Here is a 288,358-nt window from a genome sequence, read left to right as displayed (position 1 = left end):
CTGTTTTTTGAAAAATAGATTCAGAACCTAGACATAACATTTTTGTTTATAAGTTCATAGCAATGTATACACCGATCAGCCATAAGATTACAACAAATGAAGCCAATAACACTGATCATCTTGAGACAATGGCAACCTGTCAAGGAGGAGATTTTCAAGCTAGCAAGTGAACAGTCAACTGTGGAGGTTAACGTGATCAAACCAAATAAAATAAGCAATTATATGTATCAGGGCGTCTTCAGCAAAGCTTAAAATGTGATGGATAAAAGGCTGGGTCACAGCATCTCCAAAATGGAAGGTATTATAGGGTGATCTTGCTATATAGTGGTTAGTAAAGTGGTAAACAGAAAGGCAAACAAACTGGCAACAAGGTCCTGCCCTTTACTTGGCACTATCATTGAACTGGGAGGTATTTTGGCCCTCACAGACAATCTTCAAAAGCTATGGCTAATGTCTATTGTCAGGGTCTGGGGTTGCTAGGTGGGGTGGCATAGACACAAAAGTCCAGATTTTTTAGTCCAAAACAAAGGTAGAGTTTATTTTCACTCACAAAAGGTAGTGCAGCAACAAAAGGAAACAATACAAAAATAAATCCCTGCCCGGCTAGGCTCTAATTAAAATTGAATAGGTTACCTCACCTAGAATAACAGAAATCCAAAAAGCCAGTAGAATCACTCAGGACACAGCTCCAAAAATATGATCTCTCTGTTGGCTCTCCGGCCAAACTCTGCCACAGTCTGCTGCTGGAGCTGGCTTCTTAAGCCTCCTTGACGAGGAGACTCTCTACAGCTGAGTCGCTGCAGGAACATCCCCAAAGTGTGGACTGGAGAGGGGTGGAATGACAGGTCCCATTACCAACCTACCTGTCATTCCTAAAAATCCAGCCCAATAAACAGAACTTTGAAATAACCCTCAGCAGACTAAAGTATCTGCTGAGAACCATTCTTTCTGGAGTTTTCTCATCTCACCCACCTGAGTAGTCTGGGTAAGATGTACACCCCCTCCATGATCTGACCAGCCATCGGCTTACACTATTTTAAAGGAGTTGTCTGGACTTCCTCAGGATAGGCCTGAAGGGCCAACAGCTGGATCTCTACTTCCGGTCCTGTATTGTGTATAGGATAGGCACCAGAGGCAGCTCCGTACAGCTCATTGGTCCAGGGGCCCCATCTAACTTGAGGAAGATTATAAAAATCTTAACCCGGACAACGTCTTTAATTTGATGGCAGGTGTAAAAAAAAATAATGGCAACTTTGCAGAAGTGATTAAAAAGGATGACAGCTGTATACTACAGCATATATGCAGCCCAATGTGCCTCCATGGTTACAGACTACATACAAACCTTGTGTGTCTGCTGGTGCGGTACTACAAATCGTTAATAGAGACATTTAAGTAATTCCGTCATACTTTCTTTTTGTCAAATAACAATGAGAGAAATTTACAGGCTGAACATTAGAAGGCCGAGTAACAAAAGCTATTCCAATGTGAAAATACAAAATACTGATATCTTAGGGCATACTCTAACAAATATACTATACAATATAATATATAATTAAGCCATACAGCTAAGCCCTTGCATTGACCTCTTCTGACATATTAAAGTGTCTCCGCAGCTTTTTTCTCGGAAATCAGTTTGACAACCAATACAGTCAGTATTACAGGTCCACCGGGCTGTCACAGCATGAGAATTAGCAGTGCATTGGCCTTGTAATGCAGCAATATGGGGCTGGTGAGGTCCAGTATTCCTACACGACCAGTCAGGATTACTGTTTACACCTCAAAGCTGTACTAGAGGCCACTTGTGGACACTTGGCTTTTATAGAAACATCTGATATTTACTGGTGAACTCTTTATAGAGGACATTTTACCACCATCACCAACTGCAGTTCTTTGCACACTTCAATAGATGCTGCCCCACCTATTCTGGCAAAATTGGAATTTTTTCTCTAGCCTGCACTGATCCTGAGAAATCAGTGCAGTGAGTTTCAGTACCTAATATGCCAATTATGCTCAATTCTGTAAAGTGGGTTGCTCGAGATCACCCATCTGACAGTAAAGGGACTAAGCATACTGGATGCTGAAACAAACAGCACTAATTACTCAGGAATGGTGGGGGCTAGAGAAACAAATTCCAATTTTGCCAGAATCAGTGGAGCGGCATCTATTGAAAGATGTAAATAACTGGAGTTTGTGTAGGGTCCTCCACTAGCGCTAACGTTTCCTACGAAGACTCCAACGCAGATGTGAATCCAGCCTTAATTTGTTCACTGCTGGTGAGAAGAAACCACTTGTAGGGCTCCAATTCTTACTGCTGGCCTGTACAATAGCAGGAATCATTCCCAAACCCATGTTTATATATGTGATTTAGGCGAATTTAGTGTAATATTCTGAAAGGGAAGAAAAAAAACACCAAAGGTGCCATAATGAGTGGGGGATACAGATCTCTAGGCATAAGAACTATTTTTTAATAAATCCTAGTGATAAATTACCATATATACTCGAGTATAAGCCAAATTTTTCAGCCCAGTTTTTGTGCTGAAAAAGCCCCTCTCGGCTTATACTCGAGTCAGCAAAAAAAAAAAAATTATTATAATTTTTTTTTTTTTAGGAGGGGGGGGTCTATGACCAGCCACAATATTAATGTATAGAATCTCCCATAAAATAGTGCAAAAGAAAAAAAAGAAGATTAAAATAAATAAATAAATAAAAGTTCTAAATCATTTCTTTCCCTACAATACATACAAAAGTAGAAAATGACTGTGAAACACAAACACATTAGGTATCCCTGTGTCTGAATGTGCCCGGTCTACTGAATATAGGGGATCTGCAGTGCTCCTGTTCTGTCGGGAAGGGGTTAATAGGAGCACTGCAGTTTCCCTATATTCAGCCAGACTGAATTCCAAGTGGGGGGAAGAAAAAACCCCAGTTCTCAAGCTCAGGGAAGGGGCAGACAGACAACCAAAACACCCCCTCCCCTTTCCCAGTAGCCAGTAACTACTGCACCCAAAAACTCCGACCATTTTAATTTTTAAAATTTTCCAGTAGCTGCTGCATTTCTCCCCTAGGCTTATACTCGAGTCAATAAGTTTTCTCAGTTTTTTTGTGGTAAAATTAGGGGGTGTCGGCTTATATTTGGGTCGGCTTATACTCGAGTATATACGGTAGGTTTTTTCTGATATAACAAAGCAAATGAATATTTATGTCAGTGATCTAAATATCTTTATTAGTCAAGGCTGAGATGGGAATTATTTTTATAAAACAGATTAGGTAAAATGCTCACCCAAGTAGATGTTCATCAGAAACTGAAATGAGAAAAAGATATATATATATGAAAAAATGAAGACAACACCATACATACACACATATTTACATACATCTTTATGGCTTATACATTTTCAGTCAACTTCTGATTTTCCGACAGCATTTGTCATTATTAAAACTTGTAACAAACTTTATTAACACATTTTGGCTCCTTTATGTGAAATCCTGCATACCTTTATTCTTTCCCTTGCTTCTTTATTGAGAGCTGTCCCCTGTTTCTCACTGTGTACAGGGTAGGGACTTCAGACATTATAAAACATAGAAACATGCACTCTAGTGCCATATTTAAGAGAAGATTCTCATCTTTCACATGACACAAGGTTGCAAAAAAATAATAATGATAATAATAATAATAATAATAATGACAACTTTGTAGAAGTACTTCAACCTGTATTATTTCCAAAGATATCAACAGTTGAAAATATAGTCAGGATTGGGCTATTTATCTGTATCTGTAGCTGCTCCCAGTCCCAGCTGTGTGTCTAACCAGTGATATCTCTGGAAACAATGCAGGTAGAACTGCAAACTGCTACCTTATTTTCCCACATTACACACAGAGTAAAGACTCCATAGAATAATAAGCGGAGGCCCAGGGAATGTGCGCAATGATAAGAAACACTTATGGTGCTACCAAATTTATATAGTTTTTCTTATATTCTCTACTACTTTTAAAAAAAATTAAAATAAAATAAATTTGCTTTTCTTCACCAAACTGTCACATGCACTTTAAAAAAATAAAAAATAAAAAATATTTCTATAGTTGTGTAGGGGTGACCTGTAGTTTTTATTGACACCATTTTAGGGTACATATGAGTTTTGATAATTTTTTATTCCATTGCTTTGAGAGATGAGGTGACTAAAAAGGACCACGGAGATTATTTTTCACATTACAGCATATAAAGTGCGGGATATTAAACGTCGTTTAATATTTAGGATTCTAAAAGTTTTAACTTACTTTTTAGTCATCATTGATGACCTATTCTTAGGATTCTGTCTGTACCCGACAGATTCAAGTTAATAGTGCGAGGCACAGTCACACACCTATGGACATATTTTTTCATAATTGCCATCTTCTCCATCATTGCCCACCTGAGAGTACAGAGCTTAGATCGCATATCAGATACCAAAATTTACAGCATTGATTGCTCAGGAACGGTGGGGGCTTGAGAAAAAAATTCTAACTGTGCCAGAATCGGTGGAGCAGCATATAATAACTTATTGCAAAGAGCTGGACTTGTTGGAGTTGGTGAAAGGTCCTCTTTAACTATACGCTCTGCACTATATAATAATATGGCTCAGAGCAGCAAAGGGCTAAAAAAAAAAGTCACATAAATTGTTACAATCTCGCTCCAGTAGAATGTAAAATAACATCTCAGGTTTATAGGTATTTATAAGATATGTCAAGTTTATTAGCCATTGTGCAAGATTTGATAAATTTGGCCCAAATTATGGCAACACAGAGTTCAGCTAATCCGACTTTAAAAATTTCCTTCATGATATATTCTCCCATTGTGTTCTGTTCTGCCAGCAGTGGATGGATTTCAGTTTTGTCCTTCTACATAGTGTAACGTTTCTCATCAGAAACGTACATTTTCCAAGCTGTAATACATTTAGCATTAAGCAGAAGGGGGATACAGAGCCTAAGAAATCTCTCTTTTTACCATTAGGCTGTTTTCACAGCACAGTTTTTGTTTCATACAAGGAATCAATTTGCCGGAATCAACAAAAAAACCTGATCTGTTTGCATTCGTTTTTTGCTGCATCCAGCAAATAAACAGATCTGTTGATCTCTCTGAGGGCGGGTTCACACCTGTGCCCGGTCTCCGCTTTCAGGTTTCCGTCTTATGCCGAGAGAAACTGAACAGGAGATGGAAACTCAGCGGTCAGTTTTCAAACCCATTCACTTAAATGGGTTTGCAAAGTGACTGCCCGTGGGCGTCTTCTGCCTCTTCGAAACCGTTTTTTTTTAACTGGACACAAAGTCGGACATGCAGGACTTTGTGTCCGGTTAAAAAAAAATGATTTTGCCGCGGAGACCAGAAGACGCTCACGAGCAGCAGTATCAATCAGTGTCATTACTGTACTAATCTTTAAAGAGGACCTTTCATCAAATCGGGCCCATGCAGTTTTATATACTGCTGGAAAGCTGACAGTGCGCTGAATTCAGCGCACTGTCGGCTTTCCCAATCTGTGCCCGGTGTAAAGCGCTATCGGTCCCGGGACCGTAGCGCTTTAGTGTCAGAAGGCCGTTTCTGACTGTTAGCCAGGAACGTCCTTCTGCCTCGCGGCGCCTATCGCGCTGTACAGTGTGAGCGGGGAGGAACGCCCCCTCCCTCTGCTCACACAGCTCGTCCATAGACGAGTATTATCAGGAGGGGGGGGGGGGGAGTTCCTCCCCGCTCCACAGTACTGCGCGATAGGCGCCGCGAGGCAGAAGGACGTTCCTGGCTAACAGTCAGAAACGCCCTTCTGACACTAAAGCGCTACGGTCCCGGGACCGATAGCGCTTTACACCGGGCACGGATCGGGAAAACCGACAGTGTGCTGAATTCAGTGCACTGTCAGCTTTCCAGCAGTATATAGAACTGCATGTGTCCGATTTGATGAAAGGTCCTCTTTAAGTTAGGGAATTGCTACATATGTAACCTCCTCATATACACTTGAATATATCCAAAATTAAAGGGGTTTTCTGGGCAATAAATTCTGATTTTAAGGATAGGTCATAGCTCTCAGATACCAATCTAATAGTTATGAACTATCCTCAGAATCAAAATCCAACACCCCCACGAATCTGCTGTTCGCGGAAGGTGATACACAGAGAATACAGCGGGAAGCAGACAACTCCATTCTCTGTGTAGTGGCCAGACCAGGGTATAGCACTCCCATTTACTTAAATGGGAGCTAAGCTGCAATTACACAGTTCAGCCACTACACAGAGAACGGAGCTGTCAGCTTCCTGCTCCATTTTATGTGCTTCATCTGCTGAGAACAGGTAATCCATAGGAGTGTTAGGTGTTGGATACTCATTCATCTGGTTATTCATCAGTTATTTTAGCCTAGAAAACCCCTTTAAAGCAGAATTAAAAATGGAACTTGTGCAGATCTTAAAGTACACAACTTGGATCATTCATTGTATTAAGTCCCAGGGGTTTTCTTGCTACAAGTACGTGAATTCCTGAAACAGAGGAGAATACTGAGAATAGTCATGTATGGATGGGATTTCCCTTCTAACTCCAGGGATGTTCTACAGTACAATGATAGTCACAGGTAACTTTCCTGCCATTGTCCCACCATGCTGTGCTACACTCCCCTGCAGACATAACAATCTATTGAACACGAACAGAGAAAGCCGGTCTTAAGATATCACTATGTTTGTGTAAGGAAATAAATCTATCGTCTTGAAAAATGAAACTAAGGCAATGGAATATAGTGCGGACCTGTAGAGCCAAAGTGATTTCCATAGGGGAAGAACAAAGCGTACATTGACTTAGATGGAAAGCAAATAACTACGACATAAACCATCAGCTATGGAATAGATACACAAAAATCATATCTGTGCTAATGTTCCTGAAATGCCCTGGCGCAGCGCCAAGCCGAGAGATGATGAGATACTCGAAGCTGAACGGGATACGTGAGTGGGTAAATATATGCTTTGGTAAGCGGAAACATAATTTTTCCATTACGAATTTGGGAATGAAGTGGATGACACTTGTAACAGAATGAGAATAATCACGAAGGGGAAGGATTCTCTAATATTACAATATTTTACACCGAATATCCACTAAAGAGTCATCCAAGGCCCTCCAGGCTTTACTTTTTGTATGATAACTTATTATTATTATTGGTATTACACTGTTCTTGCAATATTACTTGAAAGCCCTACAGGTATTTTCGGGACACCTGCTGCTCCCATGCTATACATTACAGCAACAACTTATGATTTTCTGATAGCATTTACAACATTGATATACTGCATATTGTAATATACTTTTTTTAAACACGTTTAGGCTCCTTTTTGTGAAATCCTTTGGACACCACATGAAGTTACAGAGCAGGGGTCATCCAACGCTCTACTGACTCAGTAACTGCAGATTGCTAACCCGCCTCCGGTATTAGCATCAGCACAAAAACTGCCCCAGAGCAACATGGCATGTCCGAGAAGCTGCATACAAGCAGAGGTGGGGTATGCTATAACACAGCCAAGGGACCCCAGAGAAAGACGCGTTATGTGGTAATCCCAATGACAAAATACTTGCTTTTCTTTATATTGATTGTTCCCTTTTGAATTATTCCGATACTATATTCGTCTTCCTTCATCTTGCTCAGACCTGCCACCCATTTGACTCCATTCAACACAGCACATTACAACCACATGCTGAAACAATGGAATTATACTGTGTGGGGCCACAATCTACTAAGGGAAGCATTATTCTGTATGGGGCTAGTAAAGTACTATATTATGTGAGGTCAATGAGCGGGCATTATACTGTGTGGTGGCCAATAAAGTGTAATCATGCTGTGTGCATTATACTCTGGGAGAAGTGAAAAGAGCATTATACTCTTTAGGATACCTAAGGAAGCATTATTCTGTATGGGGCTAGTAAAGGGTACTGTGAGGTCAATAAGCGGGCATTATACTGTGTGGTGGCCAATAAAGTATAATCATGCTGTGTGTATTATACTCTGGGGTTAGTGAAAAGAGCATTATACTCTTTAGGATACCTAAGGGAGCATTATATCTTTTGGGGACCACTAAGGGGGCATTATACTGTGAACAACATAAATACGACGGGATGCAGCTTAGCAGGCCTGGTATTTTATTGAGCTGTTTTTGGGGGGGGGATTGACCAGTGAGGAAAAATGTTAATGTTTAGCATAACAAGGCATTTTAGACCTTTGTATGCCTTTAGCTTTGTGGGAGCAGTTTGGGGAAGGCCCCTTTCTCTTCCAACGTGACTGTGTCCAAATGCACAAAGCCAGGTGAACACAGGCATGGTTGGGGGTGTTTGGTGTGGAAAAAGTTGACTGGCCCCCACAGATCCCTGACCTCAACCCCTTCCAACACTATTGGGATAAATCAGAGTTGATATTGTGAGCAAGTCCCACTTGTCAATATCTGACACCTTACAAATACTCTTATGAATGAATGGGGAAAAATTCCCCTACACACATCCAACATCCTATACAAAGCCTTCCCATATGAGTGGAAACTTTTAGCTACAAGTAGGGGGGCTCCATATTAATTCCTAAGAGTATAGAAAAGCTCCTGTAGGTGTAATGTGTAGGTGTCCCTATACTTGTCCATATAAGTGAGAACAGGGTTAAACAGAACTTCATTATCTGGACAAATCATGGTGAAAACTTTTGCTTTGGAGGAAATCCTCTCGCACGCTTACTAAATGTGTGTTCCTCTTTGTGGTTTGTAGCACTGATATGACAGCGTGACTACAAAACCCGCAGACACAGTCACAGTATATCTCCATTATCGTTATTACGTGGCAACATACAGTAAAGTATTATAGCCAGATATCATATAGTCTATGGTTACAGGACAGAAGAAATGTGTGAGACTAAAGATGGACTAGAGAGTTAAAGGGAGACTGTCACCAGAACCCAGAATATCCAGTGACCCCGCAGATAGATGCATTAGGGTCACCTGATCAAACAAGGTTTCCCCTTGTGAATTGCTGCCTCCATTGCCTCCTCCATTTTTTTCAATATGCAAATTAGCTCTTAGGAGCAATGACAATGTTGCTGCTCACCTCTTTAGAGCAACAGGCTATCTTGGATTTAAAGGTAGTTTTGATGTAACACTATTACACATAAATGTATATTTTGTCAAGTTTGACCATGGCTAGGTCATGACAGTTACTGTTTACATGTATGTGTCACACAGTTAACGGTCATGTGCCCTATTACTGGCATTATGAACACGTGAGGGGGCCATGGCAGTAATATGGCATCCGACCACTATGGCCACCCAGCATTTGACCACAGTGGTTATGTGGTAACTTCTAGGCCTCAGGCCTTGTGCAGAGCAGACTGCGCATGCCCTCAGGCCACGAGAAAAGGGCCGCTTGCACAGTATTGGAAGCGGCCATTTTCTTGTGGCCTGTGGGCATGCGCAGTCTACTCTGCCCAAGTCATGAGGCCTAGAAGTTACAAGCCACCACCGGAAGAAGAGGATGAAGAGGACGCTGCTGACGAAGACGAAAAAATATAGAATGTTTTTTGTGTCTGAACACAAAGATTTTCATGTTGACATGTTATATATGGATCTTACTTGATGGACCTATACTTTAACAGATTATTAATAAAGTGATAACAAAGCGCTGGATATACACATTTACCTGGGATTCCCCTCATGCAGTGAGCCGACAACTATATATATATATATATATATATATATATATATATATATATATATATATATATATATATTTTATTTACTTTCCATATGTTTAACCCATTTTTAAAGGGGTTGTCCATGCCTAAGGGTGCATGCACACTACGTAACGCCGGGCGTGTATGAGAGCCGTACACGCCGGCGTTACAGCAGGGCTGCCGAACACTTCCCATTCACTTCAATGGGAGCGCTCGTAAACGCCGCTGTTACGAGCGCTCCCATTGAAGTGAATGGGAAGTGCTCGGCAGCCCTGCTGTAACGCCGGCGTGTACGGCTCTCATACACGCCCGGCGTTACGTAGTGTGCATGCACCCTAAGGGTTCAAAGTTGATTCTAATCCCATGTTGCTGGCTTGAATCATATGATCCAGGGTAAAAACCTTCCCGAAACCCCTAGATGCATAAAAACTCCAAAGGAAGCAAATGTACAGAGACTCCCGTCCTTCAAGAAAGACCCAGTATTAAAGGGGCTCTATCATTGGAAAACATCATTTTTAGCTAAGCACATCCTTGCATAGACTTTAGAAAGGTTACTTCACACCTATCTTTTGTATGTAAATTGCCTCAGTAGATTTTGAATAAGCCCATTGTTATTCACATGCTAATTATCCTCCAGCGTGCACTGGAGGTCTCACCGTTTACTCCTCTCTGCTATTCTCTGTGTATGTATAGCAGAGGCTGCTGTGCTGATGACTCATCTCTGCTATACATACACATAGAGCAGACTGTGCACAGAGACAATTTCCGGAGTGCACAGAGAAACCTAATTAGCATAGGAATAAAAACTGACTTATTCAAAATCTACTGAGGCAATTTACATACAAAAGGTAGGGGTGGAATAGCATTTCTAAAGGCTATGCAAGGATGTGATTATCTATAAATGACTTTTCCCAATGATAGAGCCCCTTTAAAAATTATGTTTTCATACATCTTAGGCTCATTTCATAGAGAATGTTATTCCAGACCAAACTTTACTGTACTTTTATTAAATTGTGGATGCTTTCTACCTGAAAAAGTTTGTGCTATTAGGGGTCTCCCTTCTAATTTTATGTTCACTCTTTTGTTACTAAGCAAGTCCGTCCCTAAAAACATTCCATTACCTTCTTGCTTATCTCACTGAGTGCAGAGGATGGTTCCTTTCTCTCTTCACACAGTGAATGGAGAGGGGAGGGGTTGATTCTCTTCACAGCCTGCACAGACATGTCTGCAAATGGTTGCCGTGTGCAAAAGACTGAGGATTCTGCAAATCTCACAATTTAGGAAAATTCTTGCATTTACTTGTTTATACTTCTGGCTTCTTGTGTAATTACAGCTAGGATTTTATTCACAGACAGAAGGCAGCTTTCCTAACCATGCTCATAGATTGTTTTGTGTTTTTTTTTTTTTTTGCTTGTGTTTTATCTGCTCAGTTGCATGTATTTGCCCTGTATTTGCAGTACAGTGTTCCCTAATGATCCTTGGACTTTTCTCCGGTATTTGTTTGAAATTCTATAGTTATCACAATGGATGGGGAAGAGGGCAGCCTGCTCCTTATTGTACATGCCTACAAACTCAGATAGACCCTGCACATACTTGAACTTTTCATGAAAACTCAGGTACTATTAAGACTTTGCAGACCTCACAGATGGTTGGAATAATATATAAATCTTCATGTGAGCGCATGATGTGTTCTCATAAAATAATGTGTGTCATACAGAATTACATTGGACACAATATCAGCCAACGCCAAGATATTTTCAAATAGAAACGAAAAGAGATAATAAAAAAATTGCAACTATAACTTTCTTTATTAAACCTTGGCTGAATCATTTAACCAGTAAACAGGAAATACTGAAACTCATCTTGGGAAAAGCAATTCCAGAAATTCTGCAAAGGAAAGGAATGTCATGTTAACATTCAGTCTATGCGCAGCAGAACTTTTTAGCTTGTTTGCTATTGGGGTCTATAAAAAACTTTCAGAAATATTCACATCCACGGCTTCTGTTTCATTTCAGCAGTACTAGTGACATTTTGGCAGATGTTTCTCTACATTGGTGGATGAGATGTTTAGAAGTTCCATTCACACTATGGGTCACAGTTATGATGCGCGCTCTATTTATTAAAAACATTAAAGGGTTACTCCCATTTTAGCACACGCACGATGGGAATAACTTTTCATTCCAGATTTCTTGGGTGTGACTTACTGGAACAAGCAGCAGCGAAGCTCTCTACCATTTCTAGACCTACCATAGAGGTAAATGTGCTGCGCTGTTCTTGTAGTTCCCATTCACCTCTATGGGAGTTATGGAAACAATGCTAAGCAGCTGCTTACAGGGCTGTGGAGCCTGTAGCCCAAACCATCCACTCAGACTCCTCTATTTATTATATATAGTGGCCCCTGCACACAGTATTATACCCCATAGTGGCCCCTGCACACATTATTATACCCCATAGTGGCCCCTGCACACATTATTATACCCCATAGTGACCCCTGCACACATTATTATACCCCATAGTGGCCCCTGCACACATTATTATACCCCATAGTGGCCCCTGCACACATTATTATACCCCATAGTGGCCCCTGCACACATTATTATATCCCATAGTGGCCCCTGCACACATTATTATACCCCATAGTGGCCCCTGCACACAGTATTATACCCCATAGTGGCCCCTGCACACACTATTATGCACCATAGTGGCCCCTGCACAGTGGCGTAACTACCGTGGTTTTTTTTTATGTTGTTCTTCCCCCGGGTCGCCGATTATTATACTCTGGGGTCTGAAAAGTTACGCCACTGCCCCTGCACACAGTATTATCCCCCATAGTGGCCCCTACACACAGTATTATCCCCCATTGTGGCCCCTTCACCCACTATTATGCCCCGTTGTGGACACCCATTAACAATTATTATACTCTGGGGTCTTTTCAGGGGAAGAACAACATAAAAAAAAACAAAAAACACTGTAACTTACCTGTCTCCCGACTCCCCGCTGGCGGCCATCTTCAATGACGTCAGGGACGTCATGTGACCGGGAGCCTGCGTCGCGACGCATAAGGACGCAGGCCCCGATCATGTGACGTCTGAGACGTCACACAAGTAGGCCGAAGCCTGCGTGGAGCTGGAGTAACTCCAGCCGGTAACGGCCTATTAAAAAAAACCCCAAAAAACGCAGCGGTAGCGGCTGCCACCGGGCCCCTAATGTCCCGGGCCCTGTGGCAGCTGCTACTGCTGCTACCACGGTAGTTACGCCACTGCTCCAAAACATAAATGGCCATCAGATCCTCTAATTTATTAAAAAGCCAGGAGTTGATTCCTATGAGAAGTAAATATGTATCAAAGTATACATCCAATTAATTATACAGTATTAAAAATTGCATAATATATTTAAAAATAATTAATCATTTTATTTTGATGCCGGACACCCCCAAAAAATAGTCCCAACTTGACAGACATGACTGCTCGGCTGTTCCCAGAAGTCCCATCTCAAGAGTTAAGACCTGGGAACAGTTATTCCTATCTCGGCAAGGAGATCTGTTTCCTTCAGTGCTTATATGTTCTCCTGATTCTTATCTTCAGTCTCACTCCTTGTTCATATTATATCATTCTCTGTATTCACACATACAACTCTATGGAGCAGGGAAGGGCTCAGCTGAATTCTCCTACTGGCTGGTTAATTGATTTATTGTCTCATTCTGTGTATTAATAGCTTCCTATTTACAAGCTAGCAGTGTTATTATAAAAAAAAAAAAAAAAAAGGCAAGGAGCACAGAGTATCAGAGCAGCAATTATTTGAGTGTCTTTTCTAATCCCCCTCCTATTTTCATGGACAAATATGGTTGGTTTAAGTTTTTTATTTTAGGAATTTCAAAGCTGCACTTTGCAAACTAAAAGGCAGGTTTCACTGTGCCCCCTCCCCCTCCAATTCTTTATTAAAAAAACAATATATTTCCTTAGCATCTCAGTCACTAGGGCAGTTCTGCTATCCTCAAAAACAAGAATTCTTTTTGGCAGAAGGGATCTATAACATTTAATATCATCCCATAAGTGCATTGAGGGCTAGTGGTACAGTGGCCCTGTCTAAGACTCTGTGTCCGGCATTGAATCAGTGTGGCTAGCACTATAGGTGGCACTGCTATGGGTGCACGGTGACCATTCACATTGGATGAAACCAGCCAAACCCACCAGTTTTGTAGGAGCAGAGAGAACTATTCAGAACTCATGTACCCTACACTCATGTATTGAAGTTCTCCAGTATAGTACAGGCACAATCCCTAGATGACTACATTAAAGGAGTTCTCCACCTTTTAAGATTGCTAGGGGTGTGCCTGTCAGGACCCCGCAGATCAGCCATTTTCCCAGGCCATGCAGCACCTGGCATTGTTCACATTTTACTTTTAGTAGTAGTGTCCTATTTAAGCGTATGGGACACCCCTGAAGCACCGAGGCTGTCGATACTAAACCTACGGCAAGAGAGCGGTGCAACGCACTGAACATAAATAATACTAGGTGCTGGGCTCTCTGGGAAACCGCTGATCTGCCAATCTAGAATTGATGGTCTATCTTAAAGCAAACCTGTTGTTTCACTTGATTTTTCAGGATAAGCTGATATTTGTACATGAGAAGCAACATTACCAGGAACTATATTCGTATCACAGGCCTGGTAACCTTCATTAGGTTCCCAGCTGTCATAGGAACAGGACAGGCTCACGATATCGCAGCGTGGGAACTGTCCTGCAATGGAAAAGGTACAAGGATGGTGGGAACTGGGTACCTGACACTTACAGAAAGCAACGCCTGTGGTCAGAGACTTGGTGGCACAACTATGGTAGAAGATATTCAACATTTATTTTAAGTTTCTATAAAAAAAAAAAAATTTGGATTAAAAAACACAGCTAGGTCAGTCTGTATGGGTGTATAAAAAAGGAAGGAACTAACTGGTTATGGGAAACGCTCTAAATGTTTTCTTACAGTGGTTTTTAATGCCGTCTGCTTGACTGTATATTGCTTTTCTACACCAAGTGGTAACTGTGACACTTATATAAATTTCTATAAAGCAGCGACATTTTATTACATTCTATAAATAAGTGAACATCTGTTGGCCGTAGCGTCCTATCCACATGTACCCAGATCAAAACACGTCACATCACAGCAACAACTATTTCACACACGAGAAAACAGACACGATCCACCACTCAAAATAAGGAGGAAAACAGAAATACTTCAGTTTCCATTAAACATTACAACAAACTGACGTCAATGAATAGGACAGAACTTGTAACGTTTGTGTCATGTACAGTCAAAAAAAAAACTAAAACAAACAACAACAACAAAAAACTTAGAGACTCGAGATGAAGGTTTGGCAACTTCTCACATCCAAATCTTGATTTTGGCAGGAAACAGAAATGCTGCCGGCCATCCAAGATTGAGTGAAGCAATGATAGGAATGAAAACACCACAATCCTGGAAGAGCCATCGGGGAAATAAGAACGATGGAGACTTGAAATATCTATAAAAATGCTAAATATTTCCTCTTAAATCTTTCGCACCTCCAGTCCTTTGCACCCCTCAATAGTTGCCTCTCTACAGATTCTGGAACACTTGGAATTTTTTCTCTAGCCCCATCTATTACTAAGCAATGTTTTCTGGTAGTTTTGCCACAATTATGCGCTCCACTGTCAGGTGGGCGGTCTCAGACCAAGACCACCCACTAGATGTTAATTAGCATATTGGGTGCTGAAACTAACAGAACTGATGGCTCAGGAACAGTGAGGGCTACAGAAAAAATTTCAACTATGCCATAATCAATGGAGCAGCATCTACTGAAGAAGGCAAAAAGCTGGAGTTGGTGGAGGGGGTGAAAGGTCCTCTTTAAATTTTACCAGCAATAAAGAGGAATGGACCAAAGTCAAGCCCCATACACTTAAGAAAGAGTTTGGCTGAACCCGCCATTATTCGTGTGACTGATCACCTATCTTATTTGTATAGGGTCTCCTAACTTGTCCCTGATCGATGATGTAAGGTAAAGTAGGATCGGGTTATTATCTTTAACCATAGCCAATCCTACACTCCACCAGAGAGGGACGCTCTTACAGTCTTCTCCCCCAAAGAAAGAATATAGCCGAGTTCAGCTCACAGGTATTGAAGATGTATGGGCACCTTTAAAAAATACTATAAAATGGTTTACTCACTAAGACAAGCCTTTCTCATAAAGGCTTCTCCACTCCGAATATTAGTCAAAGTGGAGATAAGCTTACAAGAAGTAGTCATCATTGTGACACACTCTATTAGCCACCTATTGGTCACTCATTATATAGTCAGTGTGTGTTGAAGAGAAGAGTAATGTGAACGATTACAGTTAGAGACGTCACCTGTAAGTCACAACATCAAATCAAATCAAATCAAAAAAGCTTTATTGGCACGTCCGAATAGGTATTTGGCATTGCCAAAGCTAGTAAATTGGGCAGTGGGGGGGGGGGGGGAGTTGGATTCGGGTGGGTGAGTGGTGGGTATGGGGGGGGGTGTTCATTGTTCATTGTTTGTATACTATAGTTACTTATATGGTGTTCAGAGACCTGTGTAGAGCCGCTATCTGCCACTACTATACGGTCACCTTATAGTGATATTGGTATTCCTGAGCTGGGACTTGGACGTGTTTGCCCCCACGCTGAACCCCTAGCTACGCCTTTGCTTGGCACCTCTGCAGATCACGAGTTGCCGCTGTGTTTGTAGGGACCACAGTGCTCATGCGCATGCTGTCTCAAGTTCACTGTTTACTAGACACAGCTCCATACTTTTAATAGTGGCTCTGCCTGGTATTACAATTTAAAGTAAATGGGGCTGAGCTGTAATACAATGAGAGGAAGAGGTGAGCACCATAGCCCCTTCAAACAGCATACTGGCGGAGGGACCAAGAGTCGGACTCCAACAATCTATTATTATCCATGGCCTATCCTAAGTACAAGCCATCAATTTTCACAATCCTATAACTTGATAAGTCCGCCCTCCTCAGCATTTACTTGATATAATAAAGATGACTTCTGTTTTTCAAGAACGCAGTTGCATATTGAGAGCCCTTTACCAATGTTGAGCTCATGACCGATGAGATTTTGTTCATTCCGGTTATTTCATGAGATTCCCCCTGAACACGTCCAAACCAAAACTGCTATTTTTATACTCTGGGGTGTCTTCAGTAGTGCAGCCCCAAATTGAAGAAGACAATCTGTGACCTCCCACCTGACAGTAGGGAAAATGATTGCTCGGAGATGGTGTAGGCTAGAGGAATACCCACTACTGCACCAGAATCAGTGGCGTGGCATCTATCAAACAGATCTACCCACGTCCTTCATCCTAAAGTTATGGAGCTGAACATGTGTGATGCCTTCAGTAGGGTAGTTGTCAATCAAAGCCCTAATGGTTGGGATGTGAGAAAAGTCTGATCCTGGTCATTCAACCCCGTAGATGGAGCAAGCAATAATAACCGGGGAACTTATTAGATATAAACAAAGGGACAGGGCATTATTTGGTTGTGCTCTGTGAGTTCTTGCATTGATAAGTCATGATAATGAGAAAATAATTTATTTGCCTGTGTTCTCGAGGGGTTAATGAGGACTATTTTTGGTTTATGATTTCTATTATACATGAGAAGTGACATTTCTAAGAGTCGTATTTACAGGATACAGCAGTGTATAGACATTATATTGTCTTCTTAGTATACAGTCACGTGTTCACTTACTTTGTGAGGTCTCTTGGTAGTTGCGTTTTATTTCTCGGAGAAGCTCTTCTGCTACTGATGGCAATGTCAGTTCCATGTTTTAGGAACATGAGTCCCCAGGACCATCACAACTCACAGTGCAGGGAAGCAGGCAGCAGTCCTAGACACAGCAGACAAAATGACTACAATAAAAATACATTTCAGAGACTATGAGGAAAAGACAAGCCATCTTCCAAATATATTAAACCACCCCAGAAGATTCCTGTGCCGGCAAAATAAATGATAGCTTTTGTTGGCTGTCTGCGTTAGTCCATAGATTGTGGATGGGCGTCAGCACCCAGTAAAACCAGACAGATGCTGGGGCCCATCGAGCTCAAGGGGGCTACTGCTCATCTGAGAACTGGACACATCATTTATTAACAAACCCCTGACTAAACTTACTGTTGTCTTTACAACCCCCTGGGTCCTACAGTTTCCCCTCTCTGACCCCTCTGTAGCTCCTGTCTTCTCCAAGTGATGTATAGTGCTTCTGTAACCCAGGTACTGACCACAGATAAGTGATAGATAAGCAGTGAAAGATTGAATCCTGTTAATCTGCTAATGTCACTGTACATTAGTTCTGCCCTGGGACTTGTAACACCTCACCCTTGTTACACAGCTGTCAGGGATTGTGTAGATCTGAAGGTGTAATGAGGAATCATTCCAACCAATGCCCAGTGTAAAAGCATGAAATGAAAAAACTCAACAGATAAATTCACTATCTACTCTGGTTCACACATTGATTGGTCCAAGTCATCCTTCATGTCCATTTCTAAACACCTACCGGTCGTCTTAAGATCACGGACACCTGTAAATACTTGCAAATCCATATTTCCAATGATCAAAGACACTTCTTGAGTTTAAATGTATACCCACTCCTCCGTCACTTTAGAGTTAGGTTTAAGGTATGGGGAGCCTTACTATTATCAGTCGCGGGGCCAGGGGCGTAACTACCGCAGAGGCAGCTGCCACAGGGCCCAGGCCATTAGGGGGCCCGGTGACAGCCGCTACCGCTGCGTTTTTTTTTTAAACAAGCCGTCACGGGCCCTATTTACTTGCCGATCCTAGAGTATAATAATTGTTTATGGGTGTCCACTATGGGATATAATACTGTGTGCAGGGGCCACTATGGGGCATAATAGTGAGTGCAGGGGTACTATGGGGCATAATAGAGTGCGGAGGAGGGGGTCGGTCGAGGTCTTCGGGGTCAGTGTTGGTTGGGGGGGGGGGGGCATGTCAAAAGTTCGCCACGGGGCCCTGCCATTCCTAGTTACGCCACTGAGCGGGGCCGATTAATTTAGTCAAAATGGTGGTTTTTCCCAAATGTCTATTAATTTTAGAACATGCAGGCGTGAAAGTACCGCATAAGTTTTTCAAACTGGTGGACTCCTTACCTAGTCTCTTTATCTGGGGGAGCTCGAGGCTAAAATTGAACCTTACACCTCACAGCGGCCAAAAGATATGGATGGAACAGCTCTTCCTGACCTCTTTCTGTACTATTTACAAGGCGACATGGTCTTCTCTCGGGTTTATATGCTCATCTCATACAAGTCAAGATGTCTCATTTCGATGCATCTGCTTTAGTGAAATGGCGCATTCTTAGTCCTTCTCTCACTGATGAAACATTTTCAGAACAGCAGGAATATGTATCCTCAGCTGCTAACAATACGTTGATCCAAGTTATTTGACCCCTGCCTGTCTGCATAAAATAGGACACCTGTGACATCCCGAGTGTCTGCGTTGTTCTCTCATGTTCTCTGATTTTTGGCATATGATCTAGGAATGCCCTATAGTTATAAGGTTTTTGGACTGGGGTTGTAGACCCCCTATCAGACATATTAGGCACCCCTATAATATGTTTATTTGGCTATTGCCTTATGTTGGATGGCTTCCCACTCAACTTGCCTATCTATGCTCCAAAGAGCTCATCTGTATACAGTGGGGCAAAAAAGTATTTAGTCAGTCACCAATAGTGCAAGTTCCACCACTTAAAAAGATGAGAGGCGTCTGTAATTTACATCATAGGTAGACCTCAACTATGAGAGACAAAATGAGAAAACAAATCCAGAAAATCACATTGTCTGATTTTGTAAGAATTTATTTGCAAATTATGGTGGAAAATAAGTATTTGGTCAGTAACAAAATTTCATCTCAATACTTTGTTCTCTCTCCTTTGTTGGCAATGACAGAGGTCAAACGTTTTCTGTAAGTCTTCACAAGGTTGGCACACACTGTTGTTGGTATGTTGGCCCATTCCTCCATGCAGATCTCCTCTAGAGCAGTGATGTTTTGGGGCTGTCGCTTGGCAACACGGACTTTCAACTCCCTCCAAAGGTTTTCTATAGGGTTGAGATCTGGAGACTGGCTAGGCCACTCCAGGACCTTGAAATGCTTCTTACAAAGCCACTCCTTCGTTGCCCTGGCGGTGTGCTTTGGATCATTGTCATGTTGAAAGACCCAGCCACGTTTCATCTTCAATGCCCTTGCTGATGGAAGGAGGTTTGCACTCAAAATCTCACGATACATGGCCCCATTCATTCTTTCATGTACCCGGATCAGTCGTCCTGGCCCCTTTGCAGAGAAACAGCCCCAAAGCATGATGTTTCCACCCCCATGCTTTACAGTAGGTATGGTGTTTGATGGATGCAACTCAGTATTCTTTTTCCTCCAAACACGAAAAGTTGTGTTTCTACCAAACAGTTCCAGTTTGGTTTCATCAGACCATAGGACATTCTCCCAATACTCTTCTGGATCATCCAAATGCTCTCTAGCAAACTTCAGACGGGTCCGGACATGTACTGGCTTAAGCAGTGGGACACGTCTGGCACTGCAGGATCTGAGTCCCTGGTGGCGTAGTGTGTTACTGATGGTAGGCTTTGTTACATTGGTCCCAGCTCTCTGCAGTCCATTCACTAGGTCCCCCCGCGTGGTTCTGGGATTTTTGCTCACCATTCTTGTGATCATTTTGACCTCACGGGGTGAGATTTTGCGTGGAGCCCCAGAGCGAGGGAGATTATCAGTGGTCTTGTATGTCTTCCATTTTCTAATCATTGCTCCCACAGTTGATTTCTTCAATCCAAGCTGGTTGCCTATTGCAGATTCAGTCTTCCCAGCCTGGTGCAGGGCTACAATTTTGTTTCTGGTGTCCTTTGACAGCTCTTTGGTCTTCACCATACTGGAGTTTGGAGTCTGACTGTTTGAGGGTGTGCACAGGTGTCTTTTTATACTCATAACAAGTTTAAACAGGTGCCATTACTACAGGTAATGAGTGGAGGAAAGAGGAGACTCTTAAAGAAGAAGTTACAGGTCTGTGAGAGCCAGAAATCTTGACTGTTTGTAGGTGACCAAATACTTATTTTCCACCATAATTTGCAAATAAATTCTTACAAAATCAGACAATGTGATTTTCTGGATTTGTTTTCTCATTTTGTCTCTCATAGTTGAGGTCTACCTATGATGTAAATTACAGACGCCTCATCTTTTTTAAGTGGTGGAACTTGCACTATTGGTGACTGACTAAATACTTTTTTGCCCCACTGTATTGTCAAAAATGGCAATATCTCAGGAACAAAGGCAGCGATTCACAAGGGGAAACCACCATTTGAGTCAGATCACCCTAACCCAGTGATGGCGAAACTGTTAGAGACTGAGTGCCCAAACGTCAACCCAAAAGCCACTAATTTATCACAAAGTGCCAACACAGCAATTTAACCTTAATAATGTGCGGATCCACGATTGCACACAATTACAGTCCTGCAAAATGTGGTCATACGAATGGGGCTTTATAGAGCTTTCTGCTCCACTGTTACCCCCACACAGTACAATCTGCTTCACAGTGACCCCACATAGTACAATCAGCTCCACAGTGACCCTCACACAGTACAATCTGCTCCACAGTAACCCCCACACAGTACAATCAGCTCCACAGTGGTCCCGACACAGTACAATGAGCTGCAAAGTGGTCCCCACACAGTACAATCAGCTGCACAGTGGTCCCCACACAGTACAATCTTCTCTACAGTGGTCCCCACACAGTACAATCTTCTCTACAGTGGTCCCCACACAGTACAATCTTCTCTACAGTGGTCCCCACACAGTACAATCTGCTCCACAGTGACCCCCACACAGTACAATCAGCTCCACAGTGACCCCCACACAGTACAATCAGCTCCACAGTGACCCCCACACAGTACAATCAGCTCCACAGTGACCCCCACACAGTACAATCTGCTCCACAGTAACCCCCACACAGTACAATCTGCTCCACAGTGACCCCCACACAGTACAATCAGCTCCACAGTGACCCCCACACAGTACAATCAGCTCCACAGTGACCCCCACACAGTACAATCTGCTCCACAGTAACCCCCACACAGTACAATCAGCTCCACAGTGGTCCCCACACAGTACAATTTGCTCCACAGTGGCCCCCACACAATATAATCTGTTCCATGGATGGGTGCCCAAAGAGAGGGCTCTGAGTGCCATCTCTGGCACCCGTACCATAGGTTCACCATCACGGCCCTAACCCATCTAACTGCGGGGCTGGGTTAATATGCCTAGCTATAGTGACAGATTCTATTAGATTGTCAAGAATCTAACACCCAGAACCCAAAAGATCAGATGATCGAAGCCACTGCTTCTTCTTTACAGGCCATTTGATGTCACTATCATGAATCACATGACTTGTTTACGGGTCAGTCCCATTCAAGTGAATAGGCTGAGCTGTGATATCAAATAATATCCCTATACAATGTGTGTATGGTGTTGTGTTTAGGTGCTTAGTAACAAGGCTGTCGAGTCGGTAGGCCATACCACCAACTACTCCATTTTTCTATAGACCAAGGCTCTATATAGACTCCAAGGCTGTAGTGCTCATTCTAGTGCTGAGGTCTCTTCAAACAGTGAAAATGTGCGGGTGTCCTGGATTGCCCCACCAAGCTATCCTAATGGATCATCCATATTCTAGTCTCTAAAAACCCTTTAAAGTAGCAGATCCATAATCTCTTGGAAGAACCAGGGTCTAGTGAATGCCATGAAACCTTGTCAAAGTCTCCATCAGAATCAATGTGCTACTATTTCCGCCGTTCTCCAGAGATCTGCCAGCTGTGTCCTGAACTAGCAAGACCATTACAGATGTCTCCATCTATAGGAAGACATTGTCCTATGTAGACTGGCGCAGAAGCTGGAAGGCAGGAGTGTGTAGGACATTGTGCAGACACTGGCACACTATAGGACTCTACATGATTGATGTATGGTTATGTACTGTGTGTATATATATATATATATATATATCTCCATCCTTTTTTGCTTGTCCTCCTGCCTCCCTCCCTCTCTCTGGCTCTCACCCTCCATTACACCACAGACACTTACTTACGTCCTCTGTCCATAGTCTGTGGTGGCCACTGGGACTTGTAAATCACTTACTAGCTCGGGACGGCTCACATGGACACTTCAGTGTAGTCACAGCTATGTCATGTGACCTGCTCCGCCGCAAGGCATCTTGGGATTTGTAGTTTCTTAGTCTATACCATACCTATACAGGCTGAAAGACCAGATCAGTATAGTGATGAGTAACTACAAATCCCAGCAGGCTGACGGAAGGACATGCGAGGTAGCGGCAGAACTACAGTATCCACGGGATTTCTATCTACATCCCATGTAACGATATAAATAGACTATTATATACTATTATATCGTTACTAAATAATTTTCTTCCTATACAATGGAATAAATACGTCACGAATAAATACGTTGATACCATTAATAAATAAATACGTTCCTATAGTGAAATGCACGTAGAGAAAGCTGTGACGTCAGTTAGCACATTTCACCACTAGGTGGCAGCAGATGACAGGAGATAACATATAGCAGGTTGTATTGCAGATCACCGCGTCACTTCAGGATCTTACCGGCAGAGGGCATTATAGAGTCCACTGAAGAGAAGAGAGGTCCATCGGCTCTTCACACTTCCCAGCTTGTGCACGGTCGCACCTTAATGTCGTCATGAACCGGCTATTGGCTGTGTGGTGCACGTGACTGGTAGCGGCGGTCACATGACACACAGGATGATGTTGCTGAGGCTTGTGCAGAGAGTCTGTGGTGTGTACAGGCTGGGTCCTCGGGGGGCAGCATGTCAGGCTGCCAACAGGAGCTGCAGGAGGTTTCCTGCCTGTGCCAGGCTGTGGCCCTCCAGCACGTCACATGTATGTGTGCGGAGCTCAGGGCAGGGGTCATACAAGGGCAGCTCACGTCCTGCCATCACCCTACTGAGCGCTGCAGGTGAGTACAGGATGTATAGGAAGCATGGGAATGTCACCACACCCTTAAAGGGGTTAGTAATCATTAAAGGGGATGTCCCATAAGTCAATATTAAAGGCAAAATGTACCTTACTGATTGAAACCAGTGTCAAATACTTCTCTGTCTAGATATTGCTGTTACACACTTGTGACAGCGCCCCCTGCTGTTACACACTTGTGACAGCGCCCCCTGCTGTTACACACTTGTGACAGCGCCCCCTGCTGTTACACACGTGATTTGGCAGAAAGCAGCTAAAATATCTATTTGCGCCATGTGCAAAGAAAACCAGTACAAAATTCCTATGTTCTGGTGTCTCACCCCTGTCCTTTACAGTTCTGGATGTGTTGACAGGACATCTTTTGGACCTGCCTGGTACTGCCACTGTTTGGGAGCCGGGTGACAGGATAGATATGTGATCTTCTGTCCCATTAGACCCTCTCCTGTATATGCTGAATGTGACCCCCTAGAATTATGGGAAACAGACGGCCAGGTTGTTCCAACGTATTATCACTTCCACCAAAAGCTGGATTGCCAGCCACTGTAACAAACTCCCTCTCGTCCTAAATGATATTTAGATTTAGAGGTGTACGCCCCTGGTATACATATTGGCAATCTCGAACATCCTGCCCTACCTACGAGTTCTCCCCATGCTCATACTTCCCCCATCTTTTCTCCTGTGTCTTGTTCTGATTATTTGCTTAGTGTTTTATATGCATAGTCTTTCTACCCTTCTAGTATATTTTGGTGGTCTGTCCGCTTTGACTCTTCATTGCAGGACCTCCCCTGACAGTACTCAATTGCTGTTGTATTGGTCTAGTTCTCTTTTTGCTCAGATGTTTTCTGTATGTCTATGTTGTTTTGTTTATTGTTATAAAGATTTGATTAAGAAGGCCAGACAAGGTGTAAAAACAACCCCATACCCACCTGTGCCCGGTGCTCCGGTGTCTCCCATCGTGTTCCAGTCCTGCTGCTTCGGGGTTTTGTTACAGTGAAACTCCTCCCCTCCAATGACCACTAAGTCCAATCAGCGGCCTACAAAAAGGACACGGGACATAAGAGATGATGTATGTGAGTGACGTCCTGGTTCCTTTCTTGAGACGAGGACTTTTACTGTAACAAGACCTCAGAGCAGCAGGACCGGAATATGGTGGATGACACTGGAGCACTATGGACAGGTTATATTTTGTTTTTTTACACTGTCCCTGGCCTCCTTGATCAAATCTATATCTACTGAACACCCATTTAATTCTCTGATAAACATACAGTTAAAACAAAAAGGTTGTGTGAGCTGGCATAGGCAGAGGATTCAGTTATATTTGATTCTTCCTTGCCCAACCACTGACTACATTGAAGAAATTGTCCGTCGTAGCTTGTGCCAGGAGGAGAAAGCTGGATGGAACTGATCAGACTCCAGGCGGGGCATTATTGCAATTTATTACAAAGGCAAATTAATCAAATTAATTCAGTTAATTACATAGTCCTAGGTCAGGGGTCAGCAACCTTCAGTACTACAGCTGCTGAAAAGGTGAGACTATAACCCTCAGCATGTTCCAAGAACAGTAGCGCAAGTATGCATGCTGGGATTTGTAGTTTCACAACAGCTGGAGTGTCGAAGGATACAGATATAAATTGTCAGCAGCCTTCCCAGACACTGGTTAACCTTGTTTGTAATGTGGATGAATAGATGACCAATATGGGCCTTCCAGTAGCTCTCTAGAGGGGGGTCCTGAGTGGCAGTGCCGCGTATTCAGTGGTTTCTACTGGTCTTTCACCCATTCTGCATTGATGATATGCCGTATGTGAACACATGAGCACTACAGTGAATTACTGGCCTCATCCAGGTTGTGCTGTCCTTGCAGGTATTATCCCCGAGGACAGTAGTTGCAGTCATGTCCAATGTACGGCACATCATCACTGCAGGACAAATGAGATGCCATTATGTAACACTGAAGTGGAGAATTAACAGGTGAGGTTTATTATTCTATTGTTAGTCTATGCATAGTTTTAGCACTGCATTAGCTTTACCATGTGCATTGATTTTCAGCATTTTCTCTCTTCTCTAAACTTGTGGAGGACAAGGATGAAGGACTTACACCAGCGGAGGAAAATATCATTTATCATTTGAAGAAAGCCAAGGTGAGACAAAACCTAAATATAATATAATAATTTATATCTCTGATATAGGCTACTCTCACATGTCTGAGTTTTCGCTGTGATACTCTATGTGTGAGCTGTATTAACCATCCTGAACACTGTGTGAGGAGACAGGCTACTAGTATTATAGTTATCTATGATGTTGGAGTTCCCGTATAAATCTCTCCAATCCCGTAATTATTCCTTGGGGAGGCAGAAAGTACAGTGCTGGTAAATCTGGCACACACGGGCCGAGTTTCAAGACTTAGTATTGATATAAGTTCATCAGGAGTCACAATGGTCAAAATAAGAGGGAGAACAATGCTCTAATGTCTGGATGTATGCAATAAGCGGAGTACTTGATAGCAGACACCAGACTCTGGCACGGCTCAGCCTTATATAGGCCAGATCCACTCAAAGGCCCTCCTCCCTTTGGATCGCGTCTTCAAGGATAGGACAATCAGTTGACTCTGTCCCACCAATCCCTCTGATAAGCAGGGAAGGGGGCGTCACACATGTCAGTGAGGTCTCGCAAACAGCCGTGACAGCTGTCAACAAAGTAAAGGTACTTGTAGCTGAAAATAAACAAAACAAATGTAGGAGAGAAGGAGTGGAGGAATGAAGGAGAGAGGAAGATATTGAGGCCTAGTTCACATCTGCGCTCGGGTTTCCATTTGAGGGAGTCTACCTGGGGACCCCCTGAATGGAAACCTAATCTGAATATAAAATCGGTTACCTTAGGAAACCTATGGACCCCATAGACTATGGGATTTGCATAGTTTCCGCCCAAAAAATATGGAGAGCGCTTGTAGCGCTTTTCTCTCTGCATTTTTCATGCAGAGAGGGGAAGGGAATCCCTGTACTGAGATCAGGCGCAGATGTGAACCGAGCCTTACATAGGTTGCTGCGTAGGTTTGATTTGCTTACCACGATAAGTTGGTTTTGGCTCTACTTTATCCAGCAAGATAAGTCTCTATCACTGCCCCAATCAGTTATTAGCTCACAGCCAACCCTCCAAAACCCCTACCCACCCCCCGCCTTTGCCCTAAAACTTTTGTATGAGGCTGGATACAGAAACTGTTTTCTATTAGTGATAAGATATTAAGGAAAGGTCAGGAGGGAGAGGAACGGCCTAAATGGGGAAAGAAGCATTTTTCATTAGTAAGATATATTACAAAGTTTCTTAAATTCTCCTCTGCTGTACATTTATGACACGTTGTGTTTCTAATTGGAGACATGCTTTAGAATCAGAGCGAGAGCATTGGGTTTATCATGACGTATGTACTTTTGGCATCACTTTACTATGCTGGAAATGATTTCTCCTACTTTTAGCTTACTATTATGAAAGGTGAAATGGAAGAAGCTGAGGAGATTTTACACAAGACTCTTCGTTTGGCACATGAGTGTGAAAGCAATCGGGCCATTATCTACACTTATGATTTGGTAGGTTCCGCCTTCCTTTTTTTAGTAATTTACACAGAAATTAGTCTCAGTGTATTATTGTTTAATATTACACTAATTTTTCTATCATTGGAGGGCACAATGGAGGGACCTCACAGGCCCTAAAATAGATCTAGAGTTGTATAATATGTGTATATATAATCAGATCCCTGATATTGTGTCATTATCAAAATTCATTTGCTGCAAAGGTTTCTTTTAATGCACTTTCCCACTCAATTACATGGTCTTTAAGGGGGCATTATACTGTGTGGGGTGTTGTGTAGGTGCATTACTGTTTGTAGCCAATAGTAGGCATTACTATGTGGGGCCATAAAGAGGCATTATACTATGTGAAGGGGCATTATAAACTGCATTTTGCGCTCTAAAAATAGTCTTTGACTAGGTGCCCCCTCCCCAGCATAAATTTGGTTGGAATACCATAGCTGCCCCTGGATATTGTACTGATATTATGTCAATGTAGGAATCAGTATAATTGTAACCAATTGTACTAGTAAAAAGACCATAAAAACATCAATAGGAAAGGAACATGAATTTCCTAGGCACGTTGGGTTTCTTGGATCTGATTGATCAAACAATGATTACTTGCCTTCCTTTTCAGATGGCAAACTTGGCCTTCCTGAGAGGACAGTACGACAGTGTAAGTATAAACCTCTGCATCCTTTTTAACAAGCACATATACTTTACGCAAGTTTGTATGTAAAAGACAACAGTCACTATGCATGTGGTTAATAGTATCAGGAATCTAGATTATTATAGCAACTTCTATTCTTAGGTTAGGCTGAATTTACATAGACAATATGGCAACTGCACTATGCTGAAGCCCCATCCCCCTCACGGTACCCAGTGGCTGTAACATTTTTTACTTTCTTTTTGAATTCTAGGCAGAGAGGTTATTCAAGACCACCTTGATCTACATGATAAACGAAGGCGTCAAACAGGTAAATGCGTTTCATATTCTTTTATGTTTGATTTCATTATTTGGAATAAATGTCACCATAATATAACACAGAGCCTAATAGCGGGTAAAAGCAGTGACAAAAAGCCAAAAGTTCTACTGGAACAGGAGAAAGGGGAGAGGAATATGACATGGAAGTCTGCCTCAAATTCCTCTTACATGTGGGAACTTAAGATTATAATAAATAGGTAATTTGTATCTATAGTATCGTTTCATCCTGCCGTTCATGAGGGTCAATACATTACCCTAAGATTACTGACAGACCCAGTTCTCCCTTACTGGCTCCATTTTACCCATGTATACTTTTAGTATTGTGCCCTAATACTGACTTGTAGGCAGCCTGCACCGATTTCTGTCCCAGTTTATGTCTTACTTGCTGACACGCCTGTAATGTCTGGGAGGCTCCTGAAATAAGAGTAGACCTCTTTGACTCTCGGCAAATCTCCCAGGTCCACTTAGCTCTCCATTATTCTCTAAGTGATATTAGCTCTGTATGTGGCGGTCATGTCATGAAAATGGGAGCGACTGCCATATTTTTGTGCATGAACTGGGATTCAAGCAGCTCACAGGTTCTGCGGAAATACGGAGAGCACAATACTAAGAATACAGAGGTAAAATGGCATCTATCAGGGGACTGAGAGCGGAGTCTGACCTTGGTCTTACAGAGAACTGCTTATGTAGATGGAAACCCCCTGTAAATGCTCTTGTACTATTTGGGAGATTATTATATAAATTATTGCTGCGTTTCTTATTGTTCTTACAGGATGACAATTCATTTATTGAGATTTCACTGAAACTGGCCAGTATCTATGCTGCACTTAACCGGTATGTCACTTCCTTAAAGAGGTCCCTTAATGTCCTCTGACGTTGGTGGTATCATATACCGCTAGATAGTGCAGTATATAATACCGCCGAGGTCAGAGGACATTAAAGGTATTCTTTATCGTTTACTTATTTTCATCCTAAAGCGAGTTTTTCATCACTAAGATATGTCATTACTTTATGATTGGGGAGGGTCTGACCTCTGGGACCCCCACTAATCCTGAGAATAAAGACCGTTGAAGTACTGGTTTAGCGCTGCGTCCTTTAGGTTTTTCCCTGCATAACATTGCTCCTAGCCACCAGATACAAGACATTTTATCATGCCTGAAGTGTACTTCAATAGGAAGTCGGACTTCCATATAAAAAGTACCTCAGTGTGATAAATGGAGAAGGAAACCTATTTCGTTAATAAGATGTATTACAAAGTTTCTTATCTTCACCTGCACTCTTCATATATGACAAGTTATGTAATTGGAGGTACACATTAGCCAATGATCCAATAAGATATACAGCCCGTAGTCTTCTACACCAGGTGGTCTCTATTAATACAGGTCACTTGTAGATAAAGAGGCGTTTTCATTTTACAATTTTTTTTTCCTCTGCTTTCATTTCTGCAGGAAAGATTTGGCTATAGCAGGATTCCAGTTTTGCATCTTGAGTCTGGAGGACAAGATTGAGAAGGAAAAAGATTTGTCTGAGGAGGCTCTGACAGGTGAGATCAGTTTACATGACATGTGGACAGGCTTAGTTTGTGTTCATATCATGCCTTGATCATCCATGGTCTACCACAGCTTTCCTTCAACAAGATCAGAAAGCAACTGACTTACCATTGAACTCTGCAAATGCATGGCTTGTCATATTTACCGCACAATCCCCCCCCCCCTTTTTGCAAGATTCCCGTTCCATCATGTGGGATATTGACCAATAACACTTGTTTAGCAGACACACCATGTCTGTGCATTGTTATACAACAACTCTTAGAATGATACTCATTAGGTCTATGACTGGATTTTTTGACCATGTACGATGTATTATGTGATATGTATAGTATTGTGATATCCCTTTGGATTTGGTTCTGTTAATATCACCAGAATTGTTATTAAATGTGAAATAATCTTATTTGCTTGTACAGCAGAAGAAAGGACAAACACTCGGCTTCTTCTCGGCTTGTGTCTGGATTCTTATGCACGGTACCTAGTAGCCAACTCACAACTCCTGCATGCCCAGACCATGTATGAGAAAGCCCTACAGATCTGCAGAGAGGAACAAGGAGAACTGCACCCACAGGTGACTACAGCCCCACCACAAGAACCATAGAGGCAGAATGTTAGTCAATACTTTCTTACACCAAATTTTTATATGCCTTTTCTCTATAAATTGTAGTCTACACCAGTCTGGAAGCGGCATAGACTTTCTATATAACTCACACCGGTTATCTGGTGCGCGTTATAGTAAATTGCAACAACTATTACCGTGTATCGCTCGGTTCACACCTGTGTTCTGGTTTCCGTTCAGGGGTTTATTTGGGGACCCCCCTGAACGGAAACCTAATCCACTTAAAAAAAAAAACGGTTACTCACGGAAACTCAGGGAGATAAATGCGGAGAGAAAAGCACTGCCTGCAGAACTTCTCTCACCACGTTTTCAAAGCAGAGAAGTGAACGGAATCCCCGAACGGAGAGCCAGCCCTGGTGTGAACCCAGCCTAGGTCAGTTTTCTGATGTAGAAGGTCGAGTAAATCCCACCCCCTCTCTTCCCCCTTCCCGTGTTTCATCTTTAAACCATTCCCTAATAATGGACAAGGCACAAAGAGTGTAAATAAGTGTTCTATAAAGCATATACACCAGTTTATGCAGCAGACCTCTCCCAGTGTACTTTATCTCCTAACAACCATTGAATGGGGTCACAATTGTTTTCCGTTAATGATTTTAGACCATAAAACAATCCCTAAGACATTGCTAGAGGTTCTAAAAACGTTGTATGCCTTTCTAGGACATTTGTTTCTAGTAATTTCTGTCTATTCTATTCTCATGGTACGTTTTCCATTGTGTCTGGCAGACTGTGACGCTACTTAGTGATTTGGCTACCGTGCTGGAAGCTCAGGGCCACTTTGATGAAGCTTATACCTATGTAAAGCAAGCACTTGATTTGGCACAAAAGACTGAGCACCCTAACCAGCATGTTATACTTGGCAACATGGCGACGATTCTCTTACATCAAGGTATATAGGTGTCTTCTTTCTATTACTTTTTATAATATATATTTTATTCTATAAAAGATGCTGATAAAACATATGTAACCCGTGCTTATGATGTATTATGCGCACACTCTAAATGCAGATATTAAAGGGATATTCCCAATTTAGGTATTTTAGGAATAGCTATAGGCCTATCTACCCGTTTTGGACTCTGATCTGTCAGAATTTTTCTGATATACTGTATTTTGTAAAACTACCAACCATCAGCAATGCCTCAAAAATTATTAACCCTTTAAATGCCTCAGTCAACTAGGAAGCCTGTAGTAGAACTGTATGGATTTCCCAATATAATGCAGTGCATAAGCATTCCAGTATATTGTATTAGTGATCAGACCTGGGGTTCAACACCCATAGGAGGGGTTGAAAAATAACAGGGCAAAATTGTAAACTGCTTGGCTGTAGATGGAGCCACATCTAGTTGTGTCCTTTATAGCATTATTGTTAACTGTACATCTTAACGAAAATGTTCTTCTGGCACACAGAGCACTTGGTGGATGCAGAGCGGTTCTTTCAGGAGGCGCTAACAAAGGCAGAGGAAAAGAAGGACTCGGGGTCCATTTACTACATCAAGGAGGGGCTCTCAGAACTAACTAGAAGGAAGAAGATACAGGAACAGAACCCGTAACCTGTACATGGGTTGTAAATTATGTTTTTAATTGTCATTTATTTAATAAATATATCTATGAATCCGTTTTAATTAGTAAATTATTCAGTGAAAAGAGGGGAAGGCAGACATTATTATACTGGTGTCTGTCCTTACTTTGCTAGAAATTGGTTAAGGATTCCCAGTGTTTCATGAAAGTAGTTCAATTAAATTCACTACAAGACAAACCTTTGACAGGCTGCAATCCACAACACAACCACTAGATGGCCTCACATAGACACATGAGGGTTCTTACTTAGTGACATATAATATTGGAAAACAATATTGTCTTGGTAATCACATGATACATATATACACATATCTCTAGCTGGGTGGACCTACATGGCTTCTACATGGGCATTAGGGGCGTGTAATAAATATGTCACCGAAGCCCAAACCATGTGCTGAATTTACTATACTCTAACGCTGGGTTCACACCTGCGCCCGATTTACGTTTTCAGGTTTCTGTCTTCTGCCGACAGAAGATGGAGACCTGGCAGACTGTGTCCAGCCGTGAGCGCCGCTGAGTGTTTTGTGCTCTCTGCAGCGAAACCAATTTTTTTGTTGTTGTTGTTTGTTTGTTTTTTTAACCAGACACAATGTCCTGCATGTCCAACTGTGTGTCCGGTTAAAAAAAAAAAAAAAAAAAAACGTTTTAGTCAGGGAGGCCACAAAACGCTCACCAGCGCTCACAGCCGGACAGTTTCCAAACCCATTCAAAAGAATGGGTTTGAAAAATGACTGCAGGTTTCCATCTCCTGCCCAGTTTCGGGCAGGAAACAGAAACTTGCAAAGCGGAGACCGGGGTGCAGATGTGAACGAGCCCTAAGCTAATTTCGTTCACTACAATTTCTGTTTACAGGGATGTGGGGTGGGGGCATCCTAAGGGTTTCCACTGAGACCCAGTTGATATGCGGGAAGACATGATGCTGCCATTGACTCATTTGGCTGGATCATTCTGGTGGAGCTGAAAGAAGAAATATATGTAATATGAGGTACTTACAACTTCTAAGACTCTTTAGGTAACATAGCCCCCTGCCACCAGATACAGTAAATAGCAGACCTTCCTAGTGTGCACTACATTGGATAGACTGAGCTTATCATTTCTCATTTCTTATGGATTGCATCAGAAAAAAATTCAATAGATTGATTTAGACTGCCATGCTGGGAGCTGTAGTGCTTACACACATCTTTTTCATAGCAGCTATGAGCAGTGTACCAGAGTCCCATTCAAGCATACAGGACCTTGTTACAATACTCATAATATTCACCATAAGAGATGTTGTGTAAGCACTACAACTCCCAGCATATAAACAATACTGGGGGCCATGGTGCCAGTCAGACCCCATCAATATAACGTTGTGGCCTATCAGTGGAAATTCAATTTACTGTGTCCATGCATGTGTGTATATGTGAATATAGGTCATATTTGTACATATAGCTATAGAAGATGACCGTAAAAAAAAAAATGCTGCTATTGGGGGCCCTATTGATAATTTTGCTCTGTGGCCCCAGGCTCACTGGTAACACCACTGCATTAGTACAACCTTGTGATAATATTTCTCACAACTACATTAGATATATTAGCTGATAATCCAGTTATCTAAGGTCGTGTTCACACGTAAAATAATACTGTATGTCACTTCAGTGCATCAGATTTACATGACCAGTGGTTTTATTATTACTACTGTTATTAGTATGTAGAAATTAAGGGTTTCTACTAAAAATTACCATATAAAAAGGATTGTATGAATTCTTGAGAACTTACTGGATGCCAAAAATAAAAACAATAAAAAATTTTTTATTGTATCATCTATGTTAGAATTTTTCAAATATAAAAACGATCTGTAATTCAGAAATAGGAATATAAAGTAATGGCAGGAAAATAATCGATATAAGGTACATTTGATCATATAAGTAACCTCTGTGATCCCTGTTTGTGCCTCTTGATAGTCTAAGTTATACAGAAGGCCTTAGTGTTGATGAAACAAAAGAGACTTTTGGTAGGTTTTGCTATTTTTCAAGCGGAAGGTTTTTTTTTTTTTTTTTATCAACTTCATGTCAATATTCATCAACCATTCTCTACAGGTAATCATTCTTAACATGAATAAGTAACACAGGGTCTAGTCATTCAGACAAGAAATGAATAATACTTCTCAATGTTACATATTATAGATAACATTTGCATAGACTTGATATTCCTCCTCCTCTCCCAGTACATCTGTAATTGTATCATATAAATTTGAGTCATCCATTGATTGGTTCCTGTGTGAAAGGCAAAATATATAACGTGATGATTATTATGTATAATGGGATATAAACATTATCAGTTTCTCATTTTCATCATAACACATGGACCTTAAGGGGGTCCCAAAATCCCTCTGCCACCTAAAATATACTACTATTCTAAATGTATAAGTAGCGACTGTTACTGCTGCACCCCCAATAGCTACACGCATGCAAGGATCCCAACTACTGAAGTGATTAGCTTGTGGATGCAATAGATATAAAACATGATTTCACAAACTTTGCATGTTAGGGTCTTCTTTGAGGGTGAGCAAAAGAAAAACTGCTCCAGGTGGTGTAGAGCAGGCGATGTTAAAGCTTTCAGAGGGTGAAGCATAAGACAAAAACAGCCAAACATCTAAGCGTTGGTTCACTTCTCCGTTGGTATTCCGTTCGGGGGAGTCCGCATGGGAATCCACTCCCTCCATGAGATACCAAACACAATTGCAAGTGCTGTGCAGTAAAAGCACACGAACCCCATATAGGCTATAATGGGGTCCGTGTGCTTGCCGTCAGATCTCTGCACAGAACATGCAGACAGGAAAGTAGTTCACAATCTACTTTCCTGTCTGCATGACTCGTGCGGGCAGCGTGCAGCAAGCACACAGACTCCATTATAGTCTATGGGGTCCGTGTGCTTTCACTGTACGTCGCTTGCAAATGTGTTTATATTCCGTTCAGGGGGTCCCCATGCAGACTCCCCAAAAAGATTACCAAACGCAGATGTGAACGAAGGGTAAAGTGTATATAGGACATATATAACACCACATGTTGAGCCAGAGAAGGATGAGGCATATTGGATTTCAACATGCCTGATCTTTTGTTCTCAGGGAGATAATCCGCCACCAGAGGGGTATGGCAGTGGCTTACTCCTTATTAAGAACACATGCATGTCAAGCTGGGCTCGAATATTGCCTCAGTAATATCTTGTGGCTGTTTTTTGATTTGATATTACCGGTATTTCTGTCTGAAACAAACAATATCGGGTTTTACCTGAAATTTTGCTTTCTTTGAGTCCAAGGCTGCACAAATAGGTCTGTAGCCCCGCCATCAATGACCGGCCCACCTAAATAGCAATGAAATAATTAATTCTCATAATTGATGGTATAAGAATCTCCACTTTTCACTATTTTCTACATAAATAAATAAATAAATGCCCCCTCTATAAGAGGACCACACCCAACTGTTTCTGTCCTATCTGGTGGGACAGGTGGAGGAAGGTCTGTTTTATCCTCCCATCTTTATTTATTTTTTGCTACTTACCTACATTTGTAGACTTTCTATCTTTCTTGCTTTTTCTCTTTCTTTCATTCCTGGAAGAAAATGAAGTGTTAGTTTATATTCGGGGGATTCTTTTTAATCTAAGCTTTTTTGTTTTGTTTTTACCTTCAGGAGTCTTCTGTGACTTCTCGAGGTCTCTCTCTACTTCCATGCAGCTCTGGTCGCACTGCTACATAGCGTGGCGTTTGAGAGCTCCGATCCGGAAGTGACATTTTCGTCACTTCCGGCTTGGGAACTTTGTACAGGATCCAGAGTTTCTAGCTGTTTCTAGTCCTACGTCACTTCTGGGAGGTACAATGTGCAATTTACTACATAAAAAGGCTCTTTTATCTGTCCTGCCTCCCTGTTTTTTGTTGATCTAGCGCCTGTATTTAGGTGCATTAGAAAATGAGAAAAAAATTAAATACAGTACAAATTAAGTTGTTTTTTTTTTTTCCTTCTTCTGGCAGAAGTGTATACGGGAAGGCAGTTGTTTACTCCTCCCCCTCCTTATTTAAACAGAACTTGGAAGACAATAGTTGGCTTGTCTCTTTTATAGGGGGAAGGCTCTAAGTTGTATCTACCATAGCCACGACCTTCAGGAGTTCAGTGTTGAGCACTGTAGTGCAAGAGGACCCTCCCTAGGCATCTGCTTGCTATATCCCCATATTGCGCTGCTGTAGGACGTAAGGGAATCATTGATTATATTGTTAATCTGTTTTCCCTTAGTCCTGACAGCAGCACAAGCTTCCCCTTGATATTTTTTTTGTTGTTCTTCTTTACAATTAACATAGAGGGAGGAGGTCTCCTTTGTCCTCTTATAGAGGGGCATTACTTAATGAATTATGTAAATTAAAAATTCTGCTTGTCCTACCAGTACACAGGAGCAGAAATACCCCATATTGTGCTGCTGTTAGGACTAAGGGAAAACAGATTAACAACATAATCACGATAAGTCTCAGAAAAAAAGGCTTTTTTTCCATGTGGAAAATTCAACACCAAATTCCTCAGTGTGAATGCACCCTAAGGGTCCATTCACATAGAGGAAAATGTTGAGGAATTTGGTGTGGAATTTCAGCGCTGTAAAGGAAGCCTCCCATTGACTTCAATGGGTTCCTTTTTCTGCTAGCAGAAAAAGGAACCCATTGAAGTCAATGGGAGGCTTTTTTTCAGCACTGAAATTCTACAACAAATTCCTCACCATTTTCCTCCGTGTGCTTGAACCCTTAGTACACCATTCAAGAGGAAATATAGACCAGGGAAGGCCTGGTTTGCTGCAGATTCCCCTCCCCCTTTCCCTTTCTCGGCCAAGCGATTGGCTGGGGTCGGGGAGGGGGTGGGCCTCTCCCCAGGAATATGCACGTCGGTGCTGGGCAGGGACACCCTTTCTTGTATTGTGCTCTGCTTTCTATTAGATGATTTAGTAGATATTTGGACATTGTAAGAAAGATAAGGAATCTTACCTGCGGCGGTTTTGTCTTCTGTTGCAGACTGGAGAAAAATAACAAATTTTTAATTTCTGTTCTATAGATATCATAATCTGAACTAAACCGTAATGCTTAGTACCTGTACACACTGGTAACAGAATCAGGATTAGCAACAAGATGCCGCAGCCACTGCCGAGAGAAACCAGGAAAGTACCGTTCTGCAAAACTAAAGAAAAAAAGAAAAATGAATGCAAATTCAGCTGTGGATTTCATTTTTCTTAAAGACTTAAGGGAGACATCACCATAAAGGAGATTTTCGTGATTTTACGTTGGGGACCTATTGTTAGTACTAGCTTAAAATATAAGGTAATTGAGGTCTCAAGTCCGAGAACAGCCATAGTCAGAACAAAGGGTCAAATTGAACACCTTCATACATGTGTGGTTGTGCCTGGTACAGAAGTTGTTAATTCAATGGACTCTCAGCAGCATCAGTATCATGTATATGGACATCACTGTATCGAGCACTACATGCGGCACTCCACCATTGTTCTATTACTCAGTGGGCGTCCTGTGTAAAATCTGGGGAAACATTTTTACATGTGTTGCATACAGGACAGAGTCACTCAGGTGCTTGAACATGATGTTTTATCTTATGTAGGAAAGCACGATTGTTGCTTTTAGCCTGGAAATACCCTTTAAGGCTAAGGCCCCATCTAGCGAGCGCAGCAAAAAAATGTGCAGCAGGAGAAACTGCGGTGTAAACGCATAGTGTTTTTTTTTCCTCAGCATTTTTCAGAGAAAATCCTCTGAGAACTTTCTGCTTCAATTATACAGAAACTGCCGGCATTTACGTAAGTATAATTGACATGCAGCGATTTCCAAAACCGCTATGGCTTTGGAAATCAGAAAATTTCTTCTGCTCGTATTTTTCTGCAATGTGTGAATGGGATTCATTAGGATGATGGCCTTCGAGAGGAATTACAGAATTTGGGCAAAATTGGAATTTTATATAGTGCTGAACACAAAGCTAGCACCAGAGTAGGGAGAGCCCCCAACTCAGCAGTACAGAGGGAGAAAGTAAAATTACAGGTTGGACATACATTTGCTGCCTGCATTATCACTAATATATCTCTATAGCCAACTAATAGTGGGCTGTAAACTGTGGTTGCCATTGGCAAGAAGATTTCTTGCAGAGAATTCTAATACTGTCCCATATTTCTCCATGCCTACTGTTAAATATGTTAACATGGTTTTCTCATTGTAAAAAGTTATCCAGCATCCATAGCTTAGTCAATAACTTGCAGATTGGTGAGGGTCCAACCACGCCAACCCTCACTGATCAAGAGAACAGGGCAATTTCACCCCCCATTCCGAATAGTTTGGTGATCGGGCTGGTGTACACTAGAGATGAGCGAACACTGGTCGGATCAGCCGTTCCGAACAGCACGCTCCCATACAAATGAATGGAAGCACCTGGCACGGTGACCGGCCGCCAGCAAAGTGTACGTGCCAGGTGCTTCCATTCATTTCTATGGGAGCGTGCTGTTCGGAACAGCTGCTCCGAACAGTGTTGGCTCATCTCTAGTGGACACGCTCCACTCATTTCAATGGGAGCACCAGAGATAATCTAGTACTGTACGTTTACTATGTCTAGCAGTCCGGGAACATCCTGGCCCGACCACTACTCCATTCAGAACAAGGGACTAAAATCTCCCTTTCTCCTGATCAGTGGGGATCACATCAATCTGTAAATTATCCCCAATCCTATTTATGGGCAATAACTTGATAAAAATGTGAATACCCTTTTAAACAAAAATACTGTAAAATAGCAAAAAAAAAAAATTTTTTTAGGACCTTACGTGATTTGACAAGCTCTACTTTACATACAACATGCCCAACAACACAATGTTCTCCTTCGTAGAGTATACAGTTGTATTCTCCACTGTCGTTTGTATCCAGGTTTTTAAGGAGTAAAGAAAAATTGCCCTTTGCAGCTGCGGATCGAAATGTCCAATACTTATTGTGGTACGACTTCCAGAATTTGGGTTGTCCTGAAATGGTAATTTCTACCAAATATTCCCTTTCACCCATTGACCAGACCACAGCACTGCTGTCCCGAGTTGCTTGTTGTAGTTGTCTTGTAGTGAAGCTGCAGGGCAGCAGAATATCTGATCCCAGTTGTGCAACCACATCTATCTGTGCGGGATCCACAGGAGGACAGGCAGTCGTCTGAGCTGTAAGACAAGAAATATTACAGAATATACTTGTTCATTGCTAGTATCGCAAGATGCCTGTATTACGGTTCTAAATACTAGCCCAATTGCAAGTTAAATGATCTTAAATAACAGCATCATATTGATCTATAGAGATGTTAGACCCAGGGGCGTAACTACCGGGGGTGCTAACCACTGCACAAGGTTAGCCTGTCTAGTTTTCTGAAAAACAGATTTATCAAATGTGACATTTTAAATGGTTGCAAAAATTGTTTTAATCTCCTTTCAGTAAACCTCTTGCAGACAACTGTGTGTATCCGTATACCTCCCAACCGTCCCGGATTCTGCAGGACATTCCTGGATTCTGGGTCATGTCCCGCAGTCCCAGTTGGCGGGAGGCATGTCCTGGATTCAACTCACCTGTGTCCGCAGAGGACGCAGATGAGTTGAATACAGTGATGTAGCAGGAGTGGACAGCCTCTGCCTCACCACTGAGCCCCTGTGTGCTCCGGCTTTGGGAGCTGTAGGCATGATATGATGACGGTATAGAGGGATGCAGTCGGAGATTCTTGTTGTGTAGACGTAGGGTCCCAACCCTTAATATATACTTTCTTCCATGATATGATGATGTCACTCACATCGCGCTTGCAGCTCCCTCGACACTCTGGGACAAGAGACTGGGGAGCGAGGAGAGGTAAGTATCAGTGCTTTTTATGTTAAACTTTGGCAGATAAAGAGGGACATTAACCACATGAGGACCGCCGTACGTAAATTTACGGCCTCATGTGCTGGTACCTAAAGACCGGACTATTGCCGAAATACGTCCGGCCTTTAGGTACCTTTCTGGCGGGGGGAGGGGTGCGGGGGGGACAGGGGTTAGGTGTTACTAACACCTAACCCCTTCCTCCATAACGTCCAGTCGGAACTCAGTCCGACTGGACGTGTTAACCCTTTCGATCGCGCCGTGAAACATCACGGCGCGATCGAAAGGGATCCGCCGATAATTTAAAGTGATCGGCACCCCCCGCGGCGAGATCGAGGGGTGCCGATGTCAGTAACAGGTAGTCTGGGGTCTGGCCAGTGACCCCAGACTACCGGAGCCCCCACATACCTGGTGATCCTGCCAGGCGGTGGAGGAAGTGAGCGATGTGTCTCACTTCCTCTGCAGCTTACAGGACACGAGCAGGCTCATGTCCTGCTCGTGTCCTGTCTGCTACTGTGTAGAATCAGTTGATGCTTTCATCAAAGCATCAACTGATTCAAGTGTCCTAAAGGGACACATGAAAAAGTAAAAAAAAAGTTAAAAAAAAAATAATAAAGTGTATGAAAAAAGTAATAAAGTTCTAAAGTCCAAAAATCCCTTTTTTTCTATACAAAATGAATTATATAAAAAAAAGCACTAAAAATTAAAAAAAGCAATGCATATTTGGTATCGCCGCGTCCGTAACAACCTGTACAATAAAACTGAAATAATATTTAATGTACACGGTGAACGTCGGAAAAAAAAAACGGAAAAAACTCGCCGGAAATAATGATTTTTTGCCATCTCATCCTACAAAATATGCTATAAAAAGTGATCAAAAAGTCATATTCACCCCACAACAGTGCCAATAAAAAGCGCACATTTTCCCGCAAAAAATAAGCCCTCAACCAACACTGTCAACCGAAAAATAAAAATGTTACGTCTCAGAAGATGGCGATGCAAAAAACATTGATTTATGTCCCCATATGTGTTTTTGTTCTGCAGACTTAGTATCGCATAAAAAAATAACATAAATGAGGTATCGCCGTAACCGTACCGACCCGCAGAATAAAGGACACATGTTACTTATGCTGTACGCTGCATGGCGAAAAATTTAAAATGTAAAACTCAATGCAGGATTGATTTTTTTTTTTTTTAATCCAGCAAGAAAGAGTTAATAAAATGTAATCAGTAAGTTGTAGGCACCCAAAGATGGTGTCATTACAAAATGCATCTCATCCTGCAAACAACAAGCCCTTATATGGCCACGTCACCAGAAAAATAAAGAAAATATAGCATCTAGCAATGTCAAGGCAAAACCCCCCAAAAATCGCCAAATTATTAGAACACAACTGGCTGCGGCAGATAGGGAATATATAAGCTGTGCGAGCGAATATCAGGGGACACCTCAGATTTACAGCTTATGAGCGAAAAAACACCAGAAGTGACCCCCAAAGTGACCCCCAGAGTGACTCCCCCAATCATAGGAGCTACTGGGACATAGTAGGGAATTTGGTGTCTGCAATGTTCTCCGCACAGCTTATACATTCCCTCTTCGCCATCCGCTGTGCAGTCACGTCTGGGATACTAATACTCACTACACCCCCTGAGAAATTCTTTGAGGGGTGCAGTTTTCAAAATGGGGTCACTCCTTTGGGGAATCCACTTTTCTGGTACCTTACAGGCTCTACAAACATGACATGGCGTCCAGATACCAAACATCAAAATCTGTACTCCAAAAGCCGCATCGCGCTCCATCGCTTCTGCGCCCTGCTGTGTGCCCAAACTGCAGTTTATGACACATGTATGACACTGGTGTACCCAGGATAACGGACGTAATGTCATATGTGGGTATAAACTGATATTAGGGCACAGCTGGACGCAAAAGGGAAGAAGGGTTATTGGGTTTTTGGAGCACAGACGGTTTGGTTTTTGGATGCCATGACACTTTTGTAGATCTGAAACGCCAGTAAAGTGGAATCCCCTGATATGTGACCTTATTTTGGAAACTACACCCCTGAAGGATTTCTCCAGGGGTACAGAGAGCATTTTTAACCCCCAAGTGTTGCTATAACTTATTATCCATAAATGAATACGAAGCTGATTGTGAGAGGTGAAAATGACAATTTTTCCAGGAATACGTCATTTCAGTGCGTAATATGTTGTGCCCGCCTTGTATCAGAGATGAACGCTCTAAAAGCTGTTGTGCCCGGGATACCCGCTTACCAGTTTTTGGAGTGTCTCTGCTGACATAAGTTGGGCACAACATATCGGGCACTAAAATGGCGAATCTCTGGAAATTTTTCATTTTTAACTTCTCATTATCAGCTGTGATTTCATTTCTGGAAACTAAATAAATGCAACACTCAAGGGTTAAAAACGCTCGTTACAACACTTCATAAATCCCATCAGTGGGCTAGTGTCCAAAATGGGGTGACATGTCTGCGGATTCCACTTTATTGGCAATTCAGGGGCTTTGCAAAAGTGGCATGGTGTCCTAAAACCAAACTGTGCTCCAAAAACCAAAATAGCGCTCCTTCCCTTCTGTGCCCGGCTGTGCCCAAACAGCCATTTATACCCACATATGGCATTAAGTCCGTTATCCGGGGTACACCAGTGTCATACATGTGGGCATACACCGCTATTTGGGTACACAGCAGGGCGCAGATGTGAAGGAGCGATATGTGCTTTTGGAGTGCAGATTTAGATTCTTTGTTTTTGGACACCACGTCACATTTGCAGAGGCCCTAAAATTGTCCCTACAAAATGGGGTCACTTCTTGGTGAATTCCAGTTTACTGTCACCTGTGTAGTTTCTAAAATGGGGTCACAATGGGGGGTTTCCATTGTATTGATACTTTAGGGGCTCAGCTAATGCGACATGACACCTGAGAACTATTCCAGCCACTTCTGCTTTCTAAAAGCCAAATAGCGCTCTTTCCATTCTGAGCCCCACCGTATACCCATACAGCAGATTATGGCCACATATGGGGTATTGCCGTGTTAAGAAGAAATTGTGTAACAAACTCTGGGGGGCTTTTAATTCTTCAGCTACTTGCAAAATTAAAAATATGGCGCTAAATGGACGATTAATTGGAAAAAAAAAGTAATTTTTCATTTTTACGTCCCATTGTTAATAAAATCTGTGAATCAGCTGTGAGGCCAAAATGCTCACCAAACCCCTAGATAAATTCTATGAGGGGTGTAGTTTCCAAAATGGGGTCACTTTTAGGGGGTTTCCACTTTATTGGTACACTAGGGGCTCTGCAAATTCGACATGGCACCTGAAAAATATTCCAGCAAAATCTGCCCTTCAAAAGCCAAATAGCGCTCTTTCCATTCTGAGCCCCACCATGTTCCCATACAGTAGATTATGACCACATATGGGGCATTTCTGTGTTCAGGAGAAATTGTGTAACGAACTTTAGGGAGCTTTTTTTCCTTTATCCTCTTGTGAAAATGAAAAATTTGGGGCTAAATTGACAGTTTGTTGGAAAAAAAGTAAATTTTCATTTTCATGTCCCAATGTTAATAAAATCTGTGAAACAGCTATAGGGTCAAAATGCTCACTCTACCCTTTGATATGTTTTGTGGGGGGTGTAGTTTCCAAAATGGGGTCACTTTTAGGGGGTTTCCACTGTATTGGTTCTCTAGGGGCTCTGCAAATCAGACATGGCACCTAAAATTATTCCAGCAAAATCTGCCATCCAAAAGCCAAATAGCGCTCCTTCCATTCTGAGCCCCGCCATGTTCCCATACAGCAGAATATGGCCACATATGGGGTATTGCCGTGTTCAGGATAAATTGTTTAACAAACTTTGGGGGGCTTTTACTCCTTTAACCCCTTGTGAAAATGAAAACTTTGGGGATAAAGTGACATTTTAGTAATTTTTCTTTTACACATTCCAATGTTAGTAAAATCTGTGGAACAACTGTAGGGTCAAAATGCTGACTATACCCCTTGATGAATTCTGTGAGGGGTGTAGATTCTAAAATGGGGTCACTTTTGGGGGGTTTCCATTGTTTTGGTACGCTAAGGGCTCTGCAAATGTGACATGGTGCCTGAAAATTATTCCAGCAAAATATGCTGTTCAAACACCCAGTGTCACTCCTTCCCTTTCGTGCACTGCCGTGTGCCCAAAAATCAGTTTACACCCACATGTGGGGTATTTCTGTGCACGGGAGAAATTGTATAACAAAATGTGAGATGCATTTTCTCCTTTAACCCTTTGTGAATGTGTTAATTTTAGGTCTAAATGAATGTATTAGTGAAAAAAAATGAAATGTCTAAATTTGACCTCCATATTATTTTTATTCTTATGAAATGCTTAAAGGGTTAACAAACATCCCAAATGCTGTTTTGAATAATTTGAGGGGTGTAGTTTTGAAAATGGGGTGATTTATGGGGGTTTCTATTATATAGGCCTTTATAATTCCTTTCAGAACTGAAGTGTTCCCTAAAAAATTAGTTTGAGGAATTTTCTTGTAAATCTGGAAAATCGCTGTTACACTTGTAAGCCTTGTAACGTCCAAAATGAATTAAAAGACGATCAAAAGATGATGCCGATATAAAGCAGAGATATGGGAGATAATATTTATTCATGTATTTGGATGGTATGACTATCTGCCTGAAAAGCAGAGAATTTCACATTTTGAAAATTGCAATTTTTTCCAAATTTCCATCAAATTTGCTAGTTTTTTTATAAATAAATACAAAAATATTGATTAGTGTTTACCACTAACGTGAAGTATAATGTGTTACGAAAAAACAATTTCAAAATCACTTGTGTAAGTTAAAGCGTCTCAAAGTTATTGCCATTTAAAGTGACACATGTCAGTTTTGAAAAAAGAGGCCCGGTCCTTAATGTACTTCTGGGCCTGGTCCTTAACCGGTTAAACTTTGGTGCTAGACGAAGGGGGGACAAACCAGGGGGGGGGGGGGGGGGGGGCATATGAAAAGGGACACTAAGCTGGGGGGGAGGTGGAGATGAAGAATGACATTCAACCAGGAGCAGATGGAGGGGGCATTAAACCGGGAGGTAGCTGGAGGAGGACATTAAACTGGGGGCAACTAGAGGGGACATTAAACTGAAGGCAAATGGAGGAGGACATTAAATTAATGTCCCCCTCCAGCTGCCCCCCATGGTTTAATGTCCCCCTCCAGTTGCCTCAGTTTAATTTTGGGGGCATTGGCTAAGCTTTTTCATATGTGTCTTCTTTTAAACAGAACTTTTCATCACCTTGACCCCGTCCAGTTCTTTTAATCCTTCAAAATATACTGCTCTGAGATTCTGGCGCAGGTGGAATTTTTTCTCACTCCAACTATTCCTGAGCAATTAGTACAGTTAGTTTCAGCATTTGTCATGCTAAATAGGCTCTTTACCACCAGGTGGGCAGTCTGAGACTCTGCTCCAACCTAGGACCGCCCACCTGACAGATTCAGCACCCCATATGCTAATTAGGTTCGGCACTAACAGCAATGATTGCTTAGGAACGAACGCTGAGGGCCAGAGAAAAAATTCCAACTGCGGTGGAATGACACTTACTACCACCAAATCTTTTCCTCCTTCAGTAAAAGGTTCTCTTTGCAAGGAGATCCACACATGGTGTACTTTTCCTCCACAGATTTAGCCACAGTTAGGTTACATACACAAGTCCATGTACATGAAACCAGGTAATGATTGAACAGCACAGATGGCACATGGATGACATCTGTGTGCCGCCCGTGCCTACGCGGCCCCATTCACTGCTCTCAGTGAGCCCCAACTGCAAAATAAATAGGAATAGGGCCTGTCCTGAGCTTTGCTCCAGGCTCACTGTCACATACACAGGCCTGTGATACGGTAATACACAGGTGATTGTGCATTTGTGGAAAAACAAAGTACTGACAAAGCACATGGTCCAGATTTCACCCTATGCAATGTAACATATGCAGATTTTGTGGTAGAGTAACTGTAACCAAATTCATCATGGTAAAAAAAAACAAAAAAAAAAAAACACCATGTGTGATTTTCCCCTAAAAGGTGAAGTTTCTATGTAAAATAGAAATATATACATTTCTAGCATAATATAATCTGGGTTTAAACCGTTAATACAACCAATGCCGAACGATACCATGCACAGAGTGCTTGTGATCTAAGCTGATCATATATTGTATCGTGACATCACCATTAACCCCTGGTGAACTGTATGTCCCTGCTGGTGCGGTCATGCAGATACAGCACATACTGTACAGTCATGGCCAAAAGTTTTGAGAATGATACAAATATTAATTTTTACAAAGTCTACTGCTTCAGTTTTCCTAATGGCAATTTGCATATACTCCAGAATGTTATAAAGAGTGATCAGCTTAACAGCAATTACTTGCAAAGTCAATATTTGCCTAGAAAATGAACTTTATCCCCAAAAACACATTTCAACATCATTGCAGCCCTGCCTTAAAAGGACCAGCTAACATCGTTTCAGTGATTGCTCCATTAACACAGGTGTGGGTGTTGATGAGGACAGGGCTGGAGATCAATCTGTCATGATTAAGTAAGAATGACACCACTGGACACTTTAAAAGGAGGCTGGTGCTTGGCATCATTGTTTCTCTTCTGTTAACCATGGTTATCTCTAAAGAAACCCGTGCAGTCGTCATTGCACTGCACAAAAATGGCCTAACAGGGAAGAGTATCGCAGCTAGAAAGATTGCACCTCTGTCAACAATCTATCGCATCATCAAGAACTTCAAGGAGAGAGGTTCCATTGTTGGCAAAAAGGCTCCAGGGCGCCCAAGAAAGACCAGCAAGCGCCAGGACCGTCTCTTAAAAGTGTTTCAGCTGCGGGATTGGGCTACCAGGAGTGCAGAGCTTGCTCAGGAATGGCAGCAGGCAGGTGTGAGTGCATCTGCACGCACTGTGAGGCGGAGACTCTTGGAGCAAGGCTTGGTCTCAAGGAGGGCAGCAAAAAAGCCACTTCTCTCCAGAAAAAACATCAGGGACAGACTGATATTCTGCAAAAGGTACAGAGAGTGGACTGCTGAGGACTGGGGTAAAGTCATTTTCTCCGATGAATCCCCTTTTCGATTGTTTGGGACATCTGGAAAACAGCTTATTCGGAGAAGACGAGGTGAGCGCTACCACCAGTCTTGTCTCATGCCAACTGTAAAGCATCCTGAAACCATTCATGTGTGGGGTTGCTTCTCAGCCAAGGGAATCGGCTCTCTCACAGTCTTGCCTAAAAACACAGCCATGAATAAAGAATGGTACCAGAATGTCCTCCAAGATCAACTTCTCCCAACCGTCCAAGAGCAGTTTGGCGATCAACAATGCCTTTTCCAGCATGATGGAGCACCTTGCCATAAAGCAAAGGTGATAACTAAATGGCTCAGAGAACAAAACATAGAGATTTTGGGTCCATGGCCTGGAAACTCCCCAGATCTTAATCCCATTGAGAACTTGTGGTCAATCATCAAGAGACGGGTGGACAAACATAAACCAACAAATTCTGACAAAATGCAAGCATTGATTGTGCAAGAATGGAGAATAGTCTAGAAGTTGATTGAGAGCATGCCAGGGAGAATTGCAGAGGTCCTGAAGAAGAAGAAGGGTCAACACTGCAAAGATTGTCTTGCTGCATTAACTCATTCTAACTGTCAATATATGCTTTTGTTACTCATAATATGATTGCAATTCTATTTCTGTATGTGATAAAAACATCTGACAAACACACAAAAAAACCAGAGGGAAGCAGATCATGTGAAAATATAATATTTGTGTCATTCTCAAAACTTTTGGCCATGACTGTATAACTTATGCCTATGTACTAACTACTCACCATGGTAAGCTATTGTACATAATATTACTTTACATACAAGAAAAGCTGAACATAGAAGAGAACATAGAACATAAGAGAATTGCGTAGAGCAGTGCAGAATACAGATACATAGACATTAATAGCCGTTGCATGAAATCATCAGAGAGAATTGTTTCTTACCATTAATTGGGAAAACTAAAGTTACAAAGAAGACGAAACAAATCCAAAACATTGCAGTGAATTCAGTGATAGAGTTCTCGGAAGATGTGGTACATGATGTGCTAGCCTGCTAACTTACTGCTACTTCCTACATACTGTCACCTCCCACACTATGTACTTAGAAATTTTTTATTTTTTTTTAACAATAGGCAAATATAATTCTGAATTATTATTATTATTATTTTTTTTGCATTAATGTGTTTTCAGAACAATGCGGAAGTGTCATATGTAGCAAAAAACACAATCATCATTAGTTTGTAGCACAGAATATTAAATGTCCGTGAGGAATAATAATGAATATGTGGAGGGTATCGGCATGTCGACATAAGCCCGCAAATGCTATAAGTCGTCTCTTGAACAGGCAACACCTGCTCTGTTTTTTGCCATTAAATAGGGGGAGAAAATTGTCTATTTGTACTTTTCTGTACCACCACTTAGGTTCTGCTGTCAGCATTGACTTCAGCATCTAAGGGGGGTTAAATAGAAAATATGCTTTCTGATTGATAATGGGGAGTGTTATCATGGCCAAAACTCCAAGGTGTTTCCTTACCCTTCGGGATTATCTAAAGTCACAGAGATAGGAGAGTGAGGAATTGCATGTTCTTCTGCAGACTGGTAGAAGTTAAAGCTGCGAGTATATGCAGAACCTCTTCAATCAGTGATAATTTGGGGTCTATGGGCTTGGTCATGATTGAGCAGCATGGTCGTCCGGTCATAAAATGAAAGGGAGCCGCCTAAGCACAGCCGCAAAATTGGTTATGTACATGGGCCGAAAGAAAGGAAATGGGTCAAGTGTGCTATCCGGCAAAAAACTCCCGAACCACACCACGGTCATCTGCAAGGGACCCCAATCTTACTTTCAAACCAAGATTTGTGGCTTCAAAGACAAGATCTCAACTCTAGCACCGCTCTGTTTGATAACTTGTAATGTTCTTTGTTCAAAACCCAAACAGGAAACATTGAAAACTATCAGGAAGTTACAATGCAGTAAGGTGAGGCCTCCATGGATGGACTTGTTTTTACTCCACATTTCAGAGATGTCCGATTAGACTGACATATTGGAAATTTGGAGGAAAGGTCCAAGGCCGATTTAGGACATATCGGGCCATATAAACTAATGAAGATACTCAGGAATTCTGGCATAGTTTGTGCCAAAAAACTAGCATACATGCTTCACACCTCATCTACTAAGTATTTTAGACACTTTTCTGCACACTGTGTAACAAGGGGGGGGGGTATATATGGAGCTTCTGGTGGATTTTTTATTAGAAAATTGTAAAGAATTGTAAGATATGTATGGGCCACTAGGGGACATTATAATGTGTTGGGCCATTGGGGTGCATCACGATGTGTGGGGGGTGATTAATGCAGCATGAGAAATGGTAAAAGGTGAATTTTATTATGTGCTGGGTTGGGTGGTGTGTGTATTTTTGGTGAGGAGGCATTCACATGAAGCATGCCGTTCTGATGCGGTTTATCTTATTTAAGAAATCTGTTTCCTTCTCCTCCTAACCTTTACTCAGACTGTAATCCCCAAGAAAATCTATACTGGTCCCTCATACAGAAGTCTACGGAGGGGGGGGGGGGTTGTTATTTGATTTATTGCCTCATTGTGTATCTTATACAGCAGAGCTCACTCAGTGTAGCGGAGCTTAGCAACTGCAGTTGTGTGTGTTTTTCACCAGCATCTTCCTCTTCCTCTCTCTGTAGACTCAGCTTACTAATAGGCTGAAGCTGATTTATTCAATAAGAGACACTACAAAGTTTCTTATATTCACCTGCACTATTTATTCATGAAAAGTCATATTATAACAGGGGATACACTTTAAAGAGGACCTTTCATGGTTTGGGGCACAGGCAGTTCTATATACTGCTGGAAAGCCGACAGTGGGCTGAATTCAGTGCACTGTCAGCTTTCCCGATCTGTGCCCCGGTGAAGAACTAGCGGTCCCGGTACCGTAGCGCTTTACAGTCAGAAGGGCATTCCTGACAGTCTGTCAGGTACGTCCTTCTGTACAAGCAGCACCAATAGCGCTGTACTGTGTGAACAGGGAGGAACGCCCCCTCCCTCTTCTCACAGTGCTCGCCCTCGACGAGTATTATCAGGAGGGGAGGGGGCGTTCCTCCCCAGTCTCAGAGCACAGCGCTATTGGCGCTGCTTGTACAGAAGGACGTACCTGACAGACTGTCAGAAACACCCTTCTGATGATGAAGAGCTACGGTATCAGGACCGATAGCGCTTTACCCGGGGCACAGATCGGGAAAGCTGACAGTGGGCTGAATTCAGCGCACTGTCGGCTTTCCAGCAGTATATAGAACTGCCTGTGCCCCAAAACCATGAAAGGTCTTCTTTAACAAAAAAGATTTTTTATCTTTTTGTTGCCATCTTCTGAGAACTACAACACCTTTAATATTCTCTCAATAGAGTTGTGCAGGGACTTGTTTTTGCAGGACGGGCTGTAGTTTTTACAAGTATTTTAGGCTACACAACATTTTGGTGACTTTTTATTCAGTTTTTGTGGGAGGTATTTTTTATTACTTTGAAATGCGATTTTAGCTTCAGTACAGTTGTGAAAATGCCAAATTCCAAGTTCTTTTATGCTTTGGTACATAGGGGTCTTTGGATACATTGACACAAATGTTATTCTGTTGCCAAGGGGTAAAGAATGAGTTATATATCATGCAAGTCTTACCTTTTTGGCAGGGAAGCATATTTCTGGTCATGCTAACAAATACTGAAAACCACAATATGATCCTTGCAACACTTCCTGACATATAGTTTTACTGACCGCAAACAGAGTGGGATCTCCTGTGTGACTATGTTTATGTGGTTGCAGTTTAGACGCTTCCTGTACTCTACAGAGGTGTTGGTGCCTCTGCAGGACAAATAAAGGGCATTGAAATTGGATCCAAAAAATGGACATCCAAAAGAAATAGGTTTTATTCAGCTTTTAACCCTGTAAATGGTCAAATAGTAACTTAGTCTCATTAGAGAATTCATTTGACCACTATTAAAACGTTAGTGTATTCCCTTAAAAAGTCTAGATTTGTGTGAAAAAAGATTTCTCCTTTCTGTGTGACTTGCTGCCTACTGCATCTTGTTAAGAGGGTTCGTCTATGAATTTTAGACACTCTGGAGGCAGCTGGGGAAGGGCATTCACCGGTCCCTTTACTCACTGTCCTAAGGAAAGGAACCCGGTGACTTATCCAAGAGACATTTCCAAGTTAAAGAGGACCTTTCACCATATCTGGGCACATGCAGTGTTATATACTGCCGGAAAGCTGAAACGCCCCCCTCCCGCTCCTGATAATACTCGTCTATGGACGAGCTGTGTGAGCAGAGGGAGGGGGGTGTTCCTCCCGGCTCCACAGCACAGCGCGATAGGCGCCGCGAGGCAGAAGGACGTCTCTGGCTAATGGTCAGAAACGCCCTTCTGACCACAGAAGAGCTACGGTATCGAACCGTAAGCTCTTCACACCGGGCACAGATTGGGAAAGCCGACAGTGTGCTGAACTCAGCGCACTGTCAGCTTTCCGGCAGTATATAATACTGCATGTGCCCGGATATGGTGAAAGGTCCTAAGTCACAAGTTGCTTTCTAGTGGCTGCTATATGGCCTCAGCAGTCACATGGACTCCGGCACAGGCACCAATGCACTTGGACCAGACAAAGTGTGTTGGGAATAGGCAAGTTTTTTTTTTTTTTTTTAATGTTTCCCCTTTTCTAGCTTCCTCCAGGGCTATCAAGATTCATGAATAATCCTCTTAAAATTCAATCTCTAGTGAGGGCAGGTTCACTATTACCCAGTTTGTATAATAAAAAATGGATTTTGTACCGTGTTAGCCAGTGGATATGAAATGAAAGTTTTTGAGGGAAGTCCTCAGTAGTTGATACCTTTTTTAATGGCTAACTTAAATTTTTTTTTAACTCTGATCGACACTACAAGATCCCAGGTAAGTTCACCTGCAGCACACCTAATGTAGTGTATTTGATATTGTGTACTAAGTGTCCTGGGAGCCTGTATGTAGGTGAGACAGGACAGTCACTTAGGATGAACTCACACAGACATACAATTAGAGAACAGAGACTGGACCTCCCTGTGCCAAAACACTTCTGCAATGAAAATCATAATATGACCCAGGATATGAAGATCCTGGTACTGAGAGGGAATTTTAGGAACAAAAAAAGATCGCCGCATATGGGAGATTAAACTTATGATGACCTTCAACACTCTCCAAAAGGGGTTAAATCAGGCACAGGGTTTTATGACCTTTTACAACAACTAGACACCACGTCACTGATCAAAAGAAGCAATAAACCCAGAGAACTTTCCCCGTAAACTGATATACATGTTTTTTTAAACTGTGTATTTACATGTTCTGTTCTCCATCTATTTTGCATCTCTCTGTGGATATATATGCCTAACTCCAGAAATTGTGTTATACCATCCTGATGAAGAGACCTCTATAGAGTCTTGAAAGCTCGATATGCCATCAAAAAACTTTAAGTTAGCCATTAAAAAAGGTATCAACTACTGAGGACTTCTCTCAAAAAATTTATTTCATTTTATTTCCCAGTTGTCACAGCACCAGAAAAAAACAGACCCTGATGGATCCCATTCACTATTACAGAGTCTGTTGGGTAGCAGGTAATTTTTTTTCTCCAAAAACTGCCAAATGAAAAGGTTGGACTAGCAGGACTGTTCACCCACGAATCCATTGCAGATGTAAATGTTGCCTAACAGGGGAGCAAAATGGAAAACAGGGAGTGAAGGAATGTTCTTCACCCTGAGCAGAGCCGGAGCCCATAACACACCAGGTACGCAGCTCTTATGCCGCTCTGTAAAGCCATCTCCACCATCCAACAACTTTTATATTACATTAGTGAACTCTTAACTGCTATTGTAGATACCTGGGAGGGGAGGGTTACTACAGCACTAGGACTCCTGAGGAGGTGCAATACACCATGACGAGGTAGGGAATGAAAATCTGTGAAGTATTGGCAGGCTTACTAGGCTGTACATACCTTCTGATATGGAGGAAATAGCACAATGTGCGCTACAGGAGGTGAAAAAAACAAAAAGGAGCCACAAATCCTGACTAAGGCTAAGACCACAGGTAGCATATTCACTGCAAAAAACAAACCTGCAGACAAAAAAAAGTGAAAATTCCGCATTAAACATTTTCTTTGCATTTTTGCCTCCCCATATAAGTCAAGGGGGAAAAGGGAGCGTTTTCACAGGGGAAATTAACATGCTGGACTGTTTTTTTCAGGAATGTGGGGATGAAAGTAAATAAAATCTCCTTCCTATTGCTATAACAATAAAACATAGTGCATTTACACACTGCATGTATCCAGTGGCTTGAACACAGTCAGACCAATACTGAGATATGTTATTGTTTGTGTAATAAAAATGCTATACAATTTTCTCAATATACTTTCTGTATCACTTCCTTAGTTTTCTAGATTTCCGCTTGCTGTCATTCATTCTGCTTACGTCCAGTGAATAAAATTCTGACCATGGTCATGTGACATACAGTTCAGCTCTCAAAACTGAATTGTGGGAGAGCACGTAAATGCATTGGATACAGTGGGTGTTCGATGTTCTAGATAGTATGGTTAAGAAATAGCACAAGATTATCAAGTTCAACCAAGGGATGGGAAAAGGGCATGGCTGAAGGCACTGTACAGCTTCTCCCCATATTCTTTTGCATGGGTCATTTATATATTTATAAAGGTTTGTCAGATCCGGGCATTAAAATTGTTATACAGAATCTGATAAATATGGCTTTTTTCCCTCAAGCACTTTATTCACAGGTTATGTGTAATTATAGCTCAGCCCCATTCACTTTAATGAGGCTGAGTGGTTATCGGTTGATCCTCAACATGGCAGAGCATCACAACTCATCCCTTGAATGGCTGGCACAATAGTCATGAATGTGTACCTCCAGTGCAAACGGCTTTTCATAATGGAATAGTACAAGTGAATATAAGAAACTTTGTCATCTATCTTACTATTGAGATCTGTTTCCTTCTCCACTTATTAAGTTGCTCTCCTCCTCCTCATCTTCACTCAGACTGTTTATTTACATAGAGTCCATTGTATCTAGCTCAACACAGAGATGTCTATGGAGAGGGGATGAGGTAGGAGGCTGTTAACAGATCTATTCCCTCATTCTGTGCATGGTCTTACCTTGAAGATCCAGCAGCTGTTATTTGGGTGACTTTTCCAGTAGCCGCCTCCTCCTCTGCATAGTGCAATATGTAAGGACTAATGCAGCTTGATAAATGAAGGAAATAGATTTCTTAATTTATTATAAAATGTTTTTCTTACTACTGTACCATTAAGTTAAAGTTCCTATAGTATCGGAGGTGCACTTTAAACTGTGGTTTAGAAATTTATATTATGCATATCAGAATGTAAATTCGAGTGGATCACTGGAAGAATTACCCACCGAATATTTTTTTTTTTTTCTTTACATAGGGTCAGAAGGTGTTAAAACAAATAAGGCCTGGTTCACATATGCGTTCGGTATTCCGTTCCTGGTGTCCGCCGAATGAAATACAGAACGCATTGACAAGTGGTGAGCAATGAAAGCATACGGACTCCATAGACGATAATGGGGTCCGTGTGTTACCACACGGTGTCCGCACCAGTCATGTGGAGAGAAAAGTAGGACAGTGCGCGCAAAATATATGGACCCCATTATAGTCTATGGGGTTGGGGGGGGGGGGTGTCTGTGTGCTTTCATAAGCTCACCGCTTGTCAATGCATTTGGTATTCCATTCCCCAAGTGGACTCTCCAAATGGAATACTGAACGCAGATGTGAACTAGGCCTCAGCGTTACTCACTTTACCAATCCCCACTGCTGCTGTTCCAATGCTAAACAGGTCCACACCTCTGCCAGCGATTGGCTCAGAGGGCACGTCCTGTATGCACAACAGCAAGGACCTAATAATTGGCAGGGGATCAGTGAGGTGAGTAATGGTTATTTAATTTAAGGCTAGGTTTACACCAGTGCTTGAACTACATATGAGGTTTCCGTCCCTGAGCACGTTTAAAAAAGGTGGAAACCAGGCATTTTTCGGGCGGAGACCAGGCGGACCCTATTATAGTTTATAGGGTCCGCGGGTTTCCACATTTTAAGTGGGTTAGCTTTCCATTTTTTGGGTCCCCATATGGACCCAAAGAACAGAAACCCAGGCGCAGGTGTGAACCTAGCGTAACCCATTCTGACCATTTGCTAAAAATGTTTCAATCCTAAACATTATACCTACTGCCACTTTATACCACTTAGTTGGCCATGTTAAAACAAAACAAACAAGTTAAAGAGAAAAATCTGGTTTGGCGCAAAACATTTTTTTTTTTTTTTTTTTTTTAATTACAGTTCATGTATAGAATTAAATGAAAGCAGTGAGAGGGAAGGAAGGAGGAAAAAAAAATCTCTTCTACTGCACCAATCCGTCAGCCTAGACTGGTGGGGACAACCCGGCCTATACACATAAATCTACTAGTTCCTTGGGAGAATGTGGTTCTACAAAGGATAAAAACAACCTAAAAATTCACAGACACAAATTTGCAATGGTCATTGCTAGTGCAGAAAAGCTTTGCTCATATGGTAGGTGTGAAAAGAAATTGTTGTAAAAAGTTTTTTGTTTTCCTTATTAAACAATGAGGCGACAGCTTAAAAATTTTTGGGGTGCTTCAGAACGACTCAAAAATGGGTTTAAAAAATTGGGTCTTTTTTTTTTTTTTTTTGCCATTTCTTCATCTTTTCTGTTAAATAAAAATTATCACGTTCCTCTGCTACTTGAGATAATACTCTGCGCGATGGCCGTGACCTCTGACAGAGCCCAGTCATTTAAGGTGCAGGACAGGAAATATTATTAGGGCTGGCGATTTACCATTTAGGAAATTTTTATCACGGGGGGAAAAGAAAAAAAAAATTAAAAAAATATATATAAGAGTCCCTCAAGTGATGAGGCGTGGATTAAAACATACATACACCATACTAGAGCAAAGGAAATAATAATAAACCACTGCAAATATTTACAAAAAAAAAATGATTAAAAGACGTTAGGTTTTCTTTACAAATGGTTGGAAATCGGTAGCTGTCCAATCATCCACATTTTTTTTTTTTTTCCTTAAAACTTCTTTACATACTAATGTGGAACATTAGGTCTTTACAAATTACATTCTGCTAATCGCAGGCCTGGCTAAAGCAGGCTGATATCCATTTATATATATATTTTTTACAAGGCTCTAGGATTCCATGTGCAGGACGATGGCCCCGTGCTTCTCAGTCTGTGGCTTTCTTTCGGAAAAGTCTTGAAGCCTGTCAACGCAGACCTTGCCAACAAAAATCCTTATATAGTTCAAAGCTCCAAAACGCTTCAGTCGTCGCTGTCCGACAGGGTTTCATACTGTGATGAGAGGAGGGGTGCTGGTTCACGATCCCATATTCTGCTCTGCTGGTGTGCAGAGCTCTGTGTCATGGAGGAGGGTGCACACGCGATGGAGGATGGAGGAGTACTGTTTAGGATTCCCATAGTTAGCGGGTTGTACGGGAACTGGGTGGACCCTAAAGAAGATATAGAAACCGTTCTGTGAGCTACATACTGACAGAGGCACCATACGGAAAGTTTACACGTTGCAGTCATATTACTTTTTTTTTTTTTTGTTGTTGCTCTAATCTTATACAAACCTGCATCGAACTGTGGCAGAAACAGAATGTGAACTCAAGCTTAAAGGGGTATTTCTATATTTTATCTCATGACATGAAGGCATCAGTTGGATTCAGGAAATAAAGATGTTGCAGTATTGATTTAGCTTTGTGTCCACTTTTACATTTTCTGTACACAATGGTGCCCTGGCTGCCGAGCTGTGCAGACAACTGCAGTTGGAGTAGTCTGTGTGCTGCAGTTCTCTTTAAAACCACATGCCTGGGGTGGCGATGTACAAGAAAAATTAGTTAAGGGACTAAATCAGCATATATCCTCAGGGTCAGCACTGAGGGCTATAGTCTAGTGATACGACATCACTGAATAAGATAGGTATATTAGTTGAATCTTACAGATGCAAATATACTCCTGGCAGGAATAAAATGTTGGTATCTGCGCAGACTTCCTAAAACTCCTAAAAACATGCATGCCATCCTCCAAGCTTCTGCCTGTTAGGAACACAAAACCCACCCACAGGAAGAGATTATTAAATTTCAATAACAGGGAAGCATACAATTCTCCCAGCAGACTGACTTGTGTATGGTGGGTTACAGGGGTGCCAAGGCACAGCAGGCTGATCTTTGGGCCGATATGACAACTCTACTGTAGACTCTTATATTCTCTTGACTATACAAGGACTTATATTCTCATACAGAGACTTATATAGGGACTTGTAGTCTCTTAATTTTGTGAGATAGGGCATAAAACTGAATCTTCACAGAGTAAAAGAAAGGCCTCATGTACACTGAGTGTGCAGGCCAAGTGGGTGTTGATTTTTTTAAAGGAAGGTGCTTGGATCCCATTCAGATGACATCTGACCACGCTATATTGTTTTTTATGATGATTCTGATTTCACTGAGCAGGGTACGACCTAGCCTATAATTATTGGAATGGTACAGAGCAGGGATCACCAAGCTTCGGCACTCCAGCTGCTGTGACACTACAACTCCCTACATGCTCCATTCACTTCCATGGGAGTTCCAATATAAACAGAGCAAGTATGTATGCTGGGAGTTGTAGTTTTACAACAGCTGGTGCGCCAAAGGTTTCCTAACCCTGGTACAGAGCATTGGATGTCCCTTGAATGTCACACTCAAGTCGTGTGCATAAGGCTTAAGCCTAGATTTGTCCATTCTCTGCTTTTATGGAAATAAGTGTAACCAAGATATAGCTGACTGATATGTTTCACATAAGGTGGCAAATTATAAGGGGTTGCCCCAAGATCAAGACACATGGGACAGCCCCTTTAAAAGGAAACCTAATCTGTGTTTTGGGGTCACTCAGCTGCTGCGCTGTTTGCATTCCAAACCTGTATAAATTACAGCTGACTGCTCTCACAACATGGAGAAAACTCACCAGCAGACGTGTCAAGAGGTCTGCGTCTGCAATGATACATGTGCATTGCTTCCAGTTAAGTGGAGGTCGACACAACTTTCTATACGGCGCATTCCCTACACATTGTGCCAATGCAGAGTCCTGGGCTCATCTATCCTTGAGTTATAACTTCATTTTCTATATGTTTCAGATTGTGGCAGCTGTAAGTTATACAGGTTTGGGATCCAAAACCCCAGCTACATACTGGTGGTTTACTGGCCTCAATTCACCTGATCAGTCCCTATTAAGGAATTGGCCTTTATATTTGTCGATAACCTACAACGATCAAACACAAAGTAAAGCAGTAAAGTGAGAACCAGGTTGTAACCAACATAAAACTAACACCATCTTCTGCACAGTGAATGACATAACATAAGTAACTGCCATTGTTTGGAGAATATGACTGTAATTGTACCTTATATTTTACCCACCAAAGTAGTTTTCAGTAAATAAATATGATGGAAAGCAACGTGCTCCCCCAAATTCTCGTAAAACGTAACTATTACACACTATGTGATGGGCTTGAAAAGCTGAGGTGCTTACTCTCACCTGTGGAAGAAGGTCGGTCTTCCCAGGCCCATGCGGGAGGCTGTCTGTAGTCTCCTTCTGAGTGAACTGAGGAGACAGAAGAGGGCCGTTCAGCCCCCAAGTATGCCTGGCTGCCAGAAATGGGAGACTTCATTTTGCGGCTGCCAGATTTGCTTATCAGTTTTTGCTTGATGGTTCCTCCGCCTGTAACATGGAGAACTTTGTATATAAGGTAGTCTGAAAGGGCTGATGGAAGAGAGCATTACTGGTGCAGGCCAACCCTGCAGATCACAGAATTGTGGGCCCTTTCAAAAAAAAAAGTGAATGGAATGACGACCTCCATATTTCACCTGCGGGGGGAACAACAAGGGAAGCTCCCTGGATCCACGGTATAAACGTGCTAGTTGTGCAACGTTTCAATGGCAATGCTTGGTGTTATCAGAATAATGGAAAATAGTGCCCACGGTATAGCTGGTATGCCATATATAATTCACCTAGAGCATATCTATCTGCCATCGTAACCGCTACATTTTCTCAAGAACAGAACATCTAGTGGTGATTTCTAATACCAACCTGAATTTGGAGATGGGTTTGCTTCTTCTCTTCGGGAATCACTGTTTGAAGAACCTGAAGAGTTGCCTTGTGCTACACCCATTAGGACGCTGTGGTCGTCTGACTTGTCATCAAAACTGCCCATTAAAGCTTTACGGATAATGTCCTCGAGACCGAGATTACTGGCCGGATCAGCAAAGGAATGACCCCGGGAACTGATGGTTCCTGAGAACAAGGCAACAAGTATTCAGATAAGTTAATTGTTACGAGGCTGTGCAATCTATTATAACGAAAGCGAGAGTCTATGTGGGCTGGGGCCAATAGTTATATTGAGACACACATAATGGCCATTGACAATAGTATCTTGACGGATGAGGGTCCATCTACAGGCGTCCCACCAATCACTAGAACAGGGATCCTGTGTCATAGGATTGCCAAAGTAGAAGACATGCTACTATATCTGGCAGTTCCATACAGGTGAACAGAGCATCAGTGTGCATTGCTCAACTGCTGCTCCATTCAATCGGGGATGGGCTCATGAGACTCCTGTTTTCGAGGACAGCAGGGGTCCCAGGAGTCAGACCCCCATTAATCAGACAGCTATCAACTATCCCGTGAACAGGGATATGTTGTTAACTTGGGACAACCTCCTGAAAGACTTCACTCTCAACTTGTAAACATCCACCATATTGGATCTAAGAGCTCTTACCCGAGGTAGTGACCGCTGGCAAATTAAAGATCTCAGTTCCTGGTTGAGCGGCAGCTGCAATAGATAAATTCGGCTTTTATTAGTAACTTGCCAATTCTAGTTTAAAGGCAGACAGAAAATTACAGCAAACTCCTCTCTTCTGTATACAAATGAATATATTAAGGCAGGACACTACAATAAAAGCAAGCGGTGCTCAAATCACTGATGGTGAAGAATAGGCAATTGTATGGGTTACATCACCCTGGCAAATAAAAGTCTCTAAATAATATTTTTAGTCATTTTTTGGGAGTGAAAAACTGGTACCTAGGCAATGGCTAAAATACAACTTGGCTAAATACACATCACCACTGGTAAAGTAGAGACACTACAGTGTGCACATACTACTGCAGTGCAGACAATCTGCTATAGTGGCTGCATTACATTTACATCTCAGGACCTTGTAAGCACCTATAGATCAGGCTACAACTGTATGGCTTTAGAAAATTTGCCCGCAACTACAAGTTAACACTGTTATTGACACAAGCAGAGTCTCGGCCATGTACTTAATGGATTCCTGTGGGATCTGCTTTTTTCCTTCACCTCAATGGATGAATCAGGTCCACAAAAGCACCAGATAGTTCAATCCGTGAAAAAAAAAAAAAACGGTTGTATTTTGTCAAAAACAGCACATGGCCAAGAAAGTCAGTCCTCTGAACAGGCACTAAGGTCAAACATTGCTAGGCCCTTCTTCACCTCAAGCACCTTCTGTGGCTTACTTGCCACCCCAAGGGTATCTTGTTATCCTTTCCTTGACAACCATTAAGTTTTTTCAAAGCAGGTACTCCATCAGGGCCTACTATAGGATAAGTCATCAATATAAGATAGGTGAAGGTCTGATAAAACTGCCCAAAGACGGGCCATCAATATTTGAGAAAAAAAACCCTTTAATGATTTAGAAAATTAGTTTACACTGAACCACCTGTTAAGAATAGTGTTGAGTGAATAGTATTTGAATCCTAGTCTCGAATACCTCGCTCCCATAGGAATGCATTGAAGCCGGCCTGCGCTTAACCCCCTTGCCATCGGCTGCTCCCATGCATTCCTATGGGAGCGGAGGTATTCGAATCTAGGATTCGAATACTATTTGCTCAACACTAGTTAAGAATATCAAGCTACATTATGTACAGTAAAATGTCTCTGAAAAGATGACCTTTGAGAAAACCACCCTGGCCTAGAACAGGTTCTCTTCAGACAAAATTTCAATTTCCCTATCCTCTCTGTATACGTGATGTTTCTGTGAGAGGACTGACCCCTGACAAGACCAATTTTCACTGCAATGTTGGGTGCTCATCTAAGGGTATTAGTAAGTGTTTTCACCCAAGCCATGGCATGCACATAATTTTGTTTGAGAATGGTTAAAATAGAGAATAAAATATGGATGTATCATAAAGAGGGGTTTTATTCATGGAAAATGAAGACTGCTCAGAATTCAGAAAAAATATTAATATTAATTGTCATTGTATGCTATGGCGTATAGTAGATTTCACTGATGGCCTCCCAATTACAGTTAGATGGTGAAAGAAGAGTAGACTTCTGTCCCACTTACCCATGTCAGATTCACCGCCACCAGAGGAGTTTAACTTACGAAAAATCTCTTGTTTCTTGAACATCACCATAGGGGAGGTATTTTCCAACTTTGTAAAAAAGGAGGGGAGATAATTCATATTTCCTGGTGAACGGGAATCATTCCTAAGGAAAAAAGTGAGAGGACACAACAAAAGCATAAGTCAGATGTCGTGGAGAATTTCCACTATAGATCTTGCTAGATAATTCTTGCACAGCGAATGGGCTGCATGCAGGTTTTGATTTTACAGCTATACATTGAGGGGCTAGAAACCACAAGAAGATCCATGGCATTTCCACAAGAGAATAAGCTTGCTGTGTATTTGGAAATCTTAGTTTGCAAAACCCCATTCACATTTGTTGTAACATAATCTGCAGCAAAACTAACATGTCTGAATTTACCCTAAAGAATATGATCTACAAGGAGAATTCTATCAAGTCGAAGAGGTGGATGAAGATGACTTATTAGAAATATACCCCATGTTAACATCATACCTTTGTTCAGCAGGCTCTGGTCTCTGTGGCAGCAGCATCATGTTATCCTGTTTTGCATGCATGATCGGGGCCTGCGGAGGTGATATCGGCTCATATGGCTCATTGATGTGCATCCTATCTGGTGACTTTCCAGGCCTGTTGTAAGCATAGAGCATAGACAATGAGAACTGCAGATTAGAATATATGCAATTTTCTCCGCAAAAACCTGCTGTGTTCCAGACTACCATGTAAATTCATGATGCTGATCTTGAATGATTTAGTATGATATGGTCTACTAAGTCTGCACTTGTAGCCCACCATAAACTCCCAGTGCTTCTATTTACCTTCCTCTGGGCTTGTCAGGTACGTTTTCAGGTGACACCCTAGAAGCTGGCCGCTGGTGGTGCATAGGCTGTGGCTGGGATTCAGGACTGAACCTGTTGGAGGGCTTCGATCGGACGGGTGCAGATGACGGGGCAGTGCTCTGGAATGTGGATGTAGGGGGCTGCTGAGACGCCTGGCTGGTAGACTGGTTTCTAGCAAAGTCTTGTGTTATAATGTGCTGAAGAAAAGAAAAAGGATAAACAGGTTAAAAACTGGACACGGCTATTGAAAGGGGTGCTTTATTTTTATGGACTAAAGGATTAATCCATTGATTATTTTAGATTATATCTTTTTGCCCATCACAAAACTTACACATATGTGATCGGCTAGCGTGATCAGTCTATGGGTCTGCGGCACAGACGTGGGTGCTTGCTGTTGGGGGGAGGGAGACTCTTGCTGTTGTCGGTAGCGACTCGCTTGTCCTTCATACTGTCGGCTACTTTCAGCTGAATCAGGGAAGGAAAAAAATAATAAAAAATTAATCAAATCTTAACATTTTAGTATTTTTTTTTTTAAAATGTTGCCTCTATATAAATCACTGGAACACTTACCTTCTGCTTGGCTTTGTTTTGGGACTTCCTGGGGGTAGGTTTCTTTTTCCTGCACCTGTACTGGAGAGCTTGCTGGACTTATGACTTCAATTGTGTCCCTGGGAGGCTCATAGCGATGGGAAGACACTGAAAACAATCACAGCAAAATCTGTCACAAACTCTGTCAGGGATTACTTACATAACAAAGAAAGCCAAAATAGGCCAAAGTATAGACTTACTGCTACTGGAGGAATCTGAGCTCTGTGAACTCCGCTCACGGCCATCTTTATCAGAAGCAATCTGCTGCGTTATGATGACATCGATGAAGTTTGCTGCCGTGATTGTCGTCTTTCCTCGCGTTCGTAACTCCTCCATGTATCGGGATTTGGAGTGTGCAGTTTTATCTTTTCCTGCTTCAGAATATACAGCTGGAGCTGGCTGGCTCTGGGATTTGCTACTTGAGAAACTTGATGACGTGTATGGACTCTGTACTAATCTACGCTCAGACTCCATCTGCTGTTGCTCTAGTGCTGCCCGTCTAGCTATGTTCTCCTCTGATCGTGAAGACTCATGCTTGCTTTCCTTTGGCTTGCTAACTTCCATCTGTGGTGCAGAGGCCGCAGCATCAACCAGGGCAGCTAATGCATCAGCAGCGGTGCTGTATCGGGTGGCAGGAATTCCCTGGGTGATGGAGGGACCTCCGGGATTGAGTGGCCTGGTGGAATACAAGAAAAACAAGTCAAGACAACTCTGAAAGAAATTAAAAGCATGTTCTAAGCTCTGCCCTGAAAACCTCTATAGTCTATATGTATCAGTGACTAATTCTAAAACTGCCCATACACTTTAGAGTATAGACAAAATGCTCACTCAGTTCACAACTAATCCTTCCAACCGCCAGATACACATATGCTCAGCTCAGCCAAGGGTACACATGTTCTCAATACGGAGAGGGGAATAAGCAGTGGCTTGTCTCTCTTAAGAGCAAAATGTTCAGGTATGTTGAAATCTAACAAGTATTTTTGTCCGGAGAAGAGTACGTATATCCCAAAATATGTCAGATATGCGGTCCAATATTAGCCTAAAGTGCATGGCCAACTTTAAAGAGGACCTTTCATCAGATCGGGCACATGCAGTTTTATATACTGCTGGAAAGCTGACAGTGCGCTGAATTCAGCGCACTATCGGCTTTCCCGATCTGTGCCCGGTGTAAAGCGCTATCGGTCCCGGGACCCTTCTGCCCAGCAGCGCCTATCGTGCTGTACAGTGTGAGCGGGGAGGAATGCCTCCTTCCTCTGCTTACAGTGCTCGTCCATAGACAAGTATTATCAGGAGCGGGAGGGGGGAGTTCCTCCCCGCTCACACAGTACAGCGCGATAGGCGCAGCTGGGCAGAAGGGCGTCCCTGGCTAAGTGTCAGAAACGCCCTTCTGACTGTAAAGCCCTACGGTACCGGGACCGATAGCACTTTACACAGGGCACAGATCGGGAAAGCCGATAGTGCGCTGAATTCAGCGCACTGTCAGCTTTCCAGCAGTATATAGAACTGCATGTGCCCAATCTGATGAAAGGTCCTCTTTAATTTGCTTTAAAGCAACAATAAGACATCAGAAAAATACTTACATGATTCTCAGCTGGGCAGGGTCTAAAGGTGTAATAACACTTTTCCCATTAGCTCCATGTAATATACTTGGTCTTTGTTGTATCAAGTTCTCCTGGGAACGGACTGACGGTGAGGGGGAACGAACATAACCATGACTACCCGGCCTACCGGGCTGTTCTGTGACTGCAGGAGAGAATGTATTCCTTAGTTAAGCAAACACTGAAGATCCATAATCAACACGTATATGTGTGTATGTATTCACGCACGCACACACACAGGTCAGTATGCAAGACCTAATTGTTTGCTTCTCTTCACACAAGATAAACTGTTACCTAGTGGCTTTGGAACCCAGTCAGGACCTACGACTTAGTAAGTTAAATAACACCAGCTAGACATTACACCTCTGACACCCCTACCACATATTTGCGGCCATCACAATATCTGTAACACCACTGGGTCAAAAATAAGAGGTTAGAGTGTGTGTGTCAGTGGTGAAATGCTGTCACTAGCACAAGCCTCACACCTTTCTCTACTGACAAAGGCTCACACTATATTTTGGGCATAATCCTCCTCGGCTGTGATCTTTATCCTGCAGTCGGCTAAGAAAAGGAGCCTCTCTGCACTCGCTCACGTAAAAGGCATTTTCACACGGCAGAATTTCTGTCAATATTCTGCATCAGTATTTGTAAGCCAAAACCTGAATCAAGGACACAAATCTTTCCATTATACTCTTTTGTTGTTTTTGTGCCACTCCTGGTTTCGGTTTACAAGTACAAAATACTGCAGTGTGAAAGTTGCCAAAGAATGCTCTGAAAGCCTCTTGTAGTAAACCTCTACAGCCTTGTAAAGCACAAAAGCTCAATTGACTCCATGAAATAACACAAGATCCCTGCCTGACTGCAATAACTTCACCTGAGCGGGGGCATTTATCTCTCTTGTTGATAAACAGCAAAAAATCTGCAGTGCTTTACAGGTCATTGCTGCCTATCCCCAATACGATTCACAATCTAAATTCCCCATCAGTAGGTTTTTGGAATGTGGAAGGAAACCTACAAAAACACAGGGAGAACATACAACATCCACTTTCTAACAACTGCGTTTTCACTGTATGTGTGTTTCTATCCTTGATGTAATTACATCACCCATTTTTTATGACATAGTCCTGCTGTGACAGACTGCTGCACCTAACAAGTAATATTCTGAGCTTTGCCCTGAGGCTCCTCCATGCATAACAGGGAACACTTTCTTTTTAAAGTGCCCTTCTTTCTGAGAACAAATCCACACAACTAAAATGGAGAGATGACCACAAAATGATTACTTTGCTGGGAACGTATACAGTAAGGAAGTATAAGACCCCATTCACACGACCGTGCATCTGATGTGGGGCAAGTTTGCAGTAGAATGCAATTGGATGACACATCGGAGTAACATCTGAGCGTCATCTGTGATGCACTTACCTCTATTGGGGCTTCCAATCCGTTTTAATGAAGCAAAGCAGGATAGGACCTGTTCTACTTCATCAGAACGGAAGAAACGATCAGATCACTCCTCAAATGGCCCCACTGATCCAGAGAACAAGGGGTATTCTAACCACTGTTGTCAATGCAGCCGCTGCCATCTCTGACGCTCCCATTCAAGTGAATAGGAGTAAGGGTGCGTCCGTAATCTACTAGTTGTGTGGCCGTTTTCAGGGCTGCTGCATTCACAAAGGCGGTAATACCTAGTTTTCAGGATCAGCCTGGCACTCTGCGTTCAGACTCCCACCACTCATTCCTATGGATATGGGATAAATCTTTCCTGGCATAACCCCTTTAAAATGAAGACACTATAATTCTAATATTGGGGGGAAAAAAACAACTTTATAGCCTCCTTATGTCCGACTTGATATGTAGTATCCGTTAATATGGGTACCATATCATATCATATCATCATATCATTTCTAATACTTAGATATACAATGCTGTAACGGGAAGTATCACTTACTAGGCCGCAGATAATGTTCACTTTGCGCAGAAGCTGCTGCTGCAGCGGCGGCGGCAGCGACCGCAATTCTCTCTCGCTCCCTTTCCCGGTCTCGCTCTCTTTCTCGCTCCCTATCACGCTGCTCTTTTTCTCGCTCACGCTCTCTTTCCCGTTCCCTCTCACGCTCAGCGTTGGCAGAGGACGCAGCTGCTAAAGGTGAAGGGTGACCTGGAAAACACATAATTTTAGACACTAGAAAATACATGGTGTGTAAGTGGAGAGACCGTGGTCAGGCACAAAATTATGAAACATAGATATAAATAGTTTAACTAGCCAACAAACCTGGAGACATGGAAGCTGGGTTATATGGTCTTGGGGGAAAAGCTAGTTGTGTCCCTGGTATGTAAGTAATTCTGTCCATTGGTGGTGTACTAGTTCCTCCAGGATGAGGGACCAGGATAGTAGGTGGCATGTTGGTTAAGTCTATAATCCCTGTTGGAAGCAAGATCACATTTAGTGACAGATTCCCAAGATTGCGAGCATATAAAATACATAGGGAGAAAAAACACTGCCAATGACATGCTATGCAATGCTAGGCCTACCTCGTGCTCCAGGATATGGAATAGCTAACCCTTGTTCTCTTGGAGAAAGTCCACGACCAACATCTGGTCTTAAATTAACTTGCATCTGCTGGGAAGTGATGTAGTCATTTAGGATGGTCTGTCGCGTGTTCTCCATTGCATAGAGTTGGTACTGACTCGGATAACCAGGGGTTGGAGACAACTGTCTTTGAAACAAGTAAGCTGCAGCAGCTGTTAAAGAGAAATATGGCAAACGCACAGCATTAAAAATCTTCACTAAAATTGGCCATAAATACTCTAGTATGTCAGATTTTTGTAAGCAATAACTCTCTGCACATAAGCGTGCCACATTTACAGCTGGAAGTGATATCATTTAAAGGGGTATTCCGAGACTCTATTACTTGATGGTACTGATGATCCGTCCTATGGAAAACCCATTTGAATGAATGAAAGGTAGACAATTTTTACATTCCTCAACCATCCTTTTGTTAAAATATTTGCTTTCCAGAAACTAGACTGTCAATTACATACCAGGATCTAAAGCTCTGTGGAACTGGATAGGATCAAGATGAGGAGGCAGATGAGCTCTGTAGACTTCACCAGGGCCAGGACCACGCAAGTGAGGGTCAAAGGGACTGTGAGCAGCAGATGGGTCTACACCAGGGACGGGCGACTTCACAACAATATTTTCTCTTTGCGTAGGGGTTAATGTGCTCTTTCTCTCATGACTGGAAGACTTCCCGGGAGTAAGTCCACCTAAAACACAAATTACAGTAAGAATAGTGGCCATCATTTTTATAAGAGCCTATCATTTTTCATGACCCCCAAAAAGGGGTGTCTGCATGTGTTTTGTGTGCTGGACCCTTGCAGGTCTAATACTAAATGAATTAAGATAATCTAAAGGTATGGTCACACGGAGGAATAGATCGTGGAAACCTTTTCCACCGCGTGAACATTCCACGCCGCGATGTAGCATCGACATTCTGTTGCGGCATCCTGCTCCTGAGTAGGCCCGAATGAATGGACCTACACTGAAGTGTGTCTCGAGCCGCGGAATCTGCGGCAAGAAAGGGCATGTCACTTCTTTTCTCCACTACTAGCTAGCAGAAAAAAGAAGCAAGTGGCTCCCATTGAAGTCAATGCGACCTGTTTTTTGGTAGAGGATTTTGAAGTGGGTTCCGCGTCAAAATCCGCTGCCAAAAAACTCAGTGTGAACAAACCCTAAGACTGCCAGAGGGTTGTTTTTTTTTAAACTGAGCCTGTAAACAATCTACATTCAATTTACAACCCCCTGGTATTAGTATCAATGGGCAGACTTCCATCACTAAGCAATTGACTGCATTACCTGCCATAGGCGATCATCTCCTGCCATGGGCTTTCACTAACTGCCTACAATATTGTATCAGATATGTATCAACTAAGATAAGATAATAAATGCAATGTCACTGACACAAAGTTGCGACAAACTGCTAAAATCATTCTTGCCTTCTGATGAACGGGCCATCGGTGAATTTCTGGACATGGGACTGGGATAGTTCACTGGTGTCCTCCGAGCATTGGCATCATCATAAATCCCAGGGCTCAACTGAGACTTCGAGGCTTCATGGAGAGTTGATCGGAGAACTGAAGTACCAGAACTGACTACAGATGTGTGACGTGGCCGGATTGCATCTGAGGCTTTGGGGTCTTCATATTTTGCTCGCTCTACCACTTTTAGATTTTCTGGCATCATTTCCATCTGTGGAACCCCACGGGGTAGCTTACTTGGACCCATGATCAAAGAGTTTACATTATGTTTAATAGCCGACTGACCAGATGCACCTTCATGTTTTATAGGTGTGCCCTGATGGAGTTAGACCACAAAATAAAATATTGAAAACTGTATACGTACAAAAGTAAACTCTTAAAAGCAGACCTAAAGACGGAGTCACACAGTTTACCATCCGCATCAGGTTTGACACATCACACAAATCCATAAAATCACCCTAATACAAATAAGCATGAAACATACCTGGGATATAGAACCTTCTATTATTGTCCTAGAACTCTCTGGGGTCTTGCGACTTTCTTGACCAAGGAGGTCCTGTCTGGGGATTTCATGAATGGAGCGCCCCATTTCTTTGATTGTAGTAACACCATCATAGGGCTTTCCCTTAGTGATGGCTCCTTCAAATGACCTTATTGGTGGACTTTCACGTTTTATCTGCTTGGCATACTTCAACCCTTCTTCAAACTTCTCAGTCGCTGCCCTTGGGGTACCTAGTAGCAGATTTTACAGAGATTATATCCAAAGCAAACAGCTCAATGTAACATACCACAGCCAAACCCCAAATATTCTCTAGTTGTTCATATGGCAATCACCTTGCATGATGGAGCCGGACATCACTTGTCTTTCCTTAAGATCTGAATGAGAGCCTTTAGGAAGAGTACGACATATTAACCCTGCAAACAAAAAGCAAGAGATAGTTAGAACTTATACAGTAGAATAAAATGCTCAGGTTTGCACTATATACCAGTCCTACAGAAAGGTCCTCTTCTGGGGTTGAAATAGTGATTACCTATCCTTAGGAGAAGTGACCAATATCAATTCAGTATAGATTTGACATCCCCACCAATCAGCTGTTTGATGAGACGGCAGCATTCACATGAATTTGTACAGCAGCTGTTTTTCATATACTGCAGCTCAGTCCCATTCATTTGAATGGGACTGAGCTGCAGGTCAGGTCAACGATAGAAATGACAGAGGTCCATTACTGCTTCTAACAGTTGACTGGTGAAGATCCCTGCCAATCTAAGGATGATGACCTAAGGAAAGTTCATGCTTATTTTACTGCCAGAAATCCCCTTTAAATTAAAAATTTCAACTAAATATTATAATGTTTTATTAAATTATCTACATTCATTATATGGATAGTGATGATAACAATGGTGGTTACCTTCCATTGGTGCTGATACAGCTGATTCTCTCACTGACAAGTTCTGTTTTATATTTCCTTCCATAGCATCATAGGTTCTCTTCAGGGTCACTTCTGGAGCACTTCTGGGACTCCGAGTACCATCCCGCAAATTCTTACTGGCAGCTGAAATGAAAAGGCATATATCACACAGCTCTGTGCAGGAAGGGGGAATAGATGGGACATATATTGCCAATAGTGAATGTGATGCTGGATTAGTGGTGCCATCAATAGAGGTGTTATCCTCTACAGACTGTGTTAAAAGGCTTCTAGCATTTCAGTATAATAATCTTTTACAATATACTTACAATCATAGGATACTATGTGTCCAATCTTTCCCTCATAAATGACGTGGCCTTTAGTAGCGGACTCCTCCCTACATTTCTCTGGACTGCTGATATCCTCTGTGGCCAGACGTGTAATTGTGGTCTTCAGTAAAACGTCAGCCGCAATACCAGATTGTGACAGTGCTGGAGTACCCTGAAACCACAGGACACAGGATTCACATACACATAGTACAGGTCAATGACACAGATAGAGTTTTACATACACATTTAGATTATGTCATGGTTTCACAAACAGGAATACTCCTATTAAAGGAGTTTTGTAGGACTTAAATATGGATGACTTCTTTATAGGATATGGAATCAATATCAGAACAGTGGGGGTCTGTCTTCTGGCATTTCCACTGAACAATTTCCCTGCCTGTTCATTACTGGGCACAGCTACATACAACCTGCATCGACTGTGCCCAGTACTAAACATAGCTCAGTGTGTATTCACTGTAGTGCGACAAAGCGGCAGCACCATGCACAGCTACTACAAAACGCACAATTTGTCGCCTGGTAAATAACGTAGAGGCCATAGTGCATTAAATATAACGAGCCCCTTCATTATAGTGAAGGACAGTGCCAAAGCAGAAACACCAATTAGTTAAAAATACAAAATTTTTATTGAAAAATAATAAAAATGAATAAACATGATACAAAAACACGCAAAAGAGGGAGAACCAATCCTACCACAATGCATTATACGTGGAAGGATATAAGATGTGAATAAAAATTGCTATAGTCAATGATCACATGAGTAACTAATAAATCAAAGAAATTTCCGGCACTCAATGGGTATGCTTCCAAAGGTGAAAATTTATTTTAACAAAAAACGTTTCGGTCTAGAAGACCTTCGTCAGTTTGTCGGTAGGAGATATGAGTAGTAGGAAGCCAAATGTGGTAATGTGGGAAATCCAGAAAATGAAGATCTTCATTTTCTGGATTTCCCACATTACCACATTTGGCTTCCTACTACTCATATCTCCTACCGACAAACTGACGAAGGTCTTTTAGACCGAAACGTTTTTTGTTAAAATAAATTTTCACCTTTGGAAGCATACCCATTGAGTGCCGGAAATTTCTTTGGTTATACTAATATGGCGGTGAGAGGCCATTTCCGAGCACCAGCATAACACCGAGTGACGGTTCATTATTTGTAGTAACTAATAAATCATGCCAAAACACAGTGTGCATATCTCAAATAAAAAAAAAAGTGTATGGACCAAAATATGGTCTTATAAATTACAGGAGATATAGCAACTGTGTCAAAAAGAATCTCCTAACGTGTCACCCATGAAAAAGGGGTGCATAAGTTTAACCTACATGAAACATAATTAATCAATAGACCTTACTATGTAGAATCGTGCCTCGACACACAGCTTAGTCAGGGGCCTTAATTATAATTATGAGCCTTTTGTAGGTTTTTGGATGTCATCATGTTTATTCATTTTTATTATTTTATTTTTAATTCATTGGTGTTTCTGCTTTGGCATGGTTTTTCATCCTTTTTTGAATACACCATACTCTTAGTTGACCCATCTTGTATATGTATACACCTTCATTATAGTGCAGCTAGCGGCAAATTCCTGGATGTCCAAAGTTTAGGAAAATGGTTGCAAAATATTCAGGATGGAGAGAAGTTCTATATACCTGAGTGATAGACCCCCGTAAAGAGGGAATTGCTTCTAAGGGAACTTTGGTGGCTGGAGTGCCTCGGGTGATGCTCCCTTCCTGAAGTGCCGCCATAGTACCTGTAATAAGGATGACAATAAGGTAAACCCAGTCCAATTCACCTATCTAATAACAGCAAACAAGTGTATTTCTGCATACCTCTGACAACACCTTCGTGCTGAGCCCTCACGAGGAGTCCTTCTGGCTGTGAGCTCTGGCCACGGGGTGAGAATTCCTCTTGTTTGATATAGGTAACAGAACCTAAAACACACACAGGAAAGGTGAGCTGTGCAGAACATGAATAGATACAAATCCTTGTAATAGAACTACTTTCATTATAAATCGCCGTCAGACTCTGACCATCGGGTCTGAATATTTTGTCAGCCATATACAGCAAGAAGAAATCTTGTCTAGATAGCCTGCTGCACATTTTAATACAGTTCAAAAGAAAATACTCCAATATATACCCATCAAACTGACATTGGGATATCATTTCAGTGCATCACTTATATGGGGCAATGGGATCCAAATCACTGAAGCTGCATACACCGATATAAAATGTACACTTAAATATACACTACAAAGTGTCAAAACCTGGTATGGGACAACTCATCTGTACACTAAATCACAAATCATTGTAAAAATTAAAATTTCACATAATAAACTTACCAGCTTTTGAGGAATCCTGTTGCCTTGGTAAGCCCAGAGAAATGGAGCCCACAGAAGGCTTGACTTGATCTTGGCTATAGGGCTGCTGGCTGAGAGATGTTAAATATGTCCCAGGCGTTCCCTAAGGGAACAATGATAAAATGCTGTCATTCCAGTCTTTGTAACGTCCTTCCATTAAGACATCATAAAATGTATTTAAAACACTATTAAAAGGGGCTTATCTGCTTTCAACAATTGAAATATCAGATCTACGGGGGTCCAACAGCTGGGACCCCCCAGATCCTTGCTACCATACACTTCAATTGGAAGGCACTGCAGTACTTATACTCAACATTACAGTATGACAGCTCTTGCCACACTGCCTTGGCACCAGAGATCTGCAGGGGTCCCAGGTGTTGGACCCCGCAGATCTAGTACTGATACCCTATCCTAAGGTCATAATGACAGATCTTCTGTCACAGCCTATCAATTTATCATCATGACAAATCTTCTAATCTACTTTGACAAAGCACTGGAGGTAAAATGTCAGCAAAGTCAGACACATCCTAAAATTATTCAAGGGTTAAAGAGGACCTTTCATGTCCTCCTGCACATGCGGTTTTATACACCACTAGATAGCTGACTAGCTAGTGTGCCGTCGGGAAAATGTTACAGCTTTGAATGACGTGCCAGAGGGGTGAATGCCCTCGATCGGTGTGGGCACTGATCGCGGGCATTAACGCTAGGTATCTGCTGTATAAAACAGCAGACACCTAGCGGCTATGGCAGCTGTCCAGGCTCCCGAGCAGTGGCCATGTTTAACCACCTGATATCCGCCATACTAGTATGGCAGATGTCGGGAAGGGGCTAAATAATGTACAAAGAAAAGCTATATTCATTCTGTATTTAACCAACCTGTGATATAGAGCCCCCCATTATGAAAGAAGGTTTGTCAGAAGTAGTTACTGAAGTTTTGGACGAGGGGATGAGTGGAGGTGGTGGACGGGTTGGACGTGTCACAGGTAGTCTGGTTCCTTCAGCTAAGGAGGTTATTACTTGATGTGGAGCCGGTTGCAATACTATATAAAAAAAAAAAAAAAAAAAAAAAAAAAGATAAATAAAAGAAATGCAAAACTCATTGTAAGTCAATATACACAATAAAATGCATTGCCGTTAGCCCCACAAAGTGGTTTATAATGTTGGTTATCCTGCAATGGTGCATGGAAGGCTTATCCTACAATTCATTATAATCTATTCAGCTTGAAAGAGATATTCCCATCAAGCACACAGCTGTTATATGCAATGGGCTGGTATTGCTTTAACCTGAATACATTAGGGAAAAAACACACTTTTAATTAACATTGTCTCTGTATTGTTCGGGTTTGTCAGGTGATACAAACAAGGGAGAGGTGGTCCAAACAAACAGCAGTTACACCTCATTGACTATAATGGGGTACGTTGTTTCTAATCTGAAAATGCCACAGAAGACTTTCTCCTCTGCTGATTTTTAGCAGACTCTGTAACAGAGTCTCCAATTGATACATTGGCGCAGATGTGAACATAGCCTTAGATAAACATTATTGTGACCCCCAAACCCCCACCCAGTTTGCTGATGTCTAAGGAAAGCAGGTTCAGGTATGTTATATTTAAACACTAGCTTTTACCCGCGACTTCGTCTGCGGTGATTGGAGAATTGGGCGGACACAGACGTGTGAAACTGTAAAAGTGCTTTAAAAAGTTTGGTGGGCTAGCAAATGTGATGTGATGTGTTATATTGTGTATCTAGTGATACAGACAATGTGATGCGTTGTATTGTGTATATCGTGATACAGACAATGTGATGTGTTGTATTGTGTATGTCGTGATACAGACAATGTGATGTGTTGTATTGTGTATGTCGTGATACAGACAGTGTGATGTGTTGTATTGTGTATGTCGTGATACAGACAGTGTGATGTGTTGTATTGTGTATGTCGTGATACAGACAATGTGATGTGTTGTATTGTGTATGTCGTGATACAGACAATGTGATGTGTTGTATTGTGTATGTCGTGATACAGACAGTGTGATGTGTTGTATTGTGTATGTCGTGATACAGACAATGTGATGTGTTGTATTGTGTATGTCGTGATACAGACAATGTGATGTGTTGTATTGTGTATGTCGTGATACAGACAATGTGATGTGTTGTATTGTGTCAATGTGATGTGTTGTATTGTGTATGTCGTGATACAGACAATGTGATGTGTTGTATTGTGTAAGACAATGTGATGTGTTGTATTGTGTATGTAGTGGTACAGACAATGTGATGTGTTGTATTGTGTATGTCGTGATACAGACAGTGTGATGTGTTGTATTGTGTATGTCGTGATACAGACAATGTGATGTGTTGTATTGTGAATGTCGTGATACAGACAATGTGATGTGTTGTATTGTGTATGTCGTGATACAGACAATGTGATGTGTTGTATTGTGTCAATGTGATGTGTTGTATTGTGTATGTCGTGATACAGACAATGTGATGTGTTGTATTGTGTCAGACAATGTGATGTGTTGTATTGTGTATGTAGTGGTACAGACAATGTGATGTGTTGTATTGTGTCAGACAATGTGATGTGTTGTATTGTGTATGTAGTGATACAGACAATGTGATGTGTTATATAGTGGAAAGCTATATGTAAATGTGAGTGAGTAGAGTGAGGGCTACTCCTGAGGTGACAGTAAGGAGTGTGCAGGCAGGTTGAGGCAGGAAATGCCAGGCAGTGTGTGTGAGTCTATAGCTGGGGCTAGGAGTCCTGCTTTTGTGAGTCTCCTGCTAGGAAGCCATGTTGTTTAGTTGCACCAAAAGTAGCCTGTGACTCAATCCTAAGGGAAAACTATGTTTGTGGAAAATTGCACGCAAATCCGTCCAGGCGTTTTAGCGTGATTGAGGAACAAACATCCAAACTCACAAACATCCAAACACACAAACTTTCACACTTATAATATTAGTAGGATGTATGAACCTCGGCTCCTTAAGGAGTTAAACCACTATCAGAGAGGGCTGGCAGCAACTAATTCCCCCCTCCTGTCAGAAGGAACAGCTGTTGGCTGACAGGTATCTGAAGTGTATTGCCAGCACAAAACAAATGTAAAGGAATACAGAAGAAATGCCTGCATTTCCCTCTACGCTATTACTAGAACACCACTGTCACTTGCATTACCTCCCTCTCACCAGCAGGTGTCATTGCACAGCCTGAATTTTCAGGATCCAGTGACTAACACTGCTCCTAACCAACTCTGTGTCACCCATTTCTTGGCACACAAAAAAGCATTATACATACTGGAGTCTGACATCAGGTACAGTTAGTGAACGTTCAAGTGTATGGACAGCAGTCAGGAGGTCACAGGCTTAAAAATACGGTAACAAAAAAAAAAAACCCTAACAGACGAGGATCTAAATTCCTCTCCTATAAGTAATTACTGACCAGCAATGTATTAGCCATTGCTAAAACATGTGATCAGTGCTAAATAATGAACCTCCAATATTGGCAGAATATAGTCGGAAGGGCATATCATATACAGAAATATGTAATGTGCAAGGAATTCTCTGAAGACACAAGCTTAATGGGAGTTCTATATATCAGTATGCAGTAAATGACTCCTAGTAGATGTCCTTTCACTGTAGTGGTCCCCAATGATCTTTTCTTTACTCACAGCGATGACTTGCTGTAAAATGGACACAAGCGCCGCAGCCAAGCCCTGGCCGTGATGATGCATATAGTCCACCGACTGGCTGCTGCGGTCATGTCCATGTACAGCATATCAGTAGGTTACAGCCTCAGTGAAGACCTGTGATGACCATCGAAGAAGTGACGTTGGAGCAGTAGAGTAGGTGATATTCATTTTTTTTTATTTCGGTGTATACTGGTGTGAACGGGCAAAAAAAGTTGTGAGAATCTATGACAGATTTTAACCAGCTCAGAATTTTAGAACTAAAAGCAAAATGGCGTTCAGAGGCGGACATACAGACTGAGAATACGGAGGAGAAACAATAACCAACTGAATACTGTACAGTCAGCAGTACCTGGAGGAACACAGTAGCGGACAGGATTCAGGTCTGCTTGAGGAGAGGCTTTGCTGACATCTCTTGGAGACATCCTATATGGTGAAATGGAGCGTGCAGCGTTTTGCATTTGAGCTTCATGCTCCAGGGCTCGCTTGACTTCAGCAGAATATGGCATATACACAGATTTTCCTGCCAAGAAAAGAGTCACCTTATGAGAAACACTGACAAACTACGCTGCTCATAATAAAATGCAGACAACTATTAGACCACCAGACCAAAACTAGGCTTGGCGACTATTTTCATTAACATATTGATAGCACATTGAGGTTATATGCCGTTATACACTACTAGTCCTCATGATGTGGGCATCAGACTTGGTCATGCAAAATAGAAGGAGCTTTAAACCTATGCTATACAATAACAAGAGTCCCTGAACACTGACAGGTCTGGTCTGGAAAATACAGTCTCACCAGGGCTCACACTATCATAGTGATCTATGCTTTATGTCATCATCATCATCATCATCATGGGACAGCAGGCTGAGAAATATGACCAATATACGGACCATATGTTCTGGACCAGAACTGCTCATATCAGGTGGATATACTTGGGATATTTACATCCAACAGAGGACTGTGGCAGATATCATACAGTGCTGTCCATCACATACAGTGCCTACAAGTAGTATTCAACCCCCTGCAGATTTAGCAGGTTTGATAAGATGCAAATAAGTTAGAGCCTTCAAACAAGAGCAGGATTTATTAACAGATAATAAATCTTACAAACCAAAAAGTTATGTTGCTCAGTTACATTTTAATAAATTTTAAACATAAAAGTGTGGGTCAATTATTATTCAACCCCTAGGTTTAATATTTTGTGGAATAACCCTTGTTTGCAATTACAGCTAATAATCGTCTTTTATAAGACCTGATCAGGCCGGCACAGGTCTCTGGAGTTATCTTGGCCCACTCCTCCATGCAGATCTTCTCCAAGTTATCTAGGTTCTTTGGGTGTCTCATGTGGGCTTTAATCTTTAGCTCCTTCCACAAGTTTTCAATTGGGTTAAGGTCAGGAGACTGACTAGGCCACTGCAACACCTTGATTTTTTCCCTCTTGAACCAGGCCTTGGTTTTCTTGGCTGTGTGCTTTGGGTCGTTATCTTGTTGGAAGATGAAATGACGACCCATCTTAAGATCCTTGATGGAGGAGCGGAGGTTCTTGGCCAAAATCTCCAGGTAGGCCGTGCTATCCATCTTCCCATGGATGCGGACCAGATGGCCAGGCCCCTTGGCTGAGAAGCAGCCCCACAGCATGATGCTGCCACCACCATGCTTGACTGTAGGGATGGTATTCTTGGGGTCGTATGCAGTGCCATCCAGTCTCCAAACGTCACGTGTGAGGTTGGCACCAAAGATCTCAATCTTGGTCTCATCAGACCAGAGAACCTTGAACCAGTCTGTCTTAGAGTCCTCCAAGTGATCATGAGCAAACTGTAGACGAGCCTTGACATGACGCTTTGAAAGTAAAGGTCCCTTACGGGCTCGTCTGGAACGGAGACCATTGCGGTGGAGTACGTTACTTATGGTATTGACTGAAACCAATGTCCCCACTGCCATGAGATCTTCCCGGAGCTCCTTCCTTGTTGTCCTTGGGTTAGCCTTGACTCTTCGGACAAGCCTGGCCTCGGCACGGGAGGAAACTTTCAAAGGCTGTGAAGGCCGTGGAAGGCTAACAGTAGTTCCATAAGCCTTCCACTTCCGGATGATGCTCCCAACAGTGGAGACAGGTAGGCCCAACTCCTTGGAAAGGGTTTTGTACCCCTTGTCAGCCTTGTGACCCTCCACGATCTGGTTTCTGATGGCCTTGGAATGCTCCTTTGTCTTTCCCATGTTGACCATGTATGAGTGCTGTTCACAAGTTTGGGGAGGGTCTTAAATAGTCAGAAAAGGCTGGAAAAAGAGATAATTAATCCAAACATGTGAAGCTCATTGTTCTTTGTGCCTGAACTACTTCTTAATACTTTAGGGGAACCAAACAGAATTCTGGTGGTTTGAGGGGTTGAATAATAAGTGACCCTCTGAATAAACTTTTCACAATTAAAAAAAAAAATTAAAGAAATAACATTCTTTTTTGCTGCAGTGCATTTCACACTTCCAGGCTGATCTACAGTCCAAATGTCACAATGCCAAGTTAATTCCGAATGTGTAAACCTGCTAAATCTGCAGGGGTGGATCACTGTAGGAGTAAATACTAAAACATAACTTTTACTAATATTTGTTTAAAATTGGCCTAAATAAAATGATAACACAATTGCAGTATGACTTCACTATTATCAGGCAACAATTAGTATTTTTATTGCCTTCCCTATACAGTCATCTACAAAATAACTTTTTCCCATATGTAGCTCTCAGTTTGTTGAGAACCACACAGTTTACCCCTTGATATCTGGGTACTAACAAATGCAGAGACCAGAGACCCAGTTGATCAGGTAGCAATCAACATCTCCCACCAGGTGAATGAAAGCTCTGTGGTCTATATACTACATATGCAAGGCTGGCTGTGGCTCAACAGGTCCCAGCCAGACCTTAAATAGCTCCATTCATCACAACGTTTTGCAGTGATGTTCACATATGCTGCTAGGTATTTCTATATTGTGGAGCCTGTATTTAGCATTGCATCCACAGTATACCAATAATAAGGTCTGGAGCACTTCCTAGCACTGCAGCCTAGCCACAAGCCGTAGTTTCATCTCTCCCTGTGTAGTGTTAGTCAAACTGTCTACCTTACAGCCTCATAGGAGCCCAGATGCAGCACGGCCCCAGAGTTATTTAGTCTCCAATTTCTCTGCTATACTAAGTTACCAGGTCCTCCCCATTTGCTTTAGAGGTCCCTGGTTTCCCCTCTACGCAGCGTTTCGCTAGGGTAACTAGCTCATCAGGAGGATATTGATATGGGAAACGATGTCTCTGCAGTTAAAACTGCAATTCCCGTGCCCCTGATGGTGGGACACGGTACCTCTGTACTGCCAGCGTGCGTGCCGACTAGCTCAAGGATTTAAGGCAAAGGCCCCACCTCCCGGTCCGCCCACCAATGACGTGGCGTGTTCCTCTTGGGCACGCCTTCTGTAACGTCTGGCTGCCTCCCGGGAGTGTCAATCATGTATTGAGTGCTCATAGGATCCATTGCAAGGCTGGCTGTGGCACAACAGGTCCCAGCCAGACCTTAAATAGCTCCATTCATCACAACGTTCTGCAGTGATGTTCACATATGCTGCTAGGTATTTCTATATTGTGGAGCCTGTATTTATCATTGCATCCACAGTATACCAGGCTGCTAAAATGGTTTTCAACTTAACCTCAGACACTAGTTAAAGGGGGGATATGTATATACATAACATTGTGTTAGATGCATGATAACTTATGAAAACAGTATCATGCATCATGCAGGCATTATTTTAATATTGCCTATTACAGTCAACAATATATATAATATACAGATATCAACAGTCATTATGTATTCTATGCACGACCTATCATTAACCAAATGTCATGCATCATAAATGACATTTGCTCGGACTCGTCCATGTCTGACCCCTCATACATAATCATGAGGGTTCTCAGTTATATCAATGGAGGATTCAGAGCAACTTAAAGTCCCCTGTTCTCTATGTCTTTTTCTTTTTCCTGTAATTTCTGAGCTACTAACCAAGCCCCTTATTAGGGCCAGTTGTATATGGCCACTAGGTCCGTAAAGCTGAGCGTGATCTTTATTAATATGTAATCCCACAGTGCAATATATATAGAAGAATCCCCTTATATAAAGCAACTAAAGTTGATATTTTCATTTAGACCGTTAGGGGAGAGACTTTTAAGTCTATAGGTCCACTCTGCCTCTTTTTGCAGGATCTTTTTGTCCCAATCTCCTCCCCTCGGGTGGGCTCTGATTACTTCTAGACCCTGGAAGGATACCTCCTCCATGTTGCCACTATGGTACTCCCACATATGTCTGCTTAAGGGGCGATCATCCTTGCGTCTTATGTTGCCAATGTGGTCCAAAATTCGCCGACAAAACTTACGCTTGGTTTTACCCACGTAATTTTTTGGACAACCACACGTTGCCATATACACTAGGCCAGCTGTTTGGCAGTTTATAAAACTTCGGACCTCAAATGATTTCCCGGTGGTTACACTGGTAAACTCTGAGCCCATTTTAACAAAATTACAGGCCTTACAATGTCCACACCGAAAGTTCCCATTTGGAACACATTTAGATAACCAGGAGGTGTCGGTTAGAGGGGATAGATGACTATGTATTAATCTGTCCTGCAGATTCCTCCCTCTACGGTAGGTTACTGATGGATGTGGTGTTAACATTTGTTGAATATCGGTGTCTAGTTTAAGGACATCCCAATGTTTGGTGAGAATGTTTCTTACTTCCGTACACCGGCTGTCGTATGTACCAATTATACGAATTTGGTTTTCCAAGTTCGATTTTGGGCAAGGATTGAGGAGAGAGGTACGATCTTTATTTGCCGCATATTCATAGGCTTCCTGAAGTACCTCCCCAGGGTATCCTCGCTCTACGAATCTATTGGTCAGATCATCGCTAGCTGTTTTAAAATCCTTGAATGAGGAGCAATTGCGTTGCATACGTAAGTATTGGCCCCTTGGTATTCCTTTACGAAGGGAATAGGGATGGTAACTCTTCCATGAGAGCAAGCTATTTGTGGCAGTATCTTTTCGGAACAAATCAGTTGAGACACAACCCTGGTCATCAATTAGGATTTTCAAATCCAAAAATGTAATTTCTTTTGCACTAATGGTAGATGTAAATTTTAAATTAATATCATTAGTGTTTAGTGTCCCAATGAAAGTATTAAACTCCTGCTCAGTCCCCGTCCAGAATAGTAATATATCATCTATAAATCTCATCCAGTTTTGGATTTTAGATGTGTAGAATTCATTTTCCTCTGTAAATACCAGCCGCTCCTCCCACCAGTCGAGATATAAATTTGCGAAATATGGTGCGACGGGACTGCCCATCGCAGTCCCGATCGACTGGTGGAAGAAGCGGCCATTAAACACAAAATAATTGTGCTTGAGGATGAATTCCAAAAGGTCGAGGACCAACTGATTATGCTCAACATGAGAGTTACTCCTGGTGGCCAGGAAGCGCCCCACAGCCCCACACCCCAAATCATGGTGCCACATTGTGCCACAGCCAGCCTTGCATATGTAGTATATAGACCACAGAGCTTTCATTCACCTGGTGGGAGATGTTGATTGCTACCTGATCAACTGGGTCTCTGGTCTCTGCATTTGTTAGTACCCAGATATCAAGGGGTAAACTGTGTGGTTCTCAACAAACTGAGAGCTACATATGGGAAAAAGTTATTTTGTAGATGACTGTATAGGGAAGGCAATAAAAATACTAATTGTTGCCTGATAATAGTGAAGTCATACTGCAATTGTGTTATCATTTTATTTAGGCCAATTTTAAACAAATATTAGTAAAAGTTATGTTTTAGTATTTACTCCTACAGTGATCCAGTTTAGTACCTTGAGTAAATTACCCGTCAGTGACTCTAAATCTGCAGGGGGTTGAATACTACTTGTAGGCACTGTAGGTTCATATTCGTATGTGTAGTTTTGGGGTGGGTTAATGCAGTATCCTTCTGTATAGAAAAGTGCATTTAGCTGCACAATGCATACTGGAAAGATGAAAGGCAAAAGGTTAGACCCCATGTAGATGGGTTAGGGCCAATTTTTCAGCAGAATGTGCTTGGATGACACTTTCAGTGACATCCAGCGCATTCTGTGATTCACCTCTGTCTATGGGTTCTTCCTGCTCTGTTTTAATCAGAATCAAACGGACCATTGGACGCCCCCTCAGATTGCACACTCGGACGTGTGCATGGAGACTTACTGTCTAGGCCTAGTGTCATAGGTGGCCATTAGCTTTTCCCACCGCACTTAGTCTAAGTAACATGTCTACCAATATCCATCTTTTATAGTATGGCATAACACAGGTTCACTATTCATTAAACCGAAATGACAGAATAGCCATTAATCATTAATTGGCCAAGTAAACAATAAAAGGTCCACATGAAAGATAAGGCTCTCAACATGTTTGTTACCTTATGTGAAAACAGCTTTAGCTGGCAGCAAGCCTTTAGTGGTCAAGTGCCAGGGTAAATATTCTGGGATTTGTGCAGCAACATTTAGAACAGAACAGCTGAGCCGCTGCCAATGTTTCCAGAGCCTGGAAAAGATCCAGCAGCAGAGTGATCCATATCCACATAATCTGATGAATGCTTCCCGATGAAAAACACATCACATGGCCACTCACATCAGTTCCTCTGTACAGCAGATAGCCACAGAGGTAAGGCCTTTCAAGCCTAAGGGGTGCGCAATGTATTGGGGAATGTAGTTTTTTTGCTTTGTTGCAAAACGGTATAACGTTACAACACATGTAACTCGGTGGGAAAACAAGTTACATAACCCTGTATAACCCTGTACCCAGCTGAGGACGGCTGCACACAGGAGAACATATAAGGTTTCTGGCTTTTGCTTAGCAATCATTACCTTCCCATTCAATACTTGGACTTTTGGACAGGTTAGCCGGACTGGCCGATCTTCTACTATCCATACTGAGCTGTTCTTGTCTCTGTCTTTGTTCTTCTAGTAAGCTGCTATCATGCAAAGACTGAAGATGTCGCTGGTACAGGGAGAAACTGTTAGCGGACACTGGTGCCCCTGTTGATAGATTTCCAGGGCTGCAAGAAACCTGGAAAATATGATAAAACACTAGGAATGAAAAAGTTCTCTACACAACAAGAAAAAAGAAGGTTGTTATACACTGTTGCCCTCCTAAGGTTACATTCAGACACAGTGGATCTGTAGACATCTTTTGACACACATTACAATCTTTTATTAAAGCAAGATCATACAACTCTATGGAGATGGGAGGGATAAGAGGAAGAGCAGCCAAGGAAGTGAGAAGCAGAGAGACATAGAAGATCTGTTGCAGACAGTAAGATATCAGTCCTCAGAGCTTCATTCACATTTATACAGCTCAGCATGGCTAAAGCCTGTTGTGCTAAACCCTTCCCGCCATCTGACACAGCTTATAGCTATGGATCTCACTTGCTATACTCCTTGCACTCCCCTCTCCATAGACTAGTATAACCCGGCCAGTGTGAGCTCTCTACCATCTCCAGGGAACTGAGCAATTTAGCAGAAAGGAGAGGGATGAAGTATTTTACACCAATAAAATATATTGCAAAAGTTGCTAATAGTCAACAGAATGGAATTTTTTTTTTCATAAAAGAATAAACAAAGGTTAACTCACAAGTTTATTAGAGCGACTTGCACCGGCTCCAAAAAAAAGGGCCAAGAAGGCTTTGAGAGCATTCTTGGGTATCAGCACAATGAAAAGTCTTGGCTGAATGCTTAAATAAACAAAAACCCCTTTCACACGAAAAACTCCTAAATAATAAAAAAGGGTGCACACTCACTGTCACAAGCAAAGCTGAGTGTTCAATGGCGACCATATAGGACAGCTGCACCGTGAGTGCGAATCCTAATGAGAACATACAGGTATTGCCTGAACCCACCAGGGACAGCGACGAATCCCGTTGTCTATGACACTTCAGTGTATTGCACCCTATCTACACCAGTTATCATCATCATCGTCATAATAATAGGGGACAGTAGAAATCAGCACCATAATACTGCAGTACCCATCAAGCATAAAAGCCATAATGATACCAGGCTATAAAAGGCACATATACCAGACACAGATACAACTCTTACATAATGGTTAAAGGTAACAGGACTAGCGGCACATCTGACTTACCATGGGTGGTATGACAGCAGCGCGATGATGTAACTGCTGCAGATCTAACGCTCCTTGCTTCAACGCAGGCGAGATCAGAATTGTGCCTGCTGGATTCAACATCGAGGGCTTTGATTCAATGGTGTACACTCTAAAAGGGGAAGGGGCAAACAAAAGTGATTTAACACCCGTGTGCATCTCTGAATCCATATTAAATACATTTATTAATCTTTAGGGAAAAGGATGTGTGTTCTACTTTATCAGCACCCCCTCACCTTGACCTATCAGGCTCTCCATCTACATCTTCGTCTGCACTACATGTGGCACTGGAGTCATTGTCAGAGTGTGAATCCTGCCGTCCATGGGTTGGCATCTGGTTGGTGGGATAATCCATATCTGCAGGTTCTGATTTCTCCTTACTCCTTTCCATCTCCCGGTCTTTGGTATCGTCTTCTATTTTAACTTGGGCACTTTCGGGTAGTTTCATATCAGCCTCAATGGGTTCCACTTTGGTATTAACTTGAAGACTGGGAGCTGGTTTGGGTTCTGAACTGTCACTCCTCTCCCCAACCTCCATGGCTTCCTCAGGTTCAGGGTTAATTTCTTCTTTAACCTGCAATTCTGGGAACTGGTTCTCGGGGGTCTTTGCATTTTGCGCAGCGGTAGAGGGGGATACACTAGGTACAGGTTTGCTCAAAGGATCTTGCTCAGGAGAAGCAGCTCTAGGTAAGGAAGAAGTGGTTCGGTCTGTTGTCTCGTCAGCTTGCTTAGGCCCGTCCACAGGTGAAGGAGATGGAGCGCTTTCAGTGTCTGAACTGTTTTCTGCACCTGCAGCAAAATGTATCAATGTGAACAATGTTTAAAGGATTTTTCTTAGCAACTGGATCCCAGATCAAACGGTGACAGAGTTAGGCTATGTTCACACGTGTCAGGGTCACAGTGTCCACCTAAATAAGACGAAAAAGTCCTGCACGCGCTACTGACTAAGTCACAGTCAATGATTTCCGTCGGTGTCTGTATGTCGTCTGTGGTTCTAGTCCTCCGACAGACCAGAGCAGAGGACATCCCAGCACAGACGTGAACGTAGCCATGACTATTTCATACCTACTCTTAGTTTATCTTTAACGTGTATAGAATGACAACTTATGCATACGTGTGAATCATGTACTACATGTATAATTATATACCATCTGGAGAGTAATGTTACTGCTCTAGTACAGAAGTACTGATCTGTCTTTTGACTTTACAAATCGGATCACTCTATACCAATGATTGGAAGAAAAAAAAAAAACCTCTCCCCAAAAAAATAAAACATCACCATCACTGTCTTCGGGATTCTCCTCATCATTTGAGCCTTCGTTGTCTTCATCCTCCTGGGCAGACACAGTAGAGGCCACACTTTCACACTGTGAGACATCTCTCTCCTCTCGTGGCCTCCGAGGAGACTGCAAAAAGAAAAACCTTGTTAGAGTTTCAGCAATGCAAAAGATCAACATTTTCTATATGACCCATCAATAAATCTGGTTCTGGAATCAGCCTTATTTTTTTTTTTTGAAGGGAGTATCCCCCTGACATGGTTGCAGAGCCATGGTACACAGAGCCGCTCCCTGTAACGTGTGTAAAAATAAAGGGTCATCTGTAAAGCCTGAGCGGTGCAGTCATTGATGGGATCCCATTCGGTTGTTTTTCCACCATAAACTGGCCCCATTATGAGCAGGATGAAGTGCTGCTGCCCCCTGTAATCTTTTTGTTGCCGCAAAGTGAAGTTATACATGTTTGAAAGCATAAAGAGTCATATGTAAATTACCCTAAATATTCATGTGGGTGGGGAGCAGCTTTAGAGTAGTCATACTACCCCCTTGCTAATCACATCTCTTGGGCAGCATGACTAGTCTGAGGCTGCTCCCCGCCCACATGACTACTTAGGGTAATTTACATGTGACTTTTTATGCTTTCAAACATGTATAACTTGACTTTGCTGCAACAGATAAATTACAGATTGCTTGCTAATCTGTATCTGATATGTGGCGGGTCTGACACCCAGACCCTGCACAGATCAGCTTTTGCAGCAGCAGCTTCACTCCCAGTACTCGAATAGGAGCAGGCTTCACGTTCTCTTGATCACTACGGCAGCTTCTGATGCCTGGAGGCTGCCGAAACAGCTTTTCTGTGCAGGGTCTGAGAGCCAGACCCCTACAGATCAGATATTCATGACCTACAGTATCCTATGGATAATTTACCAGCATGTAATACACTTAGAGGTTGCAAATCCCTGTTAACAAGGTTTGGAGCACTAAACCAAAGCAGCAAAAAGTGGTTTAGAGGCCCCCAAACTGGTGACAGGTTCCCTTGAACTTTATGTTAAACGAATCGCCCTTTCCCCCATACTTACTTTCTGCTTGTGCTGCTGCAGTAAGTTGTCCAGATTGTGTCTCCTTTTGTAATTAAAGTAGAAGTTTTTACACTGGGCTTCACTCTTCGTTCCAACCATCTTGGCGATGGCCCCCCAGTTACGACCATGTTCCACCAAGCCTGCCAAAACACAAACACAGACCAATGGGACCTCTTTGAATTATAGGAAACAGAGTACAATATCACTTCCAGTAACCACAAGATAAACTGTTAATATATTTAATGCCAAAACAGAAAATCCCAAATTAGGACACTTACAAGTTATATAATAACAGGATACTGGAAAGAATGCAATCTCAAACACAGTCCAAGTAAAATTCTAGGTTACACAGCCTAGCGAGCCTTCAAGAAGACAACAGACGTCATCCGCTTCATGAGCTGCCATCAACTGGCATTAGTGTTGTTTATTGGAACAGTCTCGCAGGGCCTGCATTAACATCTCCATGGAGCACTGCTAAAATTTAAAGGGGGTGTCCACATAACAATGCCTTTTTGCTATAAGGATCCCCTATGTCGATCATTGATCCATTGCCGAGACCTCTCAATATATAGGGAAGTCTGACAAACGTTCAATTCTCCTGCTGCGCAACCACAGGAGAATATAAAGGGAGTCTTATCAGGGCCAAAACGCCTTCCAAATTACAAAACCGCAGAAATGAAGCGACCCTGATCGGAGCGCACTTACTAGGTAAAATATGGCTAGGGCAAGAGTGAGGCTGCAAAAACAAATGACAGGAAGACAAATAACACACACGACCGTACTGGATTAAAAACCTGGTAGAAAAATCTACATTTTCCTTCTGACACCCAGAAAGAGAAAACATACCCCATATTAAATACTGCCTGCAGGGAATAGAATTATAGCAGGCCCGAAGGTTAGTACAATACAGATGTTAGTAATAGATTATGCAACGCAACCAGTGAGATTTCTCAGGATTTCGTTGTCACGCGTGACCTAGTCATAGACGTAGCGTCCCAGGCATATGAAGGTTGTGTAGCATGAATCGCCAATAACTTGATTTCCGCGACTGATGATAGGTTCACACTGGCACATGCAGAAGACGGAAAGCTGTCAGACCGGGTCCGGCGGTGAGCGTTTTATGCTCTCCGCCGCGAAACTGTTTTGTTTTTTTTTCCAACCGGACACAGAGTACTGCATGTCCAACTCTGTGTCCGATTTAAAAAAAAAAAAAAAAAAAAAAGGTTTCGCGGTGGAGAGCATAAAACGCTCACTGGCGCTCACGGCTGGACATCTTTCAAACCCATTCAAATGAATGGGTATGAAAGAGTCCTGCAGGTTTCCGTCTCTTGCTCAGTTTTGTGCAGGAAACGGAAACCTGTTTTAACAGAGACCGGGCGCAGATGTGAACAATCCCTTAGAAAGACTAATGAGATTCCAACGCAGATGTGAACCTAGCCTGAAATGTTCTTTTTAATGGGCTTTACACAAGCGTCCTACCATGTACGATGCATATTTTGCAGTGAACTGAACCTTTGTTGGTTGTGCTTGTAGTGGGTTGAGCAATGCGAGTCCATGTGTGCCACAAATTGTACAACAGCAATTGATACTCGCTTGGCCCCATTTTGCTCTGCAATAGAAACCCTTTGTGAATGAAGAAGACACCCTACTGTAGAATATATACAGATTTGAGGCTGACACCATGTTCTCTATCGCAGTGACTTTCACTCAATTTCACAAACTGGTTGAAGGGGCTGTCCAACAAGAATATAAGCGGACATAAACAGGCATACGATATATTATATATCTATATGTAAAAGGCAGTACTCACCTCTCTGATCTACTTTCTGACCCCTCTGAACACACACAAAATGATAGCTCGCCCATCAGTGGCCACAATGGTGACCTGCAGCAGCTGAGCAGCATTCCCGAGTGTCCAGAGAAGGCAGCAGGGCAACACGCAGCATCACAACAGGATTGGAGAGGCGAGTACTAAAATTGTTTTTGGGTTTTTGTTTACTCATTATATGCCTATTACACTTTTTACCCCCTACCGGACAACCCCTTTAAAGGACATAGAAAGCATCACATGAAATGTTGAGCGTATCCAAGAGGTTGTGCACAGAAACCATTCTCATCACAAGTCTCCTTGGAGCCAAGTTCTCGCTGCAGAAACAACGGCTGCTAAATGTCTTCCAAAGTCACACAGGCTGTCAGTTTCTTTCCTTCCTGCTCTGTTCACCTGAAATGAACTGAAGCCATGTGTCAAGCCCTGCCAAAACTCTCCGCTGCCCCGCTAATCATATTGTGTGACTGTATTAGCAGAGGATTACAGAGTCATCCCAGGTAAAGACTTTTTGCCTTCTTTATGGAGGTCAAAGACGCCAGGAGCGGGTTCTCCAGCCAAAACCTCTGTCTTTTTTTTTTTTTACCACAAGTTTTTATAAAAAATATTTTTGTGCATTATCATAGCTTAGTAGGTTTATTACCACCAGTTTTTATGGAAACCCTCACAACACAGCACAAGTGCAGATGAAAGGCATGCACACAAACACATGCAAATCCATCACACAGTACACAGACCAATTCAATGGGAGGGGGCAGAAAGCAAAAGAAGTATCCTAAAGCCATTATCATGTTTACAATGCGTTATTTTTAAAAAAAAAAAAAAAGTACCATAAAAAAAAAAAAAAAAAAAAATAAACAGCACTCCAGCTATGTAAATCAGAAATAGCCAGAATAACTGAAGCTGCAAAAAAAAAACACAAAAAACGGAGAACTGAGGCTGCACCGGGGCAGAGGCGACGTTTTTTTTTTTTTGTTTTTTTTTTTTTTAAATCTTGTTCTGAACAGTATTCGTGAAATAGCCTTAGGCTTTATTCACACAATGTCACTTGACCGTTTTCAGAACAGTCTATTGGGCTGATTTGATTTACGTCAGTCTTTTTGATGGACCGTGTGAACGATCAGTCAAAACACAGGACACGTCCTATTTTTGCCCATTTGTACAGATCCCTGAATAGACTCAAGCCTATGGAAACCGCGTGATCCATGGGCTCCAAATACAGACTGGCCCAGATTTACTATATCAATGACAACTAGACACTGGTGTACAAATGGCACATCTACTTTGGGCTACAATTTTTGACTTGCTAGTTATGTGGGTATAAATTCTCAGAAAGGGGGCGTTGCTTAAATGTACCACCATGCGCAAAAAAAACCGGGCCCCATTCGAAAAATTTTATCTCAAAGTAAACAAACAAATAGGTAGTATAAATGTAGGCTAGAAAGTCTAAAGATACCCCATATTTATCATCCAGCTGCAGCCACTGTGATAAATCTGGTGCACTGTTGGTAAATCTGATGCACTGTTGGTAAATCTGGGGCACTGTGATAAATCTGGTGCACTGTAATAAATCTGGGGCACTGTGATAAATCTGGGGCACTGTGATAAATCTGGGGCACTGTGATAAATCTGGGGCACTGTGATAAATCTGGGGCACTGTGATAAATCTGGGGCACTGTGATAAATCTGGGGCACTGTGATAAATCTGGGGCACTGTGATAAATCTGGGGCACTGTGATAAATCTGGGGCACTGTGATAAATCTGGGGCACTGTTGGTAAATCTGGTACACTGATAAATCTGGGACACTGTGATAAATCTGGTGCACTGTAATAAATCTGATGCACTGTGATAAATCTGGGGCACTGTGATAAATCTGGGGCACTGTGATAAATCTGGGGCACTGTGATAAATCTGGGGCACTGTGATAAATCTGGGGCACTGTGATAAATCTGGGGCACTGTGATAAATCTGGGGCACTGTGATAAATCTGGGGCACTGTGATAAATCTGGGGCACTGTGATAAATCTGGGGCACTGTGATAAATCTGGGGCACTGTGATAAATCTGGGGCACTGTGATAAATCTGGGGCACTGTGATAAATCTGGGGCACTGTGATAAATCTGGGGCACTGTGATAAATCTGGGGCACTGTGATAAATCTGGGGCACTGTGATAAATCTGGGGCACTGTGATAAATCTGGGGCACTGTGATAAATCTGGGGCACTGTGATAAATCTGGGGCACTGTGCTAAATCTGGGGCACTGTGCTAAATCTGGGGCACTGTGATAAATCTGATGCACTGTGATAAATCTGATGCACTGTGATAAATCTGATGCACTGTTGGTAAATCTGAGGCACTGTTGGTAAATCTGAGGCACTATGATAAATCTGATGCACTGTTGGTAAATCTGGTACACTGTGATAAATATGATGCACTGTTGGTAAATCTGGGTCACTCTCCCATCAATGCCGGTCATCTGAATAAAGCTTTAGGCTGGCCACACACATAAGACAGATGTCAGCCAACCAACCTATCCCCATACATATGCACAGCTACTCTTGGTTGAACGTGTATGGGTTTTCATGGGAAGAAAGGAGTAAGCCATTGCCGGACTCCCCTGGAGGATGTTTTCTTCCCACAGAACCAAAAGGATCAGGCATGTGGAAATCAAACAACCCAATCTTCCCCTGTAGGAGAACCAAAGCTCCAAGCAGGACAACATTAATCTCATGTGCACAGCCAGCTTTACATCCTTGACCTTATTTTTTGTTGCATCAATTCATGAAATTGAGAAATCCATGTAAACTTCGGCAGCCTCAAGTCATCGCTATTAATGATTTACTACTAAAGCGCAAAACAAAACAAAAAAAAATGCTAAAAATTGTATTAATACACGATTTTGGGGTGCTGCACTTTCCGTTTGTTTCAAGAAACCCCCTAAAAGGAGTTCTTACTTTGATCATTCCCAAGTACAAGGAAAGAAAACCACAGAGTACAGGGCCCCAATGAGATTGATAGCACAACTGGCAGCACTATGTGTGACCATGTGACCTGCTTTTTTTTGCCAATCTCTGTCCAGTGGAGAAAGGGCTTAGGGGGGCACCGAGCCCTTAAGACTGAACCATTTGCATGTCACTACACTACAGGAATTAGGGCTAAGGAGCCACATAGCCACATATAGCAATACATAGCTTGCAATAATATCTAGGAGCAAACAAATGCCACAACTACATCGAAAACAACACACAAAACAAAAACTCTAAAAAGTTTCAGCAGCGTCTACATCTCACTGGAGAAATCCACAGAAGCCAAACTTGAAAGCGTTACCTTTTTTAGCAATTTCCATTTCTTCTTCAGTCCAACGGGAGGTCTCCACGGTCTCTGCAGAAGCTGAAAGCACAATACAGCAAATCCCATCAAAAAGAAAGACCTGGATTTGCATTACGAGCACCAATCCTACACAGCCCACACAGTTATCCATTTACGTGCAGGCTTCCTCCGTAAAAGCCATTCGAGGGGAAGAGAAGCTTGCGATGAAGGAGGCAGTCACTCCAGATTATGACAAGAGGGCTTGTGACAAGCTAGCGGGCAATGTACTAAACTACAGAAGACCTCGGCTTCACAATGACTGATGAACTGAAAGTATGAACCAACAAAAACGTCCATGCAGAGCTCTAATACCGCAGGATGAATACAAGACGAAAAAAAGGAAAAGAAAAAAAAAACCACAGCGAAAACAAGGTAAAAGCTAGTCAAACGCCAAAGCAAAATATAACACTACTCTATAAAACGTTACAAAAATAAACTCAAAAACAGAATATTTCACCAAAAGCAAAACCATAAAATTCCATCTTACAACTCAATGTGAAAAAAAAACCTGCAATACAGAATTAAGCGAGAATAAAATAGGCAAAGCTATTTATTCTATATTCAACGGAAATAAAATAATCTGCCCCGAAATATGGTTCTATATATGTCCTTTAATACGTAACCACAAGAACAAGAGATGCAGTACAGATAAAGCAGATTCAACCCGACTCTCTGCAGCCGGATAAATGTTTGCAATGTAAAATCTAATTACAGAAGACAACAAAAAAAATATATATATATATATATATATATATATATATATATATATATATATATATATATATATATACAGTACAGACCGAAAGTTTGGACACACCTTCTCATTCAAAGAGTTTTCTGTATTTTCATGACTATGAAAATTGTAGATTCACACTGAAGGCATCAAAACTATGAATTAACACATGTGGAGTTATATACTTAACAAAAGAGTGTGAAACAACTGAAAATCTGTCTTATATTCTAGGTTCTTCAATGTAGCCACCTTTTGCTTTGATTCCTGCTTTGCACACTCTTGGCATTCTCTTGATGAGCTTCAAGAGGTAGTCACCGGAAATGGTTTTCACTTCACAGTTGTGCCCTGTCAGGTTTAATAAGTGGGATTTCTTGCCTTATAAATGGGGTTGGCACCATCAGTTGTGTTGTTCAGAAGTCAGGTGTATACACAGCTGACAGTCCTACTGAGTAGACTGTTAGAATTTGTATTATGGCAAGAAAAAAGCAGCTAAGTAAAGAAAAACGAGTGGCCATCAATACTTTAAGAAATGAAGGTCGGTCAGTCAGTCGGAAAAATTGGGTAAACTTTGAAAGTGCCTCCAAGTGCAGTTGCAAAAACCATCAAGCGCTACAAAGAAACTGACTCACATGAGGACCGCCCCAGGAAAGGAAGACCAAGAGTCACCTCTGCTGCGGAGGATAAGTTCATCCGAGTCACCAGCCTCAGAAATCGCAGGTTAACAGCAGCTCAGATTAGAGACCAGGTCAATGCCACACAGAGTTCTAGCAGAAGACACATCTCTACAACAACTGGTAAGAGGAGACTGTGTAGCAGCGGGCCTTCATGGTAAAATAGCTGCTAGAAAACCACTGCTAAGGACAGGCAACAAGCAGAAGAGACTAAAGAACACAAGGAATGGAAATTACACCAGTGGAAATCTGTGCTTTGGTCCGATGAGTCCAAATTTGAGATCTTTGGTTCCAACCACCGTGTCTTTGTGCAACGCAGAAAAGGTGAACGGATGGACTCTACATGTCTGGTTCCCACCGTGAAGCATGGAGGAGGAGGCGTGATAGTGTGGGGGTGCTTTGTTGGTGACACTGTTGGGGAGTTATTCAAAATTGAAGGCATACTGAACCAGCATGACTACCACAGCATCTTGCAGCGGAATACTATTCCATCCAGTTTGCGTTTAGTTGGACCATTATTTATTTTTCAACAGGACAATGACCACAAGCGCCTCCAGACTGTGTAAGGGCTATCTGACCAAGAAGGAGAGTGATGGGGTGCTACGCCAGATGACCTGGCCTCCATAGTCACCAGACCTGAACCCAATCGAGATGGTTTGGGGTGAGCTGGACCGCAGAATGAAGGCAAAAGGGCCAACAAGTGCTAAGCATCTCTAGGAACTCCTTCAAGACTGTTGGAAGACCATTTCCGGTGACTACCTCTTGAAGCTCATCAAGAGAATGCCAATCCCAATCAAGAGTGTGCAAAGCAGGAATCAAAGCAAAAGGTGGCTACATTGAAGAACCTAGAATATAAGACAGATTTTCAGTTGTTTCACACTTTTTTGTTAAGTATATAACTCCACATGTGTTACTTCATAGTTTTGATGCCTTCAGTGTGAATCTACAATTCTCAGTCATGAAAATACAGAAAACTCTTTGAATGAGAAGGTATGTCCAAACTTTTGGTCTGTACTGTATATATTGTCTTTTGTCATCTCCTGTGACAAGCTACCACACTATAGCAATGTGTCCTGCTGAATAAAGTCGGGTCAACTCTGCTACATCTGTACGTGGCAAAATATTGTGCTGCCAGAAACATTACTGCTCATGACGTCTTCATAAAAGTCAATGTTGTGAGCAAAAATCACTATGAAGAATGAGGCAAAATTTATGGCTGCGATAAGTGGTCTATGAACTCCAGGCCTTTAGATAAAAAGCATATATGACAAAAATATAAAAGAATGGAGGAGCGGAGGACAAAGCACAGGGACCTCTGCCTTTAGGAGACTTGGACAAACAAGCTTACTATGACGTTGTACCCACTTATCTAACAAATATTTCCTCTGACAAAAAAATTTCAATTGCATGTAGCACCAGGCATATGTATAAAATGTACTGCAGACACAAAAGTGGAACAGATGCCAATGGAAACCAGATTCCACCTATTTCAGTCCTGGTAGGCACTAGCTCTTACACAATGTTGTGGCGTCCAATGTTCTTACCACCCAGGGGATCATATTAAAAGCAGATTAAAGATTATGTTTCAATAAACTTGAAAGAAAAAAAGAAAATCACAAACACAGATGTACATGAGGTTTAATGACTACAGCATGTCCATGTGTACCAGCGAAAGCTCCGCATGACGGATGACTAAGCGAGGTCTGGTGGCTAGCTGCCTTGGAGTCTCCGTCGCAGAGTCTGTTGGGAATACCAGTATCTCATGCAGCGCCGTCCTTCCCATCAAAATAATGGACAACACAAGGGGTCTATCAAGCACCTCTGGTGCCCACTGTCAAAGCCTGATCTGTTTGACTGACAGATCATTTGTGGTTTGTATATAGGAGGAGACCTGTACAACACACCAAACAGAGCGGGACTCGTCTCCTTGTCCGTGTTGTAAAACTATGGTTTCTGTGAAACACTGCAGCATTTCATAGAAAAACATAGCGCCGACATCCCCCAATGGGATTCCAGGCAGTGTGAACCAGAAAGCAGGTCCCCACTCAATGTCCTTTGTATAAAGGTATAAATAAAACACTGCAACCCTTGGCCAACATAAACGTACGTGTAGCTTTTCACGACAAGTAAGAATTCAGTCGATTGTTGTCAATCAAATATAGTGGTCTAAGTGTATATCAATGTGCAGGTCCTCCAAATGGGCTGAGTACTGATGGACACACATGCTTAGTCACTCTCTGACTGCTCAGTTCTCTCATACTGATCATCTGTTTCAGTGCTGAGAAGACAATGGAGATCGTTTTCTGTCCTGTCTGTCATGGAGGAGCGCAGCTTGTGCAGTAGCATGGCAGACTGGTAGTCGCTGAAATAGAGCAGGTAAATCCCGCCAAACCACACAGCTAACACTCCGGGAGAAGAGGCTGTGCCAACTACTAGATCCATGACACTCCGTTAGAGAGTCAACCATGGCAGAAAAGCGGAGAAGACAGTTTCGGCAGGAAATTAAGAAGAAACTACACAGTCCAGTCCTATTAATGTGACCACCGCCTACTTTTGACATCAACGTTATATAACCAATCACAGAAGGCACGTGTGACGTGTCATCAGCCATCTGGGTGCACTCATCAATGTGGAAGGCACGATGGATCAACACAATTATGCATCTATCCTTGCAGACCATGTTTACCCCTACATGCAAATAGTTTCTCCTCAGGATGATGGCATCTACCAGCAGGACAATGCAACGTGTCATAAAGCTCGCAGCGTATGTGGGTGGTTCAAGGAGCACCAGGATGAGTTTACCGTACTCCCTTGGCCAGCAAATTCCCCGGCCTTGAACCCAATCGAGAATCTGTGGGACCACCTTGATCGGGTTGTTCGCACCATGGATGCTCAACCGCGTAACCTATCGCAGCTGGCCACAGCACTGGAGTCGGCATGGCTCAACATCCCAGTGATCACCATCACAACATCCCCTCTGTTCCTGCACGTCTCACAGCGGTCCGCTCTGCAAAAGGTGGATATTCTGAATATTGACAGGTGGTCACATTAATGTGACTGGACTGTGTATATTGTTAGCTTCCATATGTAGATGGAGACTGACTTCTCCCACTGCAGCACCAAGGGGAGCACACACAGGTGGCAAAAAAAAAATCTAAAATGCAGAAAAAAGTTATTTTTCCTGGTGAGAAAACTGTGAATTACTTAAAAAAAGAAAAAGAAAAAAAAAAAAGAAGTGTGTGTGTATATATATAAACAAATAATAATAATAATAATAATAATAATAATAATAATATTAATAAAAGCCATTAACAGCCTTTCAGGGCTTGGCCCATGAGATAACTCCTTTAATGGTTTTAAATGTCTGTGTCATAAAATTGATAAAGTTTCAGTCCGTGTTCACACTCACTAGTGATTGTGCAGCAGTAAATGTAAACCTTTGGACACTGGAGCAACCGAGCGAAAACTTAAGTCACACGGCAAACTTTCTGTAAAGCCACAAAAGGAAGGAACGAGCGGTAACAATAATTACAGCTTTGCTATTGGCAGGAGCGGAGAAGGCGAAGGCTGCCAGATCCCCAGTGTCTCAATATTACATAATCCACAGTGATCCTATAGATGCATTGCTTGTGGATGAAGAAGGGCTGAGACAGTCAATTACTCAATTACAAAATATATACAAAAAACCCCACCAAACCCTCCCTGCCTCCTAAACCAAACTGCAAACATGTACTGAAATTTAGAACGTCTTAGAAAATGCTTATAATATGGATTTTACTGCCATGACTTCATTTACAACTAGTGTTGCACTACGGAAGAGATTTACCACGTTTTGTATAGTCTATTCCAGATTTACTTTCATAGGAATTCAATCACCTTTTAGGCTGGAGAAGGTGAAATTTTTAAAAAAAAAAACAAACAAACATACTTGCCCGTCCTCGATGCTCCAATGTTGACACGGGTAGTCCCAGCCGGCAAACGAAGATAGGATAGGCCATAAATATCAGATTGTAGGGGGCCTGTAGACAGCCCCCACACAGATCAGCTGAACAGGGCTGCCCCCGGTGTCTGTACTATACACAGCTGAGGGATGAAAGCAGTTGGCGCTATACCCTGTGTAGTGGTCAGGCAGGGGTACAGCAGTTCAGCTCCCACTGACAATCCAATTAAACACATTTTTTTTTTTTTTTTCATTTTGGGAAAAAATGAAAATGTATAAATAAACACAAATGGTATATAAATGCATTTTATCCAACAGATCACTCATTTCTATTGTAGAAGAGGCTTACAATATAGCTAAGCCCTAGAGTATATATATTTTTTAATCTATAAACTGCATTAAGACTGTCGGGCTCTGTTCACATTTGAGTGGGTCTGTTAACTTTGAGAGCAAGAACAAGCTGCAATCTCTGCTCTATATAACTACCCCTAACGGCCACCCAGCTCAATCCCCCCATTGCATGTGTGACATTCACTTTGTCTGCAGTTATCTAGAGAAGAGACAGCCCCAGCAGAAGAGACCACCCTAAAACCCTTGTCAGCTAACTTGCAAAAAATCCCAATTTTCCTGAAAATGGAGCTGCAATGTCGAATAAGAAAGACATCTTTGGAAAGTGTAGCAACAGCCACCCTGTACTATCATTAGTTTGATACCCATTTTCCTACTGACAGACTTCCTTTAAGTAACTTTACAATAAGGGGTCAGTGACATGACCCCCTGGCCTTCAGGATCCCCAAAGCAGAAGGAGCCTGAGCAGTGATGAGTTTTGTAAGGGGGCATTCACATGGGGTAACCCGGCGCTGATTCTTGTACTATAACTCGCGTAAGAATCAGCGCTGCAAAACAGAATCCCATTGATTTCAATGTGTTACGCATGTTAAACGGAACCCATTGAAGTCAATGAGATTCAGTTTTGCAGCACTGCTTTTTACGCAAGTTATCATGCAAGAATCAGCGCGCGTTACCCCGCGGGGTGGGAGGAGAAAGTTGGGTTTGTGGGACTTTTTTTCGTTCAGCAAGTCTTGACTGACACTGCGAAGGAGCCTCCGAGAAGAGACTCCAAAGCAGATATGAAGCTAGCTTTAGTTGTATTGGGACAATAATAAAAACTTGCAAAGATGGACATAGGATTTGTAAATGTAAAGTATAACAAAACATAATAAAAAGTCACAATATCCATTCTATAAGTTAAGCATGCTACAGTGAGGACAAACAATCTAGGGCCTCATTCCCTTACACTGGTTTACAAGCTGGGGACACACAGCATGATCGCAGGTGGGTCAGCAGCTGTAAAGTAGTTTGGGCCAACCCCTTGCAATTGACACTTAGTGGTAAGGACGAGACTGGGGGAAAAAAAAACCTCATCCACATGATGTGACTGAAGGCATGGAGAAGTTCTTGTGCTACGGATTGTAAACCGCCATGACAATTCCTGGGTTCTACACGCAGATATCAGCCTTTGCAATGCAACTGAAACTTGCAGTTGACACCACCCGATTTCGATCTTATTCTGCAGGCAAATCTGCAGCATGTTCACATTGTGTGGCCGTAATCGTTTTGGAAGCCGCCATCACAAATAGTCATCATTTCCAAATAATCACTGGCCATTGTGAAAGAAAAGAAAATCATTGCTTATCTTTCATTTTCGCTTTTTTGCTCATGACATCTTAATCACTACGATTATAGACATTTACACAAAGCACTGCGGCGTAGAGCGGCTTTTGCAATAGTCGTAGCTAGGCAACATAGCTAGGATCGTACTTCTGAAACGTTCCATCACATCTGTGATCGCAATTTTGCAAACCAAATACAAGTCACGGTTTCAGAATATATGACTTGTCGTACACAACTTGAGGTCGGCATAAAGTTTGGATCCGTGATGCTGAGAAAATGACTGATCGTTTTAACATGAAAGTGCAAAATAATAAATGATCATGGACCGATTTATCCAGAAAGTCACCGCGACGAGCACAGAAATGGAGAAGCGAGCAACATGCAAGGCATTCCAGACCAGTAGAAGTGTGATCAAAGCAAACCATTCGGATCAAACCATTTTGCAACAAGATCCACCCTGGGCGCTAGATCTAGCCGTATGATAATCTGACCCTCTAGAACCAAACCTAATGGGGGTTGATTATCTTGTCATTTTGGGCAGAAGTGGCTCATACAGCTGTATATTCTTTAATGGATCACTTACCTTGCTCTTGTGCAGGTGCTGGCGGTGGCTGTGGTTCCTCTGGTGGAGTAGGCGCAGGCACAGGTGGAGCAGGAGGAGTAGTAGCAGCAGACGAGGACGTCGTTGCAGCAGCGGCGGCAGCTGCTGCAGCATTAGCAGCTTCATTAGCCATTGATCTAGTTATCCTCCCCTTCCTCCGGCCTTGGCTATTTGCAGTTTTACGTCCCTTCGGAGTGGATTGTTCCCTTTCTTCATTGTCTTCTGCTGCAGTTTCCAATTTTTCTTTGGCATTTTCCCTAAAGTTATCAATGAAATAAGCACGTTTTATTTCAAAGATCTACAATTTTAATTTATGGATTCCATATTTTTAGATTTACTCTGTCAATTCATTTCACTTGTCCAGAACTATCCCTGGATGGTAACAGGTTCATAAACATTACAAGATATAGCTCTGGTAACCAACAAGTTAGACAGCAGTGTCCTTCACATGAACAGCTAGCTCGGCACCATAACCCAGCAGATAACAATCTAAGGGATGGTAACAAGTTTAGTCAGGGCTGTAGGGTAGGTAGCCCAAACCACATCCTGACCCCTTTATGGACGACAGCCATTGTGAATTAAAGATCATCTAACTCATTAAAAATCTAGTGCAGGAATTCCTATGAAAGTAAATATGTTAGAAAATACACATGTAACTAATTATACAATAGTAATAATGGTAGAATAGAATTCAAAATAATTCATTTTACTTTAAAGCCGGATTCGGAAACTGTTCTTCAGACTCCACCCAAAATTGGTCCAGATTCAAATTCTGACTCCACAGCCTTGGTTTTAACATTATCATCTACCCGGTGTCTAATAATTAGGGATGTGTCACAAAAACACGGGGGTCCCAGATCTCCCAGTATGACTGGAGCAATGTGTGAGCATGCGCATTGCCACTCCATTATAAATTTTTGCATTTGGACCCAGGAGCTTCAAGTGTCATCTCTGGATTAGATTAGAGATGAGCGAGTACTATTCGAAACGGCCGTTTCGAATAGCACACACCCATAGGAATGAATGGACGCAGCCAGCAGCCGGCTGCTTAACCCCCTGCGTGCCGGCTGTGTTCATTCATTCCTATGGGTGCGTGCTATTCAAACAGGAGTTTCGAATAGTACTCGCTCATCTCTACTAAGGATATGTTCAGACTTGCTCCTTTAGATTCGGGCAGGGGTTACATCCAATGCTTTTTTTTTCTTTTTTTTTTAATTCCTTATATTGGCAAGAATTATATAGTTGCTGTCAAAACAGAAACTGTAAGGGGAACTATAAGAGCCCCATTATGAGTCAATGGGATTCTTTAGGCACCGATAAGGTTCCAACATATGATGAATCCAGCACAGAGAGATTCTGAGACATAGAGTCATAAGATGTATATTTACAGTGACAACCATCAGCAATAAACTGGAACATTTACAACAACTGCATGAAACATGGAGGACTTCTAGAAAATGACAAGAGCATTACGTGGACCGCAGCAGGACATCCCGCCACCAAGAATGACGCAGACTGCACCGTGTACAATAGCAATCTGAACAGCAGTCAGTCAAGATGGAAAGGAGATTACTCACTTAAATTCCTCCTTTTCTTCCTTCTCCTCCTCTTCCCTTCGGTCGTCTTCTTTCTTCTCATTTTTTTCACACTTCTCCTCTTCTATTTTGTCAGCTTCCTTTTCTTCTTGGGAAGGGCGTGTAATTTGTTGCTATAGGGCAAGAAAGAACATGGCACATGTAATACTGTCTGACCATTGACATATGAGAACAAGTTGCACAAGCAAAATTGATATAACTATGATACTGCAGCCACTTCAGGACCAGTTGAACTTGCTTGATTTGATGTTCCCCACCATTCCTGAACAATCAGTGCTGTCAGTTTTGGTGCCTGATATACTATATAGTCTCTGTACTGTGAGAGGCAGGGGTGAACCCACCCCTTTCGCTGCCCGAGGCGAACGACAGAAAGCCCCCCCCCCCCCCCCCGGAGGAGGGGGCGGAGCGGAGGGGGCGTGGTGGTGCGAAGGGAGCGGGGCTTAGCGCCGTTCGCAGGCAGAGAGCAGGCACGGAGAGGACCTGCTCTCTGCCTAAGGAGAGACTGCTGGAGCAGCGCTGCTCCGGTGGCCTCCCCAATCCACCGCTCGGTGCTAAGCCAGTCCAGGACAGCTTGTCCTGGACTGGCTTAGGTAAGCAAAAGTGCCGCCCTCCCTGGGGCCCTGGCATAGCGCCGCCTGAAGCGGTCGCTTCAGGTCGCCTCATGGGAGGTGCGGTGCTGGTGAGAGGGGCAGAGTAAGGGCCGGTTCACACATGCTGATGTGTTCCGTCTGGAAGGAGTCCGTACGAGGACCCCCCGGATGGGACACAAGCGCAACTGCAAGCGCTGTGCAGTTCAAGCGCACGGAACCCATAGACTATAATGCAGTCCATGTGCTTGCCGCGCACGAATGATTCACGCGGGCAGTGCGCGGCAAGCACACAGACCCCATTATAGTCTATGGTGCCTGTGCGCTTGATCTGCACAGCGTTTGTGTCCCGTCCGTAGCGGCCCTCATGCGGACTCTTACAGACGGAAGACATCAGCATATGTGAACCAAGCCTTAAGCAGAAAGCAGAAAAGGGGAGTGCTTCTGAGCTCTGACACTGGCTGCCTCTGATTGGAGCTCTGAATCACACCCCCTGCCTGACTCCGCCCTTCTGACATTACATCAGGTACCAAAACTGTGTTTGTTACTCATTAATGGTGGAAAGAAAATTCCGACTGTGCTGGAATCAGTGGAGTGGCGGCTATTAACAGATACTGAATACAAGAATTGGTAGACGAGATAAAAGGTTATCTTTAAAGGGCTACAACATTTTTTTTCCTTTTAGAGTGTTCAAATAATTTCTGAATTAATCTTATTTAAAGACAAAATAGGGACTACATTTTTTTCTCTCCATTATGGTAATTTTTATGTAGGGCACACAATGTTGTGGGCAAAATATTCAATGGGAGGCGTCTTTTTGGCCAGGATTTTGAGGTGGATACAGCCTCAAAATCCTGACCAAAGTACCCAGTGTAAACTCAGCCTATTGGTGATTTCTATAGCTGTGTGCACTGGGTATACCACTATTGGGAAGAAAGGGATGGTAATAAGACATCCCTACTCTGTGGCTGCACGATCTTAAGATCTCGATATTTCAAAGCACATGCTATAGCCTGGCACTGATTAGAAATCCAGCCATGATATCTTTATTGAGGAAGGGTTGTCTTTCCATGCAGAAGCAAGCTCATGCACAAGATATCGGGCCACACTAAGAAAACCATGACGTGACACATCTGTGCTCCTATACACTTCAATAGGAACTGAGAGCTGTACTTTGATCTCCAGGCCAAGTTTTCTTAATGTTGTCCTAAAACATGAACTCAACACATACAAAAAGATGAAGACCTCTGCTTTAAATTGAAACATGGAAAAAGTAATCCTCTGGCGAATGCGACTATGACTTGCAAATAGGTTGACCACGGCTCTGTCTTATTGATGCCCAAGAGACAGAGTCGCAGCAACATCAGGATCGCAACGTGCCCCCCATTCTCTTGCATTAATCTGGGTAACCCCAGAAATGAGCAGACCTAAGTTTCTTGACTTGCCAGCAGATGGCAGTAGTAAACTACCTCTAAAGATTAGGACATATTCACATTTCATCATGCAAGTGACAGATATAAAAACTGGGCTAGGGCAATTGTCAGACATTCTCCAAAACCTACTGGTGGACTCGTGACTGTCTACAGAGGCTGGATTGGTTAAGAATTTAACCCATTAAATTCCAGACAGAAGACATAAGCAGCATAAAAGGGCTGTATAGTAGATGGGGAGGCTGAGGATGCAGAGGGGAAAACAGGTATTTATGATATAAGCAATCCCTAGTCCATTACGACACCCAGAAGTGAAAAGAGATTCCCCCCCCAAAAAAAAACAAAAACATAAGTGTGTGGTGATGCAAGACAGTGCTGGCCAGAAAAGAGGTCAGTTAATTATAATCCTCCGAGAGGAGTGAATAAATGGCTCCTATACAGAAACAGAGTTTCTGCCAAGCAGTCAGGCCAACATTTTAAAAGGAACAAATACATTGCGGCTAACCAGGAGGGCATCTATAAAGACAACAGCCAGGAGAATAACCACATGGGGCATCCACTGAATCCTGAACATTACTAGCCTGTGACGGTCACCTTAAGTATTTACATCCTGACATACCCAATCAACAACCACCAATCACATCTAGCCAAAGTGACATCCCATTGGTTAAACCTCCAGCAGTCATCGCCTCTAACTAAATGTTAGTCATGAAATCTGTATATATGATGAAGCAGCACTAAGGGGGTTAAACCCATTATAATACCATTATTGCGATACATCATGTGACCCCGCCTGAAGTGCTGATGTAGAAATTAACTCATACACCAGGTATGAAACGCATTAAAGCGGATTAAACCCACGACCTCCTTCATGTCAGTGACACCTGCTTCCAAAGACACGGCTCTGACAGCTGCTGTGTAAGCCATCAGACCCCGGTGATACAAACCATGCAAGCTTTATCCTTAGCGTCTGCTCCGGCCGCTACAAATGGGAATCAGCGATGTTCTTATTCCCGAAAACCTCCTACAAAATTTCTGCTGTACCCCCCCCTTTAGCCGCACGCACCTGCACATTCATCTGTTCCTGCACAATCTTCCTTGTCACCTTTGCAGAAGGTCGATATTTGGCCTCGGATGAATCTCAGTGGGATGACATTCAGGAGGGGGCACAACAAGCAGAGGCATCACTATACGCCGTACAAAAGTTGCCTGACCCGGCAGCATGTTTATTCCAGGAAATTGTGTCATCCTGCCACTTAAGCTGCCTACAGAAGAGTTGACCATCTCACATGCAAGCTGTTAATCTCGCAAGGGTTACTCAAGGTAATCCTGACTGTACTCAGCTTGATTGGCTGCAACAGCAGCAGGGTGCGTTTCTGTTTAGTCAGATCACAGCCCTGTGCCACCTGCTACACACACAAAAAATGATATAAGGCTAAAGGGGGCGAGTCTACGCAGTCGTGTAGAGACCAGGCATCCAGTTACTGCTAATATATGTCACATTGGCTTCAGGAACTCACAGAATCGCTTATGGTGCTGAGCCCTGATGCTTGTCTCATGTTCGAGATGGGATGATCAGAAATGAGTACATGGGCTTTCTGGTCTAGGGTCATTCCATATCAAGTGATCCAAATAGGAATATTTTTTTTACCTGACGTCTTTGGATTTTTTTTATTTTTTATGAAGTACAACTTAAGTTAATTACAAATAAAAAGTTTCGAATTTTTTTCTTCATCAGTTAATTTTTTATAGACTTCTAAAGTTTTGAAAAAGTGTGAATTTTGGCCTGGTATGGCTTTACATTTTTTAACATATCTTAGGCTAGAATTAAGATAAATAGGTGGGAGAGGCATCATTTTTCTCAGAGCGATACAGGCTTTCATTTTATATGTCACGATGTTTCTTTATATTTTGTTTTGGAGAAATCAAATTCAAAATTTTGATGTGCAATTGTGAAAAAACCGTATGTTTTAAAATTGTGAAAAAATGCATTTGTGTTACTTGTGTTCTTGGTTATATTTGTACAGGTTTTCAACTTGGGACCAAATTGGGATCAATTTTTTTTTTAAGCCTTGAATCATCTGATTTTATGTTTGTGTGAGCTTCTTCCTTTTCAAATTACAACTTGCTGAATTCAACATTTATATGCAACAATAAAAAAACATAAAAAACAAATATTGTAAGTGCCAGAACAAATATCATCAGAACACAACTTGTCCAGCATTTTCAACCTGAATGCATTGAACAAACCGAAAGAAAAAAGCTGCTCATATCCTCAAGTGCGATTTTCTAAATAGTCTCATCCTAATTAGATGTTAACAAGAGTACAAGAACCAATATTTATAACACCTATTTCTACATGTAACAATTGTTTTTTATTATATCACTAAACATGTCATTTATTAAGAAAAATAGTCCAGAAGATAAATCCTCATTCTATAAAATATGAACTAATCAAACAATTAATAGGACATTTTTAAACTACTGGCCTTTTATCATCAACATAATAAAATAATACAGTGATATCTAAAAATCATGGATTATTTGGTAATTATATGTTGCACACCTAATGAGTTGACACTGGTGTGGTTGGGGGGGGGGGGGTTATATTCTTTATTAACATTCATCTGTAATAATAAGGGACATGCATCAAACATGGAGATTAGGACCTCCCTTCTCCTTGTTATCTGAGGTGCACTACAATAAGTGTCCTTCCATCCTACCTAGTAATTGTACATTAGCATGAAGTCCTCAGTCATTCCTTACATCAATGACTGCATCAACATATACTGAGCAATGCAATAAGAGAACATAACAACATGACTTCTGTATTAATTACTCTACTCTACCTTTAATAATAAGGGACATGCATCAAACATGAAGATTGGAACCTCCCTTCTTGTAGTTATCGGAGGTGAACTACAATAAGTGTCCTACCAGAAACACACCTCTGAGATACATGGTCCCACTCTAGTGTCATATTACAGGACCTGTATACTGCTAGTCTGACACTAGTTAACATTAAAATTTTGTGAGGTGGATCATTCTCTGTACATATCTCACATATAGACCCCACACTTTTAGACCACAGGCTGAACAGATCTGAATTCAAGATTTTCAGAATGACACTGTAATAGTTATATTTTAAAATATTATCCCATCGCGATCCCAACTTGAATTTTGGTACACATGTGGCTTGGAGCATAGCAGGCCCATGTGCATTTTTACATTTTTTTTTAAATAAAACGTTTTTTTTCGGAAATGCGTTTTAAAATTTTGCGTTTGCGTTCACATGGGTAAAATATTAACAAAGATACTCTTGTGATATATTTGGTGAAAGCCTGTATAGTTCTGAGTAGAATGGTGTTTATTTTGTTTCTCTATCTTTTTTCTAGCCTAAGTTATGAGGAGAAATGTAAAGGCAGGCAACACAGAAATTCGCACTTTTTCTGAACTTTGAAAATCAATTAAAAATCCAAAAAAAATTTCTAGAATTTTTTTTTCTTCACATTTTGCATTCTCTGACACACTATTACCAAATAACAAAATCTCAAAAGAATTAAAAATATAGAGGGAAAAATCATTGGTTCACTTGACACGGAATGACCCTCTATAGAAACCATTTAGTTATTAGCACATATCGGGGTGATAGAGGAGAGCCCTGTTCACCCCACCTAGCATAGCTAAGAGCCACATTAAAACACACACTTTACTCTGGAGTACGACCAAACCTCCTTGAAATGTGCTGTGTAATGCTTCAGTTTCCCTGTTGTGTCTTTGCAGGCAAAAAGGAGCATTTACAATGTGCTTACCCCAGCAATAGAAGCTGAGCAAAGGGGGGACCCAGTAAGCGCCCCGGCAAGCAGCTGCCATCTTAGGGGTCTGCAATTTAAACAGGGGTTGTTCAGAGGCTATCCCTTTTAGCTATGGTTGTATAACTAATCACTAATGTAGTACAAAATAAAGGCATCAGCCCCCAGCAATTTTGGTATAGGTTCTGCAGTGGGCTTCAAAAGACCCTTATTTTATTTTCACTGCAGTAAAACGAGAAGTTGTCTAGACTTCTCTATACAAGTGAATCACACGAAACACAGTATACAGGGCCTATATTCTGTGAACATCGTTCAGCTCCACTTAACTGGTGTAACATAGATAAGGCGCGAGAAAATGCAGCCAATAGATTGCTCCAGCCCCCCTCCCAAACACACAGAAAACTAATAAGTCGAGGTTAGTCATGGCCGATGCAGGGTAACTGTAGTATTACATAGTGGATGTCCATCAGCTCCACAGAGGGTCTCATTCTGGCTCTTAGAGGAGGGTCATGATTGTTTGTATGATGGCTGTCAACATGGGCATCATTCACCCCCTGCTGACTATAAGGGCTAGTTCACATGGAGCTCTGCGTGTACACATGCCGTAGTGGCTGTACACATTTGGACAACTTTTGATTTTCTGGCAATATTTGTGTCTTTACAAAATTTAAAAGCCTCCTTTATTAACAATTTTTGCATCGTTTCTGTAAAATTCATCAATTTTTCCCTCTTTCCAGTGTATGGAAAGTAACAGTAACAGTGTATGGATTACAAGGCCATGTACTGAAAATGCCAGAAAATCAAAACTTGTCTGAAAGTTTAGTTACACTTTAATGCACATTCTGAAACCAGAACCAATAGGACTGTATCCACACATTACAGTATAACATTTACTGCTCAGAAAAGAGATGATAAATTGCCCCTCACTGATCAGAACAGTCTGAACGCTTCCCCAGACATGCTGCCCCTCTATGGTATTGCCGTAGATATCCAAACACTGTAGTTGGCTATTGCTAGCAGTCACATAGAAATAAGTGGAGCAGCATTTTGTCGTCGCAACTTTTGTGCCATTCAAATGGGGGTACAAGTGATCCCCTACTCTTATGGTCAGCAGGGTTCTCAGCGGTCACTCACCAATCTACAGACAGGGCATAAGTTGTGTTCACAGGCAATCTCCTTCATTGGAGGAAATGCAGCAGCCGTTTTTTCTGATTTGCAGCACAATGACTGCCAGCACGTAGTTAGAAACCCCTCTATGCAGTCAGCACAGAAGGGCACATGAACAGACATGGGGTATACGGCAATTTAATTAAACACTAGAAATAATTTAAAATAAACGCTAGATGTCACCACATGGTTTTGGAAGGGATCCTATCATTGGATACCCTTTTTTTTTTTTTTTTTTCACTAACACGTAGGAATAGCCTTTAGAAAGGCTATTCTTCTCCTACCTTTAGATGTCTTCTCTGCGCTGCCGTTCGGTAGAAATCCAGGTTTTCTTCGGTATGCAAATGAGTTCTCTTGCAGCAGCACTGGGGGCAGACCCCAGCACTCAAACAGCACTGGAAGTGTCCCCAATGCTCCAAGAGAACTCTCCAGCGCTGCCTCCATCTTCGCCTGGAACGGCCTCTCCCTGCGTCTTCTTTCGTCCTGGGTTTCAATCTTCTAGGCATCGGGCAGAGCAGACTTCACATGCCAGCGGCCACAAGAAAATGGCCGCTTACACAGTAAGTTGGTGTAAGCGGCCATTTTCTTTTGGCTGCGGGCATGCGAAGTCGGCTCTGCCCGATGCCTAGAAGATTGAAACCCAGGATGGAAGAAAACACAGGGAGACGGTGTTCCAGAAGAAGATAGAGGCGGTGCTGGAGATTTCTCTCGCAGCATTGGGGACGCCACCAGTGCTGTTTGAGTGCTGGGTTCCGCCACCAGTGAAGCGAGAGAACTCATTTGCATACCAAAGAAAACTGGGATTTCTACCGAATGGCGGAGCGGAGAAGACATCTAAAGGTAGGAGAAGAATAGCCTTTCTTAAGGGTAGTCCTACGCTACGTGATAGACAGAAAAAAAGGGTATCCAATGATAGGATCCCTTTAACGTCCTAAAAGTAATCATGGCGGACCGGGGGGAAAAAACCCTCAACATATGGATTTATGACTAAACACAGGGGACCTAGTCAGTGGTACGACAAAGAGGATCAAGGAGATGGTACACTGAATAAACCCCAGACAGAGCCAAGTGCAAGACAAGAGCATTAAATGGTGTCTTCATGTACACTAACTGTACTGGGTAACCTGAGTGTATACTATATATACCATCAGTGGTGTCTGCTGTGTGACCACAACCTACACAGACAAGGAGATGAGCAGACCTCCCAATGACTGCAGGTAAAAGTGCTTTCCTTTTTAATGGATACACCGTGAACCGCTGGTCTGCTGCACGACCAAGTGGCCAATAAATATAAAGTGCTTTTAGCTGCAGTCACTGGAAAACAGCATTGATCGCCATGTCATGCCACGTAACACCACGCCATTCAAACTGGGGGACATGTTTTCTCCTAATATGTGGTCACCACAAGATAGGAAATAAGTGTTGTTCATAGGAGAGCCCTGTGAAAGGAATTTTCTGGGACTTATTCAATTAATTAGTCATCAATTAATGGTCAGAAGGGGTTTGACACCCAATCAGTGGTCTGAAGAGGTCACAGTATTCACGCGAGTACATTTGTGCAATAGCTGTGCATGCTATTGCAGTTCAGCCCATTCAAGAGAATGGGACTGAGCTGCGATCAAGTCATGTAACATGGTCTGTGAAGCGGTGATACACAAGTGTCTCGCCTGTCAGACCCCACACACATCTTCAACTAATGCTCTATCCTAAGGATAAATTAAATAATCCCAGAAAACCCTTTTATCTGCATGAGCCTGTGGTAAAGACAGTGTACAGACATCACACATAACATACAATGGTATACAATATAACCATACCTGGTTTCGCCCTCTCCTCTTGCCATAATTTCTTCTTACAAGAGCTTTATAGTTTTCATTTTTCTTTGTTAAATAATAATATAGCACACAGTCTGCAACACTCTGAAAGTGAAAAGGCAGAAAATAAACGTATTTAGGAACGACCTAACAAGAAAGCATTAGGAAAACCTACAGATAATAGAAAGCATTGAAGCCTAATTCCTGAGACTGGCATAACAAATGCCCCATCACACTCAGGTGCACCAGAGTTTGAGGATTCAGAGCACCAGTCAGAGGCAGCCAGTGTCAGAGCTCAGAATCCCACCCCCTTGTCTGCTCCTGCCTGACACCGCCCCCCTGACAGTACAGAGCCTAAATAACATATAAGACAATAACGATGGTTTGAGAATGGTGGGGGCTAGAGAAAGATTTCAAATCTGCCAGAATCAGTGCAGGTACACCCATTAATTGATGTAAAGAGAAAGATTTGTTGTAGGTGGGGCAAAAGCCTCGATAAAATAGATTTCTTAATATGATCAATGATTGATAAGAGTTTTTCAGAGCAATTCTGGTGATGAGATTCTTAGGCCTGTCTGCAGTTCTACCTGTGTAATTGCTAATCCCGACTGTGTTTTCAAACAGGTGTTATCTCTGGAAACAGACAGAACTGTGACCTTGTAACCATATGACATTTGAGAATCTCTTCTTTCACCAGATACCATAATCCTTGTTCTAGGTCAGGGGTCTCTTCAGACCCCACAGTATAATAAGTGGAGTCCCAGGGATGGTGATCAAACATAAATAATTATTTTACTCACCTTCCCTGTGCTCCAGAGCTGCTCCGTTCTCTTCTGCGCTTCAGCCTGATTAAGAGACCGCTGATAGGGCCTCAGGGGTCACGTCGGCATTGTTATGCCGACATGACGTTTCAAACCCAAACAGCAGACGCTGACTTCAGGAAGAAGCACGGAAGAGAACGGAGCAGCTCCAGAGCACAGGGAAGGTGAGTAACACTATTTTTTATGTTTGACTCTTAGCCCTCCACTTATTATACTCTGGGGTCTGAAGAGAGCCCAGAGTATAATAAAAGTTAGTGAGTGGCACAAATACCATGTGCAGGGGCTGCTAAGGGACATTATATTGTGTGCAGGGGCCGCTATGGGACATTAGTCTGTATAAAGGTGTGTTTTTGCACAAAAAAAAAAAACCCAGCCTCTTTTTTTGGTGCAAAATGCACCACGTGACTGCAGCTTTACATAAAAGTAAAAATTCCAGTGGCCCAAGAATACAGCCGCATCCAGATACATAATGTGCTTCCACCATAAGGGTATGTTCACACTGAGTTTTTTTTTTGGAAGCAGAAAAAAAAAAAAATCTGCTTCAGGAATTAGAAAACAGTTTTTTGACGTATTTTTTTTTTTTTTGTACACAAGCCATTTTTTGAGCATTTTTAGTATTTGGGTTTTTTTGTTTTGTTTTTTTTGCTCCAGCACAGTGTATGGACCTGGGAACTTCTCTTTGAAAATCGCTAGTGGTTTTTGAAGCGGTTTTTGCTAATGCTGATGACTCCTCAGCCTCCCTGCATTCACAGCAGACAGTGCTCACAGATACTTCCGGGTGCACACTGGAGGCTAATTAGCATATCAATAAAAACAGCTAATTTAAAAACAGCTGGGAGGATTTACAAACAGAAGATATGTCTGGAATAGCCTAAAAGCTATACAAATATAGAATCCCTTTAATAAAGTATATTACAATATTATATTATAATACTGGGGGAAACTTGGTGACTACGAGGCACTCTATAACAGAGTTCTTGCACCCGCAGGGGGTATGACTAGTGTAGCATATACACTGACAACCCCCTGCCCCTGAAAGAAAGGAAAAAATAAAAACTGTGTAAAACAGAAAGAACTGACTCAGGTCGTGACTGCCTCCTACGACACTAGGTTAAAAACTGCCTGAGTGCACTGTCAGTGAGAGGGTGTAGCCTCTGTGGGCGGCGCCAACTGCCTTCATTCCCCTAGTGTCTGCCTCCTAGTGACCAGGTCTATACCCAAGGTGCTGTGTCCCCCAGTGAAATATTGCAAGAAATCAAAAGTGTTTTGCATGTTTAGTTACACTTTAAATGAAACAGTTATTGATTATTTGCTGGTACTGGTTAGGCTGTGTTTACACGGAGGAACTTGCCATGGATTTGGGGGTGGATTTAACCCCTGAAACCAGAGAAGATTCCTCTTGGAATCCGCCTCTCATCTTTTTCAGTGGGAGGCAGAGATCACACTAGGACGTGGAAAAAAGAAGCGTCCTGCTCGATCTTGCTGCAGATTTTCCCTGCTGATCAGGCCCATTCATCTGGGCCCAATCAGGAGCGGGATGCCGTGACTGAATGCCGATGTATTCGTAAAAGTTTTTGCACAAATAATTAGTAAAAAGGTGCAGCTAGTTACATGTAACAGCCAATAATCAATAAGTATTTCACTTCATTAACAATCAATGTTTAAAGATTTATTAGGCCCTGTCCACAAGACAGAATCTGCTGCTGATTTTTGGGTGGATTCCATCCCAAATTCAGAGGCAGGTTCTGCCCTGAGGTGGGGATTGCAGCAGGCTGCGGAAAAAAATAGGCATCCTGCTTGATCTTGTCGCAGATTCTGTGACTTGAGACCACTCGTTCTATTCAGCATCTAAAAGGCCAGGGGACAGTTGGCATCAGCTGCTGAAATTCAAAAAACAAAAAAACAAAACAAAAAAAAAAAAACGTCCAAAGGCAATAATTGCTTTAATGGAGCTGTGCTGCAGTTCCCTGCACAGCGGATGGCTGGAGTGCTGCTGTGTAGTGAAAAGCAGTAATGGGGCTGGAGTGCTGGCATACTCTAGCGACATGGTACCGTTTTATTAGATGGGAATATCCCTTTATTTACACACACATACCAAGTGTACCGCCAATAATCTGGCAGCGAGACAACCATGCGCAGGCCTATCTCCCAGGCAACCATAGCGAGCTGGAAGCCTCTGCCGCAGAGCTCTGATCATTTAGAATTCCCATTGTAATTTGGCAATAGAGGTTTCCAGCTTGCTACAGTTGCCTGGGAGATATCCCTAATCTAACGCAAGAGATTTTATCAGCACCTGCCCAAAACTAGGGGTACACTTTCAGCACCATACAGGTTCGCTACTGATTAACCATTAACCACCCCTTCCAGGCCACAGACTCAAAGAGCTGTCACACAGGTAAAGTATATTAAGTTTTAGACAATGAAAAGTTTCTTTCTTGTTAACATACAAACTATTCGCCTATGCATTTATAACTTTAGCGCATTGGGAAAAATCTCCAAAAACTGCAGGAGTGTGGCTCTAGTAGCAGATCGGGAAGTGTCTTATCTACTTTCTATTACTGTAGCCAGATGACTGATACAATTCAGACCTACCTTTCTTTCCAGGCAAGAAGCAATGAATCCAAAGTTTTTCGGATGCTGAACAAATCTACAAAAAAAAAACCAAAAAAAACATTAAAACTTGTGTACGGAAAGCACAAGCAATAGCACAGGAGACACCTTAGAAGAAGCCAATAAAATAACCATTAAAGGGTATTTCCACATGGGCAATTTTTGCTATATGATAGAATATACCAGAGGTGGGACCTGCATCTGTCTTGAGAAATGCGGTCCACTGACTCCCATCCGTAGTGAAGAAGGTTTGCCACACGTGCGTGTCTCTCTCCATTCATTTGTACAGGAGATGTGAAATTCACCAGGGCGGGCTGCTCTGAGTTCCGCATCTGTCACTTGAATGGGGTTCCCAGGACCCCCATCTTGGGACTGCAGGGCAGAAAGCTGGCGATGCATGGAGGGCCTCTGTTCACTTGTATGGGAGATCGGAAAATAGTAATGGCTGCCTGCTCTGCGCTGAAACTCTGCTCTCTGTATAGTGGCCAGGCCAGTTTATTAAAGCGTACTTCTCATTCATTTGTCTGGGACTTGAGTGACTTGACTCAATGGCACCATGAAAGGAGCCGTGTCTCCAGATCCATTATTCTAAGTGCTGACTGTGGGAGTGCAGGATGAAGGAATCCTACCAATCGGATACTGTACATCCATATCATTAAACCAGAAACCTTTTATTTATTTTTTTTAATAAAAAATTATTACACTACATAAAAAAATAAATTACTTTTCTTTAAACATTTCCTTCTCGTGATCTGTCCAGACGTTCATGAACTGACGATCCTTATAGACTTTCATTGGATCTTCCATCAGACCATTCATGTTAATGAACTTCACCCGTCGCTGCTCTGCATCGAACATCATGGGTGGAATAACAGAGAGCTGTCGCATTTGCTTTTCATTATTCTGAAAAAAAAAAGAAAACCTGTTAGAAAAAAATATTTAACCTACTCCGAAAGAGTTACCTTGATCAAAAAAAACATAAAAGCTTCTGGTTTATAACGTGCCATCCCTATTTGTATATGTTCTACAAACCACATGCAAAATCTTTGCTAGCGTTTCAATGTGTATGATCGATCCTGTTATGGCCATTGCTCAATGTGTGGGGGAGGTGGTAGACTCCCTGTATGTCTCATCAGGGGCACAACCCCATGTAACCTTCTGTAAGGTACTTGTGGTGAAATGGCCATAAGTTCAGGGCAAGGTAAATGAATATGAAAGGTCACAGTAACCAACCACTAATAACTACTGTCAGTATTACAAAACCAACAATGCTGCACAAACATATAAAATAAAGCTACACAAATGAATTTCATTAAAAGTAATGGCATTGCAATACAGTCTTGGCAGCTGAACAGAAGGATGTGAGTGTCCAGCAGCAATGACGCGGCTCCAAGGTTTTAATTAAAAACCTCGCTTTCTAATGTACTAATATTATTACAGCCGGAAAACTTTATTATTATAAATGAACTCACCTCCTGCTCAGAAAGACCATCAATGATTTCGGAGATTTCATGTTCGCTTCTAGCAATGGTTGCAGACAGTCCAGCTCCCCTCTGACCAACCCTTAAAATAAAATATGGACACACAGTTAATAGCGTACACAAAAAACAATAATGATAGGCCCTGTTCACATCTGCTCCTCTGAAGCCTCCTTGGAGGATTCTGTCACAAATTTTGGACAAAAACAGACAGCCCTCTGTTTTCCGGTACAATGGCGGACACCATAACAGAACTTGAAAGGTCTCACTGTTAAGTGGGTCTGTCAGGCGTTGTTGGTGTCCGCCATGTGATGTATTCATCAAAGCTTCAATTTCATCTTTTTGCTCCTATGTTGCTAGACCAACCCGAATATAAGCAGAGGCCCCTAATTTTACAAAAAAAAAAAAAAAAAACTGGGAAAACTTATTGACTCGAGTATAAGCTGAGGAGGGGAAATGCAGCAGCTACTGGAACAATTCAAAAATTAAAATGGCCGGAGTTTTAGGGTGCAGTAGTTGCTGGGTGCTGGGGAAGGGGTGTTTTGGTTGTCTGTCTGCCCCTTCCCTGAGCTTGAATTGGAATTCAGCCTGGGTGAATATAGGGTATCTGCAGTGCTCCTATTAACCTTTTCCCGACGGAAGGGGAGCACTGCAGATACCCTATATTCAGTAGACCGGGCACTTTCAGACACAGGGATACCTAAGGGCGGGTTCACACCAGCGTCCAATCTCCAATTTGAGGTTTCCATCTTCTGCTGACGGGAGACGGAAACCCGGCATTCAGTGTCCGCCGGTGAGTGCCCATAAGTGTCTTCTGCTCTCCGCCGTGAAACCGTTATTTTTTTTAACTGGACACAAAGTCCTGCATGTGCGACCATGCAGGATGGAGAGAACAGTATAACAATGCCAGATGTGATGGTCGTGCAGGACGCAATACTGAGAAATCCAAGTTTTAATATTTATTCATGTGCAGTGCCCAAGTCATCAATATGTGAATGGTAAGGAGCGGATGCCCAGGTCTCCCACAGATCACCTATTTCAAAGAGGCCAGAGCCCTCAATATCACAGTGGCGTCTATCTGTGCCGATGACATTACATTCATCTGTCACATGGCACAACAGTAGTTCAGTCCCATTCAAATGAGTGGAGCTGAATTGCAACATGAGATCCCAGAAAACCACTAACACTTCCTAGCTACTAGCCTCTGAGGGACACCTGTAAGCATCCAACCAGGACAATGCCGGGGCAGTCACTCAGTGCAGAGGAGCGTTCAGTGCTGTGTTCATTGACTCAGGTATGTTTACACCGCAAACTCCCCTTGAAAAGAAGCAGCTACCCAACAATGAGCAGATCACTGAGGTCTAGCTACTGGAACTTCAGAAAACTGCTAACACCATGGAGGCCGCCCGATGCTATAGAACTCCCCAACACTGCTGCACAAGAAAAGCAGAATCACAGCATATAAATAAGTGACCATGAATGGTCAAACTAATTCCCACAAATACCATACAGTTCTTCCCCACAGAGCAGAAATAGTGAATGAGGAGAGAATTTACCTCTGGAACCTCTCTTGTTGCTCACGCTGCTTGCGGATTTCAGGGAACTGCTTCTCGTAATACTCTCTGGTTTTGCTCTCTTTTGCTTTCCTTCTTGGATTATTTTCTATCCGGTCTACTTTTTTTTCCCAGGCTTCCATCAGCTGGTCATAACGCTGACAAATGTTCTGTTCCTGTGAAACAGAAGAGAAACCACATCACGTACTTCAATAAGCAGGATAACCAAAAACTGAGCTATGTCAGAAGGATTTCAGAAACTGATAAAAATGCACTTTTGGCATAGGGTAATGCCTTGAAGGGGTTGTCCCATCTCAAGGATCTTATCTATACTGGTAGCTTATTTACATTGAAGCCTTCTTCAAAATATATTGCTTTAGCAATTCTGCTTTGTTTGCCTGCTATGTGAATTTATTCTCCCCATTGTTCAGACCAGCAGTTACTATACATACCCTTTGCTTTCTAGCATGGTTTCTTCTCTTGAAAAATAAAATGAGCTTCTTCCTCATCACCTGATTCCTATAACAAATAATTTTTAAAAAAAGGATATTTAATATAGGTCATAACAAAATCAATCAAATCTGACTTATAAAATACGTGGGGTGCTTGTTCATAGCAACCAAGTTTTTTTTTTCTTTTTTTTTTTTTTTAAACAAATAAATGGAGCAGTAGTGAGCAACATGTGCAAAGAATAGATTCTGTTCTTGCGATCATGGGAGCCCAAGTCAGACCACCATCCATCTGCAAAGTATCCAGTGAAATGTGGCCGGGAGACAAGTTGTACTGGTCGGTAAACCACTTTAAAAGCAGCACATGAGCACCCTGCTGTATATTAGAAGCCTGTATCGTGTATTATTTTACCCCAAAACGATGACTGTAAGACTCTCCCAGCAAAACACTAGCACTACAAAGTGCAGTATGCAACCAACCGAGAGCCCATGGACATGATTCACTGACAAGATCTAGTATATAAGTATATAGATGTAGTATAAATCTAGAGCATTTCTCATAGGACAATATGTATATAATAAATAATAATAATAATAGGCACATTGCAAATGCAGTGTGAATGTGTCCTTAGTAACATCAGTCTCACACACAGATAAAAATAGACTTTTTTCTTAAATGGAAGCTCATACAAAAATGTGTAGTTAAAATCTAGTATAGAGTATGTGTATAGTACAGATTTGGGGTGGGAGGATTTAAAAATGGCTGCGCACCTTAGACCAATTGTTCTAACTGGCTGAAAAAGAAAAGAAAAAAAAAAAAAAGTGGAATGGCTAGGGGTACATTCACATCTGCCCTGGGGTATCCATGGTTCTGGTCCTCCAACAGTTCTGTCAGAAGACCGCACAACGGATACACAGGCTGCTAATACACCAGGCAGAACCCGTCATGTCAGGTGATATAGACGGACACTGTGACAGAGACTCTGATGCAGATGTGAATGTAGCCGTAAATGAAAAAGGAGAGGTAACCTAAGGTGTGCCAATGTGCAGCCCAGTTTTCCGGCTGCCTAACTATCAGTAAAGGTGGGTCACAGGAAATATTTTGTTGCACCAAATGCTGTCGTTTGAGAATGAATCGAATAGACAGTAACCAATGGATGGACAGATTAATAAAAAGACAAAACAGCTATGACGAGGTTAAAAATGGCAGGAGAGGTCATGAAAGGTAGTAGAGCATGTATAAGGGTGGACTGATGTATCAGAGTACTGTCATGCTAAGTATCTGCATTGCAGTCATCCGGCTGAGGACTGATCATAGCTGGATGCATTTCGTAGTCCATGTTAAGAGTTGGCTTTCAGAAACCTCTCTAGTTCTCAAAGCACTTAAAGGGATCACAATATACAGGCTGGTTATTATTCATTCATTATGTCCCACTAGAAAGGGCCCTAAATGTATTTTCTCCATACGAAACAACACAGCAATCGCATTCTTGCACGATTTTCAGGAAAACAACCGTGTTACACTTACGTCTTGATGTTCTCATGATAAACCTTTGTGTCTGAAGGCTGGTTGTAAAGTGGCTACAAAGAACAAACAAAACAATATGGTTAGAAAAACAAGGTTGCATTTCATTGTGGAAATATAAAAAACTTTTGTAAAGGGGACTGTGCAAGTGACACGCTCCAATATATGACAGCAATAGAAAGCACCAATACTTTTCATGCAGGCCAGTCTCGATATATCACTAGGCTTTCATGTTTGTGGCGCACGACGGGACACTATATCCCAATCGAAGACTCAAAAAGCAAATCATCCAGAACGGTTCCCCACAGAGTGCAAAGGCAGGCCTCGAGTAATAAGAGAGATTGCTATGTACGCCAGGATCTAAACTGGGAAGCTTTCGCCGAGCAACTGGTCAAAGCTAAAGTTTAAGTGACTCGATTTTGAACTTAAAGAAATTTTTGATTTACATAAAAATGAAAAGAGGGAAAAACTTAAATTGTACAATTTTACCAGCAAAAACACTGGAAATTATAGACCTGGTTTAACAGAATGTAAATTGTACATTAGCCATACAGGCGGCAGAATGGAGAAAGTGCTGGAAATGGACTTGCAAAGTGCTTATAAATTGTGAATGTCTCATCCGTACAGGGAACGTATCATCTATGTATTGTTTCAGATGGTTTTCGGTAGTAGAAACATTTTAGGTCTTCTCTAATTTGTTTATTTTCAGTATTTTCTGCAGGAAATACAGGGGTTAAACTCCGCCGATCTGTTTCATTTTCAGATTGTGAGTGATTTATCGATAGGGTCTATGGACCTGTTCTAAAAACAAAATTCAGTAGTCCTGAAAGTAGTCAGGAACCGCTAGTATTGGATGACTATGATGCTGCTAGGCAGACCTATGGGAACACATTGATCATGCCATTTGCACCATTTTATGACTAACGTTGCCCTTTCTTCTTGTGTTTTTTTTTTTTTTTTTTTTTTTGGAATTGCGCAAGATTTACCGGTAATTTGTTCCAATTATTTAACATTTCAAATGTGCGCCGATTTTTAAATAGAGTAAATGCACCATAGTACATGGGCAGTGTATAAAAGCTCATCATATCAGACAACATTGGAATCACAATGGTCACAAGATGAAATCTGCACAAAATTTATGAAGCAAAATTTTGATGCAAAGAATGACCAGGCATAAAACAGAAGCAAGGCAACAAAAAAAATTGAGCAAATGACGTGTAGCCCCATGGTCTAAAAATAGTCTAGATTTTTGGGGGCTTTTATGAAAAGCAATAGCATGTGTATATATATATATATATATATATATATATATATATATATTTTTTTTTTTTTATTTATTTTTTTTTTTTTTTTGTCCCCTGCAAAGGCTTATAATAATAGAATACGCCTACTCCCTTCAGCCACAATTAAGGTGAAGTCTCTGTTCGGGTGCCTGGTATGTGTTTACTTTCTGCCCACAGCGAGTACGTCGGCCAATTGGCTTAGTAGTAATAGTCCAGTTAGGCCAAAGGTCAGGAGAACAGGACCTGAACACAAATTCTCCACCTGATCCCCAGCACAGAGGTAAGTACCGTATTTTTCGGACTATAAGACGCACCCAGGTTTTAGAGGAGGAAAATAGGGGAAAAAAATTTTGAAGCAAAAAATGGTAAAATATTTAATATATGGGAGTTGTAGTTTTGCAACAGCTGCAAGGCCACATTGACAGGTGACCCTGCAGCTGTACGGGGATGCATAGAGCGGTTTTTTTGCGGGGCTAGAAGTACTTTTTAGTTATACCATTTTGGGGGATATCTATTGCTTAGATCACCTTGTATTGAAAAAAAAAACAGGAGGTGATTTAGAACTTTTATTTATTTCATATTTTTAAAGCTTTTTTTTTTTTTTTTTTTTTTTTTTTTTTACTACTTTATTCCCCCCGGGGGCTTGAACCTGCGGTCACTTGATCGCAAGTCCCATAGACGGCAATACAAGTCTATGGGACATTCTGTCTATTAGTATTACGGCTGGTCATAGAGACCAGCCGCAATACTAATACAGCAGTGACAGGCCTGGGAGCCTCATTAGGCTCCCGGCTGTCACCCGAACAGGTCGGCTCCTGCGATATCGCCGCGCAGGAGCCGGCCTGCAACTTTACAGGTACGGGGCCGGTGGGGACCGGCCCCGGTGGAGAAGGGGCCACGGATACTGACCCGGCATCCGCTGTACTAGAGAGGCGGATGCCGGCACGGGATAGACGCCGGGGCCTGAGACATCGCTGCCCTGCCCTGCATGAAGCCAGCGGCGGGGGGACGGAGGAGCCCCTGCCGCTGCTGGCTTCATGCAGGGCAGAGGAGCGCAGCGATGTCTCAGGCCCCGGCACCTGTAATAGCGTCTATCACTTGCCGGCTTCCGCCTCTCTTACAGCGGATGCCAGGCGCCACCTTCAGACTATAAGACGCACCCTTCTTTTCCCCCAAAATTTTGGGGAAAAAAAGTGCGTCTTATAGTCCGAAAAATACGGTATGCATATTTTATGCCTCAGATAGTAAGGAGGAATGGGAGACGGAGGACCCTATTCTAGTGCTTGTTCTCAGGATGGTCTTAGCAGTGGGGTTCCTAGGGATTTGTATTTTTGGAAAACCTCTTTAACAATACACTTGTTGCTTGTTAGCCCTCTTCAAGATCTAAATCCACAGGAGCTGACAGTGTAATACAAGTGTATAGAGTACATTCAAAACTCCACCTACATGTACTATAAAAAATGCCGCACAGAAATCTGCAGGCTGGGATTTATAAAACCACTGTATACTTATTCCGTTTTGGAAATGCATAATGCAAGGTCATTTGGAACCAAAATATGCAACAAAATTATCCGCCCTACCTGGAGGAGACCTTACTCTCCATGATAAAAAGCGACAAACGGATAGACAACATTGGAGCAGATTTATAAAACTATCTAAAAGAAAAATTGACTTTTCTGACTATAGCAACCATTCCCCGGATTTCAATTAAAAAGATCACTATAAGAAATGAAAGCCGAGATGTGATTGGTTGTGACGGCCAACAAAAATTTTGTTTCATATGGTTTCCAATATCTTCCCCATAGTGCAGCCCTCTTATATACCCTTCTCATATAACTATATTAGGGATACTACTGCACAGTTACTACGGATCTACTAAAGAGTAGAGATGAGCGAACATTGTTCGGATCAGCCGATCCGAACAGCACCCTCCCATAGAAATGAATGGAAGCACCTGTGACGCTGACTTTGCCAGCGGCCGGCATCACAGGTGCTTCCATTCATTTCTATGGGAGCGTGCTGTTCGGATCGGCTGATCCGAACAGTGTTCGCTCATCTCTACTAAAGAGCCTCACAAAGTGTCTGCACAGCCTGATTCTGTATTGTGGCCATACTTCACTCCTTTATAAATCACCTATATACAACGTCCCTGTCCATCTGCCATAAACCTGTTTTCATGCCCATAAGAAATTAAAAAATTCACAAGCAGGGCTACAGTGAATGGGAATATTGGGCCATTACTTACCAGCTCTACTTTTGGTCCAAGACCTTCTAAAATCTTATGCGCTTCCTCCGCTTTTTTCTGCAAGACACAATAGTTTTAGATTCTTAACCAGAAGAGAAAGATCTTTAGTAAGATTATTCTGTCGTACTTAAAGGGAACCAGGGAATAAGGTTGTGGGAAGAGATTCAGTATAACTTTTATTCATTGAAGTCTCTGCGATGAAGTCAAGGAGGGGGAGTCCTATGTGTGATGGATAGCCTCCCCTCTACAACTCTAAATACAGAGATGGCTGATAGGACCACCCCTTTGACTTTTCGGCAAAACTAGGCATCTGTTCTATGATGACATGCTGCCTCTATATTGCACAGATTTTCTCAAGGTTTCCTGTAAGAAGCCTGTCAGGACCAAAATGCCTCCCAAATCACTACTGGTTCCAGGGTCACCTTAATCATAGGACAAAACTGTGTATCTGCATCGAGACCCCTCAGCCAGCCCAAATCGAACCAGATAGGCCTGCATTTTGGGTGCTGCCTTGGTGATCCAGATTGCTGGTGGCGATTTCAACTCTGTCCTAAGGACCCAGAACTGAACACAATAGTGAAACAAAAAGCTATCAACTCGATGCTCCATTATTCTATATACAAGTCCTGGAAAATCCCTTTACTTAATGAACACCATTCCTTAATGAAAGCTGCGTGTTGCTAATAAGGAGCGTGGGAACACCCGGTTGCCCACTGGGATGGCTGCAAACATAAGGATTACATACGGCGGTATGGATGATGCAAACATTTGCTCGGGGTTGCACGACAGCTATATATGTGCTTGGGTTTACCTGATATCTATACATGTGATGCTATAAAGTTTCAATATAATCCTCCGTGTCACAGAAGAAAAAATACTTCACCAATAAAGCCACTAAATATGTTGGTGCAGCTAATGATGAAATGTGAATAACGTCCTAACATACGGTTTTAGCTCCACCTATAGGAACCAATCAGATTGCCGTCTTCTCTAAAGTAGGTTCTAGATAGAAGAAATCTGATTGGCTGGTATAAGGAAGACACTGACGTCTGGTTTATTAAAGCAGCAAGTCTATAAGAGACTGATGACTGGAAATTCACTTTAGTCCTGAACTCTAAAAATGGGGAAGTACTGGTCGTGACTAGAGATGAGCGAACACTAAAATGTTCGAGGTTCGAAATTCGATTCGAACAGCCGCTCAATGTTCGTGTGTTCGAACGGGTTTCGAACCCCATTATAGTCTATGGGGAACAGATACTCGTTAAGGGGGAAACCCAAATCCGTGTCTGGAGGGTCACCAAGTCCACTATGACACCCCAGGAAATGATGCCGACACCTCTGGAATGACACTGGGACAGCAGGGGAAGCATGCCTGGGGGCATCTAACACACCAAAGACCCTCTATTACCCCAACATCACTGCCTAACAACTACACACTTTCCACATTCAAAAAAACCTCTATCAAAGTGGGAAAATACCTGGAAACCTTCTTTACTCCCCAAATGGATGGACACAAACCCCAATTTAAGCTCAACAAACAGTAACAACCACCCCTTTAAATCACGTTCCCCATGACAACCACAAATGGAATAGGCAATGGGAATTCCAAAAGCCCTCACCCTTAACTGTCATTTTGAGTGTGTGTGTGTGTGTGTGTGTGTGTGTGTGTGTGTGTGTGTGTGTGTGTGTGTGTGTGTGTGTGTGTGATGTGGTAAGACCTTCCAAAATTCACTTTTCTAGCCCTTAACATGAGCCCTTCCAAACAAAGTTACATGACCTTAAGCTGAGCTACCAGCAGAGATTGAGGCCCTTGGCATGAGTAGAGCCTTGCACCAGCAGTGTTTTTGGCACTTAGGGTGAGTTGAGCCTTGTACCAGCGTGTGTCCCTTAACATCAGGCGGGCCCTAAGTTCTGCGCTTTGCACAAAAGTTCCACATTAACTAGGCTGAATGGTACAAAGATTAGTAGGCCCGAGAACCAGGAACAGGTCTTGCAATGGCTGTCGGATAACGCTTAAAGCACATTGTCCACCAGCCAGTCAGCCTCTACCTCCTCTTACCCAACAGTCTTGTCCTCCTTCCACCCAAAATTCCCAATCTTCTCAGAACAATAACCCCAACTGTCCCTGCTCCCCAGAGCTGTTCTCCCTTCCTTTGACTGTACCGCAACCTGCCCCTCCATTTCGCGATTCCACGGACCTAACAGACGAGTATCTGTGTCCAGATGCTCAAACACTAGAGTCTCCTCCATTCCATCTCCGGTCGATTTGGTGGCGGATGACCAGCAACCCACCCTCATCGACGACGATGAGACGCAGTTGCTGTCAGGGCAGCCAGTTGACATGCGCATTGTGCAGGAGGAGGAGGCGAGACAGGAGTTGGAAGAGGAGGTGGTGGACGACGAGGACACCGACCCCACCTGGACAAGGCAGATGTCAAGCTGGGAAAGTAGTGTGGATGTTGAGGCAGGTGCAGCACCAAAAAGGGTAGCTAGAGGCAGAGACATGTCCAGAGGCAGAGGTCAGCTGCTTTGCCGAAGCCAGGCCAGACCCGGAATGTCCGAAGATGTTCCCTTTTGTACCCAGCCCAGAAAAACTCCCCCATCGAGGGCACGTTTCTTGAAGGTGTAGAGTTTTTTCAAGGAATGCGCCGAGGACAGATATAGTGTCGTCTACACAATTTGCCTCTCGAAATCGAGTAGGGGCCCTGAGAAGAGCAACCTGTCCACCACTTCAATGCACCGTCATTTGGAATCCAAGCAATGGAATCAGTGGCAGGCAGCAACGGCAGGACAAACGTCGCCCGCCGTTCATGCCACTGCCTCTGCTCACAGTGCTGGCGATGCACTCCAGAGGACGAGCCAGGACATCACTTCATCTGCCTCCGCCACTTTGTTGACTTCTCCCTCATCCTCCCCTGTTTCTGTCTTATCTCCTTCTCCTGCACCATCAAAGGCACCATCAGGCGCTTCTTTACAACAACCCACCATCTCTCAGACATTGGAGCGCCGGCAGAAATACACCGCTAACCACCCACCCACGCAAGCCTAGAACGCCAACATCGCTAAACTGCTGGCCCAGGAGAGGTTGGCGTTCCGGCTTGTTGAAACTCCCGCCTTCCCGGACCTGATGGCAACTGTGGCACCTCACTATGCCGTCCCTAGCCGTCTCAACTTCTCCCGGTGTGGCGTCCCCGCCTTGCACCAGCACGTGTCACTCAACATCAGGTGGGCCCTTAGTTCCGCGCTTTGCTGCAAGGTCCACTTGACCACCGACACTTGGACAAGCGCCTGTGGTCAGGGATGCTGCAGTGCTTATCTTTAATGACAGGCAGGGTGAATGTGGTGGAGTCTGTTCCTCGGGTGCAAACTGGGGTGGCCTATCTCCTCTCCCAGGCCAAAATTCATGGCAGGAGTAGACTGAAACCCTACGACGCTGCAACCTCCACCACAGCTACTAGCGGCAAACGCTAAAACACTGGTGTGGGGAGACGTCAGCAGGCGGTGCTGAAGCTCATCAGCTTGGGGGACAGACAGCACAGTGCCTCCGAGGTCAGGGATGCCATCCTGGCTGAGATGGCATTTTTTTTTCCCTGCTACACCTGGGGCCTGGCATTTTTACGCCTGTGATAATGGCTGGAACCTGGTAGCGGCTCTGGAGCTTGCCAGCCTCCAACACGTTCCATGTTTGGCCCACGTCTAACCTAGTGGTGCAAAGTTTTTTAAAAACATACCCAAATGTACCGAAGCTACTGTTGAAAATGCGGCGCTTGTGCGCCCACTTTTGCAAGTGCACAGGAGTCGCTGCTAGCCTAAAAACACTCTAGCAAGGCCTACATCTGTCCAAACACAGGCTGTTGTCCGTCATTCACACACGCTGAAACCCTACAATACCATATCTTGAGCAGGGTGTGTGAGCTGCACAGACCTTTGATGGAGTTCCATCTACAAAACCCAAGGGTTCCTCAAAGTCAGCAACCAAAGTTTCTGCACCATGAGTTTCCAGGGGTGGCAGAGTTATGGCTAGGGGAAGAGGCATGGATAGGGATGATGTCTAGGGGCAAAAGCAGTGTGGATGTGGAGGCAAGCTAAGCAGGAAAAACTGGGGGTACAAGCTAAGGCATGGACTGGGGTGATGTCTAGGGGCAAAAGCAGTGTGGATGTGGAGGCAAGCTAAGCAGGAAAAACTGGGGATACAAGCTAAGGCATGGACTGGGGTGATGTCTAGGGGCAAAAGCAGTGTGGATGTGGAGGCAAGCTAAGCAGGAAAAACTGGGGGTACAAGCTAAGGCATGGACTGGGGTGATGTCTAGGGGCAAAAGCAGTGTGGATGTGGAGGCAAGCTAAGCAGGAAAAACTGGGGGTACAAGCTAAGGCATGGACTGGGGTGATGTCTAGGGGCAAAAGCAGTGTGGATGTGGAGGCAAGCTAAGCAGGAAAAACTGGGGGTACAAGCTAAGGCATGGACTGGGGTGATGTCTAGGGGCAAAAGCAGTGTGGATGTGGAGGCAAGCAAAGCAGGGAAAATGGTGGCTAGAGGCAAAGGGATGTCCATAGGCAGCAAGGGCAAAGATGCAAAACTCTCCCGTTTCAAGAATTTTCCTGACTTGTTTCCCCACAAAACATTCCTGGGAGGAGGGCTGAAACACCACCCTCCTCCTCCTCCGCTGTTAGATTTACCCCAGCTACGAGCTGAAAACGCTGCAACACTGGTGTGGGGAGACGTCAGCAGGCTGGGCTGAAGCTCATCAGCTTGGGAGACGGACAGCACACTGCCTCTGAGGTCAGGGATGCCATCCTGGATGAGATGGCAATTTGTTTATCCCCGCTGCCCCTGGGGCCAGGTTTTTTAGCTTGTTGGAGGGCTCTGGAGCTTGCCAGCCTCCAACACGTTCCATGCCTGGCCCACATGTTCAATGTAGTGGTGCAATGATTTTTAAAAACATACCCCAAATTAGCTGAGCTAAGGGTGAAAGTGCGGCACTTGGACACCCACTTTCCCAAGTCTACAGTACCTGGAGCTAGCCGCAATACACTCCAGCAAGGCCTACATCTGCCTGAAGCACCTACTGTTGTGCGAGGTCACCACACGCTCTAACCCTAGATACCGTATGTTCAGCAGGGTGTGTGAGCAGCAGAGACCTTTGATGGAGTACCAGCTACAAAACCCAAGGGTTCCTCAGAGTCAGCTCCCTCACTTTCTGCACCATGAGTTTCCATGGGTGGCAGACTTATGGCTAGAGGCACAGGCATGGATAGGGGTGATGTGTAGGGGCAAAAGCAGTGTGGATGTGGAGGCAAGCTAAGCAGCAAAAACTGGGGGTACAAGCAGCCGGTGACATCATCACTGACAAGCACAGCTGTCTGTCAGCTGACAGGCTGACTTTCACCAAAATGAACAGACAATGGATAGACTCATCATATACATGTCAGTTACATGACAAATTTAGTGCAATTTGCAAGTCCAAGATGGTTTGGAGATCTGCGGAGAGGAATCTCACCACCTCTTGCGGGTGCCATCATTTGGAAGGCAAGCCCTGGGCTGGGGTGAGAGCAAGCGCAGGATAATCGTCGTTTGGCCTGGCGGCCACTGCCTCTTCCACTGTTGACAGGGCTGGCGCTGCAGTCCAGACCAGGAGCCAGGACACCTCCACATCTGCCTCTGACACTTTGGGGAGTTCACCCTTATCCTCACCTTTTCCTGCCATTTCTCCTTTTGCCCGCGCCATCATGCGCCTCTTCCCAGCAACTCCCCATCTCCCAAGCCTTTCATTTCATGCTAAAGTACAGCGCAACCCACCCACATGCCCAAGGCTTCAACGGCCTCATCTCAAGAAATCTGGCCCAGGAGATGTTGGAATCCCGGCTGGGGGACACTCTGCCCTTTTTGGGCAGAGTGTCTACTGCGCCACCGCACTGTGCCGTCCACACCAGCACTTTCCCCCAAACATGAGGCGGTCCCTAAATTCAGCGCTTAGCCCTAAAGTTCCATGTGACCAGTTACGAATGGACAAGTGCATGCGGACAGGGACGCTACCTTTCAATTTGGGCACAGTGGTTGAATGTAGTTGAGGCGTGGACCGGGTCGCAAAATGTGGTGGCCTGACTTGTCTCCCCACACAACATTCCTGGGAGGAGGGCTGAAACACCACCCTCCTCCGCTGTTAAATTGACCCCAGCTACGAGCTGGAAACGCTGCAACACTGGTGTGGGGAGACGTCAGCGGGCCGTGCTGAAGCTCATCAGCTTGAGGGCCAGACAGCACACTGCCTACAAAGTGAGTCATGCCATCCTCGATGAGACGGCAATGTGGTTTTTGCCACTGCACCTGGGCCCAGGCATGTTGTCATGTGTGATAATGGCCGTAACCTGGGATTGGCTCTGTAGCTTGGCAGCCTGCAACATATTCCATGCCTGGGCCACGTTTTTAACTCATTGCTGCTAATCTTTTGAAAAAGGTACCCCAATGTTCCTGAGCTACTGGTGAAAGTGTGGCGCTTGTGCGGATAGTTTTTAAAGTGTATAGTTGCCGCTGCTAGCCTCTATGCACTCCTACAACGCCTGTACCTGCTGGAACAACGGCTGTTGTGCGACGTCTCCACACTGCTGGCACTAAACATATCATGTGTTGAGCAGAGTGTGTGAGCAGCACAGACCTTTGATGTAGTTCCAACTCCAAAACCCTCGGGTTCGTCAAAGTCAACTCCCTCAGTTGCTCAACCATGAGTGGCAGACTTATGTGAAATCCCATCCCATCCATTGCACTGGACACGAAACATTAGCATGCGCTCAGCACAACTTCGGATATGGCAGATGCGTTAAGCAGGGTGCAGGGTACAACACAGACCAGGCCCGAGCACCAGGAACAGGTGTTAGAAATACTGCAGCATCTGCCATTTCCTTCCAATTTTGGGGTTTTGGACCCGCCACCGACTTGTCTGGACCTAAGTGGGGATCATGAGACACAGTTGCCATCAAGGCAAGCTGTGGTCATGTGCGGTTTGCAGTAAGGGGGCAGTGCGCAATTGGAAGAGGAGTTGGTGGATGACGAGGCCACCGACCCCACATGGACAGGGGTGATGTCTAGGGGCTAAAGCAGTGTAGATGTAGAGGGAAGCTAAATCAACAAAAAACCTGGGTAGAAGCAAAGGCATAAACTGGGGTGATGTTTAGGGGTGAAAGCAGAGTAGATGTGGAGGGAAGCTAAGCAGCAAAAACAGTGGGTAGAAGCAAAGGCATGCAAAACTCTACCCTGTTGGAAGACTTATTCCTAGGTCTGGAACACGTTAATGGCCCCCCTGGACAAATTACTGCCACTCAGGGGCCTAGTGTCACCAGGAGGGACAAGTATAGGCGCATGTTGTGGGAATACCTGGCCGACACCAGCTCTGTCCTCTCCGATCCCTCTGTGCTCTACAGCCTAAACTTATTTTCTCATCTTTTTTTCTGAACTGCACATCTCTTGCCTGTTTCCTTTGGGATCTTAGAAATGGTGGTCCACTTCCACAGATGGTAACTTCAATAGACAGTGTAACGGGAGTAGCTGAGGGATCGCTGTCTTAACCACTTTTTGGCACAAAATTAACTTCCAAAGCCAAATATGGTGCAAGTATATGATGCAAGGACACCTACACACCTATCTCTGACACATTGGGGAGTTCACCCTCATGCGCCCTTTTGGCCTGCACCATCATGCGCCTCTTCCCAGCCACTCCACATTTCCCAAGCTTTTCATTGCAGGCAGAAGTACAATACAACCCACCCCCATGCCCAAGCCTGTAACAGCCTCATCGATAAACTGCTGGCCCTGGAGATGTTGGTGTTTGTTTATGCTTCTGGAGACCCAGGCCTTCCGTCAGCAGATGGCAGCTGGGGCACCTCCCTATGCTGGGCCTAGCCGTTACTACTTCTCTTGGTGTGCTGTCTCTGCCTTGCGCCTGCATGTGTCCCATAACATCAGTCGGGCCCAGAGCTCTGCGCTTTGCTGCAAGGTCCACTTGACCACCGACACATGGACAAGCGCCTGTGGTCAGGGATGCTGCAGTGCTTATCTTTAATGACAGGCAGGGTGAATGTGGTGGAGTCTGTTCCCCGGGTGCAAACTGGGGTGGCCTATCTCCTCTCCCAGGCCATGGCAGGAGTAGACTGAAACCCTACGAAGCTGCAACCTCCACCCCAGCTACTAGCGGAAAACACTGTAACACTGGCATGGGGAGATGTCAGTAGGCCGTGCTGAAACTGATCAGCTTGGGGGACAGACAGCACAGTGCCTCCGAGGTCAGGGATGCCATCCTGGCTGAGATGGCATTTTTTTTTTCCCTGCTACACCTGGGGCCTGGCATTTTTGCGCCTGTGATAATGGCTGGAACCTGGTAGCAGATCTGGAGCTTGCCAGACTCAAACACGGTCCACGCATGGCCCACGTTTTCCAACTTGTTGGTGCCATGTTTCTTTGAAACCTACACCATTGTGCCTGATATACAGGTCAAAGTGGGGCCATTTTCGTAAGTGAGAACTAGCCTCTGCTAGGCAGAAAACATTCAGAGCACACTCCTCTCATCTTCGCACCGTTGGCTGGCGGAGGAAGACGAGGGGGTTGGAGTGGCATCTGATGTCCCTATCCCACACGAGGCTAGAGGGTGCACTTCAGTGCATCCCATTGCTTCACCACAAATGGTGTGAAGGGGAGTGGAAAATGGAGGAAATGGAGAGTGACCCTTACAGTTGGGGCCAGCAAAGGCATGCCAAGTAACACACTGGCACACATGGCTGACTTCATCTTGGGTTGCTTTTCAACACATATTTCACATCATGAAGAACAAATAATACTGGATTTTTTCAAGCCTCGAACCCCGGTCTAGGTCTAATGTCTGTTCCTTTCTTATATTAGGGGAGAGGGAAAAAAAATTACTTCAGTGATACGTTTAGCGTACATAGACTGACTATTAATGTGTATCCCACTTAGTGTTGTTAGGGTTACACACCGTCACAACCTGGCTAAAGCTTCTATAGCTGTTAATAAAGTCAACATAACTTTACGGTATCCAAAAAGACAGCTGGTACCGACAGAGAGCAAGACAAATGTCACCCAAAGCTGTGAGCTCTGAACACCCACAGTGACTTTGGCGTCATCATCATTATAAGGGAGTGGGTGGTAATAAATAACTTGGCAGTGCCTAAAACCCAAAAAGCTTATACAACTATATTTACATTAAGATACACAAATGAAACTTTTCAGTAGCATGTCATGAGACAAGCTGATAAGCTCTTCCTTTGTGCAGTTCTATTTGAAAGTTAAACGCTGCCTTTATTTTAATTCTGGAGAAGGTGCAGACATTAGATTTAGAACATGTTGTCTTCATTGTCCAAATCCTCTATATAGGTAACGCGTTTTTCGGGCCGAGCTGTCTGGGAACGAGCTGGTGCAGCACTGACAACCTGGGTGAATATGGCAAGAGCCTGAGATGTAGGGTGAATGAATCCCCAAATTATTTGTGGAATTCCCAGTGAGACAATGGCACTGTATACCAGTATTAAAAATTGTGGGTGCACATAACCCCCATATATTCTTTGAATTCCCAGTCAGACAATGGCACTGTATAGCAGTATTAAAAATTGTGGGTGCACGTAACCCCCATATATTCTTTGAATTCCCAGTCAGACAATGGCACTGTATACCAGTATTAAAAATTGTGGGTGCACGTAACCCCCATATATTCTTTGAATTCCCAGTCAGACAATGGCACTGTATACCAGTAGTAAAAATTGTGGGTGCACATAACCCCCATATATTCTTTGAATTCCCAGTCAGACAATGGCACTGTATACCAGTATTAAAAATTGTGGGTGCACATAACCCCCATATATTCTTTGAATTCCCAGTCAGACAATGGCACTGTATACCAGTATTAAAAATTGTGGGTGCACGTAACCCCCATATATTCTTTGAATTCCCAGTCAGACAATGGCACTGTATACCAGTAGTAAAAATTGTGGGTGCACATAACCCCCATATATTCTTTGAATTCCCAGTCAGACAATGGCACTGTATACCAGTATTAAAAATTGTGGGTGCACATAACCCCCATATATTCTTTGAATTCCCAGTCAGACAATGGCACTGTATACCAGTAGTAAAAATTGTGGGTGCACATAACCCCCATATATTCTTTGAATTCCCAGTCAGACAATGGCACTGTATACCAGTATTAAAAATTGTGGGTGCACATAACCCCCATATATTCTTTGAATTCCCAGTCAGACAATGGCACTGTATAGCAGTATTAAAAATTGTGGGTGCACGTAACCCCCATATATTCTTTGAATTCCCAGTCAGACAATGGCACTATATACCAGTATTAAAAATTGTGGGTGCACATAACCCCCATATATTCTTTGAATTCCCAGTCAGACAATGGCACTGTATACCAGTATTAAAAATTGTGGGTGCACGTAACCCCCATATATTCTTTGAATTCCCAGTCAGACAATGGCACTGTATACCAGTAGTAAAAATTGTGGGTGCACATAACCCCCATATATTCTTTGAATTCCCAGTCAGACAATGGCACTGTATACCAGTATTAAAAATTGTGGGTGCACATAACCCCCATATATTCTTTGAATTCCCAGTCAGACAATGGCACTGTATACCAGTATTAAAAATTGTGGGTGCACATAACCCCCATATATTCTTTGAATTCCCAGTGAGACAAAGGAACTGTATAGCAGTATTAAAAATTGTGGGTGCACGTAACCCCCATATATTCTTTGAATTCCCAGTCAGACAATGGCACTGTATACCAGTATTAAAAATTGTGGGTGCACATAACCCCCATATATTCTTTGAATTCCCAGTGAGACAAAGGAACTGTATAGCAGTATTAAAAATTGTGGGTGCACGTAACCCCCATATATTCTTTGAATTCCCAGTCAGACAATGGCACTATATACCAGTAATAAAAATTGTGGGTGCACATAACCCCCATATATTCTTTGAATTCCCAGTCAGACAATGGCACTGTATACCAGTATTAAAAATTGTGGGTGCACGTAACCCCCATATATTCTTTGAATTCCCAGTCAGACAATGGCACTGTATACCAGTAGTAAAAATTGTGGGTGCACATAACCCCCATATATTCTTTGAATTCCCAGTCAGACAATGGCACTGTATACCAGTATTAAAAATTGTGGGTGCACATAACCCCCATATATTCTTTGAATTCCCAGTCAGACAATGGCACTGTATAGCAGTATTAAAAATTGTGGGTGCACGTAACCCCCATATATTCTTTGAATTCCCAGTCAGACAATGGCACTATATACCAGTATTAAAAATTGTGGGTGCACATAACCCCCATATATTCTTTGAATTCCCAGTCAGACAATGGCACTGTATACCAGTATTAAAAATTGTGGGTGCACGTAACCCCCATATATTCTTTGAATTCCCAGTCAGACAATGGCACTGTATACCAGTAGTAAAAATTGTGGGTGCACATAACCCCCATATATTCTTTGAATTCCCAGTCAGACAATGGCACTGTATACCAGTATTAAAAATTGTGGGTGCACATAACCCCCATATATTCTTTGAATTCCCAGTCAGACAATGGCACTGTATACCAGTATTAAAAATTGTGGGTGCACATAACCCCCATATATTCTTTGAATTCCCAGTGAGACAAAGGAACTGTATAGCAGTATTAAAAATTGTGGGTGCACGTAACCCCCATATATTCTTTGAATTCCCAGTCAGACAATGGCACTGTATACCAGTAGTAAAAATTGTGGGTGCACATAACCCCCATATATTCTTTGAATTCCCAGTCAGACAATGGCACTGTATACCAGTATTAAAAATTGTGGGTGCACATAACCCCCATATATTCTTTGAATTCCCAGTGAGACAAAGGAACTGTATAGCAGTATTAAAAATTGTGGGTGCACATAACCCCCATATATTCTTTGAATTCCCAGTGAAACAAAGGAACTGTATAGCAGTATTAAAAATTGTGGGTGCACGTAACCCCCATATATTCTTTGAATTCCCAGTCAGACAATGGCACTGTATACCAGTATTAAAAATTGTGGGTGCACATAACCCCCATATATTCTTTGAATTCCCAGTGAGACAAAGGAACTGTATAGCAGTATTAAAAATTGTGGGTGCACGTAACCCCCATATATTCTTTGAATTCCCAGTCAGACAATGGCACTGTATACCAGTATTAAAAATTGTGGGTGCACATAACCCCCATATATTCTTTGAATTCCCAGTCAGACAATGGCACTGTATACCAGTATTAAAAATTGTGGGTGCACGTAACCCCCATATATTCTTTGAATTCCCAGTCAGACAATGGCACTGTATACCAGTAGTAAAAATTGTGGGTGCACATAACCCCCATATATTCTTTGAATTCCCAGTCAGACAATGGCACTGTATACCAGTATTAAAAATTGTGGGTGCACATAACCCCCATATATTCTTTGAATTCCCAGTCAGACAATGGCACTGTATACCAGTATTAAAAATTGTGGGTGCACGTAACCCCCATATATTCTTTGAATTCCCAGTCAGACAATGGCACTGTATACCAGTAGTAAAAATTGTGGGTGCACATAACCCCCATATATTCTTTGAATTCCCAGTCAGACAATGGCACTGTATACCAGTATTAAAAATTGTGGGTGCACATAACCCCCATATATTCTTTGAATTCCCAGTCAGACAATGGCACTGTATAGCAGTATTAAAAATTGTGGGTGCACGTAACCCCCATATATTCTTTGAATTCCCAGTCAGACAATGGCACTATATACCAGTATTAAAAATTGTGGGTGCACATAACCCCCATATATTCTTTGAATTCCCAGTCAGACAATGGCACTGTATACCAGTATTAAAAATTGTGGGTGCACGTAACCCCCATATATTCTTTGAATTCCCAGTCAGACAATGGCACTGTATACCAGTAGTAAAAATTGTGGGTGCACATAACCCCCATATATTCTTTGAATTCCCAGTCAGACAATGGCACTGTATACCAGTAGTAAAAATTGTGGGTGCACATAACCCCCATATATTCTTTGAATTCCCAGTCAGACAATGGCACTGTATACCAGTATTAAAAATTGTGGGTGCACATAACCCCCATATATTCTTTGAATTCCCAGTCAGACAATGGCACTGTATACCAGTATTAAAAATTGTGGGTGCACATAACCCCCATATATTCTTTGAATTCCCAGTGAGACAAAGGAACTGTATAGCAGTATTAAAAATTGTGGGTGCACGTAACCCCCATATATTCTTTGAATTCCCAGTCAGACAATGGCACTGTATACCAGTAGTAAAAATTGTGGGTGCACATAACCCCCATATATTCTTTGAATTCCCAGTCAGACAATGGCACTGTATACCAGTATTAAAAATTGTGGGTGCACATAACCCCCATATATTCTTTGAATTCCCAGTGAGACAAAGGAACTGTATAGCAGTATTAAAAATTGTGGGTGCACATAACCCCCATATATTCTTTGAATTCCCAGTGAAACAAAGGAACTGTATAGCAGTATTAAAAATTGTGGGTGCACGTAACCCCCATATATTCTTTGAATTCCCAGTCAGACAATGGCACTGTATACCAGTATTAAAAATTGTGGGTGCACATAACCCCCATATATTCTTTGAATTCCCAGTGAGACAAAGGAACTGTATAGCAGTATTAAAAATTGTGGGTGCACGTAACCCCCATATATTCTTTGAATTCCCAGTCAGACAATGGCACTGTATACCAGTATTAAAAATTGTGGGTGCACATAACCCCCATATATTCTTTGAATTCCCAGTCAGACAATGGCACTGTATACCAGTATTAAAAATTGTGGGTGCACGTAACCCCCATATATTCTTTGAATTCCCAGTCAGACAATGGCACTGTATACCAGTAGTAAAAATTGTGGGTGCACATAACCCCCATATATTCTTTGAATTCCCAGTCAGACAATGGCACTGTATACCAGTATTAAAAATTGTGGGTGCACATAACCCCCATATATTCTTTGAATTCCCAGTCAGACAATGGCACTGTATACCAGTATTAAAAATTGTGGGTGCACGTAACCCCCATATATTCTTTGAATTCCCAGTCAGACAATGGCACTGTATACCAGTAGTAAAAATTGTGGGTGCACATAACCCCCATATATTCTTTGAATTCCCAGTGAGACAAAGGAACTGTATAGCAGTATTAAAAATTGTGGGTGCACATAACCCCCATATATTCTTTGAATTCCCAGTGAAACAAAGGAACTGTATAGCAGTATTAAAAATTGTGGGTGCACGTAACCCCCATATATTCTTTGAATTCCCAGTCAGACAATGGCACTGTATACCAGTATTAAAAATTGTGGGTGCACATAACCCCCATATATTCTTTGAATTCCCAGTCAGACAATGGCACTGTATACCAGTATTAAAAATTGTGGGTGCACGTAACCCCCATATATTCTTTGAATTCCCAGTCAGACAATGGCACTGTATACCAGTAGTAAAAATTGTGGGTGCACATAACCCCCATATATTCTTTGAATTCCCAGTCAGACAATGGCACTGTATACCAGTATTAAAAATTGTGGGTGCACATAACCCCCATATATTCTTTGAATTCCCAGTCAGACAATGGCACTGTATAGCAGTATTAAAAATTGTGGGTGCACGTAACCCCCATATATTCTTTGAATTCCCAGTCAGACAATGGCACTATATACCAGTATTAAAAATTGTGGGTGCACATAACCCCCATATATTCTTTGAATTCCCAGTCAGACAATGGCACTGTATACCAGTATTAAAAATTGTGGGTGCACGTAACCCCCATATATTCTTTGAATTCCCAGTCAGACAATGGCACTGTATACCAGTAGTAAAAATTGTGGGTGCACATAACCCCCATATATTCTTTGAATTCCCAGTCAGACAATGGCACTGTATACCAGTATTAAAAATTGTGGGTGCACATAACCCCCATATATTCTTTGAATTCCCAGTCAGACAATGGCACTGTATACCAGTATTAAAAATTGTGGGTGCACATAACCCCCATATATTCTTTGAATTCCCAGTGAGACAAAGGAACTGTATAGCAGTATTAAAAATTGTGGGTGCACGTAACCCCCATATATTCTTTGAATTCCCAGTCAGACAATGGCACTGTATACCAGTATTAAAAATTGTGGGTGCACATAACCCCCATATATTCTTTGAATTCCCAGTGAGACAAAGGAACTGTATAGCAGTATTAAAAATTGTGGGTGCACGTAACCCCCATATATTCTTTGAATTCCCAGTCAGACAATGGCACTGTATACCAGTATTAAAAATTGTGGGTGCACGTAACCCCCATATATTCTTTGAATTCCCAGTCAGACAATGGCACTGTATACCAGTATTAAAAATTGTGGGTGCACGTAACCCCCATATATTCTTTGAATTCCCAGTCAGACAATGGCACTATATACCAGTATTAAAAATTGTGGGTGCACATAACCCCCATATATTCTTTGAATTCCCAGTCAGACAATGGCACTGTATAGCAGTATTAAAAATTGTGGGTGCACATAACCCCCATATATTCTTTGAATTCCCAGTGAGACAATGGCACTGTATACCAGTAGCAAAAATTGTGGGTGTATATAGCCCCAATTCTATTGCTAGGGGACTTGCAGGGTATTTCTGAGGTGAAGGTGGGGGGGCACACCGTTGGAACGGGGATTTGGGGTGTATATATGGGGTATACGGGAATACACTGTCAGTGTGTTCCATTCAGGATCCTGGGAAAGCTGGGTTGCGGCGATTGAGCCCGTCAGTGCCACGTTACACTGACAAGCTTCTCCCTGGAATTGAAGTTATATGTAAGCCCAATATATTCTTTGAATTCCCAGTGAGACAATGGCACTATATGGCAGTAGCAAAAATAGTGGGTGTATATAGCCCCAATTCTATTGCTAGGGGACTTGCAGGGTATTTCTGGGGTGAAGGTGGGGGGGCACACCGTTGGAACGGGTATCGGGGGTATATATCGGGTATACGGGAATACACTGACAGTGTATTCCATTCAGGATCCTGGGAAAGCTGGGTTGCGGCGATTGAGCCCGTCAGTGCCACGTTACACTGACAAGCTTCTCCCTGGAATTTAGCTCTTATAAGAGCTGTTGGTTGTCTTCTCCTTCCTATCCTAGCCTGTCCCTGCCTACCCAGAATCTAAGCCCTAGCTAGCTGGACGGAAACCTCCGTCCTCGGTGAATTGCAAGCTCAGAATGACGCGAAGCTGGGCGGCGCTGTTCTTTTAAATTAGAGGTCACATGTTTTCGGCAGCCAATGGGTTTTGCCTACTTTTTTCAACGTCACCGGTGTCGTAGTTCCTGTCCCACCTACCCTGCGCTGTTATTGGAGCAAAAAAGGCGCCAGGGAAGGTGGGAGGGGAATCGAGTAATGGCGCACTTTACCACGCGGTGTTCGATTCGATTCGAACATGCCGAACAGCCTAATATCCGATCGAACATGAGTTCGATAGAACACTGTTCGCTCATCTCTAGTCGTGACCTTTTGGATGGTTAAACACAAACAGCAGTGATACATTTGGATGATTCCTACTGAGGGGCTTGCATATTGTCTATATTAAGGCAAACTCTTCTCAACCTTAGCCATTATCTGGAAGAGCGTCCATTAGGATGGTGGGAGAATGAATCTAAGGCTGGAAACGCGCCTGTGCACTTAGCTGCACAAATACATTGGGAAAGTTTTCCATGTATGTCTTCACATTGCTTTGGACTCCATGGTCTGTATGCAGAGACAGTGTGTTATTCCAACCATGCAGGATAGCAGAGCAGGGGTAGTATCGCTTTATGAGACCCTATGCTTGGCAACTGTCACAAGGCAGATCTGTGGGGAGGGACCACTGGTAATGGGCACTACTGATGGCCTCATTGACTTACATGAAGCGGTGTCACAGTCTTACATCATGATCCTACATGGTGAGAAGGCGGGAATACATTTTCATATGGAAAGGAATAACTAAATAAGGTGATACTAGTTGAGTCATATCTACTGAGGGAATAAGTACATAATGAAAGAAGAAAGAAAAAATTAATTCCAGAGTGGCTTCTTTAAGTGAACAAAATGTCAATGACTGGCCAATGTTGATTTTTAGGGCAACTTCACACAGCAGAATTTGCGACTGGACCAGCCATGCAAAATCCAAAGACATTTTCCTACTCCCATAGAATTCAATGTTGCCCAAAAATAAAAACCCAACTCTCCCACTGAAACGTCAGGGAGGCAGAACATTGGCGGCAGATTCTGCTGCAAAAATTCCACCATGTGAAACTGCCTCACGTGGCATAAACCCACAAATCCCATCCACACACTGAGGAAAAATACATGCGGGGAGACGGACCTCTGAGGACTGAAAAGTGCCACCAAAACCGTGCTGCATCTCTGCTGTGGTCCTCCCTGCAGCGCGGGCCCGCTACATGGGACCTTTGCTTTAAAGAGTTCCTGAATCCTAATACAGTCTCACGGTATTTCTAAATGGGACGTCTTCACAGTTTTACTGCTACAAGCAAGTCGTCCCCTGTGGACCTATCCTTATAAAGGGTAAGGTTCTATGCACACGTCCGAGTGAGCCATCCTAGGGCACGTATGATGGTCCAGCCTATTGAAGATATTGAGCAAGATGGGATTTGCTCTATATCATCAAAACGGAATGGAAACTCCCATAGATGGAAGTGCATCACAGAATGCACAGATATCACTGTGTACATTTCGCTGCAAAATCAGCCCCACATCGGATGCACACTCGGTCGTGTCAATGGAGTCTAAGGACTTATTGTAGTCTTGCACTAGTATGTTTTTGCATATCTTTTTATGCTAGGGCCACACATGCATTGTCCTATCTGTTCGTCTAGTCCATCGCAAAAAAGAAAAAAGGAAAAACGATGGACAGCAAGAGAGACCACACAGACAATAATGGAGTCAGCCAGGTGTCTGTCCCCCCTCAAAAAAAAAAAAAAAATTAAATAAACAAATAAATAAGAAATCGCTGGATGAGAAAGTCAGTTTTGCAGAACTTTTCTGACTGGGACACTGCGATAGGACTCTGAAGCGGATGTGAAGTCATACCAGGCTTTATTGGAGTTATAAAAATAAGCAAAAAGGACAAAAAAAAAAAAGAAAAGAGAAGAAACCGACAGACTCTCAGTCAAAGAAACATTGAACCGCATTTTAAGTGTGTGGTTTACAAGGAGCGAAAACCCTAACTTCACTTGTACTGCTGTTAGTCCAACCCAACGGAGATATCGGCACATGACAGTAGTAGCTATGAAGACGTAGCCTGTCCAAACACACATAAACAAACCATAGGAACTAAAGCAACTACATAATTACTACTACATAAAGGGCACGATCAGCCTGGCACAGAAGCATAATCCAATTTACTCTAATTATAGCCCTAGTACCCGCCACATAATTAGCCAAACACAATATTTACACATGTAAACAGTCTCATAAGTCAGGGCAATGCAAAAAACTGCACTAAATAAAGTCCATGCACAAGTAAAACAATGAAAAGTGGCTTCAAGATGGCTTCTAAAACCCAGCTGTGCCTTCCAAGACCCAGCACTCTATCCGCCGGACATGCCAAAGATGATAATGCATCTACTTACCCGGTTCTCATCGTAAATGATTTGGACGATGCTGCGATGCTTCTGCTCCACCGGTGGAGGGGAGACCGGCTTCTCAGGCTCTGGAGGTTTGGCTGCTTCTTCTTCAAGCTGTTGCTAAGTTACACAAGAGCAAAAAAAACCTCCATCATACAACGTAAAACTCCAATCAGCGTCTAGTCACATCGGCAAGCAACAGGTTGGTCGCAATTTCGGGATTTAGAGCCAGACTTTGCACAGTGACAGGGGCGAGTTCCAACACATTATACGGTGTCATATACATTTCATGCAGAATACGGAATAGAGGTAGGTTTACTGCCATCCCCTGTAACAAACCCCAGTCATCGTCTGGGACAAAATGACCACGTTTAACCATTTGTGAATAAAGCAATGTAAAGACTAAACATTTCAGCAGGAAACTGTGACACGGCCGTGTAGATATTACACATGTGGAATAGGAGATGCCTATAATGATGGACACCTTCCTCTTATGGAAAAGTGTTGAATTATATCATTAACAACTGTAATTAGCTGACCTACCACGGCTTGCCCGGCACATTCTGCGAATCTGGGCTGTGCAGGGACACCTTACCCTGGTCGATTTACTAAAACTCACGTTAGTTTACTGGCATGAGTTAGAATGTAAATCTATGCCAGATCCTACCTACGTAGAGCGTAGACTTCCATTCTAGGACCTGCACCAGTAGGGCTGTATTAAGGCTGACGTATGATATACTAGTTTTAATAAATTTTTCCTACTTTGATCATTGCACATCGCATACAAGTCGAAAACTGACTCCATGTCCCCTGCATTAAGTCAGTTTAACGTTTTGTCTGTCTACAAAAACCAGGGGGAACTAAAGATCTTCCTGCATACTGTCTAGGTCTACCTTGGCAAATAATTAGGGCCCCTTCACGCGAAGTTTACGCTCCGTGTATTCTGTACATTTTACACATGTAAAAATACACGTGTAAAATGTAGTTAGCCATTGAGTTCAATGGCATGTTCGTATAACGTGTGTCTTTTTTGCTTTCCATGCAAATAAAATGTGAAATGAAACAACACTGCCATTGATCTCCAATGAAAGAGGATTAGTTTCTACAGCTCCTGTGCACACCACGCATTTGACAGTAAACAAACACTATAGTCCATATCCTGCAGCCACACCATGCTTTCTCCTCTTCTTCAGGCCAGACTATCAAATGTACATCATCACTAAGGTTGAGCCGATCTTGAGATTTCAAGATTGATTTTAAAATCCGATTTCCGATCATTTTCCAGACGATCTCGATCGTGAAATTTGCTCTATCGCCGATCGGAATCCGATCTTTTCCGATCCTGATCCTCAACGCTAGTCAATGCTTCTCTATGGGAAAAGTCACTTTTGGGGTTGAGCCGATCTTGAGATAACCTCCGATCTCGATCCCGCTGGAAAAGATCGGGTCGGAATTCCGATCACGATCGTGAAATTTACTCGATCGCTATCCGATGTTTTCCGATCTCGATCGCTCGACCCTAATCATCACAAAATAGGGGACAAATGGAAAAAAAAAATCCTAAAAGATCACACTAACCGGAACTTGTTTGCCGTTTAAGGCCTCACGTACAACCGCAATTTTATCCACCATTGTGGAGAAAAGTACATTTCTAAGGGGTCCCTACAGACAGCTGTAGTTTTTGCGGCTGTGTGTCTGGGCCACATTTAAGAGCTGCAAATTATGGAGCAGGTCCTAATCCTGTCCGTACTTGCAACTTGGCCCATTCAATATAATGGAAGTGTCAGTGAAAACCATAGATGACAACCAGATACCAAACCGGGTGTCATCCTTACAGTTTTCACTGGCCCGCAGCCTGCAAACGGTCGTGTACATGAGGCCCGATTCACATGGGTAATACCAAGAAAGGAACAAACATGGAGCATAAAGAAGTAGCCATCTATAAAGTTTCCCCCAATATCATTAGTAAGAATTAGTTACAGTGAGTTCTGCATAGGAGGAATTAAAAAGAGGAATATTGTTAGTTATTAAGTTTCTTAACCTTTTCTGTTATGCAGTTAACTGTATGTTTATGCATTTCATTTGTAGCCCTTGATAACAGGAAAAAAAGAAGAAAAAAAAAAAAAGAAAAAGATATTTAGAAATAAATGACAGTGTTGGGCATTACAACTTTTAATTTTTTATTTTATTTATTTATTTTTAGATTTCTGTTGTAACTGGGACTAAAACATAAAGCTTCACTAAGGGGGCGTTCAGTCTTGCACCTGTGTCCACCTGCGGGGTCTCCGTCCTATTCCCAGGGAAAACTGGACAGGAGACGGCTTCCTAGAAGTCAGTTGTAAAACCCATTCATTTGAATGGGTTTTAAAAGCATACTGCCGATGCAGCCTCTCCGCGGCGAAACCGTTTTCGTTTGGCCGGACACAAAGTCCTGCATGTCCGACTTTGTGTCTGGCCAAAAATACAAAAGAGTGGACACAGGCACAAGTGTAAAGGCACCCTTACAGGAAGAATACAGCCTCCTATACTGGACTCAGCAGATCATGGAGGAGCCACATCACGGCACTCCGAATTGTGAACACAGTGATCAGGAAGGCATGGCTGGTAATAAAACTATGCCTGCCTTCCCTATAGGATATCCGGAAACCAGAATCCAGTTTCTAAAAGCTGAACAACTTTGTGCAGAAGGCTAACCTTGCAAGGATATATATATTAGCCCTTGTAGGGTTAGAGGTGGACTGCCCATACGTATATAGTCTACGAGCGGCCCAGCACTGGTTAAGATGTCCTTGCCATTCTCCTGAAAGGCGGCGTAGCATGGGTGAGGCCAGATTTATGATAATTTACGTCATTCTTCTGCCACACATGTTCCCTAAGATCTACTCCAGCTACGATCTGGCATACATTTCAGTGCAGGCACATAGACACTCAGAGGGCGCGCCTGGCACAGTAGAGATGGACACTGGCACGAAAAATGTGAGTCTTCATAAATCTGCGGCTGCATCAAATGTAGCAACGTATGTGTGACTCTCACCATCAACTTCTATGGAAGTATGTGCGTGCAGCTGTTCTCTGAACTACCACAGAAAGCAATGGAGAGAGCCCATGTATGCACTACCACCTCTTTATTCACTGTGGCCATGGTGTCAGCGGGAATGAGACATGGGGTGCAGAGGATAGACCTTCACCTATCAGACAGTTATGGTATACCCTGTGGATGTACCATACACGTCTGTAAGTACAATAAAATAACACGGCATTCAGTCAATGTGCATGGAGATTACACACGTGAAGTAAGCAGCATCTGTCAGCAGCAATTCAGAATCAATCTAGCAAATCCAGACTAAGACATTTATTATATTTATACCTGTTTTTTCTTTAGTTTCAGAATCTGTTGCTCAACTTTTGCAATTTCTCTATCGACCCGGTCCATACTCTGTATCAACTCCTCTTTAGACAGTTTGGAGGGAGATGCATCCTGATCATCATTAGGCTGGCCAGGGATGGGGGATGAGGGAGCATCATGTTTGCCGGAGAGGCCCTGTTCCTTTAAAACACAAACATTGGTTACATTGAGTACTACTGGATGTGAATGAACACACAGTATACAATATATACATAGCTAAAATGCCCAATGGCCTCCTGGTTCTTCCAATTCCCAGCTCCTCCTTCACTTCATTTTTCAAAAGCAAGTGAGAAAATGGGCAAGTGGGTGGGGCTATCCAGTCAAGGTGACATGCACCAAATTTATCAAAAACTTGCACATTGTCACTCTGACTCTGGTGAAATACAAAGCGGAGTAACTTGTTGTCGTATTTAAGGCTCCGACAAATATCAAAAATTGATAAATTTGACAAATTTGTAAACTGTTACTACACAAATTTTTACAATTCCCACCTGTTAAATTTCTCACAGTGTGCTGATGTCTATTCTACAGAAGTGAAGAGAAGACTGCAAATCAGAAAATAAATGCCAGAAAATAAATACATAAAATAGGACACCACATATTTAACTATGCATTAAAGAGGCTCATTGGGAAAACTCATTTTTAACTAAGCACATACTTGCATAGCCTTTAGAAAGGTTATTCCACACAAACCTTTTGTATGTTAGTCCCCTAAGTAATTTTTGAATGAGCCCGTTTTTATTCACATGCTAATTAGTCAGCAACGAGCACCGGAAGTCTCAGCGAGCACTGTCTGCTATGTGTGTGTGAGAGCAAGGAAGGCTGCTACTGACTCATCCACACAACAGACAGTGCTCACTGAGACTTCTGGTGCTCGCTGGAGGCTAATTAGCATGTGAATAAAAGTGGGCTCATTCAAAAACAACTGAGGCAATTAACATACAAAAGGTAAGTGTGGAATAGCCTTTCTAAAGGCTATGTAAGTATGTGCCTAGTTAAAAATGAGTTTTCCCAATGATAGAGCCCCTTTTAAGATTTATTAAAAAGACTGGATCATTGTACCAAACTAGCCCTCTCAGCTTTTGTGCCACTCCTTTTTCCTCATAGATTGTAAGCTCTTGCTAGCAGGGCATTTGATATGTTAGTTTGTTACATTGTAATGTCCTGATATTGTCTGTTCATGTAACCTTAAACCTGTATAGTCCTGCAGAATATACTGACGCCATATAAATTATTAAATATGATTATTTAGGGTCGCTTTAAGGAGACGAACAATTATGTTCCTGACCAAAATAAGTTACAGTACTTACAGTTTGCTGCCCAGTAGGGCAATAATTATTTATTGTAAGTAAAATGCACTCATCATGGCAGTACCCATAGAAAACAATGTGGATAAGCTGGTACCTACCTTTTTAATATCCCCTTGTGCACGTAGCCCCTCCTGGATGGTTGATACAAGAGGTACAACAGAAGCAGCAGAAACTCGGTAGTGAGAGTCCACTTGATCTAGCCGTGGTCTCTTTGATTCCAGCACCTCATGCTCGCTCTGAGCACCAGAATGGTACTGCGATTCATACCCTGTCCGCCTATCCTGCGGCCTGCAAAATAATGTCAATCATGAAAACATTGCACATTTGCAGAACTCCATTCATAGCATCTTCATTACAAAAAATAGCTAAGTATTTTACTATGATCCAGGATAAATGCTGGCTTGTATCCCTTTAACCAGCTTAAAAGGAAAGTCAATTTTAATATTGAAGACCCCCTGGCACCCCCATCTACCACCTATTTGAGGAGGCTTGGGCGCATGGAAAGGCGCTGCAGCCCGACATGGTTTATCAGACAGAGTGATGTATATTTTGTAGCGCCTGTGCATGGTACTGAAGTATACAATTGTGTAATACCAGGCACAACCACACAGAATGCATGGCACTGTACCTGGTAATGAAAAGATCTCAACGTTTACTTAAGTGCTGATCTGTTCGGGTGCCAGGAGTTTGATCCCTACAAATGTGATATGGATTGAAAGCCCTATGGACAGGTCATCCATATTAAAGCCTCAGAAAACCCCTTTAGGTTACAGGTTGCAGAAAAGCTGCTGTATATTTCTCATTCCTTTTTTTAAACCAATCTTGGCTTTGGAACAAAAAATCCTCATCAAAGTCTGTGAGAAACCAACCCCCTTCCCCACAAAAAAATGTGGCTTTGCTGCATCGTGACCTCAGCCTTAATAACATTACGATGGACAGAACATATCCTCATTATATGAAAATGAAACATTAAAAAGAAGCAACCTCTGTGCTATGCCATGGAGGGGGAGGCGGTTGCTGGCACTCATCTCCCTCCCCCCTTACACAAATGGCACTTTCCTGGTCCCCTGCCACCAGATGCCATACACCCGGGCTCTTGCAGTGATGTCTTCTCCTATGTGAATGCTACAACCAAACAAAGGCTGCAGAAGTCAAAGGGAATGGGCAAGTCATTACTGGAAGCCAGTAGAGGACCAAATATGTGCTAGTTTGGTGCCCAGTAGTAGTTTCCCATAGGTAAAATTTGAAAGCAAATCTGCAACAAAATCCACCACTAGTGGCTTCAAAAAAGGGGTTTTCCTTGCTCAAAAACCCTTAAAATTTTTACTGATAGTCAGTCCTTTTAGTAAAAAAATCTTATGCTTAAACACTCAGTAGACAGACGAAAACAGCCCTTTTTTCCAAAAGATAAAATAAGATGATTGATAATGAAAGGGTTAATCGTCCTTTGTGACTTAGTGCAGGCTGCTGGGGCACACAGCAGATATTCTCCTCACTCTGTCCTATCTACGATTCCTATCACTAATCTGCCTGTTATTGATCAAATCTATCTCTACGATTATCTAGCTCTATTGCTCAGATCCTTTCTCACATCCACCATCATTGTATTGCCTTGTGTTCATTCCCACAGCGCCTTATACAGAGTGTATATCATCAGCACTGTAAGCTGGCCACCTAGCACTGACTACTGGCCGAGAGACCCACAAGGCAAGTGTATGTCTCTTCTACATTCTTCTTGTCTAATACATGTGGCAGCGGCCATTGTAGTACATCAGAGACAAATATTGGGGTCGCTCATCAGTATGTGTTCAGTTGGAGTCTGCACAAATCATCTGTTCTAGAAGCCTCTGGGTGCTGAAATCTGCTAGAGGACAGACTGTGCGTGCAGGGGTGCTCCTAAGGCCCGACTCACATCTGTGTTTGGGGAGTCCGCTTGGGGATCCCCCCCCAACGGAAACCTATCCGCATAAAAAAAGCGGTTCCCTAAGGAAACCTGCGGACTCCATAGACTATAATGAGGTTCGTGTGGTTTCCACACGAAAAATGCAGAGAGAAAAGTACTGCTTGCAAGATTTTTCTCTCTGCATATTTCATGTGGATAGGCAAACTAAATGGCCCAAACGCAGATGAGAAACGGGGCTAAGCAAGTAACAACAGTGGTGCTGCAAATCAGTGAGCCACCACTATATAGTGGACGAGGCTGCGCTGCCGATTCTGTTACTTGACTAGGAGCAGCGCCGCAGATCGGCAAACAGGAGCAGCACTGCACGCGCCAGCTGTCCTCTAGCGGCTTCCAACAGCCAGTGGCTACTACAACAGCTGATCTGTGTGAAATCCCAATCTCAGTCCCCAACAGATCACATACTGATGGCCTATCCTGTGGACAGGGCTGGAAAACCCCTTTAAATAGTTGAATTTAGGAGCCATTTGTGCCGTGCAGGAATGTTCGTTGCGTTCATAGAAGGCAGTATATTTTTCCTATTATTTGAGGAGTTCCAGGTCTTAATTTATCAAGCAAGATAATTTCAAGACCAATATTTATCCACAGTGCGGTTGAGAAGTGATTTGCATTACTACAAGTTGGTCTACGTTCTGAAAAAGCACATTTCTGCTTAGCTTCAGGCGAAGTGGTTGGCGGACTATTTTATAAGGAAACCAGATTTGTCGAGCAAGCAATCTGACGGACCTGGAGAACATTCCAGTGTGGTTTTAAGGCGCACATTTCCCGCTGAAGAATTCCTGTTCGTTTTAAGCAATGACTTTGGATAAATAAAATATCCACCTTAGCAGGTAACAGATCTTCTGGAGACAGCCCTTTTATAAATGGAGGTACAGCTGAAACCACATACTCGACCACTAAACAAAGTGACAATTGTCCTAAAATGTACACCAAAGCATTAAAGCCTCCGCTCTGTATCATGTTATGACATCTGAGTCAGCAGTGGGGGTGGGGTGGGGGGGACATGTTTGAATTAAGGACACGGAAAGGCGATCATATAGGAGAAATACATACAGGCCTATTGCAAAAGCCAGCAACTAGACTAAGCGAATCTGTATATAGCCCAATACAGGGCAAACTAGTTGTGAAATGTAATGTAAACTACTACAGAGAAATAGGTATTACTCATAGTATTGTGTACTAAGTGACGAGAAGAGGGAGGTTGGTGTAACCACAATGGAAATCCAACCTGAACTATAGACATCATGTTATAGAGACGGAGGAGCAGATCAGATTGATATATAGATTTGTGGGACGGGATTCAAAACTTGCGTTTCATTCATTTCTAGCTCTTTCTATGCTTAGGAGTCCAATGGGCGGCCTTACTTAGTGATCGCTATTCCTTTGGGCAGACTCATATAGGGAACGGTGTCAATGACTGCATAGACCCGACCATACAAGCTATACCGAATCTTATTCCACAATACTATATATCATTTAGCTAGGTGATTGTCTCCCCCAGCTCTATAACAAGATGTCCGCAGATAGGACTTTATCATCATAGCAATGGGTTCCCCCCTTTAGGCACTTAGTAGCCCAATCATGTTATTTTTGTGTCTGTAATAAAACTAATGTCAAGGACTACTACTCTACATTTTATTGCAGAAAACGAAATTGTCCTGGTCATGTGATCCTCGTTCTGGCTTAGGGCTAGTTCACATGGAGTTACATGAATTTCGCTGGCGCTGTGCACTGGCATCCCGTCTGGATTAGGCCCAAATGAACAGGCTGGAGCCTGGAGCCTCGGATGCTGCGCTGATTCAGCCGCAAAATCAGTGGCAAGATAGGGCAGCTCGCTTCTTTTTTCCACTACTAGCTAGTGGAAAAAAAGAAGTGATTGGCTCCAATTGAATTCAATGCGGAATCCGCCTCCGTCAAGAGCGGAATCTGCCTCAAAATCCGCTGCCAAAAGACTCCAAGTGAAAGAGCCCTCAAAGAGTGTTTTCCAGGCAAATGACATTGATGGGCTATCCTTAGGATCAGATTGATGGAGGGATCCCTGCTGATCAGCTGTTCTCTGCAGTCTCTCTACAGAGAACAAATCTGGAAGCAGATAGCTGTTCTCCACATAGATAGCTCTGTTCTCTAAACTGCAGTATTGCCATATTTCCATGCTTTCGACTGCAGTTGGGTTTGTGCCAAAAACGTCCAGAATGACACTGCTGTTATCCTCTGGGGGTCCCTTCAGACCCCAGAGTATAATTAGTGGAGGCAAACATAATACCCAGTGTTCCCCCATCTCCCCTGGGCTCCAGTGCTGGTTTTCGTTCACGTTCCTGAAAAACATTAAGGACCGCTGACGTAAAGACGCAAACATGAGGACGGTGGTCCTGCAATGTCATCACATTTGCGTCACAAGATATCAATTAAAAGACCTTTTAGTTCAAACTAAACTACTTGCAAGGTTCGCCCAACACATACTCTAAATAGGGGTGTGGCTTAAATAATCGCCATTAATCATAGCAATTTTGATTTAGGCCATAATTGCCCAGCCTGAGGACATGGCTTATTCTCTGGAACACTCAAAAACTGTTTAATATATCAACAATCTGAGAACCTCCTCAATATAAAGATTTCTGGTCTTAGAGGTTACGTTTCAAAAGTGACATTTATTATAAGTCTACAGCACTTACCGCTCTGACACAGGATGAAATTCAGAGAGCAAAGATGGCCGTCGTCGCAGCTGCTGTTGCTGCAAAGCTTCCAAGTGAGCATTTCGGTACTCCGGGATAGAAAACTCCTGTAGAAAATAAGACACACAAGTCTTTTAATAACCTAATAACTAAAGCAGATAACTGACCTCTAACAAGAGCCTGACAAAATAGTTATGTAAAATTACTTGTTAGGAGTTGAAACCCCAAGACCTTTGTCCAAGACATTGTTATGTAGGCGGCCCCATTTTAGCGCCATACCACCTCAGAGGTATTCAGAGCCATAACACTACACCATGGACTTTTATAGGCCCATTGTACTGCCCTAAGATGGTGATGGACTTTAGTAAGTGGAGAAGTGCTACGAACCTGGTGGAGATCCAGGGGACGGGCATTGAGATAGTCAGGACCTATAAGTATCTGGGTGTGCTCCTCAATAATAAACTAGACTGGGCTGATCACCTGGAGGCGCTGCACAGAAAGGGCCACAGCAGACTCTACCTGCTCAGGAGGCTGAGGGCCTTTGGAGTCCAGGGGACACTTCTTAGGGCCTTTTTCAACCCTGTGGTGGTATCAACCATCTTTTTCAGTGTGGCCTGCTGGGGGAGCAGTATATCAACCAGGGATAGGGAACAGACTTGACAGACTGATTATAAGGGCAAGCTCTGTCCTGGGGAGCCCCCTGGACCCAGTACAGGTGGTGGGTGACAGAAGGATACTGTCCGTGGTGACCTCCATGCAGGAGAACAAATCCCACCCCATGTATGAGACCTTGATGGCACTTAGCAGCACTGTAAGTGACCGTCTGCTTCACACCGCTATCGGAGGTCCTTCCTCCCAAACACGGGACAACAACAACAAATATCACACCATGTTCCAATACATGCCAGAGAGTGCCGTACAGAATATGCTGCAGCTCTGATATATCATATGGCAGAACACCAACTATGGAGACACAGGGACTGTGTGTGCCGCCATACAGACTCTGTTGTGTGCACCACACCTGCTTGTCCTTCTTACTGGATCAGGAAATTTTATTTAAGCGTCTGTGGAGCGGAGTCAGAGATTTTGCACTCGCTCAACATGGGAAAACAAATAGCCATAATCGCACATACTTCTAAGCACTTTAAGGTTCCTAATTTTGCTAAAGATGGTGTACCTGCATTTTAGATAGGGCGATGTATTTGTGCACATTAGGGGTATAATTAGGAGTTAACCTAAATAATGGACAAACTTTTATGGGGTGCTCACCCTGATTTTAATTGTCTAAAAACATATGTTCAAGCAAATATGGATTTGAGTAGCGCATCCCATTCCCTCTGGTGACTGGCCTGACCGGTGTTGAGGCCAACCAGGTCACTGGCCTCATGGTCACACGTTTGTTACCAGATGATGTCACTTCTAATAAGTCATCGGAGCTCCATATATCATTGCTGAGGCCAACGTGATTGGTTCCAGTGGTCACGTGATCCTCAGTATGTCTGGGCAAGTGTATCAGGAATGAGGGAAGAACTGCCCAAACAGAAGACCAGAGGTAGTGGAGTATAACTTGTTTTACTTTGCACCTTCCCCAACCATTCCAGGGTGTGTGTGTGTGTGTGTGTGTGTGTGTGTGTGTGTGTGTGTGTGTGTGTGTGTGTGTGTGTGTGTGTGTGTGTGTGTGTGTGTGTGTGTGTGTGTGTGTGTGTATGTATGTATATATATATATATATATATATATATATATATATATATTTATTTATTAAAAGTTATATTAAAAAATTATATAATAAAAGTCATTTAAATATTATCTATACATAGACACACATTGCGCACATGTGAAAAAGGAAAGTATTTACTAGTAAATATCATCTTGAGAAATAACGCTGAGACTCTACTACTAGTATGAGGAATGTTCTCATTCTTCAATGTAGAGAATTTGCTTCTACTTCAGGTAAGCGAATGTAAATATACAGTGAAATTCCTTTTACTCAACATTTGTACAAGTCTACATGATAATCTTACATTTCGCAAGACCAAACCTAAAAGACTGAACAGGCAGCAAGAAAGTAGACGCCATTGTTAGAAGAAATCCATTTGACTCCTTTCTCTCTTGCACTAGAAATGCATTTTCTGCTTCCTTCCTCCAGACTCCATCCGCTAGTGATCATAATCCAGAATATTCTAGCGCTAGATTAAGCCATTTATAGCTAAATCCCGGTAACAATCCTAGGGTTGACTGTTGACCTTATCAGTATTTGCTTAGACTGGCGCTGCAGCTGCTGCTCTGTCCCATGACAATAAAGTGCTTTAAATACATCCCGGTTACATAACTCGGCTGAAACACCGTCCAGCAAGTTCACTAATAGCAGGATCGGATGAGCACTGGAGCAGAACAGGCCGACTACATCTAGCCAAAACACACCCCTAGTCCTACTAATAACCAGGAGACCAGGCCGAATATCATTCCCGTAATCTAATCAGAGCCTCCAAGGAGCAGAGGCCTCACCAAAACTAGCTGTACATAGATGCGCTATCAGAAAGAACTATTATCTTATGCCCCAGGTACACCACTGCGGGTGCCCTCCAAGGGGGGCCTTCCATGTAATGATCTGATAAATATAGAGCAGGTCCTATCCGGCGGAGCGATTTGTAAAGTACTGCGGAATATGTTGGCGCTATATTAATAAAATGTATTATTATTATAATATTGGATTGGAACCAGATGAAACAACCATAGAAATGAAGGAAACACTTGGATGTGATAAGAGTGTGATCTGGGTGCCTCCTTGAAATGAGTAAATAGGTGCCCACTAGGTTGTATACATGAGGCTTTATGGCTTCAGTAAACTCACATTATAATAGTTAGATCCCCACAGGCTGCTGATCCCTATACACAGAGAAGGCTTTTTTTTTTTTTTTTTTTTTTTTTTTTTTTATAAAGCACAATTCACAAATTCTTTACTCTATATGAAAATGATGTGAGCCAGTGGCGTAACTAGGAATGGCAGGGTCCCGTGGCGAACTTTTGACATGCCGCCATACCACCCCCAAGAACCGCTCTCACTCACAATCCCATAGACTGTGAATGGAGTGGTAGGGTGCATGCCCGGCCACCAATGCATTCATTTCAGTATTGTGAAGCAGTCACTTCTATATCTGCCGCCATCTGTTAATATGCATTTTATCATACATACAAATAAAATCAAGTTTTCTCATAACAATTCTGCGTTGTCTACATTGGAAGGTTTATGCTTATACAATGGAGCCGTGTAAACAACTCCTGGATGGCGGCGCAATGGACGGTCTCTGCAGATGTAAATGAGCCATAAAGCTGAACGACAGCTCTCTATTTACATATAACAATTCTTTGAAGTGTGTTCAGCGATGCCGCCCCCTCTTATGCTTGTGTTATAATGTTTATGTAATACCCTCTGCATCTTCTATTATTATGTCCTCACACTACCATGAGTCACATTGGCGCCTGGTGCAGAATGGGGCCAATACTTCCAAGAAATGGAGAATGTATATTCAGACAACATATGTTCTGAAAACATAGAGAGCAGTTTTAGTCAGCGGATATGAATTCACCATTAAAAAGGTATGGATCGACAATTTATTTATCAAATCTATCAGACTTTTTCCTAATCCGTTTTTATTTTCTACCAGTAGCATTTTTTTCCTATCCTATTTTTTGTTTATCATTATGGGGGCGGCCATCTTGTCTGAGGTTATCATCTGCTCGGTTAACAGCACTTAGTGATCTGCTTTACAGCATAGTCATAGGTAGCAATAGTCTGGTGCCTGTGCGGTGTCTATGCTTGAGGACTAGACATGCTCTGTACAAGGAGGGGGAGGGGTACAAACGATGTGCCATCATCTATTGTCAGTAGTGGATGCAAAGTCTCTGTGGGTGTTATCTGTAGAGGTGTAATCCGGTCTGTCTGGTTTGTGATGTAAATTAGGTCACTGCTGCAATTCCGTGGGGTTTATGTTCAGACGGCAGAACTTGTATGACCAGAAAAATTCAGCTTCGGGAATACACAACAAATTTTTCTGCTTGACCAAATTCTGCATCAATCAGGAGGAATTTTTTCTACCTCTCATTCACTTCAATGGAAGGCGGAATTTGCTTATCGGGGCTCTATCATTGCGAAACATCATTTTTAGATAAGCACATCCTTGCATAGCCTTTAGAAAGGCTATTCCACACCTACCTTTAGTATGTAAATTGCCTCAGTGGTTTTTGAATAAGTCCGTTTTTATTCATATGCTAATTAGTTCTCGGTGCACCAAAAGTGTCTGTGAGCACCGTCTGCTCTATGTGTATGTATAGCAGAGGCTGCTGTGCTGATGAGTCGTCTCTGCTATACATACACATAGAGCAGACTGTGATCACAGACCCTTCCGATGCACGGTGGAAGCTCATTGGCATATTTATAAAAACAGATTTATTCAAAATCTATTGAGGCAATTTACATACAAAAGGAAGGTGTGGAATAGCCTTTCTAAAGGCTATGCAAGGATGTGCTTATCTAAAAATTATATTTCCCAATGATAGAGCCCCTTTAACCCCTTCCAGCCGATGGCATTTTTTGATTTTCGTTTTTCGTTTTTGACTCCCCTCCTTCTAAACCCCATAACTTTTTTATTTCTCCGCTCCCAGAGTCATATGAGGTCTTAATTTTTGCGGGACAAATTTTTCTTCATGATGCCACCATTAATTATTCTATATAATGTACTGGGAAGCAGGAAAAAAATTCAGAATGGGGTGGATTTGAAGAAAAAATGCATTTCTGCGACTTTCTTACGGGCTTTGGTTTTACGGCGTTCATTGTGCAGCCAAAATGACATGTCCCCTGTATTCTGTGTTTCGGTACGGTTCCAGGGATACCAAATTTATATGGTTTTATTTACATTTTGACCCCTAAAAAAAATTCCAAAACGGTGTTAAAAATTTTTTTTTTATAAAAGTCGCCATATTCCGACGGCCGTAACTTTTTTATACATAGGTGTACGGGGATGCATAGGGCGTCTTTTTTTGCGGGGCCGGGTGTACTTTTTAGTTCTACCATTTTCGGGAAATGTTATTGCTTTGATCACTTTTTATTCAAATTTTTATCAGAATTAAAACAGTGAAAAAACGGCGGTTTGGCACTTTTGACTATTTTTCCTGCTACGGCGTTTACCGAACAGGAAAAATATTTTTATAGATTTGTAGAGCGGGCGATTTCGGACGCGGGGATACCTAACATGTATATGTTTCACAGTTTTTAACTACTTTTATATGTGTTCTAGGGAAAGGGGGGTGATTTGAACTTTTAATACTTTATATTTTTTTTTACTTTTTTTTAATTTTTTTTTTGCATTTATTAGACCCCCTAGGGGTGTTGAACCCCAGGGGGTCTGATCACTAATGCAATGCATTACAATGCTAATGCATTGCAATGCATTGCAAAAAATCATCATCTCTTTTGCAGGCTGTATACACCAGCCTGCAAAAGAGAGAATTTGCAGACTGGCTGGGAGCCCTTAACAAGGCTCCCGGCTGTCATGGCAACGGGGGGTCGGCCCTGGAGCATGCTCCAGGAGCCGGTGATCCCTGCCAAAATGGCGGCGCCCATGCTGTCAAAGGCGCCGGAGGGGTTAATGCCTCCGATCGGTCCGGGGACCAATCGGAGGCATTAGAGCCGGTTGTCTACTGCTTAAAGCAGTAGACACCCGGCGGCTATGACGGCCGCCCGGCTCCCGGGCGGTCGCCATAGTTACAGACCCGACACGCGCCGTACTATTACGGGGTTAAATATTAAGAATGAAGCTTTTGTTTTTAATTAAAAGGAAAAAGAAAATCAGCTAGTGGAAAAAAATTCTGCATCTGAAATTGGAGCTCATCTTGAGGTGGAATCCGTTCAACTGTGTGAACATACCACAAGGAGGTGTTCACACATCAGATTGTGACGCTGAATTGGTCAAGCACAAATCTCCTACTTCGAGAATTTGAAGCAGATTATGTTCTGCTCAACAAAAGCCTGCTGCAGAATTTGACAAATTCTGTATTGAATTTCGGAGGAAACGGTGGCATTTTCCGCCTCCTATTTCAATGGGGGTTCTCAGAAAGAACTGACCTGAAGAAAAAGCAAGACACTTATTTTTCCCGGTAGCAGAAAAAAAAGAAAAATCATCTTGCAGAATCTGTCCATATAAGACGACCCTTCCCTACTGTCGGATATTAATTCCTTGAGACAAGTTGGACACTTTAAAAAAATGAGGAAAAACAAAGGCAACCAATCTTTAGCTGAGTATTTTGCAGAGGATTCCATAATAAAATGGGCAACGTGAAGAAAAACAAACTATATCCCCTAAAATGTCTGACTGTATTTTGAACACACCATGACCAGATTTCTTGTTGACTTCTTACTGCAGGAAATCCAAAGTGTGACCAAATCCTTAGAATGTGCGACATAAAATGCCAAGAGTCATTGAACCCAGTAGGAGGATTTCCATATTGCAGGTTATTTCAGTGTTTTATTCCATTACAGGACAGAGGTTTTGCAAATGGATCTGGGTTTTAATTGTACAGAGTCATGGAAACACAAAATGGAGGATTTAGTAAAAGAAAACAACCTGAGTGTCCGTAACCGCCAGGACGGGGGTGAGACCTTTCATTTAGGGAATCCTTGTTGCACAATTTTATTTTCATAGAGACACAAAGCCCTCACAGAAGTATAAGAAGAACGTAAGCAAGACCGGTTCTCTAACGCTTTGGACATTTTAGTACAAAATTCAAGCCACGGTGAACACTCGCAACTAAGTAATAGTCATATCTTACCGGGTGTATCCAACAGACTTATCTACTCACAATGTGGCGGATTAAAGGTGATTTCCCATCTGGGCAAATTAACCCCTTAGCCACAGGATAGGCGGAAGTTAGACCGCTATACTTTGGTTGTCTCCGGCACTCAGATTCAGGCAAAAATCCCCCATTCTCCTTAGTGAAGGCCTGAGTGGTTGAACTCCGAGAAATCTGCAACTTATCCCCCATTACTATAAGACAGTATGAGGCAGGGCGGTCGGGACACCTAACATCACACACTATGCAGAGATTCACCTCTTTGACTAGGGGAAGGCTAACACCCAGGTGACAATATATTCACACATTTCCAAGAGGAATAACAGAGGAACAGCAAAATGCGCAGTGTACAAAAAGATACTCCAGAATTACTATGGGAAATACATATATCAGAAGAGGTGACGGGTTCACTTTAATCCCCTGTTACTTTCCACCAGCAATTTCCCAGTTAAGTGGAGTTTGTATGGAGGGGTGATGGAGGACGTGGGCTCTGTCCACAGGGAGGAAGCCTTAAACTGAATTTACTCTGTATCACGTTAAACCAGTCCTGCAGCTCAAATTCTTATGAGTGAACAGGATTGAGCTGAAGGATCTCCATTGGACAGCCATGGCGGTGTGCTGAGGAATAGCGAGCACCACATTATCTACCTATCTATAGGTGAAGAGCTATCGGTGCCGGTACCGGAGCTCTTCACTGTCAGAAGGGTGTTTTTGACAGTCAGTCAGGAACACCCTTCCTCACAGTAGTGTCTATAACACTGTACTGTGAGAGGAGCCGTTCCTTCTCGCCCAGGGATGACGCTGACCCTTGGGGAATGCCTCCCCAATACTCGTCTATGGACAAGTACTATCAGGAGGGTAGGAAGGTGTTCCTCCCGCTCTCACAGTACAGCGCTATAGACACTACTGTGAGGAAGGGTGTTCCTGACTGACTGTCAGAAACACCCTTCTGACAGTGAAGAGCTATGGCACAGGCACCGATAGCTCTTCACCGGGGGCACAGAACATGAAACCCAATAGTGCGCTGAATTCAGTGCACTGTCGGCTTTCTAGCAGTGTATAAAACAGCATGTGCCCCAGGAGGTGAAAGGTCCTCTTTAAAGTTCATGCTGCATAAGCGACGGAATTGGATGACAGAAAGTCACATACAACATGGCTAAGCCTCTCCATACCTGGCCCAATAATCTTGCTGTGTAATAGGCCCTTATAGGTGTATATCAGTTAGAGCATGTTACACCCTAACCAAAGAATAGGAGAGTAACTTGCTGATTGGTGGGTTTCCTACTGCCGAAACCCCAAATGATTAAGAACGGACGTATTTTGCACTGCGTATCTAAATAACGGTCACTATTTAGTTAAATGTAGCGGAGCGCTGTCTGAGCAGCCACTCCATTGAAAACTAGAGTGCAAAAGACTCCCAATGTCGGTGTGAAACCTGCTGATTCAGTATACTTGCTGTAATTTGAATTCTCCTTTAGGCTGAGGCCCCACATTGCGGAAACCCAGCTTTTTTTTGTTGCAGATTTGGTTAGGCGTTTTATTGAACTACAAAATGAATAGGAAATCTATGGGAACTTTTTAGACTTCTTCCTTCAGCCCAGTCCAGTCTTGGCTTTGGCTCAAAAAAAAAAAAAAAATCGCAACAAAATCCGCAAAAGAAAAATCTGTGTTTCCGCAACGTGGGGCCTTCTTTCAGATGCCTCTGGTGGCGACACATTTCATGTGCACAATGACATTCACCAGGCCCAATCCTTCCTTCCCAGACATCATGTGTTGGCGGAGAGCTACTATCTTATACACATAACAGACAAAAAAAAGCAACCACCAAGTTAAGTATTAAACCTCGATTCTAATATTTTACAGATACAAATGACAACATGCATATAGAGGAGAGAGTGACAGCTGTTTAGAGGACACTGACCGGCTGGTGACGGCTGCTGGAGAAGGTATACTGCACCGGGTGGGTGGAGTAGCGGCTCTGCTCCGTGCTGAACGCTCCTTGGTTAGGAGGATACCCTGAACTTGACATAATGGGAGACAAAGTCCTCACTGAAGAGTAAGGTCAGGGCCAGTGCACAGTCATGTTTTCAGGAAAACACCTAGAGAGAAAAAGAAATACATATCAGTTTTACTACTCAGAAGAAGATAAGGCCGGCAATAAATGGAGAATAATCACAGATATTAGATATATTATTGGCCTCCAGCTTCAAGGAACAGTCTCTCCCTCCTCAATAGATTACTATAGTTATGGGATTCCTCCGACCTTCAGAGTCTGTAAATTATATACACGGTACTAATCCTCTTCATACGGAGGTCTCCGTGACCGCTGCACACAACTTCATGGGGTAATCTGTATTCTGCAATGTTTATTGGGCATCAGAGATAGGTACCTGAACCAGGGATCACCACCTTTCTGACAACTACTCCATATGGATTTGTTAGGTCTTCCTCTGGATCTTTAGCCCACTCTTTATATTATATGATGCCCAAGATGTCTTACCGGCACTCAGGAGGAGATGGGTTGGGACAGGACGCTGACAAGTCTGTCATAGTGAACAAATTCCCTATGATGTTCAGTCTTGGCTCCCTTATTAGAAGACAATACCTGGCGCCATCTGATTTGCAGAGGACACGGCTAGCTTTAGCGTCGCTTACTGTATTTCTCGTGGAAGATTTGTGACATTGGTGCCAAATCAGACTGGATGGACCTGTCACAGACCATAGAGTGCACAAGAGTCCTCTGTATGGTTTACTAGGTCTACAGTTCTAGTTGTAGTTATTAAAGGGAGCATCACCAGCCCTGCAGATAGATAGGTTAGGGTCCCTGAATCAAACTGTATCCCCCTTCCGTCACGTGAATCGGCACCTCTGTTACTGAGATATCACGGTTATTATCAATATGCAAATTAGCTCTTTGGAGAAACAAGGGTACTGCCATTGCTCCAAATAGGTAAGAGACCATGCCCTCATTGCTCCAAAGACCTAATTTGCATATTGCAAAAAAATGTTGGTACCCCGGCAACCATGGCACTGATTTAATAGGGAGAACACTATTTGATTGAGAAGACCCTATCTATCTGCAGGACTGCGTTCTGGTGACGGACTCCCTCTTTAAAGGGGTTTTCTGGTTAGTACGAGAACTGTCCAAAGTGGAAAATAGAGAGAAGATAATAAAAGTAGAAATACTTTGCTGTTCGGTCCCCACCGGTCTCTGACATAGCCACATACCCAGCAACGCCAGTGATGGGGCTCAGCATGGTGCAATACCAGGAGACAGCGACTGACTGTAATTGTCAGGTGTATACAGCTGCATCACCACTACGGCCAAGAAAACAGACAGACATGGAGGTCCCAAGAACTTTTTATTTTACATATTTTAAAATATTTCCCCACCTTCAACAATTTTTTTGAAAACTCATTTAATTTAAAGGGATTCTATCAGTAAAATCACATTTTTTCTCGATCACGTGTAGGAGTAACCTTAAGAAAGGCTACTCTTCTCCTACCTTTAGAAGTCTTCTCTGCGCGGCTGTTCGGTAGAAATCAGAGTTTTCTTCGGTATGCAAAAGAGTTCTCTCGCAGCACTGGGGGCGGGCCCCAGCACTAAAATAGCACTAGGGACGTCCCCAATGCTGTGAGAGAACTCTCCAGCGACGCCTCCATCTTTTTCTGGAACGCCCTCTCCCTGTGTCGTCTTCCGTCCTGGGCCTCAATCTTCTAGGCCCCGGGCAGAGCAGACTGCACATGCCCGTGGCCACAAGAAAAATGGCTGCATACACAGTAAGCTGGTGAAAGCAGCCATTTTCTTGTGGCCTGTGGGCATGTGCAGTCAGTTCTGCCCGAGGCCCGATGGCAAAGCTGACTACTATGCGTAGAAGTTTCAACCCAGCTACTGGAAGAATACACAGGGAGAGGCCGTTCCTGAAGAAGATGGAGGCGGCGCTGGAGATTTCTCTTGCAGCATTGGGGACACCCTCAGTGCTGCGAGAGAACTCATTTGCATACAGACGAAAACCAGGATTTCTACTGAATGGTGGCACAGAGAAGACATCTAAAGGTAGGAGAAGAATAGCCTTTCTTACAGCTATTCCTACGTGTGAACGAGAAAAAAAATGTGATTTTAATGATAGAATGCCTTTAATTACATAAAAGTTCAGTTTTAGAGAAAAATATGAAACAGGTGGGAAAGGGAGTGAAGGGCAGAGCGGGGAGGAAGGTGGCACAGCTGTTTCATGCGGCCCGCTGGCTCTGAACTTTATGTAACTCCCTGGTGTCTTATCTACAAAGTCAGTGATGACACAAGGATTTCTGCTTACTACTGCACATAGTCCTGAAATGACAAACACAGCGCAGGTACAACAATCCTGTGAGGTCCAAAAAGGAAACTATGACTTCAAACAGATCTTCCCAGGACTGTAAAGGTGGCGATACACATTACACAGAGCCAGTCTGATGGCTGTACAAACAATGATGCAGCAAACCACCTCTCTATAGACACAGCCATACACATTTTAGTCATATTGCCCATGACAGTCATCAAAACTAGCATGAGATCACAAGAAGGATGCACAAAGTTTCTGGGAACAAATTTTTAAAGAGTTTTTGCAGCCCTAAATCCCCCCAAAAGAGTTTTCATACTGATGACTAAGGCCAGGTTCACATCTGCGCTAGGAAACCCAATCCACATAAAAAAGCAGTTACATTAGGAAACCCGCCGACCCCATAGACTATAAAGGGGTCCGTGAGGTTTCCGCATGAAAAATGTGGAAAGAAAAGTGCTGCTTGCAGTGCTTTTCCCTCCGCTTTTTTCAATGTAGAGAGGGGAACGGAATGACCCGAATGCAGATGTGAACGGGCCTTATTTAAAGGATAGCTCATCAGTACATGATCTGTCCAGGTCAGACCTGCTGCAGCAGCCTTTGAATGGGTGCTAGAGCATGGGTGGTGCAGCATCCCCATCCACCTTCCGTCCAGGGCCCCACGTAGTGCAAGCCCTGCAATTTGGTCGCAGCATGTTACAGTACCTGCAAAGTAGATGGAGTTCTGGCTAATCCCATAAACACATTGCAGAAAAAAAATCTGCAGCGAAAATGCAATTTAAAAATGCTTGTGTTTTTGTAAATTGCAGAATGTCAATTTTACCTACAGAAAAAGCTGGCGTTTTCCAGAAATGTATAATAGAGGCAGAAAGTCAGCAGAGGAAAACTCTGCGGCCTTTACGTGAAAAGTGCTGCAGGAAAAACTGCGATGCATCTCCGTCACAGTCTTTACTGCAGCTCATCGGGCCTTAGCCTAAGCGGTGATCAGTGACTATTCAATTGATGATTAGAGATGAGTGAATAGTATTCGATCAAGTAGGTATTCGATCGAATACTACGGCATTCGAAATACTCGTACTCAATCGAATAACACGTGGTAAACGCAGTAAAAATTCAATTCCCCTCCAACTTCCCTGGCGCCTTTTTTATACCAATAACTATGCAGGGGAGGTGGGACAGGAACTAGGACAACGTAGGCAGTGGAAAAAAACTGTATACAGTCATTGGTTGGCTAAATCAGCAGTAATAATAATAATAATAATAATAATAATGTGACTTGGGTGTCTTAGATCCCCCCAGACATGCTTCCCCTGCTGTCCCAGTTGCATTGCAGAGGTGCTGGCATCATTTGCTGAGGTGTCATAGTGGATTTGGTGACCCTCCTTAGTCGAATAGTGGTTTCCCCTGAAACGAACATTTTTTTTCCCCATAGACTATAATGGGATTCGATATTCGAACGAATATTCGAATATTGAGGTCTACTCAAATCAAATTTCAAATATTTCACTACTCGCTCATCTCTATTGATCTATCCTTAGGATACCAGGTAGTCCTCATATTCATTGTTGGCAAAACCTCATCACTACTCATTACCATTCAAGTGAATGGGCTAAGCTGTGATACCGAAGCACAGTCACGATACATATATACAGCATTATGCTTTGTGAGTACTAAGGGCTGCAACACAATAAGCAGCTGATCGGACAGGGGGCCCGGTGTTGGGCCCTGTTGATCTTTCATTGATGCCACGGACAGGTCATCATTTATTTAGCCTGGACAACCCTTTAACGAAAGATCATCTATGGCTCTGTCAGCAGATGTCAGGGGAAAGAAAGGCTGGCTAGTTAGATTTTGAGGTGCTCGATTCCTTGTTTTTCAGGAAAATATATGTCCGCAAGCAGCTTCCTCCTCTTTCAGAATACAAGCACTATTGGCTTAGTCAATTATGTATGTCTATGAGTGTCTACTGGGGGGAGGGGCAGGTGGAATAGTTGTTGGTCAAAAAAAGTGTTGTGGTGACCCTGCGGTGTCATATAACCAGTGACCAGCTAGGGTGGCCTTCTGATTGTAACCTCACAGCAGGTTGTCAGGCGTCAGGTTATTCATCCATAGTGGATCCTTTTGTTCTAGGGAAGATTAGCTGCTGCTAGAAGACTCCACAGCAATCTTATCCTTTACCTTCAACCAGAAGATATGCATTCTCCTCCAAATCAAGGGTGCATGTGTATAGAGGTGTCAGGGGAGATACAGGTCATTTGGCCAGCCTAAGAATAAACTGAATATATGGAAATATCTCCCATCAGCTACGACACTTCTGAGATTATAGAGTCGGTTTAGAAGGTGCACCCAGCTAAGGGGCCGATCACTAAATCATTGTAGTCAATGAGTCCACCGAGCTCAGTGTGTAGAGCTCCAGCAATGGCTAAGAGAACAGATGCGTACATTTCTATGGCCCCATACGCTCATCATAGTTTTAATGGTTGTGTGTCCAGGCCGCAAAATATGGATCGGGTCCTACATATTTCCGAATTTGCTGCACACTCCATTCATTTCAAATGGATAGGGAAAAGGAAAAACCAGGTGTCATTGTTGCCTTTTTGCTGACCCGTACACTGCACACGGTTGTATGCATGTAGCGTTAAAAAGTAAAAACCACTGCCCCCACCAAGAAGAAAGACTACAATCCTCACATGACATAGTGAACACAACTAATGCCGCATGCATTATTAAAGAGCGGAGCCATTGTGCCGGGGACATATTGTAGCACACGACTGGAGAAACAGGGCGGCCTAGGTGTGTAGTAAAGAAAACTACTAGGTAACTTATCTTGCCTTCCCATACATTTTCATTGCTCTCCATCAGTAATACAGTATGAGGAATAATGATCAGAAGCGGCCGAAACCAGACGCATGGAACCCACAGTGTCACGAGTGTTACTTACACCCCCTCCGGGCCTAACAGGCATGTTCTGAACATTTCTACCACATATACGGCTGCGTTTCAGCTACATTCGTATCATCAGTCACATTTGGAGGCGAGAATGACACAGTTGCAGAGACATCCCTGCTATCAATATGGCAGCTCCCATAAGTCAAAGATGAAATCTGCTGCAAAAACATCTCAGAGGTCCCCGAGGCGTCTTGCAGACTACAGTGTACAAGTTCAGTGTGTAGCTGGGTTGTTCCTCAGTCATTTCTATCACCCCACGCACATTGGCACAATCTGGGCCATAAACCTCATGACAGATCCTATTCCTGTCTGGTTTAGCGGGCGTGCTTCCGCAGCTCCTGTACATGGAATGAATGGCCACAGAAGCATGGCTGATATATAAATGACATCCGTGTGCCGCCAGTGCCATTCAATCACGGCCAGTCCATGGTCGTCTGCAAGGGGCCTAACACATAAGACAGGCTATGAATCTGAAAAGTGATGTCATGGTATAAACTCCATACAGATTTTCTTGTTGCATGTGAATAGGCTTTTGTACTGTAATGTTAATGCAGATTTTTTATTCTATTTTTTATTAATTGGAATACGCAACTATGTTGGAACACGGCATGACACTGACAATTTTCACAGTTACCGCTTGTTCTACTTCTTTCTAATACGTGATAGGTCAAGACATCACCAAAACCAACTGAGCTAGTAATGTCCTATGATCAATGAATACGGTGTATGAAAGAAAGCCAAAAATCAGACCCTCAAACGTAGCTCTAAACCTGTACCAAAAGAGTAAAAGGGAATTACCCAGAAAAGAGACGTACGCTGTACCCACAAGACGTGCCATAAATGTCTGACAGATGCAGCTTCTACCATTCCTGTCTAAAAATGGAGCAACTCAATTTCACCTGAGGAAAAGTTTTTGCTATAGATTAAAGGAAAAAAAAACATGCAGAGATAAACGGAGCAAAAACACTGATAAACAACGTCCATGCCATACAAAACTGACAAGTAATAAAAGTCCCATTTTAATATCACCAGGAAGGTGGGCTCAGATCTCTCCATTACAAACCTGACGTAGGCTTCATGCACACGACCATGTCCTTTGTCAGTGGGCTAGAAGTTTTCTACAGGTAGCACACTGACCCATTCCTCTCTATGACACACACACACACGTGCGTATGCATTACCATGGGCTGTGTATGCAGCAGTGAGCCCAGGACACCTCAGGACAATCCCTATACCTGTCTGTTCTGCGGCCAGGGCTCACTAGATGAAGTGGCTGGGTCAATGGAGACACACGGATGTCATCTATGTGCTCTCTGTTACGTTTCATCAGAGACGGGTTGTGTGCAAGTAGGATCAGAGCGTATACAACAGGAAAGGATAAGTAATCGCTACCAATGTCACGAATAACTACAGTTTGGTACCCAGTAAGTTGCAATGACCGGGGAATCATTCCCTTTTTAAAAAGGATTCCACCTTAACACTTAGCAGTTATACAATGGCTGTACAATGTAACACCAGTATTTTGCCACCTTCATAGTGTATAATGGGGCAAGAGGGGGCGGATTTTGGAATCCTCTTCAAAATCCGCCCCCTCACAATGGAGGTCTATGTAGACCGCTAGCGTTCTTTTATATGCAAGCGGTTTGTTCCCGCTAGTGGAAAAAAGAAGCGAGCGGCCCTTTCTTCAGGCGAATTCTGCGGCTGACTCAGCTGTGTTGTCCGCCTCGTGACAGCAACCTCCAGACTAGGGCCATTTATTTGGGCCTACTCTGGAGCGGGCTTCCCCACGTCAAAATCAGGACCAAAATAAGCGGTCACTAGCTCCGTGTGAACTAACCCTAACCTTGCTTGCCTCTCTCCATTAGCTCCCAGGGGGTCAGTCTGGGCCAGTTTAATCAACAATTACTTTGGCTATAAAAGTCTCTAAAAAGTAGCTCGTTTACAAAAACAAATATCTGGCCATCTATAAGACTGAGCACAAAAAGAGTTGTAATACAAAACCCTCCTAAATGAAAGGAAACTCCACAATGACAGCACAGGAAAGCGAACGCCATCATGTATACTTTTTTTCCTCTAAAAACAGACTAGCATGAGCCATTTTTAATGGTGAACGGCGATGTCAAAGAACAATGACATGGCTCTGCACATGGCTACCTGTGAAGGCGACGCTGCTGCCAAGTTCTTTTTGGCAGAACATATTCCCAGGGCTAATGATGCTGCCCGTGGTATTCTGCCAAGTATAACATAAAAAACAAAAATTGTGAAAAGCGGCAAAACTCACACACACGTAGTAGTAAGAGGTTTACCCAACAGTGTTCCTTTATATCGGGTGACAAAAACATCTTTATCTGCATGCCAGACAGCGTATTATAGGCCGTGCTATCATCGCAATACCTGCCAATTCCGCAGCAAAAACAGATTATGCAATCCCTTTACCAGATTACTAGGAGGTCTCCACCATGGCAGGGGTGACTATAAGACAAGCTAAAACCCCCATGAACATTTCCATTAAAAGGACAAAAAGGGAATAAACCCGCGGAGAGCAGGTAGTTCACACACAGATGTCACCAAGGTCACTACAGGAACTTTTTTTTTTTTTTCTTTTATGCCTTTTTAGTGCCCTGTCTATTGCAGGTTGTTAACCAGATGTGTGAACAGGTTTAGTTACTCTGTAATGCGGATCGTAGGAAAGGGCAATAACCGGGTCAAGTTTAAAGGAGGCCGTTTCCTTTGGATAGCCCCTGATCGAACAGCTATCTTGTCTGACTGTCCTGTACACATATCTGTCCAGCAGAGCATGTATACTGAGGTGATAGAGAGAGAAAGACCCAGACAGACTCCGGGGCGGGCTAAACTCCATCCGCCAGATCCTCATCTGCCTCGACTGTGAGGGGAAGAGACCGGGAGCCCTCCATATACGTTAGGTGGTCGCCCGCTCCCTTCACACTTTGCAAGCTTGGCTCATACATATCTAATGTTTATGTCCAGCTTTCAGCAAAGGTCACATTTGTCAGATCTGCTACGGGATATTGACCGTGGACATTCCACAGTAGAAACTGGCTGGTTTTTGCCAGGGGGTTTTATTCCTGTGGGTGGGCCAGTTCTCATAGGATGGATTGCAAAGCCTGAAAACTGCCCCAAACCAACAGCGGTTCTACACTGCACTACTACTATACATCACAGCAGGTACATAAAGGAGAGCGGCATCCACCAGGCTAAATCTGACAATCCTTTATAAATTCAGTAGCATACAGGTAACATCATGCTGGACACTACAGGGTGACGGCCATTTCACAATAAATGGGCTCTCTCTTACCATATCACAGCCACTTAGACACTAGTCCAATATGGGGCCCAGGCCAGTTGGAGGCGAGCACTTCCCAGAGTAGTCAGAACCTCACAGCCCTTCTCATAGCTCCTTATAGGAGTACCCTTCCCCAAATATAACTCCCCATCTTCAGGTCTAAACTGCCCCCATAACTGAACATGACATCAGTCATTTATAATCTCTGGTCTGGGGGTGGACAGCAGATTACATCTGGGGCTGGATGATCAGGGAAGGAACTGTCAAGTGGGATGTAACATTCGTTTTTCTCTATGTAGTATGGACTCCCTATGGGCCGTCAAGGCCCGGAGGGGGTGTAGTAATGTGACTGATCACAACATTAAGAAACCGCACATCATTTCAACAGGGAAGGAACTAGGAAGTGCTTTACATCGATTACCCCTTTAAGTCTTGTAAACCATATTGCAGAAAATGAGTCATTCTGATGTCACACCTTCCTGCATTGCTGTATTTCCTGTTGGTGTATTTAGAAGGGTTGTCCAATGACCCCTATTGCACTGTGTAACCTGCTTAGCCACCAGCATGTCTCATTACGAGAGTGCAACACTGTCACTCTAGACTGAACAGGCATACATAGTTATTCTGGGGCAGATGTAGCCATCAAAGCATAGAATCCCAATTATTATGTAGCTCAGACGTGTTCTCCTCCTCATTCAGCTCTGCAAAACAAATAAAAATCCCCCCCCCATCCCTACACCCCTCACCTGACTGTATGTCACTCTCCTGGCTTTTCTCATGTATAGTGAATGTAAACCCCTGCAATGCAGCTTCTCCTCTGCTCCTGACCAGACACCATCTTGTCATCTGCTCTTTGCTTGGCTATCAGTCTCTTGATTCATGGACAGCTCTAGGATATATACTACGGTATATACTATATGTACCTGTTGGGGGCAGCGCGATTATCCTTATATCCTTTATCTTCTCATACATGTAGTGTCCCGGCCTAATAACCTGTCTGCAATAAAGAAATCATAGACAGTTCCTGTATTCATGGTCACCACCAATGTAGTTAGAGAAAATCTTTCAAACTCTGAAAAATGTATCTATATTAGCAAAAATCTTTAACTTTGCATTGTTTAAAATTTAAAAATTAAAATATGGTTATGTCCATGGGAAAACCTCTCTAAGGCTTCATTCCCATCTGCGCCAGAGTCTTCGTTGCAGTTGATCGCTGAACTAAGAAGCGCTGCAAGTTCAACTTTATTATCTGGCGGTTTTGGTTTAAAACAATGGACACCCAACCAATTCCATCACAGTCAATGGGGTCCATCGGGTACAGTAGGAGTCTGCGGTTTTAGCGGCCCACGTGTCTATTGTTCTGGTCCTCCGACGGTTTAAAACAACTGACACTCGGACGTAAAAGTGATCATAGCGAAAGAAAAATATATATAAAGCGAGAAGTGTTTTGCCTGAAGTTTTGTTATATGGCTGAAAAACAAGTGACGCCATTTCTGCATGTTCAATGAACTAAATTAATAGAAAACAGTCAACACTTGGCAAAGACTAAAGAAAGAAAAAGTTACAATGACACATTTCTCTTTATAATGAAGAGGCGGCATTTTTTAGTGTCCACGATACATAAAAATATGTCACTACAGCTCCTTATACAGTTTACTGATCCCGCAGGAAGGAGCGGCAACAGCAAGTCCTTCTGTCATTTCCCAATCCGTATGAATCATTCCTTTGGCTCAAAAAAACTGAATGAAACCCTAAGGCCCTGTTCAGTGACAGAATTTAGAGAGGAATTGGAGACGGTCTTCCACCTCTGATTGTTCTGCAAATTGCTAAATCTGTGGCTCTAATCCTATAACAGAGGAGTGTAATGGACTATAAGGCTAAGGCCCCACGGGCCGTAATCGCAGCGCTAAAGCGCTGCGGAAAGAACCGCTGCGTGAACGCATTGTGGTTCTTTCCGCAGCGCTTTTAAGAGAAAGTTCACAGTTTTCCTCTGTGGACTTTCTGTTATCATTATATCTACGGGAAAGCCGCCAGCGTTTCCGTAGATATAATTGACATGCTGCTATTTGCAAAGCCACAACGGCTTTGCAAATCGCAGAGTGTCCACACTGCGTTCTTTCCCGCAAAGTGGGCGTGGGATTTGCATGAACCCCACCAATCCAAGCAATACGCCATGGCTTTATAAGAGGGAGATACTTTTTACACATAACTAGACATAGTACAGCTCTGCATTACATGATTTTCTTATTTCTTAACCTTTGACCAGAACTCATGAAGACAATGCAGTAAAGATATACTGTATGGCGAGATGTAAATTGAGGAAATACCTTACAAGTCTGCTATAAACTTGTAGAAGGCACTACAGGTCTACATTAGCTAGACAAGGAAGGGGTGGAAAAGGTGGTGCAGAGTCAAATGTTGGCAAAATAAGAAGCGTTTCTTCCTCCACTAAACATGAGCCTGCCAAGAACTGCCGCCAGCGCACATCTCACAGACCTCTGCCCGCCCAAACCCTCAGTCACTGTGTTTAGCATTGAAGTGTTCTTTTAAGCGGATTTCCCATGAACACAACCATACTTACAGAAGGAGACAATAAATAAAAAAACAACTTGGAGTGTTTTAAGGATTTTCCCTAAGGATGGGCTCACAATATAGTAAAATAAAATTAAAAAAAAAACATGACGACGCTTTTTTCTGTCATGTTTTTTTACTTTTCTGATGGAAGAAAAAGTCCTCTGCATGCTTGACCTTTTCTTCCGTCGAACGCCTCCGTCACGTTTTACATTACAGTCAAGAGCAATGGACATAGATGAAGGGCGTGCTGCCTGTGTCCGTTACTCTACTATCACTAATCTCCGATACTGTCATGCTATGACAAATGACAGCAAGGGACCCCAATAGCAGTTAATAGACATATCCTTGGCGACAAAATTTTCTTTGACCGGTACCCAATGGAAACGACCATGAATGCAGGAACTTTATATGGTCAGATACTTGTCACAAACCCAGACAAGATTTTCCTTATTATGACGGGGTTATCTGCTCATGCAGGAACACAGGAGCAGGCAGGAACATGGTAAAAGGCCATAAACGTCACGTATCTGTCCAACTATTTAACATGCCGTCTAACATGACTAGTGATCATATATACAACCTATCAATCTGTAGACTACTGTTTCCCGGTGTTATATAATATTGAGTATAATATTGGCCAAGTTGAGACGCCTTCATCTGGGCCAACCATTGGGCTGTGCACGATCATGAGAACAAGTTCTGTTTTTCCATACGACAGTCACGTAGTGTTATTGCAGCTCCGTTAGTTTCTATAGGACACACAGGAGACGCTGTACATATGGCTGCCACATAGAGATGAATCAAGCAGTGACACAACTGTGTGATCGGCCACTCTTGTCCATTCTTGACAAGAAAAAAAAAATAATAATAATACATCAATAAGAAGTTATAGAAACCAAATGAAAATTTCTATGTGTGAATAAACTGGCGTTATATATAAGGGATTACAAGATTACAGTGAAAAGATAAATTTATTGGGGTAAATTATACCAATGAATGGCGGCTTTAGTACTGTGTTGGATACAAGATGAGATACAATTGGGTATGGAGGTATACAGGTTCGGTCTGGTATACCCCGGCACATTTGTCCACAGATGTCACCCGGGCCTCTAGATCCTACACATCATTTGTCTGGAACGAACATTCGGTGATTTGTACAGATAAATGTTCGTATGCAAATAAAAACACAAGGAATGATCCGACAAATGCCAAACAATTGGAGAAGAAACAAATGATAGTTGGTTAATACTAGTGATGGAAACAGGAGGTGACAGACACTTTGTGGGTGGGTGTTAGTAGTACAAACACATGCCCACAATACACAGATCACCCACAAGTCTGTCACTCCTGCTTATATACAACTGATCTGGACTGAACTGGGTCCACACCAGTACAGGAGAAACTGCTGCAGAGTGCAAACAGGCGGCAACCAGTGATGTACATGGTGGTTCCTACTCTTATCACCCAAACCCAGCCATGACAGCAGGTCTCCAACATTGTTAGTAAGCACAGACCCTCAAGACATCCTCTACAGTCACAGAAGACCACCTCTCCACTTGTCCAACCCTGCAATAACTCAACCGGAACTGTACCACAATGTATTCCCCCATTTAGCTAGTCTTCCCACTAAGAACTCTTTATCGTTTTCTTATCCACAAAAACGGGTGATGTCTCATTGCAAAGATTCCCAACTCTGATCCCCCCCAAGCCATCATGAGTATGTGGGTCCCCTGCAAATGGAGCAGTAGTGTGCATGTGGGGCTAGGTCTTCATTCACTTTGGGACTAACAGGGTGCTGGGTCAGTCTCTGACAAATGAATGGAGGAGGTGTTGCATAGGTGTACGTACTACTGCTCCATTTGCAGTAATTTTCTTGAGTTTTACAAAAAATCCTAACTACTCATGCAGAAAAAAAAACAGCACACAGTATCTCGGCCTGTAGGTTTGGAACCCGCAGCATGTAAATTATTGCTGAAAATTCCTCAGCGGTGTTCACGAATCCATGGTGATTAAAGAGGCTGTCCAAGACACTGTGTTTTGTATACGGATGACGCCTCCACAGTATACCCAGACCCTGCACCGATCAGCTAATCTGATTGCCAGAAGCTATATACTGTGTATACTGCCTGAAGCAACTCTGATCACGTCAGCTATTTTAAAAGCCCATTGTCCTATCTTCCACCATTTTCACGGATCCCTTCATACACTGTAAAGTATGGGGGATACATGATAATGGATGATTCTTGGGTGCAAGACGGTCGTGGAAAAGGGACATTTTTCACATCAGTCGTCTAAACGTAACTTAAGGCTTTGTATTCTGAAGCTGACAACACACAACAGCCTAATGGAGATGTCCAAGATGACACCTGCCGATTCACCCACCAGCGCCGCAGCCTCAACACATCACCCTGTACTTTATTTAATAGGATGCAAGGCTGAGGCCTCACTGACAACCCGTGAGCACTGAAAATAAGCACTGGCCCCCACAGTGTACACTACCCTTATGGCCAGTAACTGTCTCCATCCCTCAGGTTTCCAACCCTGTAGCCATGTAAACAAGAATAGCAAGAGAGCAGCGGAACCGAACTGGAGATTGAACAGGCAAGTAATACTTATAGTTGTTTTACATAATCCCTGCCTAAACCCCATTTTTTCCCAATCTTGGACAACCCAAGAACACTAAATAGAAGTTCACATCTGGGGTCTACATTGGAGACTCTGCAAAAACCGTAGAAGAGAAAAACCCTGCACGGAGGACTTTTCTTACCGCCGCTAACAATATTAAAACTGCGGTCACCCAGCGGAGCCCATTATAGTTAAGGGAGACCATATGTAAGCACTGTTTTAGCAGTGTGCATAAGGGACTGTAGAGCTTAGAGCGGACAATATACTCCTATAGGCACTGTTGTATCTCTGCAGGTCTCCAGACATAAGATTCTATAATAATAGATTTTCTCCTGGACACGCTGTGGGAATGTACTAAGATTGGCGTTCCATACACCAGTCTTCTCTAAGTCCCCACCTGGCTCGAGATGTGCCCGAATTGAAATCTACACCAGTAACTATCACGTATGCCTCATTCCAGCTTTATAGTTACAGTATATTTGTCGGGCCAAGGCACCAAAGATATGCCCCATGTACAACAGAAAACTGGAACAGGTGGGTTAATAAATTCCACCCCTACCACCACCATGGTAGTCCGGGGCAGTAAGAACCCTACATCCTTCCACGTAGTATAGTTCAGGATGACTATAACATAGAATACATTGACTAAACTATTCCTGACCCATATTCACAATTTTGCAGGATTCAGGTTAGAAACCTCCCATCATGCCCTGCAGGGTCAGTGTCAGCACTCTTAGGGGAATTGCATACTGGGAAATGTGAACTTTACACCCGGCAAGTAGAATAATTCGATATTAGACAAAAACTTTTCCATTGCGGTATGTGTCTATACTTTATGGGCACAATGAGACCGCATTAACCCCTTAAAGCGGTTAGATGAGACTTTGAAATAGAAAGTGTATTCTTAGGACAGGCCATCAATATCAGACCTGAGGAAGTCCAACCCCAACCCCAACCACCCCCTTCAAGTGTCAGGTCCCTGTCATCATTTACCAACTGTTCGGTGGTTGTTTCGGTGGTTGTAACTCTGACACTCATCTAACATCTTTTTAAGGTCATTATTAAGGAGTTTTTTTTGTAATTCAATGGTTAGGAGATAATTACTAATCATTAGGACAGAGGTCCCATTTACCCCCCCCAACCCCTATAATAATGGAGCAGCTGCTTGTGCAGTTATGGCCTCTCTATTCCATTCACTTATCTCCAGGAGTCCTACAGAGAAGAAATAGAGATGCAACGTGCAAGTCTGATGTGCCACCCCAGTCATATAGGTGGGTAGGATCACCATACTCATGCCCAGTAGGGGTGCAACTGGTCAGAGAGCCAATCCCTTTTCCCCCATTCAGTGGAATACACCTTTAATGGTCTTTACCTAGAGCCGCTTTCATGGGGCTTCCACCGCTGCCCAGTAACGCAAGAATCTAATGACCTCTGATCTCTTGTACCAACAGGTAGGACTGGAGAAATCATTAATGCCATTTGCTTAACTCTTTGATGACCACTTGTCAAGAGTGACTACCAAATGATCAAGGTGGGCTCCTTTTTTTTTTGGTGAATGGATTTTCTAGTGACAGAATTGGGGATGTGGGCATCTTCGGGTAAATAGAAAAGACTCCAGAATTGTATTTTTAGCAAGTCAATTGTTCGAGTAGCTACCCATGTCATAGTGGTACAGGATATCATGCATTAGTATAGATATATAGGGTAGTATAGCGATTTACCGTATGTCTTATTCAAATATGCAAACCCTTTTCTATTGCTGGGTTTTTTTTAACTCGTTTTATTGAAGGTGATATAACAAGACAGATAATGCAATCAGGAGAGTACATATACAGAAGAGCATAAAATAGATTACAGAAAAATCTCAAACAAAGAACTGCCACAGCGCCATCTCGTCCCAGACCAAACACTGAAAGGTGCAACAAGGAGCAGGGCATCCCAATGTCAGCGGTCACAAGGTACACCAACACCAGGGCCACGGATCCATCCAACAAATGGCCCGTCTCAAGACATAAAGGTGCCCAAGGCCGAACGCAGTGAGGAGGCAGAGTATTGGGTAACAAGGGAAGCACATCACGCTTCCCAAACCTTAGTAAATTTCTGGGGCAGCCCCTACCTTTATATATAATCTGATTAAATGGGAGGATTGAATTGACCAGTTGCCGCCATTGAGGTACCGAAGGAGATCGTGGAGCCATCCACCGGAGGGCAATGGCCTTCCTGGCATAGAATAGACACTCCCGGAGAAAGATCCGGACGTGATGCTGCCACAGTTCTTCCTCCAGCACACCAAATAAGTAAACCTCGGGAGAGAACGGGACAGGGCGACCCAGAACATCGGCCAGGAGATCCACCACCCTATTGCTATTGTTTTAATCAGACACAGAAGCGTGTGAGACTGAATTTTGTGTGTCAGAGAAAAAAAAAAAAGCCCTTCTACTGGCATCTATGTTTAGCAAATCTGGGAAATGGATGAAAAAATGGGACCTAAATGGACCTTAAAATGTCTTTATTCAGCGCTTCTCTGGTTTGAAAGCAAACAAGCAATTTGCAGCTGATATAGGCTGCAAGGAGAAATCCAACTCCATGCACAGCTCCTTATCTTAAGACATCTAGAACGTAGGCTAGTAAGTGAGTGGGGCGCTTACACCAATGCAATTGTGCCAGTTTTCTGACATCTTTGCTTTGGAGAGGATCAAACCCCTGACACATTTTAAGACACCTTTGCCATTTACTTATTTTGTAAACCACTTAGCGCTTCATAAAACATAAGTAGAAATACTCACTGCAGGTCGCAGCTCCCTGTCCAATGCTTCCCGGGTCCCTGCTGGTGTGTGTACTTACTGTTCCAGAGATGAGGTCCCAACACGGACATACATCTACTGCAACCAAGCTCTGGCGTCTTCTGAAATTTATACAAATCCACATCGTGACCTCATTGCTGGATGAGGAAGCACAGAAACCAGCAGGGGACTGGGGAACGTCGGAAGTGTCGGGGGACTGGTAAGAAATTCAGTTTTTATTATGTTATATAGCATTTAAGTCAGACTTTTGCAAACATTTTCTACTGCTTTTCTGTGCAGAACTTATACTGGTGCAGCTCATGGTAGCCGCTTACAATGGAGGAACCTGCTGATTGTGAACAGGCTGACGGATGTGTCACAAGTAAAGGGTTGCAATTCAACATGACCAATAAATATTGATAAATGTCTGCAACTTGCTCTCCTCTCCCTACTGAGAGCACACGAAAGCCTGGCTGAGCTAAGTTTGTATGTACAGTCCTATGAAAAAGTTTGGCACCCCTATTAATCTTAATCATTTTTAGTTCTAAATATTTTGGTGTTTGCAACAGCCATTTCAGTTTGATATATCTAATAACTGATGGACACAGTAATATTTCAGGATTGAAATGAGGTTTATTGTACTAACAGAAAATGCGCAATATGCATTAAACCAATATTTGACCGCTGCAAAAGTATGGGCACCCTTATCATTTTATTGATTTGAATACTCCTAACTACTTTTTACTGACTTACTGAAGCACAAAATTGGTTTTGTAACCTCAGTGAGCTTTGAACTTCATAGCCAGGTGTATCCAATCATAAGAAAAGGTATTTAAGGTGGCCAATTGCAAGTTGTTCTACTATTTGAATCTCCTCTGAAGAGTGGCATCATGGGCTACTCAAAACAACTCTCAAATGATCTGAAAACAAAGATTGTTCAACATAGTTGTTCAGCGGAAGGATACAAAAAGTTGTCTCAGAGATTTAACCTGTCAGTTTCCACTGTGAGGAACATAGTAAGGAAATGGAAGACCACAGGGATAGTTCTTGTTAAGCCCAGAAGTGGCAGGCCAAGAAAAATATCAGAAAGGCAGAGAAGAAGAATGGTGAGAACAGTCAAGGACAATCCACAGACCACCTCCAAAGAGCTGCAGCATCATCTTGCTGCAGATGGTGTCACTGTGCATCGGTCAACTATACAGCGCACTTTGCACAAATAGAAGCTGTATGGGAGAGTGATGAGAAAGAAGCCGTTTCTGCACGTACGCCACAAATAGAGTTGCCTGAGGTATGAAAAAGCACATTTGGACAAGGCAGCTTCATTTTGGAAACAAAAATTGAGTAGTTTGGTTATAAAAAAAAAAGGCGTTATGCATGGCGTCCAAAAAGAAACAGCATTCCAAGAAAAACACATGCTACCCACTGTAAAATTTGGTGGAGGTTCCATCATGCTTTGGGGCTGTGTGGCCAATGCCGGCATCGGGAATCTTGTTAAAGTTGAGGGTCGCATGGATTCCACTCAGTATCAGCAGATTCTTGAGAATAATGTTCAAGAATCAGTGACGAAGATGAAGTTACGCCGGGGATGGATATTTCAGCAAGACAATGATCCAAAACACCGCTCCAAATCGACTCAGGCATTCATGCAGAGGAACAATTACAATGTTCTGGAATGGCCATCCCAGTCCCCAGACCTGAATATCATTGAACATCTGTGGGATGATTTGAAGCGGGCTGTCCATGCTCGGCGACCATCTAACTTAACTGAACTTGAATTGTTTGTCCAAAATACCTTTATCCAGGATCCAGGAACTGATTAAAAGCTACAGGAAGCGACTAGAGGCTGTTATCTTTGCAAAAGGAGGATGTACTAAATATTAATGTCACTTTTCTGTTGAGGTGCCCATACTTTTGCACCGGTCAAATTTTGGTTTAATGCATATTGCGCATTTTCTGTTAGTACAATAAACCTCATTTCAATCCTGAAATATTACTGTGTCCATCAGTTATTAGATATATCAAACTGAAATGGCTGTTGCAAATACCAAAATATTTAGAACTAAAAATGATTAAGATTAATAGGGGTGCCCAAACTTTTTCATAGGACTGTATATAGGGAAGGGGGGCAGAAGAAATAGCTGTAGGCAGAGAAGAATCTGTAAGTGGCCGCACATATTAGATAGAAGCAAATATACAAAAGGGCTGTGGTGCTGCTAGGCCAAACTACTCCTACATAAATGGCCGACAGTCGTGGTCACTGAGGCCCGTTTCACATCTGCGTTTGGGCCATTCCATTCCCCTCTCCGCATGGAAAATGCGGAGCGTAGAGACCTGCAAGCAGCACTTTTCTCCCCGCATTTTTGTGCGGAAACCAAGCAGACCCCATTATAGTCTATGGGATCCGCAGGTTTCCTTTAGGTAACCACTTTTTTTTTTTATGTGTATAGGTTTCCGTCCAGGGGGTCCCCAAGTGGACTCCCCGAATGGAAACCCATGTGCAGATGTGAACCGGGCCTCAGATGCAGTAAAGATCCTCTAATTCATTAAGAACCTATTGACTCAACTCCTATGAAAGCCGATATGTAATAAACTATGTATCTAATTCCTTATACAATAATATCTAAGCAGAAATAGTTACAATTGAAATATTTTACTTTGAAGCCAAATCTATAACCTTTTTTGTTTCCTCCACAGCCATGGTAGATAACTGAACAACCTCGGAATGACAGATCCGTCTTGTGAATGATCATTTTACCTATTTTCACTCCTATGAAATGTGGCCATTGTTCATATTGGCCTTACATGTCATATCACACCTAGCAATGGACTGACAATCTTTCATGCTAGCCAACTATTCCAGACACCGTGCCACTGCTCAGCTAAAACTTCATTCATGGTTATATTTCACATGATAAACATCAAAATTTGCCATTTTTATCAACTTTCTGTGTATGGGCACCGTTATACATGAATTGTCCTGGTGAATACATTGTACAGTAATGAATGTGCCCAAATTAGTCTCCATAGACGAAGGGAAACTCCATAGCCATTAAGGGTAAGTTCACACAGGGTCTTTTGGTCCAGAACCTGAGGTGGAGGCCGCCTCAGGTTCCGGACCAAAATACGGGTAGCTGCGACTGGATGCCGATGCAGTGCACCGTTATCCAGTCACATACTCCTCTTCGGATTAGACCCAAATGAATAGGCCTAGTAAGGAGGGAGTGTATTCAGGTGGATGTCACGAGGCGAATCCACCTGAAAGAATGAGCATGTCGCTTCTTTTTCAGGGAGCCGGAACAAACGGCTCCCGGAAAAAAAGACCTGACCGCCTCCCAATGGGAGCCGTCTTTTTGATCAGGATTTTGAGCCGGATACGGCCTCAAAATCCTGACCAAAAAAAGCCTTGTGAACTTACCCTAAGAGGGACAGCGAGGATTCACGTGCCCATTCTCGCCTACAGTACAGACTCTTTCAACAACTGCACCCAAGTCCAGCTCAGCTTAAAAAAAACTGGATTTAGAGGCAGGATCCGGAATGATCCCATAATGTGATTTCCAAAGTCTATTGGCACTACTTGTATATTGGTACAAGGCTGTTTACACTGCATAAACAGAAGAGATCACCGGATTTATATATCAAATAATAATGGCTGGCAGGATCTGCTGGCAATGTAGTGGGTCTGGGGTACCCGACATCTGCCCAATCATCTACTCGCCAGGCATTGGCTCCCCTCTACCCATGACAGCACTCGCACATGATCACATGACTTTAGCGGCTTCCTCATATATTATTGATATTTCTTCCATATTAGCAGTACTCCTGTTGTATATATGGCACCAGGTTTCACCCCTTCAATGCATAAGGGGGAATCCATTTCACATATATAAATTTCGCTGTCAATCTGCAACAAGATCCGTGGTGCGAATATCCCGCAGGTCCAAGACTAAGGCCGCCTTCACATATTACATCCATCATTCTGTACCAAACCCAGGAATGGAACACAGAGGTAAGGTGTGATGGAAAGATTGCGCCTGTTCTGTGTTTTCGCCCCCCTTCTGGATTTGGCTTATGCTCGGCTCCCGCCTGCGACCGGGTTTCCATTCTTATGATCTGTCGCAGGACCAAAAGAATCAAAAAATGGCCGGTCCCATGAAGGATAGCAACGGATCCAGAGAAACCCCACAGATAACAGGGTACATTAGGTGTTAGCCTTGCAGGACTTTTTCCTCCAGAATTTGTGCGTATGTGAACATAGCCTTACAAATGCTGATGCAAATTACTGACGTGAGAATAAGGTCTTATCCTAAACAACAAGTATGCTTCAATTATACAAACAAATGGATAGCCAAAAAAAGACAAAAAAAAAAAAAAACATCAAATCCCCTGTGTGTGGCACTGCTTTGTATTCACATCAAGTGTTCCCAAAAAAACAACTAGGATAGTTCCTCATGTGAGCTGTTTTATCCAAGACATGTGGCCCATGATCCCCGGGTAGCGCTGCCTTCCTACCACGGTGGTGGCCAGAAACCCATCTCTAGATTGCCAATGACCATCACGTTGCGACAACTTGTAGTCACAAGGCCACCACACTCACTTTGATGACTTGCGCTGCAATTTCTGCCCATGTGACTTCTATCCCGGCCAAAATTGCCACCGCTCCGCCAATGTTACAACAAATAACAACCACTATTGGCCATTGCAGATATCAGACATGGCCACCCAGCTTTCTCAGACTCCTGAACAGCAAATTAGTCTACGCATACGGCAACTGTGTGGACAGATCATTCCAAAGTTGGCTAGATTTGCCTTTCAGGAACCTGGGAAAGCTGGGTGATTATTACAGGGCTCTGGCATCTCTTCAAGAATATCTACTGTACTATAACAATGCAATCCAATCTATTGTCCCCTGTTATCAGCCACTCCAGGCCTCCAATCCCCGGCAGGGTCACTCGTGCATGTGAATGAAGTGAGGAGCTCAGAAGCCGCAGCTCTGCCGGATGCGGCTTTCCCCCCATATGAATGTGACCTGACTCGGCCCAGGCCTGCACACTAGAGGCCTCCCCCACCCTGCCCTCACTACTGCCCCCTATAGCCCGCACTCAGCCCCGGGCCTGCTCTCGTACACACTCACCGTCTTTATTTCCGTGTAGCGATATGCGCCGAGCCCGAGTCCTCTGGTGGATGTTAGCCGGGCAGGATTCGCGATGTGTCCGCCATTTTGTGCACCCCCCGCCTCTGCTCTTTTCCCTGCTTTTCTCCCCCGGTTCCTTGAGCAGTCGGCCCAGGCCCCGGGCTGTGTGTCAGTGTGGCCCGTAGAGCTGCCTGTGTCCCCCGGATGGGGTGTGCGCGGCTGCTCTGGGGATCTGGCCGGATCACTCCTCCCCCTCCGAGGACACGGCGGCTTCGCACAGTCCTGACAGGACGGTATAGGGGACACGGGCCGGGCGGCTCACACGAAGAAGCCGCCGGTACTACGTCACACCTAACGTAGTGTCAAGAAGACGCTGCGGTACCGGCAGTAACCGTGTATAAAGAACCGCTCCCGTACCGGACAGTCTGCCTGTGCTCACTACAGAGCTGCCAGGACCTGCGGTACAGCGCTACTGGGCTTGAGTGGAACGCCTGGCGTCTGAGGGGGCGGGGCCTAGCCCTACATGCTACATGTGTGTGCGCCGCTACATGCGTCCTGTGTGCCTGGACATGTCGGCTATGGCAGCTTACACGTGGAGCCCCTATTCACACTGCTCTCCACAACTCCAGGCCCTGCAATGTGCACAGATATTACTGCTGAAGTCTCCATTTACTGTGCAGATAACAGTCACCATCTATTGTTCCCTGTTATCAGCCTTTCGGGTTGGGAAGAGGTAGCCTGTGCTGTAGAAGATGCAGAAATATGTCTGCTCACATAGGGTCTTATATATCTGTCTGCTCACATAGGGTCTTATATATCTGTCTGCTCACATAGGGTCTTATATATCTGTCTGCTCACATAGGGTCTTATATATCTGTCTGCTCACATAGGGTCTTATATATCTGTCTGCTCACATAGGGTCTTATATATCTGTCTGCTCACATAGGGTCTTATATATCTGTCTGCTCACATAGGGTCTTATATATCTGTCTGCTCACATAGGGTCTTATATATCTGTCTGCTCACATAGGGTCTTATATATCTGTCTGCTCACATAGGGTCTTATATATCTGTCTGCTCACATAGGGTCTTATATATCTGTCTGCTCACATAGGGTCTTATATATCTGTCTGCTCACATAGGGTCTTATATATCTGTCTGCTCACATAGGGTCTTATATATCTGTCTGCTCACATAGGGTCTTATATATCTGTCTGCTCACATAGGGTCTTATATATCTGTCTGCTCACATAGGGTCTTATATATCTATCTGCTCCCATTCAATTGTATTATATATACAGGGGTGTAACTATAGGGGGTGCAGAAGTAGCAGTCACTACCTGGCCCTGGACCCCAGGGGGCCCCACTGGTCTCCCTCCCACTATTCTAAATGGCGTACAGTAGGGGCCTCATGCACATGATCGCATCAGTAAAAATGACACAGATGACACACGGCTTGGTATTGGTATCTGTGGTTTTCTCTGATCCATACATTGAAATGAATGGACGGAGCTGCAAATAAGGACATATAGAGGACCTGCTCCATATTTTGCGGCTCTTGACTATGGCCTGAACACACAGCTATGGAAGTGTGTATGGGCCATCCAACATTTTGGATAAAAATTACGGTTGTGTCCATGAAGCTTAAAGGGGTTATCTAGTTTTTAACATCGATGACCTATTTTTAGGATAGGCTATCAATATTACATCTTTGAAAATCTGACACCCCGGGACCCCAGCAGGTCACCAGTATCGGGACAGGTTTGGGGTATTGTTTACATATTGCTTGCCGTGCTGCTTACTCGTCGTACACACTATAGTGGCGAGAGTAGGTACTGCAGCGGTGCTGCATAGACTTCGATGGGACAATGCTGCAGTACCTACACTCGCCGATACAGTTTGTACCCAGAGTAACAATGTACTCTGGGGTCTTTTCAGATTCCATAGTATAATGATCGGAGACCCAGTGGACTCCCTCTACTTTCGGCCATCTGCAATTTTGGACCAGACGTCACTTGAGCCAGGGCTGCGTCTTGACGCATAAGGACACCGGCCTGGCCTTGGTGTCATCTGTGACGTCACCAAACAGGCCCGAAGCCTGCCAGAGAGCAAGAGAGATAAGTGACAGAGATGAGCGAGTAGTATTTGATCGAATACTACGTCACCAAACAGGCCCGAAGCCTGCCAGACAGCAAGAGAGGTAAGTATTAGACATGAGCGAATAGTATTCAATTGAATACCTTGCCACCATAGAAATGCGTGTAAGTGGCCGAAGACCAAGGAGTTAAGCGCATCAAATATTTGATGCGTTTAACCCCTTGGTCTTCGGCCACTTACACGCATTCCTATGGCGGCGAGGTATTCGATCAAATACTACTCGCTCATCTCTAGTAAGTAACAGTGTTTTTTATGTTCCCTCACCTCCCCTGGTCATTATACTCGGGGGTCTGAAAAGACCTCTGAGTATAATGACAACAGTGTTGTGGGGGTTCACAGGCCCACGGCCATACTTACCAATCCCCGCTTCTGTTCACAGCCACTTCCGCAGAAGGGGAAAGTGCAGGCGGCCGTGAGCCGGAGCAAGGATCGAATATAAATAGGGCCCTTTATCAGCTGGGGTTACTCCAGCAGGTAACGGCCTATTAAAAATCTAAAAAAAAAACTACCAGTCCCCCTAATGTCTCGGGCCTTGTGGCAGTCACTACCACTGCTACCCTGGTATTTACGACAGTGATTGTGAACCTGTCCCGATACCGGTGACCTGCGAGGATTCCGGGTGTCAGATTCACACAGATCCAATATTGATGGCCTATCCTAAGGATAGGTCATCGATATTAAAAACCAGATAACCCCTTCAAAGATTTAGCACTAGGGCCGAGAAGCCTCAGGTTGCACCTCTGTACATAAATGTCCAGTTCTAAGCACCTCTAGATTCATTGACAAAAATATGTTTGGGCATGGAGGCATACAGGTTCTGTATCATATCCTGCGGCACATTTGCCAACAGATGTTACAGCTGGCCCTGTAGATCATGCAGACTTGTAGGTTGCCAAAGCTGATGTCCCAGCTGGTCCCATAAATGCATAAATCAGGCAACCAGGCAGGCCGAGGAAGTGTTGTAATTTGGCAGAGACATTCTTGGGATATCCTTGCTGTGTGTGGGCGAACATTATCCTGATGATGAATAATATCACTTGGAAGCCCTGCCACGAGCGGCAGTATGTTTGGCTGTGGGATGTCCTGGACATATCGCTGAGCTGTTAGTGCCCCTTGTATCACTGCTAGGGATGAATGACTATCGTGTACAATGAATCCCCAGATCAGATCATCACGCCAGCATTTGGGGCAGTGTGTCACTCCACAGCTAAGACAGGACTGAAGCTCTCACCACAAGGCCCTCATACTCAAATCTGAGGGAGCAGAAGCCGAATTTGTTGCTAAAGACAATATAGTACAGTCCATAGCAGTCCAGGTTTCTCACACCAACACCAAAACAAGTGAAGGTGAAGGTGGCCGTCTGTCCAGGGCAGGACACGTATTGAGCGCTGTGTAGAGATGAGCGAGTAGTATTCGATCGAATACCTCCCCGCTATAGGTATTTTTGTAAGCGGTGAATACCAAAGGGTTAAATGCATCGAATATTCAATGCGCTTAACCCCTTGGTGTTCGGCCGCTTACATGAATGCCTATGGCGGGGAGGTATTCGATTGAATACTACTCGCTCATCTCTAGCGCTGTGACACCAAACCTCCTTCAGCATAGCTCCTGGAAATGATGCAGGCAGAGACAGAGGTGTGTAGTGAAGGGCCACGAGTGTCTGGATGGTGGACAAGGAAACTGTGGGAGCTGCTTGTGTTTGTCAGAGGATTAAACTATTCTCTCCACTGGTGATATGTCTTGGCTATCTGAAGCAAATTCGCTGTGTATACGCTCACATAACCACTGCTCACAAATTCTGCTAGCATCTATGTCAGAACGACCTAAATGGCGAGCACTTTGTCAAAATTACCATCTTTTTTTCAGTCCAACGAAGCACCCCCTTCACAGTCTGTCACCTGAGCAAAATATTTACAATTGCACCATAATGGCATGTCTAGCAGTCAGTAAACGCTCACCAAGAGTAAGGGCTAGTTCACACGTGAACTGCCCGCGCGGGTTTTGACACAGAGAGAGACGCGTCGAGACGCGTCTCTCTCTTGTCAAAACCCGCCCACCGCGACCATCGCTGTCGCGGCTTAACCCTCTGCTGTCGGCTCAAATGAATGAGCCGACATAGGAGGGAGCTGCCGGGGGCGGAAGCCGCGCGGCTGAGCCTGCGCGGCTTCCGCCTGAAGAAAGGACATGTCCTTTCTTTTCTCCGCTAGCAGCAGCTAGCCGCTAGCGGAGAACAGAAGCCCGGCGGTCTCCATAGACCACCATTATAAGGGGAGGTTTTGGACGCGAAATCCGCTGTCAAAAACCTCCCCTTATACTCACGTGTGAACTAGCCCTAACACTACCCAAAAGTAGCTTCTGAGAGCCATGGTACGGAGTAGCTGGGAAAAAAACTTATATATATATATATATATATATATAAGCAGTTATCATGCTATGAACTCCCAAAAGGACCAATCGATACAGTAATGAACTGACATAACACTGTCAATCCAGTTCTCTATTGTGAATGCATGGACAGGACTCAGTTGTGTGCAAAGGCCCTCAGGTTGCTCCTTATAATTATAGGCATAATCTATCCAATCTTTCCACTCTTGCAAATATAATTTACATGTATTGCTACACATAGATTTTTTTAGCATCTAAAACACTATGATTTGTATACACTTGTTCAACCTAAGGTTCCTTTAGCACATGCAGATATTGCAGATGTTGAAGTTGGGAAAATCCATTGTGGATTTTCAACCACAAAATGACATCATCAGGCGCATTCTGTGTGGGCTCAGCTTCACAAAGGCAATAGTTGGGAATGGACATTTGTTCAGCCATTGTTTATTCCATGTTAAAGGGAACATGTCTCTTACATATTCCTTTTATCAGTTACAGCTAGGTTCACACTTGTGCCGAGGGACCTGAACGACGGAGAGCCCATCCAATTGGTTACCCAAATATTGGTAACCCATGGACCCCATATACTATAAACATGCTGTAAAGTTCTCTTTAGCAATGCTCTAAGGCTAGGTTCCATGGACCCCATATACCATAATGGGGTCTGTCAGTTTTCTTTTTTTATATTGAAAATGGTGGAGAGAAAAGTCTTCTGTGCAGGACTTTCGGTGAAATCTGTGGCAGAGTCTCCAGCACAGATGTGAACCTAGTCTCATAACATTTTCTTCCTTTAGTGATAACTAGCATGTATTCATTTATACAGAGTTTATAGCTATAGTGATATCCAGGAGTAAAGTTAATCATACATATTAGAAAGTAGGATGAACCTGCCAATTTTGGTGGGTTCAACTGACCATCTAATATATATGGAGGTGTCCTGACTTTTCCTCAAAGGCAGAAATCTGGCAAACGAAGAATAGGGCCTGTTGGATTTCAAAGGAAAGATAAAGATTGACAGCTGCCAATTCCTTTCATTGCACTGAAAACACATGCATGCTTGTCCAAGTTATGTTTGCATATATATATATATGGGAGAAATGTATTGGGAGGAACCCTTATACTAGGACTAAAAGATTTGACAACGCAACATGTAATTCGGCCAGTTGCTGTGTAACGTTGCCTGCAGCAAATTAGAGTCAGGTCATCCAGCAGGTATAGAATTGTGGAGATTGTCTCAGTAATGGCAACTAGCAATGCAGCCACATTCACTTTCATTGATTGCAATGTACTGAGCATGACACTACAATGTTTGGCCCAGCAAAGTGTTACATGGCCCAAGCCAGGTCTCATGCTATTAGGGGTACTGTATGGACCCATTTATCTCTATGGCCCCATACACTTCTATACTTTTTATGGATTAGTGTTTGGGCCATAGAAACCACCCCCAAAATATGGAGCAGGCTCTGTTCCTGTCTGTATTTCCAGCACGGCCAGGTATAAGACAGTTTTGCAGATCTGTGATTATGGATGACATGCAGATACAATATGGACAATTTTTTTGTGGCATAGGGGGCCGTGGTTTTGTAGACATAGGAAAATGACATTAGGGAGTGTTTTATAGTAGTGGTAGCCCCGTGGGACTCCATTAACCCCCATATAAAAAGGATAATAGGGTACATTTCAATGTACTGCATCTGCCAAAACCCCACCGACATGTGGCTGCAGTGGTTGCCCGATTATACGTATAATTGTGCGATCACTTGTGGCCGCAAGCAGATGAAACGCCACCCCTATGCTGGAATGCATCCTTAGTTCACACGGGGGGCGGTAGGGCGGATTTTGGCACCGAGAGTGACCTGCCACGACTGTTGCTTCCCCCTCTGGATAGGCTGAAATGAATGGGCTGACTCCGGAGGTTGCTGCCGCCAGGCAGACGCCACGGCTCAACGAGCTGCGGAAGTCGCCTGAAGAAAGGGCAGCTCTTCTTTTTTCCAATGCTCACGGAAAAAAGTAGCCTTGCGGTCTACATAGACCATGATTGTGAGGAGGCGGATTATGACGTGGATTACGCGCCATAATCCGCTCCCTTAGTGCCCGAGTGACGAGCCCAGGGTACGTTCACATGGCGGAAACTGAACAATTTGAAGCGGACTTCACGTTACGGTTGAATCAGTGGCGCAGTTGAGCAGGACGCTTATTTTTCCAGTGTAGATTCAGGATGAAATTTAGCGTTGCTTTTGAAGCAGTATCCACCTCAAAATCCGCGTCAAATGACATCATGTGAACATATTACACTCCGTCATCTCAGGAGAACTCTTATGTGCTCTTTTCTATATAAAGCACATAACTCGGGGTATAGGCTGCTGCTATAAACCTCTCTCTCAGGATACTCCACTATGTAACTTCCTACAACTTCTGGAGCATTGTGTGGCGATTGCGCATGCGCAATGTAAGTACTACAGAGCGGAACCTTGCAGTCCTGTATTGGTTCCTAGCCGGGTCGTTGTTGTGCGCGCACCCTCTTCCGCGATGCTGGCTGTCGCGTTGGTTGTGGTGCTCGGTGTGTTGTGGTGGGTGTGCAGCAGCTGGCGGGACCTTGTGTCTGGCCGGGGAGCGGGTCTGCTGCCGGGTGTGCGGGCTCCGCTGCTGCTCATCGCTCACCCGGATGATGAGTGTATGTTCTTTGCTCCCACCATCCTCCGTCTGTTGCAGGGACAGCGCCCCCTCTCTGTGCTCTGCTGCTCCACAGGTATGGACACCGCTGGAGCTGGGCACTGTGGATAGGTCTGATGTATGTGGATGAGCCTTCTCAGGACGAGTTGTAAATGTCATGATACTTAGTGTTTGTTCACACAGTGGCTGAAAAAAAAAAATCAAATCAGGATTTTTTTTTTAACACTGCGTTTTTGATGCGTTTTTCTCCAGCACTCTGTGAACTTGGAAAATCAAAATCTGCTTAAAAAAACCTCAGCAGAAACCACATTGATTTCAATAAATGGGAGGTTGGTTTTTTTTTTAGGCAGATTCCGTCTCAAAATTCTATTGCAAAAAACTGTGTGAACTCACCCTAAGGCCAGTGTGCTAAGTGCCAACATTGGGCGGCATGCAGATGTCATCCGTGCACCGTCCGTGTTTCCCCCCCATTAGTTCAATGAATAGGAACTGCAGAAGCACGGCTGCAAAACCAGACAGGAATAGGACGTGTCCTGAGTTTTGCAGCCTGGGCGGTCAACCCACAGACTTGAATGGCTCCGTGTGCTAGCCAGGAAAATCCAAGATGGCGCACTGTCCCATGGTCGTCTGGCAGGAGTCTAAGGCTACGTTCAGACCACAAGGTGCAAAACAGCATGGAAAACATCCAAGTGTAGCTTCAGTTTTGGTGGTGGTTAATGCTAGGTTCACACCTGTGTTTGGGTTTCTGTTCTTTCAGTCCGCTTCGGGACTCCCCATAACCCCCCCCCTTTCAGAAAACAGAATAGTGCACGGGATCCCCAGGTGGAGACGGGGCGCAGGTGTGAACACAGACTGAGAGCACTGCTAAAGAGAACTTTACAGCTAGATTAATAAAGTATATTACGAAAATGTTCGCCACACACCTGACAAAATAGCGGAAAAATAAATAATAAAATACGAGTTATACTTTAATTTTTCTTCTCACTATATTTAGGGGGAAAGTACCAAATCCTGCAATTTTCACTACGGCCTCCAAGGCCTTATTCACATGACAAACAGATAATGTTCTATCACTTAGAGTGGAGGAGAAGTTCAGGTAATATGGTAACCCCATAATCCTGTACTGATAACATAATGTCCTGTCCCGTGGCTACTGTGGCTGGGGAGGTGTCCGTGCGTGTGGCCTTGTCTTCGTTCATTTTTATGGAAGTTCTGAAAACAGCCAAGTAACCCCTCGTTCACATCTGCGTTGATATTCCGTCTGGGGGAGTCTACGTGGGGATTCCCCCCCCCCCCAACAGAATACCAATTGCAGTAAAAGCACACGGACCCCACAGACTATAATGGGGTCCGTGTGCTTGCCGCGCACTGCCCGCACAAATCATGCGGACAGGATATTAGATTGTGAACTACTTTCCGATCTGCATGTTCTGTGCGGAGATCTGGCGACAAGCACACGGACCCCATTATAGGCTATGGGGAACTGTGTGCTTTTACTGCACAGCGCTTACAATTGCTTTTCGTAGTCCGTTCTGAGGGACCCCCCATGCGGACTCCACGAAAGGAATACCAACGCAGATGTCAACCAACCCTAATTGTGCGCGCCTGTTTTTGGAACTGCCCTAATACTGAGTGGAGACAACAGCAGCCACATGACCGATTCCTGTGCTCGGCATTATAGCCTTATTCACACAACCAGGGTCCACTGGCAGATACAGTGTGTGTGTGCCCGTGGTCTTATGTCAGTTCAGTTCTGTAGCGATCCGGCTGTTTGACTTCTTTGCTTTGCCCTCTTTTAAGTTCTTACTACCCCTCTCTGCCTCCAGGAACCTGTACAGGGAATATACTATAATGGGGCATGTGGACATGGGGGGGGTCTTTATGAGATATCCTTTATAGGCCGGGGCCCCACGGAACATACACACCGTGATTTGACCGCAGTGGAAACGCCGTGGAAAACATTGCAGCGTTTTACAGTCAGGCAAAGTGGACGGGATCCTAGTGAACCCCATGTCCACTTTGTGGTAAAAAAAAAACACGATGCGGACACACCGCAATTTCCAAAACCGCCATGGTTTTGGAAATCGCAGCATGTCAATTATGCCTATGGTTTCCCCATAGGTATGACTGAAACAGAAAGTCCACAGAGGAGACCTCTGCAAACCTTCTGTCTAAAGCACTGCAGAAAGAACCGCAATACGTTGCCGCCATGATTTTTCCTGCAGGACTTTTTTTTTGCTACGGTATGTCCTGTGGGGCCTTAGCTTTACACTTCCAACAATAGATAGTACGTTGTTGGTGTATCCCACTAAGGGTATGTTCACACAGAGGTTTTTGGAGTGGATTTTGGCACGGAATGGGAGCCGCTTGCTTTTTTTTTTTCCACTAGCTAGTAGTGGAAAAAAAGAAGTGAGCTGTCCTATCCTGCCGCGGATTCCACAGCTGACTCAGCTGTGGTGTCCACAACGCGAGGCTCCTTCCCAATTAGGCCTATTCTTTGGCCTAATCCAGAGCGGAGTGCCACCGGCATCCCATCGCAGCTAGCTGTGCGGAAGTGTTCACACGCAGAATGCAAATTCCGCCATGTGAACATACCTTAAAATGGGCATGTCTGTAGACACTTCAGAAGGTGATCATTACTTATGTTAACAGACTCAAAAACCTGTGGTGTCTGCCAATAATCTAATACCTATGTCTTTTTACATGAGGGTGAATGCCGATGGACACCAGACAGGTGCCCTATAAAGAGGACCTTTCATCAGATTGGGCACAGGCAATTCTATATACTGCTGGAAAGCTGACGGTACACTGAATTCAGCGCACTGTTGGCTTTCCTGATCTATGCCCCGGGTAAAGCGCTATCGGTATTGGTACCGTAGCTCTTTACAGTCAGTCAGGAAGGTCTTTCTCCACCACAGCGCCTATCGCGCTGTACAGTGTGAGCGGGGAGGAACGCCCCTTCCCTCTGCTCACAGTGCTCGTCCGTAGACAAGTATTATCAGGAGGGGCGGGGGCGTTCCTCCCCACTTACACTGTACAGAGCGATAGGTGCTGCTTTGAAGAAGGATGTACCTGACTGTCAGGAACGCCCTTCTGACTATAAAGTGCTACAGTACCGGGACCAATAGCGCTTTACCCGGGGCACAGATCGGGAAAGCCGATACTGCGCTTAATTCAGTGCACTGTCAGCTTTCCAGCAGTATATAGAACTGCCTGTGCCCAATCTGATGAAAGGTCCTCTTTAATGTCTATTGTGCTGATCTTATAACAGATTAGAGCAACAGACGTTAGTAATGGTAGAGCTAGTAACATGATCATAAGAAACACTGAGTTCCCTTATTTATAATTTATAGGAAATTACTACAATCAAGGGGAGACTCGGAAGGAAGAGTTGATCCAGAGCTGTGCTGCTTTAGGAATCGCTCCTTCCAACGTAACAATTGTTGATCACAGGTATGATACAACATATGCATAAGTTGATAATTTTGTCTGTATATTGATAGATCCTTAGAGTAAGGCCGCACCAATTAGCCACATATTAATACTGCTAGCTTTCTCAAGGCTGCAAGATATGCCCTTATCTTTAAGGCCAGGGCCCCACATGACGTTTGGCCATGGCGTCTTACAGTCTCTGCAAAGTGGATGGGATACTAGCGAGCAAGTCTGGAAACAAATTTCATAGATTTTTAGCTGACTCTTCCAAACACACAGACAACAAAAGTTACCAAAAACGTCTGACAATCTAGATCAGGAAATTAAAAGGGTTTTCCCAGCCAAAGTTATTGATGACCTATCGTAATATGGGCAAGGGTCCTACACCCGGGCACTCACACTGATCAGCTGTTCCCAGCATCTGATATATAGTAATTGGACCTGGAAGTAGACAGCACTGTCCCCTGTATAGCGGCTGAACTTAGTTGCTATTCAAGTGAATCAGAGTTGATCTAAAACACTTGTCCTCCTACATTCTCTGTATATCAGCTACTGAGAACAACTGGGGGGACAATCACCAATCTGTTATCGATTACTCATCCTTAGGATTGGTCACCACTAATTTTAGCCTCAACAGACAAAACTGGTCAATGCTAAGGAAGGGTTCAATACCGGAAATGACATAAGCGTTGTGGTTTTTTTTTTTTTTTTTGTTTTTTTTTTGGGGGGGGAATTACTTTGTAAAATGAATAGACTTAAAGAAATTTCTGCACAGCAACTGTTTTTGAGTGTTTGTGACATCCTACTAGGAGTGAGTGTCAGTCCAAACACATATCGTCAGGTCTGTCGGTCCAGCCCTTACACAAACAACTACACACAACAGATGGCTGTTTTGATGGTGTCCTGCTTTAGTCGGCGGGAGACTTTATACACGAATGATCTTAGAACTGGCTACTTCATCGCTCCAAAGTCTGATGTGTATGGCCAATGTCCAATCGATTGTAGCGTGCAAAATTCATCTGAAAGATTATCTTAGAGACAACTTCATTCTGCTTAGGACGGTCATAACATGTGGTGGGCAACTTTACAGACCCAACCACCCCCCCCCAAAAAAAAAAAAAGCTGCCAGACGTTTTCTGTAAGCTAATAGTGGAATATAAAACATACTGCGAATAGTATTTGTTGTGTTGCTTTCCTCACTTTCTTATTTTTTTCACGTGTTTCCCATAGACTTGTATCCTCTTCCTAACCAGTTGAGTACCATACAATGATACAATGTTAGATGTGGAAGATTTTTGATCATTTGTAGATTTTACAGAACTTTTGTTTATATATTATATTTATTATATATAATTTGTTGTATATGAAATGATTGTTGGCGGGGTCAGCAGACTTTCACTGTATAGCATCCAGACCAAAAGAAAGAGAGTGCATGGCTGTCATTTATGCCATAGAAAGTAAGTGCTAGCTAAGCATTATTTCCAGCCTGCTGAGCACCAGCCGCAGAGCCGACTTTATATAGCGCTGCCCTGCATTATTCCAAAGGGATTATTGTCCCAACTAGACTCCCACACTTTTGCTATCCTGTCCTTTTTATGGCATAAAAACTTGTCATCTTGACCAAAGATTATTTTGTTTTATGGAAATATCCTTAATCACTTATATTAAAGGGGTATAAAAAAAATTTTTGTCAAAATTGATCCCGACTTCACAGCCCTGAGTACAAGTGGTTAGGCTGCTGTTTCCATCTCTGTACTTCAGTTTATTGTCTACTAGGTCGAGAGGGGCAATTTTGACTGTGCTACATGGCTCTATAATTTCTAGTTACTTTCCTGACTTCTGACTTAGGGGGCGTTCACACTAGCGTCGGTGTCCGACATGAAAAATCTTGCGCGGACATTAGCATCGGACACTAGCTGTATCCATTACATTTTGCATTATTTTAAATGGGACATCATGTAGTGTCCTTTACTGTCCGTGTCTGTCCTTAAGTGTCCATTCACAAAGATGTCTGATTTTTCAAGCGGACAGCAAAAACCTACATGTAGCATCGGACACTAGCTGTTCGACACGATGTTAATGTTCTTTAATAGATGTTAGCCTTTTTAGTATATTGTAGTGGTTTTTATAAAATTCTTTGATATACACACTATTTCTAAGTAGACAATATGTGTTTATTTGTTGACTTTACATATAAATATAAGAGTTTGTTTATGCATGATGATCCTTGTAATTTATGAAATGTGTTTAAATATCGACACTAAGTCAATTGGAAAGGTTAAATATCATGCACTGTCAGTGGCTAAATGTTAATGAGATGGGTGGAGTTAGTGTTGTTGGGAGTTCTTTTAAAAAGGAATAGAGGTAGTATAGTTTTTATGCCATAAGGAAGGTACGCTAGTACCGAAACGCGTAGCTTGAACGAAATAAGACTATACTCCATGGTTATGATGTAACCTTTTTATTAATGAACAACAATAAAAGTTAATTTTTTATCTATTTACTTACATGGATTCAACTTCTTCCTGGTAAAAGCAGAGTTTTCTACTTGAATGTTTTGTATGGTTTTGTTCATTTTGGTTAATTTGGTTCGGTTATTATAATATTCGGGAGGCTCCTCTTGCAGTTTTGTTTGCACTGAACACATCTAAACCAAAATGGCTGTCTCTTTAGACCCCACAGTATAATAAGTGGAGGCCCAGGGGATGTGAAAGAACATAAAAAACAATGTTACTCACCTCTCCTGGGCTCCGGGACTCCGTCTTCGCTGTTGGTCTTCTGACTGATGTCATAGACTGATGAGGCTCAATATATCTTTGTACCGTAATAGCCAGTGGATATGAAATATAAAGATTGAGAGTCTTCAGTAGTTGATACCTTTTTAATGGCTAGCAAAAATGATGACAGATTGCAAGCTTTTGAGACTACTAGGTCTCTTCATCAGGCATGGTAGGACACAATTTCTGAAGGCATATCTATACACTAAGGTACAGGAATCAGGTGTTTGTTGCGACAGGTGATGGAAAGCAGTACACACACAAATAAATAGATAAGGTAAAAAACAAATGATCAGTTCAAAGGATGGCCCTCTGAGTTTTATGGAAACCTCTGTGGACTTTCTGTGAAAAGTGCTGCGGGAAAGACCGTGATGCGTTGCCCCTGCGTTTTTTTTTTGTGTGTTTTTTTTTCTTTTCTACTTGTGGCCCTCTACATGGATTTAGGTCATAATTGCGCAGCCCTAATCTGACCCCAGCTGATAAATTCACCACCATTCTCATTCCAATATTGCTGCTACTGGGTTCCTTGCCTCATGGATAGTCAGGCACAATATTGCTGCAGCACAGACTGGCAGGGAACACTAGAGCTGCAGCACTGGAACAATACATTTATTTTTTTCTTGTGTTACTGGTCCCTTGTGTTCTTCACCATTCACAGTAAGGCCTGGTTCTCGTCTGCGTTTGGATTCCGTCTGGGGGAGTCAGCATCAGGACCCCCTGATCGGAATACCAAATGCAGCTGCAAGCGGTGTGCCAGTGAAAGCACGGACCCCATAGACTATAATGGGGTCCATGTGCTTGCTCCCAGATCTCCGCAGGGATCATGCGGGCAGGAAAGCAGTTCACAATCTACTTTCCTGCCCGCATGATCCGTGCGGGCAGTGCTCAGCAAGCACATGGACCCCATTATAGTCTATGGGGTCCGTGTGCTTTTACTGCACACCACTTCCAGTTGCGTTCGGTATTCCATTCGGGGGATCCCCATGCGGACTCCCCGAACGGAATACCGAACGCAGATGTGAACAAAGGGTAAGTCTATTGAGCCACGGGTTTTGTACTGCTTTTCTGAAGTGGATAGAGATTATAGGTGTAAAACAAGTCTTATGAATTTATTCTAATCTGTCTTGTATTTTAATTGTCAATGTTCAAGGATTTCTCTAAATAAAGTTTATTCAACAGAACATACGCTCTGTCTTTGCAATACGCTGTCTAAGGCCTACTTCGCACATTCTTTTTACAGGGTTTTTTAATAGCTTGTAGAAAAAAATCTAACGTAACATTTTTAATGGTGGTTTATATTTTGTGTCATTTAAGGGAGTTATTCACCTTTGGAATATTGATGGCTTAAAATACAAAGCAGTTTTGTCTTTGCCACCTGTGACGCAGCGTGCTCTGGGTATGGCGTCTTTATTGCATTTTCTCATGGGTTTCCTTATAAGGCTCTAAAAAAAGTCTATGTTTTAAAGGGGTTGTCCACCTTTTCATTGCTGATGGGTTATCTTTAGAATAGGCCATCAATATTAGATATGTGGGAGTCAGACAGACACGATCACAGATCAGTGTCCCAGGACACGGTGGCTCCCAGTAATGTTTACATGCTGGGAACTGTGCTTCTCATTCATGAAGCAATGTTTAGGAATTGCAGTGATGCCCCTTAGACTTCATCAGGACGCTTCTGCAGTACCTAAATCCGCGCTACACATCGTACGGTGAGAGCAGCGTAACTCCCACCTTGTAGACATTACTGGAAGTTGCACTGTCCCCAAACAGAAAATATGTGTCAGATCTAAAATGGATATTTTAAAGGTGGATAACCCCTTTTATGACTAAGGCCCCACGTAGCAGGCTGCAGCAAAAAAAGTACTGCGGGAAAAACCACGGTGGCAATGCAGTTTTTCCCACAGCTCTTTTCACAGAAAGTCTGCAGAGGTTTCCTTAGGCCGGGGCTCCACTGGCCGGAAACGCCGCGATTTGGCAGCGGTGGAAACACCGGAATCGCGGCATTTTACAGTACTTGCAAAGTGGATGGGATTCATGCACATAATGTGCACAGTGATGTCACAGTGTAGTGATAATGTGCACAATGATGTCACAGTGTGGTACTAATGTGCATAGTGAAGTCACAGTGTACTGATAATGTGCACAGTGATGTCATAGTGAAGTAATAATGTGCACAATGATGTCACAGTGTGGTACTAATGTGCACAGGGATGTCACAGTGAAGTAATACTGTGCAGAGTGATGTCACAGTGTAGTGATAATGTGTATAGTGATGTCACAATGTGGTACTAATGTGCATAGTGATGTCACAGGGTAGTGATAATGTGCACAGTGATGTCACAGGGTAGTGATAATGTGCACAGTGATGTCACAGGGTAGTGATAATGTGCACAGTGATGTCACAGGGTAGTGATAATGTGCACAGTGATGTCACAGTGTGGTACTAATGTGCATAGTGATGTCACAGGGTAGTGATAATGTGCACAGTGATGTCACAGGGTAGTGATAATGTGCACAGTGATGTCACAGTGTGGTACTAATGTGCATAGTGATGTCACAGGGTAGTGATAATGTGCACAGTGATGTCACAGGGTAGTGATAATGTGCACAGTGATGTCACAGGGTAGTCACAGCTGATGGGTCAGAACCACTGTGATTTTGCAGCACAGATATAACACACAGACTAATACATACATTGTCTATGCTTGTGCTTGGTACACAGGAGAATGTACATGGGCACATTGCATTTTAGTAGGTTACTAGAAGTTTGCAGCTGTTTCCTCACAATTGTAGGTGACAGGTCAACTATACTGAAGTAAACTTGTGTCTCACAACCAAGTATGAAATCTCCTTGGCACTGTGTTAAACTGAAATGCCCCATTAATCTGGTAGATTTCATTAAACCCAGATGAGCTTGGCTGAACTGTTGTTCAAACAGGGTCATATCCCCTTTGCATTGGCTGGGGAGCCCATCCCCCACCTGGCGGGAGACCCAACTAGCACATGATAATGGATCTGAAAGCTCAGCTTTTTGCACCATGCAGGAGAGGCCTGGGATGGCGGTGCAATGAATCTCAGTGCGGGGTCACACTGTCACTTAACCTTCTCCTCGCATCAGCTACAGGCAAGGCCAGGAATTTATTGTCATGTGCTCTGGGGCTGGATTTAGGTCATTTGGTGGCTTTGTTGAAGTTTTATATAGGGATCTAGGCTGCGTCAGGGCCTAGAAAGTCAGTGGTAACAGGAAACTAAAGCAGGGGTTACACCTGTATTCTATAGTTCTAGCTGTTACTGCATGTGTTATATAGGAAGTGTTCACACATCACTCTTACTGTAGTTATACAGACTAGTCACACGTTATAATATAGCAATGCACATGGACGTTTGTTGCAATGAAACATGACAATTGGTTACAAACAGTTGTATTAAAGGGAGTTTCTAGAACCAGAATATCCACCTAGCCACTCTTATAGGTTAGGGTCACCTGAATGAAACGCTGAGATGTTGTCGTTTTTGAAGCGACGCTACTCTATCTATGTGTGGGATGACAGACAGGTATAGTACGCATCTATAATCGGGACCTCATGGACACCAAGCAACCATGTAAAGGACGATGGACAGCAGTATGCAGCGTGTTATAGTATGGTGCTACGTGTTATTCTCCCCTAGATGCATTGCTTTTTTCAAGGAATGCCTTCATTCTGCTACGGACCAGCGCCGCTAAGATCCGCTCTGCAACGTTTCCACAGCGTTTTTCTTCCCCTGTTAAATCTATAGGGAGAATTCTTATAATTCTGTAGCTAAAGTTAACAGCAGATGGATCCCATTGAAATGAGAAGACCGGGGCATGGAAAAATATTTCATTTGCAGCATCTCAGATATTGATTTTGTTTCTAGAAATAGTTGCACATTTCTATGTATTTAGTTGCACTGATAATATCATCACATGGCACATGTCTGGTATATTAGAGCTTTCCGTAAGGGATATATGTTAGGTTTATTACAAAACATATAGTGGCAGAAATTTTCAATTGACCTGGTTGGAATTACAGTAAGTCAACTATACTATTTTTATTTACTTAAAAAAAAACACTTCAGGGAAGATCCTGGGAGCAAGACGAGGCGTCTGGGTCTGTCCTGACACTCGGAGTCCGGTAAGACTATACTGTGTTATGTTGTTTGTTCGTGTGGTTGGTAGTAAGCCACATGTATAGTCCAGTTTATACTGTTTAGTTAGTGCTCGGAAGAGTAGGGCTTTGTTTGACCTTTTTTTTTCCCTGAAGTTAAGGCTGTATTTTATTTTGTATTTGAAGTGAAGGTTTATTTATTTTGCTGTGTTTTCAAATAAACCTGTTGGCATAAGATATTGTTCGGTCCGCACCATTGCTGCTACTGAGTTACCTTCCCCACAACGTGTGTGTGTGTGTGTATATATATATATATATATATATATATATATATATATATATATATGTGTGTATATATATATATATATATATATATATATATATATATATATATATATTCGAGAGCAAAGATGTTGCAGCAGCACTAGCAATCCTGGGATTATCCCATAAATTGCACAACACAAACCACTCTTCAGCAAAGGGCATCCAAGAAGAGAAAAAATCCAGTCCATGCCAGCAGCTTAAAGGGATTCTACCATTAAAAACTTTTTTATTTCTCTCTAACACATCGGAATAGCCTTAAGAAAGGCTATTCATCTCCTACCTTTAGGTGTCTTCTCCGCCCCGCCGTTCGGTAGAAATCCCATTTTCCGCCAGTATGCAAATGAGTTCTCTCGCAGCACTGAGGGCGGGCCCAGCGCTCAAGCAGCACTGGGGGCATCCCCAATGCTCCAACAGAACTCTCCAGTGCCGCCTCCATCTTCTTCAGAAACGGGGTCTTGACGCGTCTTCAAACTTCTAGGTCTAGGGCAAAGCCGACTGTGCTTGCCTGCCGGACACAAGAAAATGGCCTCTTACTATACTGTGTAAGCGGCCATTTTTGTTTTTGGCCGCGGGCATGTGCGTTTGGCTTTGCCCGAGGCCTAGAAGTTTGAAGCTAACCCCCGGAAGAAGACGATGAGTTTGACATATAGATGACATATGGACGATGAGTTTTAGATATGCCATAAGTTTTTCTCGATGTACATAGCAAGAAGGACAAAGTGTTACCAGCTTTAGACTAAGGTCTACAGGACTAAGCCATAACCAGCTGCTTTCCCCCACCCCACTTAGTGTTTCTTATTTTCCGCCATGTGTGAATCCCACCCACTGCTCTGCTGTGTACATCACAATAGCCGCTGGTGATTTGGCAGTGGCTGTCCCTCTGTGAGTACATGACGCTTGTCCCTGGCCTTCAATATTGTTTTGAGCAGTTGTAAAGTAGTTTCATCCATACTATTGCTTTGGCCTATGCTGTGTGAACCTGGCCTTACTGAGGTTTGCCTAATAAAACCAGAATACCAGAGGCAACTTAGAAGCCAGTGCGCCATATCTGTACTTGAGCTTGCTTTGTACTTTGCAGGACTTTTAGACATTATTCCTTAGGTCCTACTTTTCTTCGGTGCTGCGATTTATGTCTTCACATTCACGAGGCCCCTTCAATAAAGATGTTTTTCCCTTTGGGTCTTTATGGAATATTTGCACTTTTGACTTGACCAAGGAAAAGAAAAGGACATTTTTAAGGCTGTTTTTCTCTCTTCCAACATAATTCATTTCCTTTAGTTTAAAAAAGAAAAGGTTGGAAGGCGGGAGAGGGGGCGAGGTAGGTGAAAGGGGACCCAGAGGAGGGAGGGAAAAATGATGGCACAGATCCTATTCTCTCCTCGAAGATCAGATCTATCCACAGGCCGTGTGTGAGTGATTTGGAGACATTCATCAGACCGGGGTGTTACTCCCAGCTGTATACACATAAGCCCTGGGCCTCGTCTGCCGGAGCACAGCAGGGTTCAATAAAGGCCGTATCCAGAATAGGATTACTCTGCCTTACGGCTTCTGTTCTTGAAAGCAGCAATATTGGAGCTTTGCAGTCTAAACACCAGGAGATAGCTGGGGAGAAAGATGCAATACCAACGCTTCCTGCATAGAAGACCTTTGTAGTACAGGGAAGATTGGCCCTCACCTTGGGTATTGAAACACGCTAAGATAATATCAAGAAGGAGAGTCTATAACGTGACTTGAACTTTATGTTATCTCATATGTATCAAGACCCTTAGATATCTGATCTGGCTGTATAAGGTCTAAGACTATATTCACGGATCCCTACATACACTGAAATGTATAGAGGATTCATGATAATGGCTGCCCCTTGGGTACATGACTGTTGTGAAGAATGAACTTTTCTTACGACTGTTTTGCACCTCTTTCATGTGAATATATCCAAAGACTTTTTAGTCTAAGCAGATCCACCTGAAGCACCCATTAACCTATATTATGAGGTGGGTGTAGGGGGGGGGGGGGGGGGGGAGTCAGATGAGAGAGCTCTCTTTTTTTTTTTTTTTTTTTTGCATCATTTTTCTGCCTCCATTGTACAGCTAAGAGAATCGGCTAGAGGGAAAACAATCTGCTCTAGATTGACTTTGTAATGAATGGGAGAATCGTGAGGCATCTGTTTGGAGACGGATTCCAACTCAAAATCTGCTTGCAGGAAAAAAAACCTGTGTGAACATACCCTATTGCAGCTTTGTACACTTTAGATGTCCGTCTACAACTATGACCTCGTTCACATCTGTGTTTGTATTCCATCTGGGGGAGTCCGCATGAGGACCCCCTGAACGGAATACCGAACGCAACTGCAAGCGGTGTGCCAGTGAAAGCACACGGACCCCATAGACTATAATGGGGTCCGTGTGATTGCCACTAGATCTCCGCAGGGATCAAATGGACAGGAAAGTAGTTCACAATCTACTCTTCTGTCCATGTGATTTGTGCGGGCAGCGTGCGGCAAGCACATGAACCCCATTATAGTTTAAGGGTTCTGGGTTCTTTCACTGGCACACAAAAAAAAAAAGTCACTCACAAAACACTTCTGGCTTATCTTCTGGGCAAAGCAGAACAGGATCTTTGTTTTCCTTCTAACTGCAGATATGGGAATGTCAGGTAGTCCCCATTTGCACTGGGTTGAAAACTAAAATCAGTTTTTTTGGCTAATGACCACAGTACACCATTTCACTGGACCTTAGTGCAGTTCATGTAATTGTCTTCCCATGACCCAGTTGTTCTGGATTACATAGCAGATAAGCTTCTACTGTATATGATATTAGATGTCTGGCATGTTATACGTCTAGCTTTGTGTAATCAGTGACCACTGTCTTTCCCGTCACACAGTTTGTACAAACAAATGCGCTGTCAGTGTCTGTTCGTGAGAAGACGTTGTGCAGTTTTACCGCTTTAGCATGATTTTGCATTTTGTGGAATTTATTCCATTACAGTACACCTGGCAGTAGGCGACAATCTGTACAGGTCTGGTTATGAAATGTACCATAGCCAATGTAAAAAGGAGTCATAAAAATTTAGACTAGACTAGAGTAGATAGGTAGTGGGTGGAAAATAGAAAACAATGTACTCGTCTATATAGCATATTTTTTTTCCATAACCTTCTCAATAGACCTTGAAAAACACACGGAAAAAAAAGCATGTTACAAATGTACTAAATAAAAACAACACCAAACATGCCTGACATTCATTCTAGGTATATACACTCACCGGCCACTTTATTAGGTACACCATGCTAGTAACAGGTTGGACCCCCTTTTGCCTTCAGAACTGCCTCAATTCTTCGTGGCATAGATTCAACAAGGTGCTGGAAGCATTCCTCAGAGATTTTGGTCCATATTGACATGATGGCATCACACAGTTGCCGCAGATTTGTCGGCTGCACATCCATGATGCGAATCTCCCGTTCCACCACATCCCAAAGATGCTCTATTGGATTGAGATCTGGTGACTGTGGAGGCCATTGGAGTACAGTGAACTCATTGTCATGTTCAAGAAACCAGTCTGAGATGATTCCAGCTTTATGACATGGCGCATTATCCTGCTGAAAGTAGCCATCAGATGTTGGGTACATTGTGGTCATAAAGGGATGGACATGGTCAGCAACAATACTCAGGTAGGCTTTGGCGTTGCAACGATGCTCAATTGGTACCAAGGGGCCCAAAGAGTGCCAAGAAAATATTCCCCACACCATGACACCACCACCACCAGCCTGAACCGTTGATACAAGGCAGGATGGATCCATGCTTTCATGTTGTTGACGCCAAATTCTGACCCTACCATCCGAATGTCGCAGCAGAAATCGAGACTCATCAGACCAGGCAACGTTTTTCCAATCTTCAATTGTCCAATTTCGATGAGCTTGTGCAAATTGTAGCCTCAGTTTCCTGTTCTTAGCTGAAAGGAGTGGCACCCGGTGTGGCCTTCTGCTGCTGTAGCCCATCTGCCTCAAAGTTCGACGTACTGTGCGTTCAGAGATACTCTTCTGGCTACCTTGGTTGTAACGGGTGGCTATTTGAGTCACTGTTGCCTTTCTATCAGCTCGAACCAGTCTGGCCATTTTCCTCTGACCTCTGGCATCAACAACGCATTTCCGCCCACAGAACTGCCGCTCACTGGATGTTTTTTCTTTTTCGGACCATTCTCTGTAAACCCTAGAGATGGTTGTGCGTGAAAATCCCAGTCGATCAGCAGTTTCTGAAGTACTCAGACCAGCCCTTCTGGCACCAACAACCATGCCACGTTCAAAGGCACTCAAATCACCTTTCTTCCCCATACTGATGCTCGGTTTGAACTGCAGGAGATTGTCTTGACCATGTCTACATGCCTAAATGCATTGAGTTGCCGCCATGTGATTGGCTGATTAGAAATTAAGTGTTAACGAGCAGTTGGACAGGTGTACCTAATAAACTGGCCGGTGAGTGTGTGTGTGTATATATATATATATATATATATATATATATATAATTTATTTTTTTTATTTTTTTTGTTTAACAAGTGTTCAGCTGATCCTGCCTATGAAGGAGCCTAACATAGTACAGGTCTCGTGAAAATGCGAAGAGTAATTTCATATCTTTTGCATGTCAGGAAAATCCATGTCTGCTCGATACTGAGAAGTATATACAGAGAAGTGCGGCCAGTAGTTCCTGGAAACGGTGTCATTTCATAACCCTGTGACATAAACAGTCTAACCCCAGCAAGGCAATGCTCCGGAGGGAAATGTGACACTCGTGAGGCCCCTGTTTCCCCAGGCTCGCATTGTCATGTATCAAGTGTGACTACTACTGTTTGTGTATGTACTATTTTTACTATGGAGCTTTTACTATACGAATATTACGGTGTCGCACAACATTCTTTTACAAGCTGTGTAAGTCCCAGACTTTTGACACCCATCTCAGATTATCTGGATCTGACAACATTCACATGGTCTTGGTCTGAGCAGAGAGATACGGTTATGCACTGGAGGCCGCTGGCTGGCGCTTAGATTTCCCACAAACCTATAACTAGTCATCAGCACAATGGAATTTTTGTAACTGCTTGACAGTAGAGGACATCGCAAGGACGTGCGTTTACATCAGCCGGGTCAGGCACGATCTGGTGTACGAGTGATCAACTAATGAAAATGGATGGCAATAGTTATCATGATATTTATCCCCATAAAATTAGTGCAGAGAAAAAAGTATATTGAAAAAAACAAAACATTATACATACTTGCCCTTTATATACATAAACTACCGTTTCATACACTGGTGATTTCTTTTTCCGTTTTTGTAGGAAGTACATGGCGTTAAAGTGGTTATCCGGTTTCTAGTATTGATGACCTAGCCTACATATACTTCTTAGGCCCCTTGTAGATGACCATGGTGTGGGTCAGTGTGTTATCTGTGTATTTCATGGATAGCACACTGGCCCACTCTTTTCTATAGGCTCGTCTGTGATTTTCACAGTCCCATATGCAGGTCGACAGTCCAGGCTGCATCAGATAGGACAGGTCCTATTCCTGTCCTATTTTGCATCCCATGCTTCCGTGGCTCCTGTCCATTTAATAAAAGGAGCCACGGAAGCACAGGCAGCACACGGGGCCATTCCTTTGTGCAGCCTGTGCTTTTTTAATTCACAGCAGGCTGGTTGCAGCACGGCCATCTGCATCCGGCCTTAGGCTCCTTCTAGTCAGGTGGGAGGTGTCAGACAGGAGTAGGCAAGGGGGCGTAATTCAGAGATAAGAATTACACCCCTTGCCTACTCTTGTACACTTGAGAGCCTGTATGGTGGCAGAGTAATTCCCTGCACCCTCTGTGATAGCGTCATGGGTTCTTACTATCACTCCACATTACAAAGATTTTTGCCCTTCTAGAACAGGGGTAGGGAATCTTCGGCTCTCCAGCTGCTGTGAAACTACAACTCCCAGCATGCTCCATTCACTTCCATGGGAGTTCCAAAGACAGCAGAGCAAGTATGCATGCTGGGAGTTGTAGTTTTGCAACAGTTGGAGAGCCGTACGTTCCCTATCCCTGTTCTAGAACATTCCTGACATTTAGAAATTCAGCGTTATTCCATAGACTTGTATGTCGTATTACAACTCCATACACCTCGGAGCCTGTGCTGTGCTAACTGTGTATTGTTACTTTTCACTTTTTGCACTACAGTACTATTTTCACAATGATGTTGATATTTGCCTATAGCCATGTTATCGGTCTCAGATATGACAAGTGCTTTTAACCCTTTGACTTCTTTGCCAGATTAGATAGGAAGTCGATTTTGATGCATGGCTTTTCTACTAAGTTGAGTGTAAAATTTCAAGTCGTGGTATAAAATGCCACTATAAGGGAGAATTCACACGGCGTTTACGCTCCGCTCATTCAGACACATAAACACACGTGTCAAAGTGACCGCTGTAAAACACAATTAACTTCAGTGTGTGCCGGTTTTATGTGCGTATCACATTGAAAGCAATAGGTAAAGAAGCCTCCCTTTGATTTCAATGGGTAGCGCGCATATGCCGGCACCCATTGAAGTCAATGGGATCTATTTTTTACGCCACTCTCTCTGAATGAGTTTACGTTCAGAATGAGCGGAGTGTAAACTCTGTGTGAAGGCTCCCTGACTTTGTTCCTCTTTTTCCCCTGTTTCTTTAGACACATTTCCTCATGACTTCCTCCATTCCACTATACCCGCAGCTATTTATAGAATTAAAAGGGTTGTCTAGTTTCACCATGTGTTGTTGTTTTTTTTCGATAGTTGGCGAAGGGGCAGTAGGCGTCTAGATGTGTTGGGTTGGGGACACCCCACTCTACCAGATTTAGCTGGCGTGAGATATGCCACAAACCTATGCCAATTTTTGATTGGCATAGAGTTGAGTTCAGGTACAAGTACATGCGCAAGAATTACTAATAGACTGGAGTCATCTAGTAATTCTGGCTTATCTCGTGCCTTTTAGGAAAAGAATTAAGAATTACTTAAAGGGGTTGTCCCATCACAAGGATCCTATCTATACTGCTTGTTAATGTGAATGTAAGGGCTAGTTCACACGTGAACTGCCCGCGCGGGTTTTGACACAGAGAGAGACGCGGCGAGCCACGTCTCTCTCTTGTCAAAACCCGCCCGCCGCGACCATCGCGGTCGCGGCTTTCACCTCCGCTGTCGGCTCAAATGAATGAGCCAACATGGAGGGTGCTGCAGCCAGGCGGAGAAAGAGCTAGCGGAGAACAGAAGCCCGGCGGTCTCCATAGACCACCATTATAAGGGGAGGTTTTGGACGCGAAATCCGCTGTCAAAAACCTCCCCTTATACTCACGTGTTAACTAGCCCTAAGACTTTTCCTAAATACACTGCTTCAGCAAAACTGCTTTGTTTGTCCACTATCTTACTTTATTCTTTTTTTTTTTTTGACACATCCCTTGACTTATCTGGTCATAAGTCAAGTGATGTATCTGCTGCTCTGAGGGGGGAGGGAGAGGGGCTAAGTGCACGGGAGCGAGCCTGGAGGGGGGGTAGTTTACCCTTTGGGGGGAAGCAGCGATGCTGCTATTCTGGAGGGGGGGGGCGGAGGAGCAGAATAACAGCATCGCTCCTGCCACTGCTGGCTTCATGCAGGGCAGGAGCATAGCGATGTTGCAGGCATCTGTGCCGGCGTCTAACCCTCCCTGGCACCCGCCTCTCTATTACAGCGGATGCCGGGTCTGTATTTGCATTGTGAAGGCTAGACTGGTCTCACCATCTATGAGCGTGCACACAGGGCCAGCGGCATCTCGCCGCTGGCTTTGCATATGTAACCCCGCCCACCAATGACTCAACAAAGCAGGAAGACAGAAGATTTTACAGCAACGAAGACTGGTGAGTATGCGACGTGGGAATGCCCCTTTAAGAATTGCCAGTGTAAATTAATTTCATCTAAATATTTTTATTTTTAAGAATGGGAGGAAGTGCTTGGTAAATGCTTATGTATTGTAGCATACTCCACAGATTTGATTCGATGGTGAGCCCTAGAGAATACTCCGGATGTATACCGCCATCATGTCATACTTATAAAGGGAGTCAGTGGTCGACATATGCCACCGTATAGTGACACACTTCACAACCTTCTATCGGTGATGTATGTCAGGGAATACTCCTATAGTACCGTATATCGCCAACTAAAGGAAGATGGAAAAGTGATCAATAAAGTAACGCGTGCAACTTGGCAGAACTGGAGCAATTGGGGAAAAGTCAAGTAGACATTTATTATATCCTGTGTTTTCTATGGGCCTAGTGTAAGAGACTTGGACAAACTAAAATCAGAGCACTGAACATTAAAGTGCAATTGGTGCAGGAACCAGAAAAAAAACATTTTATCTATCTATCCTCGCTAAGCGTTACTCATAATTGTGGTCTGGAATTTCATTAAGGTGTTTTGTACAGATCAGATTATGGAAAAGAATATGCAAACCCTCCCGATGAGCGGCTCTTTCCTGAACGTCTTTCAAATGACATTCAAATGTGACACATAGAAGAATACGTCATGCACCAGTCACACAGCTATTGTAATGCTGCACCTCTACTAGTTCTTACACTATTTCCAGGGGCATCAAGTCCTTTTAAATCCCTAATTTATGTATGATGGTTTTGGCTCTGTTCACACTGACGTCATGGTTTCCATTTTTTTAAAGTAACCAAAATTGACCGATCAGTTATACACCAGTTCCTAAGGGTATGTTTACACTGCTGAATTTGAGGGGGATTCCACCTTAAAATCTGCTGCATATTGTGCAGAAAATTTGCCTCCAATTCATTTCCATGGCAGACAGATGCTGGGTTTTTTTTTTTCCAACTATCAGAATGAGTAAATGTCATGTGGAATTTGCAAATTCTGCGGCAGATTCCAAGCAGAAAATATCAACTTCAAATTCCCAAAATGGAAAGTGCAGTCTGCAAGGATATTCCAGTTATCAAAGAACATGTGGCAAAACTAATTTGAGTGTGAACATAGCCTAATAAAACTTTGTTGCTGAAAGGTAGTAAGGTAATAAGCCCACTCTCGTTTCCAAAGATATGTCTTACATAGAGATGAACGAATAGTATTCGATCGAGTAGGTAGTCGATCGAATATTACGGTATTCAAAATACTCGTACTCGGTTGAATACCAAGCAGTAAAAATTCAATTCCCCTCCACCTTACCTGGCGCATTTTTTTACACCAATAACTATGAAGGGGAGGTGGGACAAAAAAACGGATACAGTAGACATGAGCGAGTAGTGAAATATTCAAAAATTCGAAATTCAATTCACGTAGACCTCAATATTTGACTATTCGATCAAATACTACTCGCTCATCTCTAGACTCTTACACACTAGCATTCAGGTCCGCATGAAGAACGGAGAGACGAAGAGCCTATCTGCTTAAACAGTGGAGACCCATGGGCCCCTTAGGGCCCCTTCACACGGAGTATACGCTTGCTGATTCTGAACGTGTAACACGTTCCGAATCAGCAGTGTTAAAACAGTTCCCATTGCTTCCTATGGGAGCTGGCATACGAGCGTTCCCCATAGAAATGAATGGGCTGCTTTTTTTCCCCTATTGCTTTCAATGTATTACGCGCGTATCACATTGAAAGCAATAGGGAAAAAAGCAGCCCATTCATTTCTATGGGGAGCGCACATATGCTGGCGCTCATAGAAAGCAATGGGATCTGTTTTACTGCCACTGATTCGGAACGTGTTACACGTTCAGAATCAGCAAGCGTATACTCCGTGTGAAGGGGCCCATAGACTATAATGCGGACTACCCAGTTTTATACTGAAACCGGTGGAAAGAAAAGTGCTCCTTGTAGGATTTTTCTCTCTGACGATTTTAGGCAGAATCTGCAGTGGAGACTCAGTATCATAGTTGTATCATAGGCCCTCAGCATCATAGGCGCCAATTCTCAAGTTTATCGTCCTTTGGCCCTATTGTACTGGTCAATGCAGGGTACATGGGGAAGAGATGTATTGATGCTGCATAGCAGGTACAGTGGGTCGAGAAATTGGCATTTAACGGTTTGTCGGCGGTGCACACCTCATTATAAAATAAGTGCATCCTATGGGATCCGTGTGCCTAAACAGGAATCTATCTCAGCTTGCTGACCTAGATTTCTGCCATCATTTACGCCAGAAGACTGGCATCACTGATGATAAATTTGATGGGGCCACTGGCTCTGCCCAAGCCACTTGTGCGGTTTGCAGTGGCACTGAGCTGTAAGGTCGGCCCCTCTGACAGTGCAGTGATATAGGTAGCTGAAACTAATGGCACCAATATCTCTGCCCCGGGTAATGATACCGACTAAGCTGAAATTTAGCACACTACCATATATGATTGCAAAGCTTACATTCCCTATCTTAGAGAGCATGAACGTTCCTCTTTAAAGCAATGGCTTTAGTATAGATATCACCAGTCAGTTAGTCGTAAGGGCATATGCCTGCTAATTTTTGGGTGTCACTTGTCCTTACTATTGCTTTAAACGGGTGGTCCAGGATTTCTTTAGTTTATGGCCTACTTTTTTCTTGCTGTGGCGTCTTTCAATGAAACATTGCTGAATTTCCCTGATGAAAGCGTAGCAGCGTATTCATCCCATGTGTCTCCTTTGTCCTCACTAGCTGTAATTGGAAGCCATTTCAGTACGCTTCTTATCAGAGATGATCTGATCAGACGCTGAAAATAAAAATCGGAATAGTTTTGTGGGTTTTTCCCATGTCTCTGCCTTTTTTGCCCGACAGTTCTCTCTATATTCCGCAGAAACTTTGTGAACAGATAAGTGTTAGTGCCACGAAGAAAAGGAGCTCCTACTATATGTCAGGCCGGTGACCTTACAAGATATGAAAGCTGTGTGTGAATCATGCCCAGATCTGTACGATAAGCACGTGTATGTTACAGTAGGATGATATTGTCACATGCTGACTGGCTTTTTAAGGTGGAGTGATAAAACTAGATCGTGCAGGATCATGGAGTCACGTTGTTAGAAATGATGTATGTTTGTGTGTGTAGTTATTTTATTGTTTTCCATCAGAAAATCATAGTAGCATAGAACTAGTATAGGTAGTATAACGGTATAAGGCCTCATTCACATCTACGTTGGTATTCCATCCGGGGAGTCCGCATGGGGACCCCCCCAAACGGAATACCGAATGCAACTGCAAGCAGTGTGCCAGTTAAAGCACATGGACCCCATAGCCTGTAATGGGGTTCATGTGCTTGCTGCCAGATCTCTGCAGGGATCATGCGGACAGGAAAGTAGTTCACAATGTATTTTCCTGTCCACATGATTTGTGCAGGCAGCTTGCTGCCCCCATTATAGTCTGTGGGGTCCATGTGCTTTTACTGCACAGCGCTTGCAGTTGTGTTCAGTATTCCATTAGGGGGCTCCCCATGTGGACTCCCCGAACAGAATACCAAGCGCAGATGTGAACGAAGGGTAACAGATATAGTTCCCCCATACGCACACATCATGCTGGGTAGCAAACTATACATCTTGGTGCATATAGTTCTATAAGTTGGATCAATAATTTCAGACTTTGCACTGATAAATAGCAAGAAGTACCGTAATACAATAGCACAGTGTTCCAGTGATTAACTATTTTATGGCATGCATTTACTATAATCGCAAGCTGAGTGGGACTTTAAGCCCCCCATTCTTTTGATCTGATGTGACACTTATTCCCTTTTCTGTGGATTTTGGATCTGCTTCATGAATGGTACAACCCAGTGGTGAACCTAGCCTCTCTGCTGCCTGAGGCGGACGATTAAAAGACGCGCCCCCCCCGGGGGGAAGTTGGAGGTGCTAGCAGTAACATTACAATAAATACAATGTAGTAATATTTTAGAGAGCTTGCAGGGGGCCGCTGTGGGGCATAATAGAGGCTACAGGGACCACATTGGACCCTTCAAGCTCTATTATGCCCCACAGCTCCCCACCCAACTATTATGCCCCACAGTTGCACACCCATTAACTATTATTATACTCGGGGGATGTTAATCCTAGCAGGCTTCGGGCCTATATGGTAATGTCCCAGACATCACGTGCTCTGGGATATTACCATATAGGCCCAAAGCCTGTGCTAGCAGTAACAGCCTGTTACCATACAGGCCCAAAGCCTGTGGTAACAGTAAAGGTTTGTTGCCGTACAGGCCCAAAGCCTGTGCTAGCAGCAATAGGCTATTACTACTAGAATAGACTTCAGGCCTATATGGTGCTGCTATCACAGGTTTTGGGCCTATATGGATGGTAATATCCCAGACCACGTGACGTCTGGGACATTACCATATAGGCCCAAAGTCTGCTAGGATTAACATCGGATCCCGGAGAGGTGAGTAACACTGTTTATTATGTTCCCTCACCTCCCCTGGGGCTCCGATTATTACACTGCCCTCCACGGCCTATAGTACAAGGGGAAGCTGGGGCGGCAGTGAGCAGGCTCGGGGAGGTAGGTAAATAGGCCGCTACCTGCTGGGGATACTCCAGCAGGTAGCAGCCTATTATAAAACAAAAAAAAAGTTATTTTACTTACCGACCTCGCGCTTCTCCCGCTGCCACCTTCTCTTCACCCGGCAGTAAGATGTCTGCATCTCAGCGTAGGTGGCGTGATGACGCCACCTGCACTGAGACGCAGACGTCTAAACCAACGCAGGAGAAGGCCGCTCGGGTTGTTTTAAGAGCAGCCTCTCTCCTGCGTTAGTTTAGGCAAAAAAAAGTTTTAAAAAAATCGCCGGGGCTCCCGCCTACCTCCTGAGTGCCGCCTGAGGCGGTCGCCTCACCTCATTAGAGGTGTGGCGCTGGTACAACCCTTTAATAAAACTTTGAGTGCAGTACGGCAATATGAGCAAAATGTATAAGCCTGCTATAGATATGTCACCTTAAAGAGGAAGCCACTTGTGGGTATATGTCTTGAGAATTGTGTTAGACATAAGGGAAGGCCTTATTCACATGACATTTCTTTAGTTGACCATCACACAGCCACATTAACCTCAATGCAATCTTATGGATAAACTTTGTAGAAGAAAAAAGTGGGGGGCACTCACCCAAATGAAGATGTTTTTCTTAAAATTTTTTGAACTTTTATTGAAACATCTTGTTTTTACAAAGTCAGAAGGGAGAACGTGACATATAGTGGCGTTGGCAGCAGCCACTTCGCACCAATACAGGAGCTTTCTCAAGCCTAGCATGTCATCTTCGTTTGGGTGAGGGCTCCCCACTTTTTCTATTACAAAGTTTAGGCTATTTTGTCTCTTTCGGGATGCTGAGCACCACCCTGAAGATTCCTATGTGACTAGCTATACATGGTGTTGGATTTTTGGAACATGAAGCGACAGTGCCACTGTTTTCTTCAGAACTATATAGCAATCTTAGGGATCTATTCACTTCTGATTTTTTTTTTAATGGGCTTTGAGAAAAAAGGACATGTCTTAATTTTGGGGGATCACTGATTAGCTCAAGCCTATCAGAATCTGTGAAAATTGGTGAAATTTCAGACAGATGCAAATCGCCATGAAAAGCAGACATTTTTCACAGCTGATTTGCATCATGGTTGCATCTTCTCCAGTGTCCCTTCTCCAATATCTTCATTCATTGTTGTAATGGATTAGAAAGAAGAACTTGGCAGTATATGACTAATGTTGATCGTATACATTAGATATACGTCAGCCGAACCCTCTAACCCACCGGTTCCACTGACCTGGTATTGTGTATTAGGAGCCCCTGACAGTAGATCCTGAGAATATTAGGATAAGGCAAGTGGATCTCAACTACCCCATCCTTTTGTTCTAAGCACTAGTAGAGGCATAGGACAGGAGCGTTCCCCTCCCCCATTCAGAATACATGCATGCTCAGCTGTGTATGTATGGGGGAATGGGGAGAGATAGCACTTGGCTAAATGAACATCTGACTGACAGCTATCTAATGTTTATGGCCAGTCTAAGCCACTGGTTATCTGTTTGCAGCCTTTTTTTTTTCCGCATCTGTCAAATGGATCTGCTAAACTGATGACAAAACGTTATGTGAATGGAGCCATATATTGTCTCATGGTATGCCGACGTTCCATTATTCTTATTAGGGCAGAATTTGCTGCAGAGATTCTAGCTGTCATTCATTTCAATGAGACCCGATACCTCGTTTTTGCCATTTGAAAAATCAGCTAGTGGAATAAAGAAGCACCCCGCCTAATCTATGGGCAGAATCCCATTGTGGATTTACATCTGTATAATTCATTTTGTTCTGACATAGGAAGACATACAACAGAATGGATGCTAAGGACTGATCCATGACATGACAGGCCCCAGCGAAGCCCTACTGATCCCAATTATTATAGTCGGGCCCATTGGGTGTGCGTTATGGTGTCCATCATATTACTGTATGATAAAATCCTCCATGCCGGTCTTTTTGATCTCAGATTTTTGATGGCTGTAACCTTGACCTTACCTTTTGCATTTCCTATGTTTGTTGGTTTCCATAATTGTAAGGTGCTGCAGGGTACATCGGCTCTATATAATAGTACATACATTATTACACATTTCCATATCTCTTCTGAGCTATTGCTCACCTCTCCGAATCCCAGAGCCCTGTCACGGTGACATGAGGGGAGGGGGATAATGGCGTTAAATGCAGCTACACCTTAATTTTCTGTTTTTGAGTGAATTTCGGCGTTACCTGCTACATTTTCTGCATTATAGGAATTTCGATGTACTTTTGTCATTCATTATTTTAATAGCTGCAAATGAAGGCTTTTAGCGTTGTTGTTCGAGTTGTGTTAAAAGTGTACGTCAGAAAGTTTTGTTTATGTAGGCGAATTATTACATTTGTGTTGTGCTCTGGCATACAACAGGTTAAGGAGTAACGCTTGGCATCCAGCGTCCTCTGTCTCCTACATGTCAGATTGCCCTGGGGACTGGCAGGCCCCTTTGGATGGCGTCCCAGAGGATGACTGAAGAGGACGGCTGTGTTGACAGTCTGTGCGCCCCGGGGCATTGTGGGACGGGTGTAATCAGTCCAGATCTGCAAACGCTCCATTGCTTTAACAATGAACTGACATGACCTGTGTGTGTTTTGGACCACAGAGGAAGTGACTGAGCTGAAAAAAAAAAAAAAACTTGGCAGAGCAATAGGAGACTGCAAAGGACAAATGCAGGCCTCAAAACCAAATAAGGGTGTGTGTGTCAGTCCGCGATTCTCCTGTTATAAGGCCAAGCACACAGTGTGCACAAGGGGCTGCAGCCGATATGGGGACAAGGCCCTACACATCTCAGATGTCCACTCTGAAAGGTCACAGCGGGAAAACCAGTTGACCGGGTGTCCCCATCTGATCAGTAAGAAGAGCTGACAACACCTTTGCAAGGCCTAAAATAATTTTTATAGCACAAATGAAAGGAAAAACCTTCCTCTGTATCTGAATAACCACTTGAGCGCAGGGTTATGCCCCCGGTAGTATGTATATTGCTTTTCACAGATTTGCAGGCACTGTATAATGTGTTTGTCCTGCTGCTGGTATTAACAGTACGTGGATAAAGGGATTCTGGATCGTTAAAGGGAGCGTCCATTCTGAAGTTCCTCCAAGACCAATAATAGAGATAGGACATAGGACCCTTTAATAGGAGCAGTAACAAACCTTTGTGACTACAAACCGATGAAGCAATGCAGGCAGAAATGGTCATTTTTTAAGAATATGCAAATCGTCCTGCAAGTGCACAGGGGGCGAGGCCTGACCTGCAAGATTTTGCTGCAGTTGCTTCATCTCTTTAGAATCACAACCTACTCTAATTATGTATGGATTTAGTCATTGGTTGTGACCACAAAGGCCCAGAGATATGTTTCTGCTCCTAGTAAAGGCTTATCCTAACAAGAAGCCATAAATACTAAATTAGTGGGTTTGTCCTTCAGCTATAATAATAATAATATCTTTTATTTATATAGCGCCAACATATTCCGCAGCACTGTACAATTTGTAGGGTTCAAGTACGGACAAAAAGATACATGACAAAGAAACAGTCAATTCCCACATTGGGACTCAGGGCCCTGCTCACAAGAGCTTACAATCTATGAGGTAGAGGGGGTGACACAAGAGGGGTGGCATTGGAGGTAGAATTGCTTATACAATGGTCAGACAATTTTGTAATAGAGATTACTTTAGAGATTACTTTCATTCCACATATATAAAGCTGTATGAGCCGTCACCAATCGTGTCCTTTACTGTGCAGATGGTGCCGGGACCCCATATCGTGTGGGGTAATGCAGGATTGTGAACACAGGGGAGTTCGTTTTAGTGATCCTAACTACGGAAGGGTTTATGTTAGAAATTGTGATAGGCCTGTCTAAAAAGATGTGTCTTTAGTTTGCGCTTGAAGCTGTAGAAATTGGGAGTTAATCTGATTGTCTGGGATAGAGCATTCCAGAGAAGTGGTGCAATTCAGGAGGAGTCTTGTATATAAGCAGCAACCCCCCCAAATTAGTTATTTCAAGGGACCTCAGTGTTCCCGTCTCCCCTTCATTGTTTACATTGCTCTGTACATTAAAGGGGTTTTCTGGGTCTTACTAACCAATGACCCATCATACGTAGGTTCGCGTTTGCATCTCTTCTCTGCTGTTTGGGGAACTGAACAATGGAGAGACAAACAACTAAAACTGTGGTATCATGCGGAGCTCGACAGACTCCATTAACTACAAAGGGGTCGTTTTTGCAACTGAAACCAGCAGAGCAAAAGGTCCTCCATGCAGGTCTTCCACCTATTTTCGGTAGCAGAGTTGGAGCTTTGCAGATACTTCAGTATTTACTATGCACGTTTGCATAGCGTCTGTGCCTGGTATCATACAGTAGATCACTTCACTTGAATGGGACTGATCTATGATCAAGACACAGGACTGATGAGAGTGGTGTCACATAGCCTGTGAAGTGGAGGCTGCTGCTTCACCCAGCTGATCCATAAGGGTCCCAAGTGTTGGACCCCCACAGATCTTTAATTTATGACCTATCCTAAGGATAGGAAAACTCCTTTAAACCCCCTATACGTTTAGTAGAGGCTTCGCCTGGTGTTGCAGTGTAGTTTCGTTCACTTGAATATATGGATAAATTGTGTAAATTACTATGCCATTCTATACACACCATGTTTTGGCATTTGTCAGGTGAATGGGGCCTTTGGGGTAAGTGCAACATACAGTATGTGTGTCATGAGCGGTTTCAGAACATATGTCAAGCATAATGTTAAAGTGTAGTGTGGACAGAGCCTAAGTTTGGCTCCGCTTTATAACATCCTATCACAATGGATCAAAAAAAAAGAGTAAAACTAGAAGAAAACAGATGCCAATATTCCTCTATCATCTGTAGTGTGGCTTCTGACTGTACACATGGAGATAAGGAAGTCTTCAGCTCTTTAACCATTTACCAGTATGTCTGATATCTTGGTAAATGTGTTTAGGATAAACCAACAGAAAAGGGCCGAACTGGACCCCGTTCAACAACGAAATGGTCTGCAGTGTGTGGCCCTAGCCTAAGTTGGAAGCCAGAGACCCCCTCAAGGGCATTTCTTGTATTTATTAATACTGGGAATTCAGCTATTCACGTAGAAGGATGAACCACAAGAATGCCTTTGTTTGCTGGATTGGTCCTGTTCTATTTCAGATGTGAGAACAGGGCAGGTAACTATATAAAGGTCTCTGTGGTTTTCTATTCACATCTACCTTCTATAATTATCATGGTAAACAGTCTGGGATATGCTGAGTAGGAAGGAAATACATAACAGGAGTGAAATCTAGCCTGTCCTGCAGGTGGTGACATGCTGTACCTACCTACCTGCTTCTATGTGCTCATGCTTAGAAAGGGCACTGGTCAGTTTCCACTACGGTAGGTTTTAATATCTATGACAAGGGTATGTGTTATTACGCCCAATTATAATTGACATTTGGAAATGCAGTCCATCATTGCCTTTAACGTGTGGCCAATCCTGCTGTTCTTTGGGGTACCATAGAGGTAAATTTTCAGTGAATTGCTCATCTCCATTTGTTACCATCATGATCTTGAATCAGGATTCTTGTTGCAAGAAGATAAACAAGTTGCAATCTCCATAATAGTCACAGATTGCTAGTAGTAGTGCTGATAAAGCATTGCTGAGGTCAGGAACGGAGGCGAGCAGACTTCACAGTTGTCTCCAGATCAGATTTCAACCAGCTGGATAAGAAGTAAAAAAAGAAGTCAGAAGACAGGCAGAAGTCAGAACCAGGATACAACAACAGGTACTAGGTAGACAATCCAACGGACAGTCTAAGAGCATAGTCAGGAACCAGGCTGAGGTCAGATTTATAAGTAATATGCAATAGAGAAGGTAATGCTCAATAGATTATAAATGAGACTGCGACCAATATAAAGAGGTTTTCACCTTTATTTCGTGTCCACAGGATAAGGAAATAAATTTCTGATCACTGGGACTCTAACAATCACATGAACGGGGTGTACAAGTGTTTCATAGTGCCCCCTGTGAATGAGTGGTAGTGTACATGTCCGGTCACTTCTATGGGACTTCTGGAGATGGATGTTCTGAAAGTCTCATGGATATTTGGGTACACTTGTGGTCCCTTTTTCTCTTGATCTCTGGGAGCCAGGCTTCGGACCTCCAACAATTAAAGGATGTGTCATTAGTAGGAATACACTGTTATAGAGAAGGTCTGGGCAGGCAGCCTCCCTCTATGAAGTCCATATGGCCCAGAAGGAAATATTTAAGTGGTTGTAGACGTATAGGGCATTGTTGACATTGGACACTAGTCCCCATTCACTCTGAGCATGAAAGGATCTGAAACTTTATTTTTTTTCCTGCCTGATCTAAGAGACGTCCTCATCACAAAGCAATGTTGTACTGGGCTCGCATATCAACTACATGGCTAGTTATGTCTAGGTGTCTATATTATAAGCCCTGGCACTGTCCAATGGAAGTGGCGCTCTGACTTCCCCTTCTCTTCTATGACAGCAGCTTGAGTTATTGTGTTTCATCTCCTGAAATCTGAAGAGGGCACGTACACCCACCTCACTCCCTCCTGTTTGATGTCACATGGCACTGAGCTAGACCGGGATGGGGGGAACAACCACACTGCCAAACAACAATATCAGGTTCTGAATTTGGACACCACTGTGTTGTCCATAAACAGAACTGACCTTTGCGGGGTGGTTGGCGGTTAGAAAAAGCAAAGTCAATAGAGACGCGCACAAACAGTCTCAGCATGATAGGGAGCCCTATTCATCTCCAGGCAGGGTGCAGTGTAATATGGCACATTGTGCTGAATGTACATCTATCACTGCAAGGATATATATGTATATACTGCTCACAGTATATATAGGAAAAGTATTGTATATTTTTTTGGCTAATTTACCCTTTTCTCCAAACCATAACAATATCCAGCAGTGTATGTGTGCTTTGTGTCATTCATAGGTACTGTATACGTCAGGATCATTTTCTGGCATATGCCACTCTATAGGCACGCAGTGGCACCCCTCACCCATAAGCACCCAAATTAATAGAATTACTCAGCATATAGTTTTGGGGGTTTTTTTTGTTTTTTTTTTACTGGTTGCATCGATATGGAAAAATAGAGCAGAGTGCGCTTCAGGCAAAAAAAAAAAGAAAAGTATACTAATGTATACAGAGGCCAAAAGGAGACCATGGCCCGCAGATACTGCTATCGAGTGCAGGTCTAATGACTGAACATACAGCACCATGCCTGGACAAATTTATTTATTTACTTATTTTTTCCTTATAACCTAGGCTTCCGGCTCTTGCTATTTCCATGTCCTCTAACACACCAAACCCATGATGCCGAAAGCCACAGTCCCACCCCTGTCCCAGCTCATCCTCCTGCCCCTATCTGCCCATCATTCTGTACCCTGCACATCTTCCCATCCTCATGAATGGCCAGGTCCCTGGTCACGTGCTGTGCTCTGATTTAGCTGTTTCAGCCGGGGAGTGTTTGGTAAACCCCAGAGTAACAAACGGAGTGCCAGAGAGTGTAAATACAACAAATAGACATAGTCTCCTCTTCTGGGCTCCGTTTTGGGGTCCGCTGTGTTTCTCTGTCCTTTTCAGTTCTCCTTGGGGACAGCTGAGGCCTGTAATTGGAGGTCCTCAGGATGTCTGAAGATGGAGACCAAGAGAAGTGAACTTTTTTTTTTTTTTTAACACAACTCTGATTATTATACTCTGGGGTCTGAAGAGACCATAAAGCATAATGGCGGTTAGTGGGTGGTAAACCCCCAAAATTGTGTTCGGCCAAACCAAAAGTTCTTGGAAAATGCTTAACCCCGGCTTCATACAAACTGGTTTGCTCATCCCTAGTCCTGGGTGTCGGAACCCCACTTGTCTGATATCCATCACCTACCCTAAAGATGGGTCTTCAAGATTTTAATCCCGGAAAGCCGGTTTTATTAGGCTGTAAGTACAGTTCGGGGGGAGGGGGGGGGATGCAAAAATTTGATACTTCAACAAAGAGATTTTTTTTGGCTTTTAACTATATATTTTATGCATTCAGAGTGATGTATCTTTCTTTGTGGCTGCATGGTCCAGTGATCGGGACTTGTAACCATTTGTATAAAGGGTAAATCCTCCCTTGTATGACTTACACAGTGACTGGTGATAAATGAGAACCTGCCCTAATTCTAGGTCGCTTGTGGTGAAACAAGGCTAAGAAATGCTCTCGATGTACTGAAGGAGTTAAAATGAGGGCTGTGCAGAGGTCAGCAGGTTTAGAGAAAAAAATGACTGGGATATTAAATGAAGGTGCTCCGAATCCACAGTGGCCGTCCAAGGCTGAAGCCATGTGACTCTACCAAACATGCAGGAGCCCTGCCAATCAAAACAGGAGGGACACTAGTAGGCCAAAGTTGAAGACTTTCGTGCCAAACCCCTCAGGCAATCAGACGTGTTCATCTGCAGAGGAGGGTGGAGGCGGCCGAGGTTACTGCAGATCATCCTGTTACTATGGTGAAAGGCTTGCGTAATCCTAGAAAGACGCCTTCCATTCAATACAACTCTGGAATGGAGGGGTAACACTTACAGGGCTACGTGCCCCTAATTCTTCTCAAGTTTGACGTCTTGTTCTTGATGCCTTATGTAACACATAGAGCTTTTGATGGTCAGATTTCTGTTAGTGTAGGGGATGACGCGAGTTTTAGTTCATACTACACAATAGTGCAGTACAAATTACATACAGGAGTATATAGGAACTTATATACTAAATCTCTCTAAGGGTAAGTTCACACAGGGTTTTTTGGTCAGGATTTTGAGGTCGTATCCACCTCAAAATCCTGACCAAAAAGACGGCTCCCATTTAAATCAGTGGGAGCCGGTCAGTTCTTTTTTCCGGGAGTCGTTTGTTCCGACTGCCAGAAAAAAGAAGCGACATGCTCATTCTTTCAGGCGGATTCACCTCGCGACACCTGCCTGAAGACACTCCTTCCCGACTAGGCCCTTACATTTGGGCCTAATCCAGAGCGGAGTGCGTGACTGGATGCCGGTGCACTGCACCAGCATCCAGTCGCAGCTACCTGTTTTTTGGTCCGGAAGACCAGCTCAGGTTCCGGGCCAAAAAACCCCGTATGAACTTACCTTTAGACTGAATTACTACTGTTCCCACCATCTAATAGATCTGTCCCTGATATATCCATTGCAGTCTCCGACCTTACTATAATTCCTAGGCAGCAGGCCCGCTGACTTGGGGTTGTGTTTGACTCAGACCTTTCTTTCACCCCCCATATTCAATGACTCCGCACCCTCATGTCATCTAATTACCTCAAAAACATCTAAAGAATACGCCCTTTCCTTACCAGAGATACATTAAAGATACTTATTATCACAGTGATTCACTCTCGTCTTGACTACTGTAACTCCTTACTAATCGGTCTTCCCCTCACTAAACTCTCCCCTCTACAATCTATTCTGAATGCAGCGGCCAGGCTCCTCTATCAGGCTAGACACTACAGCGATGCCTCGGGTCTGTGCCAGTCACTACATTGGCTGCCTATTCATGATAGAATAAAATATAAAGTTATCAGCCTCATCCACAAGGCTCTCCATAATGCCGCACCTCCCTACATTTCCTCCCTCATCTCTGTCTGTCGCCCAATCTGTGCTCTCCGTTCACTCAATGACCTAACACTTACATCCTCTATTATCAGAACCTCCCACGCTCGTATACAAGACTTCTCCTGAGTAGCACCACTTCTCTGGAATGCTCTATCCTGGACAATCAGATTAAGGCTGGGTTCACACTGCCGCCGCTGTCCACCCTGGGGTTTCCATTTTAAACCCCTGGGAAAGTGGACAGGGAACGACTTGCTGCCAGTCAGCTTTAAAACCCATTCCTTTGACTGCATTATACAGCCCATACTCCTATGAAAAAGAAGATATAGAAAGAAGTAAAAGAGTACAGAAAGGACCAAATGTGTATTTCAATACAGGATTTCACATAAAGGAGGCAAAATCTGAGCCTAAAATGTATTACAACATTTATTAATGCCACAAATGCTGCCATAAAATCAAAACTTGGGAGTGTGGCGTTTTTAGGCCCTTCTGGGACGCTGTGTGAACCCTGTTAGCTAAGGTGTGCGGTCGCACCTTCGCAGCAACTCCCCAACTGGCCCTTCTTTCAGTCATCCCTGGCAGGATTTCTGCAGTAAAAAAGGATCTCCTGCCGTGATTTCCAGGCACTAGCGGAGCGTTACTGCGCTCTCCCTGGTTGAATTCCTACAGGAGCTTCTCCTAATAAGGAGAGTGGAGGTCCTGGTGGCAGAGGATTCCCCTGATCCCTCCAAATTTGACGCTCTCTTGTGGACTGGGGTGATTTTTCAGGAATCGTCTGAGTTCTTCTCTTTCTTCTCCTGATCTGGAGTAACCTTATTATTATTTTCTTTTCCCTTTCCTCTTAGGAGGTTCCTGGTCATTTTACCCTTCCCCCTGATGTCCCCCTCCCCACCCTCCTCCCCCACGTGTGTCTTCCTGTTTGCTGTTCCCTCTGAGTGTTCTTCTTGTTTGTTAGTCTGTCTCTCATTTACTTGTGGATGTTGTTTTTATAATTCCATATACCTGGACCTTCACCTATTTATTAGCATATTGTGGGCGATGGTCCACATATTGTTGCGCAGGCTCTCCCCTACCCTTTTGTATGTAGGCCTGTGCGCCTGTAGTTCGTTTATATTGTTTTTTTGTTTCTTTTTTTCCTTTTATATTGTATTTGAAAACCTTTTAATAAACATTGATTACATATAAAATCAAAAGTTGTCGGAAAGTCTTGTCTTGGTCACATTGTCAGCCAAATGAACATTGACATCTCTAGCATCGTAGACCTTTACTGTTTCTCCTTTGTGGTCCTCTTCCTGATTTCAGATTTGCCCTTCTGGTAACACTGTCTCATTTCCCCAGTCGATACATCGACCCCCAGTGATCAGGAGACCCAAATTCCCCCTGTATGATTCCTTTGAATGAAGTGCCAGTGCACTTGTCTGACCTGCACTCTATTCATTGATATAGTGTTGCCGAAGATTGCAGTTCACAGGGAGGCTGCAGGGGGACTTTTGGTCCTCAATTCTCCTAATCGCTGAGGGTCCCAGTAGTCAGACACCCAGCGATGTGCCACTTTTCCCCTATCCCTAAGTGTCTCTAATGGGATGACCCCTTTAAAGTGGTATTCTGGACCCAACAAGTTACCCCCTATCGATAGTTTTGGGGTTAACTTGCTAACTGGTGGGAGAACCTCTGCAGAGCCCCCCACTGTTTTTTAGAACCAGGGTATTTTGTAACTCAGTTATGACCAGGACACCTGGTTGATCATTGCACGCTGCTCCATTCATTTGAATGGGGACCGGTGGAGATTGCCGAGTAAGCATACAGGTCCCTGGTATGTTTTGCACACTACCAGTCAAGTTGACCTGTCCGATCTCATGACCTGGCTGTTTTAGTAAATCATTGTATTCCTTATGAAGTAACAATTCTGCAACATCTTTTCTTAGAACTCTTCATTGTTTTGTTCTTCTGTAATTCCTCCTGGAAATTCATTAATAAATTGACAACAAAGTGTTACCAGTTGGGGCATGTCCTTGCACACTCTGACGCTGACAGTATCAGATTATGCAGGGGCACGCTCCTGTAAAATGATTCCGTTTCCAGGAGAGATAACAGAGGAACGTCACAATATAACATTCTAACAAAAGCAGATGCTCCAAAATAGTTATTTCAAGGTGAATACAAATATTTAGTAAAACAGACCTGTCGGGAGGGGTTAGAGGTCTCCTTTAAATAAATACAGGACATGGACATGGCTAGGAATGATTTGTATTTCATGTTGTATATTCATGTTATTATATTATCCAGGACACGGGATTAGATCTAAAAGTATTAAAAATTATAATAACGCTGTAGTCTTGTGTTGTCGCTAGATTGACAACGGGAATAAATGTCAATGTCCCTTCCAGGTCATCTCATGATGTTTAGTGGATTTAATGCTTCAGCGACATCTGGTAAAATGTAAATGATTAAACTCAGCGGCAAACACAAGAGCGAAGTGCGTAGAGAGTTTTTCTGTTTGCCTCTTTGGTTTTTATACTATACGACTACATTAGATAGCATTCAGCTGACAGCTATATCCTCTGACTTCCTCATGCACATGCACACTGGGGTCAACTGATCATACATGCTTATTATGATGGGGAGTGGAGAATAAGCCGCTGCATATTTGCCAGAGGTAAAAGAGGATCTGGTATATAGAAATCCAACATGTCCTATTTCCTCTGACATCTGCCATTAGGGGTATGTCATAAAGCACCAATATATATTAGACTGTCATTTAATCCTGCCCAGATTGGTGAATTGGGTTAAGGTCACTTTCACACAGGCCTTGCATTGCGCCTAATTTTTAAAGGCGCAATGGTAAAATCATTGGGAAAACTCATTTTCAACTAAGCGTATATTTACATAGCCTTTAGAAAGGCTTCTCCAGACATACCTTTTGTTTGTTAATCCCCCCAGTCGTTTTTGAATTAGCCCGCTTTTATTGATATGCTAATTATCCAACAAGGTGCACTCCAGAAGTTCAATGAGCACTGTCTGCTGTGTATACACAGGAGGAGGCTGCTGCTAAGGATGATGACTCCTCAGCCTCCCTGCTCTCACCTCCCCCTGTGTACACACAACACACAGTGCTCACTGAACTTCCACTGCTCGTTACTGGCTCATTAGTATATCCATAAAAGCAGGCTAATTCAAAAACGGATGGGAGGATTAACAAACAAAAGGTATGTCTGGAATAGCCTTTCTAAAGGCTATGTAAATATATGCTTAGTTAAAAATGAGTTTTGCCAGTGATAGAATCCCTTTAAAGAGTACTACGCTATGTTCACACTTGCAGTATTCTATCCATTCTTCCACTCAGTCGCAGGACCACAAGAACTGATTTTTGTTCAGATGGAGCCTATGGACCAGACGAAAAAGCCAATCTTGCATGCATTTTCATCCAGTCTGACTCTGAGCCAGAGGCTCAATGCAAATGTGATCCTAGCCTAAGGGTCCATGCACATAACTAAGTTTGCATCCTAGTTGGAGGCCGAGTATACCAAGGATTGCCGTTGGATGACAGATGCATCTGAGGGCATTCCATGATACATTCACATCTATGGGCCATCCAGATCCATTCTTTTCCATTAACACGGAGCAGAATAGGACCTGCTCTATAATCATTAGTGTTATCAGAATGGATTCAGAAGCCGTATAGAAGCAAATGTATCATGGAACGCACTCGGATGTCATCTGACTGCATACTGCGATAAACTTGGCTCTCAACTCGGATGCACACACGGTCATGTGCATGGGCCCATAGACATTCTGAAGTTTAGAACTGTCTAGTCTAAAGCTACATGCACACGGCCGAGTGTGCACGCCAAAGGTGGACTGATTTTATAGTGGAAAAGCATTCATATGATATCTGAGTGTTATCTTTTTTTCATTGACTTCCATGGGGGGGTTCCCTTCCGATGCCACAGAGCATGATAGGAGCTGTATTATAAGCATTGGACCCCCCCCCCATCCAGAGAAACTTGGCCTGCACACTCGGTCGTGTACATGAGGCCTAAAACGTAGGCAGTTATACTGTTCTATTATTTTTCTACTTTTGTGTCTTTTATTCCACTTGTACTTTCCCATCACTCACCTTTCCCCTATATAAATAACCTTTAGATACCAAAGGTTTATTGATTCTAGAAACATCCCAGCCCTTGATAAAAGGGACAAATATTTTAGTGTTGACAGTACACACATCATTGGATTATCATCTCGATTCCAAATCTGCATCTTCGGGTGCCAGAACCTGTTATCGGCTAGATTAGGGCTTGTGTCCATGAGCAAGCGAGGGTTTTCTGGGAATTTCAGTTCCATATTTATACACAGCAGCTTCAAGGTAAAGTTTGTGGACGGGATTTTGTGACCGACAAAAGCTATTTGTCCTTTGGAGGAAACCTAAAACTAATCATTGTGTAAAAATGTTAATGATAGTAATTAAATGGGCGACATGCGCCACTGGATAGCATTTGTCCTCACACCCATCATTAACCGAGATTTCGAGGGAAAATCCAAGTTTTGGAACATTTTTTCAATCAGAACATTTTGTTTGATATAAAATGAATTAGGATTTGTCAGATTTCCGAGAATCATTAATAATTTACTGGTGGTGTACATCCTGTCCTTTTCTTCCTGAACATCCTCAGTAGGCTGCTCAGCCCAAATCAGACGCAGTTTTCATATAATGAATGATTTACATGTGGCTATATTTCTCTATTGTGCGCTGCCATTGGGAACAGTCTGTGACATTTTATACGTAGGCGCCACTGCTTATTCTGCATCCATATTAATACGACAAAAAAAAACAAAAACCATTAAATATAAATCGGTCCAGACTGCATGTAAGTCGCCGTAACATTTAACTCTTCTCTGTCCCAATGACTTGTGACGGTGCAAAAAAGTTCAGAGTTTATATAGGAATTGGGAAATATGAAAGAATTACCAGTAAAATTACGGAATATTGAATATATAGTAGGATAGATGGTAGTTGTAAGACTATGGATAAAGTAGGAAAATACTCTCTACCTCAAAGTTGAAGGTCCTGTATTCTTTCTATAAGTTAAAGGGGTTGTCCAAAATAATTTTTTCCGTATTTCTACGGAACGGCGCGGCGGAGACCACGTCTAAAGGTAGGAGACGAATAGCCTTTCTTAAGGCTATTCCGACGTGTTCATTAGAAAAAAAGGTAGTTTAATGGTAGAATCCCTTTAACCCTGTTATATCACATCAATAAGTCTGATATTATGGGCACCGGAGTATCGGGGACAGGTGAGTGTGTTTTGTTGTTTTTTTTACCTCTCTCGACCTAATGAAAAAATATATATATATATATATATGCTGGCCAACCTTTTTAAACTTTATTCCTGTTTATTTTAGATAAAGGGGTTTTCCCACAAACATATTAACATTTTTAGACAAATTAAGAGTTAAATATTTTTACAATTTTAGAGTTTTTTCCTAGTCATCTTAGTGGCGACAATCTTTTGACTTGATCAGTTGTCACCAAAGATACAGGAACTTTCTATGGTCTAGAAGCCATGAATTCCTCTGGCCTGGTTCACATCTGCTTTTCTTATTCCGTTCAGGCAGTCTGCATGGGGACCCCCAAATGGAATACCAAACACATTGACAAGTGGTGAGCACTGAAAGCACACGGGCCCCATAGACTATAATGGTGTTCGTGTCTTTTCCGTGCGGTGTCCGCATGAGTCATGTGGAGAGGAAAGTAGTTCATGAAGTATTTTCTCTCGGCATGACTTGTGCAGACACCTCACGGAAAACACACAGACCCCATTATAGTCTATGGGGTCTGTGTGCTTTCATAAGCTCACCTCTTGTCAATGCATTTGGTATTTCCTTCGGGGGTCCACAAGCGGACTTCCTGAATGGAATACCGAACGCAGATGTGAACCAGGCCTTATTGTGGTTGGGTTATCTTCTCATACATGTAGTGTCCCTTAGTCCCAGACCATAGAAAGTTCCTGTATTCATGGTCGTATCCATTGGCAACCGATCAAGATAACAGATGTCGCCACTAAGATGTTTAGAAGACATCTTTAAAACTCTGCAAAATTTATAAGTATTTATATCTGTAAAAATGTTTACAGGGATATTCCCATGTATATAACCATATTTAGATTAGTAGACAGTTAAAAGTTAAACATTTTTGCAAGTATCAATAGTTAAAAATGTTGCTGAATTTTAAAGATTTCCTCTAACCATCTTAGTGGTGACAGTCTCTTGTCTTTATTGGTTACCAATAGATATGACCGTGAACACTGAAACCTTCAATGGTATAGCACTTGTTAGAAACCCAGCCGTGATTTCCTCATTGTGGTCAGGCAGGGACTCTACATGTACTAGAAGATAACCCCGACACAATAAGGAAATCCTGTCTGGATTTCAGAATATAGAAAGTGCCGGCATACACGGCCATATCCATTGGTAACCGATCAACACAAGATGTCACTTCTAAGGGCTAGTTCACACGGGGGCAAAGAGGCTGATTTTGACAGCGGATTTCGCTTCAAAATCCGCCCCTTTACAATTGTGGTCTATGTAGACTGCTAGCAGAAAAAAAGAAGCAACATGACCTTTCTTCAGGTGTTCTCCGCCTGAAGAAAGCAATAGACGTGAATTGGAGGGGAAAAGAGCCTGGTGGGTTTTTTTAAGCGGTTTTTACAAAAAAACACTCCAAAAACTACGGCAAGGTCCAAAAAAAGCTTCCTAACTAGGAAGCGTTTTTTTCTGGTGCCAAAATAAGCCACACGTAATTTACGTGTGAACTAAGTCTAAGATAGAGAAAATCCTTAATACTCTGCAAAATTTTAAATTATTTATATTTCCCAAAATATTAAAATTTTAACAGTCTACAAATTTCTATATGATTATGTTTGTGGGAAAATCCCTTTAACGTGTCTACAAATTTAATTAGAGTAATGTTATGGGAAAACCCCGTTAAAGCGTATCTGTCACCCGGAATGAGCAAATTCAGCTGCACACATTGTCACATCCCTTGTTCAGCTGAATATAAGGTTCCTTTTTGTTTATCAAATTTGATCCTCGATCGTCTGATAATTTTAATAAACCTTATTATGTAAATGAGCAGCCCGGAGAACTGAGGGCGACACCGGTCCCTGCATTTTGATTGGCCTCTTGGCTGCAGTACTCCGTACAATGACAGAGCCAGGCAGAGAAGTCAAAGTTTCACCTGCCCCTGTATTCTAGTGGTCGTGCCATGAATTTCCTTATCAACGCATGTGCACATCCTCTTCAGTCCAGAGTGAAGGTCTAATTCGGGTGTAGTATCACGTATAGACACGTGCACTGCACTCGTCCTGCCCTGTACCGCAACCAGGAGGACAGTTAAAATGCAGGGGGTGTGAGCAGCCGGGTGCACTGGTGTCGCCCTCATTTGCACAATAAGGATCAAATTTGAAGAAACGGAACCTTATATTCAGCTGAAGGTATAATGTATGGGACAATCCATTTACTCTTTCCTGGGGATTCTCTTTAAGGCTAAAGCCTCATGAGACGTCACACAGCAATAAAGTGCAGCGGGAAAAAACACATCAGGAACGCATCGCGGTTCTTCCTGCAGCGCTTTAAACAGAAAGTTTTCAGGGTTTTCCTCCATGGACTCTCAGTTACAAATATACCTATGGGGAAAACGCTGGCATTTCCATAGGTATAATTGACATACTGTGAATTCCAAAACCGTGCCGTTTTTGGAAATCACGGCATGTCCGCACTGTAGTCTTTACCACAAAGTGTGCATGGGATTCGCTAGAATCCCATCCACTTTGCCTGTACTTTAAAACGCAATGATTTTACCTGCAGCGTTTCAGCCGTGGGCAAATCGCATCGTTTCCGGCCTGTGGGGCCTTGGCCTAAGGTTGAAGCCCCATGTTGTGGAAAAGCTGTGGGTTTTATAAGCCAAATCTAGGAGTGGCTACAAAAAGAATGGGAAATATATAGGAAGTTTTATACTTCTGATGCTCAATCCACTCCTGACTTTAGATTAAAAAAAAAAAAAACTGCAGCAAAATCTGCAACAACCCCCAAACACCCCTCCCCCCCTTTAACCTGTTGCTATGAAAATGCAGTCTAATCTGCAGGCAGCATGTTATATAGAGATACTAGATGAGCACACTGATATATAGTATTGTAAGAAAATATTCAGTATAACTTATTTGTCCATTTATTTCTCTTTTTTTCTGTTAGGCATAGTATTGAGTCCAATGGGCGGACCTAACAGTGATTGGCCGCCTCCCCTCTGTGACACTGCATGCAAAGATAGCTGTCAGTCACTGATAGGACCACCCCCTGGACTCAGTTATGTCAATCTGTTCCGCTCCTCCTGCTCTATAACATGCTGTCTGCGGATTACACAGCATTTTTAAGGTAATCTTCGATCTTTCAGGCACTTTGATAAATGTGAATTACTGTCTCATATCTAGTTGTCAGTCTCCAGTAATATGGTTAATGCCATTGTCTGATGTGCAGCGATGGAGTGTGCTGGTCAGTGTGGATATTGTTGCTACAGATGACCAGTTAGTCCAGATTGGAGTCTGTTACCCAACATTTCCTTCTCTAGAGGTGAATATGTAAATCAGTTTGGTATTCGATAACTCCTCTAGGTGAAGCCATTCAGTCTATTTGGATGACTGTGGGTTGTCACACTAAGTGAAGATATAGATATAGGATATAATAATTTAAAGGGACTCCTCACATCTCTTGGTATGTCAGTAATTGTATACCCCATAATGTAGCAATTTTAGGCCCTCTTTACTCATAGCTGAGTGTTTTACCATTCCTCTGTTATTCCTATAAAATGTATGAAAAAATTGACCAGTCTGGAGGTGTGTCCCTGTCCCTGCACAGTCTGGCATTGTCCAATCAGCACTGCCAGTATCCGTTTATGTAAGGACACACCCCTTTGACAAAAGGAAGGGTAATGCCTAGGTGAAAATGTATTCCTAAATGTCCAGGAGGTTTAATAGAGGAATATCAGAATGCAGTGTTCTTTTTTCCTGTTTGATGTACTCCCTTAAAGAGGACCTTTCACCACTTTTGGGCACATGCAGTGTTATATACTGCTGGAAAGCTGACAGTGCGCTGATTTCCCGATCTGTGCCTGCTGTAAAGAGCTTACGGTCCGGTACCGTAGTGCTCTATGGTCAGAAGGGCGTTTCTGACCATTAGCCAGAGACGTCCTTCGCCTCGCGGCGCCTATCGCGCTGTGCTGTGGAGCGGGGAGGAACGCCCCCCTCCCGCTCCTGATAATGCTCGTCTATGGACGAGTTGTGTGAGCAGAGGGAGGGGCGTTCCTCCCCGCTCCACAGCACAGCGCGATAGGCGCCACGAGGCAGAAGGACGTCTCTGGCTAATGGTCAGAAACGCCCTTCTGACCATAGAGCACTACGGTACCGGCACCGTAAGCTCTTTACAGCGGGCACAGATCGGGAAAGCCGACAGTGCGCTGAAATCAGCGCACTGTCAGCTTTCCAGCAGTATATAACACTGAAGGTGCCCAAAAGTGGTGAAAGGTCCTCTTTAAGTTATGTGGTGTTAGATAATGTCACTTAGATTATGGGCACGGCTGTATAACTTCCTGCACTTATTTTTCATCATCTTTATACTTGTGTGTATTATATAATTATAACTGTGACACCATGGTGTTAAGTGACTTGTGTGTCATGAAGTTATTGAGCTCGTTCTCATGTCTCGGATGAAACTGGACTTGTTCCAAAGGATTTGCGGGAATACGAGGAAGAACAGACTCATCCAGTGGTACTTGGTGTACTCGTCTATAGTCTCAATGCTTGGAGACAGTGCACATGTCCAGGCTTCTAACTATTCTCATAAGGCCTTGAGCCATAGTGTGATTATTAGCAGTAGATTCATAGTAGCATCGCCTGTCCATTAGAAGACCAGAACAACGGACAGGCAGACTGCTAAAATATAGCAGCTACATATGGTACCCGTCAGATCCCACTGACTTTAATGGGATCAATCCTTTTTTAGACTGAATGCTGTGGAGAGCAACGCCACGCTTGCAGGACTTTTTCGTCTGCTGATTTCATACGGACACATCAACGGAGTCCGACGCAAATGTGCATGTAGCCTGATCTAGCTGTCATGTTGCACCTGGTTTCTTTCCTATGTCAGTATCCAGTCTGCCTTTATACTTTACACCGGCATGTTCGGTAGTCACCACTTTAACATGTAGCCAGAATCCTGCTTCAATTCCGATATTTATGAAAAACCAGAAAAAGATCAGAAAGTGATTATTAAGACAGGCAATAGGTAGTGTACGACAGGCGTAGTACGGGTTGGCACCAGGCATTGCATTTCAGAAATGGATACCCTGCCCTAGGGAGCCTCAGGCCTGAACTGCAGAGAAAAGCATCTGGCACAGTTTTCCAGATCCGTAGAGCTTGTCACTGTGGATTTGTGAAGTAAGGCTTCCCTGTAAGTATTTCTGGGTTAGACGGCTATACATTTTCAGCCTGGTAATCCATCTCTTATATGTCCCTGTTGTTTAGGTCTGTGATTGTCTAAATAAAATCCCCAAGAAGTATAGCATTCACCCATATAGCGTATATATGTATACCGTAAGTGCAATACTTAATAAGCAGTATATACCAGATCTGCTTTATGGAAGACTTAGACTGACAATAGTGACAATACTTTTCCCTGCTTATACGTATAATATGTCATCATTTGTCCTGTTGTAGTATATAGCAGATTCCCTGTAGGTTAATAACCTCCATAATGCAAGGACTTAAAGCGATTGTCCAGTCGTAGATTCACTCTGCATACAAAGTCATGAGCTGAAATGCTATATTCAGTCTGACATCCTTTCCTCAGTAGGAGCCCAGCCGTAGTCATCCAGACCAGTGTTGTAGTGACTAAATATTAGCATTCCTCTGCTATGTAATACGTGGTAGTCTATGATATGTCCTAGAATTTACTGCCATCTGTACTTAAAGGCCCATAGCATAGATATACATAGCATACATATATACATAGCATACATAGATATACATAGCATAGATGGAGATGAGGTACATGCAGCCTGTGGCCAGTAAGTGTGCGGGTGACCATTGATATATAGCTTTCTGGAAAGATCCAGTGTAACCTGTCAATTATCTATGGAAATCTCTGCTGTTTGTTCAGAAGTCCAGGAGGTGATCCTACCAGGGACTGTGCATACAAGGATAGCTGATAGGACCGCCTCCTTGACAATCACTGATAGGGCGGTCTCCATGACAATCACTGAAAGGACCACTTTTTTCTCTCCTTTTAATAGTTTTTGTTTTTTTAATCCTGGACAACCCTTACAGGCTCAGCTCTGCTGCATGTGGTGACTGGGTCCAAATCCAATCAAGGGCAACATCTGCATGAAGTTTCTATGTTGTCCCTGTGTTTGTGTGGGTTTCCTCCGGGTACTCCTTTCCTTTCACAAACCAAAGCATACTCATAGGGAATTTAGATTGTGAGCCCTACTTGGGACAGTCAGTGATGACAATGTATAGCATTGCATAATATGTTAGTGCTATAAAAGTGTACAAAATAAATAATAATTCTACAGCAAAATAGATGAGCCTGATGAAGTGCAACATGCACGAAACGATCGTCGCTTCTGTCAGATCTTGTTTCATCTATATCTAATCCCGTATGTGAGTGACACAATGTATTTTCTTTTTTAACGGAATGAATTAAAATTTTGTCAAGTTTTAACTACTGGCTGGTTAGTGCCCTGCTTTTTTTCTATTTTGCTGTATATCGGTGGACTTTCTTCTATTACAAATACAGAGAGCACCCAGCCATGTATTCACTGGAGGATGTCTTTTATATTCAGTGTCACGCCCCATAATATGTGTGGGTCAAAAAGGCGCAGATTTACCGTTGAGATTTACCGTATATTTTCAACGAATATGTCCTGTTAAGAGTGGTGCCGCTGATTGTTTTTTCTATAAATAATAATTCTACCTTTTGTTTCCTTGACAGTTACAGGAAGGGACCTTTGCAGACATAAGGCTGGGTTCACAGCTACATTGCAGTCATCATTCTGAGAGTCTGTCACAGGAGCCACTGTGAACGGGCTGTCCGTTTTTATTTTACAGATAGAAAAGTATGGTATACTACGTTGGGGTTTTTTTTTTGTTTTTTTTTTTTTAACATTGATGTTTATGGAAATGGATGGCCATCTGTTTCTTTTGCATCAGTTAGGCTGGTCTTACATGACCGTAATGTAAGTCCGCAAATGGTCCACAATTGAGGGTTTTCAATTGCAGACCATTTGCGGACACATTATACTCAATACGGCCTCTTACACCACCGGATATTTTATCCATGGTGTGGCCGGGCCGCAACCGTGGTCCGCAATTTATAGAGCATGTCCGTAATGCCCGTGAATTGCTGCCTGCATGGACTCACCCATACAACTCTATGGGCGAGTGCAGCAGGACACGAACATCTGCGGAGTGTATGTTGGCGATCAGCAACATGCGGACCGTAGAATCATTACGGTCGTGTAAGACCAGCCTTAAATGACTGTGGAAAACGTGATCTGGATAGAGGCTCACATCTACGCTTGCTCTACGTCCGTGGATTCCTTTCCCCATTCCGCTTGACAGGAAAGGAATTTTCCACTCCATATTTTTCGGGCAGAAACCCAGATAACCCCATTCTAGTCTATGGGGTCCACAGGTAACCACTTTTTAAGCGGACTTGGTTTCTGTTTTTCGGGTCCCAAAGTAAACCTGAAAACAGAAACCCAAACGCTAGTGTGAACCTAACGTAAGTCTGACTTGTTTGTCTAGTGTTTTCAGTTTAAAACAGCAGGCATGTAATAGATCCCATTGTAGTCAGTGGAGTCTGTCGGGCACCCATGATGTCCTCTGTATTAGCGTTCATGTGTCCGTTGTTCTGGCTCTCCCACATACCGGAACCACAAGCAATACAGCGCAGCTGTGAACATACTGTAAGCACCAATATAGGAAACTTTGTGAAAAAAAGATTTTCCATACGTAATAACATGCCCTGTTTTTTGCAAGGTGCATTGTGTCTCAGTTTCAGAATGCCCACCAGTGAATATCATTTGATGCAGGATGTTACAGAAGACATTATCAGCAGAATATCCCTTTAACTACTAATATAAGTTGACCATGCCTTTAACAGTATTTTTCCTATAGAGACAGGGAAGAAATACATTGCTAGCCGTCGGTATCATTGATCTCCCTGTTCTATAAGTACAGTACAAGATATGTGTCTTTACAGAAGATGACGTCACCGGCCACCACAATGTAATGGTTGCTTTACAGGATTTGCTACAAGGCATCATATTATTTTTCATGGTGTCGGCCCAGATAAACCTTTTCTATAGTCGATCCTATGGTTGGCCTTTGTTGTCAGTGAATCATTAACAACTCAATGGCTTGTGGTTGAGATGGAGTTAAACCATTGTGTGTTTTTTCTTCTCCGGTGACAAGGGGAGGGGTACACCGGTGACTTCCCTCTTGTACAACACGTGATTTATACCTTGATCCATCATGCAGCTTGGCAGCTCTGCCATCAAGACCCAGGAGACAAAAGGCCATGGGGGTGGAAGGAAGGCCGGGCCCACTGACACAGACAAAATGCGCTCAGCTGCAGTCCATCACAGGCTTTATCTCCCCTCTGTGACCTTGAGCTTACAGATCCCGTCACATGTTGCTAGAAAGCTGGCTCCAGTGTACTAAGTGCATAGTTTCCATCTCAAGACATCTACTCTCTCCAGGTTTTCCTGGACTACTTCTTGAAGGTCTTGCAGGCACTAAAACCTAGAATTACGCAGAGCGTTCATTCTGGCCTACACTTATATTTGGGGAGGATTTTATATTTTAGGAGGCAGTGGGTTTTCTCAAGATGATTGTTAACCTTGACCAACATTGAAGACTTTCGCTCCTGAATTAGAAATCTTCGGGCTGTAAGCTCAGATCCCAAACTAGTGAAGTCAAAAACCATGTTCAGCAGCTCTGGTTACTGGTCGTATGCTTTCATGTGGTTGTGGTAGGGTTCCCCTGTGCCCTTCTCCTCCTACATGGGCCGACATGCTTTGGTTTAGTGGGCCTGCATGGGGGATATGGTATCAGTTTTCACCAATCTTAAAGAGATTTCACATTTTGGCTCTGTGTAGCAGCAATGGCCTTACTGCCTAATATATCCCACTCCTTAATACGTGTCAGCGTCACAAGAGAATCAACATCATTTCCTGCCCCATCAGGGGTCTTAATATTTTGGATATTGGTGTACGCTGCAATATTACTAAAGCGGGAAGGTTATTATCAGGTACAAGGCAGGGAGCAGTCAGCCAGGGACATAATATATGTGTGAAGTTCTGTGACCACCCAAAATTGCATCAAAAAGTGGTCTTCTAGAGGGGTGGTCTCCTCAGAGAAGATGCTTGGTATGGAAAACTGAAAATCCATTACAGAAAATGTGATCTTCGCATGTGTATGTGTGTGTGAGCGTTAACCTTAACTTCAGGTATTGGTTAAAGTGACTCTCTATTGGTTCTTGTTGTCTTCTGTGATGATATATCACACTATAGAAGTTCAGATTATTCCTGCTACATCTGTATGTGTTATTACTAGAGATGAGCGAACACTAAAATGTTCGAGGTTCGAAATTCGATTCGAACAGCCGCTCACTGTTCGAGTGTTCGAATGGGTTTCGAACCCCATTATAGTCTATGGGGAACATAAACTCGTTAAGGGGGAAACCCAAATTCGTGTCTGGAGGGTCACCAAGTCCACTATGACACCCCAGGAAATGATACCAACACCCTGGAATGACACTGGGACAGCAGGGGAAGCATGTCTGGGGGCATAAAAGTCACTTTATTTCATGGAAATCCCTGTCAGTTTGCGATTTTCGCAAGCTAACTTTTCCCCATAGAAATGCATTGGCCAGTGCTGATTGGCCAGAGTACGGAACTCGACCAATCAGCGCTGGCTCTGCTGGAGGAGGCGGAGTCTAAGATAGCTCCACACCAGTCTCCATTCAGGTCCGACCTTAGACTCCGCCTCCTCCGGCAGAGCCAGCGCTGATTGGCCGAAGGCTGGCCAATGCATTCCTATGCGAATGCAGACTTAGCAGTGCTGAGTCAGTTTTGCTCAACTACACATCTGATGCACACTCGGCACTGCTACATCAGATGTAGCAATCTGATGTAGCAGAGCCGAGGGTGCACTAGAACCCCTGTGCAAACTCAGTTCACGCTAATAGAATGCATTGGCCAGCGCTGATTGGCCAATGCATTCTATTAGCCCGATGAAGTAGAGCTGAATGTGTGTGCTAAGCACACTCATTCAGCACTGCTTCATCACGCCAATACAATGCATTAGCCAGTGCTGATTGGCCAGAGTACGGAATTCGGCCAATCAGCGCTGGCCAATGCATTCTATTAGCCCGATGAAGTAGAGCTGAATGTGTGTGCTAAGCACACACATTCAGCACTGCTTCATCACGCCAATACAATGCATTAGCCAGTGCTGATTGGCCAGAGTACGGAATTCGGCCAATCAGCGCTGGCTCTGCTGGAGGAGGCGGAGTCTAAGATCGCTCCACACCAGTCTCCATTCAGGTCCGACATTAGACTCCGCCTCCTCCAGCAGAGCCAGCGCTGATTGGCCGAATTCCGTACTCTGGCCAATCAGCACTGGCTAATGCATTGTATTGGCGTGATGAAGCAGTGCTGAATGTGTGTGCTTAGCACACACATTCAGCTCTACTTCATCGGGCTAATAGAATGCATTGGCCAATCAGCGCTGGCCAATGCATTCTATTAGCGTGAACTGAGTTTGCACAGGGGTTCTAGTGCACCCTCGGCTCTGCTACATCAGATTGCTACATCTGATGTAGCAGTGCCGAGTGTGCATCAGATGTGTAGTTGAGCAAAACTGACTCAGCACTGCTAAGTCTGCATTCGCATAGGAATGCATTGGCCAGCCTTCGGCCAATCAGCGCTGGCTCTGCCGGAGGAGGCGGAGTCTAAGGTCGGACCTGAATGGAGACTGGTGTGGAGCGATCTTAGACTCCGCCTCCTCCAGCAGAGCCAGCGCTGATTGGTCGAGTTCCGTACTCTGGCCAATCAGCGCTGGCCAATGCATTCTATTAGCCCGATGAAGTAGAGCTGAATGTGTGTGCTTAGCACACACATTCAGCTCTACTTCATCAGGCTAATAGAATACATTGGCCAATCAGCGCTGGCCAATGCATTCTATTAGCTTGATGAAGCAGAGTGTGCACAAGGGTTCAAGCGCACCCTCGGCTCTGATGTAGCAGAGCTGAGGGTGCACAAGGGTTCAAGTGCACCCTCGGCTCTCCTACATCAGAGCCGAGGGTGCGCTTGAACCCTTGTGCAGCCTCGACTCTGCTACATCAGAGCCGAGGGTGCGCTTGAACCCTTGTGCACACTCTGCTTCATCAAGCTAATAGAATGCATTGGCCAGCACTGATTGGCCAGAGTACGGAATTCGGCCAATCAGCGCTGGCCAATGCATCCCTATGGGAAAAAGTTTATCTCACAAAAATCACAATTACACACCCGATAGAGCCCCAAAAAGTTATTTTTAATAACATTCCCCCCTAAATAAAGGTTATCCCTAGCTATCCCTGCCTGTACAGCTATCCCTGTCTCATAGTCACAAAGTTCACATTCTCATATGACCCGGATTTGAAATCCACTATTCGTCTAAAATGGAGGTCACCTGATTTCGGCAGCCAATGACTTTTTCCAATTTTTTTCAATGCCCCCGGTGTCGTAGTTCCTGTCCCACCTCCCCTGCGCTGTTATTGGTGCAAAAAAGGCGCCAGGGAAGGTGGGAGGGGAATCGAATTTTGGCGCACTTTACCACGTGGTGTTCGATTCGAACATGGCGAACACCCTGATATCCGATCGAACATGTGTTCGATAGAACACTGTTCGCTCATCTCTAGTTATTACAAATGTACACTCTGTTGAGAATAGATCAGTATGTGATCGATACGGGTCCAACACCTGGACCTCACATAGATTCATCTGGATAGTTGCTGGCGACTGTATAGTGGTGCTCCAGAAACTGCAGCAACGCTCCCATTATCTGAATAGGAGAGGTGCTGCCCGTTCACTAGCAGTCTGTGGCACCTGGATGCTGCTGCAACAGCTGATCTGTGTGGTGATCGGATTTTGGACACCCCACAGATTGTATACTGATGACCCAGCCTGTGGATAGGTATCAGCATCACTTGTAGCATGCTCCATCCTGCATGTGTACAAGCCATTGGAGTGAGTATAAAATCCCAAAAAATTCTTCAGTATACTGTATTACAAATCACTGTGAGGCCACTTTATATGGACACTATACTATACTAATGATGTTCTTCTGTAGGACTCCTCTCTATTTCGGTGGGGAATAGGTCGGGTCTGAATCTATCAATCCTAGGTTTGTTACATTACATTTTGGGTTTGACTGATGGTGGTTAGTGCGTCTGGCAGAAGAGGTGAAGGGTTCTCTAAAGGATGTGAACCCTGTCCATGAAGGGTTAAAGGTGGTAGGATTAATTTTGGTCTTTCAGCTGTAGGGTTCCAGTGAACTGAAGTGACCTTTATCTGTCTCTGTCCCTGTCCTATAGACCAAACAGGCAGCCGACTCAGGCAGAGACCCTCAGGCCTTTCTTCAGCTTGTCACACCTAATATTAATGTCTTCTTCCTGACCCCATTCCCTTCCCATAATGCCTTAATGTTTTTCACTTGGAATTCTTCCCAAAATAAATCTTACTTCATTATTATTAAGGGACCCCAGCACATTGGTCCCACACCGGCACACCATGCTTTATGTAGTAACATTACCCCTCTCCAATGTCTGTGCGCAGGCTGATATGGCAATATTAAAGCCTTGGTTTTCAACTATCTCATATCTATCTATCTATCTATCTATCTATCTATCTATCTATCTATCTATCTATCTATCTCCTATCTATCTATCTATCTATCTATCTCATATCTATCTGTCCGTCTGTCTGTCTAGCTATCTCCTATCTATCCTATCTATCTATCTATCTATCTATCTATTTCCTATCTATCTATCTATCTATCTATCTATCTATCTATCTATCTATCTCCTATCTATCTATCTATCTATCTATCTCATATCTATCTATCTGTCTCATATCTATCTATCTGTTTATCTATCTATCTATCTATCTATCTATCTATCTAGCTGTCTGTCTATCTATCTCATATCTATCTATCTATCCCCTATCTATCTATCTATCTATCTATCTATCTATCTATCTGTCTATCTATTTAAATTAAGCTGCTCCCTGCCCCAGTGACTAGTTACGATAAACTTCCATTTGCCAGTCTAAGTGTAAGTTCACACGTTGTTAGTAGAGATGAGCGAACACTGTTCGGATCAGCCGATCCGAACAGCACGCACCCATAGAAATGAATGGAAGCACCTGTGACGCCGGCCGGCCGCCGGCAAAGTCATCGTCACAGGTGCTTCCATTCATTTCTATGGGTGTGTGCTGTTCGGATCGGCTGATCCGAACAGTGTTCGCTCATCTCTAGTTGTTAGTTGTCATATGGTGAATTTGGTTAGGAAAAAATCCGCTTCAGTAATTAGGAAATGGTTTTTTGAAGCATTTTTTTACATGAGGCGTTTTTTGGAGAGTTTTTTGAGGCGTTTTTAGTTTTTGTTTTTTCCTCCCAGCACGGTGTATGGACCTTGAAAAAAACGCTAGCGGTTTTTGAAGCGGTTTTTGGCATATACTAGATAGATAGATAGATTGATTGATAGATAGATAGATAGATAATGAGAAATTGATAATGATAGATAGATAGATAATGATAGATAGATAATGATAGATAGATAATGATAGATTGATAATGATGATAGATAGATAGACAGACAGACAGACAGACAGACAGACAGACAGACAGACAGATAGATAGATAGATAGATAGATAGATGGATAGATAATGATAGATTGATAATGATAGATAGATAGATAGATAGATAGATAGATAGATAGATAGATAGATAGGAGATAGATAGATAGATACCATACCCCATCTTTATGTAGCCATAAAGATGGGGCATGTTTCATTAGGCCACACGGCTCCAAGTATCGGACCACACGGGGCTGTTGTTAGTTTTTCTTTGGCAAAACTGAGAAGTTCTTTCTGCACCTTTAGCAATGAAGGTAAACTAGTGAATGAAGTCTGTGAACCTGTGTTAGGTGACTGCAGCGCTGACTGTAAACTAGAACTGACCTTTCTGCTTTACAAATAAAAGTATTGACGTGTGTATTCGCCGCAGCGCTCTATTTACAGGGCCATCAGCCAGAAATGCATTTTCCATATATGTTTTTATGTCTTTGCTACCCTTTTCATGATGTTTAAAATTGATGTTATTACCTAAAGTCCAAGGTTCAGAACATAAAAACACAGCGGTCGTACCGTTCAAGTATTGTTGTCTTGTGTCAGGTCACAAGTACCACAATGTTACACGTGTTTTGTTCATTTCTGCTATGTGACGGGTAAATAACTTTTCTTCCCTTTCTTACGTACAGCTAACTGCGTCTTCTTTTGCTTTGGTTGTCCCTGTGCCTTAGTGTAATTTTTAGCTTGGTCCATTCACCGCTTTACTTTGACATTCCAATTCATTCAAACGAGTAGAGTCAACTTTGAGAAATTTTTGCAATATATTTGCAGCATTTGTATATATTGCATTTTGTATATACTCTATTGCCGATCCATAATAAAGTTGCCAATGATGTACATATGGCCTGTGGTTTATCTCCGTCCAAAGCCACTGGAAACAATTGTGGCATAAGAACCGAGGTCTTTCCAACTAAAAGCACTTCTCCTAGGAGAGCATATGACCATAATCTGGGGGAAGGATGGACGCACTTAAAATCATATTACAAATGTCCTAGTTAGGACTTAAAGGGATTTTCCAGCTGCTAATGTATCACTGGTATGTGATGTGTGGGGGTCCGACATCCGGAGCTGCAGTATCAGCTCCCAGCTACTATGCAGGAACCAGAGCTATCTGCTGCCACTTCTATGCAGTGTACGCTACGGGTTTTGCAAGTGGTCCATCACCCCCCCCCCCCCCCAGTGATCACATATTTATGGCGTCTTCAAAGGATAGACCATAAATAAAAGGGCACAATTTGACACTGATTTTGTGGCAGTGAGTAAAAGACAAGGTAGAAAGTGGAGAGGGAATTGAAGTGGAAATCCGTCACAAACTCCTGTTCATTTTCCATCATGTGAACCATGCACATGTAGATGGCCTGTGATTTGCCGGCACATGGATGACATCCATATGCTGCTTGTGTCTCCACAGCCCCATTTCCTGCTGTCTGTGAACCCAGACAGGAATGGGACCTTTTCTGAATTTTACCCCAGGCTTATACCCCATACATAGGCCCGTGAAAATATACAGCTGTGTGTAGGGTCATAGAGATGAATGAGAAACAGAGCTTGCACACTGACAATATACACGGTAGGGTACAAGAGACTTTACACATGCACCAATTTACAGAATTTGCGTGCTAATTTTTGCCCTGAATATTGGATTTCACCAGTCACACATGTAGGATTTCACATGTTTTGCAAAGCTAACTAGTGTCTGTCACAATGTATGCAAAGATGCGCGCCTTCATGTCACCCGCTTGTCTGCTGAAACAAACAAGATAGGATTTGTTTGGCATCTTTAGATCTAGGGCCGATGTCCAGGTGCCCATTTTAACTGCAGGCATCAGTTATCTGCCCCACAAAGGGTATTCTAACCCCCACAATCGCATCCTATCTCCATGAACATGCATGTCCCGCTCAACCAAATGTGCATGTCCATGTGTATTGTGGCGAGATGTTTTGGTGCTGTCTGACTTTGGGGAGGGGGGACTAGATAATGAAAAGAATGAAACATGGACAATTCATTATTTCCACCCTTCTACCATTTTTCTCCAGTCCCAAGAGAGCAGATGTCTCCGGGTGTCTGGCATCCCCCATATATTACATTGTGTAACGTTCACTGACTATAGTGTCTTCTTCATTCATCTCAATTATGTCATACAACCACATATTACTGGATGTAACCATGGGGGGAGTATAGAGGTTGTGGTTGCAGCTGGGTCTTGGAGCCTTTGGGGCCCAACTTGTTCCTTTGCACAATCTGAGAATATCGGCACTATATATCTCGTATGATATTAGATTATTAATAATCTGAGTATCCTTGAGAACATCTAATAAAGACAGACTCTGTATATCTATTAGGCCAGATTCATATGAGCATTTGCCGTTTTTTTGTTTGTTTTTTTTTTATTACACGTGGTTCCTCTGTATGTCCATGGAGGAAACAGTCTTGGAGAAATCTACAAGCCCTTATCATCCACCACACAGACTGGAATTGCTCATTTTCATCATGTACATATTGTTGCATTTACCAAACGGACTCAATAGGACACATTTTTTAAAGTGGTTGTTGAGCCTCAAATCGAATTTTCATACTGATGACATATCCCCAGGACCCCGCACAGATTATTCTATAGCAGCCTTCATCTGGTGTCCTCATATCAATAGTGGACTGGTCGGCGTGTACAGGCTCCCCCCATACAAGTAATAGGAACAGAGCTGTAATTCACCGGAACCACCACTATACAGTGGAAGAGACTGCTCCTATTAAGATAAGATAATCCTTTAATAGTCCCAAATTGGGGAAATTTCAGCATGTTACAGCAGCATAGTAATACAGGTACAGGATAATACACAGTAATATATTAATAGACGTGGACACACATAAGCTGAGAAGAGAAGATATACTAGGAGTCCATAGCAGCTAAGGAGGAGGAGAAAGAGGAAGACTTCATGGTCATCATCATAATTAGTTCTCTGTGCGGAGTGATCTTCGCTTGGTCTGATGTAGATTATACAACCTGGTCGCGGTTGGAAGGAAGGACCTGCGATAGCGCTCCTTCTCACACTTGGGGTGAAGCGGACGGTCACATACAGTGCTGCCAAGTCCCATCAAGGTCTCATACATGGGGTGGGATTTGTTCTCCCGCATGGAGCTCACCACGGACAGTATCCTTCTGTCACCCACCACCTGTACTGGGTCCAAGGGGCTCCCCAGGACAGAGCTGGCCCTCCTGATCAGCCTGTCAAGTCTATTTCTGTCCCTGGTTGATATACTGCTCCCCCAGCAGGCCACACTGAAAAAGATGGCTGAGGCAACCACAGAGTTGAAGAAGGCCCTAAGAAGTGTCCCCTGGACTCCGAAGGCCCTCAGCCTCCTGAGCAGGTAGAGTCTGCTGTGGCCCTTTCTGTGCAGCGCCTCTAGGTGATCAGCCCAGTCTAGTTTATTGTTGAGGATCACGCCCAGGTACTTATAGGTCCTGACTATCTCAATACATGTTCCTTGGATCTCCACTGGGGTCGGAGCACCTCTCCGTTTACTAAAGTCCACCACCATCTCCTTGGTCTTCCCAGCATTAATCCTGAGCTGGTTCTGCTGGCACCATTCAACAAAATCCCGGTTTAAGTCTCTGTATTCCCTATCGTCCCTCTGTATTCCCTATTACTTGCACACTCCACCCGTCCACTAGCAGCTTCTGATACCTGGAGTTAGATACCTGATACCTGAGCTAGAACAGGTACAGATTGCTGGAGGTCCACCAGATCACATACTGATAACCTACCTTGTGGATAGTAGGAAAATTCAGTTTGAGGATAGCCAACCCTTTAATATTCTACACCAGTTTTGTGGAGCAAAAAAAGTTGGTAACTGCAAGTTTGCAACTTTTTAAACACCACTTGGGTCAAACATTGGTTCATATGGTGCAGTGAGTGGTATGACCGGAGATACCAGACACGTCAAATTTCTGATAATTTAGGCTCCTTTCAAATCACATCAGGCCGGATTCACATCTGCATTCAGTATTCCATTAGTGGAGTCCACTTGGGGACACCCACCTTCCTTTACGGAATACGGAACGCATTAAAAAGCGATTAGCAGCCTTGGATCTTGTTCCGGGAATCATCTGACTTTTCTGCTTCTTTTGCTTGAGTGTGGTGTGGCCTTCTATATTCTCTTTCTCCCGTTGTCCTCTTCTCTCCCTTCCCTGTGTGTTTCCCGACATTTGTCCTGACTATTTCCTTTTCTTTTCTTTTTTTTTTTCTTTTTTTTTCTCTCTTTCCGTTTTCTTCGTATTTCTGTCTTGTTTTTGTTCCCTCCCCTTCTTTTTCTTTTGTATTATGTTGAGCAGGTACTGCACTAATTTAGCGGTTTAGGGTTTCCTCCTGAGCCGCCCCTTTTTCCTTGTCCATTTTGATTAGTGACGTTGCTCCGTTTGTTCCTTTTTGTTTATATGTTTTAATTTTGAAAAATCTCTAATAAAACCCGTTTACGCATAAAAAGCGATTAGCAGAGAACCCACACGGACCCCATAGAGCATAGACTATAATAGGGTCCGTGGGTTTTCCGTTCAACTTCTGCACGAAGTATACAAGAAGTACTTTTCTCTCAACATGATGCAGGATACAGAATAAACATGGGATTTATCAGACCTATATGATATAGAAAAATTGGTTTATAAATAGTGGGGTCCATCATGGAAGCCAAGGCTGTATGGCCAAAATTGTGATGGCAGGCCTTGTTCTAGGAACTAGGATTTGTTCCTGTTAGACACGTTACACATCTTATATGGCTTATTACCTCAGTGATACTCACAATTTTATTTTTACTTCCCAGTGACCTGCCTGACAATCCTACAGTGAGATGGGATGAACGTCTCGTCTCTTCTCTTGTATTAAACCACATTCAAGAGAAGGACATTGATCTGGTGAGTGTGTTCTGTCTCTCCTATTTGTATAGCACCAACATATTCCACAGCGCCTTGTCACTCACTGTCCCATATAGGGCTCACAATCTAAGTTCCCTACCAATATGTCTTTGGAGTGTGGGAAGAAACCCCATTCTTACCACGAAATCTACTTTATTTTACTATTATGGCCATTTACAGATTTTATTAGTAATCTAAAGTGATGGATAAAATGAAAAAAATATACCGCAAATGTGATCTTTAGAAATCTGATCCTAAAGAGGTTGTCTCTTAGGCCCCATTTACTCTGCTATATTTTTTTATCCATGTGCTAGCACGAGGAACGAGTTCAGCGGCAGGCCAGTTTGACAGCTCTCGAAACGCCAGAGCAGGCGGATCATCGACGGTAGCAATTTGCTGAATATAGGCTGATCATCAACACCAACAACGTGCAGACTTAGTCGCAGTCAGAGGCTGGTAATAACATATAGCATACACACCCATTAATTAAATGGCCCCTTTCACAGGGCTGTATATTTTTACAGATCCATGTGGGGCCATTGGTCCTATTGATGTGTGTTTTGGTAGCTTGGTCTATCTGTTTTATTGATAGGGTCCTTGGCAAAGAGGGACTGTATAGGGATGCCGTCCATCGCAGTCCGTTCTGTTTTTGAACCAGGGGTGGATTTAGCAGAAGGGAGCTGAATAAGACCGTCTCTATATTTCCCAATCCTTTAGCTGTCAGTCTCAGCACCGCTTTTACATATGGCGTTGGCCTTAGGGGGATCACCAACAATAAACCAGGGTGTCTTTCTTAGCTGCAATCTGTGAAGGAACTTGGTAGCGTTCACATTCTCTACAGCGCCCCCACAAGGTAAATAAAACATTACACTGTCCATACTGAAATCAATAGATAAGGGAGGGTGAGGAAAGGGCGACCCCCTCTATTAACCCCTTATTGGATTGTTCAAAAATGGATTTTTTCCTTCCCCCAGAATATAAGAGCACAAATCACATACAGGCCACAGTCAGTTATCCTTGTGACTAGGCTGACACCTGGGTACCGTCTTTTATCCTCTGACCAACAGGTTATAACATACAAATCCGTAGTGGTGAAAATCTGCTGCATGTGAATGGCCATTTAAAAAGATTGGGCAAGTAATGCAGGATCAGCCCAAGGTTAGACTTCTGGAGTGACCTCGCTGCGGACTTCAGTAATACATCAGGTTTAACATTCTTATAGTTATTTTTTTTTGTAAGAACATTATAAAGATTGTTAGCAGTAAAGGTTACGTTCCAGCAATACCATAAGCCTGGCCCACAGAGCTTAAAGGGATAGTCCAGCAACAATTTAGCCCCCATTTCCTTCCCAACTGCTTGATTTTGGCTGTGTCAGTCATTCCTATAGAGTCAATGGTGGTCGGGTTTACAGAAACAGTGTAACTTTCTGTGCTACAGTATTTCCATAACTCCTATAGAAGGTAATAGGAGTGATGGATCCCATGTAGTTCACTGTTGTACACTGTTTCCGTAATTTTGATAACCTTGTATGGGAGTTACGAAAAGCATAGCTCAGACAGTTACATGATTCTGTAATGCCCATCCAACATTGTCATCGAGAGCCAGGCAACGTAGTCAGGAAGGAGGGCTCCTTTAATAGATAGGCATCCATTAGACATTTATGGCATACCCCTATTAAACACCTGATCCTTTTGTTTTCCCTAATAATATGCCACTAATAGAGGAGCCAAACAAAAGCATATTGAAAACATATATATGCAAGCCGAACAAAGCCTTCATATGGCAAATATGGAAGGCGTATGGGTGCTATTTATAAGTGGAGCGCAATCCCCCTTTTATTAGGTTGCGTCCTAAGCATGGATGCATGACTGTACAATGATAAGTAACACTGAGCTTTGTTGAAGGAAATAGTATCATTGTAAGTCTATGATGTTCTGTAGTCCTCCCCCAACCCGGAGAGCAAGTATGGAAAGCAAATCTCCCAGTTTGTGTAGATCATGAGCCCTCTAGTGGTAGAAGTGAGGTAAGTCGAAAAGCCAGATCAAATTTGTTTTAATTAGTTAATGGTATTAAACTGGTATTTTAATGTTATTATACAAGGACTCTAGGCTCCGTGGCCCTATTTAGGTCAAAAACCAAAATAGCAAATAGTCCGTCCATAGTGAGTTTGCATTTGTATCCTAGAAATCTTGGAGTGCCCCTTCCTGGCTTATGGTGCACATATTATAAAAAGCTGGAACAATTAACTAATTTCAGTCATCTGATAACACAGCTAGAAGTGGCTCAGGCTCGACTGCAGCACTAAGAGGGTTAATAGACAGGATTAGGGTATATCTTGTGTATATGGCCATTCCATAGGAGCAGTGGTAGTGCATAGTAATAGTATGTCCAGGTGTGATCCCTACCTAAGGCGTAGCTGTAGGAACCCCACTCATTGTGCTGCCCTTTGTTCTCTTACATGGCAAGGATCCGGATGGAGCGTTCTTACTATAGCCTGCTGTATTTCTGCCCTTTGCTGACATGTTTTTATTCCTTTCTGTGATGTATTTTTAGGTGATCACATTTGATGAGAGAGGTGTAAGCGGCCATTCCAACCATATCTCCTTGTACCGGGCAATAAGGTAGTGAGCCTCACTTATCATTCATTTACTGCCATACACAAGTTCATTGCATAATACTTATCTGTGCAAAAGTCATAAAAATGGTTAATGGGTCTCAGTCAGAACATTTATTTTCCACATTAATATTATGGTGTATGGATTTGTCCCAGGCCCCCTCTCTTAACCTTCTGGTTTGTGTGTAGCTCCATAGTAAAGACATAAATGGATCTATGGATCTATCCTCTCTCCTGACTGGGCTGATATAGATAATACTCATATTCTTTACAATGTAAGGGAGCCTGCATACGGAGTTACGGTCCGCTCATTCTGAATGTGAAACTCATTCAGAATGAGCGCGTAAAGAACAGATCCCATTGATTTCTATGAGTGCCGGCATACGCGGGTATCACATTGAAAGCAATAGGGAAAAAAGCCTCCCATTGACTTCAATGGATAGCGCACATATGCCGGCACCCATAGAAATCAATGGGATCTGGTTTTTACGCGCTCATTCTGAATGAGTTTTACGTTCAGAATGAGCGGAGCGTAACTCTGTGTGCAGACTCCCTAACAGTCCTGGAGCATATTTTAATAGAAATCATTCCAGTATTGCTGATTCCTATGAGGGATTTTCATAAAACTCCTTATTGTGCCATTTCTCTGTTATCGCTCTATATTATAAAAATGAATTCTTGTCTGTCTGTCCGTGTGTGTGTCTGTCTGTTCTCTAATGCAAACCAAATGACTGGACCAATCTTCACCAAATTTGGTACAGAGATACTTCAGGTATCCGGGAAGGTTTATGACGAGACTCCAACTTGCTCGGACGTACCGTTGCTGAGATACAGCATTCCAAACACAATGCCCCCCCTCCTTAGCCAATACAAACCTGCAAGTCTTTCACTCATATTCCAACTGCAATACACCCGGTCACTCCACATGCACAATACAACACTGATATCCAAACTGAGATACACGCATCAGAGGATTAGATACACAGATCAGCACACAGTATCACACGCCAGAGGATTAGATACACGGGTCTGCACACAGTCCCACACACCAGAGGATTAAATACGCGCTTCTGCACACAGTTCCACACACTGAAGGATTAGATACGTGCGTCTGCACATGGTTCCACATGCCGAAGGATTAGATGCACGTGTCTGCACACAGTACCACACACCGGGGGATTGGATACATGCGTCTGCACACAGCACCACATGCCAAAGGATTGGATACACGCATCTGCACACAGTTCCACACACTAGAGCATAAGATATGCACGTCTGCACACAGTACCACATTCCGTAGGATTAGATACGCGTGTCTACACACAGTTCCACACTCCAGAGGATTAGATACGCGCGTCTGCACACAGTTGTACACGCCATAGGACTAGTAGATACACGCGTTTGCACACAGTACCTCATGCCGTAGGATTAGATACACGTGTCTACACACAGTTCCACACGCCGTAGGGTTAGATACGCGCCTCTTCTCACAATACCACACAGGGGAGGATTAGATACGTGTCTGCACACAGTACCACACTTTGGAGGATTAGATACATACCTCTGCACACAGTACCACAAACCAGAGAATTAGATATGCGTCTCAGCACACAGTACCACACGGGGGAGGATTAGATACGCGCATCTGCACACAGTACCACACACCAGAGGATTAGATATGCGCATCTGCACACAGTTCCATACACTGAAGGATTAGTTACACGAGTCTGCACACAGTACCACACACTGGGGGATTGGATACATGCGTCTGCACACAGTACCACATGCCAGAGAATTAGATATGCGTCTCAGCACACAGTACCACACGGGGGAGGATTAGATACGCGCATCTGCACACAGTACCACACGCCAGAGGATTAGATACATGCGTCTTCACACAATACCACACACTGGAGGATTAGATGCACACCACTGCACACAATACCACACGGGGAGGATTAGATATGTGCCTCTGCACACAGTACCACATGCCAGAGTATTAGATACGCCTCTCAGCACACAGTACCAAATGGGGGAGGATTAGATATGCGCGTCTGCACACAGTACCACACGGGGGAGGATTAGATACGCGCATCTGCACACAGTACCACACGCCAGAGGATTAGATACATGCGTCTTCACACAATACCACACACCGGAGGTTTAGATACACACCACTGCACACAATACCACACGGGGAGGATTAGATATGTGCCTCTGCACACAGTACCACATGCCAGAGTATTAGATACGCCTCTCCACACAATAACACATGCCGGAGGATTAGATATGCGCCACTGCACACAATACCACATAGGTGAGGATTAGATACATGCCTCTGCACACAATACCACATGCCAGAGAATTACAAACGCATCTCAGCACACAGTACCAAACGGGGGAGGATTATATACGCGCATCTGCACATAGTACCACATGCCGTAAGATTAGATACGCACGTCTGCACACAGTTTCACTTGCCAGAGGATTAGATACGAGCCTCTTCACACAATACCACACCAACAAGCATTAGATACTTGCGTCTAAACACAGTACTACATGGGGAAGGATTAGATACAGCTTTACTCCAGGTATCCATAACAACTGATCACAGGTTTTTCACTGATATCCAAAATGAGATACACATAATCACATGACGCTTATGGACGTACACACACAGCACATACAAAATACACCAGTGCAAAACTGGACAATTCTTATGAGGCCACTACACAAACATAAAATGTAATATACCCGTGCGAAGCCGGGTCCTCCTGCTAGTTCCTTATAAAAACTGATAATAAATTGACAGATAAGTTATCTTTTGGGGTGTTCACTGACATTATCAGACTGTGTAGGCAGCACTTTTGGCAAGAGAATGTTATTTCTACATTACCAGGAGGAATCACAGAGGGATGGCACAGCAGACATGAACTTACACCACCTGGACCTCCCCAAAATTATACTTACATTCTGACTGTGTACTGTCCTCGAGGGCCTGTCTCCTTTTCCCAATATCATGTACTCGGCATGCCACCATTTTATTTTCCTCTTTTCTCCACCTTATATGTTCATTCCCTCTATAGAATCTAAAGACTTTGCCAGTACTGTATAGATATTGTGCATATACTGGGGCAGATTTATTAGAGCCAGTCTTTCTTACACCAGTCTTAATAAAGGACCTCGACTGCCCCATCTGTAGAGGAAAATATCAGGAGGCTCCGGCCTCTTCAGGAGCCAGGCACATGTCTGTGTGCCGGAGTGGAAATCTACACCAGTCAGGAACTAGTGTAGGTGTCCTATGTATACTATATATACTTGTGTAGGTGTCCTATGTATACTATATATACTAGTGTAGGTGTCCTATGTATACTATATATACTTGTGTAGGTGTCCTATGTATACTATATATACTAGTGTAGGTGTCCTATGTATACTATATATACTAGTGTAGGTGTCCTATGTATACTATATATACTAGTGTAGGTGTCCTATGTATACTATATATACTAGTGTAGGTGTCCTGTGTATACTATTTATACTAGTGTAGGTGTCCTATGTATACTATATATACTAGTGTAGGTGTCCTATATAACTCCTCATAAGGCCGGTGTGAGTTATGATAAATATGTTGGGCCAAAGTATCTCTGCCCACTATTGTAGAAAGTGGTGATCAAGGTGCTGAACTGGGGATATGGCGCACTTTTGACACAAAAAAGGGTCTTGTACCAAATGTGCATCACATTAACATCAGGAAACATTAAAGAGGACCTTTCATCACCTCCATCAATTCCCAATTCTTGCATCTGTTAATAGCTGCTGCTCCACTGACTCCTTCACAATTGGATTTTTTTCTCTAGCCCCCACTGTTCCTGAGCAATCAGTGTTGTCAGTTTTGGGCAGTGTCATGTAGGAGCAGCCAAGGGGGCATGACTGAAGACTCTAACATCTCTGATTGGAGCGCTGAGTGACGCCCCCTTGTCTGCTCCTACCTGACACACCTACTTGACATTAGGGAGTCTAAGTAGCTTATCGGACACCAAAACTAACATCATTGATTGCTTGGGAATGATGGAGGCTAGAGAGAAAATCCCAACTGTGCTGGAATCAGTGGAGCAGAGGCTATTATTAACATATACTAAGACCTGGAGTCGGTGTAGGAGGTGGAAGGTCCTCTTGAGAGATAGAACAGGATGACATATATATCATATAACGTTTGATACAGTACAATGTATGTTACAAGTCCTTAGCTGCAATAAAACAGAAGTTATTACACATCAGCACAACAGTATATGCAGACTCTGATTAACCAGTTCTGAGCCAGTGGGGACTCCTCCACCACTTTATACCTGACTGTCATGGGGTTGGTGTATTTAAGAAGCCAAATTTAAGAATAGAGGATTTTTTTCATAGGTGACAATCCTATAGGCAGCTATAAACTGCGGAGACCATAGCGATCCATATCATAAGACAGGGTGCAGATACATAAAGTGCACGTTCCCTGCCAGCGACCTGATTATTACTAGCTGTAAATGGTCGATCACTTGTTCTTCCCTGGAGTCGCCTGCTTTTCTGATATCTCAGTGTAGGGGGGGCTTTAGCATTATACTGGTGTCTTTCTTACGCATATATTCACATGGGCCTTTTTTTTTTTTTTTTTTTTTTTACTTGACTGTTGCAAAAAAAATCCTGCAAGAAATAACTGAGCTGTTGCAGTGTTTTTATTTTGCTGTAATTGCAGGTACAGAACTGCGCTGTGTGAATGCACCCATAATCTGATGCCTATGTTTTATTTTGTTATTGTCGGGTGACATAATGGGCGGCTCAAGGTCTCTTTCATTTCCAATATAAGGCGGTTCTCGATTTGCCGCTGAAGTGTGTCAGACGCTGCTTTCAGACAGAACTGTTTTTCCAGATTTGGGGTAATGGCCTTGCTCGGCGTCCATCTAATGTTTCTTTCATGCTGTTCTATGGGCTTTTCAGTTGTGTATATAAAACGCTCCTCGTTTCGAGCTCCCCCACATTTGTGAATGCGGCTGTGCCGGTTTCTATGGTAACTGTTATGTAAGAGGCCATTCATTAACCCCTCGGCAGATGGGTATCAGGGATACTGTGGCAGCTGCTTTCTCCGGCCTTGGATACCAGGCTTTCACCCAGCGTCCAGGCCTGTGATTTACTTGTACCAGGACTCTTGGCCTTATAAGCCTGAGCTTTTTCTTTCTGTCCAGCCATAGAAGTCAGTACAGTCACTGCCCCCATTTACATTTACCTTCATATGTGAACATGAACAAGGTGTTATATAATACCAGCCACACTTAACCCCTTTGTCCCTGCAGCAGATTGCCTGTTTATTCTCCTTGCTGTAAAGCTACATAAGAGTTCATTGAAATATCCCTGTTTCCAGTATGTTAGGAGGGGTCTTCCAGGTTCTCAATATTGTTGGCCTAACCTTAGGAAAAGCCATCAATATCAGATTAGTGGGGGGTTCAACTCTCGCCCGCTCTGCCTTTTACAATGGCTGTTGACCAAGCACTGCGGCCTCTTCATTGTCTACATCGGCCCGTCTATTTGGTATGAGTACGATGGCCCCTTCAGACAGAAGATCCTTTGGGGTCCCCAACAATCTGATATTGATGGCCCATCATGAGAGTATCCAGATTCTAGAAAAGACTTTGTCTGGTTTAGAACATCCATTTTTCTGTTTTCGTGTAGCCTTATAGGAAATTTTTAATACATAGAGGGTGTCTTGCAGTCAGAGGCCTTATCTATATACAGTCACAGTCAGGACAGATTTTAGACAGTCAAAAAAATAAAAAATTTAAAGATGCCGACTCCACTTTCAAATAAAATGATATAATAATATTATACAATTATTAACAATATAGAATGAATTACATGTATAGTTTGTTACATATTTGCTTTCATTGGAATCAGTCCCTGGGTTTTAATGAATTAGAGGATCTGTACTGCTTCTGTCTAACGATGGCCATTAATAAAGGAGTCAAAGCCGGGGTTGGAGTCCAGCTGTGGCTTATGGTCTCCCGACTACACAGCCCTGCATGGAGATTCTTACTCTGGAGGACTAAGGAAATATGCAACGCTATACCGACAGCCCATTGATTTCAGCACGAAAAATGTAATGCTTCATTTCACCTGTGGTGGCACTGCAGGGGAATTGAATGGTTATATGGTGGCACTGCAGGGGCTTCATGTAACTGCAGCATCCAGAGCTTTTACGTGATACGCCAACTTGTGACGTACATCCTTCTGGAATAACAGCACGTTATTATTTTAGTTACAGAAAACCCATTTAAAACTTCTAGTACAATGGATAATTCTTCTGAGTAACTGAGGAAAGTGGTCATCACATCATCTGACAAGCAGGAGCTCCGGACAAGCTCAGTCAGAGTTCCAGTCAGACTAGGCTTTCTTCATTGTTAAAGTCGTGTTCATAGGCATGATGTTCCTCATTATGGTCGTCTTGTGTTGATTTCCTCAAACAATGCTCAGTAATTGTTTCTGGGATGTAACCGCTTTATGGCGGATCCATTGTATATGTAGTTATCCAAGAAAAGTTCAGAAGGTTCTGAATGTTCTCCCACCAGGAAACTACTTTACTTTAATTCAATGTCGTGGTGAACCGTTCAAGAACAAAACCAGCCCAAATGTATCATAGCACCCATGCCGAGACACACAAATTATTATTTTTTTTTCTCTACATATGTATAGATACAGTGTGTGTGTGTGTGTGTGTGTATATATATATATATATATATATATTTATTTCTAATATCTGTCCGTTATGCACATCCAATAACTGGACCAATCTGCCCCAAATTTGGCACATAAATAAATCAGATATCAAGGACCTTCCTCCATATCACATCAGATGCCCGTGTTAGTCAATAGAAGCTTGCAGACATTCACATTCTGACATTCTTAGCCTGTGGTATATTACTTCAGCACTCCAAGGGTTAAATTTCACAAAACTTTATTCCATATTGTTATTGAAAAACGTCTCGACCACACAACCATTATCAATAATGATGTGTTAGAAGATACTTGATGTCAGTGCCCGAACGTTTCGGTCCCCACGGACCTTCGTCTGCGGGACTTCTGATATGGCGTAATAAGTAGAGAAACACTGTGGTCATATATCACAATCTGTTATGATACCTTCCGATATCTTCTGGCACCAATTGAAGAGATTAGATATCTATGGCTATAGGAGTGCATATCTTTTTTTGTATATATTTTTGTATATATTTTGTCATTCTTAGCCTCACTGACGTACACACAGGTTTCTATAACAACCCAGCCATTTTTGTTATAGGCCGGTTTTCCTTAACATCCACAAGAAAAGCAATTGTGAGTATGACACTTAGTATAAAAGAAATATACTACACATCCAATTTAGGTAAATAAACTTGTCGTATTTTATTTATTACATTATACACATATATAAAAGATGGACATTAGAAGGCTGCATAGCCGAAACGCGTGTCAGGTACTGGAGAGTGAGTGCCTGTCCTGATTTGTATACCTCCTATTGGCAACATGGGTAAGCCACAGTGCTATTAAACCTGTATATAGTGGTATGGGATATACAGTATGTGAACCTATGTTGTTATAGTCACCAATGTGTGTGTGTATCAATGCTATCACTTTAATGGATAGGAGACATATATTGGACCTCATGGTAACTTCTAGCATTTTCTTTGAGCTGTTGTGACAATGTGTATAACTTAGTGGCCATTCATGATATATACCTCAGCGGCTATTGATACTATTGCTATGTGTATATAATGTCCACACACGGTGTATAAAGGACTCCAGTGCTGAGGTCCTTTCTGGCATTAGCTTAATCCATGTGCATTCCATTGTATGTAAATACTTAAAGGGACCACGTGCCATCTGCCGCACTTCACTTTACTCAGTCAGTTTGTATTTGTAGATTCCCCTTCTAATGTCCATCTTTTACCCTGTTTCCCCGAAAATAAGACAGTGTCTTATATTAAATTCTCTTCCGAAATATATGACCTGTCTTATTTTCGGGGGATGTCTTATGGAGCGGGGGACAATCGGCAGTCATGCCGGCGCTTCCTTAACGGAGTGCTGGCATGACTGCCGGTTGTAGGTGGTGCAAGAGGTGGTGCTGGTGCTGCTGTTGGTCACGATGGTGGAAGTGGTTGGCGGGGCTTAGCAGAGATTAGCGAGGCTTCCGGAGGTTGTGCCAGAGAGCCTCACTTAGTGGGCATTGCAGCCGGCAGAACGCTGTGCTCCGTGTGCACAGGAAAGCTGGCTGCCTCCTCTGCTGTGATACCACTGTTCCGGCTGCTGTGGGATGAGAGTGGACTCCCCGCAGCATACGATGCTTTCCCAGCTCATCTTACAGCAGCAGGAACAGTGGTATCACAGCAGAGGCAGCAGCTGGAATACCTGTGCACACGGAACATCGTGCACAGTGTTCTGCCGGCTGCAGTGTTTTTGGGGATGTCTTATTTTCGGGGGGTGCCTTATATTAGGCAATTTAACAAAACCTCCCCCCCATGCCTTACTTTTGGGGGATGTCTTATTTTCGGGGAAACAGGGTATATATGTGTATGATGTAATAAATAAAATTATGACTAGTTTATTTACCTAAATTGGATGTGTAATATATTCCTTTTATACTAAGTGTCATACTCACGATTGCTTTTCTTGTGCATATTTATATGTGTGGCGAGGACACAGATTTCTTTAGGGCTTGGTATAGTTTAAAGGAACCCATGCATTTACGCATATACTTTAGGTTGCTTATTTTTTGGTTGTCTATCTTTTCCTTAACAACCCAGAACACTAAAGGAAATATCACACCACTATATTCATCCAAAAGGGAAAAATCCAGCATCATATTCCTTTTAATAAAACTTAGCTTTTATTGTGAAAAATTTTTCTGAACATGAGACGTTCAATAAAATATCAACAAATATTCATGATGGCAGAGTTGAATACAAAAAACATGAATATTTGTTGATATTATATCGAACATCTCATGTTCAGAAACATTTTTCACAATAAAAGCTAAGTTTTATTAAAAGGAATATGATGCTGGATTTTTCCCTTTTGGATGAATATGTTTGCACCTTGGGCTGAGAGGCTGGATTTTCCGTGCATCTTCCATTTTTTTCAAGGCTTTCCACTGAAGTTATATACTTCAACACCTACGGATACTTATACTAGAAGACATGTGAGTGAGCTGACACACCTTTTGTTTATTGTAATATCACACCCCTGGCTTCCACACTAAGGTTCCTCCTCCATATCATATCAGAAGATACCAAATAGCTAGTAGAAGCTTACAGGTCCTTCATTCTCAGCTTCGCTGACATACAAACAGTTTAAACCAGATTTCCATAACGCCCAAGACATTTTTGTTTTACACTGTGTCTCCATAATAACATATTCACAAAACCAAATCTGGCACCACTGGCATACACATACAGAGCTTTCCTCCATATCACATCAAATGACCCATATAAGTAATAGAACCTTGCAGGTCGTCATTCTTTGCCTCACTAACATACACACAGTTTTAGACCAGATTTCCATAACAGCTAAGGCGTTTGTTTTTTTACCAGGTTTCCATAACAATCAACATATTTTTATCATGTTAGCTACATATCAGTAGCAAAGTTTTAAGCCCATACAAAGTTCAGAGCCATGTGAAGCCAGATAATTCTAGTATATAATAATTAATAAAGTATTTCATTATAGTGTAATATGTTAAAGGAATTTTCAGCACTTAAATATTGATAACTTATCTTTAGGATGGAGGATCAAATCTCAGCACCCCCACCGATAAGCTATTTGAAAGCATAGCGCCATGCATTTTGTAGTGGCAGTGCCCAGTACTACATGTTGTTCTGTTCCATTCACTTGAATAGGGCAGAGCTGCAGTACCTACCACACACACAGCTGCTAACAGTCCATGGCACAGTTCTGATAAATAATGGAGAGGCCACAGTGCTAGCCCGAGTGCCACTGTCCCCTGAAACTGGTGACCTCCACAGATCTGATGGTCATGGTCAATTTCAAGGATAACAGTCTCTGAAACAAAAAAATCGAAAGGGGTTTGGGGCTATTTTTCATACTAATGACCAATCCTCAGGATTGGTTATTAGTTTGAGATTGGCCAGGGGTCCAACAAGTGAATGGGAGCGGAGGTGCAGTACTTTGGCACCGTTGATATACAGTGCATGAAGATTTCTGTTTCTTACCTGTATTGGTCTCCGTGCTGAATACTGCAGGGTCTGGCTGTCATGAGGATAGTTCATCATCAGTATCAAAAATGGCCCCCAAGCCAGAAACCCCTTTAATGATGATCTGTTATTGATGAGCAATCCAAAGATCAGATCTTTAATATCAAATCCCAGTTAAGTTTTTTTACCGGGGCCATTTTCCCTGGCCCATGGAGAGCACAAGACCCCTATAAATTTCCATGATGCTTTTAGGTTACACAACTTCTCTGTGAAGGATCAGTGGAAAATACATTTTAGGCTCCAACCTCCTGATCCTGTACAACCTAATACGCCAAAGTGGGACCTTTCCTCCAGTTGGCCTGGGTCCCATAGTCAGATATTAAGAAGGCGTTTCCGAAGACTTCACCTAACTGGATTCACAAGATACGTCATTGTTTTACTTCAAAAGGAAAGTGAGCCATTACATTGTTGTTATGATCCTGTATCCAATAATAATAACTTTATATAGTGCCGACATATTCCGCAGCGCTTTACTAATCTGAAGGGACATGACAGTATCTGACATTATAAGGTGACTAAGAGTATATCAAACAATAGAAGAGAGGGCCCTGCTCACCAGAGCTTATAGTCTATGAATCTATACCATGTCCATAGGCTTTATACTGGTGTGGTGCAATGTCCAAATCACTCACTCCTCCACACTGCCTATTTTTTGGTAAATTTTGAAAATGGAGACTTGTACAGAGACTTTTGTTTGTAGATTAGGCTGAAACACGACTGCAAAGAGGACAGACGCATAAGAGGAACATACCGCACAGTACTTTTATAGACTAAGCTGTCTGGTTTTTTTTACTGACGTGGAGATTTAAAGGGATAGTCAACTTTGTTAGATGAGTCCCCTGACAGTAAACTATGTGAGCGCCCCACAGATGAGACCTCCAGTGACCAGAACCAAGTACACAGTTACCTTACAGTGCCACCACAGGACAAATGAAGCATTACACCATTCCCGTTGAAGAAATTGAATTTATGTAACATACATACTGTACGGTCATAAGGTTAAAGGGTTTCCCAGGCAAAAATTTTTGATGACCTATCATCAGGATAGGTCAACAGTTTCCGAATGGTGGAAGTGTGACACCTAGCATCCCTTCCGATCAGCTGATATCAGTAGTCACAGTGCTGTTAGAACTGGAAGCTCTCCATCCACTATGTAGTGGTTACTACAGTTCAGCTTCTATTAATTGCAATGGTACCTGAGTTGCAGTAATCACTAACGGCCACTAGATAGTGGAGGGCGCCTCCTGCTTCCAGCTCTGTACACTGTATTTTAACAGCGCTGCCGCTACTGATATCAGCTGATTGGAAGGGCTGCTGAGTGTCAGACCCCCACCAATCTGATATTAATAATATCCTAAGGATAGGTCATTAAAAAAATTGGCATGGAAAAAAATTCAGTTTGGTGCAAGATATTTAACAGGCCATAGACATAAAGAGGAACAAAACAATAGACTAGCACTAGATATAGAATTATGTAACTTTATCCTAATAATACCATAAACTTGTCATGGAAAGAGGAAGCGTAAGGTTGTAAAGGAAATTGCTGTAATATAAAAAAAAAAAAAAAAAAAAGTTGAAAGCCTCTTTTCATATTGACTAGCCCTGGCAGCAATCTTCATAGTTATTGTGAACAGAGAGAAGATCTTCAAATTGATTTTTTATAGTGATTACGGATTGACTGTATTTGATCTGTAGGGTTCCAATACGTGGAAATGTGTTCTAGGTATCAGAAGCCGGTGCAGTGGATGGGGAGTGAGCACAGACTGTTCATATTCAAGTAATAGGAGCGTCGCCACAGTTCCCCTGAGCCACCGCTATACAGTGGACGGGGCTGCTGCTCACTCCCTTCATCCACTAGCAGCTTCTGGAGCAGCTGATCTGTATGGGCGCCGGGTGTCAGGTGTATCCTGTTATTAGGTCATCAGTAGGAAAATTCAGTTTGTGCCCTGACAACCCTTCTAGGTTAGGTTCACATCTGTGCTGGGCTTTCTGTTGTTCGGGTCCGTTGGGAGAGCTGGACCGCTAAGACAGTGGTTACACACAGACACCCGCGGAGCCCATTGAGTCTGACTTTTATCTCCGCTGATTTTCAGCTTCTGCGACAGAGTCTTCAATGCAGATGTGAACTTAGCCACAGCTTCCCCTATGAACAGCTTACAGTACCCTGCATGGAGTCCTGTATTTCCCAGTGTCCTGCCAGTAGATACCTGCACGCAGTGTTCTGGATTACATAGATATAGATACATAGATATATAATCTACCTCCATACGATGGGCAGTGAGGCCGACACTCATGCCAGCACCAAATTGCCTTTGTTTGTTGTCTACTGTTCCTGTTGTCGAAACCAGGCAATAGTCCAAGAACAATGGGACTTATATTATTAACCCGAAACCTTGCAGGCACGAGTTGTATGTTCTCCAAGTACCTTCTTTCATAACATGTAAGTGTTTCGTTCTCTTCTTTTTTTCCATAGATCCCTCCACAGCTCTGGAAAGTTACCTGAAGGTATGAGACGTCTGCTTTTATCTGTGCAATTCATGGCTGTATACCTGGACCTAACTGCATGTCTTCTCAGTTGGTCCAGGTTCAGTCCAGTAGAATTACAAGAAGTCCAGGTATTGTGTTAGATATACAATATGGAAGCTTCAATGTGGCAGTATTACCGGATGGGATGCAGCTGGCGGTGGTACAGACAAGTTGAACAAGAGGGCCTAAGCTGATCTTTTGCACCAGGGCCCTTGAACCTTTACCTGTGCCCCTGCAACCGCTAGAGAGAAGGAGACTGAATAGGAATTTATCGGGGACTTTATTTACAGCTACCAGGGGGATGAGGAGACAGACTAAGAATTTATTGGGGATTATATTTACAGCTACAACTTGCTGTACTGGGCCATTTCAGACCCCCATACAGTACACAGAGCTGGAAGCAGTTGCCTCGTTGCCCTGCATTGTAGCCATTTCTTTTACTGCAGCTCAGCTCCCATTTACTACATTGGGAACAAAGCTGCAGTGACGGCACCCGGCCATTCTACAAGGCGTGGGGCCAACTGCTTCTGGCTCTCGGTGTATAGTATGGATGCCGAAAGTGGCCCCGAACCTTGCAAAGCCTCCCATCAATCAGATATTTGGAAAGGGTCCTGCTCAATCTTACTGTAGATTCTAGTCTCAAATTGGCATCACGAGGTTTACCCTTATTATCCCTATTGTGTCCGAGGTCTTCGGATTTCCACCATAGGTTCCATGTAATCACAGAGAAGACAATCTCACATTCCTCTCCCAATTACACCATGTGACCCCGGCCTTACTCTTCTACATCATTGGTATACAAGATTACAATCAGAATAGTGGTAGCAGCTGTAATACCTATACACGTTACATATTGGCGCACTACATGTGCTCTATAGTTCTGTCTATATATAACGTGTGGATAATGGCAGCAAAGTCATGTTAGTATATGTACAGGACAGCGCAAATCATATTAGTCACTCATTGAATGAACAATATAGTATCGGTTATCAATATATTAACTGTACATTGTTTAACCCATGGTTGACTGCAAGCCCTGACAGCCCGTAATGCTTTAGTTGTATGCCAAGAGCTACATAACATGTAAAATCTCTGTGTATTTGTCCCAGCAGTAGTAAGCGCTTAGCCAGTAATCTTCCATCCAGAGCTTTCAGCCATTTCCCATGCAAAGAGCTCCATCTCTTGGATAATTTCAGTCATTATATGTGAATGTTGCGGCTTTATCACTGATGACATCACAGTCCTGCTCACATGCTGGCATCCAGCCGTGCCATGGCCGGGTCCGGAAAAGGTCAATGCCATAGTCCTGATAATTATTAACTTCTTCCAGTACAGGTTTTATAGCAGGACAGAATTCATACACAATGTAATCGCTAAAAATGTGTATTTAATGCCAGCAGGGGGCTCCACAGTCTCTCTGTATCTACTGTTGGGGTATTATGAACTCGTCATAATATTGTAGATATAGTACACATTTATATCTATCTAGTTACCCCACTGCAAATTTAAAGAGATCTTCATGGCTGCTTTTTTTCCAAAAACAGCGCCACCCTTGTGCTTAGGTTGTGTAAGGTATTGCAGCTAGCTGAGCTGCAATGCTGCACATATTCCAATCATATGTGTAGCGCTGATTCTGAAGCAATGCAGCCATTTTTTTGTATTCCATGGTAAGCCATTAAAAAATTGACATTTCTCAGCGTCATTGCATGTTATATAACAAATGTTCTGTTCACGTTGATCTGTACAGGATGCTCGGTTTTGGTGTTGGAATCTGTGAACATATTCAGGAAATACATCTCAATACTAGATCTACCGCTGAGCTGGTTCTGGCGCCAAGACGTTCTCTTTATATCATCAGGAAGGCAGTACACACAGGCCAAGGTAACACTGATGTAACATATCATCTCCTCCTTCACCATCTGTGCCACATAGTGCTTACAGCCATAACCTGTTCTGATAAAGAGCTGCACGTGTTCAGGGCAGGTATTAAACCTCAGGATTTATTCACTGACAGCAAGCGGAGGTTATGAACCTGTAAAAAATAATGTATTTGTAATAACCAGAATAACCCTTTTAAAGAGAACCTTTCACCAACTGCAGATCGCTGCGTGCTTTAATAGTCACTTCTCCACTGATTCCTTATTCTTCTTATTCTTCTTATGGTAGAGTTGGAAGGGACCTCAAGGGCCATCGGGTCCAACCCCCTGCGAGTGCAGGTTTTCCTAAATCATCCCAGCTATATGTTTATCCAGATTCCGCTTGAAGATTTCCATTGATGGAGCGCCCACCACCTCCCGTGGCAGCCTATTCCACTCTCTCACTAGTCTCACTGTCAGAAAGTTTTTCCTAATGTCTAATCTGTATCTCTTTCCCTTTAGTTTCATCCCATTGCTTCTTGTACTTCCTTGTGCTAATGAGAATAAGGTAGATCCCTCTGCACTGTGACTACCTTTCAGATATTTGTAGACTGCTATTAAATCTCCGCTCAGCCTTCTCTTCTGCAAACTAAACAATCCCAGTTCTTTTAGCCGCTCCTCATAGGATATGGTTTGCAGACCTTCCACCATTTTGGTTGCTCTTCTCTGGACTTGCTCCAATATATCGATGTCTTTCTTGAATTGAGGCGCCCAGAACTGTACACAGTATTCCAGGTGTGGTCTGACCAGGGAAGAGTACAGCGGAATAATGACCTCTCTTGATCTAGATTCAATGCTTGTCTTAATACATCCCAGAATTTTATTAGCCTTTTTTGCAGCAGCACCGCACTGTTGGCTCATGTTGAATTTGTGATCTACTATTATGCCCAAGTCCTTTTCCCCTATGCTATCACTTAGTTCTATTCCTCCCATACTATATATGTTTTTTACATTTCTGTTACCCAGATGTAGAACTTTGCATTTGTCCCTGTTAAATACCATTTTGTTTGCCTCAGCCCATTGTTCCAGTGTGTCTAAGTCCTTTTGAATACACTCTCTCTCCTCTCTAGTGTTGGCTATTCCTCCTATCTTCGTACCATCTGCAAATTTTATGAGGTCCCCAATAATTCCATCGTCCAGATCATTTATAAAGATATTAAAAAGTACTGGGCCCAGAACAGAGCCCTGCGGCACCCCGCTTTTGACTTTCTTCCAGTTCGATGTGTAGCCATTTAGTATTACTTGTTGTGCCCGATCATTAAGCCAGTTGTGAATCCACCTAACTGATTTTTTGTCAAAGCCATACTTAATCATTTTTTCAATAAGAAGGTTATGTGATACTTTATCAAATGCCTTACTGAAGTCAAGATATACTATGTCCACGGCATTCCCTTGGTTCAACCATTCAGTGATTTTGTTGTAGAAGGAAATCAGGTTAGTCTGACAAGATTTATTGGTCATAAAGCCGTGCTGGCTCTGGTTAATTAATGCCTTCCCATCCAGGTACCGAAGTAAATGTTCCTTGACAATTTGCTCAAAGATTTTTCCTGCTATCGAGGTCAGACTTACTGGCCTGTAATTTCCTGGATCGTCCCTTTTCCCCTTTTTGTAGATGGGGACAACATTTGCCCTTTTCCAATCTAAAGGGACCACTCCTGTTTCCCATGACTTACCGAAGATTATAGCAAGGGGTTCTGTTATTTCCTCTGCTATCTCTTTTAGGACTCTAGGGTGTAAATCATCTGGTCCTGGGGACTTGGTTTCATGTAACTTGGCTAAGTGATCTCTTACCAGACCTTCGCTTATAGTCAGCTTGGACTATATTTCCGATACAGTTGGAATTTTTTTTCTATCCCCCACCGTTCCTGAGCTATTGGTGCTGTTATTTTCAGCACCTAATATGATAATTAGGCTCTCTTCTATCAGGTGGGCAGTCCTGGGCTGCATCAGAGAGTCTTGGACCACCCACCTGACATTAGAGCCTAACTAGTACATTGAGTACTGAAAGTATCAGCACTGATTGCTCAGAGTCATGAATGATGGAGAATAGAGTAAAAATTCCAACTGCTCTGAAATTAGTGGAGTGGAACCTATTAAAGTGGAACCAATCTTAGGGACAACTTTTGATTTTCTGGCAGTATTTGTGACATTAATAAATTTTGTAATATTCTTTATTAACAGATTTTGCCTCTTTGCTGTGAAATCCTGTGCCTCTTTATTTCTTTCCCCTGCTTCTGTATTGAAAACTAAGAAATGAATTTAGAGCTAGAGTCACAGGTTCGCCAAACTTACTATAAAATGGGCGTGGTTACAAAGGGGCATAACCTATATAATTGCCATTAATTACAATCAAGGTAAATTGCCCAATTCATTTCCCAGCCCTATTTCAGACCCCAGGATATAATGAGCGGAGGCCCAGGGGAGGTGATCATACATAACAAAAACAGTATTACTCACCTCTCCTGGGCTCTAGTACAACTTCCCATTCTCTTCTGGGCTTTAGCAGTCACATGGGTTATGCTATATCACCATGACCCACTGATGCCCAATCACAGGCCTCAGCGGTCCTTGATGTCAGGCCAAAGGCCCGAAGACAACGGGGAGTCACGCCAGACCCCAGGAATCACGTAAATATATTTACAGTGCAGATTGCCCGTGTGCCGCAAATGGAACTATTCGTCAGCAGGATCCTGGGGTATAAGTGATAAATAACCAGTTAGATGCCCATTGGGAGTAAGTGTTAACAATGATTTTTGTCACTGAAGTGTTGTGATGTGTCAGACATATTCAGCTCATAGAAGTTGTAGATAGTCAGACCCTCAATGGCTGGTCACGGACTAATCTAATAAAAACACCATTGTATACGATTATGCTTCTGGTAAGTACATCGCTTGTGTCATTTGTGCCTATAGTCATGTCATCTACACACTGATTTACTGTGCAATGCTTGTTGTGTTCCAGGAGGCAATGCTGCACCATCAGAGTCAGCTTGCTTGGTTTCGTCACATCTACCTCTTCTTCTCACGCTATATGCTGATCAATTCACTGAACTTCTTACATGACAAGAAAGCGGAGAAGGAAAACTGAGTGTTCCCTGGTCACACCACTTGTCTGCACTGGATATAACACTGTACAGCCCCATCCTGGCATCCAGGATGTTACGTGATCCGCCATGTTAATACTGAACCAAACCCAATCTCCCGCACTGGAGGCCGCTCACAGCACTGTGTTTTTGTGGTTGGGGTGTACTTTTTTATACTATAGCTTTAAGATTTGAAATAAAGGAAGTATATAAATGAAACGTTACATTGTGTGTATGGAATCTCTTTTACAAGCCTGTAAATATCCCGGGGACTTGACAGTAGATTTTCTCTTTTTAAAGGGTTGACCCACAATAATAACTTATCATCTCTCCACAGGATAAGGGAGCGTTCACACTACCGTCATTGTCCGACAGGTAGTGTCCGCTCCTAGTGTCCGTTCAAAATCTTACACGGACAATAGGAGCGGACACTAGCTGTCGGACACAGACGGTAGTGTGAACGCCCCCTAAGTGTTTTATCGCTGAGGACTCTAACCATGTCCCCTGTATGGGTGAAGTGATGGTTGTACCTGTGTTGCGACTCAGCAGAAGAACATGTGACCAAGTTACAGCGCTCAGCTATCTCCCATAGAGATTACAAAGGAGCCATATCACTCAGCATGACCTGTGGGCAGGGGATAAGTGTTTACTGTGAGCAAAAGTTTTAGAGAGAGCCTGTCAGCAGGAAAATCAGAGTTAAAGGGGCTCTATCATTTGGAAATCGTGTTTTTACATAGTGATATGCCTGAATAGCCTTTAAAAAGACTATTCAAGTGCTGTTAGTAGATTTGGAATAGACCCATCCCCGTTCTTTTTTTTACATATTGGTAAAACCGATATGTAAATGACCCTCTCCGTGCACCCTGGGCGTTCCCCAAGCCATCATGCACCCCCTTGCACATACCTTGGTAACTCCCCCTGCTTTGCTTGTGCTCCAAGATGCTTTCCTCCTCCTTAGCGCTACTGCACATGCCCGGGCGACATTTTGTTGTGCGCTTTCTTCCATTGTCCTAAGATGCAAGGCAGAATATGAGAGGGATCTATGGAAAGTGTAGAAGTTGACCTACAAGGTACTGGCATTACTTTGACGCTAATTTTCCTCCTGACAGACTCTCTTTAACCCCTTAAGGACACAGTCTAAAAGTGCCTTTAAGAGGTTTTCCAGCCTAATTTTTTTTTTTTTTTCTTTAGGGCAGGGAGGTGACTAAAAAATAAAAACTTTTGAGACGCTTTAACTTATCAAATTGATTCTGAGATTGTTTTTTCGTGACACATTGTACTTCATGTTGGTGGTAAATTTTGGTCAATATATTTTGTCTTTTATTATGAAAAAATAAGAAATTTAATGAACATTTGGAAGAAAAAAGGTACTTTGAAATTTCATGCCTTTCATGTAATAGTCTTATCGCTCAAATTACTTCATAAATTAAATTTACCATATCTCTATGTTTTTCATGATATTATAAGGCTTACAAGTCCTCACATTCCCAGTGGGAATGACTTTGTTTTTGGACAATCCCCTGTTCTTTCCCTTGCATTGTGTTGCAGTCTCTACATATCAAGGTAGGCTAATGGGGGACATCTTCATGTCAAACAACTTTGTCTGGCTGTTCTGTTACGTATATGCCAGATTTAGACCAAAATCACTTTAAGGCTAAGTTCACATGGCGGATTTTGGTCCGGAATTTGGCATGTATTCCGTGTTAAATTCCAGATTAAAATACCGCCTCCCATTGAATTCAGTGAGAGTCGGGCATTTAGTTTTTCTGCGAGCGGATTTGTTCCACTTGCGCAAAAATGAAGCAACGTGCCTTATCTTCCGCAGCGGAATCAGCCGCTGGAGACTGCAGCGTGCCACTCCCTCCGGACTAGGCCCATTCATTTGGGCCTAATCTGGAGTGGAATTCTACGACTGTATGCACTGCATCGGCATCCGGTCGTGGATAGCCGTTTTTTGGTCCAGACTCTGAGGCGGCATCCCGCCTCAAATTCCGGGCAAAAATCCACCGTGTGAACTTAGCCTTAGTGTTTTCTTGGTAACTGCAATATTTGATCACAGTCAGATGTCAGTGAATGGGGTTTACATCTGGTCATTTCAAGTGGAAATTCGTGTAAAAATTTTGCCCACTGAGTACAGTTTAGAGCCATTTTTTGCTGTCACCTCTCCGGACATGTCTGTTAGTAAATATGTGCAGTCCCCATGAAATAACAAAGGTCACAAGGGGTACTATGTCTCAATAACCAGTTCTGGACCGCCCACAGACTATATACCTCCGTATAGTCCACTCTTAAAGAAGACCTTTCATGTCCTTTGGCACATGCGGTATTATATACCACTAGAAAGCCGACAGTGCACTGAATTCAAGGAACGCCCCCTCTGACAGTACAGGGCTATGGACTCTGCTATCAGGAGGGGCGTTCCTCACAGACTGTCAGAAACGCCCTTGAGTCGGCTTTCTAGCATTATTTAATATTGAATGTGCTCGAGGACATGAAAGGTCTCTGCAAGGACGTGCGCTCTGCAGTGATGGTCAGGAGGCAGCATTCCTCCTGGACCGGGGCTATAAATGTATCTATTATAACCTTATAGGAGGCGGAATGTAAGAAAATAAGGCAAATAAAGAAAAAAAATCAAAGTAAAATAATTAAAAAAAAAAAGTTAAAACCACACCCACATGACAGGTTGTAGCCCCGCCCCAGTGACCCAATACTACATAATAATGATGGTTATGAAGAAGGAATACTATTTTAGGGCGGGGCCCCACATAGCGATTAACTGCAATGTGGATGGGACTCTGGCTAATCCCATCCACACATTGCAGAAAATAATCCGCAGCGGATTGCAACACTGGCATTTTCTGGTACAAGGATAAGTTCACATGGAGATTTTTGGTCTGGATTTTGAGGCCGTATCCGCCTTAAAATCCTGACCAAAAAGATGGCTCCCATTGAAATCAATGGGAGCTGCCCAGGAGTCCGGAAAAAAGAAGCGAGATGCTCATTCTTCAGGCCGTTTCGCCTCGCAATTCGGCCTGAACACACACCCTCCTCTGTACTAGGCATATTCATTGGGCCTAATCCGGAGCGGAGTGTCAGGTTGGATGCCGATGCAGTGCACTGGCTTTCAGTCGCGACTACCCGGCTTTTGGACCGGAACCTGAGGTTCCGCCTCAGGTTCCAGTCCAAAAAACCCCGTCTGAACTCAACCTAATAGGAGCAGAAAGTCTGCAGAGGAAATCTATGCGGCTTTCTGTGATAAGCACTGCGGGAAAAGCCACGACGCGTTTCTGCTGCAGTTTTTCCCACAGTGCTTTTTGACTGCGGCTTACTACAAGGAACCTTAAAAAAGTTTTTTGTAGTCGCATGTGAAAAAGAGATGAATTTTCCCTTTTTTTTGCTTACATTTTCCTGTATAAATCAAAAAAGAAAAAAATTTCAAAAATAAAAATAAATATCACAATAAAGTCCTATATGTCACTTAAAAATGAAGCAAAAATTATTTTAATAGCCTGACCGCAAAAAATGTTTGATCCCTCAATATCGTATTTACAAAAAACAAAACAAAAATGTGGCTGGTCCTTCACCAGGGAAAATAGCCTGGTACTGAAGTGGTTAAAGAGGACCTTCCATGTCCTTATGCCTATGCGGTTTTATATACCGCTAGAAAGCCGACAGTGCGCTGAATTTGGATCTATAAAAATGACTTATGCCGGTATAGACCAGGCATAAGGGTGGGTGCTCTGAAAGCCTACAAAGTGCTGTGAAATGTGCCGCCACTCAGTAGGACGCACACTATATCCATATAGCACAGTCCCTACTGTAGTCAGTACGGGTGCTGGGGATACAGTAGTCTATGACAGCCATTATCTGTCGGCGGTGCTGAGGACGGAGCTGCTGCTGACCTGGTTTCTCAGGTTACTATTTGCACATTGTATAACTTTTCTCTAGTATCTTCCTCCGCTCGGCGGGATCTGTTTTCTCATCTTGGTCTGAGCCCTGATATCCTCTAGCGTAGTGTGAGTGTTATATCCTACATACAGGACACTCTTATTAGTAGCAGTATTTGTTATGTAGCACCAACATATCCTGCAGTGTTGTACAATTTCATCAGTCACATTAGTCGCTGTCCCAGTGAGGATCTCAATATATAATAAGGCTACATTCACATCTGTGTTGGAGACTCCGTTGGAAAATCGCCAGATGATAATGTGCTACAAGTTTAAGACGAAAAATGACATGTCTGCTTTGTGTGGCGGGTCATTACGATTACAGCAATACCGTATTTCTATTGGTTCTTATTACTTTTTACCTCTATTACAAATAAAATGTCACTTTTCGAAAATGACCAATTTTCCTGCGGTCACCGTAGTCTGACGCTTAGAACTCTTTTACTGTTTAATGTACGAAGATATGTCCGGCGTCTTTATTTACAGGGTAACGCTGAGTTCACACCAGCGTCTGGACTCCGTTTTTTTTAAACTGGACACAGAATACTGCATGTCCGACTCTGTGTCCGGTTTAAAAAAAACGGTTTCGCCGCGGAGAACATTAAACGCTCACCGACGCTCACGGCCGGACACTTTTCAAACCAATTCAAATGAATGGGATTGAAACATGCCGGCATTTCTCCGTCTCCAGCCCTGTTTTGTGCAGGAAACGGAAACCTGTATAACGGAGTCCCGGGCGCAGATGTGAACCCGCCCTTAGTTGTACATTTTTGGTACCAATGTTTGGTATGTATAACTTTTTGATCACTTTTTATTGTTATTTTTTGGGGACACAGAGGTGTCCAAAATACGTTAATTTGCGAATTGCGGTTTTTCTTTTTTATTTATGGCATTCACCGTACAGGATAAATAATTCTATTTTTGGATAGTGGGGGTTTATACGCACATGGGGATAACTAACATGTTCGTTCACTTTATGTGTTGTTTTTTTTTCAATCTAAGGCTGAGGCCCCATGTTGTGGAAATGAACCTTTTTTTGTTGCAGATTTTGTAGTGATTTTTTTGAGCCAAAGCCAAGAATGGCTACAAAAGGAACGGGAAATATCTAGGAAGTTCTTATACTTGTTGCTCAATCCACTCCTGGCTTTGGCTCAAAAAACCGCAACATAATCGGCAACAAAAAAAGCTGCGCTTCTGCAACGTGGGGCCTCAGCCTAAAGGTGCATTCACACTACGTATACTGAAGCGGCGTATAAAGCAGCTCCATTCATTTCTATGGGAGCCGGCATACGAGTGCTCCCTATAGAAATGAATGGGATGCTTCTTTCACTACGAGCAGTCCCATTGAAGTGAATGGGAAGTGCCGGCGTGTACGGCTCGGCATGAGCAGAGCTTGCCGTATACGCGGGCACTTCCCATTCACTTCAATGGGAGTGCTCATAGTGAAAGATGCAGCCCATTCATTTCTATGTGGAGCGCTCATATGCCGGCTCCCATAGAAATGAATGGAGCTGCTTTATACGCCGCTTATTCTGAACATGTTTTACGTTCAGAATAAGCTTCAGTATACGTAGTGTGAATGCACCCTTAAGGTGCATTTTTGAACTTTTTATTGTTTGTTTATTTTTAACCTTTTATCTCAGACCCCAGTGCAATATAATATTACAGTACATAGCACATAGGTTCCCTAAGTGTGACAGAGAATTGCAGTTGGGGGGATGCGGGTGCGATCTTGATCACTATTGATCACGGTATCCAGTCGGTTAATCCGTCGCAGTCAGAGTATCTTCCGACTCCAATGGCTAGTTCCAGGGCTCGAGTGTCGAGTGCAGACACAGCTCCTGCGCTCGCGGCATTACACCACCGTACTATTACAGCACTGAACGTTAACTACACCCTCAGCAAAACGTAATAGTTTGGTGCAGAGCGTGAAGGAGTTAAGAGAATGGACAGTCAAATGGATCCCATTTTAGTCATTGGGGTCCATCAGTGTTCAGTATTTTAGTGGTCCTTGTGTCTGTTGTTCTGGTGTAACTGGTTGCAAATATCCACTGTTCCCAAATTTTAGGAAAATATTTCTTAACCATAAAGAAAAATGTGAATATATTTTTGGATAAGCACCCCATCTCCAGTGATCTGGTAATCATAATCTACAGGTCATCTAAATGCATGTTGTCCTTGGTCAGATTTTGACCAAAAACGTGAATGTAGAATCTCCCATTTCTGCTCAGTCCTGAACCTTGTCCTCACTAGAAGATGGAGAATCCTTCAGTTCATGGATGTTAATCTGGGTTGTTTTCTGAGTACGACTACATTAAGGGTCCATTCACATGGAGTAAACGCGCGCTCACTTTGGCAAAATACACGTGTAAAAATAAGACTCCCATTGACTTCAATGACCTTTTTTTACATGTGTGAAAAAACACATCAAAATACACGTGTAAAATTTCCACCGTGTAAAAGATCTATTGATCTAGCATTGTGTCTGACGCACATGTGAACACAGCCATACACACATTTCTGGCTGCTCTTTATATAAGGAGGGATTATGAGTTCTTACAATGTGAGGTAACACTTATATAGTTATAAAGATCACAACAACAAACGTCACTGAATGTATAGAAAAGATTTAATTCACTAAATTGAAGACAGGCCACAATGGCAGAAATGTATAAAACTATTAATGGACGGAAAACTATAAATGACCAGGAATAAAACAACTGTCTGGACGCTCTCAGGACTTGGACATGTTGCGGATGGTCTTGTGCTCTTTCATAGCTTTCTCCCATTCTTTCCCATTTATCTGCTCCACGTGGATACTGCGCACTGTCCCTTCATCCAGGCAGTGGGGGGCAATGCCTAAAAAGACCAAACACAGAGTATTATAAGCCTGCAATGTACTATGCTAAGGTCAAATACACAGAAACAGGAGTGAACACTAGTCATATACATTAGTGCTGAGACTATTCATACCCTTGTGCCTTCAGGGTACCCTACCCAAGATCCTACTGTCAGAATGATGTTCCTACAGTCATAGTCGTGCAGGATCGGTTAGAGTTTCTTCGGTTCCCCTGAAGAAACATCCCTGAGACACCGGGATCACAAGTATTAAGGCCAGAGCCACATAAAGCAAACACGCTGCAGAGTTTAGATGGATTTGCTTGGCTCTCCACCTTTGCATTGGATATACTAAAATACAAGGGTAAAACCTGTAGCAATAACCACATTGCCACTAGTCGCTTGTGCTGCAGTTATGTGGATGAGATTCTCTATACTGCTGTTGTAGATCACAGTGGTTAGCCACCAGCGAGTCTGTCGCAGCTACGGTAACCCGCTAAAATTTTTGTGTGGCCTCAGCCTAAGGCCGCGCGTTCCAGACAAGTTGCTCTTTTGTCACAGATTTAGGCTGAGGCCCCACGTTACAGCAACACAGCTTTTTTGTGTTGCAGATTTTGCTGAGGTTTTTTGAGCCAAAGCCAGGAGTGGATTGAGCAGGAGGTAGAAGAATGAGAACTTCCTATATATTTCCCATTTCTATTGTAACCATTCTTGGCTTTGGCTCAAAAAAACAGCAAAATCAGCAACAACAAAAAAAACCCTGCGTTTCTGCCTTAGTCGTACCGGGTTTTTTTTTGTTTTTTTTTTTGAGACAAAGAGTGGCCTGAAAAGGAATGGGAAATACAGAGGAAGTTCTTATACGTTTCCCTTCTGCTCAATCCACTACTAGCTTTGGCTCAAGAAATGCAGCAAAATGTGAAAAAAAAAGTAACGTATCACCATGCGTGGCCTCAGCCTAACCCCGCATTCACACGAACGAGTTTCAGCCGTGTATTGGCCTGAACAGTATGCAGAGAGAGGGACTCCTAGCATTATAGCGACTGCGACATTCTGTCCTGTAGTGAATATAGAATGAGCCAGGATGTCGCAGGGACCCCTAGTATCATACATAACTATTCTTATAGGTGGAGGCTATTAAATCAGTCCAACACAAGGACTGAGTTTCATAGCTGAAAATCTTTTGTGTGAATAGGGGGTAAGGGTAAGTCCACCCAAGACATATGTGTTTTGGATTTTCCAAAATGTACAGGAACAGCAAAGTGGCTGAAAGTTTGCTAGGTGTTATCCACACTGCAATGCATAGGCTGAAATCTGTAGAAAAATCCACATGTAAAGCTCAAATTTTAGACAAGTGCACGTAGTGTGAGGATATACTGCAGGTAAGTAGTTTTGTGGATTTAGTAAGATCCTATGGTAGGTTATTTAGTAGATATTGTGCTACTGTCACTATGCTATTAAAGGGGCTCGATCAGCAATATGCAATACAGCAATATGCTGGATGAGCCCCACATATGCCTGAATAGCCTTTAAAAAGGTTATTCAGGCACCGCTAATGGTATTTTAAAAGCCCCGAGCGGGATTTAAACACAACCTGCCAGTGAAAAGAAGAAGAAGAAGGACGTTGCTGGAAGAAGACACCAGAGGAAGGCGGGACCAAAGATGACGACCACCAGTGCACGAAGCACCCACCGTGCATGGTAAGTATAATTTGCATATATGTTTTTACCGTCTTAGTTTAAAAAAGGGGGAGGGGCTTTTAAATACCATTAGCGGTGCCTGAATAGCCTTTTTATAGGCTATTCAGGCATATGTGGGGCTTATACGGCCTAATTTTGCTGATAGAGCCCCTTTAAAGGGGTTTCCCAGACCCAAATGGAGTTTTTATACTGATGACCTGTACAGGGTGGTCACCCACACCCCATACACATCAGAGGATGATCCTCCAGGTGCCGGTGGCTGCTAGTAGATGGCATGTGCAGAGCCCACTCCTATACAAGGCAATCTCTATACATATAAATGGTATGGCAGGAGTATAATAAGATCAGCCATCTCTCATGACTTACCATATCCATCCGGGTTGGAGCGAGGTGTGTAGAAACTCTGGACGCCACAAGTCTTGCAAAATGTATGTTGTGCTTTGTTAGTGTTGAAGGTGTATGTGGCGAGGTTACCTGCACCCTGTACACACAAAGGTCATGGTTAATATTAGATCTGCACATAGGCAAATACACTGTGTCTGTATAGTGCCCAAATATCCCAAACTGAATCAGGAGTCTCCCCACCCCCATCTCTACGATCCCATACTGTATGGGTATGTTCACGGAGAGGAATTTGAAGCAGCTTCACAGAAAGTGACATGGCCTTATACAGCAGAATTTGGTCACAACTTCTCTTTTGATATCCTATCTCTGTGACTGGAATTGGTATTTGTGCTGAAGTGTCTTTTTCTCCCTCCAATTCATTTCAGGGGAAGTTTCTGGCTGAAGAACAAGCAGGACACTTATTTTTATTGCTAGCAAAATAAAACAGCAACTGCCCCAGTAATTAAATGAATGCAAGACGATATCAGGCAGATTCTGTTTCAAAATTCAGCTCCAAATTCCTGTGTGAACAAGCCCTTAACATTGTACAGGAGACCTTAATGTATAACTAAACTTTCAGACAACTTATTATTCCCTGGCAGTATTTCTGTCACTAACAGATAATGTCATATACTTTATCCACCTTTGGGTGCATTCACACAGAGTAACGTGCCGCGTGATGTGGCACGTATACGGCGTGTGAGACTTTGCACGCCGTTAAAGCTCCCATTGATTTCAATGGGAGCCTGGATCGTATACGCCGCGTTATTTTGCGGCCGTGATCTTGCGGCTGCTAAATCACGGCCACAAAATAACACAGCGTATACGACCCAGGCTCCCATTGAAATCAATGGGAGCTTTAACGGCGTGCAAAGTCTCCACGCCGTATACGTGCCACATCACGCGACACGTTACTCTGTGTGAATGCACCCTTTCTGTGAAATCCTGCATCTCTCTATTCTTTTCCTTGCTTCTCTATTGAGAGATCAAGGCTAAGGCCCCATGTAAAAAAAGACTTCAATAAAAATTGCAATGTAAACAACCGTGTTTTTTCCTGCAGCTTCCCCCCCCCCCCCATTTTCGCAGTTTTACTCTGCAGATTTTTTGCCCCTATTATACCTACACAGAAATCGCCAGTTTTCCGCAGGTATAATTGACGTACTGCGATTTATAAAAACGTGAAAAAGTGTTCCCTCTGAAATATAAGGGTATGTTCACACACAGATGTGTTGCTGCCTCTGACAACCAATTCCATTCATCTAAATGCTTTTATTTCTGCAAACCTCATTCAGATAAATGGACAATAACACAAAATTCTGCAACAAATCTGCCACATGTGAACACACGGTATATGTTAGGACTGGGGACAGGACGCAGTCCTTTGCAGCAGAGGTTTTCAGTGTCGCAGGTAAGGAATGGCCGCCCTCCTTGCTAATACTCTGGAGCATATACTTAGGTAGGGGCAGTGAATAGGATATAACTGGAGCCACGACTTATAGACTGTGTGATCACACACTTCACTTTCCCATCTGTTATAGTGCAGTACTGAAAATACTGAAAATCAGCCAGAGAAATGCAAGTCATGTCTCAAGTACATATTCCTTCTCACCAAGACTTAAGTACTAGAGATGAGCGAGTACTGTTCGGATCAGCTGATCCGAACAGCACGCTCGCATAGAAATGAATGGATGTAGCCGGCACGCGGGGGGTTAAGCGGCCGGCCGCCGTCAAAGCGGAAGTACCAGGTGCTTCCATTCATTTCTATGGAGCGTGCTGTTCGGATCGGCTGATCCGAACAGTACTCGCTCATCTCTATTAAGTACCCAAAACATCCAGAGCCTTAACCCATGCAGACCCAGAGACCAGTATTTCATACTGAACTATTAGCCTGGCCCATACATAGCAGAAGAAATCCGCTGCACGTCACGGAAATGCATTGGGCTTTGCACAGAAAATCCAGGTGCTTACAAGCAGATTGTGATGTGGATTCACTATGCATTCACCCTACGACATTGCAAAGGTAAAGGCTGGGTTTTACAGCAGATAGAGCCTTAGCCTAAAGCTATGTGTATGACCAAGATGTGACTAAGATGTGTATGACCAAGATGCCAAACGGTCAAGAAAAAGGGACATTTTTCCTGGATGTTTTGCTTCTGCCCATTTTCACAGATCCCTCATTAATTTGAGTCTATTGAGCTATCTGTGAAAATGGGCAAAAATAGGACATGTGAATAAAACCATTCACCTGAATTGATTATCATGCAGCCATGTGCTCAACATTAAAAATACTTAGGGGTATGTTCACACAGGAGTTTGGCGCTGATTTTGAGGAAGTTTTAACCTCAAAGCCAGGGCCAAATTCGGCCATCCTTATGCCTCCTATTGTATTCAATGGGAAGCAGAAATTGAAGCAATGTGCTGAAAAAACTACGTCCTCGATCTTACCGAGATTCCACCACTGATCATCCCAAAACCCACAACTGCTTCTTAATGGGCTTATTAGATTACATTTCCATTTACCTTCACTAACTTGAAGCGCGATGAAGGGACGATGAAGTGGCGATTCTGCTTCTTTACGCAAATGCTGCAGCTAAAACCGAAAATTTAGAAAGAAATAAAATGTATGAGACAAGTGTTTGTGGTTACTCGGCTACATGTATGATGAGGTTTAATGGAGGAATGTCAGATGGAAACACCACAAACATATTACATTGACGGAAATTTATCACCTGCATGACATTATACGCTATTGAACATTTGTCTGAAACTGCACAAAATGTATGAAAAAGGCGCACGATGAATGTTACATTTTTGCAAATTATTTCTCCTTCTGCACTTCTTAGGCCTGGCTCACATCTGCATTCGGTATTCTGTTCGGGGAGTCGGCATGGGGACCCCCCGACTGAACTACCGAACGCATTGACAAGCAGTGTGCAGTGAAAGCACACAGACCCCATAGACTATGACGGGGTCCATGTGCTTTCCGCGCAGTGTCTGCACAAGTCATGCAGACAGCAAAGTAGATCATGAAGCACTTTTCTCTCCATATATTCTGTGCGGACACCGTGCGGAAAATACACGGACCCCATTATAGTCTATGGGATCTGTCTGCTTTCATAAGCACACCGCTTGCCAATGCGTTCGGTATTCTATTTGGGGAGTCCACTTGGAGAATGCAGATGAGAACCGGGCCTTATGCTGCTTTTGAAATCTGGCAAATAATTGGAAATAGTTCCTAAAAAGTTATATTACACTAAAGAAATGATGTGATAAATCCACCCAAGCTAAACCTTTGAAAGAAAAGGCCAAATGTTGCAGAAAAGCCACTTTTGCTGCAGATTCTGCCGTGTGTTTTTGAGCCAAAGCTTGGAGTACATTTAGCAGAAGGGAGAAGTATAAGATTTCTTATTCCTGTTGGGAATGTGAGACATACGAGATGAATATTACATAGACAAATACGATAGATAGATAGATAGATAGATAGATAGATAGATAGATAGATAGATAGATATGAGAACGATCTTCGAAAGAAAATCATTGACATTTCTCCAATCAAATCTGATGAAGTACACGACAGGGTAATGGACACAGATGAAGAATTAAAGAGGTTGTCTATATAGGGTATGTATGACAACTGAAGGCTTCTTCTGCAACATAATGTTACACAAAAATTCTGCTTGTTCCATTAAGCTACATAAGCATTACACATGATTCATGGTCCCTGTGATGGGTACATACATGTCATTCATGGGTAATGCCAGAAGTAATTTATGAGGGACTTTCACAGTGTAGTTCTTAAAAACTTACTTGCAGTCAAAGACATGGAGATCAGCAGATGCCCACACCTCAAAGCGAACGGCTCCGCAGTGACATCCTCCGCTGTGCTTCACCAGCCCTTTGTACTCGCTGCAGAATGACATATATGGGATCATTCAGACCTGTCATCTTGTTACGTCTAGTGCCCAGGCTGCTAGGGATATCCTGAGGCATGTGTATTCGTATTTCAACTTTCTAACAATTTTCCGTTATTAAAAATGGAACAATTTAGCTTCACACCAATTAATCTAATGAAGTTTGAGATTCCCCATTAAGCGGACCACAGCAAAAAAAAAAAAAAAGCAGTTTTTGTAGATGAGATTATCCAGAATCCCATCCACTTTGCAGAATTTTTTGCCGTGGTGTTTCCGCCTCTGCCTAAATGCTGCTTTTTTGCAATCTGGGGCCCCGAGTCATCTTTTCCTACAAGTGATCCCAGGAAACCTAGGTCAGAACACAAAGAAAACACCAACTGTGGAGAAGTGAGAATAATCTCACACAGTATACTAAAGCCATCCAAGCCAAGTACCATAAATATTCATGACGTGCACCAGACATTATACGTCCCCTCTATTACAGTATACAGATGATCTTATCAGGCAGATCATGGTGCAAAAGTCATCACCATCTGGCCGGAACGTTCCAGGAATGTGGGGAATGGAGTTGGATTCAATTATTCACCCTCCGCTGGTCACTAATTCCTAAACTATGCACCAATTAAAAAGACACCGTAAACCCCGCAGCAGAGGGACAGATTACAGGCGTGTATGTAACTGTATACACAGAGCAAGTGTGTCAGCCCTCCCTACAACACTGATGCTCCAAAACTCTATCCAAATCCGAGAGTGGACTGAACTTTGGGATTTGCAGTTTAAAGGGGTTGTCCAGGATAAAAATTATTTTTTTAAATTAGGCCGGGGAAGGTGAAGAAAAAAAAAAAATACTCGCCTGTCCCTGGAGCCTCCAATGCCTCCCAGCACGGCCGGTCCTGCTGCTTGGGTGAGTCCCGTGTCCCTTTCCTTAGGCTGCAGATTGGCCTCAGAGTTCACAAGACCATTCATGTCAATCAGTGGCCTAAGGGTAAGTTCACACGGAGATTTTTGGTCAGGATTTTGAGGCAGTATCCGCCTCAAAATCCTGACCAAAAAGACGGCTCCCATTGAAATCAATGGGAGCCGCTCAGGTCTTTTTTTCCGGGAGTTGTTTCTTCCATCTCCCGGAAAAAAAGAAGCGAGGTGCTCATTCTTCAGGCCGTTTCACATCGCGATTCGGCCTGAAGACACTTCCTCCTCTGGACTAGGCCCATTCATTGGGCCTAATCCGGAGCGGAGTGCGCAGCTGAATGCCGATGCAGTGCACTGGCTTTTGGTCCAGAACCTGAGGCGGCTTCCGCCTCAGGTTCCGGACCAAAAAACCCTGTGTGAACTTAACCTTAGGGAAGACACAGGACGTCAGTACCCATGTCCTTTGCTGAAGCCACTGATCGGCCTCCATGGTCACGTCTATCAGGGACTTCCACCAGTAGAGAACATTGGAGCAGCAGGACTGGACTGTGCTGAGAGACACTGAAGCAGCAGGGACAAGTGAGTATATATATATATATATATATATATATATATATATATATATATTTTATTTTATTCACCTTCCCCTAAAATAAAATGATCCTGGACAATCCCTTTAAGTATTTGGGTTTGTTCCTCAACTAATACATTAGGTCATCATTAATATTACATCAGTGGGGGTTGAGCCCCTGAGACTCCCACAGACCTGCTGACTAAAGCAGTAATGGGGCTTTGCAGGTTGTCGTGACGTGACGTTCCTCGGTCACATGGCCTGTTTATAGCTCAGTTCCACTCATAATGATTGTTGGTCTCCCTCTCTACCAACAGGTTGGGGGTTTTTTTATAATTTTTTTTTATGTATTTATGTAATTTTTTTGTAAAATCTCTCCTTAAAGGTGAGCCTGGTTAGGTGATAGTTCACCGATATGGATGAACCATGCAGAAAATCTGTTCAATCAGTAAATCGCTAACATAAGCAGAGGCAGGCATTACAAAGATGTTCTATAGGTGCTATTATATACTTTGGGCGCTGCACACGAGGTATCTCTAAGTGTCATCTTGCCCATGTACTTGCTGTGGTTTCAGGTTGCAGGTACAGGTGTAGCACGGTATTTAGCAGTCATCCACGTGCGGTACCTGTGACTCGGTTGCATATGTAATAGCACCCTTGGGGTTGCTTTACATGCTTTAATAATGCATACGATTCAGCAGTGCGACGGCTTCTGCCATTTATTTCATATTGAAGTGAGATTAACTCCAGATGCCAGGATATCAGCCCAACCCTGCAGACAGACAGGTTGTGAATCGCTGCCTCTGTTGCTGAGATATCGCCATTTTTGTCAATATGCAAATTAGATCTCTGAAGCAGTGAGGGCGTTGCTGTTGCTCCAAAGAGCTCATTTGTATAATGACAAAAAACAGCGATAGCTCAGCAATAAATACTGTTTAAAGGGATCCTATCATTGGATACCCTTTTTTTCTAACTAACACGTAGGAAAAGCCTTAAGATAGCCGACTGCACAAGCCCACAGTAAGCTGGTGTAAGCGGCCATTTTCTTGTGGCCATGGGCATGCACAGTTGGCTCTGTCTGATGGCAGAGCCGACTGCGCATGCCTAGAAGATTGAAATCCAGGATGGAAGAAGACACAGGGAGAAGGGAGTTCCAGATGAAGATGTAGGTGGAGCTGGAGAGTTGTCTCGCAGCATTGGGGACGCCCCCAGTGCTGCGAGAGAACTCATTCGCATACTGAAGAAAACCGGGATATCTACTGAATGGCGGCGCAGAGAAGACATCTAAAGGTAGGAGAAGAATAGCCTTTCTTAAGGCTATTCCATACGTGTTATTTAAAGAAAAAGGGTATTCAATGATAAGATCCCTTTAATACAGGTGAATCTAACCTATCTAACTGCTGGGTTGGGTTCTGGGTCCTTTTACCAACACCCTAGTCAATTGCAGGATTGTCTAGAGATTATATTTACATAGTAATTTCCTGACCATACGATCGATATTTCTTCCCTCCTGAACATTTACAATTTCCAATATAATGTAGCTGTCTGACTCTTCATGATTTGCGACCATTGTAAATGGCATTGACAGCAGCCGAATATTGACGGATTACAAATGTCACCATGCTAAGGTGCAATCCATATCTGACCCTCATCACAGACATTAGGCTGAACACCTCAACACTTTGGTAGCAGTTTACTCTGCAGAAACCCGTCTTGGAGGTTCTGTAATTCTGTAGGCATCCAAGACACTGATCAAGAAACCAAATGGATCTCCAATATTAAAAATCCTGTCTGGGGAGGGACAATACCTAATGGTTCTTGAAGGATACACTGACATATATCTCTGTACATGTATGTGGCTAGTACTGACCCACTCGGGTTAATAAATGTATAAAATTTATAAAACTCGTTTCGTATTATCCTATGAGCCCAGACACTCACTGGGCATAAGTGGAAGGTGAGAAGGGTGATGGCAGGTGTGCCCAGTGCCTTGGTAAGGCAAGATCCTTCACAGACAGTATCCAGATTTCCAAACACTTATGCCTGGGGCGCTGCTAGTATATGGTACGTAATATGGCCTACTGTCACAAGATGGACATGTAGATGTCGGAAGAGGAGTCTACTATGGTAGAAGTTTATTGTTATATTGTATAAGGGGTAGGGCAGAGGGGGTGAAGGAAGTAATAAGAAGATCCTCAGCCAGTTTAACTGCCCTTCCAGCTCACCTTAAATATATTATAGTATACCTATATGTTAAAGTGACATGTCCTATTATAACATTGGTCACAAGGAGCGAAATGTAAGGTATCACTTGTCTACGGGGGATAAATGTAATAAAATAAGAAGACAATGTATATTCAGTGACAAATATTCACCCTTGAATAAATTCACACCTATGTTTCCTATCTAGTGTATACAGGAGAAAAATATCCTGGTGTATATACAGACATCCATAGGGGTTTTCTATGTAAATAGCGGAGAGTAAGGAGAGGTGTAAAATAAAAATAAAAAAGTGTTACTTACCTCTTCTTCACTCCACTATGTCTGTGGAGAAGCTCCGGCCATCTTTGAAATTCAGAAATGACGTCAATGACCCCCAACCCCCTCCCTGTGGCCTCAGCAGTTATGGGCAGCAGTTGGGTTTGTGAATGCGGCTGTGATTTTGGCAGTGTAAGTGTACCAAACGTACCAAAGTCATCGCCATGTTGGGCCATTGATATTATCATCGGAGAACTAGATGGGGAGGACCAGGATCCCTCACCTGGGTGCCTAGCTTTTTTTTTTATTTCACACCCTTCCCTGTCCTGCTATTTTTTGCCCAGAAAATCCCTTCAAAACAAAACCTATCTGGTCCGGATCCCGAAGCCTCAGCTGTAGGAGTATTTTCTCAAAATTGATTCCTATTCATCTGAACAGAGTCATTTTAGTGGCAAACACGTGGATTTCTGCAAAGCCACTTAGATGATAAGAACAGCTGCAGAAATGTTTGTAAGCAGCTGTCGTGTGTGAATATGCCCTATTATAGCAGTGTGCTAGTCAGCCCTGTGTATAACATATATATATATATACATGCAGACATAGATGTATGCAGTCCTAGGGGGAAGCACTTCTGTACATTTGGTGGGAACCCTTTTAATCGGTCCTAAACTTAATCGCCGAACGTAACGTGAATGTTGTCTAATAATATTACCAAGACACAGCGCACAACTCGTAGTATCCTACATAGAGGATGGGAGTCTCTTATATTCTCTGTCTACATACAGCACTGAATAGCGGTCATGTACAGATACAGGGAATGTATATAAGGGATATCTATGGCATCTCTATCTGATACCAGAATATAACTACAATATTTGGTAGCAGGACCAAGATGATGCCATGTACGATATAATACTATGGGCATATTACTAGATCCATCAGTCCTTACCCTGATCCTTCCATGCTGTGTGTGTTTATACCCCTACTATAGCTTTGTCTACAGACATCACGCTGCCATTTTGTGCTGTATGTATGATGTGCTACAAGCCATGACCATTGATCGCAGAGAAACATATGGATTAGGATAAGATCATATTCTGTAACAATAAATGTAACAGTGCATAGGTTATGGTTCCCTCTATAGGAGAGATCAATGGCTGTCAATGAATCTACAATGTGACATGGAGTGATTGTGGCTCACTGCTGGTCAGACAAAGACACCTGGGGACCCCCTACCCTTGTAGAAGGAGACCCTTGTGTGCTGGGCTGCCATATTCTCTGCTGCTGCTGATCACAATGGCCAGGGTTTGCATAGACTTGTATATATACAGATCCCCCTATATGGGGCCATATGGCAGCAGGGATACAGCTGATCTGTATACTGTCACCTGCAGCCATAGCCACAATCCATGGGGCTGGCAGAGGGGTAAGTGGCAGCCACACACCTGGCACAGTAAGTTGGCACAGCTGCCCCGGGATACTTACAAGGAGTCCAGCAGAAGTTTGGCCGCATCCTCCGTGCTCAGACTTTGCTCTTTGACGAAGTTGACCCAGCGATCTCTCTGCGCCCCCAGGTCCAGCAGGGACAGGCGCTCGTCGTCCTCCTTCGTGTCCTCCTCCACCTGTTTCTTGATGGCCGCCTTTTTGGCTTTGCCCTTCTTGGTGCCCAGGACCTGCACTGCGGGTTTAGGAGCCTCCACCAAAGCTCCGGCGGCCGCCGCTGTCCTGGTGTGACGCTCGGTCGTTGCGACACGTTTGGGCGACGATTTTTTCGCCTTCACCATCTTGGTTGTCCCTGTCGTTGTTCCCCCCGGGGGATATCGCCGTGCGCTGCGGACGGGAGCCCTGGCCGTGGCCGGAGATAGGCGGCTGTCACTGAGAAGTGGTCGCACAGGACCAAGGTGAAGAAGACGCTTTTTTTTCGCTTTGTTTGGCTGATTCGATGCCTTCTTTTCCTCAGTTCGCTCGCTTCGCTGAACATCCAGCAGGGGGCAGTAGAGGGCGCCGTATGGAGCGCACGCAGCCCTTCCCTGCCATGTTACTTGTACACGAAGACAAGTAGGCTGGGCAATGGTAGTACCAGATAGACTGAGGGCAAGGACACATGCCAGGCTCATATCATAGCAAGACTGAGGGGCAAGACACATGCCAGGCTCATATCATAGCAGGACACATGCCAGGCTCACATCACAGCAGCTCCTGCCACTTGGTTATTCTTCTTATACACCATGCACTACTTCTACTTCACATATTATTCTGGTCCCATCTACTGGATACAGAGTAATGGGGATTAAAGGGATCCTATCATTAAATCACAATTTTTTTCTGCCTACCACGTAGGAATAGCCTTAAGAAAGACTATTCTTCTCCTACCTTTAGATGTCTTCTCCGCACCGCCGTTCCTTAGAAATCCCGGTTTTCATCGGTATGCAAATGAGTTCTCTCGCAGCACTGGGGGCGGGCCCCAGCGCTCAAACAGCACTGGGAGTGCCCCTAATGCTGCGAGAGAACTCTCCGGCGCCGCCTCCATCTTCTTCAGGAACGTCCTCTTCATGCGTCTTCTTCCGGCAGTCAAACTTGTAGGCCTCGGGCAGAGCCGACTGCGCATGCCCACAGGCCACAAGTAAATGGCCGCTTACTTACTGTGCAAGCAGACATTTTTCTTGTGGCTGCGGGCATGCGCAGTCGGCTCTCTTAAGGCTATTCCTACGTGGTAGGCAGAAAAATTACAATAAATACAATGCAGTAATACTCACAGGAGACATCTCCCCACATTTCCTGTCTCTTCCCTTTGGACCGCCATGACCACTACTTTCAGCTGTGACTTGACTCCGTAAAGTTTGAAACACAGACATGTTTGACTCCTCACTTCTTCACACACCCAACCCCTATATATATATATATATATATATATATATATATATATATACATATATATATATATACATACATATATATACAACGACCTCTGCAGCTTATATTATGCCCCACAGTGGCACAATAGACTGTGGGGCATAATAGAAGTTGCAGGGGGGCCGCTGCGGGGCATAATAGAGGTTACAGGGGCCACAGTGGACCCTTCAAGCTCTATTATTATACTCAGGGGTCTTTTCAGACCCCCGAGTATAATAATCGGAGCCCCAGGGGAGATGAGGGAACACAATAAACACTGTTACTCATCTCTCTGGGATCCGATGTTAAAGAGGACCTTTCATGGTTTGGGGCACAGGCAGTTCTATATACTGCTGGAAAGCTGACAATGCGCTGAATTCAGCGCACTGTCGGCTTTCCCGATCTGTGCCCCGGGTGAAGAGCTTGCAGTGCCGGTACCGTAGCTCTTCACAGTCAGAAGGGCGTTTCTGACAGTCTGTCAGGAACATCCTTCTTCCCAGCAGCGCCTATATCGCTGTACTGTGTGAGCGGGGAGGAACGCCCCCTCCTTCTGCTCACAGTACTCGTCCATAGATGAGTATTATCAGGAGGGGAGGGGGTGTGTCCCAAGGCGTTCATCTCGTTCTTGATGTTGTGTCCCTGTCTGATAACCAGCCATGATGTCCTTATTGTGGTCCAGTTATTTTCTCATACATGTAGTGTCCTCCTGATAACCAGCCATGATGTCCTTATTGTGGTCGGGTTATCTTCTCATACATGTAGTGTCCTCCTGATAACCAGCCATGATGTCCTTATTGTGGTCGGGTTATCTTCTCATACATGTAGTGTCCTCCTGATAACCAGCCATGATGTCCTTATTGTGGTCGGGTTATCTTCTCATACATGTAGTGTCCTCCTGATAACCAGCCATGATGTCCTTATTGTAGTCAGGTTATCTGACTATTACTGCGTAGGGGCATTAAGAGGGGACTCAGTTCGTAGGGGCAATAAGAGGGAGCTATTACTTCTTAGGGGCAATAACATGGGACTATTACTGCGTAGGGGCAATAAGAGTGGACTATTACTGCGTAGGGGAAATAAGAGGGGACTATTACTGCCTAGGGGCAATAAGAGGGGATTATTACTGCATAGGGGCAATTAGAGGGGACTATTACTGCGTATGAGCAATAAGATGGGACTATTACTGCGTAGGAGAAATGAGAGGGAACTATTACTGCGTTGGGGCAATAAGAGGGGACTATTACTGTGTAGGGGAAATGAGAGGGGAGTATTACTGCGTAGGGGCAATAAGAGTGGACTTTTAATGCCATGAGGAAGGAACTATGTTCCGAAACGCATAGCTGTGTTTGATATGCCTTGTTCACGCTGTTACTCCCTATGGATATGTGAATTTGCTTTTTAAATGGATTGAAGAATAAAGATTACAGTTTTTTATTCATCCATCGCCTGGTGTATGCTGGATTTCTGCCTCTTTTAATGCGTAGGGGCAATAAGAGTGGACTATTACTGCATAGGGGAAATAAGAGGGAGCTATTACTGTGTAGGGGCATGGGAAGAATATGCAAATCTGACTTCCATGGTGTAATTAGGAAGTCAGTGCCTCAGTTATGCACACCAATAGAGGGCGCTGACTGAGAATGTGCAAGTCTCTCTTCCATGATGTAATTAGGAAGACAGAGTCTCAGTCAAGCAAAACCTATAGAGGGCGCTCCCCTTAACATCATGCCCGACCTTCTCAGAGGCCTTTGTTTGCAATGATGTTGGGATTTAACCAGATACAGTCTTCTCAGCCAAGGACAGCTGTTTCGATGTACTTGCATCTGGTCAGCTTGGCGCAGAGAGAACTGATCTGGCAGAGGTGAGAGGCTTAGACAGGGTTGAGGGGATATCGTCACTCCATAGGGGAAATAAGAGGGGACTATTACTGCGTAGGGGCAATAAGAGGGGACTATTACTGCGTAGGGGCATTAAGAGGGGATTATTACTGCGTAGGGGCAATAAGAATGGACTATTACTGTGTGGGGGAAATAAGAGGGAGCTATTACTACGTAGAGGCAACAAGAGTGGACTATTACTGCATAAGGGAAATAAGAGGGGGCTATTACTGCGTAGGGGCAATAAGAGTGGACTATTACTGCGTAGGGGAAATAAGAGGGGATTATTACTGCGTAGAGGCAACAAGAGGGGGCTATAACTGCATAGGGGAAATAAGAGGGAGCTATTACTGTGTAGCGGCAATAAGAGTGGACTATTACTGCGTAGGGGAAATAAGAGGGGACTATTACTGCGTAGGGGAAATAAGAGGGGACTATTACTGCGTAGGGGAAATAAGAGGGGGCTATTTCTGTGTAGGGGCAATAAGAGTGGACTTTTACTGCGTAGGGGAAATAAGAGGGAGCTATTACTGCGTAGAGGCAACAAGAGTGGACTATTACTGCATAAGGGAAATAAGAGGGGACTATTACTGCGTAGGGGCAATAAGAGTGGACTATTACTGCGTAGGGGAAATAAGAGGGGGCTATTTCTGTGTAGGGGCAATAAGAGTGGACTTTTACTGCGTAGGGGAAATAAGAGTGGACTATTACTGTGTAGGGGAAATAAGAGGGGATTATTGCTGCGTAGAGGCAACAAGAGTGGACTATTACTGCATAAGGGAAATAAGAGGGAGCTATTACTGTGTAGCGGCAATAAGAGTGGACTATTACTGCGTAGGGGGAAATAAGAGGGGACTATTACTGCGTAGGGGAAATAAGAGGGGACTATTACTGCGTAGGGGAAATAAGAGGGGGCTATTTCTGTGTAGGGGCAATAAGAGTGGACTTTTACTGCGTAGGGGAAATAAGAGGGAGCTATTACTGCGTAGAGGCAACAAGAGTGGACTATTACTGCATAAGGGAAATAAGAGGGGACTATTACTGCGTAGGGGCAATAAGAGTGGACTATTACTGCGTAGGGGAAATAAGAGGGGGCTATTTCTGTGTAGGGGCAATAAGAGTGGACTTTTACTGCGTAGGGGAAATAAGAGTGGACTATTACTGTGTAGGGGCAATAAGAGAGGACTATTACTGCATAGGAGCAATAAGAGGGGACTATCACTGCATAGGGGCAATAAGAGGGGACTAATTCTGCGTAGGGGCAATAAGAGGGGACTATTATATATTGCCATGTACCCTTATAGACTCCGCCCCCTATACAGATATGGCGGTTACTTACAGTACGGTCAGCGCTATTAACCCCTGTATTACATTACTATTAGGGCTAGTTCACACGTAAAAACCTCCTGGCTTATTTTGGTCCTAATTAGGAAGCGATTTTTTTGACCTTGGGACGTTTTTCGGAGCATCTTCTAGAGCAGTTTTTGGTAAAAACCGCTTCAGAAAACGCTGGGTGGTTTTCCCCTCCCCTGAAGTGAATGGACTGTAAATAAAAAACGCCAGGCGCCTCCCATTCACTTCTATTGCTTTCCTCATCGGAATCCGCCTGAAGAAAGGTCATGTCGCTTCTTTTTTCTGCTAGCAGTCTCCATAGACCACCATTGTATGGAGGCAAAATCTGCTGTCAAAATCTGCCCCCCCACCGACCCACCTCTGGACTGAAGACTGGGGGGGAGGGGTTTGGAGGGTGGCACGATTAGGTTTTTCTTTTGATCGTCCGCATCAGGTAGCGGGGGGAAGGTGTGCGTCTATATATATTATGCCCAGCGGCCCCCTGAAAGCTATATTATGCCTCACAGTTGCCCACCC

At 43.2% G+C, this 288,358-nt stretch overlaps 5 protein-coding genes across 11 annotated transcripts in view; 2 read left to right on the top strand and 3 right to left on the bottom strand.

Moving 5' to 3' along the window:
• The window catches only part of ZSWIM7 (zinc finger SWIM-type containing 7), a 96,101-nt gene extending 72,706 nt beyond the window's left edge, over positions 1–23,395 (bottom strand). Inside the window, exons 1-3 of one of the 3 annotated variants that reach the window (XM_075263800.1) lie at positions 23,376–23,395; positions 17,446–17,584; positions 3,281–3,302 (exon numbers count right to left, since the gene is read on the bottom strand). In XM_075263800.1, the coding sequence (XP_075119901.1) occupies positions 3,281–3,302; positions 17,446–17,521 (98 nt within the window). In that variant the 5' untranslated portion in view covers positions 17,522–17,584; positions 23,376–23,395. Of the gene's footprint in view, positions 1–3,280; positions 3,303–17,445; positions 17,585–22,836; positions 22,915–23,375 lie in introns of those variants that run through there. The other 2 variants (XM_075263799.1, XM_075263798.1) reach the window with 2 other exon arrangements.
• Positions 23,396–23,518: 123 nt separating this feature from the next.
• Positions 23,519–32,091, top strand: TTC19 (tetratricopeptide repeat domain 19). The gene is made up of 10 exons (XM_075262626.1): positions 23,519–23,745; positions 25,809–25,900; positions 27,230–27,340; positions 27,957–27,995; positions 28,240–28,296; positions 29,077–29,138; positions 29,753–29,847; positions 30,268–30,422; positions 31,194–31,356; positions 31,875–32,091. Exons 1-10 carry the CDS (start codon positions 23,520–23,522, stop codon positions 32,015–32,017), a joined length of 1,143 nt encoding a protein of 380 aa, XP_075118727.1. The 5' UTR covers position 23,519; the 3' UTR covers positions 32,018–32,091.
• A 23,247-nt stretch (positions 32,092–55,338) lies between these two features.
• Positions 55,339–181,112, bottom strand: NCOR1 (nuclear receptor corepressor 1). 5 transcript variants are annotated; one of them, XM_075263723.1, is made up of 47 exons: positions 180,662–181,112; positions 158,898–159,075; positions 150,130–150,236; positions 145,596–145,785; positions 144,149–144,322; positions 140,788–140,901; positions 122,059–122,115; positions 118,534–118,586; positions 117,009–117,075; positions 116,560–116,732; positions 114,998–115,088; positions 114,250–114,428; positions 113,508–113,562; positions 110,098–110,199; positions 101,267–101,397; positions 99,672–99,946; positions 92,029–92,091; positions 86,874–87,013; positions 85,800–85,926; positions 84,757–85,309; positions 84,503–84,632; positions 83,230–83,431; positions 76,664–76,834; positions 73,513–73,676; positions 72,619–72,739; positions 72,109–72,210; positions 71,929–72,029; positions 70,258–70,429; positions 69,932–70,075; positions 69,357–69,437; positions 69,007–69,254; positions 68,481–68,838; positions 67,527–67,751; positions 67,017–67,226; positions 66,757–66,906; positions 66,436–66,642; positions 64,473–64,635; positions 63,093–63,568; positions 62,875–63,000; positions 62,636–62,769; positions 62,284–62,501; positions 61,961–62,095; positions 61,449–61,591; positions 59,864–59,917; positions 59,176–59,379; positions 58,624–58,806; positions 55,339–56,561 (listed from the first exon to the last, which is right to left on the bottom strand). In XM_075263723.1, exons 2-47 carry the CDS (start codon positions 159,003–159,005, stop codon positions 56,374–56,376), a joined length of 7,569 nt encoding a protein of 2,522 aa, XP_075119824.1. In that variant the 5' UTR covers positions 159,006–159,075; positions 180,662–181,112; the 3' UTR covers positions 55,339–56,373. The 5 variants fall into 5 exon arrangements, with proteins under 5 accessions (XP_075119824.1, XP_075119822.1, XP_075119826.1 ...); XM_075263721.1 differs by having other exon boundaries at positions 55,340–56,561; positions 144,149–144,328; XM_075263725.1 differs by lacking the exon at positions 58,624–58,806 and having other exon boundaries at positions 55,340–56,561; positions 144,149–144,328.
• Positions 181,113–187,732: 6,620 nt separating this feature from the next.
• Positions 187,733–265,189, top strand: PIGL (phosphatidylinositol glycan anchor biosynthesis class L). Its single transcript, XM_075263792.1, has 7 exons — positions 187,733–187,952; positions 191,230–191,329; positions 244,459–244,549; positions 247,103–247,170; positions 259,938–259,969; positions 261,738–261,871; positions 264,868–265,189. The coding sequence occupies exons 1-7, from the start codon at positions 187,733–187,735 to the stop codon at positions 264,991–264,993; spliced, it is 771 nt and encodes a 256-aa protein (XP_075119893.1). The 3' UTR covers positions 264,994–265,189.
• Positions 265,190–271,542: 6,353 nt separating this feature from the next.
• On the bottom strand, positions 271,543–283,744 carry CENPV (centromere protein V). The gene is made up of 5 exons (XM_075262625.1): positions 283,209–283,744; positions 277,662–277,760; positions 276,375–276,444; positions 273,837–273,951; positions 271,543–271,794 (listed from the first exon to the last, which is right to left on the bottom strand). Exons 1-5 carry the CDS (start codon positions 283,505–283,507, stop codon positions 271,670–271,672), a joined length of 708 nt encoding a protein of 235 aa, XP_075118726.1. The 5' UTR covers positions 283,508–283,744; the 3' UTR covers positions 271,543–271,669.
• Positions 283,745–288,358: the final 4,614 nt, after the last annotated feature.

Source organism: Leptodactylus fuscus, chromosome 2 (genome assembly GCF_031893055.1).
Source record: "Leptodactylus fuscus isolate aLepFus1 chromosome 2, aLepFus1.hap2, whole genome shotgun sequence".
NCBI lineage: Eukaryota > Metazoa > Chordata > Amphibia > Anura > Leptodactylidae > Leptodactylus > Leptodactylus fuscus.
Note: the sequence above shows the minus strand (reverse complement) of the source record. Positions and strands in the feature narration are given on the sequence as shown.

What these genes read in the sequence shown, in the direction of transcription:
- TTC19 (XM_075262626.1), top strand. Translation starts at nt 23,520, where the DNA reads ATGACACACAGGATGATGTTGCTGAGGCTTGTGCAGAGAGTCTGTGGT. An exon ending in CACCCTACTGAGCGCTGCAG is followed by an intron (nt 23,746 to 25,808) that starts GTGAGTACAGGA and finishes ATTGATTTTCAG; the next exon opens with CATTTTCTCTCTTCTCTAAA. An exon ending in TAAACGAAGGCGTCAAACAG is followed by an intron (nt 28,297 to 29,076) that starts GTAAATGCGTTT and finishes TTGTTCTTACAG; the next exon opens with GATGACAATTCATTTATTGA.
- NCOR1 (XM_075263721.1), bottom strand. Translation starts at nt 159,005, where the DNA reads ATGTCAAGTTCAGGGTATCCTCCTAACCAAGGAGCGTTCAGCACGGAG. An exon ending in GAAGAAAAGGAGGAATTTAA is followed by an intron (nt 99,947 to 101,266) that starts GTGAGTAATCTC and finishes TGATAACTTTAG; the next exon opens with GGAAAATGCCAAAGAAAAAT. An exon ending in TGCAGCAGCACAAGCAGAAA is followed by an intron (nt 85,927 to 86,873) that starts GTAAGTATGGGG and finishes TTCTTTTTGCAG; the next exon opens with TCTCCTCGGAGGCCACGAGA.
- PIGL (XM_075263792.1), top strand. Translation starts at nt 187,733, where the DNA reads ATGCTGGCTGTCGCGTTGGTTGTGGTGCTCGGTGTGTTGTGGTGGGTG. An exon ending in TGTGCTCTGCTGCTCCACAG is followed by an intron (nt 187,953 to 191,229) that starts GTATGGACACCG and finishes TATAATTTATAG; the next exon opens with GAAATTACTACAATCAAGGG. An exon ending in CTCTGGAAAGTTACCTGAAG is followed by an intron (nt 259,970 to 261,737) that starts GTATGAGACGTC and finishes TGATCTGTACAG; the next exon opens with GATGCTCGGTTTTGGTGTTG.
- CENPV (XM_075262625.1), bottom strand. Translation starts at nt 283,507, where the DNA reads ATGGTGAAGGCGAAAAAATCGTCGCCCAAACGTGTCGCAACGACCGAG. An exon ending in AAACTTCTGCTGGACTCCTT is followed by an intron (nt 277,761 to 283,208) that starts GTAAGTATCCCG and finishes GTCATTCTGCAG; the next exon opens with CGAGTACAAAGGGCTGGTGA. An exon ending in CGCGCTTCAAGTTAGTGAAG is followed by an intron (nt 273,952 to 276,374) that starts GTAAATGGAAAT and finishes TTGTGTGTACAG; the next exon opens with GGTGCAGGTAACCTCGCCAC.